This window comes from Loxodonta africana, chromosome 21 (assembly GCF_030014295.1).
Source record: "Loxodonta africana isolate mLoxAfr1 chromosome 21, mLoxAfr1.hap2, whole genome shotgun sequence".
Lineage (NCBI taxonomy): Eukaryota > Metazoa > Chordata > Mammalia > Proboscidea > Elephantidae > Loxodonta > Loxodonta africana.
This window is the reverse complement of record NC_087362.1, coordinates 37,336,368-37,624,725: the sequence shown is the minus strand read 5'-3', so window position 1 is coordinate 37,624,725 and position 288,358 is coordinate 37,336,368. Positions and strand designations below refer to the sequence as shown.

General features: G+C 42.1%; 2 protein-coding genes across 5 annotated transcripts; one reads left to right on the top strand and one right to left on the bottom strand.

Moving 5' to 3' along the window:
- The first annotated feature begins 27,130 nt into the window (after positions 1-27,130).
- On the top strand, positions 27,131-39,211 carry DYNLRB2 (dynein light chain roadblock-type 2). The gene is made up of 4 exons (XM_003418093.4): positions 27,131-27,243; positions 29,413-29,488; positions 38,050-38,217; positions 38,962-39,211. The coding sequence occupies exons 1-4, from the start codon at positions 27,241-27,243 to the stop codon at positions 39,003-39,005; spliced, it is 291 nt and encodes a 96-aa protein (XP_003418141.1). The 5' UTR covers positions 27,131-27,240; the 3' UTR covers positions 39,006-39,211.
- Positions 39,212-78,505: 39,294 nt separating this feature from the next.
- Positions 78,506-280,090, bottom strand: CDYL2 (chromodomain Y like 2). Of its 4 annotated transcripts, XM_064273750.1 has the most exons (8): positions 279,834-280,089; positions 156,055-156,646; positions 155,771-155,908; positions 125,864-126,081; positions 117,174-117,346; positions 109,748-109,958; positions 90,742-90,885; positions 78,506-88,315 (listed from the first exon to the last, which is right to left on the bottom strand). In XM_064273750.1, the coding sequence occupies exons 1-8, from the start codon at positions 279,855-279,857 to the stop codon at positions 88,157-88,159; spliced, it is 1,659 nt and encodes a 552-aa protein (XP_064129820.1). In that variant the 5' UTR covers positions 279,858-280,089; the 3' UTR covers positions 78,506-88,156. The 4 variants fall into 4 exon arrangements, with proteins under 4 accessions (XP_064129820.1, XP_064129821.1, XP_064129822.1 ...); XM_064273751.1 differs by lacking the exon at positions 155,771-155,908 and having other exon boundaries at positions 78,507-88,315; positions 279,834-280,088; XM_064273752.1 differs by lacking the exons at positions 78,506-88,315; positions 90,742-90,885 and adding an exon at positions 90,935-91,593 and having other exon boundaries at positions 279,834-280,090.
- Positions 280,091-288,358: the final 8,268 nt, after the last annotated feature.

Here is a 288,358-nt window from a genome sequence, read left to right as displayed (position 1 = left end):
GATTACAGTGAGATTGTAATACCACCCTTACCCAGGTCACCTCCCTGATCCAAGGTAAAGGGAGTTTCCCTGGGGTGTGGCCTGTACCACCTTTTATCTCTCAAGAGATAAAAGGAAAGGGAAGCAAGCAGAGAGTGGGGGACCTCATACCACCAAGAAAGAAGCACCGGGAGCAGAATGCGTCCTTTGGACTCAGGGTCCCTGCGTGAAGAAGCTCCTAGTCTGGAGGAACATTGATGAGAAGGCCGACGGAGCTGATGCTCTGAATTTGGACTTTTAGCCTATTTTACTGTGGGGAAATAAATTTCTTTTTGTTAAAGCCATCCACTTGTGGTATTTCTGTTATGGCGGCACTACATAACTAAGACAGTAGCACAGGCAATTCATTGTTGCCATCCTGACTGATCCTCCACTTGTGTACATTTCCAAATGAGAATGACTACAAGAGGTAGGGGCAGCCAGCCAGGAGACAAAGATGCAGGTAGTCAATCCATAAAGAGCATGAGGTTTCCCTGCAGGATGGCCTTTCAGACATCGGTGATGAACCACACCAGATCCACTGCTCTAAAAACGATGCTCAGAGAAAGGAACAAATGGCCGGGAGAGCCTCCCATTGAATTAATTGCATCTGAACTTTCAACTACATTCCTCGTAACAGATGTCTTGGGTAAGGATCCTGGCAAGGGCTTTTAAATTTTTATTCACGCGCAGACAGGAGAGGCGGTGAGGAAACAATTCTGAAATGAAGAACTCCAAATTATGAGAAGAATGCCAACTGTCAATAATCAAAATAATTCTTCTCTGCATGATCAACACCAGATCAGCACGGCTGCTGACAAAGAAACAATAAACACCAAGTATAAATAAGAATCTCTCTCTTTTTTTTTTTTTCATGATACCTTACAAGGAAAATCTTTACTGGAGCAAGGTTTTGTGAAATAGTTCTTAAAACACGCCATCAACATTTTCTTGAAATTACAGCTGGTGTCTTGCATCCAGCAAATGTCTCTCTTTCCACTGTATTATTTATTTATACCTTGATGTTATGGGTTGAATTGTGTCCCCCAGAAATGTGTGTCAACTTGGCTAGGCCATGATTCCCAGTATTGTGTAATTATCCACATTTTGTCAGCTGATATGATTTCCTAGGTGTTGTAAATCCTACTTCTCTATGATGTTAATGAGGCAGGATTAGAGGCAGCTATGTTAATAAGGCAGGATTCAATTTATAAGATTAGGATGTATCTTGAGTCAATCTCTTTTGAGATATAAAGGAGAGAAATGAGCAGATAGACAGGGGGACCTCATACCACCAAGAAAGTAGTGCCAGGAGCAGAGTGTGTTCTTTGGACCCAGGGTCCCTGTGATGAGAAGCTCCTAGACCAGGGGAAGACTGATGACAAGGACCTTCCCCCAGAGCTGACAGAGGAAGTCTTCCTCTGGAGCTGGCACACTGAATTCAGATTTCTAGCCTCCTAAACTATGAGAGAATAAATTTCTCCTTGTTAAAGCCATCCACTTGTGGTATTTCTGTTACAGAAGCATTAGATAATTAAGACACTTGTATAGGTGGTTTGACGCTTCATTGCTAGTCCCGTTCATTTGAGAATTAATTGTGGACTTCCTGCTGGGACACCTCATCTGCGAACAAGGTGGAAGATCAGTGGCTGAGGAGGAAGGGTGTAGATGAAGTGAAAGTGGTGGGCAAGAGCCAAGTCATATAGGTATTTAGGTTTCATTCTGTGTGATGAGGAGGGTTTGAAGAGGACAACACTGCCAGAGGAAGTCTTGGGCTTAACTTGCCCAGCTCAGAAATCAGGGCCCTACCTTTGACTCCTCCCATTCCGTTAACCCCTAAACACATTCTACCTCCTAAGTATTTATCAACTGGCTTGCTTTTTTCCACCCTCATCCCCACTCTACTAGTCCAAGCCACCATCATCTCTTGTCTGAGCAACTGCAATTAGTCTTACAACTCTACTCTGATGCTCACTCTTACCCTTATCTTCCCAAAACAGGTCAAAGCAATCCTTACCAACTGTAAGATTAACCTTGTTGGTCCCCTTCTCAAAATGGGTTAATGGCTTCCCACTGCCCTCAGATAAAGTCCGATTTCCTAAATATGGACTAACCTCCACGGTATGCTCTAGTCTTTGAAGACCTCACCTTCCTCAAAGAGGCAAAATCAAATGATGGTGGAGAAATATGTGAGCCCAGAAAATGTAATCAATTACAAGAATTTCTCACACTCTGACAGTAGCAGGGAAAGTGAAAAAAAATACCACACCAGCAAAATCATGGCCCTTCTGGCTCAGGGTCTGCCCCAGAGGCATCTCAGGGAATTAGGAAGAGTACTTGCCCTTCTTAACACCAAGGACAGAGAGTTCCCCACACCCCCTGCTTAAATGAAACGTCTAGAATAGGCAAATGAGAGAGGCCAAAGGTTATTAGTGGTTACCAGGGGTGATAGGGGAAAGGGGGCGTCATTGCTTAGGGGGCACTGAGCTTCTGTTCAGGGTGATGGAAACATTTGGAAATGGGCAGTGGTGATAGCTGCACAACATGATGAACACCGTCAATGTTACCGAATGTGTACATAAAAAATGTTGAAATAGCAAACGTTTTGTTATATATATATATATATATATATATATATTTACCACAAACTTTTAAAATTGCTTTAAATGTGATGGCTACTTTATTCTTAATGTATATGAATAAAGTTATTTTAATGGTTAAAAAAAAATTTCTTGGCTCTGAAGTTGGATGGTCCTGGTTTAAATCCCGGGTCTGTGACTTACTAACTCTATGACTTTGAAGAAGTTCATTTATCTCCCTAAACCTCAATTTCCTCATTTGTAAAACAGGGATAAAATAGTGCCAACATCATAAGGTTTGAGGGGGAGGAGTTTTAAGAAGATAATGCAAAGTATTAGCTCAGAGCATCCAAAAAACCAGAAAAAAGAAACCCAGTGCCGTCGAGTCGATTCTGACTCATAGCAACCCTATAAGACAGGGTAGAACTGGCCCACAGAGTTTCCAAGGAGCGCCTGGTGGAGTCGAACTGCCCACCCTTTGATTACCAGCCACAGCACTTAACCACTACGCCACCAGGGTTTCCCTCAGAGCATCAATACATATTAATTAACATTATTTACTAGCAATTCTTGATAAATTTATTTTCATATTGTGCAAAATGATAAACTTATTTTCATTACCTACCCAGAACTAAGTTCAAGGCCTTAAACATATCAAAAAGAGATGAAGTGAGAAAGGTGGGGCAAGTGGTAACCAAGGCCATGGACTGATAATACTTTATTCTTCAGAGAGTACCTCAGCCTCTCATTCACAGCCTATTTGTTCTTATAGTACATTTTATTCTAATCTTTGCTATTTCAACATTTTTTACATATACAATCCAGTCACACTGATTGTACTCTTCATGTTGTGCAGCTATCACCACTGTCCATTTCCAAAGTTTCCATGCTACTCTAACAAGCTTAATTATTTGGTTTCCATTTCCAGAACAGATTAGAGGCAGCTAATCTGATGGAAACATAGAACTGCTACAATTAGGAATACTGTCATCAGTAAGACATGTAACTGCTCTATCCCTCCCTCTCCCCCAACCAGCCTCTTCTCGTGGGTTTACGCCTCTGTTCCCTTCAACATTTCTCACCTGGTATGATTTCAATTCCTTTTGTCACCTTAGCTCTCTTCTTTAACCTGATCCCTTTTTCTTATATTCCCTTAAATCAGAATTAAATGCAATGCTACATGTGTGGCTGGGTCAACAATGATTGAAGGCCCTGTTTTATGAGGCAGTCACAAATTCCAATGTTTCCAGGGACAGAGAGGTACAGTAAATGAGTGAAAAAAAAAAAAAACAGATATAAAACAAGAAATGGTGTGCCTATGGTGAGTCAATGGACAGGAAATGCCCAGCCAAAGGCATTCTTGCATCCTTCACAAGGTTCTCCAATACTCATTCTGGCCCAGAGGAATTGTGTAAATCAAACGTACAGTAGCATTTTGGCCCAATCAGACTGGAGTAAAGATATTTCATGTTTGGGAGAGGTGTCCTCAACCCTCCTTTTCGATAGGCAAGGAAACACAAGCCCCTGTTCCTGTGGTAGCCATCTTACAGCCACGAGAGAAGGGGGCCTACACTAAGAATGTCAGAACCAAAAGATGGAAAGTACCCAGGTCCTTTATGACGTCACAAATTGCCGAGCCAACCAATCCTAGAGTCCACCCTACCACTCAACTAACGTAAGAGATTAAGTGTTCTCATTGTTTGAAGCAGCTTGTGTTGCGATTTCTCAACTCACCCTCAACAGCATTCTACAAAACAAAGGATCCAATTTTTAACTGTTAAGCACTGTGATAACCAAAAGGGACTTGGCTGCACATACAGACCTTTAAATGTGACAGATATAAGTCTAAAATACATACCGAATTTTAAAGACTTAGTATGAAAGAATGAATGTAAAATAACTAATTAAGAAAAAAATTTTATATCATATCATGCATTGAATTTTGTCCCCCAGAAATATCTGTCAACTTAGCTGGGCCATGATTCCCCAAATTGTGTGACTGTCCACCATCTTATGTGATTTTTCTGTATGTTGTAAATTCTATCGCTATGATGTAATAAGATGGATTAAAAAGGCAGTTATATTGATGAGATCTAAAGATTAGATAGTGTCTTAAGCCAATCTCTGTTGAGACATAAAGGAGAGAAGTGAGCAGAGAGACATGGGGACCTCATACCACCAAAAAAGCAGCACCAGGAGCAGAGCACATCCTTTGGACCCGAGGTTCCTGTAAAGAGAAGCTCCTAGACCATGGGAAGATTGACGACACAGACCTTCCTCCAGAGCCAACAGAGAAAGCCTTCCCCTGGAGCTGATGCCATGAATTTGGACTTGTAGCCTACTAGACTGTGAGAGAATAAACTTTTCTTTGTTTAAGCCATATACTTGTGGTATTTCTGTTATAGCAGCACTAGATGACTAGGACATATTGATTACATGTTGAAAGATAGTATGTTGGATATGTTAAGTAAAATATATTATTAAAATTCATTTCACCTCTTCTTACTTTTTTTTAAAAGTGGCTACTAGAAAATTTAAAATTCCATGTGTGCTTACATTATATTTCCACTGGACGACACTGATCTAGTTACTTCTCCCCCTTAGTGATCACATGAAAACTATTTACTCATGTATTACTTACAAACTTTTCTTACCCTTTCTTGTGCTGAATCATTTTTCTCCATTCTGTTTTCTGTAAAATTATTTTCTCAACTTAAGTGAAGGAACTTATGCTGATACTAATTATAGTTTATCTAAAGTCTATTGCTATATATAACCCAATAGTTTAGCAGAGGAAATTTGTGGGGGCAGTTTAGGTTGTCACCTGATGGGAGGGCACCACCACTGGCATTTAGCAGGTAGGGACTTGGACATCTCCCAGTGGAAGAGTTAGTCCTGCACAGAATAAAGAAATATCTCACTTCCCACATGACATTCATGTAAGTGAAACCCAAACCAAACCCACTGCCATTTAGTCGATTCCAACTCACAGTGACCCTACAGAGCAAAGTAGAACGGCCCCATGGGGCTTCCAAGGCTGTAATCTTTATGAAAGCAGACTGCCACATCTTTCTCCCACAGAGCCACTGCAGAGTTTGAAATGCAGAGTTGCTCCTGGGTTCGAACCACCAACCTTTTGAGTAGCAGCCGAGTCCTTAACTACTGTGCCGCCAAGGCTCCTCGTATAAGTGAAAAGATATGTTTATACTTATCTGACCAGAATGTAATTCCATTCTAGTTATAAATATAGGCATTTTTAAGGAGCCCTGGTGACGCAAATGGCTAAGTACTCATCTACTAACCTAAAGGTTAGCAGTACAAACTCATTCAGCAGCTCCACAGGACAAAAGACCTGGTGATCTGCTTCCGTAAAGATTACAGCCTAGAAAACCCTATGGAGCAGCTCTATTCTGTCACATGGGGTCGCTATAAGTTGAAATCGACTTGACTTCACTTAACAATATCAATAATATAAATGAGTTTTCCAGGGAAGCAACATTTGTACAAATCAAGGGAAAGGTGAACTTTGTTTTATTCAGAACTTTAGACGAAACTATTCACCATTGTAGAAAATCACATCATTTACAACAATGCCACTAGTGGTATCTGAGTCACCAGCATTGCTCAACTGCATTGGTCTATATTTGAACTGTGACATCAAGGTGATTCTATACATATGTACTTATTTATTTTGCCCTCATTTCAAAATGCCAAATGTAATGAAAAAGTATCAACAATATTTAGTTGAAGGTCATGTTACTTCTCTTAAATCTAACTATATTAGTGGTAAGCATCTGACTACAATCAGTTCTGTTTCAACGTGACTTATGCATTCCTAAAAATCACTTTACTACCAAAATTGCACAATAAAAACCACATGATTTCTGGGGAAAATGGGATTAGGGGTGCAACATGCCAAAACTTTGATAGTGGCACATTAAAAAAAAAAATAAGACGGGGACCTAATAAAAACAGTAGCACAATTTCACACACATTAAATGGTTAAGAAATATATGAATCCTACCATGATTGCGGCACTCTACCTTGCTAAAACCTGAAGTTTGCTTGTGGAAGCAGGTGTTTGAAGGGCTGCACCTTGTGAGTTATTATAAAGTGGTGGAAGGAGGGTTGTCTGAACTGGAAGGAAAGATGTCACATCAGATGTGGATGGGTGTAGTTCAAAACTTCACTAAACTGAGACAGCTGGTAGATGCTCGAGGTATGAGTGGGTGCATTTTGTGTTTTCCCTGGGCTCGGATCAGCTGGTGCTGTTTTCTGTGTTCACGTAGTGTGATGGACGAAATCACAAATAAGCAAGTGCTCAAATTGTTCCCTGACCTATCAATCATGTTGAAATAAAATCAGGTTTTCAAAGCAAACATAGCAGAACTGCCTGTACACCATTATGTCTTCCAGTGTGACTTTGAAATTATTCTCTTTTTATTTCTCTTTTAAATTATATTTATGACTTTACGCTGATTTTTTGGAAATAACGTGTATAGGTACTTTATATTATCTATGACATTCATTTCAAAATAATAAAGGCAGCATTATAAAATAAAGTTGGCATTTTTTTATAAAGGAGGTTGAGTCTGAGAGGATTGAGAAGCTCTGCTCTCGCCTGTTGGGTAGTTTGTTTGGGTGGATGAGTGTGTGTGTGTGTTGTAAATATATATATATAGCAAAACATTTGCCACTTCAACATTTCTATTGGATAGCTTTTTACAAGTTGTCATTCTATGCATTTGATATTCCTCTTTGGTGTGGGTCACCTATAGATTTGGTAAGTGTTTCTCTCACAATGTCACTCAAGTTATTGAAACAATTTTTCCCAGGATAGGACTAAAGAGCGAGCTCAGGTCATGCTACTAGAAATCACCCTCTAACGTGTCCATCAGCGGGCACCCTAGACATTCAGAAAGCCACTTCTCCTTTCTTGTTTGTTTACCTTGTCCAGCAGGCTAGCAAAAGAAACCCTGCTCAGGGCATTCCTGAGGTTTAGCCTGTCCATGCTGCCTACCACATTTCAATAACCTTCCAGTCTAAATTCCTCACCAAAGAGAGAAGTGCATGCCATTTGAACGTTTCTGGAAATGCCCAAGCCTACCAATGTTCTTAGAAAATAGCACCCTGAACAGAAACCAGGGTTCTGTGACCAAGGCAGGCAATATTAGCAGATGAATTACAAAAGCTTCTTTGTGTTTCTTACCCATGGAGATGCTTTTCAAGAAAAAAGAAAGCTGGTTCCTGGGCTGGAGCAGCAATTCCCAAATCTAATCACCTGAGGCTCATTTTCAAATACATGTTCCCAAGCCCTACTCCAGATCCATTACAGCAGAATTGCTGGATGAAGAGCCTGGCAATTTGCATTTAAAGAATGATTTTTACAGAAGATCCTGATTTCGAGCAGCCATGCTTCAAAGTAAGCCTCTCGATCATCATCTATTCCTTCAAGTAAATAACTAATGGATACAAATAAGTGCCATGTACTGTGATAGGGACTGGGGCTTCAAAACATGGTACAATCAGGGAGGGTGGCAAGTGGCATTTAAATCAGGTTTTGCAGGATGAGTAAGAGTTTGCCAGTTGGGAAAAGAGAGGGAAGTGTTTCTCAGAGGAGTGGCTTCCAAGCAGTTTGGAAAGTGTTTGTGAAGCATGGTATGATGTGAGACCTGCACAACCATAGGAAGAGTGGGGCACTGAAAAACAACAAATTTTAGTACAATTTAAGTTACAAGCCAACAGTTACAAGGTATCAAATCGTAGACTCCTTTTGCGGGCACAGAGGGAGCAGAAACTGAGAAAAACATTGAGTTAATAAAGGTAGGTCTTTGGTTCCTTTCATTTCAGCGTGTCTCAGGTGGAAAGACTCCTGGGTAATAAATAATCGAGCACACTTTGGGCATAGTTCATTCACCACACTCCCAGACACATTTCGAATGCCATTCAAAGCAAGTCGTGAGAGCTCTGATTAATATACAACACAGAGCTCTCTCTATAGACTCTCAGGGGTAAAAATACTGCTGAAAAGCCAATTCTTTTTAAAAGCTGAGCATCTAACACCACCTTGTGAATGATAATAAATGGCAGGCTAAGCCTGGAAGGCAGCATGGCCCTATGCCTGGGTCTGCAAGTTTTATATATACAGAAATACATACCAGGTCGTCCGCCAAGAAATCAGGATCATCTTCCAGTGAGATAAGATTTCCTGTGAGACTCCTGGTATTCCCCAATTCCAACTTGGTCAGAAATAGCAACTCCAACTCTCATGGGTTGTTTTCTTTTTTTTTAATTCTTCTTCATATTTCTTATTCAAGCTACACTAGGAATGTGCATCTATTTACTCTCAAAATAATACGGCAGTAATTTTTCCTAAAGTGACATAAATTTAGGATTTTGCAACAACCTCCAAATCTTGCCAAATATCTGAGAAAAAGAGCCTAGATATGGAACAAAAAAATGTTGTAATCAGAGGAAATCAGCACACCACCATTTCCACCTCACCAGCCACAGATATAGAAACTGTATAAGAAAATGAAAACACTTGGACTAAGCCTCTTCAAAGGGCTGCCATTTTGGACATTCTAAAATGGAACATGGAGGCACTCTTACCCGAGTGGTTCCTCTGATACGAAAATAAGCTGTTTGCCCCTTGTGGGCCATCAAGAGATGGCAATGTATTTTTCCTCTTCAGCACAGTCTACAGCATGGTGAAGTAGAACTTGTTGGCAGCTGGGGCGTTTGATTTATGGTACTTTGAAAACCATGTAGGAGGAACCAAGTGGGTGATCTGAGAATCAAATCAGGTGCTGTATATGAATACGATTCACAAAGGGCTGTGGACACATTGTTTCTCCCTCTTCTGTGCCCTATAGCATTAGTCTTACCTCTCATAGACAGTTCTTACCATGTACTATATTTATACCCACATCTTTCTCTATTTTTCTATAGCCTTCTTGCAGGCAGAAACCCACAGTCTTTACATCACCAACATCTGGAAGAATATAAAAGATACAGAGTCTCTTCAAAATATGAGCATATTTTAGAAAAGTAAATGAATGAATGATGAATTATAGGAATTTTAAATATTATTACAATACTATGAGACAGCACCTGGAGCATAAAGGGTATCTCCCCACCATGAACACTTATCTAGAAGGGAGGCCATTAATACTCAAAGCTAAATCTAACTATCAAATAAGGAGAAATTCAACCCTCCAGCACATCCCGCCCATAATAAAATCCCCTATCTACAAAATGGTTGTTTTGTCAACTAAGAATATGGTCCCCATATTTGCAGAAGTTGCTCTAAATTAACAAGTTAGATGCCTGGTTTTCAAACTGTTATAAACAGGAGTGCTTAATTGTTGAGTATAGGTTAGATGCCAGCAACTATGTCACAAGAAATGCAGGAATAAAAATATGGAAGAAATGTAAAAGAATACAGGGGCTCACTAAGCACAATAACCTTAGTCAATGAGTAATGTCCAAGTGAGAGTAAGGTTAGAGCTAATTTTTTTTCTATTTGTAATTTGTGTGTTATCCCTTCATTTGCTTAATATCTAGATTAGCTTTTTTAGGTGTTTTCCAGGAAATCTAAATTTAGTAATTATGTTGTTCATTCCTTCATTTGGGAATATTTATTTGGACATATTTTTCAGTACAGTTACTTTACTATTGGAAATCTGCCGTATCTGATTAGAGAAAAATCATCAAAAACAAATTATATGAAGGAAAAAAAAAAGTGTTAACCAACAGTTAGAAGCTATTCACTGTGTAATCTGCTCTCTATCCCAAGTGTGTTTGCTTAACGGAGTTCTCGAAATGCCTAGAGATAAGCTGAGTGGGATTAGGTGCGTGGAGGACACAGTTTAAATACTACTGGGGCATGCTGGGAGTAAGAAAAAGGGGTAAAGGGCTAATATGAGCTGAAGACAAAGGCACGTGGGCTGTTGGTCACAGAGTGTGGGGCAAATACCTCTGGAACAGGCTTTTTGAGGCATATATGGATGCTTCACCAGATAAAATGACTCACATAATGGGAAAACCATTCCCTTTTCAAAGCCTTTTTTATTCTCAGATTTAATCAAAGAGGAAGTCTCACTTCAGTGGAAATACATCTTTGACACCTCTGAACCTTTTCTTAGAGTTAAAACTTGGTTTAACACTGTTCTGACTTAATTGTAGTTCTTTTCACTCACAACCTTCTTAGGGCAAGTGACTCTGTTTCCCATTGACATTCATGTAACAAAGCTTTCTTTTAAGATAAATTGAGTCAATTTTAATTTTTTAAACGAGCCATTTTAGATGAAAATATTAAGTAACACGAAGGGTATGGAATCTGGCAAAAAACTGTGAAGGTAATATACATGCATGGCTGAAGTTTAGGAAGCAGAGACTTGAAGGAAGAATGGGGTCCCGGCCTAGGTTAGAGAAGTTATGCAGTTGCGTGGTTGTTATTGTGGGTTTTTCATTTTTATCCCATCCAATGATCACTGACTAAAAATAAGGGAGATTTTCAGGAAGTGGTATATTCATTCTCATCTCCAATGATACTTAATGAGAACATCATTAGTTTCCTAGAGTCAAAGCTCTGGGTGACTAAGAATACTGAGACCAAAAAATGCAGGCACAAACTCTGAAGGCCTAATTAAAAGTAGGATTCTTGCCCCAGTGCATAACACTAACCCTTTTGTTAGCATCCCATGAAAGCAGAAACACCTCAACTGAAATCACGTTTTCCTACTTTTTCCATCTCCAGTTCCAGCCACTTTCTCATTAGCTAATTCCAATTAGAACACTTTTTTTTGCTTAAGCCATAAATTTCTGCCACTCTCAATAAGCACAAATTATACAGTAAATAACTGTATTGTGTCTATCCAGAAAATAAAAATCTTTTTTTTTCAGTCAACAGGGCTCAGAAATACTAAGTCAACACCCGTGCTTTTTATTTAGGTTTCGCTGTCGTCTCGTCACTTATCTGGGGGACATTGGTGGTTCGGTAGTAGAACTCTTACCTTCCATGTAGGAGACCCGGGTTCGATTCCCAGCCAGTGCACCTCATGTGCAGCCACCACCCATCTGTCAGTGGAGGCTTGTGTTTTGCTATGATGCTGAACAGGTTTCTGCAGAGTTTCCAGACTAAGGCACACTAGGAAGAAAGACCTGGTGACCTACTTCCAAAAATCAACCAGTGAAAACCCTGTGCAGCACAGTGGTTAGATCTCGTCGTGTACGGGGTGGCCATGAGTTGGAGGCAACTTGAAAGCAGCTGACAACAACAAATAACTTGTCTATAAAACTACACTCCTTTTAGGAAGAGAGCTGCCACCAATGTCCTTCTCTAAAACGAATCGTAATCAAATTGTGCTTTTTCTTCCTATTTGTAAACAATCTGAGGTAGTGGGAAAAACGTGGTCTTTATGTTACAGTTCACTTCTGCCATTTACCAGCTGAATAGACAGTACAGAGCACAAAGCCTGTGTTCGTTAATATTGGTGGTTCATGTTATATCAGCAAAAGTAGTAGGTTTTTTTTTGTCTGTTTGTTTCTTTTGTGGTCAGCAGTTGCTTAACCCAACAATTCATATGTTAAGCTAATTTAAAAGACACACACCTTACCTTGTGATTGATTTTCAAGCTCATTTATTACTTATTTCTCTATGGCTTAATTTAATTAAATTGAGCAGCATATCAAATATTGATTTTAATAAAATCTTGATTAAGATTCAAGCAATTATCAAACAAAATTTTTCATACCATTCCTGCATTTCAATGGAACCAACCTGAAAACCAATTTGCTTAAAAAAAAAAACTCGCATCCCAAGCCATTTTCAGAAATAAAGAAAAAATGGCCCCCTTATCTTTTTATTAGCAAAGATAAGCAACAATGTCTGCCTAGGGTTTTAAACAGCTTAACCCAGGTTAGTCATTTCATCTCCGATCAGTAGTAAAGGAAAAAAAAAAAATAATTCATTTATCAAACATTAATTTAGCATCTGCTGTGTACAAGGCACTGTCCTATCCATTTCAATGAAAGGTAAGGAAGAGCTAATCCTACAGCCAGTCTTATTGTCTGGAAAAATATGGCCAAACATGAACATCTTTAACTGTATTCAATAATAACCCAAGATGTACACTTTTTCCAACCCTTGCAATTACTCTGCATTGTGCAATTTATGTGCTTAGGTTCATTCTTTAAATAATACAATATAAATGTGATGGTATAAACTATCAATAGTATCATATTAGCAATTAATTACAAGTATAAGACATTTAATAAGTTAAATATTTGGTTTGATAGCAAGTGCTAAAAAACATTCCTAGCCAATAGCTATAGCAGCAGCACCATCTAGAGGACACCAAAGAGTAACACATTTCTCCCCAACTTTGCCTTCTTTTAAAGCAGAAAGGTAGCTATTGCGTTTCAGTATTTTATGTCATTTAAAGCATTTTCATTCTATCCAGATCATTTAAACCCAAAAAATCCACTTCCATCAAGTCGATTCTGACTCATAGTGTCCAGATCATTTAGACAGATTAAATAGATAGAAAAAAAAATTTTTTTTTTTTTTTTTTTTTTGCTGCCATTAAGTCAACTCCAACTCATGACCACTGTCATGGGTTGAATTATGTCCCCCCCTAAAAATGTGTGTATTAATTTGAGCGGGCCATGATTCCCAGTATTGTGTGGTTATCTTCCATTTTGTGATTGTAATTTTATGTTACAGAAGATTAGGGTGGGATTGTAACACCCTTACTAAGGTCACATCCCTGATTCAATGTAAAGGGAGTTTCCCTGGGGTGTGGCCTGCACCATCCTTTATCTTACAAGAGATAAAAGGAAAGGGAACCAAGCAGAGAGTGGGGGACCTCATACCACCAAGAAAAAAGCAGTGCCAGGAGCAGAGTGCATCCTTTGGACGTGGGATCCCTGTACAGAGATGCTCCTAGTCCAGAGGAAGATGGATGAGAAGGCCAGCAGAAAGAAAAAGCCTTCCCCTGGAGCTGACACCCTGAATTTGGACTTTTAGCCTACTTCACTGCGAAGAAATAAATTTCTCTTTGTTAAAGCCATCCACTTGTGGTATTTCTGTTATAGCAGCACTAGATAACTAAGACAACCACTTTCATTGACTTACGTATAAGTCAATGAAGCGTGTGTCATCCCTATGATCACTGATATGCTTGAGCGCATTGTGGCTTCTGTGCCAATCCATCTCACCAAGGATCTCCCTTGCCCTCACTGACCCTCCACTTCACCAAACATGATGTCCTCCTCCAGTGATTGATTCTACCTGACGACAGGTCCAAAGCAAGCAAGTCGGACAGTGTTCTTTGTGAGCCATAAGATTTTTATTGGCTAATTTGTGGGCCTTATTTCCTAGTCTGTCTTCATCTGGGAGCTCCGCTAAAACCTACCCACCATGGGTGACCCGGCTGGTATTTAAAGTGCTGGTGGCATGGCTTCCAGCATCTTGGCAACACACAAACCACCACGGTACAACATACTGACAGATGGTTGGTGGGTCCAGATTAATCAGGTCCAGACTCTCCTTAAATCTTGAAACATTCATGAAGTTGCTAAATGAAAACTGAATATTCTCAAACTCATAACATATTTGGGCAGAGGATCCCAATTTTTCTCCTGGAAGGTGAGGTGGAACCAGGCCTGTGCTGGAACATCAGTTTCTATGGCCAGGCAGGGGACCTGATGACGTAAGACTCAGCTGCCCCTCACACATCCTTACGCTGACCACACCTTTGGTAGCACTTCAAAGCCAAATTCCTAAGCTATTGCTCAACATTTATTTAGAGGAGTTGAGAAGAAATTAATTTTCCATTGTTAACATACATCAGCAGATCCACTTACTAATTCCCTTCCCCTGGCCAAAGCTAGCCAATATTCTAGGGGTGGTGCTGGGGGAGAAAGGACAGAAAACTCCCATATTTTTATAGTTCTCATTCTCTCTTCAAGGAACGCTGGTGGCACAGTGGTTAAGCGCTTGCCTGCTAACTGAAAGATCGGTGGTTCAAATCCACCAGCCACTCCACAGAAGAAAGATGTGGGAGTCTGCTTCCATAAAGATTACAGCCTTGGAAACCCTATGGGACAGTTCTACTCTGTCCTACTGTGTCACTGTGAATTGGAATTGACTTGACAACAGTGGGTTTTGTTTGTTTGTTTGTTTGTTTTGCAGACTCTCAGCTGATAACTGCTTCACAGGGGAACAGCAAAAATACATATTCAATATGCATATAGTGGGGCCAGTGAGGCGGCTGGGAAGTAGCCATTTTCATTGCCACTTGAGGGCATTCTCTGCCTCAGTGAGAGGGGATTGATTCACATTTTGCCAGTCAAGGAGTTACGTGTAGAAATCTGAGTTAGCCTACACTTGCCTGCCTACATCTATGGACTCAGGGTTCCTACCTGAACTACTAGTAAATATAATAGCTGCACATTCTAGTAAAACATCTCCAATTCATGGAGGTACTCTAAATTTCAGGTAATGCACTTACACCCAATTTACCAAATACTAGGTTTTGCCTAGAGAAATCTTGCCCCCATCCTGTATGCTAAAAAAAAAAAAAAACTTTTTTTTTTTAATGCTAAAGCCATACCAAAATGCAATTGTTAAAACACCTTCATTTTCCTCAGGGGACGTCTAGCTCAAATGACATAACATAGCCTATAAAGAAATTGTTCCACACCTGACTGTGGTGAGTAGTGTGTAGAGTCTTAAAAGCCTGCGAGTAGCCATCTAAGACACATCTACTGGTCCCGTCCCAGCTAGAAAAAAAAGGAGAATGAAGAAGACCAAAGACACAGAAAAAGATTAGTCCAAAGAACTAATGGACCACAACTACCACAACCTCCACCAGACCGAGCCCAGGACAACCACATGCTGCCCGGTTACCACCACTGACTACTCTGGCAGAGATCACAATTGAGGGTACCAGGCAGAGAGGAAGAAAAATGCAGAACACAATTCAAATTCACACACACACACACAAAGACCTGCCTTGCTGGTTTGACAGAGTTTGGAGAAACCCCACGATATGGCCTGCAGATAACCTTTTAAATCAGTACTGAAGTCACTCCTGAGGTTCACCCTTCAGACAAAGATTAGACAGGTCTATAGGGCCAGGAATAACACACATGAGGAACGGGCTTCATAGTTCAATTCATGCATAGGAGACTAATGGGCACAGCCCAAAAGCAAAGATGAGGAGGCAGGAAGGGACAAGAAAACTGGATGAATGGAAACAGGGAACCAGGAGCAGAAAAGAGGAGGGTGTTGATACATCATGGGGTTGGCAACCAATGTCACAAAACAATTTGTGTATTAACTGTTTAATGAGAAACTAATTTGCTCTGTAAACTTTCACCTAAAGCACAAATAAATAAACGCCCTCATTTTCTTGCCCATGCATCCACCTCTGCTCTACCCCACTCCTGGTCACTTTACTAGTGTCTGATTCTCTGTTGGGGCTCAGCTTAGATACCACTTCCTCCAGGAATCTTTCCAGAGCCCCATCATATTGGGTTAGAAGTCCCCCCATGTGTTCCAACTGTAACCTATACTTATCCCGTTAGGAAACTTGACACACGGTTTTGTAATTACTTGTTTATGAATCTCTATCCTCCATTCATCTGTAAGCACCTTGAAGGCAGGAGATTATTCTGTCTCATTCACGGTTGTATTCCCTGTCTTTCCACAGTTCTGGCTCAAATGCTCCATAAATATTGTTGAAGGAATTATTATCCTATATGAATATGATTTATTGTGGGAGGGACTTTGATGGTCCATACATAGTCTCCATTTCTTTGCCTTCCAAACATGTGCCTCAATATCCACTTTTTGCTTTCTCTCTCCCTTATCTTACTCTCTTAATCCCTAAAGTGGTCAGAAGAAGCAATCAAAAATCCACAAGGTAAGCTGTTCACCTGCCAACGCTATGGCAGTTCCACCTGGCAACCTCTTTATCATCTCTAGACTCATTATCAAATCTTCCAGGCAATTCATTCTAATTCCTGAGTCAGCTGCAAGAGGGAAATATATTGTCAACCAATATATTTACAGAAGGGATTTTATGGGATGTCCGGTGTGCTATTATGAAATAGCATGTCAATTGGAAGAGTACTAAGATCCCTTCCTTTTGCCAGGCAGGTAACAAAGTTCTCTCTTCTCTTGTAGTCAGTTGGTGTTAAAGCACAGAAAAAAAAAAAAAAAGACAAGAGAGTTCAACTCTGTTTCTGGATTGGCTATGTACTGTATCTGTGGAAGAACAATGACACTTTGGAATTAGAATAGCATATGGCAATCTAAGAGTCTTTGGGTGGCTCAAATGGCTAAGCACTCGGCTAAAAATTGAAAGTTTGGCAGTTCAAACCCATCCAGAGGCACCTTGGAAGTAAGGCCTGGCCTCTGCTTCCGAAAGATCACAGTCTTGAGAACTCTTTGGAGTACAGTTCTACTCTGCAATACATGGGGTTGTCATGAGTCAGGACTGACTCAATGGCAACTAACAACAATAGCCATTTAAGCAACTTTAAGGGTATACAACAGGCACTCAAATACAGAGGCAGAACCATCCTGGAGAAAGTACCAGACAGGTATGAGATCAGATTTACCACTCCAGATCCTTATTCTGCCTCAGTGATGACATCTGCAGAATGGAGCTAATACCTGCCTGGTAAATTCAAGAGTTGATTGTGAAGTGCGATTAAGATAGAGCACAAGGAACTGCTTGGAAAACTACACCCAGCCAACAAAAAATAAGGGATTATTAAGTTAATAAAAGGGCAGCAGGCTTCCCGGCCACCGAATATCCAGCTTTCTTGAGTCTGAGGAGAATATCTCATTGTTTATGTCCTGATAAATATTTACTTTTATTAGGAAATAAAACTTATAATAAAATTAGCCTTGTTGTGTTGTTGTTGTATGCCATCAAGTCCATTCAGACTCACAGTGACCCTATAATACAGAGTAGAACTGCCCTATATGTTTCCCAGACTGTAACCTCTACAGGAGCAGATCACCAGATCTTTTCTCCTGCAGAGTGACTGGAGAGCTCAAACTGCTGACCTTTTGATTAGCAGCTAAGAGCTTAACCATTGTGCCACCAGGGCTCCTCAAAATTAGCCTAGCTTATATTAAGTGATAGTTGATAATCAGTAAATCTTGACTATGAGAACCTGCAAGAGATTCTGTAGGGTGTAATGCAGGGGAAACAGCATATATATAGCTGTTTTGTTTTACTTGTTTTCATAATTTTAATGGTATAGATGAAAATACACATGTTGATTATGATTGTTAATTAATAAATATTTCTCAGCTGATTCACTTAAGAGAGGCTCATAATCTTTATTAATTCATAAAAATGTCTTTAAAATTACTGGAACTGGGAAAACACAGGATAAGAACTTTCCAAACTGAAAAAAGACATCAAGCCATGGTTTCAAGATGCACAAGTCCCAAGCAGAATAAACACAAATAAAACCACATGTTACAAAACTGCTAAAGACCAAACTACTAAAAACGAAAGACAGAAAATCTTAAAAACAGAAAGTGAGAGAAAAAGATAAATTATCTTGTGGAGCAAGAAGACTATAAGCTAAGTTCTCAATAGAAACAACAGAAAACAGAATGATATCTTCAAAAGGCTAAAAGAGAAAAAGGGAGGGAGGGATTCTATACCTAGCAAAAATATCCTTCGAGCATAAAACTGAAATAAAGACATTTCCAGATGTAGAGAAACAGAGACAACATATCACAGGCACACGGGCACATAGTATACTGGAAATAGCAAAGAGTGTTCAGTAGGCAGAAAGAAAATGATCCCAGGTGAAAGTCTGGGATTCCAGAAGAAATGAAGAGTAATGAAAAGGAAAAATATGTAGTGATCTAAATACATAGTTGATGTATAAAACAATAACAAGCATATGGTGCTTAAAAATTACATAGAACAAAAATACCTAATTGCATATAAGTTGGGAGAGGGGTAAAAGAGTAAAGTACTATAACACTCTTGTCTGGAAAGAAGGTAAAAGTACCAAGACATATTAGACTTTGATAAGTCAGAGATACATGGTGTAGTATCTAGGGTAACCACTAAAAAAAAGAAAAGAAATAAAGCTTGAAACTAATTGAGGAAAAAAAGGAAAAAGTTAAAAATAGTTTAATCCAAAAGAAGTTAAGAAAGGAGAGAGAGTGAGACACAGAAAAGATAGAGCAAATAGAAGCAAATAGTAAGATGGTAGAGTTAAATATACCTATAATTACACAGTTCTACTCTGTCCTGTAGGATTGTTATGAGTCGGAATCGACTCGACGGCAGTGGGTTTGATAATTAATGAACTAAATGCTCCAATTGGAAAAGAAAATTAGTCTGGATAAAAATACAAAATTCAGCAACATGATATTTATAACATACATCTTAAATGGAAGGTGACAATAGATTTAAAGTAGGAATGGAAAAAGCCATACCATGAAAACTAACCATAAGGAAGATTCTGTAGCTATATTGGCACCAGACAAAATAGACTTTAAGCCAAAAATAATTACTAGAGATAATGAGGACAATTCATAATGCTAAAAGGTCCAATTCATGAGGAAGCTATAACAATTCTAAATTTGTATGCCTGTAATTACATATTAATGTAATATGTAATACATAGGAAACCCTGGTGGGGTAGTGGTGAAGTGCTAAGGCTGCTAACCAAGAGGTCGGCAGTTCAAGTCCGCCAGGCACTCCTTGGAAACTCTATGGGGCAGTTCTACTCTGTCCTATATAGGGTCGCTATGAGTCGGATCGACTAGAAGGCAGTTGTGGGGGTGGGTAATTACATAAGCTCAAACTACGTTGCTGTTGTTGTTAGGTACCGTCGAGTCAGTTCCAACTCATAGAGACCCTATGTACAACAGAACAAAACATTGCCCAGTCCTATATCATCCTCACAATTGTTGCTATGCTTGAGCCCCTTGTTGCAGCCACTGTGTCAGTCAATCTCATTGAGGGTCTTCCTCTTTTTTTGCTGACCCTCTGCTTTACCAAGCATGATGTCCTTCTCCAAGGACTGGTCCCTCCTGATAACATTTCCGAAGTACATGAGAAGTCTCACCATCCTCACTTCTAAGGAGCATTCTGGTTGTACTTCTTCCAAGACAGATATCTTCCTTCTTCTGGCAGTCCATGGTATATTCAATATTCTTCATCAACACCATAATTCAAAGACATCAATTCTTCTTTGGTTTTCCTTATTCATTGTCCAGGTTTCACATGCATATGAGGCAACTGAAAATACCATGGCTTGGGTCAGGTGCACTTAATCCTCAAAGTGACATCTTTGCTCAAACTATATAGAACAATGATTCACAAAATTTCAAAATGATACAAACAATCCACCATCATAGTAGACAATTTAACAAACCTTTTTTTTCTAACTGAACGAACAAACAGTAGAAAATCAGGAAATACAGTAGCTAGTCCACAAAGATGACTTCATATCGAACCATCCATTAGCTGTTCCCGTTGAGTTGATTCTGACCCATAGCAACCCTACAGAAGAGAGTGGAACTGCCCTTGTATAGTTTCCAAGGATGTAAATCTTTACGGAAGCAGACAGCCAGATCTTTCTCTTGTGGAGCGACTTGTGGGTTCGAATTGCTAACCTTTCGATTAGCAGCCAAGCACTTAACCACCGCACCATCAGGACTCCTCCATATTGAACCACACCTCCTGGCCATCAGGTCCTTGGGTAGTATGCATCCCTTAAATCTTGGCTGCACCTGTGATTCCTTTTTTTTAGTTAGCCACATCAATGTAAAATTCAGATTTCTCGTTATGTCAAGTAGTTTAAATTAACACATAGTAAAACTGATTGATTGATTGGTGTACAGTTCCATGAGCTTTGACACCTGTATGGAAGTCCCCGGGTGGCACAAATGGTTTGTGCTCTGCTACTAACCAAAGGCTGGTGGTTAGATCCACCCAGTGGCACTACAGAAGAGAGGCCTGGTGATCTACTTCTGTAACTTTATAGCCATTAAAAACCCTATGGACCACAGTTCTACTTTGAAACATATGGAGTCACTATGAGTTGGAATTGACTTGACAGCATTGGGTTTGGGTTTTTGTTTTTGTTTTGTTTTTTTTTTAAGGATTTGTTAACCACAACAATCAGGATGCAGAACAATCCCATCATTGCAAAAGCCTCCTTCATGTTATCCCTTTGTAGTCACACCTCGTTCCACTCTTAATCCCTGAAAACCACTATTCAGTTCTCCCACATCTTCATGACATGGGGGTAGGGAAAGGTTTCTTAAACAAAACACCAAAGTACTGGTCCCATAAAGGATGGTGAAAACAGTTAAGCACTTGACTACTAGCCAAAATGTCAGTGGTTCAAACTCACCCAGAAGCACCTCGGAAGACAGGCCTGGAGATCTGCTTCCAAAAGATCACAGCCATTGGAAATCCTGTGGAGCACAGTTCTGCTCTAACACACTTGGGGTCTCCAAGAGTTACAATTGGCTTGATAACAACGATCAACAACAATATACTAGAATAGATAAAAATTAAGAAATTCTATTCCTCAAAAGATACAATTAAGAATTGAAAAAGCAAGTCACAAAGCGGAAGGTATAATTGTAATAGATTATACATATACATAGAACACCAAAAAAATAGGTAAGACATTTGAACAGGCACTTAATAAAAAACATACCCATCTGGCCAATAAATGTATGGAAAGGGCTCAATTTCATCAATAATTAGGTAGATGCAAATTAAAACCACAATGAGATATCATGATAAAATGGCTAAAATTAAAAAGCCTAACAATACTAAGTATTGGTAAGGATGTGGAACAAAAAATTCTTTTTCACTACTATTGGGAGTGCACATTGGTACCACCACTTAAAAAAAAAAAATTTTGGCATCACCTGATAAAGTGGAAGATATCACATACTTTATGAGCCAGCAATACCATCTATACATATTTATTGAAAACTAATGGATACACATGTGCACTGTCTTAGGCTGGGTTCTCTACAGAAGCAAAACCAGTAAAGTGTATAAATATATATACACAGAGAGAGATTTATATCAAGGAAATGGTTTACATGGTTGTAGAGGCTGGAATGTCCCAAGTTCGTGGGTCAGGCTGGAGGCTGATTCACATAGCCTCAGGGGCTGGAGAACCCAAGATTGACAGGTCAGAGAACAGGACTCTTGCTTAGTGGCTACAAAGATCGATGAATCCCAAGATTGGCAGGCAAGGCCACAGGTAACCTGCTAGCTCAAGTCCCTAGAACCAGAGGTCAGATGAACAGGAGCCAGTTCCAGGATCCAGCGTGAGCAAAAGCCCATGAGCCTTGCCAGAGTGTCTACTTATATTCGATGCAAGCCACACGCCCAAGGAAACTCTCTTTCAACTGACTGGCTACTCATAGCAGAGCCCATCATGGGGCTGATCACATTATATCAAATTTCAACACAGAAGTGATCAAAACATCACGACTACCAAACCACTGAGAATCATGGCCCACTCAAGTTGACCCACAGTCTTAACCATCACACACACTAAAATAAACAAAAATCAAACCCGTTGCCATTGAGTCAATTCCGACTCATAGAGACCCTATAGGACCGAGTAGAACTGCCCCATAGGGTTTCCAAGGAGCACCTGGTGAATTCGTACTGCCAACCTTTTGGTTAGTAGCCATGGCTCTTAACCACTAAGCCACCAGGGTTTCCAAGTGATATGTGAAAGAATATCTGCAGTAGTATCATTCATAGAAGTAAAAAACTGGATACAATCAATCTGTCGACAGTAAAAAGATAGTAAATTGTGATGTTCTCTTACAGCTGAGAAGCCCTGGTGGCGCAGCGATTAAGAGTTCAGCTGTCAGCCAAAAGACTGGCAGTTTGAACCCACCAGCTGCTCCTTGGAAACCCTATGGTGCAGTTCTACTTTGTCCTACAGGGTTTCTATGAGTTGGAATCAACTTGACAGCAACGGATTTGGGTTTTTTTTTTTTTTTTTTGGTTTTTCTTACATGGGTACTACACAGCAATAAAAATGAAAATAGGGCACACAACATACATGGCTATCATAAACTTAACAGTCAGTAAAATGAGTCCGACAAAGATTGCCTGCTATGTAATTCCATTTATATAAAATTAAGAACTAAATTATACTGTTAGAAGTCAAACAGCTAACTTTGGGAGAAGAGTTAGGCGTAATGATTGGGAACGGCCATCTGGAGGTTTCTGGGGTACGGATAGTGGTCTACTTCTTGACCTGGGTGGGGTTACATGGGAGCCCACTTTGTGGTAATTCACTGAGCTGTATGTTTTTTTTGTGCACCTTGGTGGGGGTGTGTGTGTGTGTGTGTGTGTGTGTGTGTGTGTGTTTACCAAGGAAAGTAAATGAAACTAAATTGATCTGAGACCTTGAAAAAATAGATTAGAAACCTTGGAACTTGATTATCTGGGAAAAGAAGGGGTACATCAAGTCCGTGGGGTTTATTCCTCCCTTTAGTCCTTCCTTCCTTCTTTGAACAAAATTAATAGATCAGACAGTATTCACAGTTTGCCTTCAACTGTAAGTTACTGAGACAATTATTAAGTGCAATACACTGATATGGGAGGTGGTTGCTGGAGCTAGAAATTAAAAAATGGGAATTGTGGAAAATGGGGTTAAAGGTGGATGAAGGTTCTAAATGGACAGCAGGTAAGAGTGTAGGAGGAGAAAAGGAAATAAGTTCCTTAGTGAGAAAATCAGCAACAAGAATTCTGAAGATTTTCGTAGGGAGGCAATAAAGGCAAAGGAAGGAGGATGAGGTGGCCGCGAAGAAAGAAACAGGGGTGGGAAGTTGGGAGGAAAAGCCTGGAGAATCGGAAAGATGGGAAGGAGGAAGGAAAAATGGGCCAAAGGAAGGAGAAGACAGAATAAAGAAGAGTAGTTACATGATTCATATTGGGCGCCTGGTGGGGGCCAGGCATATTAAAAAAAATTTTAAGGCATATTACACACATAAAATCATTTAAACTTCACATCAACCTCTACCATATGTATAATTTTACTATTTTATAAATGAAACCCTGGTGGTACAATGGTTAAAAGTTCGGCTGCTACCCAAAATATCGGCAGTTTGAACCCACCAGGTGCTCCTTAGAAACTCTACGGGGCAGTTCTACTCTGTCCTATAGGGTCGCTGTGAGTCAGAATCGACTAGACGGCAATGAGTTGTTTTTTGTTCGTTTGGCTGGTTGGTTGGTTGATTTTACAAACAGAAGGACAAATCTAAGAGAATTTATTTTGCTCAAGGAAACTTGCTTAGAAACGCCAACCCTAGCACTGCGTACATCTCCAAATTCTGTGCTTCAGGAAATCATTTAATTCCAACCGGGAGCAACGCCTTATGGGAAGTAAATGCTTATGTTACACTTGGATCCTGGAAAGAATTATTCCAAAGGGTACCTTTGTCCTAATGTAGAAAATGGCTGATTTTCTAACCCTGTATCTTTAATTCTATGGCACTGGGTCAGTTATGTGGAATCCTTATTGATATCACTGGCCACCTCTAAATCTGCCTCAGAGAATTTTAGGAGAATTCACATATTGAGGAAGGGGTAGGGGGCATGTCAGACGTTGCCAAGGCACTTTATGTAGCACAACTACAAATATTCATTATAGTCCCCAAAAAGGCATAAAAATTAAAGCAAACTACCTCCAAGGAATAATTAGAAGTGAAAATCAATAAGGAGAAAAGGGCTCACATTCTGCTCATTGATTTTCTCTGCTCAGTGAGTCAAACTTGACTCTTGGTTGGCAGTCAGTTTGGCTACTTCGTATTTCTTTCTCAGCAGTTAGCTACTCTTGTCAGGGCCTTTCATGTTGGAGTCTCTCTCTGCTGTAATCACAGCTGTCAGCTACTGAATGAGTCTGACACCCTGACTCCAGAAACGAGGGGACTCACACCCCGTGCATATGCAGTCCGGTCCTTCATTACAGCTGACTGACCTAACAGACATGCTGCACTACCACTGATTTTTATAAGAAAACAAGTGGCTATACGATCCAGTAGGAATCTCCTTCATTAGAGAGCCCAAGAATCAGGCTTTATACATACAATTCAGCCAGTATTACTGGAAATATTCACATTTTTAATACTGAAAAATGGTAGCTATAAGCAAGAGCCAGATCTGTACAAACACGCCAGACTCCTCTCTCACAACCTTAGCTGTCCATTCCAAATCATCTTACCTGCAGTCCAAGCTGGTGAGTGACAGGGAGGTTAGTTGGCTATTGTGACCTGGCTTTTTGAGAAGCAGAATTTACTTGGAGAGTAAAAGGGGAGAATAACAGTGACCAGAATTGACCACGCTTCCCCCCGCTCCAAAACAAACAAACACGAAAAACTAAAGCAGACCTAGAGACTCTCAGAGTTTCTGTACATGACTAAAAATCACAAATCAATAGACTTGGAGTTGAAATGGATCATCTAGTCCAAAGCCAACAATGAGTTCAAGACCATTCCAGAGCACCCCTGACCAAGAGCCTTCAGATTCTAGTTGACATCTGTAGCGATAAGCATGCCCTGTTTCCTTTGAGACTGCTTTCTGGAAATGGAAGCACAAAGTGAATTACGTTTATATAACCTGTGCAGTTGATTCCAACCCATAGCAACCCTGGAGGACAGAGCAGAACTGTCCCCACAGGGTTTCCAAGGAGTGGCTAGTGGATTTGAACTGCTGACCTTTTGGTCAGCAGTAGTATCCCTTAGCTGGTGTGCCACCAGGGCTGCATTTGTTGTATAGAGAGCCATTAGAGCATAATCCCTATGGAGATGCATTGTCAACTTACAACTTCAATTTAGTAATCAATGTGTGTCCTCTTCAAACCCCAAAAGTCATAATATGCCTCCAGTCATAATATTTTCCTGCTGCACTTGACACAATCATTAGTCTCTTCCTCCCAGGCTACAAGGATATTGCCTATGCACTTCAAAAGGTCAAGTGACTTCTGACCATCCCTAATTGACCTGCTGATCTTTAACTTCTGTTTTCTCCATCAGTTTCTTAAACACCCAGTGGGATGCTATTCTATGGCAGTTGGTAGAACCTCCAGAACTACTGCTTGCAAACAATTTTCCAGCAACTCATAATTGTTGGCAAATAATGGCAAAAAGACTCTAATGGATTAAACGAAAATACCGTACTGGCAAGCATCAGTTCAAACTAGTTCAGAGCAATAAGGAGTGGTGCTACAAGCAGATGAGAACATAAGATACAGTTTTGGGAGTGGGGGAATAAATTTCTATATAAAACAGTTAAGGGCTCCACTACAAACTGAAAAGTTGGTGTTGGCAGTTTGAAACCACAGCCTTGAAAACCTTATGGTGGAATTCTACTCTACACACACGGGGTCGCCACGGATCAGAATTGACTCCACAGCAACTGGGTTGGCTTTCTGGTTTATATATATGATAGTACTCTTTGATGTTGTGACATGTTATCTTTAATATAAAACTACTTCCAGGAAAAACGTTATCAGCTGTGCACAGGGAAGCGCTGAGCGCAATGTGCCAAGCATCACAAGGCGGCTGAGTCTATTCTCAAGTATCTAAAGCAGCCCAACTCCGGGAGCCAGGTGCTCCAGAACACATATACAAAGAAGTGTGAAAGAGCACCCTAAAACCGAGGCACTTGACATAAATAAAACGGCTGACACCGGTCTCAATCGGACTCTGTTTTGTCCTATGCCCCTGCTTTTGCTTTTTTAAATTATGTGACCCATGACCACACCTTTGACCAAGATAACTTGTTCTGCAACATTCTGAGGTGACCCACCCAGATTGTTGGGGGAACCAGCTCTGGAATGCAGGAAGCTGAGGCTAAGGTTGAGTACCCCAGCCAACAGAAATTCTTGGTAAATGAGTCTTACAAAGCAGAGCATGGTGGACAGCAACCAATCAAATGTACCCCCCCTCCCGCCCCCGAGACACACACACACCTTCCCAACTCTGTACAGAGTTTTACAAAGTTGAGTATAAAGGACACGTGCTTTTATGTTCCCTCTTCGGAATGCCATTTTGAACTTTGGCGCTTCCCGATTTGCAAATCCATGAATAAAACTCTTCTTTTACAGAAACCCTGTTCCGTTTTTAACATAAATTATTATTTCGCTTGCTGCATTTTGTACTGCTCTCCCGCTAAGATGGGCCCAGGCCCCAGGGCGAGTACTTGGCGGTGCTCAATAACTAGTTCTTGAATGAGTATGTGGATGTCACACTACTGGGCGCTAGAGGAAGCAATCAGCGCACTAACCACTGCCGAAGCCTGCCCTACGCCCTCCTCTCTTTTCTGCCCAGCGACCCGAGACACCACTAACTTCAAAAAACTGCTCCCCGTGGTCCAGCCCCACCTTCGTCTACGGCGGCCGGGAGGGTCAGTGCGGCGTTCAGGGCGGAAGAGTCGCCCCTGATGCCGCCCAGCCCACCCGCACGCAGGCGCGGCACCGACGCTTCCAGGAGGTCACTTCCTCCCCTGTCTCCTAGCAACGGCTGGAAGCGTTGTTGACATCCAGGGTAGTGGTGCCGCCGGACTGACCGGAGGGTCTCGGAGCCAGCGCTATGGTAAATCTGGGTTCTCGGTCTGCGACCCGCGCTCCAGAAGCGCGCACTATCCGGAGGGGGAGAGCGAGACCCTGGAAAAGGGAAGATGTCAATATGGACGAGGGCGGGGGATGTTTAGACAGGCGAAGCTTCTTGGGGGATAGATATCGAGACGGAAGATTTTGGAGGGTGTGTGTGTGGTGTGGGTTGGGTGGGGTGCCTGAGAAAGGGAGGTATACAGAGAAGGGAAGAAAGATCTCGGGGGAATGGCAGATCCTGAAGGGGACAGACGAGAGATCTCCAGAGAGAGGAAAGTTTGAAAAGGGGAGGAGCGGAAGAGAAGGAAGAGATGGGAGAGCGAGAGCCAGGGAGTGAAGATAGAAGGAGATAATGAGAGAGAAGAATGGAAAATAAAGCGGAGAGTGAGGCAGGAAGGAAGGAAAGAAGGGATGGAGGGAGGGCTGGTGGGTGAGTGGATGGAAGAAAAAAAAGGAGAGAGCAAGAGAAAGGAAAGAAAGGGAAAGTAGGGACTGCAGAAAGTTTGAAAGACAGAGCAAAGAAGAGTACCATAGTAAAAGGGATGAAAAGGGGTGGAGATGAAGAGATTGTATTAGGACGATTTAGGAATCAAGAAAAATAGAGAACTGGGAGGAGAGAGGGAAAGGCAGGGAAGAGCAGAGAGAGGAGTTTGTGAGAAAAAAAAAAAAAAGAAGCCAGTGGTTATAAGGAACTGTGGAGATTTTTCTTAGAGATCACAGAAATCGTAATAAATGATTGATCCCATGTACAACTACTACACCTTAGTTCACTGTCTCCCAAAATGAGATGCAAACCTTAGTTGCTACCTAAAATAGCCCAAGATTACCAAATAGTACAGTGAATTACATCATGAGAAAGTTATTCGTCTCCCATTTTTCCTAGCCTTTGGTTATATCCAGGACAAAGTTTCTGACACAATTTTGTCCTTAATGCCACTATCATTTGGTAATGTTAATTTTATCACCTGGAGAGCAGACCGCAGGCTCAGAGCCTTCGTGGTGGTAAAATCCACTGTGTTGGTTTTTTATAGTTATTTCTATTTATGACATGACACTAGATTTCCATTTATGATAGTGATGTATACTTTCCTTTTAAATTACACTTATTTAAGCATTTATCAGTGAGATAATTTAAAGAAAATGCTAGTTAAATAATATAAGTGCTATTCACAATGGCAAAAATCATGAATCTAGGACATAGATGTCTGAAGTTCAGAAAACATCTGTTATGATGGAGGAAAAGAGAAAGTGATTGTGCCCACATTAGGTGCAAAAGAAAACTGTCTTTTGACTAAGGTAGTATAATGTTCACCTATGTGATGTTTAAATAAAACAAAACAAAACTATCACAAACCTTCATTAAGGGACTTTGCAGACTACAGCTTGATTTCAGAATATCCAGTGATAACTCAGTCGTGAACAGCATGCAGGTTGGAAAAATACTAGTCTTTAATTTGGTATCTCTAAATCTGAGAGCTCTAAGGCTGATACAGTACAGTTTATGCATAAGATTAATTCAGAAAGCTGAGTTTAAAACCCAGTAATGGGGTTCCAACATAATCATTAATGATTGACCTTTCGACTTGCCCTGAGACCCAAGCTATTGTTACATTTATACAGAATATTCTGTAAATTTATCATCTGAACTCCCAATTAGGTAACATTTAGGACTGAGAATAAGATTTCTCATGAAGGGATAGACAGAGGGGACCCATGATATTGCTCTCTAAATATTAAAGGACTATAATGTGGAAAAGTAATTTGCCATGTGGGTCCAGAAAGAAGGCCTATGAACAATGGGTGAAAGATAATCTGGAAGAGATTTCTGTTCAATGTGAAGACTTTTATAGAAAATTGAAACAGAAGAAAGGAAGGAAAGGAAAGAGGGATAAAAATGGAAAGAGCTTTTGTGAGGTGGCAAGCTCTCTGTTTCTAGAAGGGTTCAAGCCAAGAGATTTACTAGGGTTCTATGGTGGGGTGTCTTATGTGGCTTTGTATGTAGGACTTGATCATTTCAAAGCTGTCTTCCAAAAACCTAAGTACCTTAGGTTAGGGAGATAGGGGAATGAGTGTCTTTCTAGACATTATTCTGTTTGGGATTGGGGTCACCACAAAGACCCTTTTGGCTAATTACCTTCTTGATCTCTTTCAGACAGAGGTGGAGGAAACCCTAAAGAGAATTCAGAGCCATAAAGGGGTTATTGGAACTATGGTTGTCAATGCAGAAGGTAAGTATATCAGCCTGCCTCCTTGGCACGCAGAAGCTCACCAAGAACCTGTTTATTGTATCAAGCTTTAAGACAAAAACATCTTAGAATTTACAATCAAATAGCTATTGGATTTATTTATCAAGCGTCTGTTGAATATTATATGCCAAGCATGCTGTTAAGAGCTAGGGGTATAAGTATGAATAAGACATATCTAAAAATGTATATTTCTAAGGAACATTATACATTGTCTGATTTTTTAAAGCATTGATGAACTCTCTACCAATATTTCAGTAGTGCCAATAAAACTGTTATATTGAAGATAGGGAGAATATTGTTGTAGGCAGTTTGTTTTTGTTTAAACATTATAAAGGGTACAGAGTTTTAGTCTTCATTTTAAGTGAAATTGCGCCTTTACCATATTTAATGAAAATCTGTGGGAATTCATTTTAATATCATTTGCACTATAGCCTCTGTGGATATAGTATAAGAAGGGCCAATACATTTTCAACTATGGAATCTGTAGATGTCCCAGAAACTTTCTCTTTACAATCCATATTAAGAATCCACATAACATTTTCTCTGGCACACTGCCCCATGTTTAGTTTTGGTAGAGACCTCTTAAAGGTCCCTGCTGGTTTCATTGATAATTCAGGCTTTTGTAGGGGCAAGCAACACCACAAATTCCAGAGCATTTAGTTGAAGGAAGAGTAGCTACTCCACAGGATTCATAGTGCCACCATGGAAATGGCACATTACCAACTCAGTGCTTGGACACAGAATCTCACAGCTACTCATTCTTTTAGAGCAAATTCATCAACAAATATTTATTGAGCACCTACCAACTGCAATTCTGTTTAAACACTGATCTTCAATACCTTATCATTAAAAATGAAAAATAACATCATTTACTGGCTGGCTGTGATAATTAAATGAGATAATAGTTGTTAAGTGCCTGGCACAATACCTGATACTTAACAGAATTATATTTAAAAGAATGTGAAAGTGGGACCTTTTCATTGATTTGTATGGATAAAACACTTGATGTGGTTACAAAGAATAACAAATAATTCAATGCCAAATGTGTGATATATATATACATATATATAATGATGACTATAATAAATTCACCCAGTTTGAGTGATGCAGGGAGGGGAGAGAAAGAATTTAAGTGCCTTACAGATAAGTCAAGAGCAATGCAAAATATTTTCAGGAAGTGGCCAACCCTAGTGCATAGTTCTGGCAGAACTGGTTTTATTTCCAGGCATTTGTATACACCTTTCCACACCCTCTAAGATGGTCTGTCTGGATGATCTCATATAGGTACACTTACCTATGACACTTGGACAACTCATTAATGTGTTACTTTGGAAGATCTTAGTCTAAAGGAATACATAACAGTATGCATCAAGTGCCTAAAAAATATCCATACTCTTTGACCTGTAATTCCACTTATAGGAATTTATCCTAAGGAGGGGTAAAGAGATAATGTAGGTACAAAGGGTGAAGCATCATCGATAATACCCACTGCCATTGAGTCAATTCTGACTCATAGTGACCCTATAGGACAGAGTAGAACTGCCCCCATAGGGTTTCCAAGGCTGTAAATCTTTACAGAAGATTGCCACATCTTCCTTCCATAGAGTGGCTGGTGGGTTGGAACTACTGACCTTTTGGTTGGCAGCTGAGTGCTTTAACCACTGCGCTTTCAGGGCTCCTCCTTATAGGTAATAGCAATAAATAAATAAGTCATAGTATCTCAATGGTAGGGGGATTTTTAAATCAATTGTGAAATGTTTACTTGATGAACCGTTACTCTATTTTAAATGTTGAAGAATATTTAGAGACATGGAAAAGTACTCACAATATTGGATGAAAGCAGCAGGTAACAAAACGGAACCTAGAATTTTCTAATTATATATACAGCCTGGCATGCACAGACACTTAAAAAATAAATATGGAAGAAAAGACTGGGAAATGTTATGGTGATTATCTCTAGTGGTGGGGTTCAAAGTGATTTTTACTTTATTTTCCTGAGGTTTCTCAATAAACTCTACTCTTATTCAAAGGCAGTAAAATACTATTAATTCCCATTAGCTTCTTCTAGTTAATATCTACTAGGATAAGGGTTGTGCTAGGGCTCAGGGCACTTTTCAGAAATTCTGGATACCCAGAATATTTACTTGAAATCCAAATTAACCTTTTTCCCAAAAATAAACAAGAAGATCTTATTTTTATGGTCAGATTATTAATAACCAGAGTGTATGACAAGGATGCTTATTGGTAGCATATGGTATAAGTTGTGTGACCAGAACGTAATAAAATATGCACAACACTGAACTCAAGTTAAGATGAAAGTGCTGTTTATTTTACAGGCAGTCCCCAGATTATGAATGAGTTCGTTCCTAAATCTGTCTTTAAGTAGAATTTGTACAGCTAGGTACAGTTTGTATCTAAGGTCAGTTAGTCAAATGTTTGTCTTGGTACCCAGGCATAACTCATTTTATTGCGCTTGGCTTTATTGCACTTCACAGATGTTTTTTACAAATTAAAGGTTTGTGGCAACCTTGCGTCAAGCAAGTCTATCAGCGCCATTTTTCCAACAGCATTTGCTTGCTTTATGTCTCTGTGGCACATTTTGGTAATTCTCACAATATTCCAAACTTTTTCATTATTATTACATCTGTTATAGTGATCTGTGATCAGTGTTTTTCATGTTTATTGTAATTGTTTTGGGGCACCATGAACCGCACTTATATGAGACAGCGAACTTAATCAATAAATGTGTGTGTTCTGACTGCTCCACCGATTGGCCATTCCCCTATCTCTCTCCCTGTCCTCTGGCCTCCGTATTCCTGGAAATGCAATAATATTGAAATTAGGGCAGTTAATAACCCTACAGTGGCCAGTAAATATTCAAGTGAAAGGAAGAGTCGTACATCTCTCACTTTAAATCAAAAGCTAGAAAGGATTAAGTTTAGTGAGGAAGGCACGTCGAAAGCCAAGATCGGCCAAAAGCTAGGCCTCTTGTATCAAACAGTTAGCCAAGTCAGCCTCTTGTATCAAACAGTTAGCCAAGTCGTGAATGCAAAGGAAAAGTTCTTGAAGGAAATTAAAAGTGCTACTCTAGTGGACACATAAATGATAAGAAAGCGAAACAGCCTTTTTGCCGATGTAGAGAAAGTTTTAGTGGTCTAGATAGAAGATCCAACCAGCTACAACATTCCCTTAAGCCAAAGTCTAATCCAGAGCAAGACCCTAACTCTCTTCAGTTCTATGAAGGCTGAAAGAGGTGAGGAAGCTTCAGAAGAAAATTTGAAGCTAGCAGAGGCTGGTTCATGAGGCTTAGGGAAAGAAGCCATCTCCATGACATAAAAGTGCAGGGCGAAGCAGGAAGTGCTGGGATAGAAGCCGCAGCAAGTTATCCAGAAGATCCAGCCAAGCTAAGTGATGAAGGCGGCTATGCTGAACAACAAGATTTTCAGTGTAGTTGAAACAGCTTTGTATTGAAAGAAGATGCCATCTAGGACTCTCATAGCTGGAGAGAAGTCAGTGCCTGGCTTCAAAGGGCAGACTGACTCTCTTGTTAGGGTCTAATGCAACCGGTGACTTTAAGTTGAAGCCCATTCTGAAAATCCTAGGGCCCTTAAAAATTATGCTGAATATTTTCTTCCTGTGCTTTATAAATGGAACAACAAAGCCTGAATGACAGCACATCTGTTTACAACATGGTTTACTGGATATTTTAAGCCCACTGTTGAGACCTATTGCTCAGAAAAAAAAGATTCTTTTCAAAGTATGACTGCTCATTTGCAATGCACTTGGACACCCAAGAGTTCCGGTAGAGATGTACAAGGAGATTAATGTTGTTTTCATGCTTGCTAACACATCCATTCCGCAGCCCATGGATCAAGGAGTAATTTTGTCTTTCAAGTCTTATTATTTAAAACATTACATTTTGTAAGGCTATAGCTGCCATAGATGGTGATTCCTCTGATGGATCTGGGCAAAGTCAGTTGAAAACCTTCTGGAAAGGATTGCCATCTAAATGCCATTAAGAACATTTGTGATTCATAAAACCAAAAACTTAAACTGCCAACCTTTGGTTAGCAGCTGTAGCACTTAACCACTACATACCTGAGTTTCCTTGTGATTCACAGAAGGTCAAAATATCAACATGAACAGGAATTTGGAAGGACTCATGGATGACTTTGAGAGGTTCAAGACTTAGTGGAGGAAGTAACTGCAGATGTGGTAGAAACAACAAGAAAACTAGAATTAGAAGTGGAGCCTGAAAATGTTACTGAATTGCTGTAATATCATGATAAAACTTTAATGGATGAGGAGTTGCTTCTTATGGATGAGCAAAGAAGTAGTTCCTTGAGATGTAGTCTATTCCTGGTGAAGATGCTGTGAACACTGTTGAAATGACAACAAAGGATTTAGAATATTACATATATTTAGTTGATAAAGTAGCGGTAGGGTTTGAGAGGATTGACTCCAATTTAGAAAGAAGTTCCACTATGGGTAAAATGCTATCAAACAGCATCGCATGCTTCAGAGAAACCTTTCGTGAAAGGAAGAGTCAATCAATGCAGCAAACTTCATTGTTGTCTTATTTTAAAAACTGCCACAGTTCTTAAATGGTGTTTATGTCTTCTATTTTTTTTTTTATTAGTCTGTATAGTGATTTTTGTTTACTAAATCTAGGCAAATCATTTAAACATATTTTAATATTTGATTTGTGGTTATATAGGCCCTCTACCATGTTTATGCATTTAGATCACATCATATGCCATGATAAATATAGTCCTTTTGTTTCAGTGTTATTGAAACATAGACATCCTATTCATGACAAGCAAAGTAGATTTTATCATTTTAGCCCAGTGCTGAGTGGTACACGTTTTCATTAGAGTAGGTACTTTGTTAACAGATTTTTCCCACTTATAAAATCATCCATTGTTTATAATATTGCAACACTGATCATTGAATTAGATACTGGAAAATACATGTTTGTTTCCCAAGCACTCATATATTCATTCATATATATATATATGCCTCTTTTCTGTTAGCTATTAATTTTAAATATTCTTGACATTTCTAACAATCCATCACTTGAATTTCATTAGATTTTATCAGCCATGCAACCAATTTGTTTTATTTTTGAAGCACAATCTGTCAACCCAAGTACAAATGTACAGCTGAAGATGACAAACTGAAATAAGATCCCAGCTCACTGGGATCATAAAGAGTCATATTTAAAACACTGCAATAAAGTTGGCAATATCAAGTTTTAAAATGCACATACTCCTTGTTCTAGCAGTTCCATTTTAGGGCTATATCCCACATTTATATACATATGTGAAATTCCACACACAAGGACAATTCTGTAGCCTTGCTTATAGATGTCAGACTGGGAACAACATAAATGGCCGTCAGGAGAAGACCAGTTAAATGTATTACAACACATCCATTCAGCAGACTATTATGTGGTCATTAAAATGAATGACTCAGCTTTACAGGTACTAAATGGAGCAATTTCCCAAGTATATTAAGTGAAAAAAAAAAATTAAGGTACAAAATAGTGAATGATACCATTAAAACAAAGAAAGAAAAAAAAGCAAGCACACATACATACATAACTTGCATAGGCTTAGAATATCTCTAGAGCAGTAGGTGTCTCTCAGAAGAGGAAGTGGGTAAATTGTAAACCATGTGTTTAAATTACTTCTCAAGTTTTTTTTTTTTTTAATTAACTAGCATGATGCAAACCAAGAGCTCCATAACTTTTTGTTGATTGATTTTTTTTTAAGTGTCTAGAGTGGATATGAAAAACTTTCAAGTGTTTCCAAAGTGTGCACTTATTATTCAGAAAGGCTAGCTATTTTATTTATTGACTTGGATCGTGAATAGACCAACTAAATAGGCCTGAGCATCTGATTCATAATCTTGTTATCTACATTTTAAATAATTTATTCAGGTAGTATTTCTTGTTTTGACGCTGAGCAATGCGGACTTCGCGTGTAGTCACTATTTTGGATGCAAAATAGAACGATCTGTCAAAAAGCGCTCTTAAAAGGTTGAGAGCTTGTACATTCTAATATCCTGCCTGTTAAAGATACAAACCTTGTGACCTGTTCATCAGGTGTAAAAGACATAACTACTGCCTTCTGGGCTAAAAGTGGCCAACAAATAAAGATACCAAAAGTAACAATTGTTACTTAAAACCTTATTCATTGAATAGTTTTCCCTGTAAATACTGCCTTCTTAGTTTTTTAGAAAGACTTATCCTGGAGATAGCGGTTATCTTAAAATAAAACGAAATTAGCCTGTTTCAGAGGCGGAATTGAGGCTCTCAAAGTGTTTCATGAAAGACTGCAAAATCCTAACTTTTAATACTATTTTGCTTTTGGGTGCTCATCTTGCTTAATAGTTTCCGGAATTAAATTCTCTGAGGGAAAACCAAGAGCCATGTTTGACTCTTATTGATTTGCCTTAATTCAGGTACCTAAGGAATTTGACAATAATCCCAAATTCACCTTTATTTGTCCTCCTAAATTAAAGGTACATTTGCAAATCAAATGCCTGTAATTCCCTGGCTATCTGGTAGTTCTCAAAATAAATATGAAGGCCATCTCTGATTAGATACAATATATGTACAATAACCCAGCACAGCACCTGGAACATAACAGGCACTGATAAGTGCTTGGTGACCTGAATTGAGTGAGATTGATTTGAACTGAATTGAATTATACTTGCATATTTGTCTGGCTAGAATTTTCCAGCTAAATTAATAGTTTCTGTTTTACCCTCATGTAATGGAACAATAGAGCACACAAGAAGCCAAATTTAATAATGTTTAACCAAGAATGAGTACAAACCAGAGAATGTACAGCCAAGGTACAGTATCTTTGTTTTATTATGTTTTCTAATATAAAATTTAAGGCTTTCAAAATACAGTGTGAGGAATTAGGAAGAAATCTCAAAAATCCCTTTAATACACTGGCTAGCATGTGCAGTGAAACCCATTTGTATTTCTGGCCTCAGGGTAGAAGACTAGCATAATGTTACAGACCAAGCATTTCCAAGCAGGCTAACTGTAGACAGGATGCTGGGAGGAATATATTTTGTATGATCATATGTTAACTTAGTGTTATGGATTGAATTATGTCTCCCAAAAATATGTTATAAATCCTAACCTATAGGCCTGTGGTTACAATCCCATTTGGGAATGGGTTGTCTTTGTTATGTTAACAAGGCAGGATTAGTGCAGGGTATATCTTGAGTCAGTCTCTTTTGAGATATAAAAGAGATTTAACAAGCCAGCTGAGCAGAGATGGGGTGAGATAAAAAATGCTAAGAAACATGGAGATCTTCAGGGAACCAGGAAGCAGAAGCTGAGGAAACAAGGACCTTCCTCCAGAGCTGACAGAGAAAGGCTCCCCCTAGAGCCGGCACTCTGAATTCAGGCTTCTAGCCTCCTAAACCCCCAAAAACCAAACCTGTTACCATCAAGCCGATTCCGACTCATAAAAAGAAAAAAAAAAAAATTTTCTTTTTTTTTTTTTTTGACTCATAGCAACCCTCTAATAGGACAGAGTAGAACTGCTCCATAGGGTTTGCAAGGAGCAGCTGGTAGATTCGAACTGGTGACCTTCTGGTTAACAGCTGAGCTCTTAGGCACTACACCACCAGGTCTCCAGCCTCTTAAATTGTGAGAAAATAAACTTCTGTTTGTTAAAGCCATCCACTTGTGGTATTTTTGTTTTAGCAGCTCTAGGTAACTAAGACACTTAGTCACTGTATAACTGATTTAACAACTTCCAAAAGAATTATGCACAAAAATGTTGGTCACGCTATTAGCTATAAAAAAATTACAAACTACCTGACGATCCAACAATAGGAGACTGATTATATTATGATAAACCCAGTGCCGTCTAGTCTATATTATTATATATTCACAAAATGGTAAAATGTGCAGTCATTAAAAATAATGTTGATTTCGTTGAATTGTACAAATGAAATTGTTGAATTGGCAAATGTGTTATCTATTTTTACAACAATAAAAAAATAATAATAATGATGATATTTTTATCAACAGTGAAAACTTGTATGTAATAAGTTAAACGAAGAAAAAGCCAATAGTCAAATTCATAAATATAGTTTGATTCCAACTATATTTAAAAATCTGTGTTAGTAACAAAAAGACTGGAAGGAAATAAACTAAAATTGTTACCAGTGCATAGTATCAACCATCATTTTTTCTTCCTCTTTACAATTATATTGTTGTTGCGTACCGCTGACTCGATTCCAACTCGTAACGACGCTATAGGACAGAGTAGAACTGCCCCATATGATTTTCTAGGCTGTAATCTTTACGGATGCAGATTGCCAGGTCTTGTCTGCCATGGAGCCACTGGTGGGTTTGAATTGCCAAGCCTCCAGTTAGCAGCCAAGCACTGAACCACTCTGTTACCAGGATACCTTATTAATTATCAATATTTTCCAGTATTTCTACAATGTGCATATTACTTTTATCATCAGAAAAAAAGCTAGCCCTAAATTGTGAACTCTCATAACAGGCATTCCAATCCGAACAACCTTGGACAACTCGACAACAGTTCAGTACGCAGGACTTCTTCATCAGCTGACCATGAAGGCCAGGAGCACAGTTCGTGATATTGACCCTCAGAATGACCTAACCTTTCTTAGAATCAGATCAAAAAAACATGAAATCATGGTTGCTCCAGGTAATTTGGCATTTCATTCTAAAAAGTATCTTCCTAATTTCCTGCATAAAAGCCGTGTTTCAAAGACTATGGAGTATAGATTTTAATATACAACATGGACCATAATAGTCCTCCATTTTAAAAAATGAAGAAGTTTGAATCTGAAAATTCCAGCTTGAAAATTCTGTGAAATTAGCAGTGAGTTAGACCTTTGAACAAGCTGGATTTTGCCCACATGCCTTTATCATTAGTAATCAGAAAACTTAGGAGATACAATTCTCATTTGTAGTCACCTTAGCACACAGACTCTCTGGAGATGGGGAAAAAGGTCTCCTGTCCTATAAATGAAGTATGGGGGAGGGAGTCAAGGATAGATGTAGATGAAAGGCCAGTAGGGTCTTAAATCCACCTTGTGGAGAAAGCACATCTACCTGGTCTACCAGAAGGCAGCAACCACAGAGACATTTCTGTTCCCAAAAGAAATACATTTACAGAATTACTAGATGTCAGTGCACAACAGTACCCAGTGCTCCTAAATCTAGCCTACAGCAAACTTCTCAGTAGCACATCTGTAAAATCGGAATTACCCATAAACTAAATAAAGCCTGTTCTACACCCCTGTTCTCACCTCAGTTACATATTACAATCATGTGCAGTCAGGGTTGAAAACCACTGGTCTCTACAGGGTCCATGTGATGTTTTGAAGTATTCATGTATTAAATTTAATTTTTAGCATAAATTAATTTTGTGCATGTCTCTCCATAGATAAGGAATATCTTCTGATTGTCATTCAGAATCCATGTGAGTAGACCTGCTCTACAGCCAAGTCTGCCCCAGTGGTGCTGGGTTGAAACACTTCACTCTTTAATGATTACTAAAACTATATTCCTATCTAACTGATCTTCTGGACATTCTTTTCTATTTTTACATTTAAACTATTTTATGTGTCTTATTTAGTCCCTTTTGATTGTATTGTAAAATTGTACCTTAGCTATGTAATAAACAAATTCTGGTGTGTGTGTCCCTATATTTTTATAATATACAAAACGGGATTCTAGTGAGAAGACAGCCTTCCTTAACGATATTTCTTTTAATCTGGAATTAACTCACCAGGAGTAAGTATGGAAGTATAATTTTGCCCATTTCATTAACATGGCAAAGAAATGCAGTGGAGCACTGAGGCAGCTGCAAAGGGAGTACGAAGTCTCAGCCCTCCAGGAACTTAAGATGCCGCAACAGGTTCAGTGAGGACAGTAGAAACCAGAGGGTGGGTCTCCGCTGGGGGCAGGACGGCGGATAATTGCCTGTTCCCAGCTCTGGCAAAGCTCTGCAAACTTGGGCTTCCATCACATCGGCCTGAGAGGACCAGAAACAGGTCTTGGGCAAGGGTGCCTACGTATGAGGCTGACAAGATAAATCCAGAGAATTTTATTATTGTTAGATATTTTAGATATTCAGAAAATAAAGTATAACAGATTTCCATGCACCCCAAACCCATATATAATAAGAAAAAAAAAATTTTTTTTTTAGATGTTAATATTTCACCATATTATCTTTATGCTATTGTTGTTGTGGCACTGGGTTGGGATTGTTGTTGTTAGTTGCCATTGAGTCGATTCCAACTCGTGGCAGCCCCACGTGTGCAGAGTAGAACTGCTCCGTAGGGTTTTCAAGGCTGTGACCATTTGGAAACAGATCGTCAAGCCTGTCTTCCTAAGTGCCTCTGTGTGGGGTCTCTTGATATGCTCCCCTCCCCGACTTTTTTAGGAGTCACGGTGGTGCAGTGGTTAACCACTTGGCTGCTAACTGAAAGGTCAGTGGTTGGAGCACACCAGCTGCTTCACAGGAGAAAGATGTGGCAGTCTGTTTCTATAAAGATTATAGCCTTGGAATCTCTATGGAGCAGCTCTGCCCTGTCCTATGAGTCTGAATTGACTTGATGGTACTGGGTTTCCCTTTAAACTTTTTATTTTGAGATAATTGTAGATTCACATTTACTTGTAAGTAATAATACATACATACGATGTACTCTTCACCTGGTTTCTCCCAATGGCAGCATCTTCCAGAACTATAGTAAAGTATCACAGCCAGGACATTGATATAGTCAAGATCTAGAACATTCCTATTACCACCAGGATTCCTTATGCTGCTCTTTTGTAGCACGCCCCTCACTACCACCACCACCACCAGTCCCTGATCCCTGGCAACCGCTAATCTGTCCTCCATTTTTATTGTTTTGTCATTCCAAAAAGGTTATAGAAATACAATCATACAGTATGTAACCTTTGGGGATTGGCTCTTCTTCACTCAACATAATCCCCATGAGTTTCATCGAAGAAATAAGAAATCAAATGTTACCAGTACAGCAGAAGCCTGCCCCTTCTCTGTGTGCCTTTGTCTTCCTCCCTCTCTAGAGGATTCTTGTCAGGCTGCCCAGGTTGCCCTGCACGGGAGTCCCCAGGTACAAACAGCCAAGTTCCCACTACTTACTCCCCCCACAACAAGCCAGGTGTGGGGAGTCGTGCGTGACTGGTTCAACCACACCTGTGGCCCCAGCTGACGTCCTGCGAGGCTGCCGTGGCCAACCAGTACAGATGGTAGTACAGCAGAAAGAAAAGGCTGGGGCAAGTCGGTGAGATTAAAGGGGTTTCCTCTCTGTGTGGCGATGGCAGAGGAGACAGGTCACAGATGGAACCCACCCAATTTTTAGTGAAACAACAGAGGCTACAGTCAATCAGCCAAGCCTGTGCATGCAATGGATGCCTGAGCCCACTCCACATCTCAGACTGTAGTATTTCGGGGGGGGGGGGGGCCAGCACATGTGTAATTTGAAAATACTGTATGTATAATTGCAAGGCACCTCCAGGCTGAGATCTGTTTGACAGCAGTCAATGAGGGTTTTGGAGTAATCGATCCTGGGTTCTTCAAACGCTGGCTCTGCCATTAGCAAGCAGTGTGATCTTAGGCCAGTTTCCGAGCCTTGTGGTCTTATCTGTAAACTGGAGATGACAAGAGACCCTAGACCAGGTGTGTTTATGAGATCAGATGAGCTGAGGCAGGTAAAGTACCTGGCACTGAGTGTATGCTTAGCCAATGTCAGCTCCTGCTGCCGCTGCAGGAGTGGCCCAGGACACAGGAGAACGAGTTCTGGGAACAGCCCTGAGGTTTCCCCATCATCAAGCCAGCTGAGCCCGACAGTTGCAGTGGGGATGCTGACTGTGTCTCCAGAGAGGAAATGAGCTCAAATTATAGCAGGAGCCAGAACTTCTTAACTTGTGAGCTGAATTAACACAGAAGAAAGGAGTTGTAGGAATGGAGAACCTAGACTGGAGCACAAGTCTGACTTTTGAGCCATTTTCACACACTTTTTATTTTTAAAACTTCAAACTTACAGAAAGGTAAAAATAACAACAAACATCGATACAACCTTTGCCTAAAAATTGTTAATCTACAGCATTTGCTTCATTTCCATCTGTAATCTACATTATATAAATGTGTGTTTGCGTGTGTTGCCAAACCATTCAAAAGTTGCAGACATCATGACGCTTAAAACACTTCAGAAGGTATTTTCCCAAAATAAGGACATCCTCTTACATAACATTGCAAAGAATGGGAATTCCAAATACTTAATTGTGCTCATGAGGAACCTATATATAGACCAAGAGGCAGTCATTCGAACAGAACAAGGGGATACTGCGTGGCTTAAAGTCAGGAAAGGTGTGTATGAGGGTTGTATCTTCTCACCAGACATTCAATCTGTATGATGAGCAAATACTCAAAGAAGCTGAACTGTATGAAGAAGAAAATGGTTTCAGGTTTGGAGTAAGACATTAACAACCTGTGATATACAGATGACACAACCTTGCTTGATGAAAGTGAAGAGGACCTGAAGCACTTACTAATGAAGATAGATCAAAGACCACAGCCTTCAGTATGGATTACACCTCAACATAAAACAAAAATTCTCATAACTGGACCAATAAGCAACATCATGACAAACAGAGAAAAGATTGAAGTTGTCAAGGATTTCCTTTCACTTCGATCCACAATCAACGCCCATGGAAGCAGCAGCCAAGAAATCAAATGACAAATTGCATTGGGCAAATCTGCAAAAGACCACTTTAAAGTGTTAAAAAGCAAAGATGTCACTTTGGGGGCTAAGGTACGCCTGACCCAAGCCATGGTATTTTCAGTCGCCTCATATGCATGTGAAAGCTGGACAGTGAATAAGGAAGACCAAAGAACAACTGATGCCTTTGAATTATGGTGTTGGCAAAGAACATTGAATATACCATGGGTAGCAGACGAATGAACAAATCTGTCTTGGAAGAAGTATAGCCAGCATGCTCCTCAGAAGCAAGGATGGCAAGGCTTCATCTCACTTACTTTGGACATGTTATCAGGAGGGACCAGTCCCTGGAGAAGGACATCAAGCTTGGTAAAGTAGAGGGCCAGTGAAAGAGAGGTAGACCTTCAATGAGATGGACTGACAGTGGCTGCAATGATGGGCTCAAACGTAGCAATGATTGTTGTACATAGGGTCACTGTGAGTCGGAACCGGCTTGACAGTACCTAAAAATTTACATAACCACAACACCAATATCACACTTTAGAAATTTAACATTGATACAATAATATGTAATATGCAGTCATATTCAAATTTTCTCAATAGTCCTGATACCCTTTATAAATTTTTTTTTTTTTAATCCAGGAGCCTGTCAGGTGCCACATGTTACATTTGGTCTCTTTAGTTTTTTTTAAGCTATTTTTAGAAAGCCTTATTCTCCATTTGGCCTAGGTGGTATCAAATTTGTATTTGCCCTCCCTAGAGTCTCCAGTGGCACCTGCCCCATCCCCCTTGAGCCTCTCCTGATTGGACTCAGACTCACCTGTAACTGCAGGAAATTCAGCTGAGAGAGGTCACAGTGTTTACCCACCATTCCATCCCATGCCATGGAGACCACCATGCCACAGAGACCAGACATGCCCCAGTGAATCCAACCTTACCCTTCATCCTAACGAGGTCAGGGTCTGGGTACCATGATCCCGCCCTGGGACAACTTAAGCATCTGCTGACCGTTTCCAACATAAACAAGATCTTGCTAGAATCCAAATGGCCAGGAAATACCCTAGTGAGGAGAAGTCCATTCTATATCAACTCCCAAATTTTCAAAGCTGGAAAGGACCATAGAAATCATATACCTGAGCCCTTGACTCTACAGGTGAGGATTTCACCTGGGCCTGAGGTCAGGTGTCTTTAAGGCATCAGGTATGTCAGCTGGTGTGGGCTTGATTTTGCTGATAGAGTTGGCCCTTATGATGCTATCAAAGGGTTCATGCTGTGTGAGACCCCTCTATACTCTCCAAAATATTATTTTCAGGAGGTACAACATAGCTTATTATTTTAAAATGTACCAGAGGTAACATTTGATGCAAGTACCTAAATCTGTAACCTCCCCTAAGCTGTCCAGCCCTCCCAGGGCCCATCAGCAGATGCACGGCTGCATGGTAAAGCCACTTCCTTCCTCCTGGCCTCACCAGAAATTTCAAGCCTCATTTGAGATGTAACAGTGTGAAATCTCTGGCAGCTGCAGATGACATTGCCACAAGTGCCAGGACACATTGTGGGATTTTCCGGGAAAGAAGGCCCTTCCATCCCACCAGGCAGCAAATGCTGCAGAGGTTCTGCTCGCACCTTTGCAGCCAGAGGAAATTGTAACCCTCTGCCAGAGGCGAGACTACAGCAGCAAAAAGGAGACCTTGCCAGGGCCAATTACAATGGGGGAGGATCTGATTGTGGGGAATTTTCACCATCCCTCTCTGCCTTCTGGCACACAGACACTCACAGTCTCTCCTGGATTCATAACAGTATAGTTGGAGCTATTTTAAAAAGATGTCTGGACCTATAGGCTACAATCCACACCCATGCAAACACCGGTAACGTGTTTGTTTCCTATGGAGTACAAGTCTGGACTCATTCAGTGCCTCCTCTCAGTCCAACTTGCTATAAAATTCCACCTGAACAACAGGAGAGCTATTTGCAGTCTCTGGAGGAACACACCCCAACTATAAATATTAATGATAATGAACTTGGAAAGGCCAGCTTCATAAAATAGTTGAAAGTGCATTTACACTTAGCATTACGATCACCTACATCTTCATCTCCGAGCAGCAGGACCATCCCAGTCGAGGATGGCCTGGAGCCTGTTCCTAGCTCCAGCATGGGGCCTGCCTTTTCGCACCTCATGTCACTGGAACACTGCCCTGGGACTGGTACATTCTGGCTCTTGATGTAGGTCGCCCATCCCCTTACAGGTATCCCCAACATGTGTTTGACATGGGGCAAAATATCCTCCCTCTTAATAATACAATGTCCTTGAAATGGAAACTATAACGTGAATTGGCCACCTAGAGGCACCTTGTAAGAAAGGCCTGGCACTCTACTTCCAAAAAATCAGCCACTGAAAACTCTATGGTACAGAGTTCTACTCTAACACACATGGAGTCACAACGAGTTGGAATCGACTCAATGGCATCTGGTTAGTTAAACTGATGTTCAGAGAAGTTGTTGACCTTACTAGTAAATAAGTACTATTAAGTACTATATCATCCAGCCAACATATGATCTTATAGTCTCTGCTTAAAAAAAAAGTGTATCATTTGGGGCCCAAATAGAACTTTCAGACTGGTGGTAGCATTTCCAACAAGGAGCTGTACAAAAGATAAATTGGTATCTCAAATCCTGGGAATTATGGGGCTATGGTAGAGTGCTCCTTTAAAATGAAACTAATGGAAACTCAGGAATCTCCGGGGCAAGTCAGAATATTTAAAGTCAGTGAAATCCTTCTGGTATATTTCTTAAGCAAGACTTGACATAGAGGGTTGGCCACATACCCAGCCATTTCTCAAACACAGAGAAAAGAAGCCTGAGCCTTCTTACTTCCTCCTGGTTCTTACCCCAAGAGATCTCTATCCTGTACTACCCTTCAGCATATACGAGCTCAAGACTCCCACTATAGACATCTTAAACCTGGAACACTCACACTGTACCAGCACTGATTTGTTCATTTTCTCTCTTTGGACAACTTTACAATAGGAGACACAACATGGTGCAAGGAAAGAGCAAGACAGCTAGGGTCTGACTCTACTACGTACTACTACCAGGGTCAACAGTTTCTCTGAACCTCAGTTTAAACTAACCAATCAGGTACCATCAAGTCTTCTCCAACTCATGGCGATCCCAATGTGTGTCAGGGTAGAACTGTGCTCCATAGGGGTTTTTGCTTTTTTTTTTTTTATTGTACTTTAGGTGAAGGTTTACAGAACAAACTACTCTCTCATTATTAGTACACGTATTGTTTTATGACATTCGTTAACAACCCCATGACATGTCAATACTCTCCCTTCTCAACCTTGAGTTCCCTATTACCAGCTTTGCTATCCCCTCCTGCCTTCTGGTCGTTGTCCCTGGGCTGGTGTGCCCCTTTAGGCTCGTTTTGTTTTATGGGCCTGTCTAATCTTTGGCTGAAGGGTGAACCTCAGGAGTGACTTCACCACTGAGCTAAAAGGGTGTCCAGGGACCATACTCTCGGGGTTTCTCCAGTCTCTGTTAGGCCAGTAAGTCTGTTTTTTTGTGTGTGTGAGTTAGAATTTTGCTCTACATTTTTCTCTAGCTCTGTCCAGGACCCTGTATTATGATCCCTGTCAGAGTAGTCAGTGGTGGTAGCCGGGCACCATCTAGTTGTACTGGACACAGTCTGGTAGAGGCTGTGGTATGTGTGGTCCAATAGTTCCACAGGGTTTTCAATGGCTGATTTTTCAGAAGTAGATGGTCAGGCCTTTCTTATGAGGCACCTCTGGGTGAACTTGAACTACCAATGCTTTGGTTACCAGCCAAGTGTGTTGACCAGTTGCACCACCTAGAGAAATCAAACCTTAGTTTACTTGCCTGCAAATGTGAAGAATGCCTAACCTTAGTGGCCTTGTATCTAGAATTATACAACACAGAACAAATGGTACTTATTATTAATAGCAAGAGCAGCAAAATAAACCAAGTTTACCAGAATACAAGCCATTTAATACATCTCACTGTGCCCTCTTCCAGTCTTGAACCATCATATGCGTAAGTAGATTTGTAGAGCTACAGTCATGTTGGGTGCACATTTTGTGTAATTCCTCCATTTAACACCATTTAATAAGCATTTTCCACATACCTACCTAGGATTTACACTGATTTTTTTTCTTAATATCAATGAAATTCCATTAAGTTTATGGAATCGTAATATATGCAATTCCATCATATTTTTTCATGGTGAAGACCTGGCCCAGTTGAGGCCAATGAGAGATGCTTACTTGGTATTTAGACTTGGAAGAGAGCCAGAGAGAAACCACCTACCTGTCTGGACCTATGCACAAAAACACAGGTGTTAGGGTGGCCGTATTTTCCACACGCAGCCCAAGAGTCAGTTTTCAGACAGAAAGAACACAGCAGCCGTGCACTGTAAAGCAGAGCATGAAGCAGTGCCATCATTCCACAGGCACCTGCACATTTCCAGGTCCTCAGCTGCATTTCTGCTCTTGCATTCTACGAGACAACCCTAAAACCAAACAGTAAGCTTTCCTCTTTGGGACACACTACCAGAATGGGTTTCTGTAGCCCCAAACCAAAAGGACTTAACACATTTGGGCTATATATGGGTCACTGTCATCTGCTGTAGTCAGATACAGCCAAGGAAGTAAAGCCAGTCCAGTGATTCCCCAGCAAGTATGCATTAATCAGAGCCCTGAATATATTAAAAAAAGACAATCCCAATTGGCATAATAAAATCTATTAAGAAAACATTCTGCATCCCAAGAGTGGCATCTGGAGTCTTAAACACTAGCAAGCAGCCACCTAAGATGCATCAATTGGTCTCAACCCACCTGGATCAAAGGAGAATGAAGAACACCAAGGACACAAGGCGATTGCGAGCCCAAGAGACAGAAAGGGCCACATGAACCAGTGACTACATCATCCTGAGACCAGAAGAACCAGATGGCGCCCGGCTACAACTGATGACAGCCCTGACAGGGAACACAACAGAGAACCCCTGAGGGAGCAGGAGAGCAGTGGGATATGCAGACCCCAAATTCTCATAAGACAAGACTTAATGGTTTGACTGAGACTAGTAGGACCGTGGTGGTCATGGCCCCCAAACCTTCTGTTGGCCCAGGATAGGAACCATTCCTGAAGCCAACTCTTCAGACATGGATTGGACTGGACAATGGGTTGGAAAGGGATGCTGGTGAGGAGTGAGCTTCTTGGATCAGGTGGACACTTGAGACTAGGTTGGCATCTCCTGCCTGGAGGGGAGATGAGAGGGTGGAGGGGGTTAGAAGCTGGCGAAAAGGACATGAAAAGAGAGAGTGGAGGGAGAGAGCGGGCTGTCTCATTAGGGGGAGAGTAATTGGGAATGTGTAGCAAGGTGTATGTGGGTTTTTGTGTGAGGGACTGACTTGATTTGTAAACTTTCACTTAAAGCACAATAAAAATTATTTAAAAAAAAAAGACAACCCAATATCCAAAATATTGAAATGATGCAGTATCTGACATTCTACCATTAGAGATTCATATCTTTGGATAAGATTCCTCTGATTAAAAATACTCCAAGGAAGGGAAGTACATTAAATTAATTCACTTTAAGTTACTAATATGACTTATTGGCTTTATTCTCAATAGTAGGCACAAGAACTGAGTTGGGTAAGAGTACAGTTCAGTTTTTAAACAACTGAGTCCTTACTATGGGTCACACTCACCCACTCTGTTGCTTCAAAACATGCCCCATGTCTTTGACTAGACAGGTGGACAGGGCCTGATGGACCCTTGGGGAGGCAGAGCTGTGGGTGGAGAAGGAAGGACTGAGGCTTTGCTCTTACTGGGGAGCAGAGCCTCTAGTTTATTTCTACCTGGCGAGTGGCCTCTGCCTCTGTCATTGGCTGGAAGGAGAAATCAGCCACCTGGACTGTGGGAGATGAAGTCCCAAAGCACCATGCCAGGTGGCCAAGGGCGTCTGGAGTGATGGGGAGCCATATGAGACAAAAGGGGTACAGGAGTACAGTACAGACTCCCGTAACTTCCTACCACCGCCTTGTACCAGGAGGTGTGGCACAGTAGAAAGGACACTGCTTTGTAGCTAAACTGGTCTGTCCTTAGTTCTCAGCTCTGCCATCAATAACAACAACAGCTAACATTTATTAACCATTTATGATGTGACAGACAGACACATTGGATTTTCACAATAGTCTCATTCTGCAGATAAGAATATCAAGGATTAAAAAAGTTTCACGGTTTTCCCAAGGTCACTCAAGCTTTTAAGTGGCAGAGAAGGAACCCAAATCCCAATACTCAGTTTTGGAACACACTCTTTTCCACTCCCATGTATTGCCTAGAGGAGCCCTGGTGGCTCATTGTTTAAGTGCTTAGCTGCTAACCGAAACTAGTTTGTACTGTTTGATCCCCCTCTCATTCTGTCTGTACTTGTAACCGGTTTGAACCATGCTTTATTCCTCACTCCACACTCTGCCTACACAGGTAACCAGCTTTTCTGTTAAGCGGGGATTGATGGGTCAATTAATCCATCAGACTGATTTCCCAGTATGTATTGACTGACTGCATTGACCCAACAATTCAATCAAAAGAAGTACCAGTTGTGCCTTTGGAGTATTTTAGGCTTGAGTACACAAACTCTCTCATTCTTACCCCAGTGCCTGGCAGAGAACCTGGTGCACTGAGCACTCAATATGTGGGGTAAAGACTCGATGTATCCATCCCTACCTGGGCCCTACTTTAAAAACACTGTTCCCTGGACTATAGGATTGAGTGCAAAGGGGTCCACCAAGTTAACGAGAGCCTTCTAAGTAGACATAACTATCTACTCCTCCTGACAAAACTCGAGACAGGGTTCAGACCAACTGGAAGCTTTAAAACTTGAGGATTGCAAAATGAGTGAAGGCAGACCACTGACTCTCAGAGCCTCCACCTGCATTTACTCCTGCACAACTTTCTGTTTCCCGAATAGTCCCAAGGAAATGTCTGGGGCCTCCCCATCCATGCCAGGAGAGCAGAAGGCCCAGCTTCTCAGCGTCGGCTCCTGTGCATGCAGCTGCACCCTCGTGGAGCAGAGACTGGAGGCCTGCACCAGCAAGTCCTGGGCCCCAGGGAATGGGCGGTGCCAGCATCAGCAAATCTCAATGCCCCAAAAGGTGCTGCCAGCCAGATCCTTTATCCAACTATTGTTCACCATCTTTGGGTTAGCATTTGATCATATATCAGGGGAAGTGGGGCAGAAGTGACTCTCTACTGTCTCCAGGAAAAAAATTAAAAGCACAGCACCATCAGTGGGGCTGGAGGACGGAAAGGGGATATTATATGAATGTGTTTACCTGCACTTGCCAGGCCTGGCAATTTCCGGAAGATGCAAACAGAGATTGTTCACAATTTACGAAATCTCAAATTAATAAAAAGACTTGCTGCATCTAAGGATTTAAAGGAGAGAAGTTGTACTTCTTAATGTGGGAAGCACTGACCAGGTGGTGCCCCATTCTGCACAGTCCCTGCAGGAGCAGACTGAACTCCCCTCCAGGGATCTCAGCCTAAAATCCCACACTTGCTCTGTGTCTCCCCCTTCCCTGTCTTGCTCCCCATCTCTTTACTGGTTTCGCCTGGGAGTGCTTCCTTAATCAGTCACTTGCACAGGAATTCTAGTAGACAGTCTCCTTCTAGAGGACCTGCCCTAAGAACCCCCTCACCCCCCCACCCCCACCCCCCCGCCCAGGGTCGTTGCTAGGATTACTTTGAGAATCCTGTACAGAGCACCTGGCCCTGGTAGCACTCCACCCCTGTTAAATGCCTTCCCCATGTCAGGGCAGGCTGGCTGGGCTGCGTAGCCGCACTCCTGGAATCATGAAACCCCCAGGTTAGCAGGGACCATAAACGTCCTCGACTCCTACCGTCCTAAAATTACCTTGAATCACTTGCATCTCTCCCTGAAGAGTATTACAATGGCTTCTAAATACAATAACCAGGGACAGTAGAGCCCTCCCAGCCCTCATAACTCCAGCTTTATTGCATGACAATCAGCATAGCCATCTAGAGAGGAGACGAAGCTGTGGCAGAGAGGATATTAAACGTCCGGCTGAGCTGGGCTCTCCTAGATAGGCAGTCAGATCCCCCACAGGCTGCTTCAAGCAGCACTGTCCCCCTGGACCCTGCCCTGGCTGGTGGGAATGGAGGACTCTGCTCTTGGGCAGGGGTGGGCAACCCTGTGTGAATGAGTTAGCACCCACTCCTCCTGGGTAGATGGCACAGGACTGGGCAATGTTTCGTTCAGGTGTCCATAAGGTCACCATGACTCACAGCCAACTCGACCACATCTAACAACTTCCTGGGAAGGGAGCTTCCTACCTCGTAACCTAAGAAGTGCAGAAAGATATTGGAGGGGGATGGTTGATTTAAAAGAAAGATACTTCACATTTGGATCCATGCTGGCAGAAATAAAGGCATAGAGTTAAGATTTAGAGATGAGAACTTCATAACAGAAGCCAGAAGTTAGAGTTACATTTGAACACGAAGTTATAAAACCACCTTGGAAATCGCAGGAGGGGCAGCTGATCATATCTAGATCTTAAGGGACAGAGAAACCCCAGCTCTTATGAGGAATCCACGCTCTCCCCACTAGACTTTGAGCCTTTTCAGGGCAGAAGCCAAATCTGATTCATCTCTGTAGTTCCACTGCCAACCACAGACGAGACACTCAATAAATGTTTGTTGAACAAACATATTCCAAGGTAAGGCCGCCCATGAATAGATAACTATATAAGTTCACATTAACAGGTGATTATATAGGTCAGAAATTGTATTTGCCCACAAGTGAAAGAACCTGATCTCAGCGTTTAAATGGTTGAGAGTTTTTCTCACCTAATGAGAAGTCTGCGGGAAGGAAGTTCAAGGCCACAAATGCCTGCTTTTCTGTTCTTTCATCCTTGTTACGTGGCAGATATCCTCATGGTCTCAAAGTGGCTATTGTACCACCAGACATCATGTCCATGTCTACAGGAAGAAGGGAGAAGAGACCAGTGGTTTTCTCTGAGCCAGGCTTTAGTTGAGAAGGGAAGCCTTCCCTGTGAACCCATTTCACCAGCCAGAACTGGCTATAAGGGATGCTAGGGACTTATGTAGAAGAAATCAAAGGAGAAAGGCGTTGATAAGCGATTCGAGCCATCTTCCAGTACCTTAGAGACAGAGGGTCTCCCTTGTCATTCCTTTCAATCCCCCTGGGAATCTAGTTGGAATTCAGGCATTGTTTGTATCATTTCAAGAGTGATAATTGTTATAAAAGGTAGTGACAGAGGACTGCAAATGAGGAAACCGAGCTCCAGGGAGATGAATTCAACTCACCTGCAATTACACAGCTGGGCCTCAAAAGCAACTCTGTTGTTAGCCGCCGTCCAGTCAGCTCTCAACTCATGGAGACTCCATGGACAATGGAATGGACCAGTTGTGATCCATACGGTTTTCACTGGCAGATTTTCAGAAGTAGGTCTCCAAGCCTTAGACTGGAAACTCTGCGAAATCTGTTCAGCATCATAGCAACACACAAGCCTCTACTGACAGATGGGCGGTGGCTGCACTAACATGCACTGGCTGGAAATCGAACCCAGGTCTCCTGGATGAAAGGTGAGAATTCTACCACTGAACCTCTAATGCCTCTAAAACCAACTCCAGAGGACTTAAAAGCCCAGGGTCTTTCTGTCTCTCCCTGGCCCAGACCTGCAGGATTCTCAGCACCCAGGGACAGGGTAGCATGGAAGGGGAAGTGAGTAGTTCTCTGTTCTTTTGTCCCCCAGGTTCCTCCCGGAGACTTGTGTGTGTGTTCTCCCTAGCAGTGCCCACTGTCTGGTGACAAAGTCTTCCATCAAACAAATTAAAAGCCTCTCAGCTCTGGAGCTGGTTCCTGCAATGGCCGTGGGGACTCTGACTCACGGCCGGAGACTGACAGCCCTGAATAATGCAGCAGACTAGGCACGAGGCGTCCACGCTCTCCATGGGGCAGTGGACTGGGATGGAGCCTGTCTTACCTGGGGCTCATGCCTCCTTCCCCCCACCCAGGGAGGGGCAGCCCTGCCACAGCCCCTCAGGTAGAGACTGACCCCTCTGCCAGCCTTCCCTGTGACTTCAGAAGTCAGCATCATCAGAGACCACAAGGTACACAGCAGCATGGGAGCTGACTCTCTGTGACTGATTCCAGAGGACCCAGAGTCAGCCGGGAGAGGACGTGGAGAAGGAATGCAGGAGCCTCTCAGAGAAAGGTCTTCCAACCTCTTTTTGGTCCTGACCAGCCAGAGAAGTAGGTTTTACATCACAACCCAGTACGCTCATCTATATATACATACAAAATGGAAACAAATATTCACAAAACAGTCCTTGCCTTTACTACATCAATACACTAATATATTTTATTTTCTCCTGTGCTATTTCTCTCTTTTTGGGCAAATGCTGGCTGTGATCCAGTGATGTCTTGGTTCCCTAAGAGGAACTGTGCAATTAGACTTTGCACACAGGCTATGCAAGACAATTGAACTGGGCTTGAACTTGCTGGTGTATGAGCCCAGCCAAGTGGTTTAGCCTCTGGGCTCTGGCCGCTTTTCTTAACTGCTAATACCAGGATCCCAGTTCCTGGCCTCCCTTCTGGATGGCAGCACAGCCTCCAGACTGGTCTCTCTAGAATCCATCCGGGAACCCCCTCCCACCTACACTCCACCTGTAGCCCGAGGCATGTTTGTCAGTGTGAACCTGTCAGCCCTTGCTCCACGCCCACAGACTCTCCCTTTGATCTCTGGCTGAAGACAAAGCTCCCACCTTGGTCAGCAAGCCTGGTTTGGCTCCTGCTGCCTCTCCTGTCACCATCCCCGCCCCCCCCCCCCCCCCCCCGCCAAGTGGTTCTTCAGACTTCAGAGCCCTCATTCTCTGGTCCATGCTCTCCTGCCACATGCTTTTTCTTCACCTCTTTACGTGGTTCACCCCTATCTGGTCCTTCAGATCTCAAGGACCACTTCTTCAGAGAAACCTTCCCTGACCTCCCTAATAAGTAATAAAATTTTCCCCATATATCCCTTTCAGACCTGTCTCCACCCCCACACCACTTGTCAGGGGTGCAGTTTTACATTTATTTGTAAAGATATTGGGTTAACCCACTAGACCCCGAGACCTAGGACTTCTTAGTCCCACTGGGCTTCAGAATCAACTAGAGACATTTTAAAAAGTGGAGAAGCCTGGGTTTCCACCCCCCCCACCCTCACCTCCACCACCTAGAGAATTCTGGACATCTTACTTTTACGTCTTACTTCTGACCTGGACATCTTACTGTTTTTTTGTTTTTAATAATTTTTATTGTGCTTTAAGTGTAAGTTTACAAATCAAGTCAGTCCCTCACACAAAAACCCACATACACCTTGCTACACATTCCCAATTACTCTCCCCCTAATGAGACAGCCCGCTCTCTCCCTCCACTCTCTCTTTTCATGTCCTTTTTGCCAGCTTCTAACCCCCTCCACCCTCTCATCTCCCCTCCAGGCAGGAGATGCCAACCTAGTCTCAAGTGTCCACCTGATCCAAGAAGCTCACTCCTCACCAGCATCCCTTTCCAACCCATTGTCCAGTCCAATCCATGTCTGAAGAGTTGGCTTCAGGAATGGTTCCTGTCCTGGGCCAACAGAAGGTTTGGGGGCCATGACTACCACGGTCCTACTAGTCTCAGTCAAACCATTGTCTTATGAGAATTTGGGGTCTGCATATCCCACTGCTCTCCTGCTCCTTCAGGGGTTCTCTGTTGTGTTACCTGTCAGGGCCGTCATCGGTTGTAGCCGGGCACCATCTAGTTCTTCTGGTCTCAGGATGATGTAGTCACTGGTTCATGTGGCCCTTTCTTGGACATCTTACTTTTTATGAGCTCTTCAGGTTACTGTTTGGCCAGACATGAGAACCATTCGGTGCTCAACGGTAGGAAAGGAAGGAAAGAAGAGAGGGAGGGAAGAGATAAGAAAGGAAGATTGAAAGGGAAAGAGGGAAGGTAGGGAGGAAGGATGGAATGAGGGAAGGACAAAGATAAAAGGAAGGAGCAGAAGAAGAAGCAAGGGAAGGAAAAGAGAACTCTGAGATGGTATATGATCGTGGATTGATCATATCTCAAAGGTCCTTATAAGTGAGGCAGGAGGGTCAGGGTCAGAGATTTGAAGATGCTATGCTGCTGGCTTTGAGGTTGGGGGAAGGGACCACAAGCCAAGGAATACAAGTGGCCTCTGGAAGTTAGAGAAGGCAAGGAAACCCTAGAGCTTGCAGAAGAGTATTCTTGCTGACACCCAGATTTCATCCCAGTGAAACCCATTTTGAACAGTCCAGTGGCTGGAACATAGTCAACACTCAGTAAAGGTTGTTTATTTAATATTACCTTCATCCTCCTTATAATCATCACTATGAGAAAGTTCCTTGTTAACAGCGAAGCCCTGCACACGTGTGCGCCATCTCATTAACTTCATTAGCTTCACTCTGGGGAGAGCCAGCTGGGACTGCTGTGGGTCTCGGCGTCCCCCAAAGAGTCAGGTTGGGACCCATAGGTGCCCCCCACAGGGCATGGGTAGAGACCAACGTAGGGGCAGAAACTTCCTCAAAGGAGGCACTGGTGTTATTACAAGTGCAAACTCAGAGAGGCAGTGTGTGCCCACCACCTGGTGCCTAGATGCATACACGCATGCACACCTCACTCAGTCCCGCCACAGCCCCACCAGGAAGAAGCAGTGAATGAGGACCCTCCAGAGGCTGGATTTGCTGGTGCCTCCCCAGGTGCCATACCCCACACAGCTGAGCACAGGCTTTTTATTGGGATGAATATAAATAAACAGCAACAGGAGCCCTGAAGGAAATGACCCCCAGAGGAAACGGGATCCTTGGGCAATTAGGTACTTCTGCTCCGATAATTGTGGCTGAAATGGTGAGCTGGATGCCGTCCTCTGAGGTCGCCGGCACCAGCTGCCCCAGCAGGTGGCAGCCCCCTCCCCGCACTGGGAGATAGCACTCCACCAGGCACCCCGGCCTCTGCCCACTGCACAGTTGGAGAGGGGGTGTGCAGACAGCCTTGAGGGAAAGCAGTGTTCAGGGAAGGGCGCGTGTACAGTTTTCACTGAATACGGGCATAAGTGTGGCTCTGGCAGGAGTTCTCACCCAAGGGTGATTTTACTCCCCAGGGGAGACAGCTGGCAATGCCTGGGTACATTTTTGGTTGTCACCACTGGGCATTTAGTGGGGAGAGACTAGAGATGTTGCTAAACATTCTGCAGTGCACAGGACATCTCCCACAACAAAGAATGACCCAGCTCCAAACATCCACAGTGATGATGTTAAGACACTCTGGCCTAGGGACGAGAAAACCCTGGAAGGGATGAAGTCACTGATGTACACACTCATGATGGGCCAAATACATTGTCAGACACAAACCTTAATTGTCTAATTCTCATCACTATGGGGTTTGAATTACCATTCCCATACTACAGGTACAGAAACTGAAACTCAAAGTAGTTTGTAAAAAATGTCAGCACTGCTAGATTTCAAAAGCTGAATTGATGTCAAAGCCTGAGATTTTGTCTCCAAAGTGGATTGTCTCTTGCATTTGTAAAGCCCTGCTCTGAGCCAGTAACTCACCTATAGTATATTCTGAATCCAATGGGAAATGTCGATCAGTATGAAAAAACATGGCCTCTGGCTTCCTATAGATCTGAGCTCAATTTCCTGCTCTGCAATTTGTCTGCCCTGCAGCCTTGGGCGTGTTAGTGCAACTCTCTGGGCTTTGGTTTCTTCATCTGTAAAGGGGCCGATAAAGGTACTCACCAAATGGTTTTTACAGTACTGAACGTAAACAGCTTTGCACAGAGCTTGGCACATCAGGGACCTGGATAAATGCTAGCTGTGATTAGTATTACTAGTATAAAGTTGGAAATTCAAAGCCACGGAGGTGCAGACTTTCATAAGGGAAGCGGAGCAGTGTGGGGCAAGCCAGGTGAACTGAGGATGGAGGGTGAGACGGAAAAGGAGATGGTAAGGGGTGGAAAGGGGTCTTCCTGTGATTGCCTCTGACTGTCCTTCCCACCCTCTCCTTTGGGAAAAGTGTTTTGTTTTGTTGGATTTATTGGTGAAGCCCACTATTCTCTGTCTAACTGAAATCACCAAACCTTTGGAAATAAAATTCCAAATGGACTAGCCTGGCCTATAGAAGTAGGCCAACATAGGGTGAGAAGCTTTACTGCAGCTTTTGGGGCCACTTTCATGGAACCTGTGGGAGTTAGGGGCAGGGGGGAAGAGAACTCAAACTTCTTTACAACCTGTTCTATGCAAGTATTTTTGATACAGTCTATCCAATTTTTACAGAAAATCCTGTGAAGTTTTTGTAACCTATTTCACAATTGAGGAAACTGAGGCCCAGAGAAATTAAGTTTCTTAATTTGCCCACAGTTGCACAGCTAGGAACTGGCAAATCTGGTCCTGACTCCAATACTGGTGCTTTTAACCACTTCACGTTGGGCCCAATGTGCCCAGGCAAGATGGTGATGAGACTGGTAAGCCCATGAGGAACTTCTCTCTGGTATCTGTTGGCCATGGTGTGCCTATGTCCCAAGCCCCAGACCACTCTCCTGGTCTGAAAAGATTGAGTGTACTCATCGGACACAATGGGACTGAAAATCAGGACCATCCAGACCAGCATTGTCCAATAGAACTTTATGAAATGATACAAATGTTCTATATCTGCACTGATCAATATGGTAGCCATCCTGGTGGCATAGTAATTAAGAGCTAAGGCTGCTAACCTAAAGGTCAGCAGTTCGAATCCACCAGATGCTCCTTGGAAACCCTATAGGGCAGTTCTGCTCTGTCCTTCAGGGTCACTATGAGTCGGAATCGACTTGATGCCAACAGGTTTGGTTTGGGGTTTGGTAGCCACATGTGGCTATGCAGCATTTGAAATGTGACTAATACAACTGAAGAAATGGATTTCCAATTTTAATTAATTCTAATTAACTTAATTTAAAATTTAAATAACCACACATGACTGTTACTATTAGGTGCCATCAAGTAGGCTCCGACTCATAGCAACATTATGTATAATAGAATGAAACATTGCCTGGTCCTGTGCCATCTTTACGATCATTGCTATATGTGACTAGTTGCTTCTGTATTGGACAGTGCAGAGGAAATGTAGGACCTCTTAGTCTCTGGGCTATTTGCCAATCATGTACTTCTCAGCATTTCCTTCCACAGAAGTTTCAGATTTAAGATCCATCAGCCCCCAACTTCTATGAGCTCAGGGGTAAGTAAGCCTCTTTGATGAGCTGAGCTCATAGAGGACCCATTATTTATGTTTCCAGTCAATCATACAGTCATTCAGCCAATCCAGGCACATGCTGAGAACCTACTGTGTGCCAGACCCAACCCTGGGTGTGGGCACCATCCCTTGCCCCTGAGAAGCTCCAGGGCTCATTAGCCAAAAAAAAAAAAAAAAAAACCATTGCTCTTGAGTCAATTTCAACTCATAGTGACCATATAGGACAGAGTAGAATCAAACTGCCAACCTTTTGGTTAGTAGCCGTAGCACTTAACCACTATGCCACCAGGGTTTCCCCAGGGCTAATAGAGGGAGTTAAAGAATGACAATAATCGTGATACATTAATAGTGCTCTTGATGATGGTGGTGGTGGTGATGGTGGTGATGATGAAGATAGTGGTGATGATAATGATGATGATAGTAATGGTGATGATACTGGTACTGATGATGGTGATGGTGATAATGATAATGGTGATGAGGATGATAAATGATGGTGATACTAATGACAGAAGCAGTATCGATGAGGTAAGTACATAGAATTGAAATTACTCTTTCAGGATTCAAATCTACATTTCAGTATTTACTAGCCATGAGATCTTGGGGAAGTCACTTAGTCCCTTGATTTCTCATTTGAACAATAAGATGAATAAACACATTTCTCCCAAAGGTAGTTGAGAAAAGTAAATAAAATACACAATGTGCATAGCATAGCCTGGTACGTAGTAAGGGCAAATAAATGTTAGATTTTATTATTCATTACCATTCATCCAGGAGTCCCTGAATAGTGCAAATGGTTAAGTGTGGACTGCTAACAGAAAGGTCGGTGGTTCAAATCCACCAAAAGGCACCTTGGAAGTAAGGCCTGATAATCTGCTTCCAGAAGGTCACAGCCTTGAACACCCTATGGAGTGCAGTTTTACTCTGCATACATGGGGCCAACTTGAGTCAGAATCCACTCATGGGAAACTAACACCACCACCAACAACCACTTCTTTAGGGCATGCTATTTCCTTGGCTAATATCTTACAGTCTCAGTCTTCACACTGCCTCTATTCTCATTCCCATTTTACAGCTCAGAAAACTGAGGCTCAGATAAGTTTAGAGGATTTTCCCGAGTAAGTGGCAGTGCTGTGATTTGAGCCCAACTCTGCATGACTTCTAAGTCCACAATTTCCTAGCCATTTATTTGCCTAGCATCCTACAAAATAGAGGTGACATAAACTCTCAACATGGCATCATGGAAAGAGGGCAAGTTGGGGAGCCTGACACATAGCAGCTGTGCAGCTCTGACAAGTCACTTCACTTGTTGGAGCCTCAGGTTCCTCCCCCATAACATAGGACCATTGCAGCCTCTGAACTGCTCTAAGGGTGGTATGAGACCGCGTTGGTCAATTAAGCAAACACTCAATTATCAGCTCACATTATCAGGAGCATGAAATGATTGAGCGCAGGCCAGGCACCCTGGCAGCACTCTCTGAGTGCCCCAGCCCCTTTAATGATGCAGTGCTAACCTCCAAACTCCTTCATCTGAGTGGGGCTGAGAGTGTGTCATTTTTCCATGTAGCTTTCTTTTTTGTGTGTGTGAAAGTATAATAGCCAGAGATACACCATCTCAACAATTTCTACAGGTACAATTCAGTGACATGGATTACAATCTTTAAGTTGTGCTACCATTCTCACTATCTTTTTCCAAATTATTCCACCATCATTATCTTAAACTCATTGCCTCCTAAGCTTCCCATCCAGCCTTTCTAGTGACCGTTGTCAATTCGGGCTTACATAGATATTCTTTGAAAGAGCACAATGCTCAAAGCTCAAAGTTCCCGGAACCTGTGCCCTGCTAGGATACACCACCTCTCCGCCGCAGACCCTCCCCAAGGTGGGGGCTGCCCCGCCACTATTATCACCCTGGTAAATCGAAGTGCAGAGGCTGCATGAGCAGCTCTGAAATTACTGACACTCAGCTGGGGTCAGAACAGCCAGGGGAGGGAGAAGGTATTTATAGATCTGGCGCCAGTGACTGAGCCCTCAAAACCTGAGAGGAGGGCAGCTTTCCTGCCCTGCAGGGAAATCAAAGAGGAAAAACACCAACACGCTTGAGTTTGGGATCCAGTCAAAAGCTACCACGGGTGCATCCAAGTCCCCTTCAGCCAAACCAGTTCTCCAGCTTGCCCAGAATCTCTCTGCCTGGACCAGGATGTTCTTCCCAGAGCCAAGGACACAGATGGGAGCCCAGGTCCAAATCCACTCTATCTGTGTTTGTTCCTGTCACGCCGAGTGCCAGAACCTCAGTGCCTTCCTCACACCTGACACAGCACCATGGGGTAGGAAGGGACCTGAAGTCACAGATGAGAGTTCAAATGTTGGCTCAGGCTGGTTCTCACCAGTTTAAGGTTTTGGGCAAGCATCCTGAGCTTCCTACATCTCTGTTGACTTTTCTCAGGCTTTGGGCAAGTGATTTTGCCTGGGTGAGCCTGCATTTCATCATCTGTTACAAGGAAAGAACAAGACTTACCTGGGACCTTGCAGCCCTGAAGTCTGACCTCAGTTTCCTTCTCTTTCACGGCGGAAAATCATGCCTCAGAAGAGTTCTTTGAGGATTAAGTACAATGACAAGGTGAGAGTGCCCAACACGGCGGCATATGGTGGTCCCCAATCCATGTGAGTGAACCAAAATGGGAATCGGCATTTTAGAGCCCCTATTCTGAGTCTCTCTTTCCTTCTGCTTTACTAAGTTCGATGAATTTATTTAAATATTACCTGTGTGTTCCAGGGCTAAAAGACAGGGGTCACAGTAATTGTAATCAAAAGACATATCTCTGCCCTTGACCCCATACAACAAGTCACATCTAGCCCAACTTTTAACTCTTCCCAGCTACTACTGCTATTCACCTTCATTAATAGCAATAATACTAATATTAGAGAGCTATGAAGCACTTACAGACATTGGGTTAAGGGCTTCGTATTATCTTATTTAATGTAATTCTATTATCCATAGTCAATATGTATCAGAATCGAGGCCCATTTGAGACAACAATAAAAAATATAAAACAACACGAATACCTGATGTGTCTAGAAGGAGTACTGGTGGCACGAACAGTTAAGCAGCTTAGCAGCTAACTGAAAAAAGATTAGTGGTTCAAACCCACCCAGCAGCTCCTCAGATGAAGGACCTAGTGATCTGCTCCCATAAAGACTACAGCCAAAAAATCCTATGTGGCAGTTCTAATCTGCCACATGGGGTTGCTATGAGTCAGAATGGACTCTACACCACACAGCAACAACAATGTGTCTAGAGGGCACACTACCTGCTAAGCATTTTGCTTTTATTCTCTCATTTCATCCTCATGTCAACCCTATGATGTCTTCCTCACTCCCTAGGTAGGTCCACAGAGGGCATGGCGCATGGAATCGAGGCCACACGCCGCTCAGATACAGTCGGCCCTCCGTATCCACAGGTTCTGTATCTGTGGGTTCTGCAACCACAGATTCAACCAACCACTGACCGAAAATATTCAGGAAAAAAAAAAGGAAGTTTCAAAAAGCTTGTAAAGACTGGGAAAGCATTGTTAAGTGTAAGCATTAACAACTATTTACACAGCATTTACATTGTATTAGGTATTTTTAGGTATTGTAAGTAATTTACAGATGATTTATAGTATATGGGAGGATGTGTGTAGGTTACTTGCAAACACTATACCATTTTATATAAGGGACTTGAGCATCTGCAGATTTTGGTGTCCATGGAGGTTCTGGAACCAATCCCCCATGGATACCAAGGGACAACCTTACTCCATGGAGCCTGCCATGTGTCTGTCCTCACCAGCTCTAGTGTCATATTGCTGTGGGGGTGGGGGTGAGTGGTGGTGGTGGTTAACCACTTTGTACCCAAAATCCCATTGCCCTGCACTTCATCCTCTAACCTGACACCCCAACTGGGAAAGCCCCTTCCCCACTCTTGCTATATCCTGTTTCCTGATTACAAGAACACCACGGCCTTGTGCCCTCACCACCTCACCAACTTTTGCTTTGAAGCAACCCTTTATCTTGTTCTCAGGTTGCATTGTAGCTGCCTCGTCCTGGGGGAGGTCAGTGGGCATGTGCATTCCTCAGACACAGACACCGGTTCTTGGGCCATGCTTCGTGGCCAGGACTCAATCTTCCCTCAAAATGCTTCTTTCCCAGAAGTCCTCCAACAAATAAGAGGCCACCGCACCATCCTCTAGACTGGCCTCCACATTTCTTTTTTTTTTTTTTTTGAGAGAAGATGGTCTTTATTTTGCATCAATGCTTAGGGACACTGAGCTTCTGTTAGGGGTGATGGAAACATTGGGGCACAGTTAATGGCAATGGTTGACAACATGATGAATGTAATTAATGTCACTGAACTATTCCTGTGAAGATTGTAGGAATGGCAAATGTTCTGTTATCTATATACTTACCACAATTTTTTTTTTTTTTAGAGTTTTTAAAATTTCTTTTTGTTGTGCTTTAGGTGAAAGCTTACAGAGCAAATTAGTTCTCATTAAACATTTAATACACGAATTATTTTGTGGCATTGGTTGCCAACCCTGCAATGAGATAACATTCTCCCCTTCTTTACCCCAGGTTCCCCATTTCCATTCGTCCGGTTTTTCTGTCCCTTCCTGCCTTCTCATCTTTGCTTTTGGGCTAGTGTGCCCATTTGTCTCGAATACATGATTGAACTTTGAAGCACATTCCTCACGTGTGTTATTGCTTGTAGTGTAGATCTATCTAATCTTTGGCTGAAGGGTGAACCTTCAGAAGTGACTTCAGTACTGAGTTAAAAGGGTGTCTGGGTGGCCCCCACATTTCTGAATCCCAGAGTGAACACCACAGTTAGAGTTGCTGGCTGGGACTTCCTCACTGCTGACCTGCTGCGCAGAGGATCGAAACTTTCAGTTGCCTTCTTAGTTACTGGGTTGATTTTGTAATGACTCATTCACTGCCCCCTCAGTTTTTGGTGAGAAAACCATATGTATTGTTGAAGCAGCTGGTTAGCTTTTGGAGTGCTTCTCTGCTCATGATGATTGCTCAAGAAATGCTAGATGATTTAGACTGAATTCATCCAAGCATTCATCCATTCATCAAACATGTGTTGAGTTTCTACCTGCCACATGCCCTGGGATGGCTGCTGGGGGCACCATGAGGAGAATTACACAGCCCTGCCCTCATTTAAATGCAAGGTTGGTTGAGATAATCACATAGCCATTCATTCAAAAATGGGCACAAGAATGGGCAAGACACAAAAATCTCTATCCTCATGGAACTTATATTTGAGGAGATATGTGGATAAGCAAGCACAAAAAACTGTGAGTGGAGGTGTTATCAGAACACTCTGGGGGAGTGTCCAATGGAACAAAGAGAAAAAATGCCTAATCTTATGTGGGGGAGGGAGGAGATCAGGGATCAGGGGAGGCTTCGTGGAGAAAGTGAGCCCTGAGTCATGCCTTGTGGAATAGGTATTCGTCAGTCAGAATGAACAAGGAAAAGTTTTTGATGCCAAGGGCACAGCATGAATAAAGGAGTAAAACTGCTGGCTTGGTTTGCTTACAAACCAAAAGTAGTTTGTAGAACTTGGTACATTGGGAGCAGGGAGGAGAAGAGTGGTATCCTAGTAAGAGATGAGGGTGGTGAAGTGGGCAAACAAAGCCACGTCATGGAGGACCTTGGGGCCTGGAAAGGAGTTTGCTTTTTCTGCTGAGGTCTATGAGGATACCATTCTAGCCTCCAGTCCCCCAGAAAACTGAGCCTGAGGGAAAAAGCTTATGTGCTAATACTAGTAGGTGTGCAAACCCAGGGAAGCTGAGGTAGGGGAAAGAAGAGAGGTAGGGAAGGAAAGAAGGCAGGCAGAAGGAAGCCATTACCAGCTAGCCATGGCTTGGTGAAAGGGTGGTTTGTTTGGCCCCACAGGGCATCTTCAGACAGGCCACGTGAAGCCCTGCATCTCTGAAACAACCATCTGGGGGAGGGAAGACGGGGCTTTGTAACTGGCTTCCATAATGCATTGGTCAACATCTGCCCCATAGGCGGTTAACTGTTGCACTTCTGAGTTGTGTGTGCATGGACGCCACGTGGATGCTGCAGTGTTGTGCACCTGGAGACAGCAAGGAAGTCCCTGGGGAGATGGAGAGAGGTGGACCATGCAGGTTACCAGGGCACTGTCAGGATGTGTTTTTCAGCAACAGGGAGCCCCTCTGTCTGTAACAGCAGTGGAGGCAGTGACAACCTGGCCACAAAACTACAGGAACAGTACAAGAGGGTGCAAGGGCTCCCCCAGCAAGGCAAGTGCTCAGATCCAGGGTGGTATATAACCTGAATCTGGTACAAAGCCACTGGAGGATTTTAATTCAGGGAGCTACAGGTTCACATTTGCATTTTAAAGAAACCTCACCTGCTGCAGAGTGAAGGATGGGTTTAGAATTTCACAGAGTGACACCTGGACCATTGGGGATATTTGAGATTATTTTATGTAATGCACAGGTTTATTTTAATAGTTAATTTTTTGCTTAAATATGTGTACAGTAAAACCTATGAAAGCCAGAATCTGTGTAAGACAGAAACCTGTGAGAGAAGGAAAACTCAAATATTTTCCACTAATAGTGAGTGACACAGAAGTGGTAAGATTGTACCCTGTCAAAGGTAGAAAACCTGCAAGACCCAGAAAAACAAGGCAGTCCCATTGAGTTCCACCTGTCATAGGTTTCACTATATATACTTTATAGATATTTATATAGATAATGAAATAGCAAAAATTGAGACCAAATTGTTTAAGAAACATAGAGTCACTGTAAACAAACATACATGCAGTGTAGGATATTACAGGTGGAAAAGAGATTATGCAAAAATGAAAAAGTGAAATTTAGGAAATCCTGGATTCTAGGGAGGCCAGACTAGAAGGCAGATGTCCAGCTGGGAGAGAGGCTCCAGGACAGAGATGGATGAAAGCAGGATTGTGGTAGGGCTGAGAGGAGGGGGTAGATAAACGTTGAGAAGGTAGGCTTCATAGGATTTAGTCACTAATTGGATGTGGGGGGCTGAGGAAAAGATGATGACATAACGCCAGAGAAGTCAGGGATTCCAGTGGGGTAAGAACCATGACTTCAGCCTATTCAAACTCATATTCCACCCCCTTGGGCTAATTGGGAGGGAGCCCTGGTGGCGAAGCGATTAAGCACTCAGCTGCTAACTGAAAGAAAGTTCGGTGATTTGAATCCACCAGCTACTCCTCAGGAGAAAGAAGTGGCAGTCTGCTTCTGTAAAGATTACAGCCCGAGAAACCCTATGGGGGCAGTTCTACTCTGCCCTATAGGGTTGCTATGCGTCAGAATTGACTCAATGGCAACAGGTTTGGTTTGATTTCGGGCTAACTGGAAGAAGGATGAGATCCTGAGCTCTCAACAAGAACACCAAAGCCGGATGCGCCTGAGCTCTGCCCATGTTTGCCCTCAGTGCGGATCACATGAAAACAGCCTGGCTCTGACATGGACCTGACACAGTAGGGCCGAGATGGCACTGGCTGATGAAATGTTCTTGTGGCAAACAACTTGAGCCACTTGGCTCCTAGCCGGATGACTCAGCATCCTTGGCTACTGCTTGCTACTCACCTCGAAAGCACATGTGTTTGGAAATTTGGTGACATCTGGAGTTTCAGTCTTAATCAGGTTGGTTCTGGCATTTCCTTTCCTGGCATGGAGCTGTTTCTGAGTATTTTTCAAAAGTGGTTATAGGGAATGCCGTAGAAAACCCCCTAAGCTGAATACTGTTACAACTTGAAATTCCCTGACTTGCCCATTTATTTCACGGTTTGATGTATACCCACACCAGGAAAGGGTGGACCTGGGACCATGAAGATATGGAGCCAAGCTGTCACAGGCAGAAAAATTCCCTCCACCTGCTGCCTTCATACTCAGCTCTGCTGCATACCAGGCATGACTGTGGGAATCACTTCTCTGGGTTTTAAAAATGGAGAAAACAGTATAAGTAAAGCACTTAGCAAGGGCCCAATAACTTGCAGACATAATTATTATTTTGAGACTACTTGTATGTTTTTTTCAACTTCAGTCCTCCTCCAGTGAGCAGTCCCTAACTCTCTGTGAATCATTGCTGGGTCAGGAGAAGCCAGATCTATGAGCTTCTTCCCTTTGAGTCAAAGAGTTGGTCCTCATGCCACTACCTCCTAACCCCTAGCCTAGGGTTGTGGCACTAACCACTATATCCCAACAAAAGATAGGTTCAACCACACTTTCTTTTCTTTGCTGTCCTGTCCAGTTCTCTAGAACTGATTAATCAAATTAATTTATCTCTTAAAATGTTGTTGTTGTTAGTTGCCGTCAAGTCAGTTCTGAACTGTGCTCCACAGGTTTTTCAAGGCTGTGACCTTTTGGAAGCAGATTGTAAGGCCTGCCTTCCGAGGTGCCTCTGACTGGGTTTGAACTGCCAACCCTTCAGTTAGCCGTCCGGTGCTTAACCGTTTGCACCACCAGGGACTCCTAGCTATTGAAATAAACCTGTGCATTTATTTAAGGTCTTTAAGATCCTCTCAGGGGTCTGTGAATCCAACTATTTTCATAATAATAATACTAAAATGTCATTTGCCTTTTTCACACTCATTCCCTCATACGTCTGGTGAAATTTTCCAGAAGTTATATGACGTGTGATATCACAAGCGATGGACTACAGAAACAGGTATGAAATCTTCTATTAAACCAGACATTCAAGAGGTTTGCGAAAATAGAAACAATACCACTCTTCTCACTTTTTCCCCCTGTTTTGGAAAATATAACTGTTTTCCATAAAAACTTTTTGTTATTTATATTAATATGTAATAAGTTTATTGTTTATTTTTAAATGAATTAGTAAATACTTTAAAATTTTTTCAGTTTAATTTCTAATATATTAAATATCGATAGATATAACCCACAAACAAAAGCCTTTGGAGTTCTTAACCAATTTTTTATAAGTATTTCATTACATGTTTCTAAACGAAAGGATGTTTTAAAAAAGTATAACCATGGGATCATCCCACTAGAAAATTAATTAATTTCTTAACATCACAAATATTCACTGTTGTAATTGTCAAACACACATACACAAGCAGTTATTTTGTCGGTGTTCAAATTAGGGTCTGAAATAATCTACACATAGCTATTGGTTAAGTATGTTCCCCCTCACTGATATTTTATTTGGTAAAAAACCAAATTCCAAAATGATGCAGTTTTCCACATTCTATATTTGACTAGGAGCCCTGGTGGCTCAGTGGTTAAGAGTTCAGCTGCTAATCAAAAGACTGGCAGTTTGAATCCACCAGCTGCTTCTTGGAAACCCTATGGGGCAGTCCTACTCTGTCCTATAGAATTGTTTTAAGTTAGAATCAAATCGATGGCGATGGGTTTGTTTTTTGGGAGGGGTTATATTTGACTAATTGCATCAATGGAATTTTGTTCAACCTATGTCTATCCTCTGTATTTCTGGACAATGTAAGTTCAATCTAGAGGCCTGATCGTTTTTAGGTGGTGTTTTATCCTTCCATGAGGGGGCACATAATATCTTGTCTCTCTTTTAGTTAGTGAAGTTAGTAAGAATGGTGATCATTGCCTAAATTTAATAATTCATTTAGGGTTGCGGCTCATTGTTTGTAAGAGCATAAAAGGGCCCTGAGACCAAAAAGTATGAGAACCACCAGTTTAGAGTAAAGATCACGGGCTTTAAAATGAAACACGCCCATACTAAGACCAACAGTTCCTAAACACAACATTTTTTGATAGATTCCATTTTTTCTAAGCACAAGTTTTATGCATACAGTAATTTTTTTTTCAGATGTATGGTATTATATCTTAGATACCACCATTTGCAGACAGAACATTATTTCATGTACCACAAAAAAGAAAAAAGATTAAAAATGAATCTATGATATAATGCTTTCTTACTGATTGTAAGAATTCACCTTCGAAAATGTTACACATCAAAATAATATGTGACTTTGAATCAGTGAAATACTCTGAAAAAGAATAAAGGATATAAAATATAACATATTGGAAAATAGATGTTCTCTACCATAAGATAAACAGTGAAACGAAAATTGACAAAAATAAGTTAATACGCTTTTGAGCTCTAATTTTTTGAGTCTCTCTACATGACTGATTTAGCACACCATGACAGCAATTTTCTGAATTGTATGTACTGACCTGAAAAACTAATGAACCTGGTAGGATGTTCTCCAACTTTCTCCCAGGGTTAAGCATAAATAGTTGGAGAATCTGATTATTTGCTGTTTGATATTTATATGCCAGGGTGAAGAGAAGTGTTTTTACATATTGGGGAAATAAATACACACTACTGAAGAAAAAAATTAAAAAAATGAAACACACCCATACTCTAATCCAGTATTTGTCATTTTTTTAGCTGTGTAGACTCAGAGAAGTTATTTAACATCTCTGAGACTCATTTTCCTCATCTGTGAAAACAGTATCATAATAGGTTTGTAGTAAGGATTAAACAAACCAACAGGAATAAAAGGACCAGCAGGTAGAAGGTAATCAATCAGTGATATCCTTCCCTTGATAACAACCTAGTTTAGAAGCTGACAAAAGGGAAACCATTCTGAGTGAGGCCCAAAGTAAGAGTTTATGATGGACTGGGGAAGACAAAGAAAATCCCCCTCATGTCTTCCCAGGTACAGGAGCAACCCACTCCCTCATCTTGTGCTGAGACCACCAAGAGAACAAGTGTGGGCTTGCCACTCAGACTGAGCAGGGGTCAAAGTATGCTTCCGGCGTCTTGTGGCTGTGTGACCTCTCAGAGTCTTTATCTCTCTTGTTTGTTGAATGTTTATGCTAGAGGTCCCTGGGTGCTGCAAGCTGTTTGCGATCAGCTGTTAACCTAAAGGTTGGAAGTTCAAACCCACCCAGCAGTACCACAAAAGAAAAGGCCTGGCAGTCTGCTTCTGTTAATATTAAAGCTAAGAAACCCTATGGAGCAGTTCTACTCTGTAGCACATGGGGTCGCCATGAGTCAGAATCAACTTTACAGCAACTAATAACAACCTGCTTCCTCCAAGGCACCAAAATTAGTAACGCAAAATGAATTTGTGTAAAAAATTTTTACTGATGATTTGGGCTGTTTTTGTTGTTGTGTGCCATTGAGTTGATTCCGACGCCTGCCAACCCTATATGACAAAGATGAACTGCCCCCTAGGGTTTCCAAGGCTGTAATCTTCACAGGAGAAGATCACCAGGTCTTTTCTCCCATTGGGTGGGTTTGGACAGCCAACCTTTCGGATAGTAGCTGAGCACTTAATCATTGCACCATCCGGGCTCCTTTGACTTAGGGCTAGCGGAAGGTAATTATAGCCACCACCACCACCAACTAACTGCAAATAATGCTAGGTGGTTACCTTTCTACCTCCATCCAAACTGTTTAGGTCAAAGTTTACAGAGCAAACTAATTTCTCATTAAACGGCTGATACACAAATTGTTTTGTGATATTGGTTGCCAATCCCTCGATGTGTCAACACACTCCTCTTCTTCACCCCAGGTTCCCTGTTTCCTTTAGTCCAGTTTTCCTGTCCTTCCTGCCTTCTGGTCTTTGCTTTTGGGCTGGTCTGCCTATTAGCCTCATTTACATGATTGAACTATGAAGCATGTCCTTCACGTATGTTATCATTGGCCCCATAGACCTGTTTAATCTTTGGCTAAAGGGTGAACCTCGGAAGTGACTTCAGTACTGAGTTAAAAGGGTGTCCTGGGGCCATACGTGGGGTTTTCCAGTCTCTGTCAGACCAGCAAGCCTGGTCTTTTGTGTGTATGTGTGTGAATTTGAATTTTGTTCTACATCTTTCTCCCACTCTGTTTGAGACTGTCTATTGTGGTCCTTGCCAGAGCAGTTGGTGGTGGTAACCAGGCACCATTAGTTGTTCTGGGCTCAGGCTGGTGGAGATTGTGGTAAGTTTGGTTCATTAGTCCTTTGGACTAATCTTTCCCTTGTGTCTTTCGTCTTCTTCATTCTCCTTTGCTCCAGCTGGGATGGGACCAGTAGATGTATCTTAGATGGCCACTCACAGGCTTTTAAGACCCCAGTCACTACTTATCACAGTCGAATGTACAAGGTTTTCTTTATACTATGTTATGCCAATTGAGCTAGATGTCCCAAAAGACCATGATCCCTAGCCCTCAGCCAGTAGCTCAGTCTCTCAGGGCATTTGAATGTGTGTGTGAAGCTTCTATGACTTTGCCCTGGTCAGGTTGTGCTGATTTCCCCAGTATAGTGTACTGTCTTACCGTTTACCCAAGTTGCCACTTATGTACTATCTAGTTAGTGTTTTTCCCTCCCCACTGCTCCACTCCCCCATGCCCCATAACCATCAAAGATTGTTTCCTTCTGTGGGGAAATATTTTCATGTGTTTTTATAATGTTGTTGTTAGTTGCCGTCGAGTCAGTTCCGACTCATAGTGATCCTATGCACAACAGAACATAACACTGCCCGGTCCTGCGCCATCCTTACAATCGTTGTTATGCTTGAGCTCATTGTTGCAGCCACTGTGTCAATCCACCTCATTGAAGGTCTTCCTCTTTTCCGTAGACCCTGTACTCTGCCAAGCATGATGTCCTTCTCTAGGACTGATCCCTCCTGACAACATGTCCAAAGTATGTAAGACGCAGTCTCGCCATCCTTGCTTCTAAGGAGCATTCTGGTTGTACTTCTTCTAGGACAGATTTGTTCGTTCTTTTGGCGGTCCATGGTATATTCAATATTCTTCGCCAACACCACAATTCAAAGGCCTCAATTCTTCTTCGGTCTTCCTTATTGATTGACCAGCTTTCACATGCATATGATGTGATTGAAAATACTATGGCTTGGGTCTGGCGCACCTTAGTCTTCAAGGTGATATCTTTGCTCTTCAACACTTTAAAGAGGTCCTTTGCAGCAGATTTGCCCAATCCGGCGCGTCTTTTGATTTCTTGACTGCTGCTTCCATGGCTGTTGATTGTGGATCCAAGTAAAATGAAATCCTTGACAACTTCAGTCTTTTCTCCGTTTATCATGATGTTGCTCATTGGTCCAGTTGTGAGGATTTTTGTTTTCTTTATGTTGAGGTACAATCCATACTGAAGGCTGTGGTCTTTGATCTTCATTAGTAAGTGCTTCAAGTCCTCTTCACTTTCAGCAAGCAAGGTTGTGTCACCTGCATAGCGCAGGTTGTTAATGAGTCTTCCTCCAATCCTGATGCCCCGTTCTTCTTCATATAGTCCAGCTTCTCAGATTATTTGCTTAGCATACAGATTGAATAGGTATGGTGAAAGAATACAACCCTGACGTACACCTTTCCTGATTTTAAACCATGCAGCATCCCCTTGTTCTGTTCCACCGACTGCCTCTTGATCTATGTAAAGTTTCCTCATGAGCACAATTAAGTGTTCTGGAATTCTCATTCTTCGCAATGTTATCCATAATTTGCTATGATCCATGCAGTTGAATGCCTTTTCATTCAATAAAACACAGGTAAACATCCTTCTAGTATTCTCTGCTTTCAGCCAGGATCCCTCTGACATCAGCAATGATATCCCTGGTTCCACGTCCTCTTCTGAAACCGGCCTGAATTTCTGGCAGTTCTCTGCTAATATACTGCTGCAGCCGTTTTTGAATGATCTTCAGCAAAATTTTGCTTGTGTGTGATATTAATGATATTGTTCTATAATTTCCACATTCAGTTGGATCACCTTTCTTGGGAATAAGCATAGATATGATCTCTTCCAGTCAGTTGGCCAGGAAGCTGTCTTCCATATTTCTTGGCATAGACGAGTGGTCTTATATAATAGTGGTCTTATATAATATTTGTTCTTTTGTGCTTGACTTATTTCACACAGCATAAGGCCCTCCAGATTGATCCATGTTGTGAAATGTTTTGCAGATTCGACATTGTTCTTTATTGTTGCATAGTAATCCATTGTGTGTACGTACCATAGTTTGTTTATCCATTCATCTGTTCATGGGCACTTAGGTTGTTTCCGTCTTTTTGCTATTGTGAATAATGCTGCAATGAACATGGCTATACATATGCCTATTCCTGTGATGGCTCTTATTTCTCTAGAATATATTCCTAGGAGTGGGATTGCTGGATCATATGGTATTCCTATTGCTGGCTTTTCAAGGAAGCACCATATCGTTTTCCAAAATGGTTGTACCATTTTGCATTCCCACCAGCAGTGCATAAGGGTTCCCAGTCTTCCTGCAATCTCTCCAACATTTATTATTTTGTTTTTATGATTCGTGCCAGTAATGTCTGGGTGAGATGGTAACTCATTGTAGTTTTGATTTGCATTTCTCTAATGGCTAGTGATCACGAGTATTTCCTCATGTATCTGTTAGCCACCTGAATGTCTTCTTTGGTGAAGTGTTTATTCATATCCTTTGCCATTCATTAGTTGCATTATTTATCTTTTTATTGTAGAGGTGTTGGGTTTTCCTATAGATTTTAGAGATTAAACTTTTGTCGGATAAGTCATAGCCAAAATTTTTTTCCCAGTCTGTAGGCTCTCTTTTTACTCTTTTGGTGGAGTCTTTTGATAAGCATAATTGTTCAATTTTTAGGAGATTGCATTCATTTAGCTTATCTTCTCGTGTTTGTGTATTGTTACTTCTGGTTTATATGCTGTTTATGCCAAGTATTAGGGCCCCTGACCTGTTGGCAGTTCCAATCCAGCAGGCGCTCCTTGGACACCCTACATATAGTGCAGTTCTACTCTGTCGTATAGGGTTGCTATGAGTCAGAATCAACTCGACTGCAACGGGTTTGGTTTTTACGGTTGACTCTCTTTTTTCTTCCATGATCTTTATACTTTTTGGTTTTATACTTAGGTCTTTGATCCATTTTGAATAAGTTTTTGTGTATGGTGTGAGGTATGGGTCCTGTTTTATTTTTCACAGATGGACATTCAGTTTTGCCAGCACCATTTGTTAAAAAGACTCTGGGCCTTTGTCAAAGATCAGGTGGCCGTAGGTAGATGGATTTACATCCGGGTTCTTGATTCTGTTCCACTGGTCAAGTGTCTGTAGTTGTACCACTACCGGGCTGTTTTGACTAATGTGGCTGTATAGTAGGTTCTGAGATCAGGTAGTGTGAGGCCTCCTACCTTGTTCCTTTTCTTCAATAATGCTTTACTTATCCAGGGCCTCTTTCCTTTATATATGAAGTTGGTGATTCGTTTTTCCATCTCATTAAAGAATGCTTTTGGTATCTGGATCAGGATTGCATTGCATTTGCAGATTGCCTTGGGTAGAACTGACATTTTCACAACGTTTAGTCTAGCTATCCATGAGCATGGTGTGTTTTTCCATTTATGAAGGTCTCTTTTGGCTTCCTGCAGTACTGTTTTGTAGTTTTCTTTGTATAGATTTTTTTAGATTTATTCCTAAGTATTTAAAGTTTTTAGGGGCTATTATAAATGGCATTGCCTTCCTGATTCCTTTTCATAGTTCTCTTTATTGGTGTATAGGAATTCAACTGATTTTTTATGTTGAGCTTGTATTCTTGGTACTCTGCTGAATCTTTCTATTAGTATCAGTAGTTTTTTTTTTTTTTTTTTTGGTGGAGTCCTTTGGGTTCTCTATGTATAGTTGTCATATCATTCACAAACAGGTGTTTTACTTCTGCCTTATTGCTCTATCTAGGACTTCCAGCACAATGTTAAAGAGGAGAAGTGATAAAGGGCATCCTTGTCTTGTTCCTGTTCTCAGGGGGAATGTTTTCAGCCTCCCTCTGTTGAGAATGATGTTGGCTGTTGGTTTTGTATAGATGCCATTTATTATGTTGAGGAATTTCCCTTCTATTCCTATTTTATTGGGGGTTTTATCGAATGCCTTTTCTGTGTTGATTGACATGATCTTGTGATGCTTTTATTTTATTTATGTGGTGGATTAAGTTGATTGATTTTCTAATGTTGAACCATCTTTGCATACCTAGTATGAATCCAACTTGATCAGTGGTGTATTATTTTTTTATATGGTGCTGAATTCTACTGGCTAGAATTTGTTGTTCATGAGAAATATTGGTCTGTAATTTTCTTTTTCTGTGCTGTCTGCCTGATTTTGCTATCAGGGTTACGCTGGCTTCATAGAATGAATTTAGAAGTATCTCTTCCTTTTCTATGTTCTGAAATAGTTTGAGTAGCACTAGTGCAAAATCTTCTCTGAATGCTTGGTAGAATTCTTCAGTGAAGCCATCTGGGCCAGGACTTTTTTTTGTTGGGAGTTTTTTTTAAATTAGCTTTTCAATCTCTTGTTATTGGTCTGTTCGGATTTTCGACCTCAGTTGGTGTTAGTTTAGGTAGGTAGCGTGTTTCTAGAAATTTGTCCATTTCCTCTAGGTTTGCAAATTTGTTCAAGTACTATTTATCATAGTACTCTGTTATGATCCTTTTGATTTGTTGGTTCTGTTGTAATGTCCCTCATTTCTTATTTAGGTTATTTGCTTCCTCTCCTGTTTTTTTATTTTGTCAATTTGGCCAGCGGTTTGTTGACTTGGTTGGTCCTTTCAAAGAACCAACCTTTGGTTTTGTTGATTCTTTCAATTGTTCTCCTGTTCTCTATTTCATTTATTTCTAATCTAATCTTTATTATTTCCTTTCTTCTGGTGGCTGTGGGCTTCTTTTGCTGTCCTCTTCCTATTTGTTCAACATTTAGGGCTAACATTTTGATTTTGTTCCTTCTTTTTTGATGTGTGCACCTATTGCTATAAATTGACCTCTGAGCACTTAGTTAGGTGTGTCCCATAGGTTTTGGTATGATGTGTTTTCATTCTCATTTGATTCTAGAAGTTTTTTTTTTTAATTTCATCTTTGATTTCTTATATTATCCAGTGATTTTTAAGAAAGGTGTTTTTCAGTGTCCATGTATTTTTTTTTTTTTTCCTTGCTCTTCCTATTATTTCTACTTTTATGGTGTTGTGATCAGAGAAGATGCTTTGTATTACCTCAACATTTTGAATTTTGTTAAGGATGACTTTATGGCCAAAAATGTGGTCTCTTCTGGAGAATGTTCTGTGTGCATTGGAGAAGAATATATACTTTGCTGCTGTTGGGTGGAGCATTCAATATATGTCTACGAGGTAAAGACGGTTGATTTTGGCTTTAAATCTTTCATATCTTTGCTGGGTTTCTTTCTAGATGTTCTGTCATTTACTGAGAGTGGTGTGTTGAAGTCTCCTACTATTACTGTGTTGCTGTTAATTTCTCTTTTCGGTGCTGTTAGAGCTTCTTTGATGGTCAGCTTTTCATCTTTCATTATGTTAGGGAAGTTTTCTATCAGCAAATTTTCAATGATCCTCTGTGTTTCTATTTTCTCCTGATCTGGAACTCTGATCATGTGCAAACTTTTGCTCTTGATGGTATCCCACATAGTTCTTAGGTTTTCTTCACTCTTTTCTCTGATTTTCCTGAAACAAAGGTGCATCCGTGGATTTGTCTTCTATTTCGCTGATTCTGTCTTCCAGCGTTTCAGATTTGCTCCTAAAACCTTCTATTGTGTTGTCCACTTCTGAAATTTTGTTGCTTATCTTCTGGATTTCTAATTGCTGTTTTTGTATGATTTTTAATTATTAATTTTGACATTTTGTTCTTGCATTATTTTCCTGAATTCTTCTATTGCTTTGGCTGTGTTTTCCTTAATTTTGGCTATGTTTGGATGGTTTTGTCTGTGTTTTCCATAATTTTGTCTGCATTTTTCTTCATCTGTTTCCAAATCTCTTGGACAGCCCTGAATATTAGACTTTTGAATTCCCTATCAGGTGGCTGCAGTGCCTTTTCTTCTGCTGGTCAACTGGTGCTTTATTCTGGTCACTTACTGGAGCCATCTTGTCCTTTTTTTATGTTTTGATATTGTCTGCTGTCTCCAAGACGTTCAGGTATTATTTTCTTTGTTTACTGATTGTAGGTTTGGTTATTTCATCCTGCTTTTTTGTTTGGTTTGGTTATGTCTGGGCAGGTGGGCTGGGTGTGCTTTGTTGCTTGCTCTTCTTGGGCACTATATGTCTCACCACCTTGTCCTGGTGTGCACAGCCGGTCGCTCAGCTATGGTGCAGCAAGGCAGGCCCAGCAGGAAGGGAAGGGGTGGAGATGGGTCATTTGTCTGCAGTGTGAATCAGGCCAGGTGCTGGAGCAGAGCCGTTGTGGTCTGTGAAGCAGTCCTGATCCAGCGGGGAAGGGCCTGGGTCTTGGCTGTGTCCCCTCAGGGTCATGGCGGGCAGTAGGAGGGGTCTGAAGCCAGTGGGAAGGGCCCCAGGGCCCAGGCTCGGTCCCCTCAGGACTGTGATATGCAGTGGGAGGGATCCAGAGCTGGCAGGAAGGGGTCCAGGGCCTGGGCTGGGTCTCCTTGGGCAGCAGGAGGTGTCTGGAGCCAGCAGGAAGGGGCCTGAGGTCTGGGCCAGATTATATTCATTTTTCATCACTGCATAACAAATTACTCCAAACTTAGTGGCTTAAAGCAATACAAAGTTCTTATCTCACTGTTTCCATGGGTCAGAAGTCCAGGCATGGCTTAGCTGAGTTCTCAGCTCAGGAGCTCACAACGCTGAAATCAAGGTGTTAAATGGGGCTGTGGTCTCATCTGAGGCTTGGGCTTCTCTTGCCACCTCATTCAGATTGTTGGCAGAGTTCAGTGCCTTGTGTTTGTGGGACTGAGATCCCTGTTTCCTTGCTGTCTGTTGACTGCTGGCTGACCTCAGCTCCTAGAGGCCACCTGCTGTTCCGTGCCATGAGGCCCCCTTCACAACATGGGAGTTTGGTACTTCAAGAACAACAGGAGAGAATCTGCTGTGGCTTAGAATATCTCTGACTTTTTCTGTCTGACCTCTAGTCCCTCTTTTTAAAGGCTTACCTGATCAGGTCAGGCCCACCGATACTCAAGGGGGAGAAGATTTTACTGGACATGCACACCAGAGACACCAAAAGTTGGGACTCTTAAGAGCTGTAACAGAATTCTGCCTACACAGACCCCAAAATCAGTAAGCAGTGTTTCTGAACTAAAGAGCTTTTGTCTCCATTTGAACAAACACCAAGAACAACCAATGATGTAAAATGTATTATTTATCTTTACATGTCCAGGATAAATTAGTATGCAGAAATACCTTTGTCTAGAAAGAAGTAGCTGCAGTCCTTTTTTTAAAAGATAAAATAATCATTTTTCCTTTCTACCTACAAGGGAAATATGCACTGGGAGGGCTTAGTTTCATTCACTCAAATATAATCGAGTGCCTACTATTTCCACCCCTCTTCTGTCCGTTTGTCACATTGTGGTGGCTTGCATGTTATTGTGATCCTAGAAGCTATACCACTGGTACTTCAAACACAGCAGAGTCACCCATATTGGACAGGTTTCCGCAGAGCTTCCAAACTGAGACAGACTAGGAAGAAAGGCCTGGTGATCCAATTGTGAGAATTAGCCAATGAAAACCCAATGGATCACAAAAGAATGTTGTCAGACTCACTTGCTGTGGACACGTCATCAGGAAGGATCGATCACTGGAGGAAGACATCATGTTTGATGAAGCTGAGGGCCAGTGAGAACGAGGGAGACCCTCAATGCGATGGATTGGCACAGTGGCCGCAACAATGGGCTCGAATATGCTGGTGATTGTATGGATGACTCAGGATCAGCTAACATCTCCTTCTGTTGTGCATAAGGCCACCATGAGTCAGAGTCGACTCAACAGGAACTAACAACCACCACTTATCCTAGAAAATAAGGGGATAAATAAAGCACGTTTCCTTGCCCTCAAGGAGCAAACTTCTCTGGAATCGCACTCATTTGCATGTTCATTACTTCATTTATTTATTCATTCAACGGACATCATTAAGCACTTTCCATGTAAAAAAAAAAAATCTTTTTTTTTTTTTTTTTTATGTGTCAGGCATAATAATGCTGGAGATTCAAACTTGGTTTCTGACCTCAAGTGAACTCACAGTATAAAAGCAACACCCCAAGTCAATATGTTTAATAATATCTTCAACTGTTTTAAAGACAGTATCAGTTCTGACAGTGTGAGTACAATATCCAGAAATCAGTCTCTGGGCAGCACAGTGCAGTTGAAAGAACACAAGCTGTGGAATCAAAACCCATACGATCCAGTTAACGTCCCCAGTAATGGAACAAATGGATATTGTGTACCTCCAGATACAATACTGAGAAAGACATAACATTGCTTCTGTGCTTTTCTTGCCCAAAGTGCATAACTTGAATGTAATAATGGGGAAACATTAGTCAAACCCAAATTGGGGGACATTCTACAAAATATAAGTGGCATGTACTCTTCAAGGAGCCCTGCTAGTGCACTGGTTAAGAGCTACGGCTGCTAACCAAAAGGTCAGCTGTTTGAATCCACCAGCTGCTCCTTAGAAGTCCTATGGGGCAGTTCTACTCTGTCTTATAGGGTCACTATAAGTCGCAATCAACTCGATAGCAATTTTTTTTTTTTTTTTTTTTTTGGTACTCTTCCAAATGTCAAGATCAAGAAAGTCTAGGAAAGGCAAAGAATCTGTTCCAGATCAAAGGAGATAAAGGAGACATAACTAAATGCCATCCTGGATTGAATTCTGAACCAAAGAAAGAACATTCATGGGGCAATCGGTGAAATTTGAATACTTAGATGGTGATATTGTTATTAAGGAGCCCTGGTGGTGCAGTGGTTAAGCGCTCAGTTTCTCACTGAAAGGTCAGTGGTTCATACCCACCAGCCGCTCCGTGAGAGGAAGATGTGGCAGTCTGCTTCCGTGACGGTCACAGCCTTGGAGACCCTATGGGGTCAGTTCTAGTCTGTCCTATGGGGTTGCTGTGAGTCGGAGTCAACTCGACGGCAGTGGGTTTAAAATTGTTATTAATATTAACTTCCTGATTTTTATCACTGTGCTGTGCTTATACACGATGTTAATATTGGGGGAAGGGGGATCTGGGTGAAGGTCTGTAGGATTTTTTGATACTGTTTTTGTAACATTTCTGTAAGTCTGAAATTATTTCACAATGAAAAGTTTAAAAACAAACAAGTAAGTTGGAATTCCCGCTGAACTGTTTACCATTGTCTGTTCTTAGGCAAGTCACTTCACCTCTCTGAGTCTCAGTTTTAAAAGTCATGGGGCTTAAAAACAGCTTATAGATAAGGAAAAGGATCTAACCTGAAATACAGTAGTATGTCCATGTATTTCTTTAATCACAGTAAAAACCTATGTAACAAAACATTTGCCATTTCAACATTTTTATGTGTACAATTTAGTGACATTAATTACTTTTATCATGTTGTGCAAACATGACTACTATCCACTCCCACATCTTTCCATTACCCTTAACAGAAACTCAAAAATCCTTAAGAAACACTAGGAGAGGAATCTGAAGCCCAGAGGGGTTATGTCATCACAACAGGTCACACAGTGACAGAGTTGGAATTTGAACCCAAGTCTATCTGATTCTAAGCGTCATGCTCTCTCTGCTATACCAGGGCTGTTGCTATGATGACATAGTGATGAACAATGCAAGATATTGGGAGGGGCAGAAGGGGAAGACAGAGGCTGCACAAACAAACAGGAAATGTGGCCAAGAGTAGATACGATCTTCAGACACAACCACAAGATTTCTTAAAAAAGAAAAAAAAAGAAAGTCATCAACACAGATCTATTCCACCAGGAATTGGTCCACAACTTGTGAATTTTCTCCTCTTTGTCACTCCCTGCTTTTTACCATCCAAAGGACTGTGAGAACAGCTCAAGTGTCTGTCTTTGGAAGTGAAAGCTTAAACAAAGGTGGCTGCACAGGTGGCAACCTGGGACACCACGTGTGCCCGTAAAGACAGAGCCCATCACGTCCCCTGTCACCTTGCAACAGGTCATTTACCATCTGTCCCAGTAAAGCCTAGGACTCTAAGTTCAATAATAGCTGGGCAATCGGAAGAACAAGCTTTCCCCACCCGCCCTGAGCAGGCGCACCCTTTGTGCTCCATTAGTGTGTGCATGGGTGTGTGTTCCTCTGCACACAGTGGCTAGACCTGAGGACCCCAACCAACTGACATCTACAAATCATTTTTAAGGCCCTTAATCCAGTAGGCTATTAAGTTACAAGTCACCATCTGGCTTGGGGATTTCCCAAGTAGGTGGGGTCTCCTGGCACTTCTTGAATTACACCAGCTTGGATATCAGTCTCTAAAGACAGACGCAGAGAGACACTCCCTGCCTCCTGGTTTACTCCCTACCCTTCTTCCTCCATTTTCCACCCAGATTTGCATTGCTTTTATGGGGAAAGGAGAGGGAGTGGATGTCAGGGAATTAACATTTACGAGACATCTAGTACTTGTCAGCCCTTCTTCTGGGCACTTTCTGCATTTAGCCCACACAACCCTCATAATAATCTGCATTAGGTGTCATTGTGTCCACCATGGAGTCCCTGGGTGGCACAAACTATCAAACACTCTACTACTAGCTAAAATGTTGACAGTTCGAACCTACCTAGAGGCATCATGGAAGACAGGCCTGGCAATCTGTTTCTGAAAGATCACAGCCTTGAAGCCCCTATTGAGTTCTACTCCGCACACACAGGGTTGTCCTAAATTGGAGCTGACTTTTTTGTTTCGACGACAACTAACAACAACAACATGCTCATTGTACAGATCAGGAAAGTTGAGACATCACCACCATTGCATCATTAATCGAAGTCAAATCCTTTAGCCTCAAGAACTGTGGGGCAACAAATTTCTGCTCTTTAAAGCCACCCACTTTGTATCATTTTGTTCTGGCAGCTGTAGGAAACTGACACCGTCCTTTCCTCCCTCTACTGGGGAGAAGCTCTTTCGGTTAGCCTATGGGAGACTGAATGGCAAAATAACAAGCGTTTGTTACAGATGTTCCACTCTGCAGCATCCAAAAGGCCTAGGCCAATCTACTTGAAGGACCATAAGAAGCTAGAAACAAAAGACTCTCCACTTTGACCTTCACTGCTTGGATGGAGTCAGGACCTTGGACAAAGGACAAAGAGGCACACAAAACAATGGCACCGATGACAATGAAGACATCAATGACAGTGGCAAGAAAAAGGAAAGAGAAGCCAGCAGTGGACAAATCCTGAGCTCCATCCAAGCCTGGTTGGCCCACATGGGCAGAACGGTGACCGATAGGATATAAACAATTCATGCTGCAACATCTCCTAGGTTCCAAGTGTGTTGGTGATTGTTAAGGTGTTCTCTCCAATACTGTGTGGTTGCTGCTCATCCCTTCAAACACTGCAAGGATGCATCATGGCAGGGTCTCCTTCTCCCCTTTCCACCTAACTAGACTCCAAGCTCCTACAAGAAGGGACTGTGGCCAAGTAGGCTCTGCACCCCTGCACCTCGTACACTGCCTGAGACAGAGCAGGGGCTCTGGGTAGTTGAATGGATGGATGGCTGGATGCATGTTCTTGAGCACATCACTGTCCCAGAATTCCCTGTTGCTACAACCCCTGAAAGACCACCTTTTCCTCTGTCCTAAAGCCCCGACAATGCCTCCAAGGCCAAAGCCAGGGGTCCACATCTGTGTGCTTCTCACACAGCCACATTGTGATGATCAGATCAATGAGATCATGTATGCGAAGTGCCTTGCAGAACTCCATAGTGACAAATATCGTCGTTAGCCAAGGACGGCGGCTGGGATTGCAGAGCTCTGTGGAGGTTTACCTCTAATTAGAAGGGGAGCCCCTGGTGCAAGGAGCCATCATTCTAGGGTATCATGCAAGGTCTAAGTGCTGAAAATCAATTCCCATACCCCACCAGTACTAGGGTCCTCTGGCATCGAGTTGTTCCTCCCCAGTGACTGTCTGCCTGAGTAATGGAAGCCTGAAGCCAGACATGGGTGGGGTGTCTACACTCTCCAGGGAGCAGACCCAATCTTGAAGTCTCAGAAGTCTCAAAACCCAGAAGTACCAGAAACTCCTCTGTTCAGAAACCACAGAATCTGCTGGTAAACTTCACGTATGGGCTGCAAAAGGGAGAAACACAAGCAAATGGAGATGAAGTTTCAACCTTTTTATTCAAAGCAGCTTCTCACAATGTATAAATACTGCATATTAGCACACATGAAAAATACAACTTCTAAGGCACCCAGAAATGTGTTCATACACGTTACAGGACCATTCACAAAGAGAGTGTACAGTTTGCTCTAGACAGTCAGCATTTGATAAATCAGAAGATTATTACCCCTCAGTATTGTACCCAGTCTCAGGAAATATTTACAACATGGTGAGAAAGGGTGAGCTGTACCTGCATTATAATTCTATGAAGTACTCATACTTACAAATATTCAGAACTAGTTAAAGACTCTCCCCTGATAATCTGGCAAAATAAAACGACTAGCCTAATTTGCAAAGGTCTCCGTGGATTTTGGTGTGTGTGCTACATCCATGATCAAATCCAAACACTCCTAGGGTGAGCTGGGTAAGTTTTTGGTAGCCTGCTTCATTATCAGAAGTTTGGTAATAAGCCTTACCAATAGAACACAACTTCTTCAGCATCAATCATTTGTCAGTCGGTAAATGAATCGATAACTTCGTCATGAATGAAAACGGAGCATTATCTGACGTGAGAAGAGAAGAAAGTTCTCACACCAAACAGGGGTTGGAATGGGTCTGTGCAGAACAAAAGGAGGTGGAAATTTGGCAATTGCATGATCACACTGCTCAGAGTAGACATATCTGAAAAACTCACACTGGAGGTTCCTATTCAGATGAAGCAGGCTACGCTGGCCAGGCAACCTGGAGGAACACCAGACCTCCACTTTTTATGATATGGATAAAAGCTGGGACTGCACAGCAGAAACACCCACCTGAGGTCAGTCTTGGAAACTCATCTTTCAGAGTCTTCTCAATGGAACAGCTAGTCCCTCTGTGCGGCCAGCCAGGGGGAACATGAGGTTGGCAGAAGCGAGCAGTTTCTCTGTGCCACAAAGTATGCTCATCTCTGTAGAGATGTGCCCACCCTCCATGGAACTCATTCTTTGTTGGAATAATGGGATTCTTTGGTCCTTGGTTTTATGAAAAGCAATATTTTCACAATCCTGTTAACATGAAAATGACCAAATTGACTAAGCTGGGACTACATAATGGCACAGGGACAAATTAAATAGTAGATGGAAAACGCTACACCCTCCAAACTTCACAGAGTCACCTTACTGAGCTCAGTGAAGTCTTTACTGGCCAACTCATAGAGATGCCAGAGCTGAAACTCAATCAGAAGCCAGTTTTTCTGACTGTCACACACACTGCAGAAATGTGAAGCAAACTTCCATTCTCATGGTCGGTAAGTTGACTTTCTGAACACCTACTTGCAGTGAACCAAATATGTAACTTGACTTTGGCTATAATATAGCCCTGGTGTCAAGATCATCTTTGTCGTGCTGGCAAAGAGAATCAATTGGTGACTACTTAATGAATGGCGGCCAATCAAAACGAATCATAATTTTTAAAACATTTAAATCTAATTTCTAGTTGATTTTATTAGATCCCAGACACAGCGGGCCCACTGTCAACAGCTCCATGACCCACATTCCATTAAAACAGCCCTGGTGGACTGGTCCAGCTGATATGTATGCCCTGCATCTAGTTTGCCTTTCTCCTGCTAACCTCATGTTTGGTATGGCTTAACATGCATTGTCCACTGGTAAGACACTGAGGACACGTGGGGATGCTGCTGATCATGGAACTGAAATCGACTTCAGATTGTCTACACAGTAAGACTCATATGTAAACTTTGTTAACATCTCTCAATAAGTGCTGACCTCAACCAGACTGGACATTTCCCAGTCACCCACAAAGAACCTGGGTCAACTGTTGAGATCAGGAGCAGAAAATACCATTAGTTTGGAACAAATGATGGACCAGCAGCCCTCCCTGTGACCGTGTCTAAATTAGTGAATAGTACAAAGGTGGCTAAGGAAAACCTGTCTTTGGTCCATTCTTATGGCCAAAGATAATCACCAAGACATCTATCTGGCCCTGGCTGCCATCAGCTCAACCAAACTCTTCCGACTAGCCATGAGTTATGGGCTACATTGAGCCCTATCAACATGGCCTACGTTGCTTGGATGAAACAACCCGTATTACCCTTTATTTTGCAACAAGCTTAAGGCTCTGTTCACAAACTTCACCAACTGCCACATAGTGAGAATTTATAAATAGGGAGATCTTAAATTATATATGTTGTTGCAAAGGTTGCAAAATTTACTGATCCTAATGGTAAGGCTTATTCACAAATTCAACATATTTTCAAAATATGCTTCAAACTCAAATATTTCAAGAAAAAAAATTAACCGGCTCTCTAACAATATAAGAGCATTAAATTCTAATGTAAAAAAAAAACAAAACTATTGACACCAAACCTGTATGCTATTGTTTGAAAGAACAAGTAATATGAATGGAAAAGATTGCCTAAAACGCATATCCTAATTTACCACAGAAATATAAAAGTTTATATTCTGAAAATATATACTGTATTAAAGTCTGTAAGCATTTCAACCAAAATTTGCAGAAATAACTAAGCAACACTTATCTACAACAAAAATATACATGCAAGACAACCCCCAAATGGTTTCCCTTAAGTATCTACAAAGGCAAAGTGTAGATTTTTAAAGATTATACAAAACCATTTACAGAGAATAAAATAAAATACTTAAGAAATCTCATTTAGAGTCTTAAATACTGTGTATATTAGTGAGAGTATCTAGACTAATATATACAACAGATCTAAGTATCTGAATACAGAAACACAGAAGAGAAGCAATTCTGCATTTTAAATATTCAATTAGGAAGGTTTGAAGGTGTTCCTATTTGTTTCTCTGTTAAAAAATTTCCCACAGAAACTCGATTGTAAAATTGCATGAATGTGACTAAATTTTAAATTAAAAAAGTTTACAAATCTTTTTAAACTAACAATTAATAATGAAAAATGCAATTCAGCATTCACTCACGGCTATGTTTAAATGTGGATATTCAGAGAGATAGTCGCCTTGTTCAAAGTCCAATTTGATTATTATTTTTCCATCTGCATATTAAACTTCATATGGGAAAACATATTTTCATGCTTCAGAGAGAACATTTCCTAGCTTAATCTATCCCAAATGAGAATAATATTTTAAATCAATTCCCTGCTACCTTCTCACAGCTATTCAATTCTTAGTAGGTAATTTTGATAGTTTTTACTCAAAGGCATTATTTTAAAACAGGGAGGGACATGTGGTGCATTGGCAGTAGGCTGTGGCTTCCAAATGGTGAAGGAAGTCAGATCACGTTGGCCAAGTCCTGCACAAAGTCCTCTTAGAATGGGGCTGTTAACTCAAATGGTTCCACTATAAGACACAGGAGCTAAGCATTGTTAGCGGCTGGGGGAGAGAAAGAGAGTGAGTTCCAACACACAGCTAATAGGGTGGCAAAGAGCAGGTTGCCTGGAAAAGCTTCCTTGACTAAAGAGATGCCCTTTACTCCCCACCCACAGCCATTCTTCCACCCCCAAAGGAAACTGTGGGACCAGCCACAACTCCTCACAGGCCTGCCCAGCTCTAGGGTGTGACAGACATAGCATGGGTTGAAGGCAAAGCATTTGAGAGAAAGAGAAGAATGGATCCGATCGAAGGACAGAGGGCACTAGGGTAGAAAACAGAAAAATGAAAGTTTGAGCATTGTCCCAAGAAACCTATTAGGATAAGTCCCTACACAACAACAAATCTGGTCTTGGGTCAATTTGCAATAAGCAAATTTCATCTATACATTATCAGAACAAGTATCTGAAAATTGAAAAACTCAGTGGTTCAGCCTACCCTATAGAAAACAGACTTAACTTTTGCCAAACTGGTAAAACATCCTTATTGAACAGACTGCATAGAAATAACCAAAATACAGACTGTCTTTTAAAAAACTTCCTGTTACATTCAGAACCTATAAATTAACATGGATTCCACCTAGAAATGCTTCCACACTACTTCAGTCATCAGAGAGCAGGAAAACGTTTAGAATTTTGGATTTGGTGGTGCGTCCAAAGCTAAACCACTCCTGGCTCTTTCAGCAGGGAACAAAGGTGGATATGGATTAAAAGGAATTTCCAACATCCTCTTCCATGTCCAGTAAGAATCCAGACACTACTTCTATAGATGTTGATTATAGCTGTCTCCGATCAGAAGCTAAACAGAAAGCAAGAGGCTCTTTCTTTAGAGGATTTGGTGATGGTGAAGAGATTATCTGTCACAATACATGAGAATAAAGGTTTATCTGAGGGCTTTAGGAAAGCATACACCGGCTTTCTCAAAGTGGGCATGTGACAATAGGCATTTGGGCAAAAGCAGGTGTTTCCCTGTAGTATTCCCTATAGAGGACCCAAATAGACGAAGGGGAGGGTAACCAGGACTTCAATTCCATCTTCCTCTGCCTGGATTCAGACAAGATGGCTGTTCCTTTCTGCCTCCCATGGCCAAGATGGCACAGGCTGGAGGAGACGGGAGACACTTCCTCTCCTCCTTGACCCTCATGAAGTCACAGAGAAACTCAAGTAGGAAAGTTTCCTACAGAGGAAACCAAGAGCATCTTAAGGATCAAGAGTCCAAATAAACTTTAGTCACCGTTTAAGGGATCATGTCTCTCGCTCTACTGTAGACACTGAACCTGTTCTTTGAAATTCAATGCTCAGGGCCATGGATCCCTCCATCTGCCACGCCCAGGACATCTGGTCACCTTTAGTTGAGGAGAGAGGACCAAGGAGCGGTAATGGCAGCAATGACTCTTCCTCTTCTCAGCCAGCCTCATCTCCCCGAGCTGTGCCCAACTCTGACTGTTCCATTCAACCATCTCAGGGGACAAGAGTAGCTAATGACTAACAGAGGAAAAGAGAACGAGGGAAGAGCAAAGGGCCTCTGAGAAGACAGGGGTTGCAATGGAAATGGAAAAATCCCACCACCTTGAGCATCTAACTTTCTCTGGGTGCTTGACTCATGATAAGTGTTTAAGCCTCATGCAGAACATCCTTCATTTCTCTAATCTATCCTCGATGTTTAACTCCCTCCTCATCAATCAAAACCAAAACCAAACACCCCTCACTCCCTGCAGCTGACTCAGGGACTGTAGTTTGACGGTCTAATAGCAGTTCCAGAGTTTTCTGGTAACCCAAGGCCACTGAGCAGGAAACCTCACACCTGACCATTGCTCCCTTTTGTCAGCAACAACAAGAAAAAAGATGGATAGTCTTGGTGTCTAGAGAGAGAAAGGGTCAGACTTTTAGCTGATAGCTCAGCAGAATGGGAACTCTTCTTCTCCTCCCAGAAGGCCAAAATCAGAAATCACTGGCCACACGGAAGAAAAAAACTCCTAAGTCCAACTTCAAGCATTTTCCCCAAGCAAATCAATCTGACTCCAGATAATACATGGTCCCCAGACAGGGCCTTATTCCCCACCTCTTCCTGACAGCAAACAAGTAGGAACTGTAGGTTTGTGTACCATTTCAGCTGGGAGGACCCTTTATCTCCTAAAAGGCAGCAGAGTGAAGAGAAAATCCTTCCATGATTTCCCCTAAGGACAAGCCTAAAGAGCTAGTATTATATTATTACATTTTACCTGCAGAGGACCTGGTGCTGAGTTATTCCTTTTATCCACTGAAACCCTTCCATTGCCATCTACCTAAATTTTATGTCTACAGGGTTCATTGCTAGAATGCACTAAACGGCAAGAACCTTGTACGGGATTTGGTCCAGGGCAGTGCGAAAAAAACATTTGTGTGAACAACAGACACTGTAATATATAAACACAAATAAATAAATTAAATAGGTCTGATTAAAGAAAAACGTTTTCCTAGTAGTTCATGTTTTTGCAAAACTAGCTTTACATATAGTACACATAAATTATCAGAATTTCCACTTACATTGTTTTAAAAAATATATCTTTAACAAAAACATTTCTAAATGTACAATATCTGGGTTTGTAAATCACTCAATTAGGTTTTAAGACCAAGCCCTACAGGTCACAGAGATCTGCATCAGAAAGGAGACTGAGGCAGGGTCTACACAACCATTTTGTTCACCAGTCTGGAAATTCCCTAAGATGAACCGTCCCCTGTCACCCAATCTGCACTTAGCCACAGAGAGCCACGATGGCCAGGTCTCCCAATCAGAGGCACTGTGTAGACACAGCCTGAGTCAGAAGGATGGGGGACGTTGGTCTCCCCCTTCCTGGACCAAGATGGTGCATTTCAGCAAGTGGGGAAAAGATAGGGGTGCCTGGCAGAGCCTGGGAAGTAGCAGTCCTCAATAGCTCTCTGGCCAGTGGAATGGGGACGCTGGGGGAGGCCAAGTATTCTGTGTTTCCCATCTGTTACACAAAATCAAACCGATGAGGAGCAACCAAAGGACACAAGATATGCACACAACCTTAGGTACAAAAAGACATCTTAACAAGCTTCTCGGCCAGGGCATACGCTGTGCTCCGATTTCTGAAACACAGGGAAAGCTGGAAGTCAGGCGCCCTTCAGCGCTGGGGCAGGTGAGCCAGGGCCCTTCAGACCTCGTAAATCTTGTCCTGCAGGTAGCTGAACAAAGAGTCCAGGCCTTTGGAGGAACTCCAGAGTTGCTTGAGCATGAGGCATTCCTTCTCATTCACGTCCTCAAGCACTGATTTTAGGAAGCTCCGAACGAGGCATTTGGACTCCTCTAACACCTGGAGGAAAATGGACAAGCCTTGTTAGCTGAGTGCTGGGACTTTGCTCCAGGACAATGTGCTTGGCCTACAAGGCACTGGTCAACCTTCCAACATTCAAAGCCAGAGGAGATGGCCTCCGTTACCCTGGTGTTCCCAGCCTAGGGCTCCCAGCAATGCCATTCATGAATCTAAATGTGCTAAGATGTTGAGCCCTCAGTCCCCAGGACAGCTCCAAGTGTCTTGTTTTTTACCCAAGGGTGACATAAATGCAGTATCATTTTCTATGGGCACCATGAAACATGCTTTAAATTCTCCACGCCCCAGTTTCATTATCTGTCAAACAGGAATAATGGTGCCTGACTCAAGGATCACTGGGAATGTGGAATGAGATAATGGATGTCAATGTACCCATATGACCTAAACCAACAGCAATGCCCCTTGTTCATGCTTCGTGGTAAGAGTAGTACTCTTACTGTTCTCAGTAGTAAGAGTTACAATTGTCATAGTAACAAGAGTAATAATACAATAATAATAACAGTAATGCTATTAGTAGTATAGCAATATATTACTAATATAATAATATACTATTATTAATATGCTATTAACAATAGTCATACTGTATTTTTATGCAAATAACACATCCTCCCCATGCGAGCTATTTTCATAAGAGCAATGCCCTGGTGGTGATGTGGTTAAGAGCTCAGGCTGCTAACCAAAAGGTTGGCAGTTCAAATCTACCAGCTATTTACTCCTTGGAAACCTTATGGAACAGTTCTACCCCGTCCTATAGGGTTGCTATGAGTCAGAATCGACTTCATGGCCAACAACAACAACATGCTAATTTTTTAGATGTTGCTGTAAAAAAAAATTAACCTAGCACTTACAAAAATACCTGGGCGGGGGGAGGGCGTGGTTGGCAAAAAAATGTAGTTGTGCATTATTTGCATAAACATACAGTAATAGTGATATTAGTAGTGATATTACTTATTCATATGACTAATACTATTAGTAATTGGAAAACTAATCATAGTAATAACAGCAATAACAAGGCCATTGTGACCACCAGTAACTAAGAGGCTCTGGAAGAAGTACTCTTCCTGCATCCTTCATTTACTCCTTATGGTAACTGAAAACAGCTAGCATTTTTATCACCACGTTTTAGATGAAGAACCTGAAGCTCAGTGAGGGAAGGTTGCCCAGGGTTGGTGGCTATTAAGTGATGGACATAGCAGGAAAATCCAGGCCTGGCTGACTCCAGAAGCTGCATGGCGCTGCCTCACTCTAGCACAGGCTTCCTTCCTTCCACTGACCTCTCCTGGCTTCTGCTGACAGCAAGGCTTCGGTTAACACTCTTCCAGGGGCTGTAATCTCATCCCTCAGCTGGGCTGAAGGCTGAGGGCGAAGGAAGCCTGTGCTAGCCGAATGACACCTCTTCCTCCCAACAATGTCTCCTAAGAGACTGTCTCTCAGAGTCTCCTGGGCCTCACCTTGTTGGTGTCCATTCATTCCTTAGGCAAATCATCCAAAGCTCCTGAGTTGCTAACTGTTGATAGACAGAGCTTTCTGTGTAGAATTTCCCATTGGCTAGCCTCTCCTGAGAGCCTGTTTCCCCTCAGTTGTCTCCTCCGTTCTTGGGCTTTTCCCTAACATCTGGTTTCATGGATATGTCTCCACTGCCCACAGAACAAAGACCAAGCTTCTCAATGTAGCTTCAAGCCTGTCTCTCATCTTCCTTTCCAGTCTTACTGTCCCTTGCATACCTGAAGCATTCCCTCAAAACAGTGTCTGCAGCCGCTGCTCACACCCCGTGTGGGTTTTCCCATTGAAGGCCCAGCCCTCACTTGCGCTGACTCCTCTGCCTGGTATCTCTACCTGCTTCTCTGGGAAGCTGACTCCACCGTGACCAACCAGCCCCATTTCCCTGGCGGTTTCTGGGACACAAGGTTTTCAGTGCTAAAACCAGGAGAGTACCAGGCAAGCTGGAATGAGTGGGTCACCCTAGCTATTAGGAAGATTAAAAGAGAACCTATATAAAGAGATCAGCAAAGAACTTGACCCATGATAGCTGTTCATCTAGATGTGGAGATCAGGAACGCAAACAGAAACCTGTACACCGATGTTCACTGCAGCACTTTTCACAATAGCTGAAAGATGGAAACAACTGAAATGTCCATTAACAGATAAATGAGGAAACAAAACACGGTATATACACAATATGGAATAGTATGCAGCTGTAAAGAGAAATGAAGTCCTGATGCATGCTACAACATGGATGAACCTTGAACATTAATGCTGCGTGAAATAGGTCAGTCTCAAATGGACAAATACTATAAGATCTCACTTATATGAAATGAGCAAACAGAGAAAACAAAGAATATTAATGGTTACTGGGGGTGGGAGGTGGGGGGAGGGCAGAGTTTTTGTTTGGGGGCACGGGAACTCACCACGGCGCTGCAGGATGCCATCTCCTTGACCCGCAGCATGACCTCCTGGCTGAACGTGGTTGGCCAAAAGACCTGGGACACGAGCCCCCGGCTGCACGCTTCTTGAGCAGTGAGCTTCCTGCCACAGAAGAGCATCTCATTGGCCTGCAAAGACAAAGTGGGGAGAAGGCTGAGAGCCCGCAGCTGCTCCCACATCTGTTAGCAAGCCGTGGGTGTGCCATGTGCAGTTGTCCCTGCTCTTGACCGCAGGATTCTTAACCTGGGGTTGCAGAAGCTTTGGGGAGCCCTCTGAATAGCATGCAAATGTGTGTATCTCTACACTTTTCTGGGTAGAGGGGGCTATGACTTTCATCACATTCTCAGAAGAAGCCGTGTGTTTACTGTGGCTTTGTCCAATTATTGTCATTGTTCTGTGCTGCCGATTGTGAACCACAGTGGCCCTGTGTGACAGAGTAGAACTGCTTCATAGGGTTTCCAAGACTATAATATTTATGGGAAAAGAAAAGATTGCTAAGTCTTTTCTCCTGTGAGCGGCTGGTGGGTTTGAATCACCAACCTTTTGGTTAGCAGCTGAGCACATAACTGTTGCTCCATCAGGGCCCCTTGTCTGCCCATACCCCTCCTCATTTCTGGTGACAGAGCTACAGGGGGTATGTTATTTCAGTCCTGATACCCCAGCCGTGATAACTGGCCCAGGGATGAATGGGTGACCCACCCCAGACCAACTAACGCTCTTCTGTGGGGTTTCCAAGCTGGAGCTGATGGGAAGCATTCTTCTCCCTCTCTGCTTGCAGGGTAGAGTCAGTGAGTCCAGAGCCACCCACTGCTGCACCCCTGCTTGTGAAGAGGGGTCTACAAGGGAAAGAGAAATGGACAAAGAGTTCCGATGGTATAAGAAGTCTTGACCCCATAACCCCCAAGGAAGCTCTATGTCTGGACTTTGCAGTTACGGGAGCCATTAGACTCCTTTTTATTTCTCTTATGCCAGAGAAAAGGTCCCAAGTCAAATCAGCACAGAGAAACGTGTCTTTCCCAGTGGCCCAGGGTCCTGCGTGGGGCAGAAAACACTCCCTCTGCCTTCTCCCGGCTCTTGTGAACTGGGCTGCCTCTACACCCCCTTTCCCCCACTCCAAAGGATTTCCTTTTGATTTAAAATGTGCAAGCTGTCATACACATTCCAGTAGGAGCCATGGATAAGGGTGAGCCCCAGGCACATAGAGAACAGAGCATAGAAACCAGCCCAAACGTAAAAATAAGTGACCCTCACACTGACAACTAGGACACAGTGGTCAGCACCCATAGGCTGTGTGATGCGGGTCCTTATCTCCTTCAGGACAAATTCCCAACTCCTTCTCATGCAGACAACCCTTCCCTGACCTGCCATCCACCTGCTTCTCCCTCCTCTTGTCTCCCTGCCCCTATGTGCTAGCCTTACATCAGCATTGCCATGCTCTCTCTGCCTCTAGGCCTATGCACGGCTTCCCCATCTGAACTGGCTGCCATCGATCAGTCACAATGCTCCAAAGGAGACTCTATCATGCTGAAGCAGAGAAATTTATTAGGTTGGCGTTATGAGTTGAATTGTATCCTCCACAAAGATATATGTTCAAGTTCTTACCACCCTATATCCGTGAATATGATCTTATTTGGAAACAGCAGGGCTTCAACCTGGGTCTTCCCAGTGCGGTCATAGCCGATGAAGTAAAAACAGAGGGACTTTAATTTGTTTTAATTTGGATGAACCAGAACAATAACTGGAACAGGAAAAATGCATAGCAATCAAGTCTCTTGCCCACTGGATCTTAAGCAGAGTAGGAAACAGCAGTGCTTCGATCAGAGATGGTGAACAGCCATGCCACTTTGAATGTGTGTCACTCTCCACAGTACTGCCAATAATCCCATCTCATGCAGTCTTCTGAAAGGGCTTACTATACCTCTTCTGAGTCTCCCATTCCAGAGTTTGGACCTGTAATTTTTCCCATTCCAGTTTCTCTTTCTGGCTCACCCAAATTGTAAAAATTCGGATCTGTTCTGGTTTCGCTTCATTGGCCATGACTGAACTAGTTCGAACTGGTTCAAAGCTCTGGGAAACAGCATCCTTGCGTGTGTAATGGAGTTAAGACGAGGTCATACAAGATTAGTGTAGACCCTGAATCCAATGACTGGTGTCCTTATGAGAGAAAGGGTGAGATTTGGATACAGAGGCACAGAGGACACGCAAAGGGAAGATGGCCATGTAACAATGAAGGTAGAGATTGGAGTCATGCAGCTACAAGCCAAGGGACACCAAAGACTGCCCACAGCCACCAGAAGCTGGAAGAGACAAGGAAGCGTCTTCCCCTAGAGCCTTTGGAAGAAGCATGGCCCTGCTGACAACTTGATTTCGGATTTCTATATTCCAGAACTGAAAGATAATAAATTTTTGTTGTTTAAAGCCCCCCCGTTTGTAGTACTATTTTATGGCGGCCCTTAGAAAGATAGAGAGTTGGTAATAAGTCTATAACATACACTTGATAAGAAGTCTGAAGGAAATATATGCCAATATATTTATTTAGAAACACTTCTGTCTCAGGAAGTAGAGATAAAAGAAGCAAAGTCAATAGAAGGAGCCAAACACAACTCAACTGGCAAGAACTTGTCTCAATCAGCAGCATTCTTGAAGTTTCAGAAATGACTGAAATGAGAGAGAGAAAGAGAGAGATAAAACTGCACAATTTTAACATTTTTTGTGACTACAAAAGATGGGGAGGGACTGGCGTAGAACTGGGAGCACAAAGAGCCCTGTTGGCATAGTGGCACAGTGGTTAAGTGCTCAGACAATAACTGAAAGGTCAGTGGTTTGAACTCATCAGCTGCTCTGCTGGACAAAGGTGTGGCAGTCTGCTTCTGTCAAGATTACAGCCTAGGAAACCCTATGGGGCAGCAGGCCTACCCTGTCCTTCAGGGTCACTATGAGTCAGAATTGAGCTTTGGGTTTTATGGTAGAGCACAATGGCTGCAACTGAAAGGGAACGAGTTTACTTCCTGGGCTCAGCATCTGCTGGTTTTTCTACCCCTGGTGAGACTGTGAGCAGCTTAAGTCAGCCCCGAGTTCCTGAATCTGAATGGACTGATTTGTCCCACCTATTGGCCCTGCTGCACAGGAGAGGTGGCGCCAATGGGTTTTGGGGGCTGACGACTACATCACCTGTTCTCTTAGTGGCTCTTCCTGTTTCAGGTCACCATCAAAGAGCAACACACACAAGGGGGAGAATGGAAGACCCCCATCCATCCAGACTCATCCAGGAGGTGTCTCCTCTGCACCCCTCTTTAACCCTGCCCTGTCCCACGCAGGGCTAGGCTTTCCTCTTTGGTACTCTCCAGCCTTGAGTATCTATACATCCATCAGGAACGTTATCAAACTACAGCGGTGTGGTCACTTCTGTCTTCATCTACCTCCCAGGTAGAAAGGCAAATACTAACAGGACCGACATGGAAGAAAGTACAACCTACAGGCTGAGATGCCCTCACTCTGCCCTGTGATCCCGGGCAAATCTCTGTCTCTCCAAGACGCAGTTTCTTCATCTCTAAAGTAGGTAACAATTATCACCCCTGGACAGCTGGGAGGATTCAAAAAGGAAACAAAAGTGAGGGGCAAACACCATGCCAGGTACACATTAGTGCTCAAAACTGGTAGTGCAGAGCATCTGTTTTATTTGGGTTATTGAGGCTGGAGCTTGTGTGTTATTCATCTTTGTATTTCCAAGTAGGTAAGACAATGCCTGGTGCATATTGAAGGCCCAATGAGGTTTGTTGACAGAAAGAAAGAGAAACACTTACTGGCTCTATCACCTCAACTCTCTAAGCCTTGGTTTCTTCATCTGTAAAATGGAGGACGATAATGTCTACCTTGAAGTCCCTGGGTAGTGCCAACAGTTAATGCGGTCAGCTGCTATCCAAAAGTTTGGGGATTTGAGTCCACCCAGAGACACCTCAGAAGAAAGGTCTGGAAATCTACTTTCAAAAAATCAGTCACCATAAACCCTACGGAGCACAGTTCTGCTCTGACACACATGAGGTCAACATCAGTTGGAGACAACTCAATGGTAGCTGGTTTCTTTCAAATGCCTACCTTTCAGCATATTGAGATCTAATGAAATTATCATGTGTGAAAGCGCCTGACACAGGGTCTGACACACAGTAGGTTGTCAATGCAAGCTTGCTGAACCTTGCTGGGACAACCTGGCCAGTCCTTTGCTCTGAGTGCCCAGGTGGTTTTGGTATGTAAAGAAACACACTGGACACGTTTGCAGAATGGAAAGTATTAAAAAAACACCAGAGAGCATCAAAAATGATAAGCCATCGCCAAGCAAAATCTCCCAGTACCAGTGAAACAACAAACCTTTAGTGAGTACCTAATAAGTCCCTGCCACACTGAGTGCCTAAAGGGCTCCAGCCCCAAGGATTTCAGGGTGGAGGAAACAAACAGGCACACACACTCAGGAATCTGGAGTACAGAGAAGGCACTGAGCTCCCTCTGCCAGGGCTGGGACAACAGGTAGTGCCTGAGCAGAGCTTAAATGGCCTTGGGAGCCACCAGGGCAAAGGGAGGTTAGAAAAGAGGGCATCTGGGCCTGGAGGACAGTCTCGAGGAAGGTTCAAAGCAAGACTGTGCACAGGGTGCACAGGAAGTCACAGGCACTGTGGTGTTTCTGGGATGCAAATGTTGACGCAAGCAATCAAGCAGAAATAACAAGGAGTGTATTATGAAGAAATTTTGACTTATGCTGAGGAGCTCTAACTTAATCCAAAAGACCTGCCAACAGTAAAGCACACAAAGCTTTGTAAGAAGACTCACAGAAAAAATTATCAGATGATCAAGGAGACCTTGGAATGTGTAGAGCTAGAGAAGGCAAAGGATAAGAGGGTCAAGGAAGGAGTTTCCAGAAGCTTCCATCATAGTGGAGCACATGCACAACATAAGGACTAAGAACAGGCACACTGGGCTTAACTAGGAGGTCATGGTGTCCTTGACAACAGATGATGGTGGTTTTCTTCGTTTTAATTTTTTGATTGTACATGAAAGTTTACAGTGCAAATTAGTTTCTCATTCAAAAATTTATACACAAATTGTTTCGTGACATTGGTTGCAATCCCTGTAATGTGTCAGCACTCTCCCCCTTCCCTTTACACCTCAGGTTCCCTGTGTTCATCTGTTCAGTTTTCTTATCCCTTCCTGCCTTCTTGTCTTTGCTTTTGCGCAGGTGTTGCCCATTTGGTCTCGTATACTTGATTGTATACATTCTTCACGTGTGTAGTTATTTGCTTTATACTCCTGTCTAATCTTTGGCTAAAAGGTGGAATTTGGGAGTGGCTTCAGTTCTGAGTTAGGAGGGTGAACTGGGACCACAGCCTTGGAGTTGCTCCAGTCTGTGTCAGGTCAGTAAGTCCGGAACCCTCTATCGTGATCCCTGTCAGAGCAGTCAGTGGTGGTAGGCGGCCACTATCTAGTTGTTCTAGACTCAGGCTGGTGAAGCCTGTGGTTCATGGGGTCCATTAGTCCTTTGGACTGATATTTTCCTTGTGTGTTTGGTTTTCTTCATTCCCCTTTGCTGTGAAAGTGATGGGATGAATAAATATATTTTAGATGGCCACTCTCAAGCTTTTAAGACCTCAGATGCTAGACACAAAGTACAATGTACAATACTGTCTTTATAAATGATGCTATGCCAATTGACCTTGATGTTCCCAGAGACCATGGTCCCCAGGCCTCAGCCCCAGTAACTCTGTCCCTCAAGGTGTTTGAATGTGTCTAGCAAGGTTCTATGGTTTTACCTTCGTCCAGTTGTGGTGACTTCCCCTATATTGTGTGTTGTCATTCCTTTCACCAAATTGACAATTGCCTACTATCTGGTTCATGATTTCCCCTTCCACCTCACCCTCCCTCATAACCATCAAAGATTCTTTTTTTTTTTTTCTGTGTATAAACCTTTTCTTGGGTTTTTATAATACTGGTCTCATACAATATTTGTCCTTTTGTAATTGACTTATTTCACTCAGCATAATGCCCTCCAGATTCATCCATATTGTCAGAATGTTAGAAGATTCATTATTGTTCTTTATCACTGCATGGTATTCCATTGTGTGTTGTTGTTGTTAGGTGCCATCAAGTCCGTTCTGACTCACACACTACGTACAACAGCACCAAACACTACCCAGTCCTGAGCCATCCTCACAATCGCTGTTATGTTTGCGCCCATAGTTGCAGCTACTGTGTCAATCCATCTCGTTGAGGGGCTTCCTCTTTTTTGATGATCCTCTGCTTTACCAAACATGATGTCTTCTAGGAACTGGTCCTTCCTGATAATATGTCCAAAGAATGTGAGATGTAATCTTGCCATCCTTGCTTCTAAGGAGCATTCTGGCTGTACTTCTTCCAAGGCAGATTTGTTCATTCTTTTGGTAGTTCACGGTATATTCAATATACTTGGCCAACACCATAATTCAAAGATGTCAATTCATTTTGTTGTCGTTAGGTGCCGTCGAGTCAGTTCTGACTCATAGAGACCCCATGCACCACAGAACGAAATGCTGCCTGGTCCTGTGCCATCCTTACAATCGTTGTTATGCTTGAGCCCATTGTTGCAGGAACTGTGTCAATCCACCTTGTTGGGGGTCTTTCTCTTTTCTGCTGACCCTGTACTCTGCCAAGCATGATGTCCTCCTCCAGGGACTGATCCCTCCTGACAACATGTCCAAAGTATGTAAGACACAGTCTCGCCATCCTTGCTTCTAAGGAGCATTCTGGTTGTACTTCTTTCAAGACAGATTTATCCGTTCTTCTGGCAGTCTGTGGTATATTCACTATTCTTCAACACCACAATTCAAAGGCATCCATTCTTCTTTGGTCTTCCTTACTCATTGTTCAGCTTTAACATGCATACAAGGCGATTAAAAACACCATAGCTTGGATCAGGGGCGCTTTAGTCTTCAAGGTAACATCTTTGCTTTTTGACACTTTTAAGAGGTCTTTTGCAGCAGATCTCCCTATGCAATACGTCTTTTGATCTCCTGACTGCTGCTTCCATGGGTGTTAACTGTGGATCCAAATAAAATGAAATATTTGACAACTTCAATCTTTTCTCCAATTATCATGATGTTGCTTACTGGTCCAGTTGTGAGGATTTTTGTTTTCTTTATGTTGAGGTGTAACCCATACTGAAGGCTGTAGTCTTTGATCTTCATCAGTAAGTGCTTCAAGTCCTCTTCACTTTCAGCAAGCAAGGTTGTGTCATCTGTACATTGCAGGCTGTTAATGTGTCTTCCTCCAATCCTGATGCCCAGTTCTTCTTCACATAGTCCAGCTTCTCAGATTATCTGCCCATCTTACAGATTAAATAAGTATGGTGAAAGGATACAACCCTGACGAACACCCTTCTTGGCTTTAAACCATGTAGTATTCCCTTGTTATATTTGAATGAATGCCTCTTGCTCTGTATACAGGTTCCTCATGAACACAATTAAGTGTTTAGGAATTCCCATTCTTCGCAATGTTATCCATAATTTGTTATGATCCACAGAGTTGAATGCCTTTGCACAGTCAATAAAACACAGGTAAACATCTGTCTTCATCATCTAGTGCTGCTATAACAGAAGTACCACAAGTAGACGGCTTTAACAAAGAGAAATTTATTCTTCCACAGTCTAGTAAGCTACAAGTCCAAATTCAGGCCTTCAGGGGAAGGCCTCTCTCTGTTGGCTTGAGAGGAAGGTCCCTGTCATCAATCTTCCCTTGGTCTAGGAGCTTTTCTGCACAGGATCCTTGGGTCTAAAGGATGCACTCTGCTCCTGGCACTACTTTCTTAGTATATGAGTTCCCCGTCTTTCTGCTTGCTTTTATATCTCGAAAGATACTGGCCTAAGACACTATCTAATCTTGTAGATCTCATCAATATTACTGCCACTAATCCATCTCATTACATCATAGCGATAGGATTTACAACACACAGGGAAATCACATCAGATGACAAAACGGTAGACAATCATACAATACTGGGAATCATGACCTAGCCAACGTGACAGATATTTTTAGGGGACACAATTCAATCCATGACATTCCACCTTTGGGCCCCCCAAATTCATGTCCTTACCACATGTAAAATGTATACACCCCGTCATATCATAACAAAAGTCTTAAATCAACTCCAAGTCCAAAATCCAAAACTTCCTCTTCATCTGTGAAATCTAAAATACAAGTTACCCGCTTCTAAAGTACAACGGCAGAACAGGTACCCGCTGGACATTTCCATTACAAATGGAAGAAACTGGAGATAAAGAAGGGATAACAGGCATCAAGCAAGCCAGTAGAACACATTACATTAGCCCTCAAGGCTTTGCAAATGATACTCTGTTCTCTGAGACAATTTACACAATGGCCCAACCCTCCAGACTCTAGTTAGTGGCCACACTATCCAGATTCTAAGTGGAGGGCCCTTGGTCTCAGGCTTCAGCTCCACCTTCCACGCCCACTGGGATGGTAGCTCTGCTCTCTCAACTTTAGGCGCACCTTTCTCCTAGTCCATCTGAGTGGTGACTCCATCCTTAGAAAACACCAGAGGCCATGGCTCCACCCTTTGAAATTCCAGAGGTGCTGGCCGTACCTTTTGAGACTGAGGCAGCTCGGCTTCCTGTGTTCCTTGTCTCTTCAGCTTCTGCTTCCTGGTTCTTGGCCTCTCAGCCCTTTGGGCCTCATTGGCTACGTCCGCCCTGCTGAAACAAGTGTTCCAAAGCTCTGTAGCTCCACCAATAAGTGCCTGGAGGCACCCCACTCTGCCAGTAAACGTTGGCTGAAAGGCACTCAGCTATCTTGCTCCATGCGTCGGCAAGCCTAGCTCCACTGATAACTACCCAGATGTGCCCCACTCCGTCAGGAGGCCTCCTGCACAAAGGCACTCAGCTCTCTGGCTCCATGGGTCGGCTCCATGGAGAACCATGTCGCCCTGGTCTTATGGTTCTGCTACTGCTGGTTCTCTGTCGCTGCTGGTCCTCTATCCATTCATAGTTTCAAAACTGTTACCACATTTTAGGTATCTGTTAGAACAGCACCCCAATCCTGGTACCAAATTCTGTCTTAGGTTGGGTTCTCTAGAGAAGCAAAACCAGTAAAGCATATAAATCTATATAGAGAGAGATTTACATCAAGGAAACAGCTCTTGTGATTGTAGAAGATGGAATGTCCCAAGTTTGTGGATCTGGACAGAGGCTTCTCCCAATTCATGCAGCTGCAGGGGCTGGTGAACCCAAGATCGGCAGGTTGGAGAGCAGGGCTCCTGCTCACAGGCTGTGAAGATGGACAAATCCCAAGATAAGCTAATAGCTCAAGTCCCAAGAATCAGAGGTCAGACGAACAGAGGCAGCCACAGGATCCAGAGCACACAAAATGCCAGAGTATCTGCTTATATTCAGATGTAGACCACACCCCCAAGGAAACTCCCTTTCAACTGATTGGCTACTCATAGCAGATCCCATCATGGGATTGATCACATATAAACACTAATAATTATGGCCCAGCCAAGCTGACATATAACCTTAACCATCACAACATCTTTCTGGTATTCTTTTAGCCAGGATCCATCTGACATCAGCAATGATATCCCTTGTTCCATGTCCTCTTCTGAATCCACCTTGAATTTCTGGCAATTCCCTGTTGATGTACTGCTGCAACTGCTTTTGAATGACCTTCAGAAAATTTTACTTGTGTGTGATATTAATGATATTGTTTGATAATTTCTGCATTCAATTTGATCAGCTTTCTTTGGAATAGGCATAAATATGGATCTCTTCTAGTCGGTTGGCCAGGTAACTGTCTTTCAAATTGCTTGGCATAGGCAAGTGAGCACTTCCAGCTCTGCATCTGTTTGCTGAAACATCTCAATTGGTATTCTGTCAATCCCTGGAGGCTTGTTTTTTGCCAGTGCCTTCAGTGTAGCTTGGACCTCCACGGCAGGACAAACTGACAGACACGTGGGGGCCACTGTGCGTATGTGTCATATGTACCATCCATTCATCTGTTGATGGACACCTAGACTGTTTCCATCTTTTTGCTATTGTGAATAATGCTACAATGAATATGGGCATGCATATGTCTATTCATGTGACGGTTCTTGTCTCTCTAGAATATACTCTGAAGACTGCTGGATTATATGGTATTTATATTTCCAGTTTTTTAAGGAGGCACCATATCATTTTCTGTAGTGGTTGTACCATTTTACATTCCCACCAGCAATGCATAAGAGTTCCAATCTCCCTGCAACCTGTCCAGAATTTGTTATTTTGGTGTGTGTGTGTGTGCGCGCGCACCAGAAATTTCAAAGTGAGATGGTATCTCATTGTAGTTTTGATTTGCATTTCTCTAATGATTAATGATCAGGAGCATTTCCTCATGTATCTGTTAGCCGTTTGAATGTCTTCTTTGGTGAAGTGTCTGTTCACATATTTTGCCCACTTTTTAACTGGATTATTAGTCTTATTGTTAATGATCTGTTGAAGTGTTCTATAGATTTCAGAGATTAAACCCTTGTCAGATATGTCGTAGCCAAAATTTTTTTCCCAGTCTGGAGGTTCTCTTTTCACTCTTTTGGTGAAGTCTTTTGATGAGGGTAAGTGTTTAATTTTCAGGAGCTCCCAGTTATCTAGTTTATCTTTTCATGTTTGTTAATTGTTAGTTATGGTTTGTACTGAATATATGCCATGTATTGAGGCCCCTAGTGATATCTCTATTTTTTCTTACATGATTTTTATTGTTTTAGGTTTTATATTTACGTCTTTGATCCATTTTGTGTTTGTTTTCGTGTATGGTGTGAGGTATGGGTCCTTTTTTTTTATTATTATTTACAGATGGACATCCAGTTTTACCAGCTCCATTTGTTAAAAACACTTATCTTTTCCCCCATTTAATGGATTTTAGTCCTTTGTCAAAGATCAGCTGTCCTTAGGTGCATGGATTTACGTCTGGGTTCTTGATTCTGTTCTATCTGGTCTATGTGTCTGTTGTACCAGTACCAGGCTGTTCTGACTGCTGTGGCTGTACAGTAGGTTCTGAGATCAGGTAGTGTGAGGCCTCTTACTTTGTTCTTTTTCTTCAATAATGCTTTGCTTGTCCAGGGCCTCTTTCCTTTCCATAAAAGCTTGTGATTGGCTTTTCCATCTTGTTGGAGAATGCTGTTGGTATTTGGATTAGGGCTGCATTATATCTGTAGATCGTTTTGGGTAGGACTAGCATTTTCACAATGTTGAGTCTCCCTATCCGTGAGCATGGTATGTTTTTCTTTTCTTTTATGTTTTTCCATTTATCTAGATCTCTTTTGGTTTCTTGCAATAGTATTTTGTAGTTTTCTTTGTATAGGTCTTTTACATCCCTGGTTAGATTTATTCCTAATTATTTTATCTTTTTAGGGGCTATTATAAATGCTATTGTTTTCCTGATTTCCTTTTCAAAATTCTTTGTTGGTGTATAGGAATCCAGCTGAATTTTCTATGTTGATCTTAAGACTTGCTGCTCTACCAAATCTTTCTATTAGCACCAGTACCTTTCTTGTGAAATCTTTGGAGTTCGGTAAGTATAGGATCATGTCATCTACCAATAGGGACAGCTGTACTTCTTCCTTACCAATTTGCATGCCCTTTATTTCTTTTTCTTGCCATATTGCTCTAGTTAGGACTTCCAGCACAATGCTAAATAGGAGTGGTGATAGAAGACATCCTTGTCTTGTTCTTGTTCTCTGGCAGAATGTTTTCAGCCTCTCTCCATTGAGAATGATGTTGGCTGTTGGTTTTGTATAGGTTTTGTATAGATGCCCTTTATTATGTTGAGGAATTTCCTATTTTATTGAGAGTTTTTTTCAGGAATGGGTATTGGGACTTTATCAAATGCCTTATCTGCATCAGTTGAGATCATGTGATTTTTTTGTTGTTCTATTCATGTGGTGGATTGCATTGACTGATTTTCTAATGCCAGACAAACCTTGCATACCTGGTATGAATCCCACTTGGTCATGGTGTATTATTTTTTTGATAGGATGCTGAATTCTACTGCCTAGAATTTTGTTGAGAATTTTTGCATCTATATTCATGAGAGATACTGGTCTGTAATTTTCTTTTTTGTGGTGTCTTTGCCCGTCTTTGCTATTAGGGTTCTTTCCGCTGGCTTCATAAAATGAATTTGGGAGTATTCCTTCCTCTTCTATGTTCTGAAATAGTTTCAGTAGTACTGGTGTGAGCTGTTTTCTAACGTTTGGTAGAATTCTCCGATGAAACTGTCAGGGCCAGGCTTTTTTCTGTTGTTGTTGCTGGGAATTTTTTTATTATGTCTTCAATTTCTTCTCTTATTACGGGTCTTCTCAGATTTTGTACCTCAGTTTGTGTTAGTCTAGGTAGATAGTGTGTTTCTAGAAATTTATCCATTTCCTCTAGGTTCTCAATTTTGTTGAAGTTCAATTTTTCATAGTATTCTGTTATGATTCTTTTTATTTCAGTTGGATCTGTTGTAATGTCCCCCATCTCATTTCTTATGTGTGTTAATTGCTTCCTCTCCTGTGTTTCTTTTGTCAGTTTGGCCAGTGGTTTGTTGATTTTGTTGATCTTTTCAAAGAAACCACTTTCGAACTTGTTGATTCTTTCTATTGTTTTTCTGTTCCCTATGTCATTTATTTCTGCTCTAATCTTTATTATTTCCTTTCTTCTGGTGGCTGTGGGCTTCTTTTGCTGTTCTTTATTTGTTTGAGTTGTATAGCTAATGTTTTGATTTTGTTTCTTTCTTCTTTTTTGATGTGTGCATCTATTGCTATAAATTGACCTCTGAGCACTACCTTTGCTGTGTCCCATAGGTTTTGCTATGATGTGTTCTTATTCTCATTTGAGTTTAGCAATTTTTTGATTCCCTCTTTGATTTCTTCTATTACCCAGTTGTTTTTAAGCAAGTTATTATTTAGTTTCCATGTATTTGATTTTCTTTCCTTGCTCTTCCTATTATTGATTTCTACTTTTATGGCGTTTTGATCAGAGAGAATGCTTTGTATTATTTCAGTGTTTTTTATTTTGTTGAGGGTTGCTTTGTGGCCTAAGATATGGTCTATTCTAGAGAATGCTCCATGTGCACTAGAAAAGAATGTATACTTTGCTGCTGTTGGGTGGAGTGTTCTAGATATGTCTATGAGGTCAAGTTGGTTGACTGTGGCCTTTAGATCTGTATCTTTGTTGAGTGTCTTTCTAGATGGTCTGTCCTTTACTGAGAGTGGTGTGTTGAAGTCTCCTACTATTATTGTGAAACTATTTCTTTTTTCAGTGCTGTTAGAGTTTGTTTTATGTATTTTGGAGTCCTGTCGTTGGGTGCGTAGATATTTATTAAGGTTATGTCTTCTTGGTAGATTATCCCTTTAATCATTATATAATGTTCTTCCTTGTCTTTCATGGTTGATTTTGATTTAAGTCTATTTTATCTGAGATTAGTATTGCCACTCCTTCCCATTTTTGGTTACTTTTTCCTTGATACATTTTTTTCCTTTGGTTTTTAATATATTTTTTATGTCTCTGTGTCTAAGATGTGTATCTTATAGACAGCATATTGATGGGTCATGCTTTTTTAGCCATTCTGCCTCTCTCTGTTTACATGCCATTTAAGCCATTTACATTCAATGTAATTATCAATAGGTATGAGTTTATTCCTGTCATACTGTTGTGCTTTTTTTTGTCGTGCTGACATTTTCTTTGTTCCTCTTACTTTCCTGTGCTGAGCTCCTTTTGTTTATGGATTCTTTTCTTTCGTTATTATAGATGTTGTGTTTACTGAGACTTCATGTTTTTCTTCCTTGTTATTCTAATGAGGAGGTTTGTTAAATTTCTTGTGGTTACCTTGAAATTTACCCTTAACTTCCTAAGTTTAAGGAAGTCTTGGTCTTAAGTCTTTAATAATTGATATTGCCTTGACTTCCTCTCCATTTAAAGTTCTATACTTACACTGTTTATTTCACCTTTTATTGTTTTGACGTTGTCATCATTTACAGACTGACGTTTCTGTTTTCCTATTTTAAGACTTTTAGCTTTGCTTTATTATTGAGAGTTCTTTACCTGTGTTGGTAAATGGTTGATGCTGTCCTGTGTCCTAGATTCTGGTTGTTGTATAATGTTCCTTGTTCTCTAACTGAAGGACTTCCTTTAATGTTTTTTATAAGTTTGGGGTCCTGATGGTGCAGTGGTTAAGAGCTCGACTGCTAACCAAAAGGCTGGCAGTTCAAATCCACCAGCTGCTCCTTTGAAACCCTATGGAGCAGTTCTACTCTGTCCTATAGGGTTGCTATGAGTCAGAGTCAGCTTGACAGCAATGGGTTTGGTATTTTGTTTTAAATAATTTTTTTTTTTTTTTTAACAAATTCTCTTAATTCTGTTTATCTGGAAATGTCCTAATTTCATCATCATATTTGAGAGAGTTGGCAGTTTTTTTTTTTTTTTTTTTTAATTTCAAAGTTTTATATGTATCATTCAATTGTCTTCTTGCCTGCAGTTTCCATCAAGTAATCAGTTGCTTAGTCTTGTTCCCCCTTTGTGACTTTTAGTTTTTCTCGAGCTGCTGTCAGGAGTCTTTCTTTGTTTTTGGTTTTGGCAAGTATGGTTATATATGTTTATGACTTTCTTTTGGGGTCTATCCAATATGGGTTCATTGAGCTTCCTGGACGGTCAAGTTTTTGTCTGCCATGATATTTGGGAACTTTTCTGCCAGCAAATCTTCAACAATCTTCTTTGTGATTTCCATTTTCTCCCCCTGTTCTGCAAGTCCTATCCCGTGCAAATTTTTGCTCTTGATTGTGTCCCCCATAATTTTTAGGTTTTCTTCATTCTTTTCTGAGTTTTCCTCAAAGTGGCATCCCTGGATATGTCTTCCATCTCGCTGGTTCTATCTGCCATTGTTTCAAATTTGCTCCTAAAATCTACTGAGTTGTCCATTTCTGAAATTTTATTGTTTATTTCTTGGATTTCTAATTGCTGTTTTTGTATGATTTGTAATTATCTTGATGTTTTGTTCTTGTATTATTTTCCTGAAGTCTTCTACTGTTTTGTCTGTGTTTTCCCTGATTTGGGCTATGTTTTCATTGATTTTGTCTGTGTCTTCCATGATTTTGTCTGTTTTTTCCTTGGTTTTGTCTGTGCTTTTCTTGATCTCTTTTCTAATCGCTTGGAGAGCCCTAAATATTAGTCTTTTGAATTCCCTATCAAGTAGTTCCACTGCCTTTTCCTCTACCAGAAGGTTATCTGATTATTTTGGTCACTTGCTGGAGCCATGTTGTCCTTTTTTTTTTTTAATAACATTTTTATATTGTCTGGTGTCTCAGAGACATTAAGGTACTATTTTCTTTATTTATTGGTTGTATGTTCATTTGTTTCATCCTGCTTCTTTGCTTTGTTTTGATATGTCAGGGCAAGTGAGCCTAGCATGCTTTGCTGCTTGCTCATCCGTGGGCATACTAGCTCTCACCACCTTGTCCAGGTGGGCAGGCAGCAGCAGGCAAGGCTAACCTGCTGCATTGCACACTGGTTTGGCGAGGTGGCTGAGGATAGGCTGGTGTTGGTTCAGTGGTGTGAGAACATTCACAGCCCCTTGACACATATGCAGGAGTGTCAGACGGGGAGTGGTATGGGCTTGCTTCCCATCATTCAGCAGATGGTTGAGAGCTGGGAGGAAAGGGGCAGTGCAGGCCCAGTGCAGTGGCTGTGGCAGCACTGCAAGGGCCAGTGGGAAGGGGGGTGGCATATGGAGATGGATGGGAGAAGAAAAGAGAGAGAAAGAAGAAAAAAAGAAAGGGGAGCCAGCAGGTAAGGACAGTGGGTGGAAGGACCTGGGGTGGTAGCATGCCAGTAGTTCTCTACCTGCAGCAGTACAGTATGACCCAGTGGGAAGTGGTACAAGTAGCATACAGGGCTAGATGTGAGAGACAAAAAAAAAGAAGAAAGAGAAAAGGAAAAAAATGGCATGGCAGGTACTGGTGGGTGGGGGCAGGGCAGACACGGGGTGACGGTGGGCCAGTAGCTCTCCAGCTGAATGGCATGACATGGCCCATGCAGAAATGGTGAGGGTGGAGTATGGGGCTAGGTGGGAGGGAGAAAGAAAAGAAAGGGAAAAAAATGGCCTGGCAGGAGCCAGTGGGTGGGAGTGGGGCGGACCCAGAGTGACAGCAGACCCGTAGCCCTCTAGCCACACAGCGCGGCACGGCCCATTATAGGGGTGAGGATGGCATATGGGCAGAAGGATGAAGGGTGAGAATGCATGTTCCTCTGGTTACCAGGTGCTCTGTCTCCTGTTTGGAGCTCTGTGAAGTTGTCTTTCTATACTCCCCGTCCTGGGGTTGCTGCTGCCTGTGCTCCAAGATGACAAAGATGTATCATGTTAGCTAGCAGGGGACCTCCACTCCATATCTCTCCTCATTCTCTGTTTTTTTTAGTTTCTTCCATTAGGTGTTTGATCTAGTTCTTTATCCCTTCATTTAACCCTTAGGATTCCACGATTGATGTTTCTATCTGTTTTACTACTTTTTCAGGTCTTTGCTGCACAGGGATAGCATGATGTGTCTGTTTAGGATGCCATGTTGGTTCTGCCTCCGGTTTGTTCTTTAATACCAACAGAGGCCACTTACCCACACATGTGGGCTCCATGCTTTGAAGGCACTGGAGGCACCATGCTGCCCACTCCGCTTCTTATAGGGAAGAGCTTTCATAGGATGATGAAAAATTGATTTTAGATAAGCTTCTTTGACTTCCACAATAGTGTCTTGCTCAAACAAACAACAGCCATAGTTGTGCGTTCTCGGGGCAGGCATACGCGAGAACTTTGGAAGGCTTGTCATTCTACTCTGAAGGGAAACCTCTAAGAAAATATGCAAGAACTTCTGAAAGGAATAAGGAGATGAAAATCAATGACCAGCTACGTCATGTGAGAGGCAGGTTACATGCAGAAAAGTAAAGACTTCGAAAAAAAAAAATCCAAGTAGCACAAAATCCTGAGGAAACACAAAAGAGGACAGTTCCGGCACTTCCACATCAGAGACCACTGAGAATAGAATGACGTCTTCCAAGCCCTTAAAGGAAACTATGAGGCTCCAGCTGGCTGGCACTTGGCCATATTTGATGAATTCTGATTCAGATCCACCCTTATCTACTCCTTTGTGGGTGCTAGGAACAGGGTGAGGTCTTTTTCATTTAGAAAGGCAACTGACAGATTTTCCAGCCACCTCTCAGACACGGTATCCCCCCCGAGCCCTCTTTGAAGGAAGAACATAAAGTGTTATCCAGAAGCCCCAGGATTTAGTAAAAAGGTGAGTCCTTGAGGAAGGGGGTATCACTAGTAATGACCAATTAAACAAACAATCTACTCTGGAGCTCAGAAAATGTAGAACATAAACATAGTTTCATTAGTCACTAAATGTGTGACTTGGGCAAGTCACTTAACCCACAAAGACTTGAGTCTCTCCCCAGACCAGCAGGCATGATGTCATGATGATTAAACACGACAGTGCTCAGAACAGGGCTTGGTATGCACTGAATGTGCAAGGAAGGCTCATTATTTATATAATTTCTTGGTGGTGTCACTTTCAAAAAGAAGTAATGAAGAACATTAAGGAAGGAGAAGGGATATTGTTAAGGAATCTCTCTAATTTTTTTAACAAAAGCAAGACCTGAGAGATGAAAAAAGAGGGTTTGCAGTTCCTCTGATGAAAACAATGAAAGAATGGAAAAGCTTAGGCAGAGAAGAAAGAAAATAAAAAATTATCAAAACCTCTGCCTTCCCCAAAGGAAATCAAGAGTAACTGCTTAACTGGGTAGACACAAAGGTTCACTGCACTAAGAACAGAACATTTGTGGGTTGCCTTAAGAAAATCAGAGTAATGTTATAAAGGTGTTTACCTTCCAACAAAACTGAAAAGTAAAAAGAAGAATCCTAGAGTCCTTTTCAAATAAAGAAAAATTCACAATACCTCTGGGCAACAATGGAAATGGAGGAAGCCATGCTGTGGCCCTGCTTTGAGATCATCAAAATCCCTTCCCTCTTCTTCCTGGACACAGCTAGACTACATTTCCCAGGCTCCCTTGCAGGTAGGTATGGCCATGTGACTGTGTCTTGGCCAATGAGATGTGAGCAGAAGTGAACTTGCCCCCTACAGGTCTGGCCCATCCCAGGTGACAGTCTGTGCTCTCTCTTCTCACCCACTAGCTGGACACGTAGGTGATGGAAGGTGCCTGGGTCCCTAGCCAGTGTGCCAGGCTGTTCACCGAACACACCTACACTGGACTACACAATGAGACAGAAATTTTTGTTGCATTAAACCACTGAAATTATGGGGCTGTTTGTTACAGCAGGAAGCCTACCCCAATACGCTGCCTTACTGAGTCATTGTGAGGATTAAATAAGATAATGCATGCAAAGTACTTAGTTAAATGTCTGGCACATATATGTGTTCAGTAAATGAATTTCATCATCATCTTCTCAGTCCTCGGCCACTGCCTGCTCCTGGCTTTTCTATTTGCATCTGACACTGACAGCCTGAAGGCTCTGAGATCAGCCACATTTCCATCCAGATTCCACTGGGGAGGCTGAGGGAGCTCAGATGGAGCAGCAGATTCCACAGGCTGAGAGGATCCCAGGTTTCAAGCCAAACACAAAGCCATGTCTTAATCCCAATTCTATCAGTGACACCCTAACAAATGGACCCCAGTCAGCATCCTAGAGCCCCCCTTGATGAGTCCTTTTACATAATTCAGAATCAGAAATCTTAAATGTCATCAATTCCAACCTGCCCCCATCATTTGAAGCTTGAATTCTCTCTATATTACCAAAAGTGATCATCTCACCTAAATCTGAATGCCTCCCATAATGTAAAAGGTATACCTCCCAAATCCACCTAATTCCATTTCAGAGCATCTTCTTGTGACCCAAATCCACCCATCACTGAGAAACCAGCTGCCGGACAACAAGGAGGCTTACCAGCGCAACACCCAAGATCTGAGGGAAGGTGTATGAGGAGCAGCCGGCAGGCGTGAGGCGGATGGTGGCGTAGGGAGTCTGAAACCAGGCCTTCTCGCTGGCCCACACAATGTCGCAGAGGGGCAGGATGGAGGCGCCCAGGCCCAGAGCAGGCCCATTGATGGCCACCACGATGGGCTTCTTAAACTGGATAAAGGCCTTCACGAAGTCCCTGAGAAGAAAGACAAAACCCCCCTTAACAGATAGTCACAGCTTGCTGAGACCCATTTGAAACCGGAGATTCCATGGAGGCTGAAATCAGCTTCCCCAGGTGCTGAAGGGCAGCCTTCAGACCAGAGCCCTCGCCCTCCTGGATACAAAGCCACCGGACTACAGTAACAGGCTCAGCACACTCAGTTGTTGGTGCCAGGTTTTATAAGGGATATTGATGAGGAGACCACATGTCCCAGTTTGCCCAGACAGTCCTGGTCCATGCCCACAGTCCCAGTAACACACCCAGTTATCATCTCCTTCCACTCTCAAAAGTCATGGCTTGGACAATAAATTACGTGGACACCTTAGCTTTTGACAGAACTGTATATATCTTAACAACAACAACCCGAATGTTAAGGGGGACATATAAAACCAAAAGGAAGGTGTCACGTGAAGACACATTTCCATTCAACCATAAAAAGAGTGATCTAATGGCACCACCCTAAAATGGAATTGGGTAGATTTGGGAGGTATGACTTCCACATTATGGGAAGCATTAAAATTTAGGTGAGATGATCACTTTTGGTGATGCTGTAGAGGAAATTCAAGCTTCAGGTGGTATGAGCAGGTTGGGATAGATGACACTGAAGATTTCTTTCAATCCTGGACCTGATTCTGAATTATTTAAAGGGACTCATCAAGAGGGGCTCTAGCATCCTGACTGAGGTCCATGTGCTAGGGTACCACTAATTAAAATTGGGGAAGGATGCTGGGCTCCACTGCAGGCATCAGGCATCTGGAATCATAGCTATGGGATTAGGCAATATTTCATCCCCCTGCCACTCTGCACTGAACAACATCACAGGAGGCATCCTTACCTGTTATGACCTCTATTTCCTTTGCCTTAGAATGCTTTTTGCCTTTCCCTGAGTTGCTAGATAAGATCTATAAAATTTTAATATTCATCTGGACATGGAGGAAAGATCCAACATGTCTAGTAAAGCCTGAATCTTTCATTATTCTCAGATGGATGGTTGGAAACTCACAAGTAAAGAATAAAGTCCAAACTCCTGGCCATGACCCTGGTCAGCCTCTGCTCACCTCTCCAGGCTCATCTCAGGCCACTTTCCCCCCAGCTCACTGTGCTCAAGCCACATGGGCCTCTGACAGCTCTTAGAAAGCACTGTTTGCAATTATCCTAACTAACGCTTGCTTACTTGTTTTTTTATTTCTTCTCCCTGGTGGTGCAGTGGTTAAAGCACTCGGATGCTAATTAGAAGGTAGTTGGTTTGAACCCACCAGCCCTTCCATGGGAGAAAGATGTGCCAGTGTGCTTTCATAAAGATTACAGCCTTGGAAACCCTATGGGGCAATTCTACTTCGTTCTGTAGGGTCACTATGAGTCAAAATCAACTTGATGACAATGAGTTTTGGGTCTCCCTGTTTAGCTCCTAGTTGTTTTAGTTCTTCTCCCTGCCTTGCACACTGTTTGGCCTCCATAAATATTGGAATTTGCGCTCAATAAGTAGCTGTTGAATAGAAGGGTGAGTCTCCCAGAACAAGAGCAAAGACAGCAAATGCATGAGCAAGGACTGACTAGCTATTTACCACATCTTTTTTCATTCCTTCTTCCTGGGTATACTGTTCAGACACATTTACAAGAGTCCTTTCTGCTTGGCTGTGGCCAAGTTACCAAGTTCAGGCCAACAGAATGTGAATGGAGATGATATGCACCACTTCCAGGCCTGGGGTACAACAACCTCCTACCAGGCAATCTCCAGGCCCTTTCATCTTGATGAGCATGGCCATTCTGGGAGACATTTGCTGAGATTCAACAGGGAAGGAGTTTGGGCTCCTGAATCACCACTTGGAGGACAGCCATGGGCTGATGAGTAACATCTGTGTTAGGCTTTACATTTGCAAGTAGTAAATTTCTATCACAATTGAGCCATTATATATATATATATACCTATTATTTTATACATAAAAAAAAATTTTTTTATACATATATATATATCAACTGAGAAGAGATAAATCAGATTGACATTTGTATTAAGTATTAGCTGGTGTAACAAATATATTTGGTGTAACAAATATATTTGTTACACCAGCTAATACTTAATACAAATGTCAATCGATTTCTCTCTTCTCAATTGATACTGTTCCCCCAACTCGCCATCAAAACTTGTGGGTATCATGGCAATATGCTGGGATAGGGTTCAGCTGTGAGAAAACTGTTTAATATCCTGCTGGGGTAGAGAGTTATCACCCACCAATCATCTGTCAGTTTGTCATACTGTGGTGGCTTACATGTGCTATGATGCTGGAAGCTATGCCACCAATATTTCAAATATCAGCAGGGTCACTTATGGTAGACAGGTTTCAGCAGAACTTCCAGACTAAGACAGGCTAGGAAGAAAGGCCTGGCAATCTGCTTCCAAAAATTAGCCAAGGAAAACCTTATAGATCACAACAGAACATTGTTCCACTCATTTGCTTTGGACACATCATCAGGAAGGATCAACCACTTGGAGAAGGACATCATGTTGGGTCAAACAGAGGCCAGCGAGGACAAGGGAGACCCTCGGTGAGATGGACTGGCACAACACCCACAAAAATGGACTCAACTCAAACATGCCAGCAATTGTGAGGATGATGTAGGACAAGGCAATGCTTTGTTCTCTTGTACATAAGGTCACCATGAGTCAGAGCTGACTTGATGACAGCAACCTACCTAGAGGTTATCTTATAACCTATAAAAGTCACCATAAAAGTATGCACCTTTGACTCAGGATTGAGGCATCCTACTGCCTCACTCCCACATGACAGTTGGACAGTGAGTCAATCATGGAGTTATCTCAGTCACTGCTGGGCACACTGCGGCTGACCCCAAAAAGATGGAACTACAAAGAGGGAGCTCTGGCACCATGACTCTATGATTTCTGGTTTTCCAGTGACCCATTTCCTGGCTTGCCTTCCTAACCTCATACCTTAAGTCCCTGGTTTTAGCAGGTGCTTTTTATCAAATAGAGACCTGGTGGCGCAGTGGTTAAGAGCTCAGCTGCTAACCCAAAGGTCAACAGTTCTAATCCACCAGCCGCTCCCTGGAAACCCTAGGGGGCAGTTCTACTCTGTCTTGTACAGTTGCCATGAGTCGGAATCAACTTGACAGCAATGGGTTTGGGTTTTTGTTTGTTTTTTTTTTTTTTAATCAAATGCCTCTTTGGAGTCTGCAGGAGACATGGCACTCCTTTTCAGGGTCCTTAGGCCTACAGGGTTTATGTAATTTTTTGGCAGACATTCCTGAGCACCTTCATATAATTCCAGGATCTTGGATCTCAGAATTGGGAAGGACATTAAGAGTCATTGAGTCAAATCTTCCACTCAATGCAGGATTCTCTCCGTAACATCCTGAGGACACATCGACCCACCTCTGTTTGACATTTGCTATAAAAGGGGGTCCATACCATCAAGACAGCCTCCTTGTGTGGGCCTGGTACTCCCTTTAACTCTGCTCCATCATCTACACAACAGCCCTCTGAGGGCCGACTTCAGCTCTCACAACCTCCACGAGCTGACCCCTTCCAGACTCAGAGCACTTCACTCTGGTTTCCAATGTGAGCTCTGTGCAGGGGCTCCAGGGACCTCCAAAGTGAGCTAAGGGGACCAACCTCCCCATTTCATTTCCTTCATATAGAGATATGACACAGAGACCACCTCCCCATTCTTTCTTTCTCATCTCCAGCAACAGATCTTATCACACAGCCCCAGTGAACGCAGAAGCCAAACTGCAAACAGGATATTGCATTACAGCCTCTGTGGCTCAGCTATCTGATCCTGCCTCAGATGTGCGGCTGGGCTTGGAAGGCTGCTCACCACCTTCCCCAGCAGCGTCAAAGGCCATCGTGCTGACCCATCCCTCGCAGCTTCCTCTGCTCAGCTGGAGCCCTATGGCTTCTGCCTGACCAAGCTCTCGGCTCTTCTGATGTGGCAGAAAGAACAGAGCTTCTGAGTCTGAGAGACCAGAGATCAAGTTCAACTCTGCCTCTAACAAGTGGTGTGACCTGGGACAGGTTATCCAGCCTTGGGAGCCTCATTTTCTTCCTCTGTGAAACAGGGAAGCCAGTGATGCCCCCAACACAGGGCTGGGTGAGGGTAAGAGTGAGAATGAGACCGGACAGTCCGCACACGGCACTCAGCACAGTGTGGACGCCAGGGGTACTCGGTGCCTGCTGCTGTTGTTATGATGAGTGTGTCTGCCAGGGAGGGCTAGCAGGGCTATCATTCAATTCTCAAAGTGGTCTCTGAGCCACTCTTTGCCCAAAGGACACTTGGGAGCAAACTTCTGCACACAGGGATGTCTGACTTCATCTGCAGCCACTGGTATTTCTTTTGAGACCTAGTCACCCATGCTGTTTACCCCTCCCACTGCCAAAGTTTAGAAGTAAATCAGCTGGCCTGGGGCCTGTCAGTACCAGATACACACAATGACAGTCATCCTGGGACCCTCCTCCCAGGGGTGCTCCGGACCCAGACTGAGCACGAACACGTGGCTAGAAGCTAACAGTAATAGCAAAAACAACAGCAGCAGCAGCAGCAATAATTCTTTACACCTGTTCTAAGAGCTTGGAGTCCCTGAGTTGTGCAAACAGTTAATGGGTTTGGCTGCTAACTGAAAGGTTGGAGGTTTGAGTCCATCCAGAGGCACCTGGGAAGAAAGGCCTGGTGATTTATTTCTGAAAAATCAGCCACTGAAAACCCTACAGAGAACAGTTCTATGACCCACATGGGGTAGCTGTGAGTTGGGGATGACTTAACGACAACTGTTCTGGTTATTCTAGGAGCTTATTATGTTACAGGAACAGTACAATCATTTCATGTGGATTATCTGATTACCCTTCATTCTAGCAACCTGCCAGCAAGGCCAGTATCACCATTTTTACTATCCCATTTTCCAGGTGAACTGACAGCTTGGTGAGATCAGTGACGGGCATAAGTCTGCACCACTCGTCAGAGACAGAAGCGGGGCTCGAGCTCAGGGAGCTTGCTCCCAGACTCCACGCTGTTAACCGCTAGACCACAGGGCTTTTCTGTGTACCCATGCTTGAACAAGCTGACACTTCACCTATGCCTCTCTTTCAAGATGGGGCACACAGCTTTGTTTGGGTCCTGAATAGTGCTTCCTGCCGAATGAATTGCCCAGGCTCTTTCCACATCTGCTAATTCATTCAGCATCTATAGAGTGTGCACAGTGGACCAGGCCGTGTATATGGCATGTTTTCCTTGAGGTGAGGATGACAGGGTGGGACTACCGTTTTGGGGATGCTGTCTATGAGTCGGAATCAATTCAACGGGACTGGGTTTGGTTTTTTTTGCGTGTGGCCGCGTGGGCATGCCCAGACCATGGAGGTCATCAGCCCTGCCAAGAGTACATTCCAAGAGAACTGCAATGGCTGTCAGTAGGTTATGGGGGTGAGGGAGGGTTTATGGCCAAAATATGTTTCAGCACCGCTAGATTCTGAACCAAGTTCTTTCCCAAGAGGCTTCTAAGACCTTAAATATTGTTATTATACCTGGAAATCTTCCACAAGGAGGGGCAGAGCTTGCAGCACGGCCCAAACTCACTTAACGACAGTGCCCTTCACTCACGGCACTTTGCTGGGAAATCCACAGAACATTCTCTGGGAAATGTTTCTGTGCCCTCCAAGGTTGGTGGTGAGGAGCACACAGCAGTCTTCTTCTGACCCTTGTGGGGCACAGTCATGGAGGCCCCACGTGTTACAGAGTAGAACTGCTCCATAGGGCTTTCTTGGCTTTAATCTTAACAGAAGATCTTCAGGCCTTCCTTCCGTGGTACTGTTGGGTGGGTTTGAACCACCAATGTTTAGGTTTGCAGTCGCACACAGACTGTGGTCGCCATGAGTCAGAATAGAATCAACAGCAACTAACAACAACAACAGGGAGCCCAGTTCTAGTCTGACACACATGGAGTTGCCATGAGTCAGAGCCGACTCAGTGGCAACTGGTTTTGCTTTTATATAAAGGATGGGGAAATAACTATCCTTCACTGTCCCCAGAGGGACACTGACTACTGGGATTGGATGTCACCCCCAGGATCTCAACTTCTGCCTCAAAGGCAACAACAGCCAAGAGAACGCTCCCTACCCCACTGGGTGTGCAAGTGCACAGCTGCCCAGGGAGCCCCAACATCCTCGCCACATTGCTAAGCCATACAGCTCAGACAAAGATCCCTACCATCAGGGCAGAGGTGGAAGAGCTGTGGATAATACATGGGTATTACCAAATACTGCATTTATTAAAAGTCAATCTCACTGCGATCAAAAGACTGAACTAGCTAGAGAACAAAAAAAAAAGGCATCCCAAATTCCAGCAGGGCTAGAATTACAGACAAAATACAGGGTGCCCAACTGAAATTTAAATTTCAGATACACAAATAATTTTTTAGTGTAAGTATATCCTACATCTGAAAGTGAAGAGGACATAAAGCACTGTGTGAAGGACTTGAAGAAATCAAACAACGTATCACACTGGGCAAATCTGCTGCAAAAGATCTCTTAAAAGTGTTAAAAAGCAAAGATGTCACTTTGAGGATTAATTGTGCCTGACCCAAACCATGTTATTGTCAATCGCCTCATATGCATGTGAAAACTAGACAATGAGTAAGGATGACTGAGAAGAATTGATGTCTTTGAATTATGGTTCTGGTGAAGAATATTGAATATACCACGAACTGTCAGAAGAATGAACAAATCTGTCTTGGTAGAAGTACAGCCACAATGCTTCTTAGAAGCAAGGACGGTGAGACTTCATCTCACTTACTTTGGACATCTTATCAGGAGGGACCAGTCCCTGGAGAAGGACATCATGATTGGTAGAGGGTCAGAGAAAGAGAGGTAGACCCTCAATAAGATGAACTGACACAGTGGCTGCAACAATGGGGCTCAAGCATAGCAATGACTGTAGGGGTGGTGCAGGATCGAGCAGTGTTTTGTTCTGTTGTACACAGGGTTGTTATGAGTTTGAACTGACTCAATGGCACCTGGCAACAAAAACAACATATCCCACATAATGCATAGGATATACTTACACTAAAAAAAAAAATTATTTGTTGAATATCTGAAGTTCAAATTTAGCTGAGCACCCCGTATTTTTATTTGCTAAATGTGGCAACCCCAAGCAGAGTCTAACGGGTCCGAACAGGAGCAGAACTCACCTGATGGCTTCTGCAATCCGTGTGCTCTCCTTCCGCCGGTCGCTGGACAACCTGCCAATTAGGTAGGAATAGTCCAAGCCACTGCAGAATACGCTGCCGACCGCGCTGAGGAGCAGCAGTTTGCTGTCATCCGTGGCTGCGTTGCAGAGGGCTCGCCGCACTTCCTTCATGATCTGTGGGCAGAGACAAATTTGCCTGGGTATTAGGTGGTTGTCCTGGAAGCCAATCGGGCTTTCAGGCCTCGAGGCTGCTGTGCCTGACCTTTTAGGGGACAGGCAAGTAAATCTGTATGTTCCCTGTGCTGGGAGCCTTGATGAATATAAGTACATGCCCAGACCAAAGAAAGAAACACTTACCGAAACCAAAGCTTTCCTGCACCATCCCCAAAGGAGGCGTGAGATTGCTAGTAAAGTGGCAGTGTGGTTAATGGCTGCAGGTTTTGAAGCCTGGCTTGGAGCAGTCCAATCCTCTGGTTAATCTCTGCAAATCTTCTTACAGCATTTGCTCATTTAGCCCTTTACAAGGTATAGAATGACAGTCGTGTGCATAGCCCAGGTGAGGCACACATGCTACCCCTGCTGTTGTTGTGTGCCATCAAATCAGGTAGATTCCGACTCATCCTTGCTTCTAAGAAGCATTGTGGCTGTACTTCTCCCAAGACAGAGCAGAACCGCCTTACAGGGTTCCCTAGGCTGTAATCTTCACGAGAGCAGGTCACCAGGTCTTCCTCCTGCAGAGTAGCTGGTAGGTTCAAACCACTGACCTTTCAGTTAGCCACTGAGCATTTAACCATTGTGCCACTATTTGATTATACCCTTGCTCACGCTTAATTATGGAAACCCTGGTGGTGTAGTGGTTAAGTGCTACGGCTACTAACCAAGAAGTCGGCAGTTCGAATCCGCCAGGCGCTCCTTGGAAACTCTATTGGGCAGTTCTACTCTGTCCTGTAGGGTCGCTATGAGTTGGAATCGACTCGACGGCAGTGGGTTTGGTTTTTGGTTTTCACGCTTAATTCAACTAGGACCCTTGCATGGCTCTTACTTGGCACACATCACATGGTAAATGGACTCTGGTACCAGACCCAGTCCTGGGTTCTAAATCCTCCTGGTCCACACAGTGGCTCTGCAGCTTACTCTCCACAGGACTGTGGCCACACTAGGTATGCTCCATTTCCTCATCTATAAGTGAGGATCACAGCACCCAGCTTCAAAGGCTCGTGTCAGGATTAAGTGAAAGGAAAGAACATGCGATGGTCACCTGCAGCGAAACATGCAAAAAGAACATTTTGCTCCTTCTCTTTATGACGCTCAAGATAACACATAACATGAAGGAACTGGTTGGCCACCTGCCAGCCATCATGGGCAAGATCTGCTTATCTCCTGCACATACACCCTGCGTGGTTTTTACGGCCCTGAGACCCTGTCTTAGGCTGGGAGACAGAATTGTAGAGACAGACACAGCTGCCTGGGGGAAGACCAACAAGTGCTACTTCAGTAGTGAACACTGAATGCCAGGCGCCATGCTGGGTGGTTAAAGCCCACTGACAACACCGAAGGTGGACACTATTCTCTGCCCACTTACAGGCACTAGCCCACGGCCACGCAATTGGTAACTGTTGAAGGCAGGATCTGAATCCAGGTCTGACTCAGGACAACATCCAGTCTTTGCTCTTTGCTACTGCACATCCCCACTATGTGGCCTGGCAGTCAAACTGGAGCAAGTGCCCCAGCCAGGGAAGGACACAGAGGGAGGGGATGGCGAGGAGAGTCAGTGCCCACCAATCACGACCGTTCGGCCACGGGGGCTTTTTTTAATGTGAGCTTTCAGACTAAGACAGACTAGAAAGAAAGACCAGGCAATCTATTTCTGAAAATCAGCCAGTGAAAACCCTACAGATCACAACAGTGCAATCCGCAACCAATCACAGGGATGGCCCAGGACTGGGTAGCCTTTCGTTCCATTATGTGTGGGGTTACCGTGAGTCAAGGTCGACTCAACGGCAGCTAACAACAGTAATTTCCACACATTTTATTCCAAGTAAAAATTCTGTAAGGTAGAGAGTGTTATCCCAAGTTTGTTGTTGTTGTTAGGTGCCTTTGCATTGCTTTCAACTCAAGAACTGCCCCGTAGAGTTTTCTAGGCTGTAATCTTTATAGGAGCAGATCACCAAGTCTTTTTCCCACAGAGCCACTGTTTGGGTTTGAACACCAATGTTTTAGTTAGCGGCCGAGCACTAACCATTGCATTACTAGGGCCCCTTTATCCCAATTTTCCAGGTGAAGAAATAAAGACTCAGAGAAGTGAAGTACACTTAAGTTGCTCTACGTCACGCTGCAACTGAGAGGCAGAACCATGATTCAAATCTCACACCAAAGCCACTTCTCCTTCCTACGACTCCACACTGTAGCCTGACTTAAATAAAATTGAGAATTTTAGAGGAAAAAATAGGGCTAGCCATTAATCTGCACCGAGAATCTCCAGGCTGTGATCTGGGAGAAGGGTAGGAGAAGCACTCTCTACATTAACAGGGTATAAGCCACAGCCATTCACTCTGGACATGAAAAACGCTAACAGCCCACTATCTCGTGGGTCCTTTAATCCATCTGCCTCTAGAAATAGACACGCTGTCCCCTATACATGAACTCCATCTCTCTCAGCAGCAAAGAGAAGAAAGCACCACTGTCAAGACATGAACTGTATTTTTACACAAGACTAGAGAGCAGGGCTTATCCATCTGAGGCCACAAAAAATGAAACAAAACACCTGTCTCCTTTATGAAATAAGTGGAAAATCAATGCATGTTTTATTGACACAATAAAAGCATGAACATTTTTTTAAGTAAAAAAAAGTTGTATCTAGTTAGTAAACTTTTGCCTTTCTCATGTTGATAATCACATGTGGACAGATGGCTGAGGTTCCTCACCTTCTTAAAAGACCCTAAGTTTTATACTGTAACTGGTTTGTTTCTGGAAACCCTGGTGGTGCAGTGGGTAAGTGCTACGGCTGCAGTTTAAATCCACCAGGCGCTCCTTGGAAACTCTATGGAGCAGTTCTACTCTGCCCTATAGGGTCACTGTGAGTTGGAATTGACTCGACGGCAATGGTTTTGGTTTTTGTTGCATTTACCTGGTTTGTTTAAAGTTGTTGTATGCTCTTGAGTGGATTCCAACTCATGGTGACATTATGGGACAGGACAGAATTGCCCCATAGGGTTTCTAAGGTTGTAATGTTTACAGGAGCAGATTGCCAGGTCTTTCTTCCACAGAGCAGCCGGCCAGTTGGAACTGCCGACCTATCAGTTAGCAGACGAGCACTTAACCACTGTGCCACCAGGGCTCCTTTGTTTAAAGTACAGCTCTCTAAAATTATTGCACACTCCTTTGCCTTCTTAAACAGAATATAGCGCAGATAACGTAAGTGCCTCTTAAGGGTTGCTTGGTGGCTATGATCATGGATAATGGTGCCGGCCTATAAACAGATCAATCAACTCAGAGGTGGCAAAGAGCCTCTATAACAAATGGTCCCGACTGCTATGTATTTTGAATTCTTAAATCTGTTCTTTAAATTCTGTGCCCTTGCTGTGCACTTTCCAGCTGCCACCTGCTCCTGCTTAGTGCCTGCTAGAGACAGTACAGCCCTCCCCTGCCACTTCTAGCTTCTGATCTGCTGTAGCTTTGAAACCACATAACCAAGTTCATTAGAATTGGGTATAAGGGGCGAGTAACCAGGGCCCCTCTCTCCACTTCATCTGTCATTGCTGAAATCCAGTAACCAGGGCCCATCTCTAATGCATTCACCTTTAGGAAGGTTCTCCAGAATAACCCAGTGTGAACTCTCCCTTTTCCCAGCACCCCAAGTGCTTCAAATCTCTGCTGAGATGCTGCTGACAAACATCCTTACAGAACAGTTATTTGTGCATCCTTACTTTATCCTGCCCCCTACCTGGTTTAGGCCCCCAACAATGCCTGCCTCCTGGTATTTACACCTTTTTAATCCTCTCCCTTTGAGTGTGTGCAGGGGGAGATCTAATAGCTTGCTTCTAATGAGAAGAATACAGCAAAAGTAATGGGGTGTCAGTTTCGAAGGCAGATTAGTTTACAAGACTGTAGCTTCTCTCTTGGGCATCCTCTTTTGCTCTCGAGACTTTCTTGGAGCCCTCACTCTGGGAGAAGCAAGTTACCGTGTCATGAATAGGCCCATGGAGAAGCCCATATGGCGAGGAACCAATGTCCGTGACCAGTGATTACCTGAGCCTGCCATCAACCATGTGAGTAAACTTGAAAATAGATTCTCCCCGAGCTGAGCCTTCAGATGAGACCTCAACCCCAGCCAACACCTCCACAGCAGCCTTGTGAGAGACCCTGAGTCCACAGCATCCTGCTGCCATGTCAGATTGCTGACCATGGAAACGGCGATTGCATGAACATTATTTTAAGCTGCTAAGTATAGCGTAATTTGTTACACAGCTGTAGATAATGTTGTTGCTGTTTGATGCCCCCATGCACAATGGAAGGAAATGAACCCCGGTCCTGCGCCATCCCCACAATTGGTTGCAATCGGACCGTGGTGATTCACAGGATTTTCATGGGCTGATTTTCATAAGTAGATTGCCAGGCCTTTCTTCCCTAGATAATTAATACAACGCCTTAAAAGCTACATTAGTATTTTACTCATCTGTATCTCCCTCATAATATCTACTTTAGAACCTTGCACAGAATAGAGCTAAATAAATATTTATTGAATTGAGTGAATGGCACAGTCTATACCCCTTAAGATGTTTATAGTCTAATGGGGGAATCAGACATTAAACGAGTTATCACACAAACACATGCACATCAACAACTATGATAAGTTTTAGAAGGGAATGGTGGATGGGGTAAGAAAAGCATATGAGAGAGAGAGATGACCTGTCAGGGAGGTAAGTGAAAACCTCCATGCAGAAGGAAAGGCAGAGCTGAGATCTGAGGGAAGAGCAGTCAGCAGGGAAGAGGGAAATCTGTTCCAATCAGCAAGATGGGCATGTGCAAAGGCCCTGTGACAGGAGTGAGGATGAAAGGAAGCCGGGCACCTGGAGTGTAGAGGAGAGGGGAAGAGTGATGTGTGATATGAGGCTGCAGATATGGGCAGGGCCAGCCTGCACAGGCTTCACAGGACACGTTAAGAGTTTAGATTCTTCCAGGGGTGAAAAGGAGGGGGAAAGAGGGAGTCACTGCTTACGGAGCACTGAGTTTCTGTTAAGGGTGATGGAAAAATCTGGAAACAGATAGTGGTGATGGCTGCACAACCTGATGAATGTAATTAATGTCACTTAACTGTGTGTGTAAAAAAAAGTTGAAATGGCAAAATTTTTTTTATTGTACTTTACCTAAAGGTTTACAGAGCAAATTAGTTTCTCATTAAACAATTAATACACATAATGTTTTATGGCATTGGTTGCCAACCCTATGATATGTCAACACTCTCCCCTTCTTGACCTTGGGTTCACTATTACCAGCTTTCCTGTTCCCTCCTGCCTTCCTGTCCTTACCCCCGAGCTGGTGTGTCCCTTTAGCCTCATTTTGTTTTATAGGCCTGTCTAATCTTTGGCTGAAGGGTGAACCTCAGGAGTGACTTCATTACTGAGCTAAAGGGGTGTCCAGAGGCCATACTCCCGGGATTCCTCCAGTCTCTGTCAGACCAGTAAGTCTGCTCTTTTTCTGTGAGTTAGAATTTTGTTCTAGGTTTTTCTCCAGCTCTGTCCAGGACTCACTATTGTGAGCAATTGGTGGTGATAGCCAGGCACCATCTAGTCGTGCTGGACTCAGCCTGGTAGAGGCTGTAGTAGTTGTGGTCCGTTAGCCCTTTGGACTAATCTTTCTCTTGTGTCTTTGGTTTTCTTCATCCTCCCTTGCTCCAGATGAGATGGGACCAACAGAGTATCTTAAATGGCCGCTCACAAGCTTTTAAGACCTCAGATGCTACTCACCAAAATAGGACGTAGAACATTTTCTTTATAAACTATGTTATGCCAATTGAGCTAGATGTCCCCCGAGACCAAAATGGCAAATGTTTCCTCATACTTGTTGTTAGGTGCTGTGGAGTAGATTCTGACTCATGGTGACCCTGTGTATAACAGAATGAAACACTGCCTGGTCCTGAACCATCCTCACAATCATTGCTATACTCAACCCCACTGTTGCTGCCACTATGTCAATTCATCTCATTGAGGGTCTTCATCTATTACACTGACCCACCACTTTACCAAGCATGAGATCCTTCTCCAAGGACTGGTCCCTCCTGATAACATGTCCAAAGTATGTGAGACAAAGTCTTATCATCCTTGCTTCTAAGGAGCATTCTGGCTGTATTTGTTTTGTTATCCTTAACACAATTTAAAAAAAAAAAAAAAAGTTTTCATTTTTAAGCAAGAGCAATGGGGAACCATTGTTTAAAGTGTGTGCTGGTGGTGGTGGTGATGGGTAATGGGAGGGGGGCTTGCTACTGACCAGATTTGCATTTCCAGCAGATCACTCTGCCTACAGAGTGGATGGATTACAGGGCAGACATCATTAAAGGGGGCAGACTTGTTAGCAGGTTATTATAATAACCAGTTGCTATTGAGTTGATACCAAATCAGACCAAACAGCCTGGTAGTTTAGACTATAATGGCTATGGGGGAAATATAGGGAAGCAAACATATTTGAGAAACACTCAGGCGTTAGTTAATAGGCCTTGGGGATGCTTTAGATCTGGAGGTGTGGCCAAGAGAGGTGTAAAGTGAGACTTCTACGTGTCTGGTGTGTTCCTGCAGATGGTTCCTGATAGGGGCCGTTGCTGAGGGTGGGAGCACTGAAGAAAACCAGAAGGTAAGCAAGGACATGTGACTCTTTCCTAACAGGGAAGGAGATGAGCTTTTAATCACGAAGATGTTGTGCAATCTCTTCGCAGGCTCTTTCCTTAAGGGACATTTTAATCTCCTGGTTTTATGCTATATTCTAGACAGGAGACTTATTACAACATATCTGCTAGCCTTAGCATCTGAAGAACGCATCCCGTAACGGCCGGGTCTCTGCCAGTGAGGTCCATCCAACCAACGCTACACACGGGGCTAGGAAGAGAAATTCAACAACGACTGTGCAAGTGGTTGCCTTCCAGTTCCTCCACAAACAAAGAAGGCTGGGTCTGCCGGTGGCCACTGAATGCCTATATTTCATCATAACAATGATACGAACACTGACTGAGCCGCTTGTGAGTGCCTCTTTGCACACATCATCTCTAACCCCAAAAGAAAGGTATCACCCAATTTCTATAAATGAAGAAGCTCAGAGAGGCAAAGAAAACTCCCAAGGTCACAGAAGTGGTAAGTTGGTAGAGGCAGAATTTGAACCCAGGTCTACTAGACTCCAAAATCTGTGTTCCTTCCCTAATATCACCTCTTCATTTCAACAGAATCTTTCTTCCAAGAATATTTCACCCAGGCAGCCAACTCATCTGTACAGTCAATTCACTTTGGTTGTTGAGACGGCTGAAAACGCCAGATCAATCATTTCTTCTATTTTCCTCAGACACTGATTAGGAATGAGATACCTAATTAAGCCAGCCCAGGACTCGGGAGGTGAGAACCTGGGCATCTTAAACCTGTCAGGCACAACACATTTTCCTTGATGAGTAGGCAATAGTTAACATAAGAAGCTGCTCTGAAGAGACACAATAAACTAGGAGACTTCACATTTATTCCATTTATCGAAGGGAAATGCTGTGCCTTGTAAAAGCGCGCTTTTAAAAAGTGGTGAAGTAGAAAAAATCTAAGAAGAATTGGTCTCATGCAGATGCTTCATGATGAGCTTAAAATAACAAGGTTTGCAGGTGTATAAACATGTGAAGAACAGCGTCTGGGGTAAGCTGGAGGCCCTGGACTTCACTCAATCTTACACAGAGCTCTGCACACAGCAGAGAACCCTGAGATGGTGCCACTGGGCATGGAGAAGAGAGCATGCCCAAAACACCATGCTTAAAGGAAGGGCAACAAGCCACCCCCAGCCCCACAAACTCCAGAGGGAAGGATTCAGCCACAGTTCTTCCTTCACAGGAGTCCTGGGTGGCACTAATGGTTAAGCAGTCGACTACTAACCACAAGGTTGGTGGTTTGAGTCCACCCAGAGGAGCCTCAGAAGAAAGGCCTGGATATCTACTTCCAAAATAACAGATGCTGAAAATCCTATGGAGCTCAGTTCTATTCATCACACATAGGGCTGCTATGTGTGAGAACTGGTGGTTTTGTTTTCGTTTTCTGGTTTTTTTTTTTAGTTCTGCTTCCTGGCCTCCCTAACTGTACCAGGTATACTGAGCAATGCCACAACATCCTACCAATTCCAGTCTGGTGAGTGGTTACTCTTTAGCTACATCCTCTAAAACAAACTTCTATGGCCAACCCTCCATGTTTTTATTGATCAGTTTATCGAATTGCTGTGTGCAGTGTTTTCATCTGTAAAATGGGATAATACTGTTATCTTGCCATAAATCAAATGGACTAATGTCTATAAAGTGATTAGCGAATTGCCTCCCCTCTCGCCACATTTTTATATGTGTTGGTTATTTTCATCAGCTCCTGATAGAAAAAAAGAGAATGCAGATGCCCTGCTCTGAGTAACGGGGAACACAGCCCATCAGCCCGCACTCGCCTGTCCCTGTCCCCTCTCCTGTCCCCTCACCTCTGGCGTCAGGGCGTTGTTATCTGAGGTCTGGCTGGACAGCAGGATGTGTGTGAACCCCTCTTCCTTCCGCACGACAATGTCTCGAAACCGGCAGTTGCTTTCATTCTGGCGGACGCTGTACCTGAGCCTCTTGTCAAAGACATAGTCCTTCTCTGCTTCCAGCTTCCTCTTCACAGGGCTGTGCAGGTTGAGTCCCCCGTTGGTCAGAGCAGAGCCTTCAAGAACCAGATAAACAAAGTCAGAAAGCGACTCATGGAAACCTACAATAGTGTAATCAGAGAACATTCCAATTTTCAATGGAAAGGGTCAAATGTGGCTGGGACTCCCTGTGTGATGAAGAGCCTGGGGCTTCATGGCTACGTCTCCAAATGTGGAAGACACTGTAGGGGGCTCTCTGAAGGACCCTGTGCAATCCCTGATGCTCCTCTCCTCTCCCCCAACTCTGCCTGTGAGGCCCCAGCTTCTGCTTAGACACCTTTAGCAACAGGGAACCCACTGAATGCCTCAGGAGGCAGCCCTTTCATTGGTGGACACCTATGACTGATAGGAAGTCTTTATCAAGAGCAATAATAGCATCTAAACTTCATTTGGGCTATATTATGTACTAAGCACTCTCCTAAAACACTAAATGCGCATTATTCTATTTAATATAAGAACCACAGCTCTGGGGCTCCAGAGCCACCATGAAGCCACACCGAGATGAGGGAGGGTCCTAGTGTCTCTCCTCTACTTTCCCCCAAGTCAGTTACAACAGTTTCGCATTTTTTTAATTTTACATATAAGCTTTCAGTAAATGCCCTGGCAAAAAAAAAGATTTGAAAATGACTTAAAAAAAAATCCAGATTTATGATGGCTCCCAAACTCCTGCCTCCCGAGGAGATATATCAGAGGTGCCTGGGATGTTCTCAAAGTCATCATGCCCAAGCCTGCACCCACCCAAGCCTATGTCCTCAAGAGGTCTTGGGAGAGCCTAAAGTGCGTATTCTGAAAATAATTCCCAGCTAAGAAAAAAAAGAGAAAAGATACAAATTATTTATGTCAGAAATGGAAGATGGGTCAGCACGACTGATCCCATGGATGTTAAAATGAAAATAAAAGAATACTATGAATTCAATGACTGCAGATTAATAACTTAGGTGAAATAGACACTTTCTTGAAAGACATGAACTTCCAAAACACACAGAAGTAGAAATACATAATCTGAATAGGCCTGTATCTATAAAAAATTAAATAATTAATAATCTTCTAAAAAAAATAGAAAGCACCAGGCCCAGATGGTTTGATGGTTTCACTGGTGAATTACACCAAACATTTAAGGAAGAAATGATATCAATTATCCATAATCTGTTCCAGACAGTCAAAACACAGTAAATGCTTCCTAACTCATTTTATGAGGCCACCATTACCCTAACAGAAAAACCAGGTAAAGACATTACAAGAAACACTACAGGCCAGCATCTCTTATGAACATAAATGCAGAAATCCTCCAAAAAAAAAAAAAAAAGCAAACTAAATCCAGTAATGCATAAAGAGAATTATACACTATGACAAAGTATGCAAGGCAGGTTCAACACTCAAAAATCAATGAATCCCATAACATCAACAGGCTAAAGATGAAAGAGAATGTGGAAATTATCAAACAATATCATTGACATCACATGAAAGTAAAATTACGCTGAAGATAATTAAAAAATGGTTGCAGCAGTACCTCAACAGGTAACTGCCAGATATTCAAGTCAGATTCAGAAGAGGACATGGAACAAGGGATGTTACTGGTGATGTCAGGTGGATCTTGGCTGAAAGCAGAAAACAACACAAAGATGTTTCCCTGTGTTTTATTGATTATGCAAAGGCATTCGACTGTGTGGATCAAAATCATGGATAACATTGCAGAGAATGGGAATTCCAGAACACTTAAATGTGCTCATGCGGAACCCGTACATAAACCAAGAGGCAGTCATTTGAACAGAACAAGGGGATACTGCATGGTTTGAAATCAGGAAAGGTGTGTTTTAGGGTTGTATCCTTTCAACATACTTATTCAGTCTGTATACTACACAAATAATCTGAGAAGCTGGACTGTATGAAGAAGAACAGGGCATCAGGATTGAAGGAAGACTCATTAACAAACTGCGATACGCAGATGACTCAACTTTGCTTGCTGAAAGTGAAGAGGACTTGAAGCACTTAGTGACAATCAAAGGCTACAGCCTTCGGTATGGATTACACCTCAACATAAAAAGAAAAAAAATCTCACAACTGGACCAATAAGCAACATCATGATAAACGGAGAAAAGGCTGAAGTTGTCAAAGATTTTGTTGTACTTGGATCCACAATCAACGCCAATGGAAGCAGAAGTCGAGAAATCAAACAATGTATTGTACTGGGGAAATCTGCCGCAAAAGAGCTCTTTAAAGTGTTCAAAAGCAAAGATGTCACCTTGAGGACTAAGGTACGTCTGACTCAAGCCATAGAACTTTCAATCACCTCATATACATGCAAAAGCTGGACAATGAACAAGGAAAATAGAAGAAGAATTGATGCCTTTGAATTATGGTGTTGGCGAAGAATACTGAATATATCATGGACTGCCAGAAGACGAGCAAATCTGTCCTGGAAGAAGTACAGCCAGAATGCTCCTTAGAAGCAAGGATGGCGAGACTGTCTCATGTACTTTGGACATGTAATCAAGAGGGACCAGCTGCTGGAGAAGGACATGATGCTTGGTAAAGTAGAGGGTGAGCAAAGGAGAAGACCCTAATGAGATGACTGACACAGTGGCTGCAACAAATGGGCTCAAACATAGCAATAATTCTGAGGTTGGCATAGGATCGGCAGTGTTTTGTTCTGTTGTACACAGGGTCACTATGAATCAGTACTGACTTGATGGCACCTAACATATACACACAAAGAAGAAATATCATCATACCAATTAATGCAGAAAAAGCATTTTAAAACTCCAACACCAGTTCATGATAAAACATGCTCAACTATACATGAATAGAAGGAAATTTCCTCAACTTCATAAGGAACACCTACAAAAACCGTACGGTTAACATCATACTTAAGAGGACACTTTCCTCTTAAGACGGGGAACAAGGTAAGGATGGTCTCTCTCACCACTCCTATTCAACACTGCATTGGAAGTCCTAAAGAGTGAAATAAGACAAGGAAAGGAAATAAAAGATATACAGATTGGGAAGGAGGAAATAAAATGGTCTTTGGTAACAGATGACATGACTGTCTGTGTAATAAAACCAAAGAATCAAATCAAATCAAATTAAAAAAAAAAAGCTCTTAGAATAAACAAATACAGCAAGGTTGCAGTATGTGAGGTTAATATACAAAATCAATTGCTTTCCTATATAATAGCAGTGAACAACTGGAACTTAAAATTTAAAAAAATGTATCATTTATAATAGCATCCCAAACCCAAAATACTTAGGTATAAATATAACAAAATACGCAGAAAACTACAAATCTCTGGTGAAAGAAATCAAAGAAGGTCTAAACAAATTGGAGAGATACTCCATGCTTATAGATTTGAAGGCTCAACATTGTTAAAATGGCAATTCTTCCCAACTGGATTGACAGATTAAATGCAATCACCTACAAAATTCTGGCAAGCTATTTTGTAGATATCAACGAACTGATCCAGAAGTTTATATCGAAAGACAAAAGGTCTAGAAAAACCAACACAATACTGAAGAAGTCGATCAAAGCTGAAGGGCAAACTACCCAACTGCAAGACTAACTATAAAGCTATAGTAATCAAAACAGTGTGAAAGAATAGATCAATGGAACAGAATACAAAGCCCAGAAAAAGACCCACACAGTTAATAGTCAAATGATCTTTGACAAAAAAGTTTATTTACCTTTTTCAACAGCTATATACACAGTGTCTCTAATTCTCTCAACAGTCCTGTAAGACACCACTGTGAGCCTATTATGTAAATTAGGAAAAATGACTAACTTGCTGGAGCCACAAAGGTTTTAAAGGGTAGAGCCAGGATTTGAGCCAGCTGTCTCTCATTTTATTCATTCATTCATTAAAAATATAATTATCAACCTCCTAAGACCTAGCTAAGGTGCCCTGGTGGCACAGTGGTTAAGTGCTCGGCTGCTAACCGAAAGGTCAGAGGTTTGAACCCACCAGCTGCTCTGTGGAAGAAAGATCTGGCAGTCTGCTTCTGTAAAGATTTATAATCTTGGGAACCCTACTGGCAGTTCTACTCTGTCCTATAGGGTCTCTACGAATTGGGATCAACTGCACAGCAGTGGGATGACCTAAATGGTGGGGATTCAAGAAAAGGTAAATAAATAAGGTCCCTGCCTCACGGAGCTCACTCGGGGTGGGGGAGGTGAAAAGCTAATACATAAACTGATACCTAAAGTAATTGCAGATTGGAAAATAATAGAGTGATGTGATAAAGAATAACGAGTGTGGGGGGGGGTCTCTCGCAATTCAAGCCCATAGCCTTGCCATTGGAATAGAGTGTGAAGCAACCCCCAAAGAGACAAGGACTTGGGAGACATTTGACCACATAAACCATGAGAGTATCTGAGGGAAAAAAAACCTGTTTATTCTCTGTAAGGATGCTGCGTTCACATCTCCAATGGTAACTTGGAAAGAAGCAACATTTCTGGGCCCAAAAACGGGAGAAGAGCCTCCTTAAGTGCCTGATTCACACTATGTGCAGCTGAGTTATGTTACCTTTCTGAAAATAAGTGGCTAAAATGGACTCTCCTTTAGATGCAAAGAAAAGTCACCCTCCAGAGTCCCTTAGACTCTGCCCTTGTGGCCTCTCCCCTTCTGGGATCATCATGCCCCATGTGTGGACTGCAGCTGGCTGGCAGGGAAGGTGCCATGGGAAATCAAATATGCTGGAAGTTTAGGGCTTTGCAGCTACACAACAGGGAGTCCCAGCTCTGTTTGCTAATTGGGAAAAGCTAGGAAGCCACATGAGCTCTTGAGCACCAGTCTCCTTGTTTATAAAATGGGGTTGTTTTTGAGCTAATTCAATTAAAGAAGCAAAATAGGCTTAGCAAAGTGCCCAGCACATCCTGGGCACTTCACAGATGTTAGCTGAAAGATACCAAGTCCTTCTGAGAAGAGAAATTATTCAGGCAGCCCCATAATCATGCTGCTCCTTCTAATTCTGACCCACACCCTCCTCTCTAAGCCCAGGGCAGGACCCAGGCCAAGAAAGAGGGCATTCCAGGCACAGAGGAGACCCAACCGCCCTGCTGAGCCCTGAAATCAGGTGAATTGAGCGATGGGACACCACCATATCTAAGGCAAGAAACCAGCTCAACCACTCTTTGCTTCCACTGTCCCGCATACAAAATGGCAGAAATTGGTCCTGTCTCTCAGGATTGCTACAAAGTAGAGAAAATGCCATGTTTCTGGGATGTGGTAAACTCACCATCACACTGGTTTCCTTCCATCTATCCCTGTCAAGCCTCCCCACTTTCCTTCCTTAAAGCACAAAGGCACATTTCCTGTTATGAAAAAAAAGGCTCTATAAAGTCCCACTCCAAGACAGCTCCTCTGCTCTAAGCACCCAGAAATGACAGATAAAACACAAAAGGAGGAATTCAATAGGATGAAGCTGGGCTTATGCACACGGTAAACATTACTGTGTGTTAGAGGTGGACATCAGTACAAAGCAGCCCAGCTGTGGGGCTGGGAGCCGGGAAGTAGGCTCTTTGAGGGGAACAGAGACTAAATGTTCCGTGCAAGATGGGAAAGATCAGCCAGGATACCTGCCTAAAGCCTGGGAAGGAGTGAGAGCCTCTCCTCATGAAGGCAGACAAATAATAAAAATAAAAGATCTGCTGCCCATGGCTAAGACTTTAGTAGGAGCTCTGGGCTAGGTGGAGGAAAACATAAAACTACTAGTGAGACAGGCAAAAAGAAAAAGCAAAGAAAAACAAAACAATGGAAAACAAACAAAAAACTTTCCTCTCAAAATGAGCTTGCAAACCAAAATTCCAAAACACAAAGACATTTAATGCCAAAGAAACTAGCCCACAAAATCAATATTAAAACATGAATTACTCCAAGTAAAATAAAAGGAATATCATGAAACAATCTGACAATGACTTTAAAATAGGAATGTTTAGAAGGCTCAAAGTGAGACATACAAGAAAAACATGTGATGTCACACAGCTTACCTCATTCAATCCTCACAACCACTTCGTAAGATACTGTTTTTATCCCCATATTAAAGATGAGGAAACCAAAACCCAAGGTCACATCATTGGGAAATGCCAGAGTAAGGGCTCAACTCCAGCATCAAGACTCTGCAATTGAACACTGGTTCAATTCCCACCAGAAGCTAGGAGAAAGGCATGAACAGTTTCTCTCTCAAAGCCCTCAGAAGGAATCAACATGGATGATAACATGATTTCAGACTTGTAGTCTTCGGAAATATGAGAAAATAAACTTTCTGTTCTTATAAGCCTCCCAGTTTGTGGCATTTTGTTACAGCAGCCCTAGGAAACTAAGACAGCGCCTGGATGATAGCACACGCTCAACCAATTGGTCATCAAGTGAATGAATGAGCAAACAAGCAAATGAAGGAAACTAACTTGAGCAACATCACGCCATGCTGCCTACTTTGTTATTGTTGTTAGCTGCTGTCAAGTTGGCTCCAACTCACGGCGACCCCATGTACAACAGAACAAAACACTGTCCGCTCCTGCACCATCTTCATGATTGTTGGTCTGTTTGAGTCCATAGTTGCAGCTACTGTGTATTCTGAGTAACTTCCAACCTAAGGGGCTCATCGCCCAACTATATTGGACAATATTCTATTGTGATCCATAGGGTTTCCATTGGTTGATTTTTGGAAGCACATAGCCAGACCTTTCTTCCTGGTCTGTCTTAGTCTGGAAGCTACACTGAAACCTGTCCACCATGGGTGACCCTGCTGGTGTTTGAAATACCAATGGCATAGCTTTCGGCATCATAGCAACATGCGCCACCACAGTACAACAACTCTCCTGATATTAGAGAACATTCTATACTCACTGCACTCACACATGAACCCTCACTGTTTCAGTCACACTTCCAAACCTTTTCAGTTTCCTGCACGAAAACATCTGTTTTCTGAAATCAGGATGATCTCACACCTAGATGATAAACTCATATTGCATCTGCCCCTTCTGCCTGACAACTGAGTGAGATCTCACCTTTCGAAGTGCCCGGAGAGAGAAAACAGTGTGAGTGCTACAAATTTTCCTTCCCTTGCAAAGAAAACAGTGACACCTTGTGTTGCTAGTGTCATCAGAACACAGAAGGAAGAAGAGGGCAAGGGCAGAGTCATTCTGCCTGCCCGGAAGGACTTTCTTCCCCTTCTCTATCTGTAACAGGTCTTCTCATCCTTCCAAATGCAGCTCTGGTGTTACCTGCTCTAGGACATCTTCCAGAGCCAGTTAATCCCTCTTCTCATAGCTGTTTGTACATCCTTCTTTTACAATCCTTACTGCAGACTCTTCCATTCATTCGGCACATAATTAGAGTTATGATATGCTTGGCACCTGAGCTACCTGATGGTCAAAAACAGATATCGACCCTGTGCTCCAGGGGCTTACAGTCTGATCTGGCACTGTCCAACAGAATGTCCTGCAATGATGGCAAGGGTCTGCATGTACACAGTCAAATACAGTAGTCACTAGCTACACACAACTATTGAAATTTTTTAAGTGTTCCTTACTTTTAATTAATAAAAATTTAACTTTAACCACATATGGCTAGAGGCTCCCAGACTAGACAGTGCAGGTAATCACACTGTAGGATAATTATCTTACACATCTTTCTTCCTCCTCACTCTCAGATGGAGAGCTTCTTAAAGGCAACAGCTGCCTTGTTGTTCTTAGTTGCCTTCCAGTTGATTCCAACTCAAAGTGACTCCATGTGTGCAGAGTAGAATTGCTCCATAGAGTTTTCAAGGCTGTGACCTTTTGGAAGCAGATCTCCACGCCTGTCTTCTGAGGTGCCTCTGGGTAAGTTTGAACCACCAATCTTTAGGCCAGTAGTCAAGAACTTAACTGTCTGGCCTACCCAGGGACTCCTAATGGCTGTCTTAGTGACTCCTGTGTCTTCAGAATCACTGGAGTCTGGGACACAGAAGGGGCTCAAAAATTGTTTGTTGAATAAATGAGTGGATTTAAATAAATGAATGAGTGCCGGATGTATAATGGAGCATCTATAGAAGTTCCTATCTCTTGGCCAAAAGAGAGTCAGAGTGAGAGATCAGAAAGCAGATTAAGAAAATTGCTGTGATGGATGCTACTCGACCCATAAAAAGATGCGAGTGCCAAGCAATTTCCTTCCTGTCCATTCTCCCCCAATGTTCCCGTCACTATCACCATCTTGGAAAGGAGACATGATTCATAAAGAGGACTTTATCAGGGTAAGAGTCCATCCCACTGGGGGGATTGGGACCAATTTAAGGGTTCAAATTCAAAGGAGAGGACCTTCTGCTGTGAACTATGACAGAAGGCTGGATGGAGGGAAGGGTTAAAATAAACCAAAAGCGATTTCACATCAGTTCCATAGTTGAGCAAACCCTCACTTCGTGGACTGCTAGGCAAGGGTTTTCCAGCTGCAGTTCTTAGAAGAGAAAGTGATAGTTGTTGTGCACGGGTACCGCTTCCTGATCTGTGGTTGACTCAAAAAAGAACTGTGAAGTGTGTGGACTGTTCTGAGGGTAAAAAGAGAGAAGATTGATGGTGGCAAGTTAAAGTGCCAAGGTCTTGTCTCTGTCTCAACACATCAGAAGGGAACAACATGCTACCACTAGCATCAACAGTTCAGGACACTAGCTTCTATCAATAGGAGTAGGAGGAGGGGTCCAGAGAAGGGAGGCTGACATTGGAAAAACCCTCAGATCACTCCACCCACAAGTGTCATGAGAGTTCACAGAATAAGGCCAACGTGCTCAACATCTGCACCCTGAACTCTGATACACACCATACATACACACCAGTTGCCATCGAGCTGATTCTGACTCGTGGCGACCCCGAGTCTGTCAGAGTAGAACTGTGCTCCATAGGATTTTCAATGGCCAACTTACCAGATGTAGATCATCATGTCTTTCTTCCAAGGAGCCCCTGGGTGGACTCAAACCACTAACATTTCAGTTAGCAGCCAAGCATATTAACTCTTTGCACGACCTAGGGACTCCGAAACCCTGATAATGTGCACAGTTATCACGTGGCCGGTCACTGACCCAGCCCCTGTCACCATGTGCTGAATCCCTGCTCTCAGGGCCTGAATTCAATAGCAAAGCTCAAATTCACAGGCACATTAAAAAAAAAAAAAAAAAAAAAAACTTACAATAGCCATGTTAGTCATCATCTGGTGTGTTATAATTATGCCTGATAAAATCTAAAAGATAAAATCCATACACCATGAATTTTAAGAAAATTTAGGTTCCCAGATTATTTAGACTTGCTGGGAATGGTGATGATGCATATTATAATGTTTACTGTCAGATGTCGAAATGTTTTTAAACAGTAGATTAAAGCATAGATTCAAAATGCAAAATAACCTGATGAAAAGGAATTTTACTACAGGGCAAATCCTGTCTCCTGCACTAAACTTCCTTCCCTCAAGGTCGGGTAGACTCTCTAAGCACTATCATGCCAGAGATCTGTTCAGGGACAAAATATTCTGTGGTCTTCAAAGGATATGGTGACTCAGTTTAACATGAATTTTATTATCTTTTCTTGCTACTCCCTCTGCTCAAAAATTTACCTGTCTCTACCTTCTGGCACCCCTTCCTTTCCAACCTTAACTCCCATTTCTGCAGGACTATTTGAGGTTCTCTGAAACCACTGCACTTCCCTGCTTCTGGGCCACTGCTTCTACTGTTCCCTTGGGCAAAAATGTCCTTCCTGTCCACCTTCACACATCAAACCTTCCCAGGGCCACCTGAAATGCCTCTCTTCCAGGCAGCTGTCTCTTCTTCCCCAAACGCCCAGGAACTCCTGCCCCAGGGCTCACGTGATGATCTGTCCAGGCCTCTCCTGAGCCATCAGCACACTCGGCTTTGCAACAGGGTCATTTGGGACCATCCAATCCCTTAATTAGCTTAATTAGCTTCCAGTTCTTTTGAAAGATGAGGCTGGTCAACCCCATATCCCAGCACACAGTGAGAGAAAAGTCAATGCCTCTTTAACTGAATTGTAGGAAAAAAAAATAATGATCTGAAGGGCTAAAAAATTCTTTTTCCAACATGACAAAGCTTTTCTCTGGGCTCCCAGATAACTCTACCCATCAAGAAGCAGAAAAGCAGTAGTTAAGAATGTGGGTCTACATGGTCTCGGGGAACATCTAGCTCAGTTGGCATAACATAGTTTATAAAGAAAATGTCCTACATCCTACTTTGGTGAGTAACGTCTGGGGTCTTAAAAGGTTGTGAATGGCCATCTAAGATACTCTACTGATCTCACCCCGTCTGGAGCAAGGGAGAGTGAAGAAAACCAAAGACACAAGGGAAACATTAGACCAAAGGACTAATGGACCACAACTACCACAGCCTCCACCAGACTGAGTCCAGCAAAACTAGATGGTGCCAGGCTACCACCACTGACTGCTCTGACAGGGATCACAATAGAAGCTCCCAGATAGAGCGAGAGAAAAATATAAATCAAAATTCTAACTCACAAAAAAGAGCAGACATACTGGTCTGACACAGACTGGAGAAACCCCCAGAGTATGGCCCCCGGACACTCTTTTAGCTCAGTAATGAAGTCACTCCTGAGGTTCACCCTTTAGCCAAAGATTAGACAGCCCCATAAAACAAAACTAGACTAAAGAGGCCCACCAGCCCAGGGGCAAGGACTAGAAGACAAGAAGGGACCAGAAAGCTGGTTATAGGGCACCCAAAGTCAAGAAGGGAGAGTGCTGACATGTCATGGGGTTGGGAACCAATGTCACAAAACAACATGCGTATTAATGGTTTAACGAGAAGCTAGTTTGTTCTGTAAACCTTCATCTAAAGTACAACAGCAACAAAAAGAATCTACCAACTGGATTTGAATCTTGCAGCAGCCACCTGCCAACTGGTAGACTGTAGGCAAGTTACTTAACTTCCTTAGGCCTCAGTTTCCTCATCTGTAAAATGTGGAGAATAATAGATCTTACCTCTTAGGATCAATGATACAGAACAATAGGGCAAGTGCTCAAGAAATGTTGGCTATTTTGTTTGACACGGTATGGAAATTGTCAATTTGTCTGTCTGTTTCCTTATACCGTGAGCATCTTATTTAACATTTTATTCCCATAACAAGACACACAGTGACCCATTTATAAGCGCATGGTACCTTGCTCATGTTGTCGTTGTTATGGGCAGTGGAGGTGGCTCCTACTAACACAGGCCTTATGTGTAATAGAATGAAACTTTGCTCAGTTCTGTGCCAACTTCGTGATCACTGGTATGTTTGGGATCTTTGTTCTGGCTATTGTGTCAATCCATGTCATTGAAAGTTTTCCTTGTTTTCACTAACCCTCTACTTTACCAAACATGATGTCCTTTTCTAGCAACTGGTTTTTCCTGATCATGTGTCCAAAGTACATGAGCCAAGGTCTCCCCATCCTCGCTTCTAAGGAGCATTCGCATATTTCTTCTAAGACATTTGTTCATTCTGGCAGTCTACAGTATATTCAATATTTTTTGCCAACACCACAGTCCGAATGCATCAATTATTTTTCCCTTTTCATTACCCAGCTTTTGCATGCATATGAGGTGACTGAAACAATCATGGCTTGGCAGGTACACCTTAGTCATCAAAGTGGTATCTTTGCTCTTTAAAACTTAGAGAGGTCTTTTATAGTCGACTTGCCTTGCTCATAGCAGTACCTTAATAAGTGCTTGATGACGAAGAATAAACGTGGTGTGTGTATGTGTATATATATACATAACTATATAAATATATATTTATATATAATATATGCCTGTTGCTGTCGATTCTGACTCATAGTGACTGTGTAGGACAGGGCAGAACTGCCCCACAGGGTTTCTGAGGCTGTAAATCTTTACAGAAGCAGACAGCCACACCTTTCTCCCACGGAGTGGCTGGTAGGTTTGAACTGCTGACCTTTTGGTTAGTAGCTGAGCACTTAACCACTGCACCACCAGGGCTCCTTTTTATCCCGTATTACAGAGTAGAAAACTGAGGCTGAAAAAGCTGACGAGACTTGTCTAAAGTCTCACACTAAGAGGCAGAGCCTGTATTTGAATTCACAGGCCTTCAGTCTCCAAAGTCCATGCTGGTCTTTCCAGTTTCTTCCCCACCATGCTGCCTCCAAAGTTCAGAGCAATTTTAAAGGAGAAATCTTAAAATCCTTTCTGCAATAGGGACTTGTATGTATTGAGAAGTCCATAGCCTTCACACAGTGCAACACTTCAAGCCAGGTCATAAATCATATAAATTAGGCATCTTCTCTTCCACAGCAATGGACTACATAAAACAGGAGAAATGCACCCCAAATGGAATGCACTCTGCTGAGCAGGACACAGGATGCCGTGATGGGGTAGGGAGCCAGGCTTAATTAAGAGCCAGTGTGACCACGTGACCGTTAAGGGAGGAGAAGCTTAGAAGGTAGGGCCTTCGTGGCAGATGGCGAAAGCAACTGTCAGACAAGACAAGTGAAAGGGAATCCTTTAGTTGCCGTTAAGAGCCCTGACAAAACATTACCTCGCAATGACATATTATCAAGAGTAGGGAGCGCAATGTGAGAACGCAAGGTAGGAGGGTGATCTTGGGATAGTGATGGGAACTGTGACAGACTTCAAGAGGATTTGGGGGGAGGGAAGATGGATCCAGCTGTAGGACCACATGGCAAGTGGGAAAGATTCTTGCCTTCTCTCTGTCGTCATTCATTCGTTCCCTCCCTAATTCAGCTGCTATTTCTTAAGCACCTGCTATGGAGTCCCTGGGTGGTGCAAACAGTTAATGCGCTCGGCTGCTCACTAAAAGGCTGGAGGTTCGAGTGTACCCAGATGCGCCTTAGAAGAAAGGTCTGTCGATCTACTTCCAGAAAAACAGCCACTGAAAACCTTATGGAGCACAGTTCTACTCTGACACACATGGGGTCACAATAAATCAGAGGCAACTTGACAGCAACTGGTTTATGTGCCCAGCATTGTTAGGTGTTGGGTAGATACAACCATGAGCAAAGAGAGAGGCTATCATTGCCTCATGGAACTCATGGTCCAGTGAGGGAGGCCAGAGTATTCAAATGATCAGGTCTGATGAGGGCAAACAAAGTACTGCAAATGAAGAAACACGGTTCTGTGGGTGCCGATGAAAATGGAAATTGATGTAGACTGGGGGTCTGGGAAGGCTTCTGTGGGGGAATTGCTGCGTGAGTGAGACATGTAGATGTTAACTAGCAAAATGACGTTGGCAGGAGAGGAGAGCGTTCTAGGCAGAGAGAATAGCACATGCAGAGCAGAGCAGAGAGGAGGCTTTTACGCTCTACAGATTTTGAACTTGCCAGCCCTCACAATCTACAGTCACATAAACCACTCCTTAAAATCAATCTCCCTCTCTCTATATATACACATATATATTTATATATATGTATGTATGTACATGTTGTTAGGTGCCATAGAGTTGGTTCTGATTCATAGCAACCACATGTACAACAGAACGAAACGTGTCATCCTCACAATCGTTGCTATGTTTGAGCCCGTTGTTGCTGCCACTGTGTCAGTCCATCTCATTAAGGGTCTTCCTCTTTTTTGCTCACCCTCTACTTTACCAAGCATCATGTCCTTCTCCAGAAATTGGTCCCTCTTGATAACATGCCCAAAAAGCAAGACAGTCTTGCCATTCTCTCTTCTAAGGAGCATTCTGGCTGTGCTTCTTTCAAGACAGATTTGTTCAGTCCTCTGGCCATCCATGGTATATACAATATTCTTTGCCAACACCATAATTCAAAGGCATCACTTCTTCTTCAGACTTCCTATTCATTATGCAGCTTTCACATGCATATGAGGTGGCTGAAAATACCACAGGTTGGGTCATTCAGACCTTAGTCATCGAAGAGGTCTTTTACAGTAGATCTGTCCAATGCAATACGCTGTTTGATTTCTTGACAGCTGCTTCCACTTGCACTGACCGTGAATCCAACTAAAAGGAAATTCTTGACAACTTCAATATTTTCGCCATTTATGATACTGTTTAACGGCTCAGCTTGGAAGATTTTTTGTTTTCTTTATGTTGAGGTGTAATCCATACTGAAGGCTGTATGTAGTCTTTGCTCTTCATCAGTAAGTGATCAAGTCTTCTTCACTTTAGCAAGCAAGGCTGTGTCATCTGCATATTACAGGTTGTTAATGAGTCTTCCTCCAATCCTGATACTCTGTTCTTCATATAGCCCAGCCACCACAGAACGCAAGCCACTATAGTATGTCAAACTGACAGACCAGTGGTGGCATGTACGTGTGTGTGGCATGTGTGTGGGGTGTGTGTGTATACATACATGTATATGTATAAATGTATACATATATATACACACATAAATGTTGTTAATTGCCATCGAGTCAATTCTGACTCATAGTGACCCTATGTATAAGAGAACGAAACACTGCCCAGACCTGCACCATCCTCACAATCATTGCTATGTTTGAGCCCATTGTTGCAGTCACTGTATTAATTCATCTCATTGAGGGTCTTCCTCTTTTTCCTTGATCCTCTGCCTTACCAAGCATGATGTTCCTCTCAGGGAATGGTTCCTCCTGATAACATGTCCAAAGTACATGAGACGATATCTTGCCATCCTCTCTTCCAAAGAGCACTCTGGCTGTGCTTCTTCCAAGACAGACCTATTCGTTCTTTTGGCAGTCCATGATATATTCAGTATTCTTCACCAACACATACATCTATCAGTTTGTTGTACTGTGGTGGCTTGCATGTTGCTGTGATACTGGAAGCTATGCCACCAGTATTTCAAATACCAGCAGGGTCACCCGTGGTGGTAAGGTTTCAGCAGTGCTTCCAGAATAAGACAGACTAGGAAGAAGGACTTGGTGGTCTACTTCTGAAAAAAGCTGGCCAGTGAAAACTTTATGAATACACATATGTGTGTGTGTGTGTGTGTGTATAACATACACATATACATATATGTATACATATACACAGGAAACCCTGGTGGCGTAGTGGTTGAGTACTACAGCTGCTACCCAAGAGGTCGACAGTTCAAATCCACCAGGTGCTCCTTGGAAACTCTATAGGGCGGTTCTACTCTTTCCCATAGGGTCACTATGAGTCGGAATCGACTCGACGGCAGTGGGTTTTTTTTTTTTTTTGGTATACATATACATATGTATATGTATATGTATATACATATATGTTGTTAGTTGTTATCAAGTCAGCTCTAACTCATGGAGACCTTATTGTAACAGAATGAAACATTGCCAGTCCTACCCCATCGTCATGATCTTTCTTATGTTTGTTCCATTGTTGTGGCTATTATACATATGTGTGTGTGTCTGTGTATGTGTGTATGTACATGTATGTATATATATATATGAAACCCTGGTGGCGTAGCGGTTAAGTGCTATGGCTGCTAACCAAAAGGTTGGCAGTTTGAATCTGCCAGGTGCTCCTTGGAAACTCTATAGGGTAGTTCTACTCTGTCCTATAGGGTCCTATATATATGTGTGTGTGTATACGTGTGTATGTATATGTACGTACATATATACATATATATACACACACACATATATATACGCACCCTGATTGGTGCATGTATGTTTAAAAACTTTTATAAGTTAAAAAAAAAAAAAACTTACAACATTGTAGCCAACCAGGAGGAAATACTCCTCTCTCTCAAGATCTGGCTCACTCACTAGGCACACTCCCACCTGGCCACACCCCCACCTGGGTGTCCTTCTCCTGGATGAGCACCTGGCCCTCACTTCCTTCAGGTCTCTGCTCAAACATTATCCCCTGGGATGCCTCCCCCCATGGTCCTGTCTAAACCAGTGCCCACCCTCCACTCCTACCATGCTTTATCTTTCACTTGATGTCATACTATACATGCCGCTGCACACATCTCATTACACATCTCCCTACTAGAGTGCAAGCCCCATGAAGACAAGAACTTTCTCACCCCTGGACCCCTGTACCTAAACAGTGCCAGGTTTATAGCATTCACTCAGTAAGTACTGGATGAATTAACATTTATAACAAAGGATTAATATGCATAATATGTAAGGTGCATTAACAAATAGGAAAATACCAACACCCAGTTCGAAAAATGCCCAAAGGACTTAAATCATGATACTAAAATTTATCAAATGTTGACCATATGCCAATATTCTAAGGATTTTACATGAATGAATTCATTTACTCTTTACCCCAGCCCCATACCAAAAAATCAAACCTGGTACCACCGAGTCAGTTACAACTCATAGCAGCCCAACAGGACAGAGTAGAACTGCCCCATAGGGATTTCAAGGCTGTAATCTTTACAGATGCAGACTGCCATATCTTCTTTCCACACAGAGACTGGTAGGTTCAAACTGCCGATCTTCTGGTTAGCAGCCGAGCGCTTAACCACTGCGCCCCCAGGGCTCCTCCCCAACTCCACAGGTATGATTAAATCTGAGCTTTATAAACACTGAAACTGAGACACAGAGAGGCACAGAGATTGTGCAAGGTACCAGAGCTGAGCTGAGATCTGGCCCTGCAGCCTTCGCCCAGAGCCAGGCTCCTGACCCCCAGCTGTGTGTTTCACAGAGCATGACTGTGCACAAGTAGGGCCCAGGGAGAGAAATGCAAATGGCAACAACATGAGAAGATGCTCAAACATGTTTATAAATGAAAATGGCAGAGCTTGGAAAAGTATTACAAAGACTGGCAATGGCCAGAGCTGGCAAGGGTGGGGGTGATGGGATTTCCATTAAATGGAGGCAGTTAAGTTCCTCCACTCCATCAAACCCTGGGCAGCTAAAGGGATAGGGGCAGATCCACAGGCCCTGACATACAAAGAGCTCCAAGGCGGATTCGTAAGTCTAAAAAGTAGGTTATAGAACAAGATGTCCTCACCACCTTCAGGTCTTTACTCAGATACCACTTCTCAGAGGTTGTCCTTGGCTCCGCTACTAAAAACTGCACCGCACAAAGCACTTCGTGCCCCTCTTCCTGGCATTCCTCTTCTCCTCAGTGTTTAGCACCATCGACTATCTTTGACCTATTTTTTGAAGTCTGTCTCCGCCATAAGAGTGTATGTTCCACCAAGCAATTCACGTATTTGTTTTGTTTGGAACTTTATCTCAAGCAGCACCTGACACATATCTCAACCAGTACCTAGAGCACACAGTAGGTGCTCAATGAACACCTGCTGAGTTTATAAGGAGCAGGATTGAGCCCCACTTCTGTATACACACAGGCAAACATACATTTTCTGTGTGCGTATACACATACATATACGTAGTCGCAGACGTGTGTGTGTATATATAGAATGCGTGTGTGTGGAAAGAGAAGAGAGAAATGGGTTCATTCCTATACAGTCATTCAGTAAATACTTACTGACTGAATATATATATGTATATAATGTAATGTTACCATCTAGTTAATTCCTACTCATAGTGATCCTACAGGACAGAGAAGAACTGCCCCACATGGTTTTCAAGACTATAATCTTTACGGACTGCCACATCTTTCTCCTGAGCAGTGGCTGGTAGGTTCAAACTGCCAACCTTTCAGTTAACAGATGAGCACTTAACCACTGTGCCACCAAGGCTCCAATATGTGTGTATATACATGTGTGTACGTATATACATATATACGTACACACATGTACATATATATACATTCATACCAAAAAAAAAAAAAACCGAACCCACTGCTGTCAAGTCAATTCTGACTCATAGTGACCCTACAGGACAGAGAAGAATTGCCCCATAGGATTTCTAAGATGCAGCTGGTAGCTTTGAACTGCCGATCTTTGGTTAGCAGCCAAGCTCTTAATCACTGTGCCACCAAGGCTCCATATATATATATACAGTACATATAATGTGTAATAAATTATATACATTGTGTGCGAGTTTGATTTGCATAAGCTTAGAGAAAAGTCTGGAAAGATCCATAAGAACACATAAACAGCAGTCACCTCCAGATAGGATCAGGGAAAAAAGGAGAGGGAAACTTGAGCTTTTAAAAAGCTTAACCTTCTGTATTGTTTGCATTTTCTCTGTACATGCTACCTTTGTAACTTTAAAAAGTAAAAAAAAAGGAAAAGAACTAAAACGTTTTAGGGACTTGCAGTTAAACAAACCATACTGACACACATCTCTTCTCCTTCTTGAAACTACTCTAAAACAGCAAGAAAAGAATAAATAAAAATAAGAGGTATAAATGCAAGAAAAAGAGTAGGAGAGGAGACAATAGTAGACAATGAACTTCACCACAATTTTAGGAAATGGAATGTGGACAGGGCAGAGAATTTTCTAGCCAACGTGCCTGCAGGGGGGAAACAACGAGAAGGTGGCGATTCTCCCAGAGCCTCTGGGCTCAGGACTGAGAGATACCAGCCGCTGTGGAAAGTGGACCTCTCCTATCAATCCCCGTAACAAGTGAGAATCGCCCCTCGTACCACGCACTGCAGGAAGGTGGGATAAGAAAGCACCCACGACCAGGGACTCCCATGGATATCCCGCTATAGCTGGGTTCCACATAAAGCTCTCGGCACAGTGCCAGGGACATAAAGAGGCTCAGTACATGTGAAATTGTATCACTGGCCCTGGAATAAGATATGAATGTAAAAAGAAGGTGTGCCCCAGGACTTTCATTTCTGGATTCTCCCTCTACTCATCCTGCTGGAGTTCGGACTTTTCCCTGTTGCATCCTTGCTCCCCAGTAAGGGCTTGTCATGTTCGTGGTATAGTGGTAAGCATAGCTGCCTTGTCCCCCCCAGCCCCCAGCCCCTATGGACTCCTTTCTCTTTGGTATCTCCCTCAAGTGACTCATACCCTCGGCTCCTTGTACAACGGCTCCCAGTAATCAGACAGGTGGATACAGTTAAGAAGGGAGTCTGGGACAGTCTCACAATGGAGGGATGTCCATCCATGGAGCTGCCCAGAGGAGAGGAAATGGGTTTAAAAAAGGTGGGAGCAGACCCAGGGACAGGTCAGAGGCCACAGGGTGGCACCTGTTTCCCCCTTCACCTTCCTTCTCATTCAACCTTCTCCTTTACTGGCATATGGGTGAAGACAAGAGTTTGTGATTTCTGACTTTTCAATAATTTAGGATCAGAAAACCATCAGGAACGAAAGACCTCAGCCCTTCTGTTGATGACCTGCACAGGAGCTGTTCCCTGGAAGTACAACTAGAGTATGGACCCCCACCCCCGCCCCCACCCAGGCATCCAGCCACCTCCTGCTCCTGGCCCCAAGCCCCCTTTCAGCAGTCACCCAAGTCCTTCCCCAAACAAGCCAATGCCTCGCACCAAACCCATGTCCTCACCAGCCTGCAAACACACCTCTCACTTCCCTCCTCCTCCTTGTCACAGTCCACTCCTCCTGCCATCTGAGTCCTCCCCAGTCTCAAAGACAGGAACAGACAGACCACAACAGAGCAAGTACAGACAGCAAATGGGCATGTGGAGAAAAGGCTCAACGTCAGTGGTAATTAAAGACATACAAATAAATGCAATACTGAGGTTCCTCTTTATTCCCATGCAACAAACAATGCTGGCAAGATGACAGCAAAACTAGAAAATTATACCTTACTGTTTATCAATAAATACTTGCACAGCCTTGTTTTTTGCGGGGGGGGGGGCAGGGGCAGGGGAGAAAAATATGGCAATTACCAGAATAATCTTGCCGCTGGGAATTTATTCTAATAATCAGAAAAGGTAAAATGACACAGCCAAAGAAGTTTTAGACCAAACTTAAATATCCAACAACGAGATCCTAAATAGGTAAAATGCTGTATGTTTTCTTGATAAAATATAACGGCGCTACTAAAATTACAAAAATGAAGATTCTCGCCCACTATGGAAATAGGCATATGCTGAGATAAGTAGCCCACCACCTGTCTGTGAGTCTGTCGTACCGTGGTGGTTTATGTGTTACTGTAATGCTGGAAGCTATGCCACTGATATTTCAAACGGAAGGGTCACCCATAGTAGACAGGTTTCAATAGAGCTTCCAGACTAAGAAAGACTAGGAAGAAAAGCCTGGTGATCTCCTTCTGCCAATGAAAGCCTATGGATCACAACAGAAGACTGTTCAACTAGCTGGCTTTGGGCACACCAAGAGAGATCAATGACTGGAGGAGGATCTCATGTTTGGTGAAGTAGACGGCCAGCAAGGGTAAGTGAGGAAGATCCTTAATGAGATGACTTGACACAACAGCTGCGGCAATGGACTAGAACAAGCTAGAGATTGTCAAGAGGATGACACAGGACTGGGTAACATCTCCTTCTGTTGTACATAAGGCTGCCACACGTGGGAGTCAACACGACAGCAGCTATCTATCCCTGTAAACCAAAAACTTAACCAAACCCGCTGCCGTCGAATTGATTCCAACTCATAGTGACCCTACAGGACACAGCAGGACTGCCCCATAGGGCTTCCAAGAAGCAGCTGGTAGATTCGAACTGCCAACCTTTTGGTTAGCTGCCGAGCTCTTAACCACTGTATCACCAGGGCCCCATCTATCTCTACAGTGAGTAGAAAAATCAAAATGCAAATGTTTTCATAAAAAAATGTTTTACAAGCACACACACAGATGAGTAGGAAAACCTTTTCCCTCCATGAGATTTGGTTAACCTTGTTAATATTGCTATGTTGTTAGAGGGCCAGCGAGAGGATTAAATGCTATCAAGTATGTCAAAGACAGATAGTAAAGCTTGGCCTACAGCAGGAATTCAACGAATGCTAGCTGCCATTTCTATCACTGCCACCAGTTCCACCATTATCACAATTGTTAATGAAGGCTTGCTGTATGTAGGGCAGTAGTGGTGGTGGGGGCAGCTGATCAACACGAGGGTCCACCCTGAGGGGGTGGTCACAAACTTTGGCAAAACATTTCTATAGTTGTCCTGAAACTCTCTAAAGAAAATGTACCGTCTTACTGCCTGCGCTTGGGGCAGAAGGCCTCCACACCCCACTCAGCCACTGATGAATGGTGACATGGAAGCAGTTCCTAAGACATTTCTGAGGCAGTTGAGAGGAGAGAACAACATCTTAGCTGGCAGGGAAAGCAATTAGTTGATTTCCAAATCTTGACAGTGGTCAAGATTCATCAGCCTTTTCTGGATGCCAAATTCAACTACAGGCTTCAGGAACCAACTGGGGAGAATAGGTTTCCCTCTTCATCTTGTCATGTGTCAAACTGCTCCCAGTCATACAGCTGGTTCTCCCATTCCAGTCTGGCACGTTCCACCCAGCGTAGTGGCCAAGATGGACAGGTCTTAACATTACCACACTAAAGGGTTTCAAATTCACTCATTAGTACAAGTTACTTACTTGCCACACTTTGAAGACAAAACATAAAAATCCTTTGGCTTCTGTTGTTATCATGGGTTTAGAAAATCACCCACTTTTGAAAATACAAAAGGTTGGTCAAAGTATGCTGGCTTGGGCGTGGGGAGCTTGAAGACTGTTAAAAGAACAGCTGTGCCCCGGGAAACAGATACCAGTGTTAATAAGAGACTGTCATGTAGACACACTTTGTGGACTTTGTGTGATTCACAAGATGGGTTTGGGCCATTGCCTTTGACACTTGGAACCTTTCAGAGCTAGCTTCCTCTAGGCCACTTCCTGAGACAAACTGGGCACCATGACAAGCTGTGGTGGTTCTAACCATCGTGAACTGGAGTCAAGCTGAGGGCAAGCAATGAGAAGGTTCCAAAACAACCAAAATTTTGAGGAAGTGTCAAGGGAACAGTAATAAGCCCAGAAAGATTACTTAAGACTTTTACAACCACATTCTTAAGGTAGAATGACCTATAACTGTCCTTTCTCCTCTCCTTGTCCAGATTGGAAATCCAAGAATCTCATCAAAGGAGCTGGAAGCATTTTCTTTTTTTCGGTTCTCTGTGGCCATTTGGATAAAGTAGGGACTATCTGTTCTTTTAAAAAAAAAAAAAAAAATTTTTTTTTTATCTGTTCTAGAGCATTCAGTAGGCTTGTATCATGGATTGAATTGTGTACCCCAAAAATATGTGTATCAATTTGGCTAGGCCATGATTCCCAGTATTGTGTGGTTGTCCACATTTTGTCATCTGATGTGATTTTTCTATATGTTATAAATTCTACCTCTACAGTAATGAGGTGGGATAGGCAGCAGTTATGTAATTGAGGCAGGGCTCAATCTACAAGACTGGATTGTGTCTTGAGCCAATCTCTTTTGAAATATAAAAGGGAAAAGCAAGAGAGAGAGAAGAGGACCTCATACCACCAAGAAAGCAGCGCCAGGAGCAGAGAGCATCCTTTGGACCTGGGGTTCCTGCACTGAGAAACTCCTAGTCCAGGGGAAGACTGATGACAAGGACCTTCCTCCACAGTTGACAGAGAAAGCCTTTCCCTGGAGCTGACACCCTGAATTTGGACTTAGCCTACTAGATTATGAGAGAATAAACTTCTGTTTGTTAACACTATCCTCTTGTGGTATTTCTGTTACAGCAGCACTAGATGACTAACACAAAATTTGGTACCAAGAGAGTAGGGTGGTACTCTGACAGATACCTAGAATGTGGAAGCGGTTTTGAAACTCTGAACGGATAGCAGACTCAGAAGGAAGTGAGGAGAACTGTTAACACTGGAGACAGCGCAGATGGTGAGAAGCAGCAGCAGCAGAGAATCAGCAGTGGCAGAACTAGGAAAGCAGCACCAGACAGTGCTGAAGCCAACCCACAGTGCATGAGAGCTGAGTGTCTTTCCTGGCAGGGTGGGGTAACTCTGGGCACTTATCGGGGGAGTTAGGCTTGCTGACCCAAGAAGCAAGAGAGCTGAGTGCCCTCCAGCTGACGTTTACTGGCAGAGTGGAGTGTCTCTAGGCACTCATCAATGGAGCTACAGAGCTTTGGAACACTTGCCCTAGCAGGGAAGACTTGGGCGGAGAGGCCTGAGGGGCTGAGAGGCCAAGGAACCAGGAAGGAGAAGCTGAAGAGACAAGAAATACAGGAAGTCAAGCTGCCTCAGTCTCAAAGGATATGGCCACAACCTCTAGGGTCTCAAAGGGTGGAGCCATGGCCTCTGGTGTTTCTTAGAGTCGCCACTCAGATGGACTAAGAGAATAGTACACCTAAAGCCAAGGGAACAGAGTTGCTGTTCCAGTGGGCCTGGAAGACAGAGCTGAAGCCCAGAGCTGAGGGGCCTCCACTCAGAATCCAGAGAGTGTGGCCAATACCTACAGTCTGGAGTGCAGGCCATTGTATAAATGGTTTCAGAGAACAGAGGATTATTTTCAAGCCTTGAGGCCTAATGTAACGTGTTCTGCTGATTTGCTTGGTGCCTATTTTCCCTTCTTTTCCTCCAATTTCTCTCGTTTGTAATGGAAATGTCTAGGTTGTGCCTGTTCCACCATTGTACTTTGGAAGCAGATAACCTGCACTCTAGATTTCACAGATGAAGAGGAAGTTTTGGATTTTGGCCTTGGAATTGATTTAACATTTCTGCTATGATATGATGGGATGAATGTGGCAAGGACATGAATTTTGGGGGCCCAAAGGGTAGAATGTTATGGATTGAATTGTGTCTCCCAAAAATATGTGTATCAATTTGCCTAGGCCATGATTCCCAGTATTGTGTAATTGTCCACCATTTTGTCATCTGATGTGATTTTCCTATGTGTTGTAAATCCTACCTCTAAGATGTTAATGAGGCAGGACTCAATTTGCGAGACTGGATTGTGCCTTGAGCCAATCTATTTTGAGATACAAAAGAGAGAAGCGAGAGAGAGAGTGGAGGGGGGGACCTCATATCACCAAGAAAGCAGCACCAGGAGCAGAGAGCATCCTTTGGACGTGGAGTTCCTGTGCTAAGAAGCTCCTAGTTCAAGGGAAGTTTGATGACAAGGACCTTCCTCCAAAGTAAACAGTGAGAGAATGCTTTCTCCTGGAGCTGACGCCCTCAATTTGGACTTAGCCTACTAGACTGTGAGAGAATAAACTTCTATTTGTTAAGCCATCCATTTGCACTATTTCTGTTACAGCAGCACTAGATGACTAAGACGGCTTGTCTGTAAAACCATCTATTCTTCAGTTCCCTTTTTCCTAGCTTTTTATGGGAGCTTTTTAACTGCTGATTCAATTTCTTTAATAGTTATTGCTCTATTCAGACTTTCTAGCCCTACCTGAGTCCGTTTTGTTGTATTTTTCTAGGAAATTGACCATTTCATTCACGTTTTCAAGTTGATTGGCATAGACTTATAGGATTCCAGGCTTAGAAGGATTATATCCTTCCATCAATAAGCAAATAAATATGAAGCAAGAAGTGGATTATGCCCTACTAGCCCTCTGGCCCCCAATCAAAATATATTTTTGTCAGTAATCAGGCCTTAAGGACTGCCTTTTACTGCTTGGAAGCCAGTTGGTCCATAGTTTTACAGTGCTAGCTCTGGAGTCAGATCACCTGGATTTCTCTCCTAGTCCCACCTGCGCTAGTTGTAACCTTTGTCTCCTCCTCTGTAAAATGGATAAAGTAACAGCAGCTACTTCCTAAGACTGTCAGGAGTATCACAGAAATAACTCTGCAAACTCCAAGGCCTTGGCACACAGAAGTTCCTATACTCTAAAACTTTCCACTTACAACCTTCAATTTCATAAACTTTCAACTTACAAAGTCTCATAAATACAAACTCAAGGTCCAGAGCAAAAGTACTTCAACTCTCCCCAACACCATCAACTGGTATTCAACAATCTGTCGTTTTCATTTCAATTATCTCGGTGCTTACTAGTCTAGAGCAATGGTCCTCAAAATGGGGCCGCTAGAGCAGCAGCAGCAGCATCACCTGGGAGCTTGTTAGAAATGCAAAGTCTTGGGCTCCAGTCTGCACACCCTGAATCAGAAAGGGAGCGGGTGGAAGCAATTTGATGCAGGCTCTAGGTTTGAGAACCCCTATGCTAAAGGGTATTTTCCATGCTTGTGCTTAGTTCTGAAGTCATTTAAAAACCACCTCCTTCATGATCAGTTAGGGCAAAAAATGATAATCATGTTGGAAGAGTAAGTAGGAAGAGATAAACAAACATAAAAATGAAAGTTGAGATCATTTGTAAGAAATCAATGAAGAAAAAATAGCACATGTTGTGTGTTTGAGTGAGATGACTCAACCACCAGTAGGAACAATTCTGAAAACACAGACTCACGCAGTGTCTGAGATGCAACGCATGTGCGAATGACAATGATAGTCAAGAAGCAAGGAAACTGATTCCCAAATATCAAAGCAACGTTAGCACATGGCCCATGGGTTCAACACCACCAGCAGATCCTATTGCCTTCATGGTGACTAAGAGAACACTGGGAGTCTATTCAAGAAGGTGAAGGCTGAGTGCTGTGCAAGGGCTTAGAGTGAAATGCTGCTCCTAACTATGGGTGTTCCCATAGGTTAAAGGCTCTTTTGAAACTGTAAAGCATCAACACTTTGTTATATGGATAAGAGAGTGCACTAAGCAGTTCTGGATGCGACCAAGGGCGGGGTTGTCCAACCCAACAGCTTTTCCATAAAGATAAACCCAGTCTGTTTAGATAAAAAGATGCCTGGTAGAATGTAACCAATGTCACTGAACAGCTTGTGTAGAAACTGCTGAATGGGAACCTAAACAGTTGTGTAAATCTTCACCGAAAACACAATAAAATATATATATTAAAAAAAAAATGCCTAGTAGAAGTGCATCAGCAAGGAGGAGAAATTACATCAGGTTTTAAAGCTTTGAAGAACCACATCACATACCTATGTACAAGCTTAAAATCCAAGGAGTAGCTTTGGATCTACCAACCAGTGGATCTGAGAGCCATCTTTTGTAACCAAATGCACCCACAGGAGCTACCGTGCAGATCTGTGGCTGTTAAAATTCAGCATTCAAAATGCATAACCCCACACCCTGCCCCGAGATTCCAATTTATTTGACCAGGGAGGATCCCATTTTTAACAAGCTCCCCAAGGGATACAAAGGCAGATGGTTCCCTGACCACAAGCCGTTCATCATGACTGGAGAAGAATCAGGGTTAAGGGTGTTACAGAGTAGCTCCGTACACTTCACAAACATTGCTGGGGGAAACGCTGTCTGAAACCACAACACTAGCCACTGGAGCCCCGATTTAGCATTTGTTCCCACAGTACAGACCCAGGAAGTCAGCAGCAAATGAGTAACATGTTACATAAGTAGCTTTTCTGTATGCAGAATCTTAATCCACCAAAGAAGTTAAAACCATATAAAAAGCAACAGACCACCCCCAAAACAAATGCTGTGCAAGCGCGGCCAGGATCTCCCCACCCCCTCCTGTCAGGCAAAGAGTGGCCTCCTCTGCACTGAACACCCCTGGCTCACCCTGCACCCATGGGGACTGGATCCTCTAGTTCAGGTCATGCACTGACCACAAGGGACAGGGGCGGGGTGTGAGGAGGACATCATAGGGTTCCGGAGTGGGCATGGCCACTAGTTTTATCAAGGCTTCTCTCTGGGTGAACACAAACAGAGCCATGTTTCTTCTTGCTTTCACCTCTGACCCCTTGCTGGAAAGTTCTGGAACCACAAATCCCCCTCTGTCTTGTGTTTTGCTCAAGAACCCTAAACTATTCTCTTCAACAAAAACCTTTGTATCTCTGGCAAGGATTCACAGTTTTTTCCTTTTCCCATTTCCCTCAAGACCTGGATAATAAGCTAGTTCCAGCTGGGGTGTTAAAAGCTGACAGTGGCCAAGACATTTATCATCCCACTGATCACAGAAGACTTCAATGCAGGTATGGCAAAGATACACCATGTGTGCAGCATCCATGTTACTCCTTCCACTGAGTCAGCCTCAGGAACCTCCTCAACATGGAGCTAAAGGCAGCCACTCCCCCATGAGGATAAATCCTTAACTATCTTTTTTTAATTGTTACTGTGATTAAGAGGAAAGTTTACAGAGCAAATTAGTTTCTCATTAAACAATTAATACACAAATTGTTTTGTGACTTTGGTTGCCAACCCCGCAATATATCATCACTCTTTCCTTCTCCACCCCAGATTCCCTGTTTCCATTCGTCCAGTTTTCCTGTCCTTTCCTGCCATCTCGTCTTTGCTTTTGGGCTGGTGTGCCCATTAGTCTCATATACATGATGGAACTATGAAGCATGACCTTCACATGTGCTACTGCTGGCTCTTAACTATCTTTTTATTATTTGATTCCAAGCACCTAGCATAATGACTAAGCCTTAGCAGGGGCTCAAAAAATAAGTACGGAATTGAATTAAATTGACACATGATGGGAAACGTAATTGCCACCCCCATTTTGCCACAGAGATTTTTCAAAATGCAATGGAGTCACCTGGGGTGCTCGCTAAAAACCCATCTTCCAGGCTCCACCCTAGGCTTAGTGAGTCAGACTCTGAGAGCTGCACTTTTAACAAGGTGCCTAGTGAATAGGGTACACATAAAGGTCGAGAGCCACTGCCTTCCCTTCCAGGGGTATTTCATAGAACCTATTCAATGGGTCGTGATTAAGCAAAAGGGCCTTTTTGGAACACCCAAAACAGCACAAAACAGAGGCAGGTGGCTTCCTCCTCTCTACCCAAGTGTGGGCCCAAGGAGTAGAGAACACCCCATACCAGCCGAACAGAGGCAGAAGAAAGATCGAATAAGAGGAAGGTCTACAGAAGCATTTTGGAGTTAACAATTTACCACTTCCATCAACGGATGGATAAACACAATGTGGTATATGCCACCAAAAGAATACCACTCAGCCATAAAGAGAAATAAAGTCCTGATAGATGCTACAACATGGATGAACCTGAAAACATTTTGTTGACTGAAATAAGTCAGTCACGAAAGGACAAATATTGTATGATCCCACTTATACGTAATATCTACAATAAAGCCATAAACCCACTGCTGTCGACTCAATTCCAACTCATAGCGGCCCCACAGTACGGAACAGAACTGCCTCATAGGGTTTCCAAGGCTGTAATCTTTACAGGAGCAGATTGCCACATCTGTCTTCTGCAATATCTAGAATAGAGAACTATAAAGAGACAAAAGTTTACTAGTGGTTACCAGGGACAGGCGGGAGGTAAACGGAGAGGAAAACACCGTGCTTGGGGGACACTGAGCTTCTGCTAAGGGCGATGGAAAAATCTAGAAATAGATAACAATAACAGTTGCACAACATGACGAACGTAATTAATGTCACTGAACTGTACACTGAACGTTAAAACGGCAAGTGCGATGTTACATTATTTACTACAATTAAAAAAAAAAAAAGGCTCCCACTGCCCTCATCAGGTTCGTCCTCTTCTCTGTCCCTTCACCTGGACATGTGCTACCACACCCCCTAGCAGATCATGGACCAGGAGGCATCCACGAGGCCCAAGGATGGAGAGCAAACAGCCTGCAGCTCAGCCCCACTTGAGAGAGTTGGACAGGACAGGAGGAGCATCTGCGCCTGGACCGCTCTACAAGCCTGGCTTCCCTCCTGTACACTGTGCAGGCTGCCAGCCATAGTCCGCATACCCTCCTCGGGCCTCTCTCACGGGCTCCCTTACTCCTGGGCAGCCACACACACTCTGAGCGGGGCACGGGGTTGCTCACAGCCAAAATGCAGAGACTTGAGCCTAGGCTCCTGCCGCCAGCACCCAAGGCGCCTCCGGAGCTCCCCAGCCACCTTCCCCGAGCCAGGGAGCGTGTCTGCGGCTGGAAGCTGTCAGAGAAACATCAAAAGCAGGCTCTCATTTACACAAGCCCACTTCTCCCCAAGAGATGGATTTCTAAAACAAACAGCGTCTACATATGTTCGCAGGCACAGTCATGTCAGCATCAGGGATCCCCAGACGGAAACCAGCGTCAATCTGGGGCAACGACTGCTGAATCAGTCCTGTTTTGGTGAAATTCCTCTCTATGGAGAAAGAGGAACCTAGAAGCAGATTGCTTGGATTCCCCGGCAAGAGTCCCTGAAGACATCAGGCAATCCCGGCGCAGCCTGCTCCAAGCACGCCTCACTCTGACATCACCAGACTTCTCTGTGCTTCCCTGAGCATTCCCAGTCTGACTTGCTCAGCACTCCAACCTCAACCAGGGTCCATATGCCCTGCTCTGCTGAAGGGGGTCATCCACACTCACTCAGGGACTCCTAACATGCCAAGGCTTAGGGCCCCGGCGGCTCCATGTAGACGCTGGGCACAGGTATTTGAGAAATGAGGGCGTGGATATAACTGGTGTATTCGCCAACCTGAAAGGTCAGGCCATGAAGGGCTCAGTTTAGGAGTAAGTTGACTATGAGGAAATGTCAGGTTTGGGAGCTTGAATGGCCTTCGCCAATGCCTTCTCTTTTCTTAATTTTGCCAGTAGGTGACTTAGGAAAGAGAGGGGAAATGCATAACCTTTGTGTTGCTCTCAGGATAGAATAAAAGATGCAAACAAAAAGAATCTGCACAGGAGGGGATCAGGCAACCACATAGGTCACCCATCTTAGCCATAGACAAAGGGATGAGGCTCCAGCTGATGGACTGGCTTGGATAATTCCAGGTCTAAACCGGGTCTGGGGAGAAGCACCAAACCCCTACCCAGACCCGTCTCTCTGGACTGCACCCCTGGGGGCATGGTGGGATTGAATACTAGGACTCTGAGTGTTTGGGTTACCCCGTAAGGCACTGGCCCCCTTGGGATACAAGGCTCCGGTGCTAGCGGGTGAGAGCTTGGAGCTGACCCGAAGAAGGGTCTCTAGAATGGTTACCATGGCTTTGGGTGTCTTGAAGCGCAGTCAGGAATTTCAGACTCATTACAGAGCTCGGCTGGTGCATCAGTGGCTTGGCCTCCCCACATGCATAGGTGTCTGTCACCAATGTGGGCATATGACCAAGTCCACATGGCCCTAGGTAAGAGAGATGAAGGGAGAATTACTGGCTAGCTAAGAGTCGGGGGTGGGGGGAAGGATCATATGCATTTCCTTAGGCAGCACACAGTATCCCTGGTCCACCATGGCCAGGGCCAAACCCAAGAGAAAGAAAAGCCACATACCAAGCCCGTTCTCAGCCAGTGCTGCATGGTTCACGTCACAGTCACCCATGTCTTGCTCGCCAACATGGTCGTTCAAATCCAAGCCAGGCTGATGGGACCCATTTCCAAAGTGCCTCTCATCCTTCTCGGAGCTGGCGTCCCCATTTTCCATCCCATTCTGGGCCTTTTTCAGGGGCATGATTTGCAAACCACTGGGGGTAGTCCTATAAGACACAGTCTTAGTGGCCCTGTCACCTCCCACAGGGGGCTTTGTGGAATACCCTTTTTTCGGCTTGGAAAGGGAAGGGTTTATTCGCTTCCGTTTATGGGAAGTCCCTTTGCTCTTTCCTGATTCTGAAGGTCTGTGGGAGAGCTTCTCGACCGATGGCCCTCGACTGTCACGCAGGAGCTTGGAGGCATTGGGCTGCTTCCCCGACTTGAGCCTCTTGTCCTTGGACAAGTGCAACCCATTGAATTCGTCAATGAACTCCTCACAGTGCAAGAGGTGGTGCTCCGGCTCCCACGTGTCCTCCGCGCTCCCGTACCCTTTCCAGCGGATCAGATACTCCCATTTTCCTTTCTTGTTCTTCCGCTTGTCTACAATCCTTTCAACCTGGGATACGAGATGAGAGAGCCAGAGAAGAGAGAGAAGAAGAAAATTAGTCCCAGGCAACAAGAATAGCACAAAACCTTCAGGACAGAGGCACCAGCTCTGACCATGGGTGAATCCTTTGATGCCTGAAGTCGGCACTTCCAAGAGCGGTCAAGAAAGATGGTTGATATTAGGACATCACTGAATCGAACTAAAAGCACAAGATCCTTTCCATGAAGGCTACACAGCACCACATCCACCTGGTATCATCCCCTGTCCATTTGAGACCTACTCTCATTTGAAACTGCATTGCAAGTTTTCACCAAAGATCTTTATCCTTTTCATTGCACCAAAGTAGACTCAGACTTTTAAAGACCAATTTGGTGTGGGTTTTTCCCTGCTTACTTATCATCATCACAAGAAGAAGGAGAAGGGAAAGAAGAGGAAGACAAAGAGGAAGAGAAGAAGAACAGAAGGGGAACAAAAGGGAGGAGAAGGAGGAGAAAGAGGAAAAGAAGGAGAAGGAAAAGGACCAGCAGTAGCAGAAGCAGCATTTATTGAACATTTATATAGCAGGTACTATGTTGTACATAATAATAATAACTAGGAACATTTACTGAGCTTTTTTAAGGCAGGCACAAGACTAAATACTGAGCATACACTCCTTCCATTTCCTTTTCTTCTGACACCAACCCAATGAGGTAGGTATTCCTAACCCATATACAGTGAAATAACTACAGCCCAGAAAGATTAAGTAGCTCAACTAAACTCCAAAGGTGATAAGGGCAGAGGTGGGATTTGAACCCAATCTGATTAAGAAAACCCATTCTCTTAATCACCAGGCCATACTAACTCTGAACTGCATAAAAATTCCTCATGGATCCCAAAGGACTTGAAGACACAAGGTCCAATTCTCTGCTTTCAACTCATCCCCTAGCAAGCCATGTGGGCCTTGCTCCCCTCTGCTTTAATTCTTCATTGCTTCAAACAGCATCAGACTAATCGTCAATTGTATTTCCTACCCACCTTCTCACTAAACTGTCCGAGATGGTATACAAAATTACAATAGCTCTGAACCCAAGATTACCATTCCAAGATTTGCCAGCCTCTTGAAGGAATGCTTCTAAAATGCTTGGGATGGGTTTAGAAACTTAAGATGCTAGTGCATGTCTTGACCTCTGCAGGCAAAGAGCAAGGCCAAAAAAGAATAAAGGAAGAAGAGGCTATCCACTCCTGCTGTCCGCGCATACACACACCAAAGCTGCCATCCTTAGACTGAAACATAGCTCGTTCCCCTGACACTGGACCTCAAACCCCGTGTCCACAATGACCTCTCGTTCTGCCTTCTTTTCACATCCTGGGATAACTCCTCTGGAGGCGAAAGGGCACAGATATGAAGTCCTCAGAAGGGCTAAAGACAGGACAGGTTCTGGGAGCAGCCTGGTATGGGCAGTTTCTAGTTTACAACACTGTGACTGTTTCAGATGTCCAAGTCAGAGAACAAGGTAATAATAACAAAAGGTTTTTCCCATTCCATCCTGTGCAACTGCTCTAGTGAAATGGCTGCCAAACCCAAGAAATTTGGCTCAGAGCCATGTAAATCAAGGTAGTCTCCTGGCGAGGATCTGACTGGGGGGGCTTCCGCAGCATTCAAGTGACAAGGGGAACCACAATGAGGTACCACTTCACACCCACCAGGATGGCTATAAACTAAAAAAATGTAATATAACAAGCGTAACTGGGAATGTGGAGATATTGGAACTCACGTACATTTCTGGTGGGAATGTAAACTAGTACAGCCACTGTGGAAACATTTTGGCAGCGCCTCGAAAAGTTAAACACAGAGCTACCATATGATCCACTTCTAGTTATGTATCCAAGAGAAATGAAAACATACATCCACCCAAAAAAACTTGAACATGAATTTTCATAGAAGCATTATTCATGATAGCTAAAAAGTGGAAACAATCCAAACATCCATCAATGGATGAGTGGATAAATAAAATGTGGTATATCTATACAATGGAAATTGTTCACCCATAAAAAGAAATGAAGTACTGATATGTGCTACAACTTGACTGAATCTTGAAAACACGCTAAGACATAAAAGGTTACACATTGTATAATTCCTTTTTTTAAATGAAATATCCAGAGCAGGCAAAATCCATAGGGATGGAAAACAGATTAGTAGTTGCCAGGGTATAGGGGAGTCAGGAATAGGGAGTGATTACTTAATGGATAGAGGTATTCTTCAGGGATGATGGAAAACTTTTGAAACTACAGAGAGGTTGCACAGTATTGTGGCTGCACTAAATGCCACTGAATTGTATACTTTAAAATGGTTGACTGTATGTGCAGGAGATTAATTACTTTTGTGTGTGGCCTTTCTAGCCATGGTCTTGTAACTCCCACCCAGGTGATTATGTGATAGGGAAACTGTGGCCTACCAAGGGGATTGGTCAGCTTTGCCTTAAAAGAGAACCCACCACGACCAAAGAAAGGGAGGCCAACAGGAAAGACCAAGGAGCAGAAACCCAGCCGCGAAAGATGGCACAGTAGTCCTCCCCACCCACAAAAGAACACGCTGAGTGCCTATGGACAGAGACTGAGGGCCAGGGAGAGGTATGCCTTCGAGTATGGCTGGGGAGAGGCTATCCTGATAGAAGAAAAATCCTGAGTGTCCTTGAGCCTGAACTGTACCTGAACTGTACCTGTTACTTCCCTGATAAACCCCATAATTGTGACTATGGTCTGTGAGTTCTGTGTGGCCATTGCAATGAATTACCGAACCCAGTAGAGAGTGCTATGGGAGTCAGTTAGTGTCAGAATTGGTAGAGATGGTGGAGAGAGGAGGCAAGTCTGACCTCTGTCTCATAAGAATCAGCCTTGAGCTGCTGATCTTTGTTCTCCTACCCCCTTGTGGGGTTGGAGGAGGTCAGACATTGCCCCCATGCCATTTTTACAGCATGTTATATAAATTTCACCTTAGTTACAAAAAAAACAGATGAGAAGCGCCAAGAGGAATTCACATACCCACTCTGTTGTTAATACCATACCTAGATACACCTCTCTTTGATCAAGAACATACAAAGAAAAACTCGCAACATCATCATCATCATAGAACATATCTGTAAAAATTTCCAAAGCATTTAAGAACATGATCACAACTAAAAATTCTGAGTTAAATCATACTAATGGAAAGTATTTACTACTATTTTTGGACGTCACTTGTGTTGTGTTTTCAAAAAGACTACTGAAAATACGACTTCTGTTTTTAAAAGACAGAGAGAGAGGTAAACGATGAAATGAAAATCAGGACGTTGAGAGACAAGCTGAAATGAAAGAGGATTCATTTACATAAAAAAGGATATAAGAAAACCAAAGAAAAAATGCAAACAAAGAAATAAAATTCCCGTTGGAACCAGGAAAAGACAAAATCAACATGCACAACATCGAATCAGTGATGTAGACAGCACGCTTGAGAAGTTCTCCAACAGTGCAGAAGAAAAGGACACATGGATTTTAAAGAAACATTAAGGAGAATGAGAATAGGCATCCAGGAGAGTTTATAGAGATCCAACCAATATAAGGATGGCAGAGGGAAACATCAAAATGGGGTAGAAACATTAATCAAGGCATAATAGAAGAATTCTGTATGTCCTGACTGTGGGTCAGAAAAAGAACTCAGACACAGAGGGCAAGGAAGATTGATAGTACATCAACCTTATCTCTATCCTTGCAAAAGTTTTAATTAAAGAAAATTAAACTCCCATCCTCACGCCCCAACTCTCCCCCCACCAAAATGGTAGGAGCAAAAATCTGGAAGACTTCAGTTGACGGTAAATGCCAGTACACAATCTGAAGAACTCAAGAACTTTATAACCAGTCAAGCGGTCCTTCAGAGGAAAAGTAAAGAGAAAGACAGCTCATATGTCAGGATAAAATGTAGACGCCATCCATTTAAAAAGAGGGGCTTCAGAGAGGCTCCAAATAATTTTAAACCTAAATTTTAAAATTTAAAACTCAAGAAGGTGAAATAAGTATACATCCTAGGATTAATGCTGAACAGAAAAAGATACCAAATTAATATCGAAAGTCTAAGTAATTACTATGACTGTGATAAAACTGAAAGCAATATAAAGTGAGTCTCAAATGATTACTTGTATATATAATGCAAAAATAGAAAGTTAAAATATAATAATGTTATTTTCAAATGTCAGGTTAAGACAACAAAGATAGGAAGTCGTCTTAGATAAAAGGGGGCCAAAACTCACTGTATGATTCTTACATTCTCTAACTAGAAAAACTTATGTTCATGTGTATTTTTAAAACACAGTTATTTATCTTAGAGAAAGGAAAACAAGTCCATAAAATGGCATATACACAAATGATTGTAGAACTTTTATTCATAATAGACAAAAACTGAAAAAAAAGGAAATGTTTCAACACGTGAATAAACAGACAAACTGTAGTATATTCTTGCAATGGAATACTACTCAGAAATAAAAAGGAATGAACTACTGATACACTGAGCGACTCGGGATAATCACAGGCATTATGATGAATGAAAGAAGCCAGTCACAAAAGAGTATATACCAGCAACACTAATCTACAGCGATAGAAGGCATACCAGTGGTTGCCTGGGATGGAGAGATCAGGTGGGGTGGAGAGGTTGACAGCGAAGGCCACGAGGAAATTTTCTCAGGAGATAGCAGTGCAATGTTCTATATCTTGACTCAGGTGGTGGTGCACACATTTGTCAAGAGTTAACCTTTACACTTAAAATGTGTGAATTTTATTGTATATAAATCACACCTCAATAAAGTTTAAAAAACATATCAAAATTATAAAAAAGAAAATACACATTTAAAATTAAATGGAAGGATGGAAATATGGTCCATACTGCAAAAGACATTTTAAAAATGAAACAACATTAAAGGATAAAAACCCAAAAACAATAAGAAGTAGAAATGAGATCAAATTCATTATTTATGGAAAAAAAAACTAAATATCAGAACTCCCTTATTAAAAGGCAAAACTTTCTGTGGGGTTGAAAAAAAGTACAACACATAAGTAGCATCTCATGCAAAAGTTAACTCAAGGTGGGTTACAGAACCTAAGTGCCAATCAACAGATGAAGGGATAAAAAAAACTATGGTACGTACACACAATGGAATAGTACGAAACGATAAAGAATAATGATGAATCTGTGAACCATCTCACAACATGGATGAATCTGGAGGGCATTATGCTGACTGAAATAAGTCAATCACAAAAGGACAAATATTGCATGAGACCACTATTATAAAACCCCAAGAAAAGGTTTACACACAGAAAAAAAAAAAAAACAACGGTTATGAGGGACGGGAGGGATGGGGAGGGGAAATGATTAACTAGAGAGCAGGCAAGTGTTAACTTTGGTGAAGGGAAAGACAACACACAATATAGGAGAAGTCACCATGACTTGAACAAGGCAAAGTCTTAGAAGTTTCCTAGACACATCCAAATACCTCAAGGGACTGAGTTACTGGGGCTGATGGCTGGGGACCATGGCCTCAGGTCAATCAGCGTAACATCTGGTATAAAGAAAATGTGCTACATCCTACTTTGCTGAGCAGTGCCTGGGGTCTTAAAAGCTAGAGAGCTGCCATCTAAGATACATCTACTGGTCCCATACTATTTGGAGCAAAGGAGAATGAAATAAACCAAAGACAGGAGTATTAGTCCAAAGAGCTAACGGACCACATGAACCACAGTCTCCACCAGCCTGTGCCCAAAAGAATTAGATGGTACCCAGGTACCACCACTGGCCGCTCTGACAGGGATCTCAATAGAAGATCCTGGGCAGAGAAGGAGAAAAATGCATAACAAGGTTTAAATTCACACACACACACAAAAAAGACCAGACTTGTTCATCTGATAGAGGCTGGTGGAACCACCCAAGACTATGGCCCCCAGACACCCCGCTAACTCAGAAGTGAAGCCACTCTCAAAGTCCATTTTTCAGCCAAAGATTAGACAAGCCTATAAAGCAAAAAATAACACATGTAAGGAACGTGCTTCTTAGTTCAATCAAGTATATGAGACCAAATGGGCAATGCCAACCCAAAAGCAAAGACCAGAAGGCAGGAAGGGACAGGAAAACTGGACAAATGGACACGGAGAATGGAAAGGGAAAGGGGGAGAATGCTGATACGGGGACTGCAACCAATGTTACAAAACAATTTGTGTATAAATTTTTGAATGAGAAACTAAATTGCCCTGTAAACTTTCACCCAAAGCACAATAAAATTAAAAAAAAGAAAAAGGCAGATCACAGATCTAAGTATAAAATCTAAAACTATAAAACTTGTAGAAGAAAAGCGAGGAGAAAACCTTTATGACCTCGGTTTGGCAATGGGGTTTTAGAAATGACACCAAAAGCCCAATTAATAAAAGACAAAAATTGATAAACTGTACTTTATTAAAATTAAGCACTTTTCCTCTGTCATAGACTTACATAGAAAAGCACTTGCAGATCACGTATCCATAATTTGTATCCAGAATATATAAAGAACTCTTAAAACTCAACAATAAGCAATCAAATGGCCCAATTAACAAACAGGCAAAAATTTTAAACGGACATTTTACCAAAGAAGAATACAGATGGCAAAAAAGCACATGAAAAGATCGTCATCATCATTAGACACTAGGGAAATGCAAATTAAAATGAGGCACCTATGAGAATGGTTAAAAAAAGAAAATAGTGACAATGCCAAATGCTGACAAGGATGCTGAGAAACAGGAAACTCTCATTTATTGCTTGTAGGAACACAAACTGGTACAGGCATTTTGGAAAAGAGTTTTAGCAGCTTCTTTTAAAATTAAACATATACTTGCCATCCAACCCAATAATTTTATGCCCAGGTATTTACCCAAGTGAACTGTAAAATTAAGTTCACAGAAAAACCTGTGTGTGGATGTTTCTAGTGGCTTTACTCATAACTGCCAAAAACTAGAAATAACCTAGATATCCTTCAACAAGCCAAGAGATGAACAAGTTGAAACTTGTCCACATAATGGGATGCTACTCAGCAACAGAAGGGAACTACTGATTCACACAATAACATGAATGACTCTCAAAGTCATTTTCTTAAATGAAAGAAATCAGGCCCAAAAGGCTGATATTTTGTGATCTTGTTTGTATGATATTTTGGGATATACACTCTCAGTGATCAATAGAACAAGTAGATATAAAATCAGTAAGGATACAGAATACCTTATAAACACTATGAATCAACTTGGCCCAACTGACATCTCTAGAAGACCCCAAACAAAAACACCAGAATACACATTACTTTAAAGTGCACACGTACCATTTATCCTACTCTGGGCCATAAAACAAACCTTAACAGATTCAAAAGAATAGAAATCATACCAAGTACGTTCTCTGACCAATACAGAATTAAATACAAATCAATAACAAAAATGTATCTGGATATCTCCCCCAAATATTTGGAAATTAAACCACATACTTCTAAGTAGTCCATGAGTCAAAGAAGAAGTCTTAAGGGAAAATTAAAAATATTTTGAACTAAATGTAAACACAAAAAAACAAAATTTGTGGAAGACAAGTGAAGCTGTGTTCAGAGGGAAATTTATAACACTGTAGTTGGTTGGTATGCTTACATTAAAAAGAAAAGCCTGAAATAAATAATTAAGCTTCCACGTTAAGAGACTAAGAAGAGCAAATTAAATCCAAAGCAAGCAGGAGGAAGAAAATAATAAAGGATAAATAAAATTAAAAATTACAAAATAGAGAAAATTGGTCAACCAAAAGCTGGTCCTTTGAATAGAACAATAAAGTTGATAAACATCTATCACACTTACAAAAACAAACCCATGAAACACAAATTACTTATAAAGGGAATGAAAGAGTGGACATCCATAGAGTTTCCACGGATATGCAAAGATAATAATGGAAAAATAATAATAATGCCCATAAATTTGACAACTGAGATAAAATGAACCAAAGAGATGAAAGACACAAACTACCAAAACTCACTCAAGAGTAAATAGAGAGCCTAAATAATCCCATATATATATATACACACATATATATACATACAAAAATTGAATTTGTATTAAAAGCCTTTCGACAAAGAAAATTCTAGGCCCAGATAGCTTCACTGATGAATTCTATCAAACACTTAAGGAAAAAATAATACCAATTATACACAATGTCTTCCAGAGAACAGAAAAGAAAGGAACACTTGCCAAACTATTCTCTCAGAGTTGATATAAAAGATGGAACTCATTCATTGATTCAACAAATATTTATTGCTTTTCATGAGCCAGGCACACATGCTGGACACTGGAGGTGCAAGGGTGAGACAAAGCAAGTGTGGTCCCCATGCTCATGGAACATACAGGTAGGTAGGGGCAAGACCATGCAAGGCCTTTGAGAACATGTTCAGAACTCTGATGAGAGAGAAGCCCTTCAATGGGTCGTGGCAGATGGAGGAACTGGGGAACGTGAGGGCTGATGGTCCCCCTGGTCCAGGACTGACATGACCATACTCCAGTTAGGAGCCTTCTTGTTGGCCTCCCTCACTGGGTTGTGCATACCTCCAGGGCAAGACCCCATCTTTCCTATCACCATTTCCCCAACAGCTCACCAGTGGGGGAAAAGTAAGTTTGGGGCTGCAGGGTCTCACAAGCCAGTCCAGGCAATTGGAAATCTTCGTCACAGTGACACAGAAAGAGCCTGGGCTCTGGTTCTCAGAGGGCAGAGACAGGTGTTGGAAGGGCTGTTCTGCAACTACCTCACCAAGGGATTCAGATAAATCGCACCTTCAGATCTATCTCCTCCCTGATGAAATAAAGGCCTAAAAGGAAGCAGTCAGTGGGCTCCAGCCTGTGTTCTGGAAAGTCTTCTGATTTGATGGAGATGTAGCAGGCAGATGTTTCAGGGGTGAGGGAGCCCGTGAATTCCCCACCTCCAACTCAATTCACGCAGAGCTACTCCGCCTGGATTAAAGCTAAATATTGAGCTTCTGCCTGATAAAGGCAGTCCTCAGCTTATGAACGAGTTCCATTCCTACACCTGTCTTTAAGTCAAATTTGTATGGAAGTCAGAATAGCTAGGTACAGTTGTATCTAACATCAGTTAGTTAAGTGTTTGTCTGAGCATATAGTATATAGTGTACCTTTCTATACATAAAAAAATTAAAGAAACACTTTCCAGATATAATAAAACATTTTTAACATACTAATACAGTAATAATATTTTGATGCACACTGCAAAGTAGAGCCCATTTGTTATTACAAACCATTGTATAATACTTGAATTTTTATACAGGCTTTATAGGAGCTAGTTCGTAACTGCCGGATGTATGTAAATTGGACTTTCTAATCTGGGGACTGCCTGTACTTCATTTGCTGCTAACACAAGTGTCTTTAAATAATAACAATCAAACGTGAAAAACCTTGACCAATATACTCTCTAAGAAGTTCCTTCAGGTTCTATGATTTAAAATGCCTTGGCTGGGAAGCAGCGTCAAACAGGCTAGAACAGAGAGATGCTTCAGGATGATGTCACCAAAATCCAGGCCCTTTAATGGTATCATTCTGAGTCCTGAGACCCAACACGGAAGTCATAACCCTCTCCTGGTTTGTTAAGTCCCTGTTTGTACAAAAAATTCCTATTTGTGATAGAATGGCTGAGCCCAGCACTTCAGAGAGACAGACCCATAAAGTTAGGGGAATGAGGCCTATCTGAACCCTAGCACAGGCCGATTCTCCTGTGATCTTAAAGTTCTTGTGGCTATAGTGCTTTACAGAGCTAGCCAATCATCCCTTACTAGCCTTCAACTCCTTCCTCTCACTCTCCTCAACCCCTCACACTTAGCCTTTGAGGGATTACTTTGACCACTTAATTGCTTTTAAGGAGCCATTTTTTTCACAAAAACAAAGGGTGCACACAACACATGTAGGGAATGGAGGAGACACGAGGTGAACAACGCTCAAATGAGTGCTGGAGAGAGACTGAGGACCTGTGAAATGGGGGGAGGCTACAGCAGGGTATGCCTACACATCACTTCATTGGCGTGGATTCAGCGGAGTGGTTGGTGTGCAGCAAACTCAAATTTTGATTTTTTGGAACTTTCTTTGTATTTTTTTTTTTTTCTTTTTTGAATATTTTCAATCTGCAGTTGGTTGGATGCAGAACCTGTGGATACGGAGGGCCGAATATCTTGGTATAGCCTCACCCCTCCCTCAAGAGGATGAGGTTGAGAGAGGATTCTCTTCAAGAAGAAAACTTAATTTTTCCTTTTCAACTACAAAGGGAATTAGTGTACCCAACAGGCAAACAGTAAGTATTATGTTAGCTGGTAGTCAGACTTTAAAAAATGAGTAAATAGAACAGACACTTCACCAAAGCAGACATTCAGGAGGCTAAAAGACACATGAGGAAATGCTTGTGCTCGCTAGCCATTAAACCAAAAAAACCAAGCTCAGTGCCATCAAGTCAGTTCCAACTCATGGTGACCCTACAGATCACAGCAGAACTGCCCTATAGGGTTTCTAAGGAGTGGCTGGTGGAGTCAAACTGCTGACCTTTTGGTTAGTAGCTGTAGCTCACTGTAGCTCTTAACCACTGTGCCACCAGGGCTCCTACTAGCCATTAAAAAAATGCAAGTCAAAGCTACAATGAGATACTACCTCACCCCAACATTACTAGCACGATTCAAAAAACAGAAAATAACAAATGTTGGAGAGGCCTAAACTCTTATGCACCGCTGATGGGAATGTAATCCCATTCCTAGGAATATATCCTAGAGAAGTAAAAGCCGTCACACGAATAGACATATGCAAACCCATGTTCACTGCAGCATGATTCACAATAGCAAAAGGATGGAAACAACCTAAGTGCCCATCAACAGATGAAGATTTTTTTTTATGATACATACACAGAATGGAATACTATGCAGCAATGAAGAATAATGATGAACGTGGGAAACATTTCACAACATAGATGAATCTGGAGGGCATTATGCTAAGTGACAAAAGTCAATCACAAAAGGACAAATATCGTATGAGAACACTATTATAAAAACTCATGCAAAGGTTTACACACAGAAAGAAACAATCTTTGATGGTCACAAGAAAGGCAAAAACACTAACTAGATAATAGACAAGTGGTAACTCTGGTGAAGGGTAAGGCAGTACACAATATTGGGGAAGTCAGCATAACTTGACCAAGGCAGTGTCATGGGAGCTTCATAGACACATCCAAATTCCATGAGGGACTGAACTGCTGGGCTGAGGGCTGGGAACCATGGTCTTGTGGACGTCTAGCTTAATTGGTAAAACATAGTTTATAAAGAAAATGTTCTACATCCTACTTTGGTGAGTAGGATCTGGAGTCTTAAAAGCTTGTGAGCAGCAATCTAAGATACTCCACTCGTCCCACCCTGTCTGGAGCAAGGAAGAACGAAGAAAACCAAAGACACAAGGGAATGATTAGTCCAAAGGACTAATGGGCCACAACTACCACAGCCTACACCAGACTGAGTCTGGCACAACTACATGGTGCCTGGCTACCACCACTGACTGCTCTGATAGGGATCATAATAGAGGGTCCTGGACAGAGCTGGAGAAAAAGGTGGAATAAAATTCTAATGTACAAAAAAGAAAACCAGACTTACTGGCCTGAGAGAGACTGAAGAAACCTCGAAAGTATGGCCCCCAGACACCCTTTTAACTCAGTACTGAGATCACACCTGAGGTTCACCCTTCAGCCAAAGATTAGACAGGCCCATTAAAAAAAAAAAAAAAAAGTAAATAAATAAAAGGAAGGAGTTTTAATTTATAAATGGAAAGTACTAGAAGCTCATTTTGTAGCTCAGATTGTTCTAGGTTGCAAAGTATGAAGATGGAACAGAGAAATCTGTTATGAATGAAATCTTTATTATAAAGTAAAATGGATGGAATCCTTATTTGTTAAAAAGTAAGATGATGCAATTATAAATCTACATGCCTATTTTTAAACACAAAGAAAAATGCTCTTCTGGCCACACAGCTCCTGTTTGCAAATTGAATAGAAGCTTAAGATGCCAGTCCAACAAAAGGAAAAACAGACGGAAAAGGTACAGTCAGGTCTGCTATACCTTGTTTTGAAAGGGCTTGTTTCGAAAACACAAATTTGTTCCAAAGCAATTGATATACAAGGGAACAATTTTAGTATAATGAAAATTTTTCATCTGCTTGTGCACAGTTTTGTCTGCAGGAAAGAGTTGTTTATGTTGTTAGCTGTCGAGTTGGCCCCTGAGTCCTGGCAACCTGACACACATAGAACAAATGCTGCCTGGTCACGCACTCTTCGTGCGACTGACTGAAGATCAGCCTGTTGTGATTCACAGGGTTCTTACTGGCTGATTTTTGGAAGTAAATCACCAGGCCTTTCTTCCTACTCCATCTTGACCCAGAAACTCCACCAAAACCTCTTCAGTATCATAGCATCACTCAAGCCTCCGCTGACAGAGGGGTGGTGGCGGCACATGAGGTGCCTTGGCTGGGAACCAAACCCAGGTCTCCTGCATGGGAGGTGAGAATTTTACCACCGAACCACCACTGCCTCACGAGCAATAGTAGGTAAATGCAAAAACTGCACCTAGCTGAATTGCACAGCTTAGGAATATACAAAATGTGTCCGGACACACACCTCAAACACCTACCAAACTACCTGTGCATCGTGTTATGGGCCACACCCATCCACATCTGCTGTGACACACCTTCCTTCTGATTCAGATAACCCTCCTGCCACTGCTTCACACTAACCTACAAGCTGCAGTCCTTCTCACGCTCGTTTTCACAAGCCAACTTCAGGTCTTTTTCAAGGTAAAATGCCACATTTTCGTAGTATTTATGTATTTCTTAGCCATTTAACATATGCAAAATTGTGCTTTTTTTTTTTTTTTGTATTTCACTGACAGCGATTTTGAGTATCATGTCCTAACCCCGTTTTCCCCACAAGCCCTGTGGTTTTTTTATTGCACAATTCTGCATAGCCCAGTGATGTTTAGGCACATCTATGTTGCATTAAAGCAGAACTTAGTATACGTGGAAAAATGTCCTTCCACAGTTAATTTAATTTTTAAAGGAAATTTAAAAACAAAAACAAAAAACACTTGTCATTGAGTTGACTCTGACTCATCGTGATCCCATGCGGTCAGAGGAGAACTGCTCCACAGGGTTTTCAAGGCTGTGAACTTGCAGAAATAGATGGCCAGGCCGATCTTCCCAGGTGCCACGGGGTGGGCTCAAACTACCAACCTCTCGACTAGTAGTCGAGCGCTTAACTGTGTGCACCACCCATAGACCCCAAAGAAAATACAGAGCACTACACATTGGTGCAACCCTTTCAGCAGTCATATGACAATATTTACCAAGTTGTGTTCACATCTTTGATCAAGCATTCCCATTCTAGGAGAATGACACTAAGGCAATAATTCAAGTAAAAAAAAGAAACAAGATGTGTGCATTAAGATGTTCACTGTGGCACTGGTGTGTGATGTACTGGGGTGTGTGTGTGCAGGGACGCGTTAACCAGTAAACAAAGTACACAATGGCCTACTTGTGCTTACTTACTAATCTGTCGTGAATAATTTCACATGGTGAAAAACAGGTGAAACTGTGCACAACAGATTAGTAAGTAAGCACAAGTAAGCCCACGTGTACCTTGCTTATTGGGTAATCCATCCCTGTGTGTGCAAAGCCACCAAATATTATAATTTCAAAGACTATGTAACAAAATAGTAAATGACAATAAAACAGTGATAAGCGAAAACAAAAAAAGGTATATAAACTGATTAATAGTTTGAAAATATAAGCTTATAAACAAGAACTACAAGGGCAGCAATGATACGAGCTGTATTAGCATGACAGAAAGGTGTTACCTTTGTTTTATTGGCTGTGCAAAAATATTCGACTGTGTGGATGATAACAAATTATGAACAACATTGCAAAGAACGGGAATTCTGGAACAGTTAATTGTGCTCATGAGGAATCTGTACATAGATCAAGAGGCAGTCATTCAAACAGAACAAGGGGATACGGTAGAATGGGGCATCAGGGCTGGAGGAAGATTCATTAGCAGCCTGCAATATGCAGGTGATACAACCTTGCTTGCTGAAAGTGAAGAGGACTTGAAGCACTTACTGACGAAGATCCAAGACTATAGCCTTAGTATGGATTACACCTCAACATAAAGAAAACAAAAATCCTCACAACTGGTCTAATAAGCAACATCACGATAAAAAGAGAAAAGTTTGAAGTTGTCAAGGATTTCATTTTACTTGGATCCACAATCAACACCCATGGAAGCAGCAGACAAGAAATTAAATGACACATAATTGCACTGGGAAAATCTGCTGCAAAAGACCTCTTTAAAGAGTTAAAAAGCAAAGATGTCACTTTGAGGATTAAGGTACACCTGACTGAAGCCACGATATTTCCAATTGCCTCATATTTATATGCAAGCTGGACAATAAATAAGGAAGACTGAAGAAGAATTGATGCCTTTGAATTATGGTATTGGTGAAGAATACTGAATATACCATTGACAGCCAGAAGAATGAACCAATCTGTCTTGGAAGAAGTACAGCCAGAATGCTCCGAAAAGCAAGGATGGAGAGACTTTATCTCACCATCCCAGGAGGGACCAGTCCCAGAAGCAGGACATCATGCTTGATAAGGTAGAGGGTTGGCAAAAAAGAAGAACCCCAATGGGATGGACCAACACAGTGGCTGCAACAATGGGCTCAAGTACAGCAATGACTGTGACGATGGCGCAGGACCAGATAATGATTCGTTCTGTTGTGCATGGGGTTGCTATGAGTCGGAACAGATTTGACGGCACCTAACCACAACAGCATGACAGGATTGGAGGTCGCTTACTTTTCATCTTTGAAAATTTCCTTAATGTTAAAATACTGCTTACTTACACACACAGAGGTGTTTTAACTTTTTAAAAAAGGTAAGTCACCAGGAAGGATTTTGAATATGCTAATTTTCAGTTTTGTTAAAAAGCAGAAATAGTTCTTCACTGCATTTCATATACCCAGCTCTTTATTTCAAGATGTAAAGGAAGTACATAATGTGAAATTTTCGTTTCATGAATAGTACATATTTTTGTAATGGTACAAATTTGAATACTGCACTACAGCTGGTTATCTTCAGTCTGTCACTAAAACTAAGTTACAGTCCTGCTGCTTGCTGTAAATATGGAAACAATAGTCCCTTGGCAACCCGCAAACACACAGGGCAAAACACACGAGTAGAAAGTAAAGGTTTTGCTAAATGACTGGCAAATTGGACAGCGCTTGTGTGTGGACTGTGTTGTCGGCAGAAAAGGAGGTGGTAGGTTTGTTCCAAGCAGGGCTGTTACCAGCAAGACAAGTTTCTGTACGAACCAGATGGCCAACAGGAAGTGGGGCATTTTCATGTTTCACACAGAAGGAACCACCCTGTGGATTCTGCAAAAATATAAAGCTCGTATCTTAAAGCATCTGTGTCAGAATCTCTGAACCCGCCCAAACTCCCATGCCGCGAACACAGACGTTGGTAGCATGAGTGGGGGCTGGATGTGGGCAGACCTGAGACGGTGTAAAGATGGGATTACTTCAAGAGCTTAACAGAAAGTCCTGTTTTTATTAGCATTTCATGAGTTGGCTTTTCCATAAGAAAAGCTTTCTCCTCTGAGCTCCTAGGATTTGGATTCTGGCAGCCCTGGGAATGAATTTGAGCTACTAGCTGTGTGACCTTCAGCAAATTACTTTACCTCTCTGAGCCTCTCTTTCCTCTTCAGAAATGTAGGGATTTAACAGTATCTCTCAAATGGCTGGTGTGAGGATGAAATGTTTTTAAAAGCAACACATTTTTAACTTAGGAACTAAAAAAAAAAAACCACTGCCGTAGAGTCAACTCCAACTCACAGTGACCCTGTAAGACAGAGGAGAACTGCCCCACAGCGTTTCCAAGGAGCAGCTAGTGGATTCGAACTGCTGGCCTTTTTGGTTAGCAGCCTGAGATCTTATTCACTGCGTCACCAGGACTCCTCTGAACCTAAGAGGGCCTCAATAAACACCCATTAAATCTAAAGTTCAGTGTTTCAAGAGAAACTCCCACTGCCTCTACTCTTGAACTTGATCCCTTGCCACCCTGGTGATGTCCCCTTGAAAACACAATGCCCTGGGCTCATCATGTTCAACATGGCAACAAAGGGGATGAGCTCCCTCCTGCTTTTCTGCCCTCAACAGGATTTTAAATTAGCCATTATTCAACCAATACTGAATAATCCAAACCAGCTTCCCCCCCCCGCCACCACCAAGCCTTATGCGTGGGAAATGATAAGGCTTGTGGGGTAAGGGAAAGAGTGAGCTCTAAGAATTGTTCCGTAACACTTAAAAAAAAAAAAAAAAAAAACCTAAACCACTGCTCATTGTGATTCAACTCAGTGCAATCAAATCTGCGTACGTTTAAAATAATGTCCCAAAAGTCCCTCAAAAATGGCCATCTGTTCACCTCAAGACAATATTTGAAATCACTGGTGTAAACTGCCTCTGTGTGGTGTCTCTTGTGTACCCTTTGATTGATTGATCGATTCATTCATTCATTCAGCATCAGCGTCACAGTGATGCTGGTGTCTGGCTCCTGCGTGTGTCAGCTTGCCCCTCACGTCTCCCTGTTGCCTCTCCACAGCAGCAAGAGATTGAATATCCATGGACATGAATGATGCAAAATGATCGTGTCCCTATCAGCAGCTCAGGGACAGCCCACATCCCCCGCCATCACACTAGAGAAGGTGGGTGGCTGGAAGCAGGTGGGGAGGACTCCGTAGGCCAGAGCACGGCTTTGGAAAGGAAAACTGCAACGCTCTCTTGAAAGGTCCATATGGTAACACAGCCCCAAGCTGCAGTGCATAGCTCTGGGGTAAAAGGGCAATGGGCGGCTAAAGAAAAGCCGATCAACAAAGAGGGCTGCGACCCAACTGTCATCACACAGATAATAAAAATTCCGTGCTTCCCTTCATCTTTTATGTAGGATATAAGGCTGGTTCTGTATGTTTTATATTCACTGGGTTTCACAAGCTCAGTTCTTCCCAGCCCAAAGGTACTGGCCTACTTGGTAGCAAATGTGGCCTCTGCCAATATCTAACAGAAGGGAAGGGAGAGGAGAGTCACAAGGATATTGGAACCCAAGTCCGCCCCAGGTGTACTGGGTGTGGCATCATTTGTAGAGTTTAGCTACAGGAAAGAGCTCCTCAATAGCCCCTTAGCACCCTTACTTACTTAGACAAGAATGTCTCTCAAGAGACAGCAAGAGTTACTTGAGGCCATGATCTACTGAGCTCTGTGTCTTCTTCTACCCCTCCTCCTGCCATAATGCCCAGTGTGGATGCATGCAAGGGTGGTGGAAGGGTAGATGAGTTGTTGGATGGATGGGTGGCTGGATGAGGTTTTGAGACAAGCTATTAAAGGGATGTGAATATAGTGCATTGAGGGAAAAGTCTGAAATCACTAATGTGACTTATTTAGATTGTCACCTGCTATTTGTAGACAAAAAACCAGAATTTTTTATTAAATAAAATGGCCATGCAGATGCCATGATACCACAGCCATGAGCTGTTTACTCTTCAGGATATTCTATTCGAATACTGAAACTTAACCCAGGACTCAAAAGATCCCTCTGAACCTCTGATTAGCTTCTATCAGAGATTCCATGGTCCTCTGGGATATGACCACGTTCTTGACATCCAATGCACAACCTTATTGCTGGGTGTGGGTATTTTGTAAGGATGGCCATAATAATATCTTCTGTCTTAGGCTAGGTTCTCTAGAGAAGCAAAACCAGTGAAGCATATATACATATATAGACAGAGAGATTTATCTCAAGGAAATGGCTCACAGGGCTGTACAGGCTGGCACGCCCCAAGTCCACTGGTCAGGTGTCAGGTTGGAGGCTTCTCCTGACTCATGCAGCTGCAGGGGCTGATGAACCCAAGATTGGCAGGTAAGATGGCAGGCTGTTGTCTCACAGGCTGCAGAGACTGATGAATCTCAAGATCGGCAGGCAATAGGGCAGGCCACTGACTCAAGTCCCAGTAAACATAGGTCAAACGATGATAAGCCGAATGCAGGATCCAGAGCAAGTGAGCAAGCTTTACCAGAGTGTCCATATGTATACTGAATGCAGGTCACATCCCTGAGGAAACTCCCCTTACAACTGACTGGATCACATCAGATTACATCATGGAGCTCTGTGTCTCCTTCTACCCATTACATAACTGCCAAACTACATCATTACCTAACTGACAAACCACTGAGAATCATGGCCCAGCCAAGCAGACACACAACCTTAACTACCTCATCTCCCATCCCACATGCTCTTTGTTCAAGATGACCCTGATATTCCCCTGCTCAAGCGATGGAGACTATGTCCCCTTCCCTTGAACATGAATGCACCTTTGAGACTACTTCAACCAACAGAGTTTGTGGAAATGACCTCATTTGCTAAATCATAAAAGGGTCATTCATTTCTACTGTGCTCTTTTGAGATGCTCACTCTTGGAACCGAGCAGCCATGTTGTGAGGAAGCCTGAACTAGTCCACATGGACGGACCACAGGTAGAGGCCATATCTAGGTGTTCTAGATGAGTGCACAGTTAAAGTGCAAGCCAATAGGTACCATCAGCCACCAAGCATGTGAGTTAAGAATCCCCCAGATGATTCCTGCCCCCATCAATTCACCCCAGCCTTCAGGTCTTCCCAGCAGAGGCCCCAGATATTGTGAGGCAGAGACAAGACATTCCTGCCATGCTGTCTGAATTCTTAACCACAGAATCCACAAACATTCAAAAAACGTTTGTTCGTTTGTTTAATACCACTAAGTTATGGGACGGATCTTGAAATGCTGGTACAGTGACCCCGTGTATCCCTTCCATCTTCTTTTGATGCTTCCTGTGTAGTTTCATATTTTCACCACAGAATCCTTCAACATTCCAACTCGAGGCTTTAATTTTTTTTTTTTCAGTTATTTCAGCTTTAGAAACGCAGATCACGTTCTTCCTTTTTGGTTTTCTACATCCAGGTTTTTGCATATGTCATTGTAATACTTTACTCTGTCTTCTCAAGCCACCCTTTGAAATCTTTTCAGCTCCTTTACTTCATCAATTCTTCCTTTCGCTTTAGCTACTCAACGTTCAAGAGCTAGTTTCAGAGTCTCTTCTGACATCCATTTTGGCCTTTTCTTTCTGTCCTGTCTTTTTAATGACCTCACACTCAACCCAGCCAATTCCACTTGACGCTGGTCTGTGAATGGATCAATCTGCCCACGAGGCCAATAAATTTCTATGACATTTGATGGTAAGCTTCATTTTTAGAGACTGAATGAAAGATTGACATTTATGAAGCTCCTTTAGTGGACAGGCGGATTTCACAGAGCAGCATCAACAGGGTGTTTCAACCCATCCTACCAAGTGGGAGGAAACCAGAGTCTGAGACCACACCCAGGAAGTCACTCAGGATCAGACACAATCCCAAAATGGAAACATCAATAAACACTGAAAGGTGGTTGAGCTCATGCAAATGAGTGGACAAGTCTTACTCACCTAAAGCAGCAACTGAGATAAGATCAAAGTAAGTGTAACCGAAGTCTGGAGTACAAACATAACCAGGACCTTGGTCCATGCCATGACCTGACTATGGCTGCAAGGCTCAGAGTAGCAGAGAAAGGGCAAGAGATGCTGTGTCTGATTCAGGCCCCAAATGAGGAGAAAGGACTACACAGCATATACTATATTCCTGTACCATTAGCACTGGCCTCAGGATACAGAAATCCTTGTGGGATCTGAAGGCATAACTACTCCCTCCATAATTAATATCAACCAATGGCTTTGGAAGATCATTACCTCCCCCTTCTGTCCCCTCCTGCCACTAAGCCAGCCATCCAAGGGGAAAAGTTATTTTAATTACCAGAGTGCTCTAGCCCTTAAACCAAAACCTGATGCTATCAAGTTGATTCTGACTCATAGTGACCCTGTAAGATAGAGCAGAACCGCCCCATAAGGTTTCCAAGACTGTAATCTTTAAGGAAGCAGACTGCTACATCTTGCTTCAGAGGAGTGGCTGGTGGGTTCAAATCACTGACCTTCTGGTTAGCAGCTGAGTGCTTGACTAGAGCTCCTTCCCTTTACCTGCAATTTTACCTCCTAAATTTCTCTCCAAAATATTTACACCTCTCCACTGGCACCATCCTAGCCCAGGTGACCAGCCTCTCACAGCACCCTCCAAACAGTATGCCTGCACTACCCTGGCCTTCCTCTATGCATTCTCCACACTGCCCTCAGAAAGCACTTTCCACAATGAAAATCTGATCATGCCACCACTCCTCTCCCTGCTTAAAATTCTTCAAGAGCTTCCCACTGCTCTAAGGACAGCAAGTAAAATCCATAATAGGGGATACAGGCCCTGCATGGTTTGGTATCTACCTGCATCTCCTGTTTCTTCTCCCTCCAGTCTCCTCCTTACTCTCTGCCCTCTATTGACTTTCTGCAATCACCCAGCAGCCACCCCTTCCCCTCATTTCAAGGTCTGGTCCTTGTGTTCCTCTACCTGGGGGGTGGGGGGGGGTGGTTCTTTCATTCCCCACCCTTCTTCACCTAGTTAGCACCCACCACCCTTTAGATGGAGGAAGAAGTGGTTCAGAGCCAGACTCCCTGGGTTCCAATTCCAGCTCTGTCAGTGGCCTGTGGTTATGTCCTTGGGCAAGGTCTAAACCTCTCTATGTCTCAGTTCCTCATTCCTTAGGGTCATTAGGAGGACACAAGAGTTTACATACATAAATCAGGTCAAAATCATTGTAGCAGAGCCTAGCACATAAAAAGTACCTGGTAAATGTTAGCTTCTTAGTCTTATCTCAGTTCAAATACCACTTCTGCAGAGACAAGCTTCTTCCAGGGCTCCCCACACTTAGTCAGGTTTCTTCGTTAAATGCTCTTTCCTTCAGAGCACTTATATATCCCTAGTGTGACTAAGTAGTGTATGTTCCACCTACTGGTCACAAGAACAGTGTCTGGTTTTGCTCACACTCTATTTCAGTAGTTAGCACAGTTTCTGGCATACAGTAGATACTCAAATTCAAATTTCGTGTATGGAAGGTCAGATAGATGGATGAATACAATCTAAGAGGCACAGAGTGCAAAGGGTAGTCATTCTCACTCTCCAGTCTTAGGCCCAGTAGCTTCCTCCTCAAGGAGCTTTCCAGAGTCCTTGATGCTTTGTGTGTCTTCTACAGTGATTCCTGGTCACCTCCAGTTCTCTTCCTCACCTTACTATTTTTGGTGGGCCCTGTCTTAGAAACAGGTATCAACGTGACTAGCGGCGGTTGAATTTCCTGATGGCACTTGAGTAAGACGCTCCAAAGGCTGAACATATCCACTGCTACGAGGGAAGGCTGGTGAGGCAGAAATAGCCAGAACTGGGGAGACTGTGAGCCCCCAGCAGTTCTTCCAAGATTCCACCTGAGCAGCATCTAAGAAGGCTGCTTTACGTTCTCAGGAACCACGAAGAGAAAATCCCTGTAGTAAACTAGAGATTAAACCAGATGCCTGCTCAGTCTCCTCCAGTGTCAGGGAGGTAGTAAGTATTCATGAGCCCAGCTGGGAACACAGGAGTAGCAAACTGGACAGACAAGGTCCCTGCCCTCAGGAAGTTGATGGGAACGTGCAGAAGACAGACAGATAGTATGTAAGTAATTAAAATAAATCATTAATTAATTACAAGTGTACAAAACAAAGTACAGAGTAATGCAAAGAAATATTGGGCTGGGCGGGGGAGCTCCATTACATACATAGAAATTCCTGGCATGAAAAGTGTGATGTGGTTCTTAGGACAGTTTACTCATGTGGTTTCAAAGCAAGAACCCATTTATCAGGTACATTTCCAATAAATGTCACCACTTGAGAGGTCCAACGGTGCTGTGGGCACTTGTCAGGTGGTGCAAATGGAACCCAGCTTTACTCTGCCAGCACAAAAGCCTCACCATTGGCTTGTGATGGGGTGCTTTCCCAGCACTGTCATTAAATCATCCCAACAAACCCAGTGAGTAAACACTATGTGGCAGCTGAGACTCGGAGGGGTTAAATGAGTTGCCTAAGGTCACACGGAACGAAACCCAAGACTATGTTCTACCTGCCATGCCAGGCCTCTGAGTAAGTGAGAAGTGGGCTTTGTCTTGGCACAAAAATGAGGGGGCAAATTCAAAATAAAACGTTAATATACAATACTTATCGTCAAATGAGACCCACAATTTATTTAAAGATGGATGGAAAAGTGTCCCATAATAATTTAAACACTGCTAGGCACACGGCCGCCATAATGCTAGCATCTTATATATACAATCCCATTTAATCTTCACAGTAAGGGTGACCACTAAGCGTGAGGCTATGGCCATCATATCCAGTTTACTGATGAGTAAACCAAGGCTTTGAGAGTTAAAGTGCTTGCCTAAAGGCCAAAACTTAAACCCTAACATGCCCATTTCAGCGCCCAAGAGCTTCGTCATCTCACCATCTTAGAGCAGAGCTGATAGACTGCCCCCCAAGACTAGCAGGCTGGGAGGTGGACGGGCTCAGGAGCAAGAATTGGCTACTATGGGAAAAGAATGCAGCTGAAGGAGCTGGAAGTCCAGTCTGGAAGGTGTAACCTGACACCTAAAACTACAACAGCATATGGCTCGTGATGTCCCAACAGACACTGGGAGATTGGATGGAGAGCCCAAAACAAGGGGCTAGCAAGCAACACCAGGAAAACATGGCCCTGGTAAGAGGATACCAGCAGCCAGGCTTGGGTTGAAGACAGACCTCAAAACCTAAGTACTGATAAGAGCAAGGGAGGGTCTGGGGTCTAGAGAAGCAGGGAAGGTACTAAGGAGGCAAGGGAATGGTACAGGGATCTAGGGAGCAAAAACCAGAAACAGAATTACCCTTGGCAATAAGACTAAAGTTCAGTTGTCAGAACTAGGACCCATGTTCTGAGCTTGATGACTTAATGGCGAGTCCCAGGGAACTGGGCAGGAGGCCCTGAAATTCCCAGGGGACTCCTTAGAAGAGAACGATACTCATCCATTCCAGCTGAGCACCTGTTATGCTCCTCACCCAGCTGAGGCCCTGCGGATGGAGGAGTGAACACAATAGACACAGTCCTTGCCCCCTGTGCAGCTTAAGTCCAGTATAATGTTCTCAAACGCAGAGTCCAAGGACTCCCTAGGATGCTTGAAAAATGCAGATCCCTGGGTCTAGCTTCAGACCTACTGAAGAGGTTAGGAGCAAATCTTGGGCAAATCATCTAACTTTGGATTTGGTTGGGTTGGACTTGGGCAAATCATCTAACTTTACAGAGCCTCAGTTTCCCAACTTGTACAGGGGACCAGTAACAGGACGGGCTCATGGGTGGTTGTCCAAGTAAACGTATTCAGCACACAGTAGGGTTCTAACACAAGCCAGGCTCATCGTGATCTTCATCTTTTTAATTTTCAGCAACATCATCTAGGGAGGAGTCTTCATTTGAACAAGGCCCCTGGCATTTGCATGCACTAAATTTGAGAATCAACGGATGTTTTTAGTCAGGCAGGCTGTTCTTGCTTTTCCAATGTGGGGACCAGCCAATAACTTAAAATTAGGACAAACAACTATCTGTCCCTCAGGCTGCCCGAGGGAAACAAGGTCATCTGGGCCCCCAATTCAGAGCCCCCGGCGTGTTGCATCTCTCCTGTGAACCTAAGATGGCAGCAGGAAACTAGGAGGAAGTCACCACGTGCTTCATGCTACACAGTCAGGGAGGACGAGAAGCGTCTAGCTAACAATTTGTGTCTGTCTCTGCAGAGACAACAGAACTGGCCCAAGGGGAACCTGAGAAGTTGTTGGTCAGCCTGGATCGCCTTCTTTCCCACCCCAGCCCTCCTCAGGCATCTCTGTACCCAAGCCCATTTAATGCAGGGAAGGTTTCGACAGCATTGTTGGCATCTCCTGTGGGTGGATCATTTTGCACCAGTGTCCCCTTCTCCCATGCCTTCACCATGCAAAGGCACTACCTGTAATGGCAGAGCAAAACAAAATTTTTGCGTAGGCGAGATGTACAATAGGCGGGAATGGGCAGCGAAAGAAGGGAGGTGGAAAGAGAGGGAATCTGAGCCTTCCTCTGGTCCCTGAAATTGTACAACATCCACGCAGACCAAGGAGTTGAACTCTTCAGCTCGTGAAGGGAGCCCACTCCCAGTTGCCCCACTTCTTCCCTCCTTGTGGGCATGGGGCTATAATGGCAAAGAACACAAGGCAATGCAGGATCCCAGAAACCATTGGCAATCACCTGAACTCTAAATGCCAGAAAACCAAGATAGCGAGGAGATAAAACCAGGGGTTGGTTTGGCCAGGCAGATTGCATGCTAATTCCTGTCATGTTTACAGACATTTTGTGCACAAGGACCATGCAGTGCAAACACAATCCATGTACAGAAATGCTCCCGATGACCCTGGCTGTCGGTTTCGCCTCATCCCAACAGGAAGTACTCGGGCAACAGATATTCACTTTTCTACAGTGCAGAGAGCACTGCTGTCCGCTGACAAATCTTTAAAACTTCCGAGCCCTCTACCCAGGACTCCGCCCCCGCCACCCTTCAATATGGCTTTGGGAAGAGTTGTTGCTCCTGGGAAAACATGTCCGTGGCATTTCTAACTGGGACCCAGGATGCACGTTCCTCCTGGACCAATGTATAAATGCATGCTGGCTGTAGTTAAGACGCTACTCTATTACTATAATACAGTATGAGTGACTGGAGGCTTTGGTGGGCTAGCCGAGGAGTCCAGCAACTACTTCTAATGTCATTTCTGATTTAAAAATAAACAGTGAGAGCTCAACCTCTTCAGAAATTCAGCATGTGTGGTTGCTTGAAAGGCCTTCTTTAGAATCACAAGCAGGGTAACTTATCTTAAAGAAGAGAATAGACTGAAATAACAAAAGAGAACCCAGATCTGACCATTATAAGGAAGCGGCTACAAAGAAAAAATAACGTGTTCATTCTTTACTCTTACACAAACACATCTCTGCTAAAACCCCAGGACAACATCACCTCCTCCCGGGCAGTTTGGGGCTTCTTCCCCAGTATCCCAAATACTGAGCCTGAACAGAGTACGATAATCACAATGCTACTAAGGACAGCCACTGCCAGAGCGGGGCACTAAGAAAAGTATTCACTGTGATTTGCTGGGTGTTTCACATGCACACACTAAGCACCTAACTTGCAATAACTTATTTCACCCTCGCAATGATCCTCTGAGTCCCATGAAACCAAACTCGTTGCCGTCAATTCTGACTCATAAAAACCCTACAGGACAGAGCCGAACTGCCCCATAGGGTTTCCTAGGCTGTAATCTTTACGGAAGCTGACACCTCTCTTGCGGAGCAGCTAGTGGATTCAAACCACTGGTCTTTCTTTTGGGTGGCAGCCAAGCGCTTAACCACTGGGCCACTAGGGCTCCTTAATCCTCTGAGTAGCAACTATTGTCATTCCCTGAAAAACTGAGGCTTGGAAAAGTTAAGAAATTTGCCTAAAGTCATACAGCTAACACATGCTGCAGTCTGGATTCAAAATCAATCGAAAGCCTGAGCTCTTAACCGAGGCATGGGTAAGTTTGAGTGGTGAAACAGTAACCCCAGGGAAGTCCTTCATTCCAGGACTATTTGGGAAAGCGGCGATGAGGCTATCTGAACTGTTCCATGAGCTGTCAATTCTTCCTTGTATGCTCGAATCCAACCCAAGCCCAGGCATCCACTTCTAAGATGCTGAGGAACAAAGGTCCTGAGTCTCAGGTGGCCACCTCCTTCTACACAGATGTGTCATCCATGCAATAATGGACCATATTTCATTGATTCTACAACACACATGATTTGACAGTTGATCATCTCTGATGATTCAATCCAGGGTGCCACACATTCTGGCCTCCCCACAGTCACTTTGCCCTGTCCGCCCCTCCCCTACCCACTGAACCTGAGTCCAGGAGCCCCTTGACTGCAAAGTCAGGACTGTACACCAGGCAGGGCAAGGGTGAAATCCTGGACATTACCCAGTTCTGAAAGGAGCCCTGGTGGTGCAACAGTTAAAGCACTCAGTTGCTAAAGGAAAGGTTCGAGGTTCAAACCCACCAGCCACTTCGTGGAAAAAAGATGTGGCGGTCTGCCTCCGTAAAGATTACAGCCTTGGAAACCCCATGTGGCAGTTCTACTCTGTCCTATAGGGTCACTAGGAGTCAAAACCGACTGGAAGGTACACAACAACCACCACCACCCAGTTCTGGTATCCACCAGCTGAGACAGCACCAGCTGAGTAGGGACCCTTCTTTGGTGGAGATGGGTAGGGAACACTTCAGAGAGCTGCAGCAGGGGAGGTGGCAGCCTAAAAGGCTCCATGAACAAACTAAAATAATAATTCTAAGTGAAAAGGAGGCATTAGATCATCATTTAGTCGACAGTAGTTATTTCTTTTAAAGTAGCAGTTCTCAATCTTGGCTGCACATTAGCATCACTGGGGGGGTTTCTAAAAATACCATTAATTAGTAAGTTTGTTAATTAATTAATTAAACCAATGCCACAACTCCAAAGATTTTGCTGTAAGTGGCCTGAGCATCAAGATACTTGAAAGCTCCCCAGGTGAGTCTAATTTTCAGAGATTCATAAAATGACAGTATCTTATAAGCAATGGCACCTTAGATTCGATGAAAACAAATACAATGCTGAACTCTCAGAATTTACCTAAGAAATTTCAGCCTGATCTCCCAAATACTCTCCAGCTGTTTTTGATGACACATTTTGCCAAGTCACCAATGATAAAGTCATCAACAATAGAAGCAGTACACAAGCTTCATGTATATTTTATCTGTAATCCTCAGAACAAGATTGGTTGTATTAGGTCCATTTTACAGACAAGGCAAGTGAGGTTCAAAGAAGTCAAATAATTTGCCCAAGGTTACAGAGGAATAATCAGCAGAATCAGAATTTGAGGCTACCTCCAAAGCCTATGTCCTTCCAAATCACCACGATGACTCTCCAATATACAGTGTTCCCTCCATGTACAGGGTTAGGAGCTAGAATTCAAGGATAGATAAACCTGAGACCATGCACTCCAGGTAGCAGGCTAGTATCATCACTCATCATAAAGCTCCCCTGAGCACTCCAACATATAAAAGGTTGAGGGTGTCCACAGGATGGGAAATGAAAAGACCCTGTGCTTGGCCCTTGGAGGGCAAGTAGGGTTTCCATAAACAGAGCAGAAGGAAAGGGCAAAAGGCAGATTATGAGCAAAGGAACAGAGGGGACAAAGTACAGGACCTCATGTTGCTGCCTTCCCCACCTCTGCTACAGGACAAAGGCCTCCTAGCTGCTACATTCATGGGAACACTTTTATATCCATCCTCTATCACCCCTGTGGGTCACAGGACCCACTCCAGGCACCTGTTTAGGCTACAAATTTGTTTCCAAGTGCATGTAGGTATGTGGCTTACATCCAGGAATTCCTAGAGAGAGCCTTAAGAAGCTATCTCAAATGCCTCCTCTCTGGAGCTGTTTCTCCAGTCATAAAGGCCACATTCACTGATGTGTGGCCCTACAGCAGGGAGCTCTGCCCAGAAGAGCTGTATTAATTAATCCCTGGCCTGGGATCAAGTCCAGCTTTAGCCTCGAAGCACTGCAGAACTGAGACAAACATTCTGTCTATGGCTGAATCTGAGGCTGGGAGATGGGACGTTTCTAAGAAAGGACCTTAACTCCAACTGCTTCTGAAGCCCAGGCTTCCAAATGTAAACCCTCTGAGTGTCAGAATATACCTATATTCCACTTAGCCTTACCCAAGGGCCACCACAGTCCAGGTGCCTTGCTCTACTGGAAGGACCATCCCCCCAGCACATTGATCATATTTTAATGAGTCCTCCTTTCTTACTGATCTCACAGGTCATTCCCCTCCATTCCTGTGGACAGGCATCAGCAAACCACACCCTGCAGGCCAAATGTAGCTGGCCACCTGCTTTTGTAAATAAAGTTTTACTGGAACGCAGCCATGCTCATTTGTTTACAGACGGTCTATGGCTGATTTCACATTACAAAGGCAGAGGTGAGTAGTTACAACAGAGACTGTAGGCCACAAGGCCTAAAATATTTACTATCTGGTCCTTTACAAAAATAATTTTTTTTCCCAATGCTACCGAAGGAGGAGGAAGAGAAGGAGAAGGTAGAGAAAAAAGAGAAGGACGAAAAGGAGGAAGAGGAGGAAGGAGAGAAGAAAAGTAAGAAGAAAAAATCTGGAAAAAATTTTTATGTATTAGTGTTCCCATCAAAGGATTCATTTTTCTATGCTATTAGGTCTACATTTCTCAAAAAACAAATCTGCTTTAAAACTTTGGAAGTTCCCCACTTTGTTCAGGATGAAGATCCAGACTCTTTATCATGGTTCATAAAATCCTATAACACTCTCTGCCCGTCTCAAACACATAGACTCACACACCATACTCCACTGATACCAAACATTTAGCTGGGCCTCACGTTCATCTTCTGTCAAATGCAGGGGGAGAGATGATTAGATGGTATCTAAGGCAGAACCAAGGAGAAAATATTGACAAATCATATACCAGGTGAAGTGTTTGTATCCAGAATATATTTTTTAATACCCACAAAACTCAACAGTAGGAAAACCAACAGCCCAATTTAAAAAATGAGCAAAAGATTTGAACAGATACTTCACCAAAAAAGATATATGGATGGCAGATAAACGTTTTCCCACCGCAGGTCATAATCCAACAGTGAGTAATGAAATTAATTTTTAATGGCATGACATGAAATATATCAGTATGCACTGCCTATAGTAAAAGTGTTTTTTTAATGATACTGTTGTTTCATGCACATAAACATACATACACATTTGTACACTGGGTCCACGATGCAAAATATGTTTCACAGAGGCACAGTCAAAAAAGTTTGAAAGCCACTACTCTAGAACTCCACTAATAGATCTCAAATCTCTCTACTTCTCTCCATCACCAAGTCACAAAATCTCTCACTGGGACCTCTGCAGTAGTTTCCCAGCTGGTCTTCCTGCTTCCAGTCTTGACCCCCTACCAATGCGTTCTCCACAAGATAGCCACAGGGACCTTTTAAAATCATAAAGCCAACTTGGCAAAGACCCTGCTCTGAGACCCTTTGGTGGTTTCCACTGCATCCAGAATAAAACCCAGGCTTCTTACCACAGCCTACAAAGTTAAGCAAGCTCTGGACCCTGCCTCCCTCTCCGACTCCTGGACCACACTCAAGCTGTGCTGCTTTCTTCAGTTCCAAAGAACATGTACACCTCGTTCCCACTGTACAGCCCTTGTGCGTATTGTTCCCTGGGGCTGGAACACTCCCAATCCCATACACTCTGTGCCAGCACACACACGTACACAAACACTCACACACACACTCACCAGCACAAACACATGCTGAGACCCATTCATAGGCACTCATGTAACAACACCCACACACACTCAACTCACATACATACACACACAAAGACACACACAGACACGTGCACATACACACACATGCACACACACACAGCCACATTCACACATTCTCACACAGACACACACTGACACAGACACACATACATGCACACACATACACACATTCACAATAACACACACAGACACATTCTCTCCCTCTCTCACACACACACTTTGCCTCACCAACTCCTATTCATTCTTCAGGTCTTAGTTTCATGTCTCCCCTAATGCCCTAGACAAAACTGTTTGTTATTGTTAGGTGCCATCAAGTCAGTTCCGACTCATAGCGACCCTATAGGACAGAGGAGAACTGTCCCATAGGGTTTCCAAGAAGCAGCTGGTGGATTTGAACTACTGAGCCAAGCTCTTAACCACTACACCACCAGGGCTTCTAGACAAAATTAAGAGTCCTCTATATTTTTTAGCACTCTTTTCTTTACCTCTATAACAATTTATCAATTGTAATTCATGGTTACTGTCCACTTTTACCCGTAGACAGTGAGCCCCATGTAGCAGGGTCTATGTTAGTCCTACTTTGCATGATGTCCCCAGCGTAACACCTGCCCACAATAGGTATTCCAAAAACACCTGGTGAATGAAGTATACAAATCCCCTTCCACAGTCTATAAATCTCACTCTGCAAATTTCAAATTCTCATTTTCAAGCCTATGAACTACACTCAGTCCCTGGGGCCTAAAGCAGATGCAGAAGTTCCAGTAGTCCACAAGAAATTCTAGCAACGGGTGGGTGTGACCGACCTGAGAAACCTTAACCCAGACAGAAATTGAAAAATACTTGGCATATCTTGCTCCTGAAAGTCTGCCAACCCCAGAGTGAGCGTCATGCTTTAGTGACAAACATGTTCCCTGCTATTCAGAAGAGTGGAATCTGGATTCTATGACCCAGATGAGTGAATGCCCATTTTTTCAAATTCTCACGTGCTTCAAGCATTCTTAGTGTCATTCTACCCATGAGCTTCTAATATGCTGAGGCATGAATCTTTCAGCTGTTGAGGTGGGATGACAACTAGTCAATCGTTTGCTCTTAAAAAGGCCAACTGTTAAATCTTTTTCACACATTATTTAAGCTTCTTCTATTATGTATGTCTGAGTCACAAAGAAGCAGTGACATCTATTTCAAGTTCAAAAATAATCTGCCATTCCAACAGGGTAAAAAGAAAAAAAAGTGAACTCTGGATGAAATAAGATTGGCCATGAGTTCAAACTGTTGACACCAAGTGATGGGTTCATGGGAGTTCATTATAGTATTTTACTTGTGCGTATTTGAAAAATTATTTGGTAAGCGTGTAATGACTCAAATCAATATGAATCCATGTTTTTGCTCCTAATAAAAAGCATTGGCTTTTAAAATAAGCAATGAAACAAAGGGGTTTGCAAAGCAAGGGGATTAATTTTAGCACAACAAACAATAATTGTACGATTCTGCCTCCAAATTAATTATAATCCTTTACCGAAATAACATTAAACTAGGAATGAATTTCTAATTACTGTGTATAAAAAAGTGAAATGCTATTTAGAGCAAGTTTTAAATAAAAACAAAGCCCAAGTACAAAGTCTGGCATTCGATATGTATTTCTTGAATGAAAGATCAGCTGAGGCATCTTTTTCAATTAAACCACAGCTATTTTTAGTTTAAGGAGGAAAAAAAAAAAGATTAATAATGCCTAGCATTCAGATCTTAGTTCTAATATCTTAGTTCTCCAATAAAAGGAATAAGGGCTCCTTGGAGAAATAACTAATTCTAGGGCTGGGACAGGGAATACACAAGATGAGCCTAGAGCATCTTGTAGGGCCAGAAAATAAGAAAGTGCTCATAAAAACAAAAGGATGGAGACATGTCAAAGGGACACAAGAGCCCAACCTGAAAGAGCCCTCAGTGGCCAAAGCTGGAGCAATCTGAACAACAGAAAAAATAATATTCTAATAGATAACAAGTAAAATTATAAAAAAATATCCAGGAGTCCAATCATATAAAATGGTTTAGTAAACAAATAAATGGGAGAGACAAATTTCCCATACAGGACAATTACAATAAATATGCAGCTATCCCTCGCCCCAATAAATTGGAACTTAACTCCACACCCTTCAGGATAAGGTGAGCTTGGTGACTTCTTTCCAAAGAAGAGAGTATGGAAACGGTTGGAAGGAGAGCTTTACAGTGGAGAAACCTGGCAACACTGCCTTGGCCAGGTGATCAAACTCACATCATCAGTGGTAAATCATATTGAGGGCATGTACCCTTGATATGATGTGACGAGAATGACCTCTACGGTTTTCCTCCCAAAAAGCCATAACCCAATCTAACCATGAGAAAAACATCAGAAAAGCCTGACCAAGATTCCTCAGATCTGTCAAAGTCATAAGAAACAAGAAAGTCTGAGAAATGGTCATAGGCTGGAGGAGACTAAGAAGATATGACAACTAAATGTAATGTGGTATCCTGAATGGGATCCTGAAACAGAAAAATGACACTGGAGAAAAACCAGTGAAATCCAAAACAGGGTAGAGTTTAAAAAAAAAAAAAATTTTTTTTTTTTTTTTTTTACTAGTAATTTACCAATGTTAATAAAATTGATAGACCTCTACCCAGACTAATCAGGACAAAAAGAGCAGATACAAATTAACAATACCAGGAGTGAGGACGGTGACATCACTGCAGATTCTATAAAAATTAAAAGTATAATTAGGGAATATTATCCTTTAAATTGTTTGCCAATGAATATGACAACTTTTAAGAATAAATTCTTGGAAAGATATAAAACTAATTCAAGAAGAAATAGATAACTTGACTATCTCTAAACCAATCCAAACCCACTGCCATATTGTCAATTCTGACTCATAGCAACCCTACAGCGACCCTATAGGACAGAGCAGAACTCCCCCACCACATGGTTTCCAAGGCTGTATTCTTTACAGAAGCAGACTGCCAAATCTATTTCCCGCAGAGCAGCTGCTGGGTTCGAGTTACCGACCTTTCAGTTAGCACCTGAGCACCTAATCACTGTGACACCATGGTTGACTGTCTCTATATCTATTAAATAAATTGAATATGTAGTTTAAAATCTTCCTATAAAGAAATTCCACTGGTGAGTTATACCAAGCATTTCAGGAAAAAATAATACCAATTTCACACAAAGTCTTTAAGAAAATTGAAAAATGCCTCCTACCTCATTTTATGAGGCCAGAGTTGTCCTGACACCAAAAGAAAAGATGTTACAAGAAAGCTAAAAACAAATAAATACTATGAACATAAAAAATTTTACAGAAAATTTTAGTAATAAATCAAAAGGATTATACGTCATGACCAAGTGGGATTTATCCTTGGAAAGCAAGACTGGTTTAACATCCAAAAATCAACCAATTTAAATCACCATATTATAAAACTAAAATATATAGCTATATATACATTTTTGTGTGTGTGTGTGTATCCAACACAAAAGATGCAGAAAAAGGAGGCGGGGCCAAGACGGCAAAAAAGACAGACACTTCGGGTGAGACCTCTTACAACCAAGACCCCAAAATACATGTGAAACAGTATATTTATGACAGGCTAGCGCCCTGAACATCAAAGGAAAAGTTAGAAAATGAATTGAGTGGCAGGGCGAGGAAGAGACAGTTCAGAAAGAGAGAAGTTACCAGATCTGAATCACTGAGAGCCCTCAGGCACCATTCCCAGGAGCGGCTGTTGCGGGCGGATACTAGCCTTCGGCCAGTTTCCTCTGGAAGAAAAGGCCAGCCACACAACCTACTCACACCTCCGGAACCAGAGAAGAGTAGTGCTCTCAGCAAAAGCTAAGTAATTGCTCCGCCCCCCGACCCCGGCCCCAAGTCAGCTGCAGCGGCTGTTGATTTCCCTGGGCCTGAGATACGCCCTGCTGAGTGCCTAGAGCCATCTTCCCGGCATTATAAAAAAAAAAAAAATTATAAAAGGGATGAATTTGGAACTGGGAGAAAAGGTAATCTGCCAGCTCCACTAACCGGGGAAGCTCAGGACAGAAGTGTCTTCTGTCCAGGCATAAATGATCCGTGGACTTTGAGTACCTTTCCCCCCTGCATGGACCTGCAAGGGCCTATTTCAGGAGAACAGACCCTTGTTGGCAGACTACAACTGTTTCAGCTGTACAGTGGAGAGGTAGGTGTTTGATGTTTGACACCACTTTGCTTATTAAACACAGTCCTCACCTACCCACATCAGGGACCTAAGGACTGGTGGCTCCACTCAGGTCACCCAGCCACCCGTGACAGGGGCCCAAGGATAAGTGGTAACTCCCAGTCCTAACAACCAAAAATATTGGGTGCCCATGGTCCATATGCAGACCCCACCCACCTGTACACACTAGGGAAGAAGGACACACTTTCCTCAGAGACACGTGTGGGACGATTCTCAGTCCCCTGCACTGTTCAGAGCATGACTCCCTGCTGCAACCAGATACCAGTACCTAATCACCCCTGCCCCTCTAAGACTGTAGGACAAAGCCTGTACCACACACTTGATGATCAGCTACCTGGACACCTGAGCTGAATTCATACAAGAAAAGTGAATGGGTTCCTAGACTGATTTGCCTGATAACAGCTCTAGCCATCCGGGGGCAGGACATCAGAGCTCCAAAGGTGAAAATAATCAAGCTAGCTCACTCAAGGACCCATTAGGGCATATCAAAACAAAACAAAGCAAGAAGCTATGGCACAGTAAGCAAACATAAAATAAACTAATACAATAACTTATTGATGGCTCGGAGACAGCAGTCAATATCAAGTCACATAAAGAAACAGACGCTGATCTCCTCAACAAGCTCCCAAAACAAAGAATCAAGGGATCTTCTAGATAAAAGTGACTTCCTGGAATTACCAGAGGCAGAATACAAAAGATTAATATGCAGAACCCTTCAAGACATCAGGGAGGAAATCAGGCAATACGTAGAACAAGCCAAGGAACACACAGATAAAGCAGCTGAAGAAATTAAAAAGATTATTCAGGAACATAACAAAAAAATTAATAAGCTGGAAAAATCCGTAGACAAAGAGCAATCAGAAATTCAGAAGATAAACAATAAAATTACAGAAGTAGACAACTCAATAGAAAGTCAGAGGAGCAGAACTGAGCAAGTGGAAGGCAGAGTTTCTGAACTTGAAGATAAAGCACTTGGCACCAATATATTTGAAGAAAAACCAGATACAAGAATTAAAAAAATGAAGAAACCTTAAGAATCATGTGGGATTCTACCAAGAGAAATAACCTACGAGTGATTGCAGTACCAGGACAGGGAGGGATAAGAGAAAAGAGAATTGTTGATTTTTTTGGCAGAAAACGTCCCTGATATCACGAAATATGAGAAGATATCTATCCAAGATGCTCATCAAACTCCACATAAGCTATATTTTAAAAGAAACTCACCAAGACATATTATAATCAAGCTTGCCAAAACCAAATATAAAGACAGAATTTTAAGAGGACCTAGGGATAAATGAAAAGTCACCTATAATGGAGAGTCAGTAAGAATAAGCTCGGACTACTCGGCAGAAACCATGCAGGCAAGAAGGCAATGGAATGACTTACATAAATCACTGACGTAAAAAAAACTGCCAGCCAAGAATCACATATCCAGCAAAACTGTCCCTCAACTACGAAAGTGAAATTAGGACACTTCCAAATAAAGAGAAGTTCAGGCAATTCGTAAAAACCAAATGAAAACTATAAGAAATACTAAAGGGAGTTCTTTGGTTAGAAAATCAATAATATCAGGTATTAACCCAAGATTAGAACAGGAACAGGGCAATCAGATTTCAGTCCAGACAAGAAAATCACAAAAAATAAATGAAGATTTAAAAAAAAAAATTCAAAACCGGGAAACACCGATGTTATTATGTAAAAGAAGACAACATTAAAACAATAAAGAGGGACTATGTAGTCCTAGATCTTTCATACGCAGCGGAAGACAAGGCGATACAAAGAAATAAAAGTTACGTTTAAATTTAGAAAAATAGGGGTAAATATTGAGGTAACCATAAAGGAGACAAACTATCCTACATATCAAAATAAAACACAAGAAAAAAATAGAGACTCAACAGAAACAAAATCAACAACAACGAACATGAGGAAAGGATAATATATAAACTACACAGCACAAAAAATTAAATGGGAAAAAGAAACTGTCAACAACACATAAAAAAAGACATCAAAATGATAGCACTAAATTCACACCTATCCATAATTACACTGAACGTAAATGCACTAACTACACCAATAAAGAGACAGAGGGGGCACAATGGACTAAAAAACATGATCCGTCTATACACTGCCTACAAGAGACATGCCTCAGTCTTAGAGACACAAACAAATTAAAACTCAAAGGATGGAAAAAAATATATCCAGCAAACAACAATCGAAAAAGAGCAGGAGTGGCAATATTAATTTCTGACAAAATAGACTTTAAAGTTAAATCCATCATAAAGGATAAGGAAGGACACTATATAAACATCAAAGGGAAATATGCCAAGAGGATATAACCATATTAAATATTTATGCACCCAATGACAGGGCTGCAAGATACATAAAACAAACTCTATCAGCATTGAAAAGTGAGATAGACAGCTCCACAACAATAGTAGGAGACTTCAACACACAACTTTCGGTGAAGCACAGGACACCCAGAAAGAAGCTCAATGAAGACACGGAAGATCTAAATCCCACAATCCACCAACTTGACCTCATAAGACATATACAGAACACTCCACCCAACAGCAGCCAAGTATACTTTCTTTTCTAGTGCACATGGAACATTCTCTAGAATAGACCACATATTAGGTCATAAAGCAGGCCTTGGCAGAATCCAAAACATCAAAATATTACAAAGCCTCTTCTCTGACCATAAGCCCATAAAAGTAGAAATGAATAACAGAAAAAGCAGTGAAAAGAAATCATACACTTGGAAACAGAACAATAAATACCCTGCTCAAAATAGACTGGGTTATGGAAGACATCAAGGATGGAATAAAGAAATTCAAAGAATCCAATGAGAATGAAAACACTTCCTATCAGAACGTTTCGGACACAGTGAAAGCAGTGCTCAGAGGCCAATTTATATCAACAAATGCACACATACAAGAAGAAGAAAGCGCCAAAATCAAAGAATTATCCCTACAACTTCAACAAATAGAAAGAGAGCAACAAAAGAAATCCTGAGGCACCAGAAGGGAACAAATAATAAAAATTAGAGCAGAATTAAATGAAACAGAAAACTGAAAGAATTAAAAAGACCAAAAGCTGGTTCTTTGAAAAAATCAACAAACTTGATAAACCACTGGCCAAAAAGACAAAAGAAAAACAGGAAAGGAAGCAAACAACCCAAATAAGAAATGAGATTGGCGATATTACAACATACCCAACTGAAATTAAAAGAATCATATCAGATTACTATGAAAAATTGTACTCAAACAAATTTGAAAATCCAGAAGAAATGAATTCCTAGAAACACACTACCTACCTAAACTAACACAAACAGAGGTAGAACAACTAAATAGACCCATAATGAAAGAAGAGGTTGAAAAGGTAATCAAAAAAGTCCCAACAAAGAAAAGCCCTGGCCCAGATGGCTTCATTGCAGAGTTCTACCAAACTTTCAGAGAAGAGTTAACACCACTACTACTAAAGGTATTTCAGAGCATAGAAAAAGACAGAATACTCCCAAACTCATTCTACGAAGCCAGCATATCCCTGGTACCAAAACCAGCTAAAGACACCACAAAAAAAGAAAATTACAGACCTATATCCCTCATGAACTTAGATACAAAAATCCTCAACAAAATTCTAGCCAATAGAATTCAACAACATATCAAAAAAATAATTCACCATGACCAAGCGGGATTTACACCTACTATGCAGGGATGGTTCAACATTAGAAAAACAATTAATATAATCCATCATATAAATAAAACAATGTCTATTCTATCAAATCCGATCGAAATTCCAAAGACATTCTTTATTGAGATGGAGAAACAAATCACCAACTTCATATGGAAGGGAAAGAGGCCCCAGATAAGTAAGGCATTACTGAAAAAGAATAAAAAAGTGGGAAGTCTCACTCTATCTGATTTTAGAATCTATTATACCACCACAGTAATCAAAACAGCCTGGTACTGGTTCAACAAGAGAGACATAAACTAATGGAACAGAATTGAGAATCCTGATATAAATCCATCCACATATGAGCAGCTGATATTTGACAAAGGCCCCAAAGCAGTTAAACGGGGAAAAGACAGTCTTTTTAACAAACGGTGCTGGCATAACTGGATATCCCCCTGCAAAAAAATGAAACAAGACCCATACCTTACACCATGAACAAAACGAACTCAAAATGGATCAAAGACCTAAATATAAAATCTGAAATGATAAAGATCATGGAAGAAAAAGCAGCGACAACATTAGGAGCCCTAATACATGGCATAAACAGTATACAAAACATTACTAACAATGCAGAAGAAAAACTAGATAACTGGGAGCTCCTAAAAATCGAACACCTATGCTCATCCAAAGACTTCAACAAGAGAGTAAAAAGACTGGGAAAAAGTTTTTAGGTATGACATTTCCGATCAGCGCCTGATATCTAAAATCTACATGATACTGCAAAAACTCAACTACAAAAAGACAAATAACCCAGTTAAAAAATGGGCAAAAGATATGCACAGACACTTCACTAAAGAAGTCATTCAGGTAGCTAACAGATACATGAGGAAATGCTCACGATCATTAGCCATTAGGGAAATGCAAATCAAAACTACAATGAGATTCCATCTCATTCCAACAAGGCTGGTATTAATAAAAAAAAAAAAAACACACAAAATAATAAACACTGGAGAGGTTGTGCAGAGACTGGAACATTTCCACACTGCTGGCGGCAATGTAAAATGGTAATACCACTTTTGAAATCGATTTGGAGCTTCATTAAAAAGCTAGAACTACCATAGGACCCAGCAATCCCACTCCTTCGAATATATCTTAGAGAAATAAGAGCCTTTATATAAACAGATATATGCACACCCATGTTCACTGCACCACTGTTTACAATAGCAAAAAGATGGAAGCAACCAAGATGCCCATCAACACTTAAATAGATAAATTATGGTATATTCACACAATGGAATACTACGCATCAATAAAGAACAGTGATGAATCTGTGAAACATTTCATAACATGGAGGAATCTGGAAGGCATTATGCTGAGTGAAATTAGTCAGTCACAAAAGGACAAATATTGTATAAGACCACTATTATAAGAACTGGAGAAATAGTTTAAACAGAGAAGAAAATATTCTTTGATGGTTACAAGAGGGGAGTGGGAGGGAGGGACGGAGAGGGGTATCATTAATTAGATGGTAGATAAGAACTACTTTAGGTGAAGGGAAAGACAACACCCAATACAGGAGAGGTCAACAGAACAACTGGACTAAACCAAAAGCAAAGAAGTTTCCGGAATAAACTGAATGTTTTGAAGGACAGCGTAGAGGGGCGGGAGTTTGGGGACCATGGTTTCAGGGGACATCTAAGTCAACTGGCATAATAAAATCTATTAAGAAAACATTCTGCATCCCACTTTGGAGAGTGGCATCTGGGGTCTTAAAACGCTAGCAAGTGGCCATCTAAGATGCATCAATTGGTCTCAACCCACCTGGATCAAAGAAGAATGAAGAACAGCAAGGACACAAGGTAACTATGAGGCCAAGGGACAGAAAGGGCCACATAAACCAGAGACTACATCAGCCTGAGACCAGAAGAACTAGATGGTGCTGGCTATAACCGATGACTGCCCTGGCAGGGAACATAACAGAGAACCCCTGAGGGAGCAGGCGAGCAGTGGGATGCAGACCTCAAATTCTCGTAAAAAGACAAGACTTAATGGTCTGACTGGGACTGGAAGGACCCCGGTGGTCATGGCCCCCAGACCTTCTGTTAGCCCAAGACAGGAACCATTCCCAAAGCCAACTCTTCAGACATGCATTGGAGTGAATAATGGGATAGAAAAAGATGCTGGTGAAGAATGAGCTTCTTGGATCAAGTAGACACTTGAGACTATGTTGGCATCTCCTATCTGGAGGTGAGATGAGAGGGCAGTGGGGTTCAGAAGCTGGCAGAATGGACACGAAAAGAGAGAATGAAGGGGAGAGCAATTAGGAGTATATAGCAAGGTGCGTATAAATTTTTGTATGAGAGACTGACGATTTGTAAACTTTCACTTAAAGCACAATATAAATTTTTTAAAAAAGCATTTGACAAAATCCAACATCTATTCCTGATTTGTAAATTGCAACAAACTAAGAATGGGGTGAACGTCCTCAAATCAATGAAGTGCATCTACCAAAAAACCTACAGCTAGCATTATGCTTCGAAGTGAAAGACTGGATGCTTTTCCCTTCAAGGCAGGAACAACACAAGGATGACTGCTGTCACCACTTCAATTTAACAAACACTGGAGGTTCTATCCAGTACAATCAGGCAAGAAAAAGAAAGAAAAGATGCCCAGGCTGAAAAGAAAGAAGTAAAACTGACTTTATCCCCAGAAGACATGATTTTCTATGTAGATAATTGGATTCCAAAAAACCAAACCTATTGCCATTGAGTTGATTCTGACTCATAGCAACAGAGAAGAACTGCCCCATAGGGTTTCTAAGGCTGTAAATCTTTACAGGAACAGACTGCCACATCTTTCTCCCACGGTGTGGCTCGTCGGTTTGAATCGCCAACCCTTCATTTAGCAGCTGAGCGAGTAATCACTGTACCACCAAGGCTCCTGATGATTGGATTACATCGATAAAAAATGAGACAGGCAGCTGCCAACTGGTGGCTGGACAGAGCTAAGCCACCATTTTCCCTCCATCATGGCCCTAGTGCAACTGTACCAAGCCAGTGACATTGGCATCACTGCAGGAGCTGTCCACCAATCCTGATGGGCCACGCCCCTGACAAACCCTGAAGGAGAGCCCACCCCTACCCTGTTTCCTTCCCGTATATAAAGCCCTGTGGCTGCCGATCAACGAGCCATCTTGGCAACACAGGTCCTGGTGTGCTCCTTTGCTTGGCCAACCAAATGAAGTTTTTCTTCTTTTGTTTTCACCATACTCATGCCTCAGTGTCTCACTGAGTGAGACTGGGAGGTCAGATAACATATTTTGGGGAGCCAGCCAGGAGCTCTGCTCGGTGTTTGGAGTGCACCAGTCCCGACCCGACGAGGACCTCAGCAGCTGGCAACCGAATCACTTGTTCTGTCCGGACCCCTCTTCTGACTCTGGGCCCAGAGACAACATGATGCTCAACCAACCGGAGATGCAGTTGATGGCATTTCCCCCCTTTAGAGACCCCTGCAGGGATCACAATCACACAGCAGAGTACACTATGCTCATCCATTATCTGGACTGTCTCTTAGAGGGTCTTAAAAATGGAGTACCTAAGCTCTTAAATTGGGATAAGGTATATGAGATCAAACAGCGTAAAGATGAGAATCCTTCAGTTTTCCTCGAAAGTATTTAGTCTTTAGACAATACACTGATCATGATCCAGAGGATGCGTCAAATGCTCTAATGGCCAATGGTATTTTTATAGGACAATGTGCTCCAGACAGTGGGAAAAAAACCTTTTAAGATAGATGGGGCAGTAACTATGAGTATCAGATACCTAGTCATGATGGCATTCAAGGCCTATAACAACAGGGAAGACAGAGACAGAAAGCGCCAGGTTGGCCTATTAGCAGCAGCAGTACAGGCTAGGCCTCCTGAAAGGAGAAGACCCGTGGGCCCTAGCGGGGCCCGACCCAGGCCCCCACTGGGAAGGAACCAGTGTGCATATTGTAAGAAAGAGGACCACTGGAAAAGAGAGTGTCCCATGAAAAACAGCAGGCAACAAGTAACTCAAATGCCAGCCCTCACTCTGGAGGAAGACTCTGACCAGGGCAGACTGGGGGCAGGACCTTCACCCAAGCCCCTGGTTATAATGAATGTGGAGGGAAAATCTACTCAATTTTTAGTTGATACTGGAGCTACATGCTCAGTCCTTACCAAACCAGTCCAGCCTCCATTCAGACACAGGATCCCAGTAGTTGGGGTAGTGGGTAAGAAGGACACCCACCCATTTCTTCAGTCCCTTACCTGATCTCTCCCTGGCAAAGGGATAACTCTGACTCGCTCCTGTATATTTGGGCTGAGATTTATTAAATAAATTGCAGGCTGAAATACACTTCAGCCAGGGACAAATGCATGTTCAAGTTCCAGTAGAACAGGCGTGGAAAGCACTTGCTTTTGTGTTCTGCTCCACAAAATCAGTGACAAGAAACAATCTCTTTTCCTTGCCAAGCCATGGTAGCAAAGATTAACCTGGTAGTGTGGGCTACTCAAAGACCAGGCAGGGCATACAATACAGTCCCAGTAAAGGCTGAACTACTGCCAGGAATAACCCTACCTAGGCTAAAACAATACCCAATAGGACAAGATGCTTGGTTGGTGGTACAGCCTTTAATACAGAGATGCTTAGAATTTGGACTGCTAAGGTCCTGCACCTCTGCCTTTAACATTCCCATCATGCCTGTGAAGAAGAGAGATGGCTCCTATCGATTCGTCCAAGATCTGTGCACCATCAACCAGGTTAACGGTAATGGCACACCCCACCATGGCTAATCTTTATACCTTACTTTTGACACTATTACCTGCTTGGAAATTTTTCTCAGTCCTAGATTTAAAAGATGCTTTCTTCTGTGTGCCCTTGGATTCCAGTAGCCAAGAGGTTTTTGCCTTTGAATGGGAAGACCAATATAGTAGACAAAAACAACAATATTGCTGGCAGGTTCTGTCTCAGGGCTTTAAAAACAGTCCCACTCTGTTTGGAACCACCCTGGCCCAAGAGCTCCAAAGGCTGACACTGACCGATGGCACCCTGTTGCAGTATGTGGATGACTTATTGATTGCCAGCTCTGATGAGTTTACCTGTGCAGAGAACACTGTGACTGTGTTAAACTTTTTGGCAGAAGGTGGCTACAGGGTATTGAAAGAAAAGGCCCTAATGGTCCAGCAGACTGGACCACTTATTTGGGGTTTATCATCAGTGAGGGAAAGTGGGAGCACCAAACAGACAGGAAAGAAGCTATATGTAGACTAGCACCCCCAGAAAACCAGAAACAACTCTGAGGGTTCCTGGGGATGGCAGGCTTCTGCAGGATATGAATCCCTAATTTGGGGCTACTTATCAAGCCCTTCTATGCCCTCCTAAGAGGAAAAGAGACAGAACTGTTTCTTTGGAACAAACAGCATTCGAACAGGTTTAAAAGGCCCTACTAAAGGCCCCAGCTTTAGGACTCTCAGACTTGCATAAACCTTTTGATCTTTTTGTACAGGAGCATCCCAGTGTAGCTGCAGGGGTCCTCACCCAAAAATCTGAGCTCCTACAGGCAACCGATAGCTTACTTCTCCAGGGCTATGAACCCAGTCACTCATGGGTGGCCAGCATGTCTTACAGCAGTTGCAGCCACGGTACAGATCCTAAAGGCAGCCAAAAAGCTGGCCTTGGGCCAAACTATTCGAGTTCATGCCCCTCGTTTGGAACTCACTATGTTGAAACAAAGTGGGAGTCATTGGCTATCCCAGAGTCGAATAACTCAATACCAGGCCTCTCTGGTTGATAAGCCCAACATGTTGGTCCAATCTGCTGTCACTCTAAATCCGGCCACCCTTCTCCCCACTCTGCCTCTGAGAGACCCCATCCACCATGACTGTGTCCAAACAGTGGACCTGGTCTATGCTAGCTGCCCAGACCTACAAGGTCAACCTCTAGCAGATGCTGAGTTAGAGATCTTCACAGACAGGAGTAGCTTCAGAGAGGGTGGCCAATGGAGGGTGGGCTATGCAACTGTCAGCTGCACTGAGGTCCTCGAAGTGAATGCTCTCCCCGATGGAACCTTGGCCCAAAAGGCCAAACTGGTTGCAATGATCCAGGCTTTGCAGCTGGGCAAGTCCAAGTCAGTGACCATTTACACAGACTCAAGCTACATATCTTCAGTTTTACATGTGCACGGGGCTTTGTGGAAGCAAAGGGGGCTTTTGAACTCAGCCAATAAAGAAATCAAACACAGCCAACAGATCTTGTAACTTCTTGAGGTGGTATTACTCCCCACCACTCTGGCTGTGGTACACTGCATGGAAAATACAGCAGTGCCCCAGGGCAACCGAAGGGCCAACTTAGAGGCCAGGCAGGCAGTAAGAACAATGACCCCAGTGGTAGTTGCTGCCCTCTTTCCACACCCTAGCTTGCCACAAGCACGAAGGCCCTGGTTACAATGAAAAAGACCTTTCTGTGGCTGATCAGTGGCAGCTCCAGAAAAAAGATAAGTGGTTCTACACAAGGGATGGGAGGCTATTCATCCCACAACAAAGAATCCCCGGCATCCTAAAGCACTGACACAAGGCCACTCATTATGGGCGGGAAGCAATGTATAACTGAGTAAAGAGATACTTTTTTGGCCAGAATTTGCAGGCTGTTATCAGAGACATTACTTGACAATGTGTCACCTGTCAGAAAAACAACCCCAAGGCCTTCGTGGCTGTGCCAGAGGGGACCCAGTACCAAGGATATGTTCTAGGAGAAGATTAGCAGACAGACTTCACTGAGATGCCCCAGGCTCCAGGTAATTACAGGTATCTGCTGGTATTTGTAGACACCTTTTCCAGTTGGGTTGAAGCCTTCCCTTGCAGGACTGAAAAGGCCACAGAAGTTGCCTAAAGACTCCTAGAAGACATCATCCCCAGGTTTGGCCTTCCCCAAAATATCAGGAGTGACAACAGAACGCACTTCACTGCTCACATCACACAACTTGTGGCCCAAGAGCTGGGGATTAAGTGGCATCTTCACAGAGCATGGAGACCCCAATCCAATGGAAAAGGAGAAAGAATGAACCAGACTATTAAACCCCATCTGGCCAGACTTTGCCAAGAGACCAAATTTACCTGGGTTAAGGCCCTTCCCTTGGCTCTGTTCAAGATTAGAGTTGCACCTCAAACCGAATTTACAGTAAGCCCCTTTGAACTCATGTACGGGCACCCCCCCTGCATAACTTTTGGGAGGGCTTAAACACTTTGGATCCTGAAAACACTCTAGAGGATGAGAACATGCATGAGCAAGGCCAGCTCACTATTAAACAATATTTGTATTCTGTGGCAGGGTGCTTGACTCTTTTCACAGGTATACAACATGGCAGACTCTTCCACAACCCAAAGTCCCTCTCCACGTTTCAAAGCCTGGTAGCTGGATGTATGTCAAGACCTGGAATGCTGCAGACCTGGCAGAGAAATGGAGAGAACCTTTTGAGGTGTTGATGTCAACCCCCACTGCAGTCAAGATTGCAGGGCGGTGTCATACGAGAGTGGGAAGTGTGGATCCATCATTCCCTCATCAAACTGCCTCCCACTCCAGATATTGACCAACAAACCCTGCAAAACAATAAGAATTGGCAAAACAGTGATAGATGTGAGATTCAGCCTTTAGAGGGTTTAAAGTGGTTGTTTTAAGAGGGAACAGGCAACACAGACAACTGTGCCAGCTGACTGTCATCCCCTGGTGACTGTGTGTTGTTTTAGCCTTGTTAGTACAACCAAGGCCCAACTTCACAGGATATCTGGGGTGCAGTAAAGGCTGCAATCCCAAGATTAAGACAGTGTCTTCCCCTTCTAGGACCGTTGATCGTGGTCATCCTGCTGCTTGTATTTGGGCCTTGTTTGTTTAACCTTTTAGTAAAGTTTGTGTTTTCCGGGCTCTAGAAATTCCATCTGCAGATGATGTTACAAGAGGGATATTACCCCATCTCCCCTGGACTGGTTACAGCTAGAGTCCAGTTCTACACCAGTGCCCCTAGCCAGCATGAAGCAGTTACAGAAGAATGACCTCTGGCCCATGTCCCCATCTGGCCCAGGATATGGACATTATATGGGATCCAAATCCTGAAAAGAACAGAGGGGAGTGAGATAGACAGCCACTGGATGGCGGCTGGGTGAAGCTAAGCTGCCATTTTCCCTCCATCACGGCCCCAGTGCAACTGCACCGATCCAATAATGTCAGCATCACTGCAGGAGCTGTCTACCAATCCTGATGGACCACACCTCGGGACACGCCCTGGAGAAGATCCCACTCCTACTCTGTTTCCTACCCATATATAAAACCCTGTGCCTACCAATCCAGGAGCCACCTTAGCAACGCAGGTCCCAGTGTGCTCCTTTGCTTGGCCAACCAAATAAAGTTTTTCTTCCACTTTCGCTCAACTCGTGCTTCAGTGTTATGCTGAGAGAGACCTGGAAGTCCAGTAACAAAAAGCTACTAGACTAATATGTAAGTATAGCAGGACTTCAGAATACAAGATACAAAAATATCAATTATATTTCTATATACTAGCAATAATCAATCAGAAGTTGAATTTTTTTAAATACCACTTGCAATAGCATCAAAAATAGAAAATATTTAAGGATAAATCTGATAAAAGATGTGTAAGACATATAACCGAAAACTACAAAACACTGTTGAGAAAATTTTAAGAAGACTTAAACCTTGGAAAAAATTAAACAAATAAGAAGACTGTAATCATGGGTCATAAACTCAATACTGCTATGACGTCAATTCTCTCCAAATTGGTCTACAGGATCACTGAGATTCCAAACAAAATTGCAGCAGGCTTTTCTGTAGAAACTGGCAAGCGTATTCTAAAATTCATATGAAAATCAAAAGATTCTAAGTCACCAAAACAACTTTGAACGAAGCTGAAGGGCTAACACTACCTACTTCAAGACTTATTATAAAACAAAACAACATGATACTGACATAAAGATAAACAAATAGATCACTGGAACAGAATAAAGACTTCAGAAATAAATCTACACGTATATTGTTACACCTAATTTTTGACAAAAGTACTAAAGCAACTGAGTGGAGAAATTAGTCTATACAACAAATGGTGATGAAGCAATTAAATATCCTTTATGCAGGAAAAAAAAAAAACTGCACACCATACCTCACACCATAAACACAAATTAACTCAACATGAATCACAGACCTAAATGTAAAACCTAAAACGATAAAACTTGTAGAAGAAAATCTTTGTGACCTTGGGTTAACCAAAGATTTCTTAGATAGAACACCAAAAGCACAACTTGAAAAAGAAAATACTGAGAACTGAACTTCATCAAAGTTAAACCTTATGCTCTTTGAAAGACACTGTAATGAAAAAACAAGCCACAGATAGAGAGAAAATACTTTTAAAGCACGTGTCTGACAAAGAGCTTATATCCAGAATAAAGAACTCATAAAATTTAATCCATAAGAAAACAAACAACCCTATAAAAATAATGGGCAAAAGATTTGAGCAGGTATTTCACCAAAGAAGGTACACAAATGGCAAATAATCACATGAAAGATTCTGAACATCATTAGTCATTAAGGAGTTGCAAATTAAAATCACAATGAGATATCACTGCACACCTATAAAAATGGCTGAAATTAATAACACTGACTATACTGTTGTTGGATGTAGAGAAACCAAAACTATCATACATTGCTGGTAGGAATGTAAAATGGTACAATCATTTTGAAAAATATTTTGGTAGTTTCTTAAAAATGTACACATATATTTACTATATGATTCACCCATTCCACTCCCAGGTATTTGCCCAAAAGAAATAAAATATATGACCTAGATCACGGCCACAACAGGTGGATCCAGATAGAACTGAGATAAAAATGTGGAAGAGAACATCAAATTCTTAAAAAATCCAGACATCAGGTGGTGCTTCAGCCCACCATGAGATGGCTCCGCCCTGCTGTGCTCTGCAGCTCCGAGCAGAAATGGCACCGCTCTGGCCTGTGCCCCGCCCCCGGCAGCTCCGTCCCACCATACTCCACAGCCCCGAGTGGAACTGGCACCATTTTGACCCATCCCCCCACCGGCTAAGCCCTGCCACACCCTATGGCCTTGAGCAGAAGCAGTGCTGCTTCGGCACCTTCCCCACCAGCTCTGCCCTCCTGCACCCCACAGCTCTGAGTGGAACTGGCCCAGTGACACTCCCCTCCCTGCTGCCTCCATCCAGCCAAGAACTACAGCCCCAAGAAGAACCAGCCTCACAAGAGCCCCATCCCTGCTATCTCCAACCCACCATGCACCATGGCCCCAACCAGAACTGCCCCACAACAGTCCCATCCTCACCAGCTCCACACCACCACAACACAGACAAACAACTCATGCCAGACCTGCCCTGCTGCACTATGGCTGAGCAACCAGCCCAGCCCAGCCTGCCAAGGTGGTGAGAATCATCATGCCCACAGAGGAGCAAGCAACAAAGCACACTGGGCCCAAAAGCCCAGACATAACCAAACAAAACAAAAAACCAGGATGAAACAAGCAAACTTACAACAAATAAATTAAGAAAATAATATCTGAATGTCTTGGAGACAGCAGACAACATCAAAATATTAAAAAAGCAGGACATAATGGCTCCAGCAAGTGACCAAAATATAGGACCAGATGACCTACCAGTAAAAGAAAAGGCACTGAACTACCTGATGTGGAATTCAAAAGTCTAATATTCAGGGCTCTTTCAGAGATTAGAAAAGATCAAGGAAAACACAGATAAAACTAAGGAAAATATAGACAAAATCAGGAAAACACAGAAAAAATCAACCAATATAGAGTAAAAATCAAAGAAAACACAGTCAAAGCAACAGAAGAATTTAGGAAAATAATACAAGAAGAAAAAGTCAAATAAACAATAAGAAATCATATAAAAACATCAATTAGAAATTGAAAAGATAACAAAATTTCAGATATGAACAAATCAATTGAAGATTTTAGGACCAAATCTGAAACAATGGAAGACAGAAACAAGAAAATTGAAGACAAATCCACTGATGCCACTTTGAGGAAAAATCAGAGAAAACAATGAAGAATGATGAAGAAAACCTAACAATTATGGGGGATAAAATCAAAAGCAAAAATCTGCACGTGATTGGAGTTACAGAACACGGGGAGAAAATGGAAAACGTAGAGAGGATCACTGAAGATTTGCTCTCAAGAAACTTCCCTAATAGCAATGAAAGACAAAAGGCTGACCCTCCAAGAAGCTCAAAAAACACCATGTAGGATAGACACCAAAAGAAAATCACCAAGACATTTCATCACCACATTTGTCAAAACCAAAGACAAAGAAATAATCCTGAGAGCAGATCGAGAAAAGCGGAAAGTCATATACAAAGGGGAAACAATAAGACTAAGCTCTTATTACTAGGCAGAAACTATAAAGGCACGAAGACAATGAGATGACATGTATAAAACCCTGAAAGAAAAAACCCACCAACCAAGAATAATATATCCTACAAAACTCTCTCTCAAATATGCTGGTGAAATTAGGACATTTCCAGATAAACAGAAATTAAGGGAATTTGTAAAAAGCAACTCAAACTTACAAGAAATATTAAAGGGAGTCTTTTGGTTAGAGAACCAACAATGTCAGACAACAGACTAAATCTAGGACACATGATAGCATCAGCAAGATATCAACCTAGGTAAGGAACTCTTGATGATAAAACAATACTGAAATATTTAAAACAGTAACCAGAGATGTCAATCTGTAAATGACAACAATGTCAAAACAATATAAGGAGAAATAAACAGTGTAGGTATAGAAGTTTCAAATGCAGTGGTAGTCAAGGCAATATCAAGTAACAATGCCGGTGCAGACTTAGCAGTGCAAGGGCAAATTTCAAGGTAACCACAAAGAAAGTTAACAAACCTACTCATCAAAATAAAAAAAGAAAAAATATATAAAGACTCAATAAACAAAAAAACCTACAATAAGGAAAAGTATTAAAAGAAATTTCACAAACAAAAGCAATTCAGCACAGGAAAGTAACAGGAACAAAGAAAACATCAGCATCACAAAAAAAAAGCACAACAATAAACTCACATCTATTGATAATCACACAGAATGTAAATGGCTTAAAAACACCCATAAAGAGACATACAGTGACAGAATGGATTTAAAAAAAAAAAACCAATATACTGTCTATAAGAGACACGCCTTAGACACAAAACATAAATATATTAAAAATCAAAGAATGGGAAAAATACATCAGCAAACAGCAACCAAAAAAGAGCGTAAGTGGCTATACTAATCTCATATAAAAAAAGACTTTAAGGTAAAATCCAACATAAAAGACAAGGAAGGACATTATATAATGATTAAAAGGACAATCCAATAAAATGGCAAAACCTTAATAAATATCTATGCACCCAGTGACAGGGCTCGAAAATACATAAACTCTAACAGCACTGAAAAGAGAAACTAACAGTTCCACAATAATAGTAGAAGACTTCAAAACACCACTCTCAGTAAAGGACAAAACATCTAGAAAGAAATCCAACAAATGTATGGAAGATCTAAAGGACACATTCAACCAATGTGACCTCAAAGACATATATAGAATGTTCCGCCAACAGCAGCACAGTATACATTCTTTTCCAATGCACATGGAACATTCCTCGGGACAGACCACATCTTAGGCCACAAAGCAAACTTCAAAAAAATGCAAAACACTGAGATAATACAAAGCATCTTTTTTTATTACAATGTCATGAAAGTAAAAATTAATAATAGGAATAGCAAAAAAAAATAAAAACCAAAAACTTGGAAACTGAATAACACCTTGCTTAAAAACCACAATAATACAAAAAATCAAAGATGGAATAAAAAAATTCCTAGAACCAAATGAGAATGAAAACAGATCATACCAAAATCTTTGGGCCACAGCAAAGACAGTACTCAGAGGTCAATTTATAGCAATAGACACACACATCAAAAAAGAAGGGATGAAATCAAAATGTTAGCTCTACAATCTCAAACAAATACAAAGAGAACAGCAAAAGGATCTCAAAGTCACCAGAAGAAAAGAAATAATAAAGATCAGAGCAGAAATAAATGAAATAGAGAATAGAAAAACAATAGAAAGACTCAAAAAAATCAAAAGTTTGTTCTTTGAAAGGGTCAACAAAATCGACAAACCACTAGCCAAACTGACAAAAGAAAAACAGGAGAGGAAGCAAATAACCCACATAAGAAATGAGACAGAGGATATTACAACAGACCCAAATGAAATAAAAAGGATGATAACAGAGTACTGTGAAAAACTGTACTCTAACAAATCTGAAAACCTAGAGGAAATGGACAAATTTCTAGAAACACACTACTTACCTAAACTAACACAAACTGAGGTAGAAAATCTGAACAGATCCATAACAAGAGAAGGGACTGAAAAGGTAAGTAAAAAAAAAAAAAAAAAATACCCTGGCCCAGATGCCTTCACTGGAGAATTCTACCAAACATTTGGAGAAGAGCTCCCACCAGTACTACTCAAATTATTTCAGAACAGAGAATAGGAAAGGATACTCCCAAATTCATTCTATGAAGCCAGCATAACCCTGATACCAAAACCAGGCAAAGACTGTACACACGAAAAAGAAAATTACAGACCAATATCTCTTATGAATATAAATGCAAAAATTCTCAACAAAATTCTAGCCAATAGAATTCAGCATCATAAAAATAATAATAATAATACACCATGACCAAGTGGGATTCATACCCAGTATGCAAGGATGGGCTGACATTAGAAAATCAATCAACATAATTCACCACAAAGCAGAACAAAAGAAAAGAATCACATGGTCATCTCAATTGATACAGAAAAGGCATTTGATAAAGTCCAACACCTAGTCCTGATAAAAATTCTCAATAAGATAGGAATAGAGGGGAAATTTCTTAACATAATAAAGGGCATCTGTTAAAAAAAAAACCTACAGCCAACATCATTCTCAACAGAGAGAAGCTGAAAGTAATCCCCCTGAGAACAGGAACAAGACAAGGACACCCTTTAACACTCCTAGTTAACATTGTGCTAGAAGTCCTAGCTAGAGCAATAAGGCAAGAAAAAGAAATAAAGGGTATCCAAATCGGTAAGGAAGAAGTAAAACTATCCCTATTCACAGATGATATGATACTATACGTAGAGAACCCTAAAGACCCCACAAGAAAGCTAGTGGAACTAATAGAAAGATTCAGCAGAGTAGCAAGATAAACATACAAAAATCACCAATATATATACAAGTAAAGAGAACTACAAAAAGGAAATCAGGAAAGCTATACGATTTAGAATAGCCCCTAATAAAATAAAATACTTAGGAATAAATGTAATCAGGGACATAAAAAAACTATACAAAAAAACTACAAAACACTACTACAAGAAACCAAAAGAGGCCTACATAAATAGAAAAACATACCATGCTCATGGATAAATAGACTCAATATTGTAAAATGTCAACCCTACCCAAAGCAACCTACAGATATAATGCAATCCTTATCCAAATACCAAATGCATAAACAAAATGGAGAAACTAATCATCAACATTATATGGAAAAGAAAATGGCTCCGGAAGAGAAGCACTATTGAAGAAGAACAAAGTAGGAGGCTTCACACTACGTGCCTTCAAACCCTATTATACAGCTACAGTAGTCAAAACAGCCTAATACTGGTACAACAACAAACACATTGACCAATACAATAGAATTGAGAACACAGATTTAAATCCACCCACCTATGGCCACCTAATCTTTGACAAAGGCCCAAAGTCCACTAAATGGGAAAAAGACAATCTTTTCAACAGATGATGCTGACAAAACTGGATGTCCATCTAGAAAAAAAAAGAAACAGGATACATACTAGACACCATACACAAAAATTAATTCAAAACGGATCAGAGGCCTAAATATAAAACCCAAAACTATCAAGGTCATGGAAGAACAAACAGGATCAACGTATGGGCCCTAATATACGGCGTAAACAGAATACAAACCCTAACTAACAATATACAAACACCTGAAGATAAACTATATAACTGGGATCTTCTAAAAATAAAACACTCATGCTCATCAAAAGACTTCATAAAAAGAGAACCTACAGACTGGGAAAAAATTTTTGGTTATGACATATCCCAACATGGTCTAATTTCTAAAACCAAAAGATACTCCAACACCTCAACAACAAAAAGACAAAATATCCATTTAAAAAATGGACAAAGGCTATAAACAGCATTTCACCAAAGAAGACATTCGGGCGGCTAACAGACACATGAGGAAATGCTCCAGATCGTTAGCCATTAGAGAAATGCAAATCAAAACTATAATGAGATACCATCCCACCCTGACATTACTGACACTAAACAAACAACAACAACAAAAAAAACAGTTGTGGGGAAACTAGAAGTCTTATCTACCACTGGTGGGAATGTAAAATGGTACAACCACTTTGGAAAACAATATGGCACTTCCTTAAAAAGCTAGAAATAGAAATACCATATGATCCAGCAATGCCACTCCTAGGAATATATTCCAGAGAAATAAGAGCCATCATACAAATAGACATATGCATGCCCATTTAATTATAGCATGATTCACAATAGCAGAAAGATGGAAACAACCTGAGTGACCATCAACAGTTGAGTGGATAATCAAATTATGCTACATACACACAATGGAATACTAAACCAAAAACCAAACCAAACCCATTGCCATCAAGTCAATTCCGACTCATAGCCACCTATACTGTGCGATGCTAAAAAACAGTGATGAATCCGTGAAACATCTCACAACATGGATGAATCTGGAAGGCATTATGCTGAGTGAAATAAGTCAATCACAAAAGGGCAAATACTGTATGAAACCACTGTTATAAAAATTCAATATAAAATTTTTAAAAATTGAAGTCGGCATGATATAATGTAAGAACTAAGTTGAAAGAATTAATATAAACTAATTTTATGTATTTTTTATTTTTTTGGTTAATAACATTTAATTAAAAAAAGAGAGAGAATAGGGTAGGGAAGCAGGGAGGAAAGGCAGATTGAGAGACAGATTAGTTTTTTAATCTTCTGAAATCTCAGTTTTGTCTCTGGTCTCCATTTTGGAATGAAAAACCCAATGTCATTATTAACTATTATTTCATTTACTCCTTCCTCCTTGAAGATTACTAACTCCAAGAAACTAGCAAATAAACTAAATGTTTAAAAACATACACACTCACAAAATTCAAACACAGGTTTACACAGAGAAAGAAACAATCTTTGATGGTTACGAGGGAGGGGAGGGGTGGAGAGGGAAAAGCACCAACTAGATATTAAAGTGGTAACTTTGGTGAAGGGAAAGGCAGTACACAATACTGTGGAAGTCAGCACAACTTGACCACGCAAAGTCATAGTGGCACATCCAAAATCCCTGATGGACTGAGGTACTGTGCTGAGGGCTGGGGACCATGGTCTTAGGGGACATCTAGGTCAACTGGCGTAGCATAATTTATAAAGAAACTCTTCTACATCGTACTGTGGTGAGTAGCGTCTGGGGTCTCAAAATCCTGTGAGTTGCCATCTAAAATACATCTACTGGTCCCACTCTCCGGAGCAAAGGAGAATGAAGAAAAACTGAGACACGAGGGAAATACTAATTCAAAGGACTAATGGACCACAAGTACTAGTGCCTCCACCAGCCTGAGCGCAGAACAACTAGGCAATGCCCAGCTACCACCACTGACCATTCTGACAGGGATCACAATAGAGGGTTCCAGACAAACTAGGAGAAAAATATATAACAAAATCCAAATTCACAAAAAAAAAAAAAAGACCAAACTTACTGGTCTGACAAACACTGCAGGAATCCCCGAGACTCTAGCCCCAGGACACCCTGTTTACTAAAGTCACTTCCGAAGTTCACCCTTCAGTCAAAGATTAGAGAGGTCTATAAAACAATGTTCTGCTGCTATTCGTAAGGTTTTCACTCACTAGTATTTTTCAGAAGTAGACTGCCGGGTCCTTCTTCCTAGACTGTCTTAGTCTGTGTTTTACTGATTATGCAAAGGCATTAGACTGTGTGGATTAACAATTATGGATAATATTACGAAGAATGGGAATTCCGTAACACTTAATTGTGCTCATCAGGAACCTGTACACAGACCAAGAGGCAGTCATTTGGACAAGTGGATACTGCACGGTTTAAAGTCAGGAAAGGTGCGCATCAGAGTTGTATCCTTTCACCATACTTAATTCAAATAATCTGAGAAGCTGGACTATAGGAAGAAGAATGGGGCATCAGGATTGGAGGAAGACTCATTAACAACCTGTATTATGCAGATGACACAACCTTGCTTGCTGAAAGTGAAGAGGACTTGAAGCCCTTACTAATGAAAATCAAGGATTACAGCCTTCAGTATGGATTATGCCTCAACATACAGAAAACAAAAATCCTCACAACTAAACTAATGAACAACATCACGATAAATGGAGGAAAGACTGAAGTTGTCAAGAATTTCATTTTACTTAGATCCAAAAATCAGTGCCCATGGAAACAAGAGTCAAGAAATCAAATGACGTATTGCATTGGGCAAATCTGCGGCAAAAGACCTCTTTAAAGTTAAAAAAGCAAAGATGTCACTTTAAGGACTAAGGTGTACCTGACCCAAGCCATAATATTTTCAACTGCCTCATGTGCATGTGAAAGCTGGACAATGAATAAGGAAGACTGAAGAATTTGAATTACAGCGTTGGCGAAGAATACTGAATATACCATGGACTGCAAAAAAAAATAAACCTGTCTTGGAAGAAGTACAGCCAGAATGCTCCTCCGAAGCAACAATGGCGAGACTTCATCTCACGTACTTTGGACGTGTCATCAGGAGGGACCAGTCCTGGAGAAGGACATCATGGTTGATAATGTAGAGGGTTAGAGAAAGAGAGGAAGACCCTCAACAAGATGGACTGGCACAGTGGCTGCAACAATGGGCTCAAGCATAACAACGACTGTGAGGATGGCGCAGAACTGGGCAGTGTTTCGCTCTGTTATACGTAGGGTTACTATGAGTCGAAACTGACTCGATGGCACCTAACAACAATATAAACAATCACACACATGGTTGCTTCGTAGTTCAATTATGTAAACGAGAGTATATGGGCACACCTGCCCAAAGGCAAAGACAAGAAGGCAGGAAGGGACAGGAATGGATGAATGGAAACTGGGAACCCAGGGAGGAGAAGGGAAGAATGCTGACACATCACAGGGCTGACAACCAATGTCACAAAACAATTTGTTTATTAGTTTTTTAATGAGAAACTAATTTGCTCTGTAAACTTTCACCTAAAGCATAATTAAAAAAAAAAAATCCAGATTTGCTGGTCCAATTGAGACTAGAAAGACTCCCTGAGACTGCCACCCTGAGATACTCTTTAAACCACAACTATTCCTTGAGGTCACCTTTTAGCTAAGTAACAGATTGGCTCACAAAATAAAGAATATCACCCGTGAGTACAGCACTCTTTTAAAAGATCAACTATATGAGACTAAATGGTCAACAATTAACTCTAAAACAAATATGAGAAGGTAAGGGGGCAGGGAAACTAGATTACTGGAAACCGAACAACCAGAACTGAAATGAGAATGTTCACACATTGTGAAGAATGTAACTAATATCACTTAACTATCTGTGTACAAATTGTTGAATGGGACTCTAGTCTGCTGCGTAAACGTTCACTGATAACACAATAAATACTACTTTTTTAAAAAGTACATGGCCTTACAAATACTAGCATACGAATAGTCATAGGAATTTTATTTGTAATAGCTAAAACTGGAAACAACCCAAATGTACTACAATAAATGAATCGATAAACTGTGGTATAGCTATTTAATGAGGCATTACTCAGAAATAAAAAGGAATGAACTACTGATACACACAACAACACAGATGAACCTCAAAATAATTACACTGAGTGGAAGAAGCAAGACAAAAAGAAGTATATACTGTACAATTCTATTTACACAGAACTGTGGAAATGCAAACTAATCTACAGTAACAGAGATTAGATCAGTGCCTGACTGGGAGGAAGAGGAGTAAGTGAGATTAAAAAAAAAAAAAAAGTGAGATGGGAGGGGTTAATTACAAACAAGAAGAAATTCCTGGAAGTAATGAATATGTTCATTAGATTGAGGTGATGGTTTCACAAACCAAAACCAAACCTGCTACCATCAGTCAATTCCAACTCATAGGACCCTATAGGACAGAGCAGAACTGTCCCACAGGGTTTCCAAGGATAGGAAGGTGGATTCAAACTGCCAACCTTTTGGTTAACAGCTGAGCTCTTAACCACTGTACCACCAGGGTTCCAATGTTTTTGATATACATATATCAAGACTTACTTTTATACTTTTGTGTAATTTATTGTATGCCTATTATACCACAATAAAGTTGTTAAATATTCTCCAAGAGATAAGAGAAGGTAGGATAATTCACATGCAAAATAAGAAAAAAATGGTATAAAAAAGGAATATTAAAAGAACCAAAAAGTTCTTGAAACTTAAAAACATGAGAGCAGAAACAGAAACGCTAGAAGATAAAGCTGCAGAAATCTGAAATATCAAATAACAACATTATCAGATGGAATATAGGACCCCTCAAAAAACAAAAAAACCCATTGCCATGGAGTTGATTCCAACTCATAACAACCCTATAGGACAGAGTAAACTGCCTCATGGAGTTTCCAAACAGCACCTGGCAGATTCGAACTGCTGACGCTTTGGTTAGCAGCCGTAGCACTTAACCACTACACCACCAGCATTTCCAGAATAAACCCCAAAACCAAACCCATTGCCGTCGAGTCGATTCCAACACATAGTAACCCTATAGGACAGAGTAGAACTGCCCCCTAGAGATTCCAAGGAGCACCTGGTGGATTCAAACTGCCGACTTTTTGGTTAGCAGCCCCAGCACGTAGCCACTACACCACCAGGGTTTCCCGGGTTTCTGGAATATAGGACAGGAAATATAGAAAACTTCAAGAACCAGGAAATTCAGCACCTGAATAACAGGAATTCAACAAAATGAGAACAAAGAAATTACAAGGGAGAAAAATAATAAAATAGTTCTGGAAAATTCCCATGACAAAGTTTCCAGATTCAAAGAGTCCACCAGGTATCGCACGCAACGAACAAAACTAGACCTAACCCAGGGCATTGTCCTATTAAATTCAGAACACTGAAGTCAAAGATAAGATTCTGCAATCAGAAGAACTAGACAGTGCCCGGCTACCACTTCCAGCCACTTTGACTGGGATCACAATAGGTGGTTCCGGGTAGAATGGGTGAAAAATGTAGAACAAAATTCAAATTCAAAAGAAAAAAAGACCAGGCTTAGTAGTCTAAAAGAGACTGGAGGAATCCCTAAGACACTGCCCTAAGACAACCTTCTAAACTGAAACTATAGACACTCCTGGAGGCCACCTTTCAGCCAAATAATAGACGGGGCTATAAAATACATAAACGGTAACATCCATGAAGAATGTGCTCCTTAGAACAACCAACTATACGAGACCACAAGGGCAACATCTGCCCAAAACCAAGATGATAAGACAGGGAGGGACAGGGAAAGCAGATTAATGGAAATGGGGAGCCCAGGGAGGAAATGGGGAAAGTGCCGACACATTGCAAGGATGGCAACCAAGGTCAGAAAACAATCTGTATAAAAATCATTAATTGGAAAATTAATTTGTTACGTAAACTTTCACCTGAAATGTTAAAAGCAAAAAGATAAGATTCTAAAATCTTTCAGAAAGGAAAATAAGGGTTTACATTGAAAGCACCAAGAACGAGAAAGGCTTTGGATTTCTAAATCGCAACATCGAACACTAGAAGCAATGGAGCAATACCTTCAAATTCATGACCTATTCAGCATACCAAAAGATGCAAAAACTTCATTGACCACAGCAGACTCAGAGATGTCCAACATTCATGGACTAAGAGGAAGGCTTAAAAAAAAAAAAGGCTAAAGCAACCAAATATCCTGTGTCTCCTGATAATGCTTTTTCCATAACCATTCCTGTCCCCTAACCCCCACACCACTGATGCCCCTTGTGGGAGGTTAAGGTAGTTTACCGTGAGGTGTACGAGTTAAGGGGAAGCTGAATTCATACAATCATTTGTCCAAAACAAAAAAAACTCTTAAGATTATTCCAGAGTTTCTGCTATATGTACTCTCATTTAAATTATCCTCAGAATCTCACAGGGGCCATAATTTCAGGCTGGCTGGGGAGTGGTCAAGGACTGAAGGAGTAGGAAACCACTTTCTATGACTGCTATAAGCACTGAATACTTTCATAAGGCCATTTGGGCTAGGCAATGGTTTTGCCCTATTCCAACATCCAAAAATGTTGAAAATACTGGACACCCTCCAAGGCATTCTGGACAGGTTTATGGCAGCTTCTTTGAAGGCATTTTTATTCTCTCTTCATATACAGCAGGAAGTGGTAATTATTAAATTCTAGTCTCCCTGGGGATATTACTGCTATGCCAAGATGAAGACATGCCTCTGTGACCAAGAGGAGTGGAGTATCTCAGATGCACCCTTTTGCCAGGGCTATGTCAATAAACTCAAGTAAAACAGTTGCCAACCCAAAGGAAACCGTCCTCGGGTGCTCTGAAGATAAAGCAAGGCAGCAGTGCATTTCTCAAGGAGTTCAGAAGCTCAATCACAGCAGATCACATACACAATGATTACCTTTCACCAGAACTACTCCAACAGCCTCCAAACTGATCTTCTGCCTTGATTCTCCTTCCTCCAATCTCATCCTCACTCAGAAGCCACACTGAGCTTTCTAAATTATAAATCTTATTGTCTTACTCCCTGTTATGGATTGAACTGTGTAAACCAAAAATATGTGTTGCAATCCTGTGGATTCCACCCTGTGGATGTAATCCTGTTTGGAAACAGGGTTTCTTTGTTATGTTAATAAGTCCATATCCATGTTGAGTATGTCCTAACCTAATCACTTCTGAGTTATAAGGAGCAGTATAGACACAGACTGGCTAATGCTTTTCAGAAGTAAACTGCCGGGTCTTTCTTCCTAGTCTGTCTTAGTCTGGAATCTCAACTGAAACCTGTCCTCCATGGGTGACCCTGCTGGTAGCATAGCTTCCAGCATCACAGCAACATGCAAGCCCCCACAGTACAACAAACTGACAGACACGTGAAAACCTTATGAATAGCAGAAGAACATTGTCTGATATAGTGCTGGAAGATGACCCCCCCAGGTTGGAAGGCACTCAAAAGATGACTGGGGAAGAGCTGCCTCCTCAAAGTAGAGTCGACCTTAATGACGTGGATGGAGTAAAGCTTTCGGGACCTTCATTTGCTGATGTGGCGCAACTCAAAATGAGAAGAAACAGCTGCAAACATCCATTAATAATCAGGACCTGGAATGTACTAAGTATGAATCTAGAAAAATTGGAAATCATCAAAAAATGAAATGGAACGCATAAACATCAATATCCTAGGCATTAGTGAGCTGAAATGGACTGGTATTGGCCATTTTGAATCAGACAATCATATAGTCTACTATGCTGGGAATGACAACTCGAACAGGAATGGTGTTGCATTCATCGTCAAAAAGAACATTTCAAGATCTATCCTGAGATACAACGCTGTCAGTGATAGGATAATATCCATAGGCCTACAAGGAAGACCAGTTAATACGACTATTATTCAAATTTACGCACTAACCATTAGGGCCAAAGATGAATAGAAGATTTTTATCAGCTGCTGCAGTCTGAAATTGATCGAACATGCAATCAAGATGCATTGATAATTACTGGCAATTGGAAGGCGAAAGTTGGAAACAAAGAAGAAGGATCAGTAGTTGGAAAATACGGCCTTGGTGATAGAAACAAAGCCAGAGATCAAATGGCTGAATTTTGCAAGACCAACGACTTCTTCATTGCAAATAGCTTCTTTCACCAACATAAACAGCGACTATACACACGGACCTCGCCAGATGGAACACACAGAAATCAAATTGACTACATCTGTGGAAAGAGACCATGGAAAACCTCAGTATCATCAGTCAGAACAAGGCCAGGGGCTGACTGTGGAACAGACCATCAATTGCTCACATGCAATTCAAACTGAAACAAGAAAATCAGAGCGAGTCCACGAGAGCCCAAATATGACCTTGAGTATATCCCACCTGAATTTAGAGACCATCTCAAGAAGAGATTTGACACATTGAACACTAGTGACCGAAGACCAGATGAGTTGTGGAATGACATCAAGGACATCATCCATGAAGAAAGCAAGAGGTCACTGAAAAGACGGGAAAGAAAGAAAGAAAAGACCAAGATGGATATCAGAGGAGGCTCTGAAACTTGCTCTTGAGCATCGAGCAGGTAAAGCAAAATGAAGAATTGATGAAGTAAAAGAACTGAAGATTTCGAAGGGCCTCTCGAGAAGACAAAGTAAAGTATTAAAATGACATGTGCAAAGAGCTGGAGATGGAAAACCAAAAGGGAAGAATAAGCTCGGCGTTTCTCAAGCTGAAAGAACTGAAGAAAAAATTCAAGCCTCGAGTTGCAATACTGAAGGATTCTATGGGAAAAATATTAAACGATGCAGGAAGCATCAAAAGAAGATGGAAGGAATACACAGAGTCATTATACCAAAAAGAATTTGTCGATATTCAACCATTTCAAGAAGTGGCATATGATCAGGAACCGATGGTACTGAAGGAAGAAGTCCAAGCTGCTCTGAAGGCATTGGCGAAAAACAAGGCTCCAGGAATTGATGGAATATCCACTGAGATGTTTCAACAAACAGATGCAGTGCTGGAGGTGCTCACTCGTCTATGCCAAGAAATATGGAAGACCACTTCCTGGCCAACTGACTGGAAGAGATCCATATTTATGCCTGTTCCCAAGAAAGGTGATCCAACTGAATGTGGAAATTATAGAACAATATTATTAATATCATACACAAGCAAAATTTTGCTGAAGATCATTCAAAAACGGCTGTGGCAGTATATCGACAGGGAACTGCAGAAACTCAGGCCAGTTTCAGAAAAGGACGTAGAACCAGGGATATCATCACTGATGTCAGATGGATTCTGGCTGAAAGCAGAGAATACCAGAAGGATGTTTACCTGTGTTTTATTGACTATGCAAAGGCATTCAACTGTGTGGATCGTAACAAACTATGGATAGCACTTTGAACAATGGGAATTTCAGAACATTGAATTGTGCTCGTGAGGAAACTTTACATAGATCAAGAGCCAGTTGTTCGCACAGAACAAGGGGATACTGATTGGTTTAAAGTCAGGAAAGGTGTGCGTCAGGGTTGTATTCTTTCACCATACCTATTTAATCTGTATGCTGAACAAATAATATGAGAAGCTGGGCTATATGAAGAAGAACAGGGCATCAGGATTGGAGGAAGACTCATTAACAACCTGCGTTATGGAGATGACACAACCTTGCTTGCTGAAAGTGAAGAGGACTTGAAGCACTTGCTAATGAAGATCAAAGACCATAGCCTTCAGTATGGATTACACCTCAACATAAAGAAAACAAAAATCCTCACAACTGGACCAATGAGCAACATCATGACAAACAGAGAAAAGATTGAAGTTGTCAAGGATTTCACGGAAGCAGCAGTCAAGAAATCAAAAGACGCATTGCATTGGGCAAATCTGCTACAGAGGACCTCTTCAAAGTGCTGAAGATCAAAGATGTCACCCTGAAGACTAAGGTGCACCTGACCCAAGCCATGGTACTTTCAATCACATCATATGCATGTGAAAGCTGGACAATGAATAAGGAAGACCCAAGAAGAGTTGATGCCTTTGAACTGTGGTGTTGGTGAATAATGTTGAATATACCATGGACTACCAAAAGAATGAACAAATCTGTCTTGGAGGAAGTGCGTCCAGAATGCTCCTTAGAGGCAAGGATGGCGAGACTGCGTCTTACATACTTTGGACATGTTGTCAGGAGGGATCAGTCCCTGGAGAAGGACATCATGCTTGGCAGAGTACAGGGTCAGCGGAAAAGAGGAAGGCCCTCAACGAGGTGGATTGACACGGTGGCTGCAACAATGAGCTCAAGCATAACAACGATTGTAAGGATGGCACAGGACCAGGCAGTGGTCCGTTCTGTTGTACATAGGGTCACTATGAGTCAGAACTGACTCGACGGCACCTAACAACAACAACAACATAGACACAGAGACAAGAAACACAAACTGGGGTAGACAGACGGCACGTGAAGATCGCCAAGGAACTGAGAAAAGCTGGGACTACAGAAGCTGAGAGACAAGGATCTTCTCCAAGAGCCAACAGAGAGAGACTCTTCTGCTATAGCCAATGCCCTGAATTCAAACTTCTAGCCTCCTGAACTTGGAGAAAATAAATTTCTCTCCTTTAAAGCCAATCAACTGTGGTATTTCTGTTACAGCAGCACCAGGAAATTAAGAATTCTTCCTCTTAAAACTCCCAATAGGATTAAGTCTACTCCTGATGACAAGATATACAAGGTCATCCAGAATAGTGCTGAATGGAAAACTAGCTTTGCTTACTAACTATTGCCAGGAATAAAGGTAACAGATAAACTATTATACATAAAAGTTATATTCAATGACCTTATAATACCAAAACCCCATTCTTCATTTAGACAGCTGAGTGGACATTTCACAAGTTATCTTCTTGTAGGCTATGTTAGGAAATACCAACACCCAAAGCTCGGTATTCCAAGGATATTTCCTTGAGATTTTATCAGGCCAATGTGTAAGTCTTGTATCTGCTGGGGAAGAAAAGATTTCAAGTTAGAATCATGGCAGCCAGGCTACATGGAGTACAACTTTGGGGTCGAGATCACTATTTGTCTGTACTATGGAGTTTTTGATGGGCATTTGATCTGGGCATGGAGTTGAGCTTGTTGAGATGTGGACCATGAAGACAACAGAATGCCAGAAGTGCACTGAGTAGAAAGGATAGTTGGAAACCAGACATGCTCTGGGTCTACAGGCATGGATCTAGAGTAGCTAGGCAGAGACAGGATCTAGGTAGAAAGCAACTGGACAACAACTCAGAAAAGGGAAGCAGGCTTGGGAAGGAAGATGAACAGAGCCTGGAAAGAACCCTTTACATAGGGAATCAGTCTATTTGGCAATTACAAGCATGGGGTTTGGAATCATGCATACAACAAGGTTTATTGCACAAGCACCCACTGTGTGAAAGATACTCTGTTGGGCCCTAGGGGTCCTGACACACCTCCTTGCATTTGCGGATGTATTCCAGGAAATGGAGATGTTGAAAGAATCAATGCCACATGCTACGGCACATTCCCTTGGATGCTGGTTCCCACTTTTGTAACCAGGAGCTACTGTTTCTTCCATTTAAAGCCTGGGAAGTTGCAATGGGCCTTGAACCACAATGTGCTCCAACAAGTGTCAATCACTGATCCTGCCAAACTACAGTGATATTGTTGACGCCTTTCCATCCAAAAGCTTTCTAGCAATCCCTGAGGACTGAACTTCATCCTGTTTCCTTCATCAGTCCGCTGAAGGTGCCCCTTGCCTCAAGTCACCACAAAACTTGAATTTATCCCTCAGCTCAATCTTCTTTCTTGGTACTCGAATGCACTTCTAGCCATACCACTAGCTTGCCTTTTATCCACCATTTCAAACAAACATGAAATCAAGCAGAAAGAGAGACCCCAGTGGAGTAAACAAACAGGCTGAGACATACCACTAAATTGAGGAAAATACTAGAACTTGGCAACCAAGAATATAGTGCCCAAGCCACTGTACTTGCCAATAAGTCATAAAGAAAATGTATATTAACTGTACTCCTCTGTATTATAGTAGGTCTGTAATACATCAAACGAGCCCCAGTGGCTCAGTGCTAAAGCGCTCGGCTGCCATCTGAAAGGAAAGTGGTTCAAACCCACCAGCCACTCCACAGGAGGAAGATGTGGCAGTCTGTTCCTGTAAAGATTATAAACTTGGAAACCCTATGGGGAAGTTCTACTCTGTCTTACAGAGTTGCTATGAGTTGGAATCAACAGCAATGGGTTAAGGTGGCTGGGTAGACACATCATAAAAAATATTTCTGGGATGGAATGGCACTGCACAGAGTAGCTCTAAACAAAGCACAGACTCCACCACTCACCAGCTGGGTAATTTTAGCAAGCTTTGTTATCCTTCTATGCATCAGTTTCCTCACCTGTAAAATGGGGTTAATAGTGACCACCTCATCATCAGAAATAAAAGCACGTAGCCCCATGCCTGGCAGAAAATAGACACTCAATGGATGGTAGTGATTACCATCGCCACTACATTTGACAGCATAAGGCTCCAGTGGCCTTGCTGGAGAATGGGAAGGGAACTCTCTGAGCCAGCAGAGACCCCAGAAGTTTTGTTCACAGACTTTTTTTTTCTCGGAGACCTCATAGAATAATCACACGATTACCTATGAAGTGCCTGCAAGCCACAGCACTGCTCTCTGGCCACAGTTTCTACTTCCACGGTATCTCCAAAAGAAACCTAACCCAGTCAGGGACCCGCAATCAGATCCTACCTTTGAACTAGACTTTTGCCCTTCACTGGCCTCCAGTGTAGCCTGTCCACAAGCATGTCCAGAGAAAGCAGTAAAATGAGAGGGAATTTTGAAGTCAGAGAGACCTAGGTCCAGCGCCTGAGGCTGCACTTAGTGGCTCAGTGGCCATGGCAAACTTCAGTCGGCTTGGACCTGTGCACTCAGGTGACCTGTCCAGCTTGCCCTTAGTGACCAGCCCTTTATGACGTAGGCCAGTGACCTTGAGACTGTAGAAATCTCAGCTGTCACATCTGGCCAGAGGCCCAGAGGCAACATGTGCTAACCTCCGTGCTGTGGGCCGTTCGTCAGTTCCTAACTCCAATTGCAAACAGTGACACATCACCACCATCAATACATTTATAACCCACCTGGTTTGAGTCCCTTAATGAAGCACTCTCTAATTTGTCTGTTCTCATTTGTAATGGCAAAACATGACACATAATTGCCACACACAAAGTGGAAACACCAACAATCCCTTTGCAGGCATTTAGTACAAAACTGCCCCAACACACAGCATTCAACAATGTTCACTAAGCACTTACGGATAAGACAACACTGGGCAACTGAGGAACACGGCTGAATCCCTGGCTCGTGGTGTGAGGCGAAGCCAGGAAAACACAGAGAGGAAACACGAACTTGTCTACAGTACGTTAGGGAGAAGGCAGGACAGCAATGCAGTCAAGTTCTGGGACTGTGGAATCAGGCTCGAGTTCAAAAAGGAACGTTGGGCCATAAAAAGGAGTGAAGTCCTGGTGCATGCTACAAGTTGGATGAACCCTGAAAAATGCTGCTTGAAAGAAGCCAGACACAAAAGCCCACATGCTGTATGATGCCATTTATATGCAATGTCCAAAACAGGAAAATCTACAGAGACAGAGGAGTCCCTGGGTGGTGCTAACAGTTAACATGCTTGGCTGCTAAGTGAAAGATTGGGAGTTCCAGTCCACACAGAAGTGCCTCAGAAGAAATGCCTGACAATCTACTTCCAAAAAAATCAGCCACTGAAAATTCTATGCAGCACAGTTCTACTCTGAGGCACATGGGGTCACCATGAGTGGGAACTGGCTCAATGGCAACTGATAGAGACAGAAAGTAGATTAGTGGTTGCCCAGGGCTGTGGGTGTGGAAGGATGAGGGGCACATAATTTCTTTTTACAGGTGATAAAAATGTTCTAAAATTGACTATGGTGAGGGTTGCACAACTCTATGAATATACCAAAAATCATTGAATTGTACACTTAAATGCGTGAATTGTATGGCATGTGAATTATATCTTACTAAAGCTTTTTTTTTTTAAAGGAAACTTTAGACAAATAACTTCTCCAAGCCTCAATTTCCTCATCTAAAATGGAGACAATTCCTCATCTAAAATGGAGACGATAATCATAGCAAATGTAAAATTACTGTGAATATTCAGAGAGACAATTTTGGAAAACGTGCTAGCTGCTACGGTCATCACTATTATCAGCTATAAAAGACTGGCCACCACCTGTCTGTCAGTATGTTGTACTGTGGTGATTTGCACGATGCTGTGACGTTAGAAACTGGGCCACTGATATTTAAAATAGCAGCAGGGTCACCCATGGTGGACAGGTTTCAACAGAGCTCCCTGACTGAGACTAGAAAAAAAGGCCTGGTGATCTACTCCTGAAAACCGGTCAGTGAAAACCTCATGGGCCACTACAGAACACTGTTTATCTTGCTTGCTTTGGGCACATTATCAGGAAGGATCAGTTGCTGAAAGAGAACATCGTGTCTGATGAGGCAGAGGGCCAGTGAGGGTGAGGGAGACCCTCAGTGAGACGGAGCGGCACAAAAGACACAACAATGGACTCAAACATGCCAGTGACTGTGAACATGATGCAGCACTGGGTATCAGTTCATTCTGTTGTACATAATAAGGTCGCCATGCACGGCATCGACTCAATGGCAGCTGTCTATCTACCCGTCTTTCTATCTATGCCTATAAAAGAGTGAGGCAATGAAAGAGCTGAAGAACAACTTAGGACGGAGGTAGAAATTTGGAGAGGGGTTTCTAGAAAAGAAGACTCAGGAGCATAAGCCTCAGCAGGGCAGGTTCATCGGGAATCTTGGTTCCAACAGTCCCAGGGACAGTACCCAGCACACCCAAAAGCCCCTTCAGCTGCCTCCAGGGAGTGTGCTGGCTTCACTGGGTTCTGCCGTCCACACTGACACCCGGGCAGCACCAAGCCTGGAGGGGATGCGTCAGCTCCAAGTGAGTCACAGAGCTTCTGCGTTCAGGCAGGGAGGGTCAGAGGGAAGTCACCACTACGCTCCCTGCCAGTCAAGGAACTCTCCAGAAATAGAAGCCCCACGCCTGGGAGCTCCCTCCACAGACAGGCCTGCAGCCCAATTTCCCAGAAATCTTGATCAGGATTATCCCAACAGAATAGCCAACTCTGCCGTAAGCCAAGCTGAGTCACGTTAACTTATGCTCAGGAACAAAAGCCTGTGGAGCGAAGTCACAACTTCTGTTTATTTGTTTTCGTCTTTCCCCTGTGGCTGTGGAGGGTGGTGGGTAATGGGGAGGGAAAGGGGTGTGGAGGAGAAATTACAGAAGACAGGAGAGCTGCTGAAAGTCTCTAACTTAGAAAAAGAGAGATGGGCTAAATTCTTCAGGCAGGGTTGATATCCACAAGGACTAGCTAGCTGGTCCATTCAGCATCCCTCATTAACCTGGCACAGGCTGTGGAATGAACATGTCCAGAAAGATGCAGCAAAAACCACAGCGGCTGAAATTTGCCACTTTCGTTCCCCACTGCTACCCCCATCACATAAAGGTCCGAGATCCCCACGTATATATTCTCCTTCTTCATCTTTCATTTCTGAAGAGGCTGAGTTGGGGACAGGGGACAGGAACAGCCAGGAGTATGAATAGACTTAGGTATTTGAGAAATATTTGTAAGGTCTAATCCAAAAGGGTAGCGGTGGTTCAGTGGTAGAATTCTTGCCTCCCACTCAGGAGACGTAGGTTCGATTCCCGGCCAATGCACCTCAAGAACAGCCACTACCTGCCCGTCAGTAGAGGCTTGCGTGTTGCTATGATACTGAACAGGTTTCAGCAGAGCACCCAGACTAACACAGTCTAGAAGAAAGGCCTGGTGATCCACTTTGGAAAATCAGACAATGAAAACCCTATGGAGCACAACACCCCGTTGTTGTGTATGGTCTCACCATGAGTCACTCGACAGCAGCTAACAACAGTGATTCAAAAGTACAACCCTTACCACCCAGCCAAGTTCTGTACTGCATACAATTCCACCATTAAAAATGCAATGCTGATGTCCAGAAGTTTTAGAACTTCTAGCCAATGCAGTAAGGCAGAAAATAAATATAAGAGATAAATCTATAGAAAAAGGTCTAAAAAATATTATCTGCATACCTAATTATACATCTAAATAGCCCAAGAGAATGAACTGAAAGATAATTTGGAGGAAATAAGAAAATTCAGAAAGATGTCTGGTTACAAAATAAAGAGCTAATCAACAATCAGCAATAACCAGTTAAAAAATATATTAGGGAAAAATCCTATTGTTGGAGGCAACAAAAATATAAAATGCCTAGGAATAAACTTGACAAGAAATATGCAGGATTAAATGAAGAAATCTACAAAACTTAACTATGATACATTTTTAAAAAATGATTTTACTAAATGGAGACTCTTCTATATTTGTGGATGGGAAGCTTCAATACTATAAACATGTTAATTTTCTCAAAATTAACTTAAAATTTAAAACAATTTCAATCAAAATCCCATCTGGCTTTTTTAAACCTAATTTAATTTATTCTAAATAAATAAAAAACAGAAATAGCCCAGGATTTTTTTAAACAACAACAAGAAAATGATTCAGAACTTGCATTACCACTTATTAAAATATAAAACTACAATAAAGTAGTACTGTGTAAGCACAGACCAAAAAAAAAACGAACTCACAGAAATCCCAGAATCAGGCCTAATACACACATCAGAATTTAATATATGATAAAAATGGCATTTTAAATTATATATATGTTATTCAATAAAGGGAGTTTGGAAAACTGGTTAACTGTTGTAAGAAAAATTGTAAGACACCTACCTCATATCATTAACAAACATGAATCTAGTTTAATTCAAAAAATTAATGTAAAAATAAATAAGCAAATTAACACACACATATATCATTTAGGGCTAGAGTTCTTTCAAAGTTTACAGGAAAATTTAAAAGCTTTTTACAGCATAAAGGCTTAAAATTTCTATATATCAAGTCTGAAGGCCTAATCCGAAAGTTTAGATTCTGTCTGTCGAGTTTGATATACTGCATCTAAATTCTAAAAGCAAAGATTATGGGGAAAAGACTTTCAACATAAATGGCAGATAAACAGTTACTCTAAGTGTTAAAACAGATTTTCCACTTCAGTAAAAACAGATAAATGCACCAAGGGAAAAAACCAGGAAGAAGTGTTAAAAAAAACAAAGAAACATGAAATGACCAGTAAGCGGGTAAAAAAAAACATAAATTCATCAGTAATGAAAGTTCCAAAAGTAAAACAATGACCTGGCCCTTTTCACAGAAACTGGCAAAGATTAAATCGCACAGCACCGGCAGAAGCTCAGGTGTACGGGCACTCTCACATACTGCTGCTGCTGGTGCCGTGTGCCCTCAGGTCGACTGTGACTCACAGCCACCCTACAGCACAGCAGAACTGCCCACAGGGTTCCCTAGGCTGGAATCTTTCTGGGAGGAGATCATCAGGTTTTTCTCCCGAGGAGCTGCCGGTAGGTTTGAACTGCCAAACTTTTGGTTAGTAGCCAAGGGCTTAACCACTGCGCCACCAGGGCTCCTTCACACACCGTGTTGACACATCGACGCTGAACTCATTTACAACATTCCTGAAGGACAATTTGGCAATGAACGTGAGACACCTTTGAAATAGTCACGTTTTTGGATCAGTAATTCCACTCTCAGAAAACACCTTAAGGAAATAACCAGAACTGCGTGCAAAGTTTTCAACATGTACGCTTACTCCATATTAGGCACAGTAATGTAATCTTTGAAAAATAAGAAATCCTAATATAATCCCTGTTTTTATATATGAGAAAATGGAGGCATAGAGAGATGAAGAAAACTGTCCAAAGTCACACAACTAGTAGAGCCCGGGTTCAAACTGGAGCAGTGTGACTGCCTAACCTGGAAACTTAAACACTAAGATGCCACTGAGACAGTATCAATACCAGTAGCAAAAACTTTAACATAGCCTAATACCCAACAATGGGGTCCCTGGGTGGTGCAAATGGTCAACACGTTCAGCTGCTCAACTGAAAACTTAGAGGTTTGAGTCCACCCAGATTTGCCTTGGAAGAAAGGCCTAGTGATCTACTTCTTAAAAAATCAGCCATTGAAAATTTTGTGGAGCACAGTTCCACTCTGATACACAGGGGTCGCCATGAGCTGAGATCGACTCCATGGCAACTGGCTGGTTTTGTAGCAGTGATGCACCCCCTCCTGGGGCTGCAGATCAGAAAGCCAACTGTAGGCAGGAGATACAGCCTGCATCAGTGCCATCCTGCGCACAGTTCGTGGAATTTGAAGAGTAGAGTAGAAAGAGAATGTGCCTTACAAGACTAGACCTGTTCACAAGACCTTCCTTCCTCCCTTGGCTCTGAGGATGAGTAAACTCTCCACCAGGTACTACGCCCAGGTGCTAGGTTGCACCTTGGTAAGAATAACCAGTGTCAGTTGCCATCAAGTCAATTCCGACTCTTGGTGACCCCATGTGTGTTAGAGTAGAACTATGCTCCATAGGGTTTTCAATGGCTGGTTTTACAGAAGTAGATCACCAGGCCTTTCTTCCAAGGCACCCCTGGATGGACTGGAACCATCACCCTTCCTGTTCGCAGCTGAGCATATTAACCATTTACATCTCCCAGGGACTCCAGGGTAAAAATAAGAGCAATTATTCCCCTATCCCCATGACGACCTGCAAATGATGGGAGAGTGAAATTTGAGTCTCTGCCTGAGCTGAAGCATTTGGCTGTGAGTACAATAAATTGGCACAAAATTATCCTACCCCGCTGACCCTGTGGAGATTTGACTTTATAATCCAACGCAGCTATGAATTCATTAGTGAATTGTGCTTTGGGAAGAAAAGGGTTTTTTTAGATGTGCTCTGAATGTTCCACCTGGCATCGGCTCTAGTAGTGACCTCTTGTTCTCTTATAGCAGCCAGATATTTTAAGTATGAATTCTAAGCAATTTTTGCTGCATACTCTCCAGTGTTCTGGATTCTTCTGATTGTTTTGCGTTGGTGTTGAAGATAGGAAACACACACACACACCTACATCCATACCCACCCAAGAACGTAACAGGGAATAGGAAGCCAAATGCCCAAAGACTGGGAATATACAGGGTCAACCCTTGGTGACCAGGGTATACCAAGAAAGAACTACACTACATAGGTCAGAAAGGCCCCCTTTCCCAGGCATGAGGGTTTATGTTGGGGGAGACATGGAAAGGACAACCAGTGAAGTTCCAGCAGGTTCTCTGGCAGTATGGCATAGCATATAGACTACTCTCATCAAACCTACTATTGTTGGCTTGAGGCTGTTTAAAAACATGAGTCTGCTTTCAAAACTGGTAAATTTCACTTGAGGCCCATATTACCAGCTTCTCTTTAAAAGAAATCATAGAAAGGTAGATTGGCAGTCCTGGGTCTACATTCCAAAGTGGCAACAAATGGCTGGATTGTAACAACCACTACAGCTCACGGGTTTGCACAACCCCTACTGCTCCCTGCTGTCTCCCCAAAGTTGAGGGTCAGTTGCCATTTTTCATCATAATTGTGCTGCTGATTTTCTTACAGCATAGAAATATCTCTCTGCACCCAAAAGCAGCAAAACAAAAGATAGATGAATAAGGCCACATGTTTCAAGAAAATTTGGAGAAAGTCCACCACAAGTCTATTTTCCTCACTGACATTCCCACCCTGGACCCTGCACAGCATCTAGCATCAGAGATGTCTAGGTTCAAATTCTGGCTTGGCAAGTTCTTAGCTGTGGGACCTTGGGTATGTACTTAACTTCTCCAAGCCTCAGTTTCCTCATTACTAAAAAGGGAATAATATCTACCCACCACCAACCTGTAAGTTTGTCATACTGTAGTGGTTTGCATGTTGCTATGATGCTGGAAGCTATACCATCAGTATTTCAGATATCACACAGTCACCCGTGGTGAACAGGTTTCAGTGGAGCTTTCAGACTAAGACAGACTAGGAAGAAAGGCCTGGCAATCTACTCCCCCAAATTAGCCAATGCAAACCCTATAGAGCGCAAGAGAATATTGTCCGATATACCACTGGAAGAGGAATTCTCTAAGTTGGAGTAGAAAGGCCTGGCAATCTACTCCCCCAAATTAGCCAATGCAAACCCTACAGATCCCAAAAGAATACTGTCCAGTACAGTGTTGGACGATGAGTCCTCTAAATTGGAAGGCACTCAAAATACACAATAACCACAACAATGGACTCAAGTATACCAACGATCGTGAAGATGGCACAGGACAAGACGATGTTTCATTCTGAGGTAGCCATGAGTCAGAACTAACTCGATGGCAGCTAACAACAACAACAATAATAATATGTACAATTCATGGAGTTTCAGAAAGGATTTAAAAAGGTATCACATGCAAAGCTCTAGGCACACTGGCTAGGACCTTGTATGTGTTCAATGCTGGTAATCACTGTCATTGGTGTTGTCAACAGTAGTACTACTGGTGCTGGTGGCAGTGGTAGCTGGTGGTAATGGGGTGGAAGTGTGCACTCTAGAGAGTCCCTTTTTGCAACAGGACTGGGTTTTGTTCCCAACTTCTAAGGCCAGAGAAGTCTGCACACCTCAAAAGAGGCACGGCCACAACAGAGAGCTGTCCACTTAAACTCCTCTAAAAACCACTGAGCATGCGCCCTGGTTTCCTTGCCTTAGAGCCTCACACATTCCTGCCAAGTCTCTGTCTCCTGTGCACATACCTATTTACCTGTCTTAGTCTGTTCCTTCTGGTTGGAACACCCTTCCAGCCTCTGCCCACCTGGCAAACCCTTGTTCACATTTGAAGACTCTCATCAGTCATCACTGCCAGGAAGCCTTGCCTGAATTCACATGCAATATTCCCAAATCTGAATGTTCTAAATTTGTTTGTCTTCCCCACTGACCCATGAGCCCTTCAAGAACAGGGTGGCACCAGCTGTGCCCCCCAATACTCCCAACTGGTAAATGATAGGGCCGGTTAACACTAGTGGGTGGTTCTGAGAAGGCAGCAGAGTACAAAGGAAAAAAGCAGGTGTTTTAGAATTAGAAGCAGGGATTTGTATCCTGGTTCTGCCATTTAAAACTCGTGCGGTAATGGTAAGCAAGTTCACTTAACCCACAGAGGCCTGGTTTGTACCACTGGAAAAACAGGGTTAATACGACATATCATGAAGGATCCTTGTGAAGAATAAGGGCGATAACATTAATTAGTCAAACAACCCAATGAGTTATTATCAGTATCCCCCGTGACTGTCAGGCCCAATGCCACGATACCCGTCAACCACTACCACCACCACTCCATCCCTAACCCCAACTTAACTTTTGATCCCTGACCTTGAACTGTCCCGGTCTCCTGCTCTCCTAACTTCCAACTCTATGCTAAGGGCTCTAGGGACCCAATTTGGCCACGGGTTCCAAATTAGCACATCTTAATATAAAGGGTCACTATGAGTCAGAATCTATTTGATGGCAGTGGATTTGGTTTTTTGGAATATAAAGAAATCCATCAGGAAGGGGAAAGTTACATAAAAGAACTAAGTGGGCAGTCTCTCTACACATGTTTAAATACTGCTATAAAGAAGTTAATACATAAAAATATATTCAAGATATAAGTGGATATAAAACTTCAATACAATATGGTTCAATTGTGTATAAATAAGATATACACAGCAATACTGATAGAAACTTGAGCAAAATGGTTAGAGTGGAGCGTGACTATGGGTGACTTTTTTTTTATTTATTCTTTTATTTTCCAAATTTTCTCCAATAATCATTTTACTTTTAAAGTTAAAAAATTAACAAAAATCTAATGACTACCTAGCACAGTTCTTATTTAGAGCAATCAATCAATTAAGAACTATTGAAAAAGTAAAGAAGTTATTTAAAATATGTAAAGCAATTATCTGTAGTAGTCTTGGCATTAAAAAAAAAAAACTACAGATAATTGCTTAGTAGTCTTGGCATTAAAAAAAAAAAAAAACTTTTTTTTTAATGCCAAGACTACTACAGATAAAATTGCTTTACATATTTTAAATAACTTATTTACTTTTTCAATAGTTCTTAATTGATTGCTTTAAAAAAATTGCTTTACATATTTTAAATAACTTCTTTACTTTTTCAATAGTTCTTAATTGATTGCTTTACACACTAACAAATGCAGAACAAGGTCTTTTTAAATGTTCCTGGAAACATTTACAAAAAATCCTGAACAAGTATTAGCCCACCAGAAATAATAAAAACCAAAACTCAGAAATTAAGCAGCTATATTCTCTATACATTGAACAATGAAAACAAAAATCAAAACAGCTAAGAAATAAACAAAAACTCCTAACACTCCAATAACTAACTCTTGGCTACAGATGGTAATCCAGAAAAAAGGGGGCTACATATAAAATAATGATAACAACTTCAACACATACTAAGACTTATAGGATGTAGCCAAAGCTGTACTCAGAGGGAAAAAAAATAGCCTCATAGTAACATTTCATAATGAAAAAATATAAAGCACTCAGCACAAAAAACAAAATGACTGGCAAAATTATCCTAATCAAAGCAAAGAGATTACTTTTTAAGCACAAAATAAATAAGAGAAATAAAAAGTAAAAGCAGTATACTGGGTCAAAAAATCTAATAATTGGTTCTTTAAAAGGACTGATAAAAAAGACAAACCTCTAGCTAACCACACCAAAGACAGTGAGCAAGAGAACATAAAACCTTAAAGCACTGCCCACGATATAGTATATAAACAGAGAAATCTTATACAATTATAAGAAAATATTAAATTTTGTCTACAACAAAAATTTTGAAAATACAGAAGAAATTAATGATTGTATTAAAACCAAAAAATAAATTATCAAATTGATTAAAGAAGAGAGAAAAAACCTCAATAACCCAGTAACTAGGGAATAAGTTAGAAAAATCTGCCAAAATATGGGAGTGTGCCATGCCCAAATGATTTATGGGACTCTCCCATTCTATTTGGTAACTGGCGTAACCCTGGTTCCAAAACCAACACAGATAATGCAAGAAAAACAAATCCTAAACCAAAACAAAAAACATTAGACTTCTACTTCTAGCCAAGACAAACTTTTGGCAAACCAACGCTCCTGCCAAGAGCAAATAAGCAACTAAGAAGGTTGGATGAGATGTATCATCTGCTCTATGGCATCTAAGAGCTGCCTAGACAGCCCTGATGTGAAGCACCAAAATCCCAGAGACAAAGGAAGCTCTTAGAGGTATGCATACAGTCCAGTCTTCCCCTTGGGTCATTTACCAGTTTTTAAGTGGTGTAGGGTAGGAGGCTGAGAAGCTGTACAGAAACACAAACAGAAAGCCAATTAAGTAATACATGGCAGCTAAGGAGGACTTTCAGTAGTCTTTCAGGCTAAGAAGACAAAAGTTGGGGTTAAGACCTATCAAGGGCAATAAAGGCTTGAAGGTCAAGAGCAGGGATAGAAGGAAGGCAAAGAGAAGTATGCCTAACACTCTGTGCCTGCTTCTCCCTCAAAGTGTCTGGTGATTCTTAAAGCAGGATGAGAGGCTAAAATGCTGGGCAGAAAGAAGCTGAATGGCTGAGCAGCTGAGCTTAGCTTTCAGGAGGCTCATAGCACTGGGGAGATGAAAATTAGAGGTCAAAATTCACCAGAGCAATAGTAAATAGCCAAACTTCTCAGTGAGGACTTTAGGTGAGGGGGACAACCAGAGATAGGCAAGCTTTACAAAGACTGCAAACTAGCCTAAATCCCTGACTCAGTTGAGGTTATCGGCCCCTTCTCTGCCTGTTAGAGGAAAGGATAAATCGTCTCATCAGGCGAGTTGGGTAAATCCTCTTTATAAGAAGGGAACATCATCTATAACCTGTAGAAAGGTCTAGCATTCAATCAAAAATCACCAGGAAGCTGCCCTTCGATAACCTTCTGACTTGAACCTAAGACACTCCCAGAGGCCACCTTTTAGCCAAATGACAGGATCATAAAATAAACAATAATACCTGTGAAGAAGGTGCTCCTTAGAACAATCAACTACACAAAACCAAAAGGGCAACATTTGCCCAAAACCAAAGATGAGAAGACAAGGAAGGACAGGGAAACTGAATTGAAACGGGGAAGTCGAAGGAAATGGGGAGAGTGCTGACACATTGCGGAGATTATAACCAATGTCATGGAACAATTTGTGTCAGTATTATTGATTGGAAAACTATTTTCTATGTCAACTTTCACCTAAAGCACAATAAAATATTAAAAAAAAAAAATTACCAGGAAACAGGACCAAGAGCCAAAAAACATTAGAACCACAGGTTATATCAACACTAGAGATATGAAACATGGGCTTTAAAACTATGATTTATATATTCCAGAAAACAGATGCCCAGATGGAAAGCCTAACCAGAGCAAAGTTAATCTAAAACTGAAGAACACATTAACTGAAATTAACTCAAAAACAGGTTTAAGAGCATGTAAAACACAGAGATTTAGTAAAGTGAAAGACAGGTAAGAAGAAAATATCCAGACAGAAACAATGAGCAAGAAGAGGTGGAAAATTAAAAAAAAAAAAAACAGACATGGTGAGACAGTTTAAATATGCATGCTTAAAGTCCCAGAAGAAAAGAGAGAGAATAGGATACATACATTATCTGAAAAAATAATGACCAAGAATTTTCTAGAAATAAAGAGGACATCAAGTCACAAAGAATTCAAGCAGGATAAATAAAAGGAAAATTAAACCTAGGAACACCACAGAAAAACTTCAGAAAACCAAAGACAGAAACTCCTAAAAGTAGCCAGAAGAAGGGGGGAAAAAGTCACATTACCTTTGTTATGGGCTGAATTGTGTCCCCCAAAAGTATCTGCCAACTTGGCTAGTCCATGATTCCCAATATTATGTGACTGTCTACCATTTTGTCAGCTAATGTGATTTTCCTACGTGTTGTAAATCCTATCTCTATGATTTAATGTGATGGGTTTAGTGGCAGTTATGTTAATGAGGCAGGACTCAATCGACAAGATTAGATTGTATCTTAAACTAATCTCTTTTGAGATTTAATAGAGAAAAGCAAGCAGAGAAATAGGGGCCTCATACCACCAAGAAACGAGAGCCAGGAGAACACTATGTCCTTTGGACCTGGGGTCCCTGCACTGAGAAGTTCCTTGACCAGGGGAACACTGATGACAAGGACCTTCCTCCAGAGCCAAAACAGAGAGAAAGCCTTCCCCTGGAGCTGATGTCCTGAATTTGGACTTCTAGCCTACTAGACTGTGAAGGAATAAACTTCTGTTTGCTAAAGCCATCCACTTGTGGTTTAGCAGCACTAGATAACTAAGACAACCTTAAAAAAGCAAAAAAAGGCAGGAATAAAAACCAATAGCTGAGCTCTCAATAAAAACAAAACAGCTGAAAGAAAACAAAACTCCAACTTAGAATTCTTTACCCTGTGAAAATATCCTTCTATAAAAACCCAAAACCAAACCCATTGCCATCAAGTCAATTCTGACTTGCAGTAACCCCACATGTTTCAGAGTAGAACAGTGCTCCACAGGATACAGTTATCTTTACAGAAGCAGATTGCCAGGCCTTTATTCCACGGTACCACTGGATGGTTCAAACCAACCAACCTGTCAGCTGGTAGTGCAGTGCAAACTTAGACACATACAACAATTGAGAGAATTTTCAACCAACCATGATGTGCTGGTAAAAGTTCTTGTGTTTTTGTATATTTCAAGTTTTTCCAAATTAAAATCAGGTGCCACTTAGAACTGTGGAAAAATATTAATGCTATAAAAATTGTTAAATATGCACAGAAAGTCCAGTCCTAAGTAATGTGACTTTTTGGCAAGCCCTTCAAAATGAACTGACCTCAAAAGCATATTCTCAGTAAATGAATGATTCTAACTGGTTGATTAAGCTGTAACCTATACACCAACTGAGTATCATCTCATTTTAAAACAGCATCTTATAGGAATGCACAAGAAAAAAATGATAAATAATCATGATAAATATTGGGGTAGTTAGTTTGGTGATGGTGGCTCTGAGCACAGCAACCAAACTGTTCCTTTTGGCTTTGGATAGTGCTCGCTGCTTACGGGGCTAAGAAGAGGGAGTACAGCCTACACGCTCCCCTTGGCGGTCAAAAACAGACCGCTCTCAGGAGTGGTCCCTAATGGTACCTGGGAGCAAATGCACAATTATAAAGATGCAGGGGCACCGGGAGGGACTACAATGAGAAAAAATAAACTCACAAAAACTTACAGTAATAAGCAAATTCAGGGATTCCACAAAACTACTGCAAGCCTAACCATGCCTGCAAAGGCTCTCTAAGACCAGGAACCGACTGGGGAATCCTAAGTTTCCCCGAAACATCTAGAAAAGCCCTAAACTGTATTTTTTTCCTTTGAGGTCTTGCCCCTGAATTCTATGAGAAGAGACTCAGATTATTTTTTGAAATTACTAGAAACAACTGTCTTCAGGTAAATTAACTGTAGAGGCACAAAGATTCTTTTTAGAAATTAGTGCTCCAATCTGAAGGCATATGTCATTTTAAGAAAAAGGTGAAAATCTAGATTAATAAACTGGGTTACACTATTCATCTTACAGTGATGGTTTGCTATAGGACTCCTTTAAAAATAATAGCAAGCTGTCCTAGTGGAATTACAATATTATCCAACTTGGGAATGCACTGGCCTGCTGAACACCTAAAATAGACTAGAACTTAACAGCACCCACAGTTGCTCTGATGAAAGCACCCTGCTATATACTTGAGAAAGTTCATTGCCTCTTTTGTTGTTATTATGTGCCATCTAATCTGTTCCAACTCATAGTGACCCTATGTACAAAAGAACAAAATACTGCCCAGTCCTGCACCATCCTCATAATTGTTGCCATGTTTGAGCCCAGTTTTGTAGCCACTATGTCAATCCATCTCGTTGAGAGTCTTTCTCTTTTTTGCTGACCCTCTACTTTACCAAGCATGATGTCCTTCTCTAGGGACTGGTCCCTCCTGGTAACATGCCCAAAGTACGTGAGACAAAGTCTCACCAGCCTCGCTTCCAAGGAGCATTCTGGTTGTACTTCTTCCAAGACAGATTTGTTCATTTTTCTGGCAGTCCACAGTATGTATATTAAATAACCTTTAACAATACCATAATTCGAAGGCATCAATTCTTCCCTTGCCTCTGGTATGTTAAAAATAGTGTCAAAAGAGTTGTATTCCTTGCAAGCATCTTCTCACCTAGACTTCTATTATTGGCAGGAGGATAAAATCTTATAAGCTAAATAGATTACTAAATGCAAGACTGGAATAGCTCATATTCTACTAGGAGACCACAAACAGCTTTAACAAAAAAGGAAATGTGTAGTATGCCAGAGAGTGTTAGGAACTACACAGAAAAGGTAAAATAGTGAGAGATAGTGTTGAAAATGAAATAGGGCAACCAGGAAAGGCATTGCTGAAGTTAAAAAAAAAAAAAGAAGAAGACAACAAATGCTTTTTCAATATGGTATGATTTTGTACATTAAAAAAAAAAAGAACTAACTGACATTTAACAAGAATAAGCATTTAATAAAGTGGCTGGATATAAAATGAAAGTATAAAAATGACTTACTTTCCTATATTCCAACAACAGCCAATTGTGCAACATAATTTTAAAACACTTTTTAGCCTACTTAACTACATAATACCTATATGTGTAACTATATAATGGCTAAGAACAGCCTTAACAATATACCTGACCTATATAAAGGCCTATATAAGGACATCATACATAAAGAAAGCAAGAGGTCAGTAAAAAGACAGCAAAGAAAGAAAAGACCAAAATGGATGGCAAAAGAGACTCTGAAACTTGCTCTTAAGTCTAGAGCAGATAAAGCAAAAAGAAGAAATGATGAAGGAAAAAAACAGGCAAACAGAAAATTTCAAAGTGCAGCTTGACTAGACTAAGCAAAGTATTACAACGAAACATGCAAAGACCTGGAGTTAGAAAACCTAAAGGGAAGAATATACTCGGCATTCCTCAAGCTGAATGTACTGAAGAAAAAGTTCAAGCCTTGAGCTGCAATATTGAAAGATTCTACGGGCAAAATACTGAACGATGTAGGAAGCATCAAAAGAAGATGGAAGGAATACACAGAGTCACTGTAAATAAGAATTGGTTGATATTCAACCATTTCAGGAGGTAGCATCTAATCAAAAACCGATGGTACTAAAGGAAGAAGTTCAATCTGCACTGAAGGAAATGGTGGAAAACAAGGCTCCAGGAATTGACAGAATACTGATTGAGATGTTTCAAGAAACAGGTGCAGTGTTGGAGGTACTTAATCGTCTATGTCAAGTTGTCTTTCTGGAAGACAATTTCCTGGCCAACTGACTGAAAGAGATACATATTTATGACCATTCCAAAGAAAGGTGACCCAACAGAATGTGGAAGTTATCAAACAATGTCATTAATATCACACAAGCAAGAGAAATTCTGCTGAAGAAAATTCAAAAATGGTTGCAGCAGTACATCAACAGGGAACTGCCAGAAATTCAAGCTGGATTCAGAAGACGTATGGAATGAGGGATATCACTGCTGATGTCAAATGGATCTTGGCTGAATTCAGAGAATACCAGAAAGATGTCTACCTGCATTTTACTGACTATGCAAAGTCATCTAACTGTGTGGATCATAACAAATTATGGATAACATTGCAAAGAATGGGAATTCCAGAACACTTAATTGTGCTCAGGCAGAACCTGTACATAGACCAAGAACAAGGGATACTGCGTGGTTTAAAATCAGGAAAGGTGTGTGTCAGGGTTGTATCCTTTCACTATACTTATTCAATCTGCATGCTAAGCAAATAATCCTAGAAGTTGGACTATATGAAGAAGAAGGAGGCATCAGGATTGGAGGAAGACTCAATAACAACCTGCGATACACAGATAACACAACCTTTGCTTGCTGAAAGAGAAGAGGACTTTAAGTACTTCTTGACAAAGATCAAAGACTACAGCCTTCAGTTTGGATTACACCTCAACATAAAGAAAACAAAAATTCTCTCAACTAGACCAATAAGCAAGGTCTTGTTAGAGAAAAGATTGAAGTTGTCAAGGATTTCATTTTACTTGGATCCACAACAACGCCCATAGAGGCAGCAGTCAAGAAATCAAACTATGTACTCCATTAGGCAAATTTGCTACAAAAGACCTCTTTAAAGTGTTAAAAAGCAATGATGTCACTTTGAGGACTAAGGTACACCTGACTCAAGCCATGGTATTTTCAACTGGCTCATATGCACGCAAAAGCTGAATAACGAACAAGGAAGACAAAAGAAGAATTGATGCATCTGAATTACGTGTTGGCGAAGTATACTGAATATACCATGGACTGGCAGAACAATGAACAAATCTGTCTTAGAAGAAGCACAGCCAGAATGCTTCATAGAAGCGAGGATAAGATTTTTTCTCACGTACTAGACATGTTATAAGGAGGGACCAGTTCCTGGAGAAGGATATCATGCTTGGCAAAGTAGAGAGCCAGCAAAAAAAAAAGAAGAAGACCCTCAACAAGATGGATTCACACAGTGGCTCAATGATGGGCTCAAGTATAGCAACTATTATGAGGATGGTGTAGGACCGGGCAGTATCTCGTTCTGTTGTACATACACAAGGTCGCTATGAGTCGAAACTGACTTGACAGCAGCTAACAACATCATATAAAGAGAAAGGAGCCCTGGCGGCACAGTGGTCAAATGCTTGGCTGTTAACCCAAAGATCAGCAGTCCGAACTCACTAGCCGCTCCTCAGAAGAATGATATGGCAGTCTGCTTCCGTAAAGATTACAGCCTTGGAAACCTTATGAGGCAGTTGTACTCTGTCTTACTGGATCTTTATGAGTCAGAATCCACTCAATGACAACAGGTTTATTTGTTTTGGTTTTATATAAAGACAATTGCAAAACTGTTCTGAGATATATAAAAAGAAACCTGGAAAAATGAAGCCGGGGTCTTATTCCAGTGGTAAGATCAAAGATTATAAACTGTCAGAATCTTCCCAACTTAATTTTTAGAACTAACCCAATCCCTATCCCAAAGGGAGAATAGGAAATAAAATCTTTTAGTACAAGAGTAATTAGAAGAGATAAGAATTGTCAATACTGAAATATTTATGATAAATAGAAGGATATGTTACTGGGACAAGAACAAACAGAAAGAGCGATGGAAAAGAGATGAAAAACATGTTAGTATATGTTTATGTACCACAATTAGACACCAGCATATACAGTATTTAATATATACTGTAGAAATCATGGAGCCCTGGTGGTGCAGGGGTTAAGAGCTATGGCTGCTAACCAAAAGGCCAGCAATTCAAATTTCACCGGCTCCTTGGAAACCCTATGGGGCAGTTCTACTCTGACCTATACGGTCGCCATGAGTCAGAATTGACTCAACGGCAACGGGTGTGGTTTGGTTAGAAATCATCTCCACCACTGGGAAACAAAGATTTAGTAAATAAATTGAGCTGGGACATCTGGTTAGTAACTTGGAATAGGTTTAATTTAGCTCCTCACATAAGATGCTGAATTAATTCCACATTGATGATACACCAGGAAAAATTAAATGAATACTGCATTCAATGATTTCTTAAAGTCTTCCTGGTTTTCACCTCACTGTAGAGGGTGAGCAAAAGGGCAAAGCATCTGTCTGGCAATAAGGAATTTCCCACGAACTATCATTCTGATTATTTCCCTTCAGGAGAAAATTTTTAAAAAAGCATGCTGTCTACCTATAGGGTCTGACAGTACATTTTCATGTAAATGTGCAACACAGCAGAGAGAACTGTGCAGTGGTCAGACGACCATTTTGACCCACCTGAGTAAGATTAAGTAGTGGATGAACGTCATATTTAGACTTCAGTTCTCTAGACCAGGTTTTGGGAGGAAAGGAGGCAGCGAGAAGCCAACCCAGCACTCAGATGGAAAACCTGGGACAGATGTCAGCTGCTTTCTGGTGAAGAGCTGCTGGGTGAGGGCAGGACGAGGGCGAGCATTCTCTAAGAAGGCTGAGCTCCAGCCAGGAAGTAGGGTGGCCGTAGCATCCATGTTGCTGTTTCAGGGATGCTCTGGGGTCCAACTTAATTCTGACAACTTCCCCAATCAAAACAAAACATGTACCTGAAAAGGAGGCTTAAGGGCAAAGAAATTCAGGCCCGGGCCCGACCACTTACATCCAGACACAGCATCTGGCCTTGGCACCAACAGTGGAGTAGCAGGGGGACGGGCCGCTGGCATCACCTCTTTTTTTATCTGTTTTACAGAACCCAAGAAACAGGCCTCTTTGCCTTTTTAAAAGTCTGGTGTCAAGGCCCTCAATGCAGAAACTCACTGCAAGGTGGGCCAGGGGAAGTGTAGAGAAGTCTGTCCACATCCCCTTCTGCCACATTATCCACTCCCTGCACAGCAGAGGACTTCTATGTTTAAAAGTGGTGGGACAAAACACAAAAGTCATAGATGTGACTACTTCAGAATGGTAGATCAAGTATTAAAAAGCAAACAGATTAAATGTTTGCAAAACTTTGACAAAGATCTGAAATCCTGAACATAAAAGAACACACAAATCTATAAGAAAAACACTCATACCCCAATTAAAAAATAATACACATGCTGTGAAAAACAGTCAGGCAGTTCCTCAAAAAGTTAAACACAGAGTTATCATATGAACCAGCAATTCCACTCCTAGGTATACACGCAAAAGAACTGAAAATATGCGTCCACACAGGAATTTGTATACGAATGTCCAGAGCAGCACTATTCATAACAGCCAAAAAAGGGAAGTAACCCAAATGTTACCAACTAGTGAATGGATAAATAAAACGTGAACTATACATACAATGGAATATAATTCAGTTATAAAAAGGGACAAAGTACTGATACATATTACACCATGGATAAACCCTGAAAACAATATGCTAAGTGAAAGACTTAGATGCAAAGGACCACATATTGCATGATTCTCTTTACATGAAATGTCCAGAACAGGCAAATCCTTAGGGACAGAAAGCAGATTAGTGGTTGCCAGGGGCTAGGGGAGCAGAAGAATGGGCAGTGACTGATAATGGGTATGGTGTTTCTTTTTGGGTCAGTTAAAATGTTTTAAAATTATGATATTGGTTGCATAACTTTGTGAATATAATTTAAAAAAACACTGAATTGCATACTTTAATGGGCTGAATTATATGGTACGTGAATCATATCTCAATAAAACTGTTATTTAAAACAATAGGCAATTTGTGTAGAAACTGATGAATGGGAAAACTTACACTGAAAACATTATAAAATATTATTTTTAAAAAATAGGCAGAAGATAAAAGAGGAAGTTCACAAAGGAGGACATTCAAATGGTGAACAAAACATAGGGAAATAAAAGTTTAACCTCTACTACCAAAGAAAAATAAAAGTAAAAATTGATTTTTTACCAGTAAATTTACTGAAGGCTTTTTAATACTCAGTATTTATTGACCAAGGCTTAATGAAAACAACATTCACCAATGTTGCTGATGTGAGTCAAACTAGGTGTAACCTTTCCGCTAAGCAGTAGGATAGCAATAAGTGTCAAGAGCTTTTTAAAATAACCCCAAAACCACCACAACTCAGTGAGGCAGGTGCTACTGTTACTTAACCTGTTTTACAGATGGGAAAACTGAGGTTCCATGAGTTACAGAAATAGTCCAAGATCACACAACTCGAGCTGAGTGACTCCAGATTCTGAGCTCTAGGACATGGCACGAAATTGCCTCTGTGCCCCACTTCAAAAAAAAAAAAGATATAAACAGCAACACCACAAATGAAGAGTGATGTTAAAAATCTGAATAGTGAATAAAGAAGTGTCAGCCACATAATCTTTCCAGGTAGAAATAACAAAATATTTATTAAGTGCTTACTGTATGCCAGGTACTATTTTCTATATATGCTAACTCATTTAATCCTCAGAACAACCCTAAGAAGCAGATATTATTATTACCCCCATTTTACAGATAAGGAAATTGAGGCCCAATGGTTGCCAATTAGTTAACTGCAGAGCAGGGTTGCAAATCTGGCAGTGAACCTACGCATTCCCTCCATACACACACGATACTGCCTCTCACACTCTCCCAAAAGGGGAGAGGTAGAAGACAGTTGTCAACACAGTAGAACTTTTATCCAACTATACAACAACTATGTAGATGGATTTTTTTCTTTATTACCCAATTACCAAGCAAAATCAAGAAATATCCCAACAGTATCTATGCATACAGCACTTGTCAACGAATTCTCTGGGCATATTTTACTTTAGATAAACAAAATATACTAGGCTGTGTTTCTCGGGAAGGAAAGCTTCATTTCATTTATTACTTTAACAGGGGTTGAATCCAATAGGGAGAATATCTGCAGCCATTTATTCTAGGATGGGGCTTTCATTGCATACAGATCCCTCCACTCAACTGTATTTACAGAAAATGGAACCATCTAAATGAAGGACTATCAGGGTGGTCATAAAATATGAACATCAAATGGAAAATAATTTGCTTTCCAATTATTTCTTCCATGCCCAAGGCATCTCCAAAGACTTTTCAAACGATAAACAAGGCAGATGAGGCACTGAAAACAGAAGTGGTCAAGGCATTTCTAATGCACTCTGCAAAAGCTCACGTCTATGCACTCACAGGATGCTAGAGGATTCAAATGAAATGCTGGCTGGTGCTGGGCAGTTGATGTGCCAGGAATCCCGACCTTTCGCTAAAGGGAAGCAAAAGGAGTTGTGGTAGAAACTGTCACCAAACAGGGCCACATTCACTGCAGACAGCCTACCCAGGAGCGTAACTGTTCTGCCTTCTCCCCGCTGTTCCACCTTCTCATGCTATGAGTATTAGTGAGAATGGGTCCCTTCACTGGAGCACCTTCTATACACCCAGTGTTTTGTAAGTACCGGGCACATAACACAAACGATCTCATTTAGTTCTCCTATCAGTCCTGAAAGACCATGTCTCCTTTTCCCATTTCAACAAGAGAAAAATCACAGTTCAGAAAGATAAAGCCAATTCCCCTCACCTCGCCCTACTAATGAGTCAAAGAGCTAGGATATGAAGCCCAGTCTGAATGTTTTCAAAGCCTGCATCCTTTATACTAAGTCAAATATCCACGCTATGTCTATTAGCTTCCAGACTATTAGCCAGTAAAAACTCTATGGGCCACAACAAAACACTGCCTGATAAAAGCACTGGAAGATGTGCCACCTAGGTTGAAAAGCACTCAAAATACACAGTGGCCCTAACAATGGACTCGAGCATACCAACAATCATGAAGATGGCACAGGACCAGGCAAACATTTCATTCTGTTTTATATGACGTCGCCACAAGTCAGAGCTGACTCAACAGCGGCTAACAACAATAACAATATGAACTGTGAAGGGAGAAGACAGCGAATATACTAGAGAGCCTGGTAACATCCTAAACTTGGATTTCTACTCCATGCCCTCCCTCTTCCCCCTATTTATCAGCTGTCAGACCTAGCTTCTATATCTCTTGAACTTGACCTCCTCAACACTATTCCCAAGGTCTATGCCTCGAGCATTACTTATCTACACCATCTGGTATCCAAGCTTCTGGGCTTCCTGCTTGGGAGGAGTACAACAGTGACTGGGTAAGCTATGAAAGCAAACTTCTTGCCTATGCCATCTACTATCTTTGTAACTTTCTTGCTCAATCTCTTGGGGCCTCCATTTTTGTAACTGTAAAAAGTCCTTGAGGAGTAAAAGAGATGCTGTAGATGAAGGACTTAGAAGCGCGAATGGCATTTAATGACTACATGTAAGTGTTAGCTATAGGGTCGCAATGAGTCAGAATCAACCCAAGAGCAATGGGTTTGGTTTTGGTTTTGTTTTTGGCATTGTTATTAATATGATTCTGTTACTTCTAAAAGGAGTCCTGGTGGTGCAGTGGTTAAGTGTTCAGCTGCTAACCAAAAGTTCAATGGTTCGAACTCACCGGCTGCTATACAAGAGAAAGACGTGGAAGTCTACTTGCATAAAAATTACAGCCTAAGAAATCCTATGGGGCAGTTCTACTCTGTTCTATAAAAAATCTGTTCTATAGGGTTGCTAAAAGTCAGAATTGGCTCGACAACAAGGGAATTACTTCTAGAGCCTATACTATCGAAAGCATAGCTCTGACCACAATCCTTACTCTAAAAGATTCCATAGCTCTCTATTACCTATAAATAAAGTTCATAGCATGTGATGGCCTTCATCCAGCAGCCTTCAACAAACACCCATGACACTATCATCTCCCACAACTCCCCAGTACTTGTACCCCAGCCATGCCTACAGCCAATGGCTCCATGTTTCACGAGTAAATGGAAGAAACGAAAGAGTTTCATTCTTAAAGGCACGTATATTCAGAATATGGTCACATTCTAACCAGCTGCAATTTATTAGGTCATTATATGATTGAGACAACAAGAACGAGTCGAAGGGTTGTAAGAATAGAAAAGTATTAGCCTGAGTATAAGCTGAGAGAGGTAGTAGTGGAGGCTAACATTTACTGAGAATTTATTATGTGCGAGTTGTACTAAAACTGAACGAGCATTGTCTCAACTAATTCTCAAACTCTAAAAGGTGGAGTCTAAACCACCATTGCCGATTGCCGTCAAGTCAATTCCCACTCATGGTGACCCAGAGTAGAACTGTGCTCTGTAGGGTTTTCATGGCTGAGACCTTTCAGAAGCAGTTCACCGGGTCTTCCTTCCAGGTGGGTTCAAACTGCCAACTTTTTGACTAGCAGCCCAGCACTTAACCGTTTATGCCACCCCGGGACTTCCAGAGTTTGAAGGTAGGTACCATGATTATCCCTTAACTGTGGCATGCTAAGTTAAAAAGAGTTACTCCATGGCTGGCTCCAAATGAGAAGAGCCAAGCCAGTTAGAGAAGGGAACCTGCACCTGCTGATGTTAGGCTGTCAACCTCTACAGAGGAAGGGGTCCTGAGCAAAGACTGGGAGTTCTCAATCATGTCAACACCTCTGGCTGCAGCTTCCTCTACTAATACAGCAAAGCAAAATTTCATTCTTCTGGCTTGCTTCATTCCAGACTGAAAGATCTGAAGAGGGACTACTACTATCACTAGCAGAACTTTGGTTCAACTTTCCGTACTGGAAAAACATGCCTTTTTTACAGGTGAGATAACAACCAGACATATATGCAAAGATGGAAATAAGGAGGTCAAACTGAGGAATCAGGCCACTCAATTCCCAGGAAAACAGAACTGCAAAAATTTCAGATGACTTTATAAAATAAAAATATACAAGATGTATTCTCAGTGATATTTCAGGATATCACATCCATGAAAAAGAAAAGTTTAAAAATAACTGCAAAAGTATAAAATAAAGTAAATTTTTATGTACTGTTTAAATGAGAAAGAACTAGGTTTTACAAAAACAATGTACTATTCTGCAAAATAAATAATGTCAGCAATGGTCACCAAAGAAACTGAATAAGTGAGAGAACTAGCTAAAAAAATTATCTGAGAATTAAAGATGAAGAATAATAATGAGAAAATATGTGAGTTATGTACAAAAAACTCACAATATAGTAATCATAATAATAATTGACATAATTTTGAAAGACTTCATTGCTGAGCAAAAACCTAAGTATCAATCTATATTAAGGAAACTAATGCCTAGATACAGCTTTCTAAAATTTATAAATTTAAAGGATAAAGAAAAAAAAAGTTACAAGAACCAGAAAGAAAAGTTATTAAATTTTGAATCATATTAACATCAGACTTCTCCTTCACACTGTGGTTTTCAAAGAAAAAATGTGCACCAAAATCTTTATAATCAACCAAGCCACATATTGTTCATGTGGAAAGACAAAAAAAAATTACAATTTCAGATCTGCAAGAGCCCAGAAAGTACATCACCCATATATCCTCCCAACTAAAAACTAAATAAATATACAATTACACAAATGGCTAAAGAGTAAATCAAAATAATAAACTACAGAGCCAACACAGTGCTACAGACAGAAGCACCACACTATCCCTCCACAGCAAAGACCCGAAAAACTATGTAAAATAGAGACAAACATCAATCCTGGAACCCTAAGCATCAAATGAAGAGATGAAGAACTCAGCCAAGCACCGAATGGAATAAGAAACTGACAGAGAACAAGGAGCAATACATGCAGAGGCCCCCTATCAGCTAATGCAGCACAGATTCGCTCTCTTGGACTCCTGTCAGGAATCGGCGGACAGGCTGCACGCAAAAGCAGCTTCACAGGGCTCCCAGCAGGAGACACAGCACCCAGTAACCAGCAATATACACTTCCCCATCCTCCACCCTTCTTCCCCCTGCTGGGCCTCCACCTCTTCCTGCTAGCCAGTGTCTTGGCCGGAAGGCACTGTCTCCAGCCCCAGGTCACCTGGATTTGCCCCACCTGCACTGGCTGACTCCCTCAGTGCCATTTCTTTGTTGACAATGTTGCTTTTTTCCAATTCTTTTGGTTTCTTCCCTGCCTCTCACCAACTCCTCCTCCTTTCTCTCGAAAACCTGACTCCGTGTGCCATCTTTGCCTCTTCCTGAAAGGCTGTCAAGTGCCACTTGGCTAGGGAACTGCTTCCCTGGTCCACGCCACCACGCTGGTGGAATCCTGGGGCCTTTGTTTTGTTTTGTTCTGCTTTGTTTTTTCTTTTCGCAGCTTAGGAGCCTCTACTAACCAGGCTGTACTGTGTGGCCTGGGAGCCACTTTCCTTATCGGCGCAGCTGCACCAGTGGGATCCCTGGGGGCATTTTTTTTCTTCTCTTTTTCCTTTTTAACTTTCTTCATTTCTCAGTTTCTCATCTCTTTATACTTACCTTCTTTCCCTGTCTTCTGAACACCTGGCGCTGTGTGACATCTCTGTCCCTTCTAGCCAGGCTTTGCTGTGCAGCCTGAGAGCCACTTGACCGATCTTCACAGCCACACCAGCGGGATCCCTGAGGGCTTTTCTTTTTTTCCCCCTCCCTAATTTTTATTTTTCTCTCTCTCTTTTTTTTTCCTTTTTCTTTCTCTCCACTTCTCAGTTTCTCCTCTCCACTCCAAAGGCAAGTTCCCTTTGTGTGTGTGTGTGTTTTGTTTTTGTATTTTTGTTGCTGTTTGTTTCTTTGTCTTTGGCTCCTGTTTCTTTCTGCTTTCTCTCTCTTCTTTCCCATACACATCTTAGGTCCACACATCACAACCTCACCCATTCTTCCTGCCTACCTGCACTGTGTGCTGAACATCACACCCACAAGCAGAACAGACACGGCCTACTGGAACCTGCCCTGCACAGATTCCAAGCCCACCCTGCTGGCCCTAGTATGTGCCACAAACAACCCATCCCAGCCCCGCCCATTCAGCTGAACCTGCCCTGCTGCACCACAGCTGAGCGACTGGCCCTGCCCATTGGATAAGGAGGTGAAAAGTATCGTGCCCACAGACGAGCAAACAATAAAGAACACAGAGTCCGCCTCCTCAGACATAACCAGATAAAACAAATAAGCAGGAAGAAACAAACAAATCTACAATGAATAACTACTGAATGTCTTAAAGACAGCATACAATATCAAAACATGTAAAAAAAAAAAAAGACATAATGATTTCAGTAGACATCCAAAATAAAACACCAGATGACTTCCCTGCAGAAAAAAAGGCACTAGAACTACCTGACAAGGAATTCAAATCTCTAATACTGAGAGCTATCCAAGACTTGAAGCAAAAAGCAGACAAAAATGAGGGAAAAATAGACAAATTCATGGAAAGGACAGACAAATTAGTGGAAAATACAGACAAAAAATGGAAGAATTCAGGAAAATAAGACAGGATCAAAATGCCAAGATAAATTCAAAACTTGAAATCATACAAAAACAACAATTAGAAATCCAAAAGATAAACAACAAGATTTCAGAAATGGACAGTGTCATAGAAGGGCTGAGGAGCAGGTTTGAAACAATGGAAGACAGGATCGGTGAAATTAAAAACAAACACTTAGATAAAACTTTGTTTGAGGAAAAATAAGAGAAAAGAACAAAGAAAAATGAAGAAACCCTGACAATTACGTGGGATACAATCAAAAGCAAAAATTTGCGAGCAATCAGAGTTCCAGAACAAGTGGGAGAAAATAGAAAACATAGAGAGGATCACTGAAGAATTACTGACAGAAAACTTCTCTAATATCATGAAGGATAAAAAGCTGACCCTCCAAGAAGTTCAACAAACTCCATATAGAATAGAACCCAAAAGTAAATCACCAAGGTATATCGAAAACACACTCGCTAAAACCAAGACAAAGAAGAATCCTGAGATCAGCTCGAGAAAAACAAAAAGTCATGTACAGAGGGGAAACAATAAGATTAAGCTCTAATTATTCAGCAGAAACCATGTGGGCAAGAAGGCAATGGGATGACATATATAAAACAGTGAAAGAAAAAAACTGCCGGCCAAGAATAATATATCCTGCAAAACTCCCAGTCAAACATGATGGAGAAATTAGAATATTTGCAGATAAACAAAAATTAAGGGAATATATAAAAACCAAACCAAACTTATATAAATTATTAAAGGGAGCCCTTTGGTTTGAGAACAAACATCATCAGACCAATGCCCGTATCTCGGGTGCACGATCGTGCCAGCCACATACCAACCTAGGAAATGAACCCTCAAGGACTATCCAAAACCAAAGGAATTACAACAGGGAACCAGAGAAAAAAAAAAAAAAATTAGGTTAATCTGTAAATGACAACAATGTCAGAATAATAATAAAGGGAATAAATGGTGTAGGTACAGAACTTTCTAATGGAGAGGAATATAAAGCAATACCAAGTATTAATAGACTCGTTCAAACCTAGGAAGATAAGGATAAATTTCATGGTGGCTACAAAGAAAGTTAACAAACAAGAACAAAAACAAAGTCTCAGTAAAAACATAACCTACAAAAACAAAAGAAATGAAAAAAAAAATCCACAGACAAAAGGAATTCAGGACAGGAGCGTAAAAGGAACAAAGAAAATGTCTGAACCACAATAAAAAGCACTATAAAATGACGGCAATAAACTCACACCTATCAACAATTATACTAAATGTAAATGGCCTAAATGCACCCATAAATAGACAGAGTGACAGAAAGGATTAAAAAAAAAAAAAAACAGGATCCATCAATATGCTGTCTACAAGAGACACGCCTTAGAAATAAAGACATAAATTTATTAAAAATCAAAGGATGGAAAAAAATATATCAAACAAGCAGCTACCAAAAAGGAGCAGGAAAGGCAACACTAATCTCAGATAAAACAGACTTTAAAACAAAATCTACCATAAAAGACAAAGAAGGGCACCATACAATGATTAAAGGGAGGATCCATCCTGAAGATGTAACCATAGTAAACATCTACGGACCCAATGACAGGGCTCCAAAATACACAAAACAAACTCTAACAGCACTGAAAAGAAAAACTGACAGTTCCACAATAACAATAGGATACTTCACACCACTCTCAGTAAAGGACAGAACACCTAGAAAGAAACCCAACAAAGACACAGAAGACCTCAAGGATACATCAGCCCACTTTATCTCATAGACACATGTAGAACACTCCACCCAACAGCTGCAAAGTTGACATTCTTTTCCAACGCACATGGAACATTTTCCAGAATAGACCACATCTTAGGCCACAGGGAAACCCTCAACAAAATTCAAGATACTGAGGTAATACAAAGTATCCTCTCTGATCACAACACCACCAAGGCAGAAATTAACAACAGGAAGAGAAAGGAAAAAAAAAATCAAGTACATGGAAACTGAATAACACCCGGCTTAAAAACCACTGGGTAACAGAAGAAATCAGAGATGGAATAAAAAATTCCTAGAATCAAATGAGAATGAAAACACATCATACCAAAACCTTTGGGACACAGCAAAGGTAGTCCTCACAGGTCAATTTATAGCAATAGAGGCACACATCAAAAAAGAAGAAAGAGACAAAATCAAAACATTAGCTACATAACTCAAACAAACAGAAAGTCCACAGCCACCAGAAGAAAGGAAATAATAACGATCAGAACAGCAACAAATAGAGAATAGAAAAACAATATAAAGAACCAACAAAACCAAAAGTTGGTTCTCTGAAACAATCAACGAAATTGACAAACCACTGGCCAAAATGACAAAAGAAAAACAGGAGAGGATGCAAATAACCACACAAAGAAACTCATTCGAAATGGATCACCGACCAAAATATAAAGCCAAAAACTATAAAATTCACAGAATAAAAAATAGGATCAATGCTAGAGACCCTGATACATGGTATTAACAGGATACAAACCATAACCAACAACATAAAAACTCCAGAAGATAAGCTAGATAACTGGGATCTTCTAAAAACTAAACACTTACATTCATAAAAGCACCAAAAGAGTAAAAAGAGAACCTACAAACTGGAAAAGAAAATTTTGGCTATTACAAATCAGACCAAGGTCTACTCTCTAAAATCAACAGGAAAAGCCAACACCTCTACAACAAAAAGATAAACATTCCAGTTAAGAAATGGGTAAAGGAAATTAACAGACACTTCACCAAAGAAGACATTCAAGTGACCAACAGACACATAAGGAAATGCTCACAATCACTAGTCATTAGAGAAATGCAAATCAAAACCATAATGAGATACCATCTCACCCCAGCATTACTGGCATGAATCAAAAAAAAAAAAGGAAATAACAAATATTGGAGAGGTTGTGGGGAGATCAGAACTCTTCTGCACTGCTGGTGGGCATGCAGAACAACACAACAATTTTGGAAAACGACACGGCACTTCCTTAGAAAGCTAGAAATAGAAATACCATATGATCCAGCAATCACACTCCTAGGAACATATCCTAGAGAAATAAGAGTCGTCACATGAATACACACATGCACACCCATGTTCACTGCAGCATTGTGCACAATAGCAAAAAGATGGAAACAACCTAGATGCCCATCAACAGATGAAGGGATAAACAAACTATGGAGTAGAACAATGATGAATTTGCAAAGCATCTCCTAACATGGATGAATCTGGAGGGCATTATGCTGAGTGAAATAAGCCAATCACAAAAAGACAAATATTGTATGAGACCACTACTATATAAACTCATGGAAAGGCTTACACACAAAAAGAAACAATCTTTGATGGCTATGAGGGAAGGAAGGGGTGGGAATGGAAAAACACTAAATATAAATTAGGTAAGTGCTAACTTTGGTGAAGGGTAAGATAGTACACAATACTGGGGAAGCCAGTACAACCTGTACAAGGCAAGGTCATGGAAGCTCCATGGACACATCCGAACTCCCTGAGGAACCGAATTGCTGGGCTGAGGGCTGTGGGGACCATGGTTTCAGGGAATATCTAGCTCAACTGGCATAACATAGTTTATAAAGAAAATGTTCTACATTCTACGAGTAGCGTCTGATGTCTTAAAAGCCTGTAAGCAGCCGTCTAAGATATTCCACTGGTTGCACCCCTTTGAGAGTAAGAAAAGAATGAAGAAAACTAAAGATACAAGGAAAAGATTAGTCCAAAGGACTAATGGACCAAATCTACCGTGGCCCCCGCCAGGCTGAGTCCAGATGTTGCCCAGCTACCACCACTGATTGCTCTGACAGGAATCACAACAGAGGGTCCTGGACAGAGCTGGAGAAAATGTAGAACAAAATTCTAACTCACAAAAAAGACCAGACTTACTGGCCTGACAGAGACTGGAGAAACCGTGAAAGTATGGCCCCTGGACACCCTTTTAACTCAGTAATGAAGTCACTCCCAAGGTTTGCCCTTCAGCCAAAGATCGGACAGGCCCATAAAACAAAATGAGACTACACGGGCACACCAGCTCAGGGGGAAGGACAGAAAGCAGGAGCAGACAGGAAAGCTGGTAATAGAGAACCCAAAGGTGAGAAGGGAAAAGCGCTGGCATGCCGTGGGGTTGTTAACCAGGGTCATAAAAAGATACATGTACTGTTTAATGAGAAACTAGTTTGCTCTGTAAGCCTTCACCTAAAGTACAATTTAAAAAATAAAAAAAATAATCCCTATGGAGCACAGTGCTAGTCTGACGCATATGGGATTGCCATAAATTGGAGTCCAAATAACAATAATAATAAACTAATATATGGGGGCAGATTTGGTCTCAAATAATTCATGACAAGCAGAGATACAAGTAAAATTTAAATTTGATGTCTAATTCTAGTCAATGTGGCTATATAAAAGCTAACCGTTAATCTTTCTTTTAAAGATTAAGACATAATATTTTTTTAAATATGTAATAACAAATCTAAAATCCCAGCTATTTCAACAAAAACTAGGGGAAAGGTTATATACAAAACAACCACTAAAAATTCTGTTTTATTCTTTTTTACATTATTATTTTATTGTCGTAAAATATAAGTAAGACAAAATTTGTCATTTTAATCATTTGAAGTGTACAATTCATGACATTAACTACATTCATAATGTTGTACAACCACCAGCATTATATATTTCCAAAACATCTTCATTGCCCCAAACAGAAACTCAGTACCATTAAGCAATCTCTCAATTTCCCATTTTGTTCTTGACATAGCATAGCACAAAAACGAAACATGAAAATGAAATCATTCCAAATGTCCGTCACAATAGAATGGTTAAATAAATTCCATTCATTTGTTTATATTTCTATTTGTATATTGTATTTTTTATGTTACATAGTATGTATTCTGCTATTTTGTATATTCTATAACTGGAATATACATTCATATATTTTTATAAAGAAATATTATGCTCCAGAGAAAATGATCTAGAGCTACACACATTAGCATGGATAAATCTGAAAAGCACAATGCAGAAAAACTCATACAATTTTATTCAGTTCTATTAAAGTTCAAAAGCAGGAAAAATCAAGCAAAATATATTTTAAGGATATAAATATGTTCTAAAACTAAAAGAAAGTCAAGTAAATAATTAATCAGAAATTTGGAATAGTTACCTCTTAGAGGCAGAGAGGGGCACACCCTGAGGAAGGAGGAGGCAGAGGGCTAAAAACATGTTCTACTTTTTAAACTGTGGTTAGCACGCTATTATTATCATTATTATTAGATTTTACATATATATTATGTACCTATTTATATATTTCACAACTAAAGGTACAAATAAGTACACAAAGGAATTTATAATGGAAAATCAGAAATTTATTACAAAATAGAACAGGAAAATAAAGCTGAGTTGATTTTATGAAAAAAATTCAATATAAGACAAACCTCTGGCAACCCTAATATGAAAAACAGGGAAAGTAGAAATCTACAACCTTAGAAAAGAGAAGGCAAGCATACCCAAATACAGCAGATATTCTGAAAACATATAATTATTTATATTATTATCATATTTGAAATAAATGTTAAAATAATAATATGAATAATTTTTGTACAAAATATAAATTAGCAAAAATTAGTCGAGAATAGAAAATATTAAAAAATATTTTTAAAAAACACTGAAAATGTCAAAAATTGGTATGTAGTTGGTATAAACTATTCCTGAACACAGGAAAAGGCTAAAAGGTTGACCAATTAATTTTATGAAACCAGCCTTATCCTGACATTAAAAACTTTTAGCTTAACTAGTAAAAAATGTCTGCCTTGAGCATTATGCTCTTTTAAGAACTATGTACATGGGATCAAAGTGACAACAGTGACTCAAAAGATTAGATAAGAATCTTAGGGGGCAGTGAGTTTGTATTAATGGGGGAAGAACAACTCAGAAAAGGAGGGTGAGAATGGCTGCACAACTGGAAGAATGTAATCAGTGTCACTGAATTGAATATGTAGAAACTGTTGAATCGGTGAATGTTCTGCAGTATGTAGTCTCAACAACAAAATAAATTTTAAAAAAAACTTGACTAAATAAGCACACACAAAAAGAATACCACAAATCAATCACATTTATGAATATCAATACTAAAAATCTAAACACACATAGCAGCTGGCTGAATTTAGCAGATTAAAAAAAAATCTGGTGTCACCAAGAATGCCTGTTCCAAAATAAGAAGGTTAGCCTTGGGAAATCAATTATTAAATTATGTCAGTGATGGGACAATTACATGCTCACCTCAATAAGTATCAAAAAAGAACTTAATAAAATATAACATCCATTCCTGTTTTAAAAGATTAAAAAACAGTAAACTAGGTATACCAAAACCCATTGCCGTTGAGTCGATTCCAACCACAGTGACCCAACAGCACAGAGGAGAACTGCCCCATAGGGTTTTCAAGGAGCAGCTGGTGGGTTCGAACCGATGACCTTTTGGTTAGCAGCCGAACTCCTAATTATTACGCCACTAGGGCTCCTAGGTATATAAACCTTAAGTAACAGGAAAAGATTATCAGCTACCTCATATCAACAGTTAACGCCTTTATTAATGGTAAAACAAAGGCAGTTTTATTAAATCAGGAACAAGATAAGAATGCCAGCTATCACATTATTCCACATTTTCTGGAAATTCTGGCTAGTAAAGTAAGAGTAGAAAAATATATAAGTATATAATCAACAGAAAGGGCAGGTAAGATTAATATAATTTAAGGGTTATATTTATCTGTAATTCCCAAAAGAAGAGAGCAAAATATAATGGAATAACAATTCAGAAGGTAGTTACAAAATATAGATTCAAAAACAATCACACTTCTAATATATAAACAATAATAAACCATAAATGGAAAAAGACCCTAGTAAGAAAAGTTTTATTTTTTAAGAAAAGTAATAAAACTTTAAGCTCGGTTGCTAACCAAAAGGTCAGCAGTTCAAATCCACCAGCCGCTCCTGGGAAACCCTACAGGGCAATTCTACTCTGCCCTACAGGGTTGCTATGAGTCAGAATCAACTTGACGGCACCTAACAACAACATAACTTAGGATCTGTATTAAGAAAACTAGGAAACTTTACTGAGGAATATAAAAGGAAGCTTAATAAATAGAAATATTATGTTCTTGATTGAGATGTCAACGTTCCCCACAATGATCCATAAATTTAGTGCAATTCAAAGAAGAATCCCATATGGATTTTATTTTGCTTGTTTTCATTCTGTTATTTCTCTGTTTCTTAAAATTTTTAAAGTGGAAACAATTGTTTTTTGTTTGTTTGCTTTTTGTTTTTTATGTTTTTTTTCTAAATACCATGTTACTGTGTTTTCAGTGAAGGTTTACAGGGCAGTTTAGATTCCCATTCAACAATTTCTACACAAATTATTCAGTCACATTGTTTACATTCTTCACAGTGCATGAGGTCTCATTATTTCTATACTGCTTGTTCTGTTTCATATTTCTTAAATTTTTGACAGTGAACATGTATTTGCTTTACAGTGTTTTTTAATGTATTAAGACAATATGAGAAAATAAACTAAGATAAGATAGTTGAGAAAATAACATATAAGAACCTATTACCGTAGCTGATTTAAAACCTCCAGACCTAAACTTATTAAATCAGAACACCTGAAAACAATTCTGTAGGGAAAGTTGCAGAAATATAACTGGTAATTTTTAAGAAATCTTGAAGAAAAAAATTTCTGAACAACAAAAACAGATGCAGAACAAAACCACATACCGTGATTTTCCTGTTCTAAAAACTGCTAACTAAGGAGTTTTATATGCACTCTTGATAAAAATTAACAAACTATTTTTTAAGCTGGTTTATAGGTCTGTATAAAATTGTGAAGTGATTTTTCAATAACAACATGGAACCACTACAAGCAAGTCCTTCACAGCAATCTCATTTCCTCCCGTAATACGTTTTGCAAGGTTGTACGTAAGGAAAATGACACAGCTGTACAGTATCTTGAAAGCAACAAAGCACTTGACAAAATCCTCCACATCACTTCGGACAAGGCTGTGTCAATAACATGAAGGGTGACGTCAGAGAAAATGGTGAACTAAAGGACCGCCATAAAAGCAATGAGAAAACTCGCAAAAGCTATCAGATTCAACTTTTTCAGAACTCTAGAAATTAACCAAAGGTTTGCAGCATTCCAGGGAGCATTTATTCAAGGTAAATGCTGAATCTTAGTTTAGAACAGCAAGTTTTACAGTGTTCTAACTTGCCCTATTTTCATATCCCCCTTTACCAGCTCCATACTAAAACCAAAACCAAACCCGCTGCCATCGTGTCAATTCTGACTCATAGCAAACTTACAGCCTGCAATCACAATGAAAACCAGCAGCTTGGCAGCCACTGAAGGTAGCAGAATGGGGTTGGAGCTCCTTCAAAGCCCCCTTCCCAGACAACTGTCATTATTTGACCTGTTTGGTGGTTCTCTAGAAGACCCCGCTTAAGGGCTGTAATTATTTAGCCTAAATCAAAGCTCATCCTATGTGAAAAAATAGCCTTTTCTCCCAGGGGTGTTTTTTTAAAACAACCAGAGGCAAGTGATTAACTTCTCAGCTGCCTGAAGTGGTAGATGACAGGTGGGACAAACAAAAGACTAACAAAAAAGTTTAAAAGGAAATGACGGAGAATGAGATATCCATAAGCCCCAAAATCAAAACCCACTGCTGTCACGTCAATTCTGACTCATAGCAACCCTAAAGGACAGAGTAGGACTGTCCCATAGGGTTTCCAAGGGTGCGATCTGTGCAGAAGCAGAACACGACATCTTAATCCCATGGAGCGGCTGATGGGTTCGAACCACCAACCTTTCAGTCCCTAAAATTTTCATCTCTGGCTGACCTTGAGGCTCAGTGCAAGCAGGAGGTGAAAGCTAAGGCAGAGTTAGCAACTGCCTGACTGAGTGTTGGAGGTGTTCCCCAAACATGCACACAGAGCCCCTTAGAAAGACTGAGAGACTTATTGGTTCCAGGTGTTTAAGACTATCTCTGCTCAATCATTAAATGACCAGTACGCTAACCAAGTAGAGACTTCAGTGACACACAGACAAAGAAAGACTTTATAGAATTAGTTCAAAAAATTCCTAAACAAATAACTACTACTACAACAAACAGCAACCAAAAAATCCTGAAGAGCAGGGAATCTGATTTCCAGAGTTGCCACATTATATTATTTTAAATGCCTAGTTTTCAACCAAAAAAAAAAAAAAAAAATTATGAGATGTGCAAAGAAACAAGAAAGTATGGCCCATACACCGGAGAAAAAAGCAATCAATAGAAACTGTCCCTTAAGAAGCCTAGCTGTTGGACTTAGTAGAGAAAAACCAAAACATCTATTTTAAATATGTTCAAAGAACTAAAGAAAACCAAGTCTAAAGAATTAAAAGAAAGGATAACACTGATCTCCCATCAAAAATAAAGAGATCGAAATTATTAAAAGAATTAAATACAAATTCTAAGTTGAAAAATACAATAACACAAATAAAAAAATTCAATGGAGGGTCTCAAGAGCAGATTTGAGCAGGCAAAAGAATCCGCAAACTTGAAGATAGGTCAATCGAGATTATTTTGAATGAAGAACAAAAAAAAATGTCAATAACAGGGGAATAGTTTTAGGTGAACCCTTAACTGGCTGAATCCAAAACCCATCGCCATAGAGCCAATTCGAACTTATAGCAACTTCATAGGGCTTCCAAGGCTGTAAATCTCTATGGGAATAGACTACCATCTTTCTCCCACGGAGCTGTTGATGGTTTCAAACCACCAACCTTATGGTTAGCAGTCAACTGCTTTAACTACTGTGCCATCAGGGCTCCTCTGAACTGCCTGAAAGCATACCCAAAAGAGTGTTCATTCACAGCCATGGTTAGTTAATCCGATCAGAGGTTTCTGATGGAGCCCCAAAGGATTTCATACTTGGTACTTACTGGTCCAACACACCTCACTATGTCACCTACATTATATCCCAGAAACAAAAAGCCCCCAGAAGTGGAAAGAACATCTAATTAGAAAAGTGACAGAATCAAAATTCTAAATAATTTAAATAAGCTAAAAAGTGGGAATGTAAGAGGGCAAAATTTAACAGAAATCATAAAATACACATTTAGGTTAGAGAAGCAAAAGAAAAGAATTTGTTAGTAAAGGCTCTAAATCCATTACCGGGAACTGTTTATGTGAAAAGAAATCTGGGAGGTCTTAATCGATTTCAAGGTTCATATGACTCAACAAGATAACAACATGGATTTAAAAATGTTAATACCTTTAATACATGTGTTGTACTATTTTCCTCTTTTCTATTTTATTAACTTTTTTCCTTTTATTTACATTTATTTCTTCCTTATGGTTTCGTTTGTTTTATTTTCTAACATTTTGAGACAATGCTGAATTTATTTTTTAATATATGTGTTAAGGTTATAAATGTTCTTCTGAATTCCACTTTATGCACTGTCCAGAAGTCCTAAGATTACTGTTTTCATTCTTGTTATTTTTAAACTATTTATTCTGCAATTTAGGTCCTGGTTTTTCCTGAGACTAAATTAATTAAAAGGCCCAGTGTTCAAATTACAAGATGTCAACTTTGCTGGTGGAACTGAGAATTATCCAAGATAATACATTTGAAGTAGAGTGCTAAATAATCTAAAGAATTTTCATGAGAAAACTAGGAAGGTGAAAACTAGGGAAAGCACACCACAGGAAGAGCAGGGAGAAAAAAACAGAATGATGCTTAATCTGGAGGAAGAAGCAGTCTTAGGGCTTCCTGGCATACTTGAGAAAGACTTCCACAACCCCCTCTTATGCTTTAGGTGTGAGGGACACAGCAATGAACAAGACAGACATGGCCTGCCTTCTTGAATACAGTCCTTAAATAAGTACAAAAATAATCAACTTATTACAATGATCAATACTGTAGAGGAGAAGACCAGAATACAAAGAGAATAAATACCAAGGAGGTCTGGCCTGATCTAAGGATCAGGGAGGGTACCCTTGATGAAGCAACACAGGGGCAAGGGAAAAGGAGAACTAGCAGGGCCAGGGGTCTTTTACTACAAGAAAGAACATGAGTAAAGGTGCAGAAGCAAAGATATTTAGATGAACTGAAAAGAGGCAGTGAGTCTGGTACACAGAGAAGAAAAAGGAGCCTCGAAATGTAGGCAGGGGTTAGGCCATATTAAGTATTTGGAACATCTGTCCATGAGCAATGGGAGGCCACTAAAGGCTTTGGGGGGAAATGACATGTTCTGAGTTACTTTTGCAAAGAATCACATTGGATACTGTGAGAAAATAGGAGGTAGCAAAGAGGAAACACTGGGAGTCCAGTTAAAAGGCTATATTGCTTAATGCAGACAGGAGAGAAGAATGACCTGAACTAGGATGGTAGCAGGGGAAACTGAAAGAAGTGGACACTTAACTCCCTAGCTAGGAAATGGAAATGATAGGGTTTTGGTGACTAAATTCATTGCTCTCACCAACAGGTGAAAGCTAGACAAGAAGGCATATTTTGGCTCATTATATAAAAGTCTTTATTGAATATACCATGGACTGCCAGAAGAATGAACAAATCTGTCTAGGAAAAAGTATGGCCAGAATGCTCCTCAGAAGTGAGGATGGTGCGATATACTTTGGACATGTTATCTGGAAGGACCAGTTGCTAGAGAAGGACATCATGCTTGATAAAGTGGAGAATGAGTGAAAAAGAGGAAGACCCTTAATAAGACGAACTGACAAAGTGGCTGCAATGATGGGCTGAAGCATAGCAAAAATTGTGAGGATGGCGCAGGACTGGGCAGCTTTTCATTCTGTTGTACACAGCGTTGCTATGAGTCGGAACCAACTCGACAGCACCTGAAAACAACAACAACATAAGAATGCATTTTCCAACAGCAAGGACTATGTCAAAGTGGAAAAGGCGGCCTTTCCAAATAGAGCACTCCCTTTCCTTGGAAAGTCTCCTGGAAGGAACTGGGTGATTATATGTGAATAGTGTCTGTGATGGATGAACAATAGATTAGATGATATCTAAGACAGTCCCACCTCTGAAACTACTTGCTAAATCAACAGAAACACAGGACATCCAGACAACTCAATGTTCGACACCTAGGAAAGTGAACTGTGTGGTGTGTGTGTGTGCGTGTGTGCATTATCTCATACATCAGTTTTCTTCTCTATTCAAGATAAGTTTCTCACAGAAGAGTACACAGAAGAGTACACTGATTAATCAGTTAGCACTTTACAGCTTGTCACTCAAATGGTGTAAAAATAGTATTACATATCTCTTTCTAGTTCTTTGTATTTCTTTAAATATTGGTATAAGTGAATCTATGCATTTGAACATATTACCCTAATTTCAGTAAAGGTTAGTAATGCCCTTTTAATACTAAAAAAAAAAAAAAGTGAAGTGTGCAGACCCATCTGCTAGAACCTGACACTATTTGCCTCGCCCACAGGAAGCCTGGTTGTTTTGAGCACAAATGCACACAACCAAGGCATGACTGTTCACCAGGCACTAAACTATAATTACAAAATACGGTAGTAAAAGAAGAGTTCCAAAACCCTATCCTTGCCGATTCCAACCAGGAAGGGACACAAACACCACAACAACCAAGAAATGGTACAATGGAATACTACACCACAACAGAGAACAGCGATGAATCCATGAAACACCTCATAACATAGAGGAATCTGGAAGGCATTAAAAAAAAAAAAAAAAACCTGTTGCCATCAAGTCGATTCCAACTCATAGCAACCCCATAGGACAGAGTAGGACTGCCCCAGTTTCCAAGGAGTGCCTGGCGGAATCGAGCTGCCGACCTTTTGGCTAGCTGTTGTAGCATTTAAACGCTACACCACCAGGGTTTCCAAAAGCTAAGAAGTTTCCTGAATACAACTAAACACTTCAATGGACACAGCAGCAGGGGCAGGGGTCTGGGAACCATGGTTTCAGGGGACATCTAGGTCAAGTGGCATAACAAAGTGTATTAACGTTCTGCAACCCATTTTCGTGAGTCTGGGGTCTTAAAACCAAGCAAGTGGCCATCTAAGATGCATCAATTGGTCTCAACCCACCTAGAGCAAAGGAGAATGAAGAACACCAAAGACACAAGAAAAATATGAACCCAAGAGACAAAAAGGGCCACATAAACCAGAGACTCCATCAGCCTGAGACCAGAAGAACTAGATGGTGCCCAGCTACCACCAGTGATGCCCTGACAGGAAACACAACAGAGAATCCCCGATGAAGCAGGAGAAAAGTGGGATACAGATCTCAAATTCTAGTGAAAAGACCAGACTCATGAGACTGGAGGGGCCCCAGAGGTCATGGCGCCCAGACTCTCTGTTAGCCCAAAACTAAAACCATTCCCAAAGCCAACTATTTGGACCAAAGATCAGACTTAACTATAAGACAAGATGATATTCGTGAGGAGTATGTTTTTTAGCTCAAGTAGACACATGAGACTGTGGGCAGCTCCTGTCTGGAGGAGAGATAAGAAGGTAGAGGGGGACAGGAGCTGGTTGAAAGGACATGGGAAATACAGGGTAGAAAGAAGGAGTATGCTGTCCTGTTGTGGGGAGAGAGCAGCTGGAGTCTCGTAACAATGTGTGTATAGGTTTCTGTATGAGAGAGTGACTAGAATTGTAAACTTTCACTTAAAGCACAATTAAAAAAAAAAAAAAAAGAAATGGTACCAACTTCCCTCAAAACCAGTCTTCCACTCCATGCTAACACCTAAGCAAAGGCACACCAATAGTGAAAATGATTTCAACATCACAATTACTAAGGTGGATGAAGCCATCACTTTTTCCAAGGCAACGTAACTTAAAGCAATGTTGACAAACATCCAGACAGACTCAAAGGGATACCTTCCCATCCTGATTCACTCATTTTGCAGGAACTCCTTCACATGCCAACACACAATCCAGCCTATGTGAACCCCCTCTTGAGCAATATGACACACACAACCATCTTTTTGTGCAATAAGCATAGACAGGCAGGAGGGTTTTCTTTTTTCCATTCTTATTCATAAGGCAATATTCACTGACACAGACCTGGCATTCTGTGCAAAGCATGGGAGCAAGACAATGCTACCACAGAAGTACCACCCTACAACAAAAGGAATGAAGTTAGAAGGGAAATCATGGGCACTGTAAAATTTATCAAGAGATGAGTAATGGTACCTCGGATGGCCTGGCTTAAACCCCGGTTCTACCATCTGCAACTGTGAACTTCAGTTTCTGAATCATAAAATGGAGATAATACTAGTGTCTGTGTAAGAGGAGCCCTGGTGGTACAGTGGTTAAGAGCTAGGCGGCTAACCAAAAGGTCGGCAGTTCAAATCCACCAGTCTCTCCTCGGAAACTCTATGGGGTGGTTATACTCTGTCCTATGGGATCGTTATCAGTCGGAATCGACTTGATAGCAACAGGATTTTTGGAATTTTTTGTCTCATAAAAAAACTAAATTAGATAATGCACATAAAGAATTTAGTGCATTACTGGCACATAGCAAATGGTCATTAAATGCTATTATCACTCTTAGGATTAGTTGCTACAAGAAGCAGAAGCACTCCAACAACCTCTTTGTGCATCATCCAGTATCAGAAATCAGGTTTCTTCAAAAGACACACAGCAATTCATTCACAAGTCAAGTAAATGGGGTTGGCACCAGCTTCCCAAAAAGTCAATACCACAGACATAGCCATACAAGAGTGGGCAGGGGGGTGTAATAAAACAAAGAAGTGCCTCAAAATATCAAAGACTGCCATTCCTGCCATGTTTGATAAGCAAAGTAACAACCTATTACGTTCCATACAGTATCAAAATATACATCAATTTAGAAAGTAAATCAGGTCTACAGTTTGAAGAAAGGACCAGATGTTTTTATATCCCAAAGGCAGCCATTGTGTGATTTCCTTCCTCTATTTACTGTAAGACCCTTACTAAAGTCTGTTTCACATGCCTCCAGGTATACCACATTCTTGAAAGTGAATGTGATTTTAGGTGGCAACAAAACAAGCAAATAACATAAATTTAAAGGTCAAGACATTAAAACGTTACCCCTTCATTCTTTGATGCCACAGGCGCTTTGGATTCCATTACTTGATCTGAGTTCCAACCGTTCCTAAATGAGTTTACATTTCCAGGAAAAATTAAGACACTGGATGCTCCCCATGTCAAGACCTATGATGTCAGTTGGTGGGGCATGCCTTGACCCATTCTTCATCATCAACAGAATGAAACAAGACTCAAGGCTATGATGAGCCTCATTAGTGCCCTTTGCTAAATCTTGCATAAGGAGGTAAAAATGATGTCAAGATTTTCAAGGCGACTCTCCAGAACAGTCCAGGAAGACACTGTCTGTCCCATGTACGACATAGTTAGACTTTAATGAAGACAAACAGCCAGTTTAGCGTCTCAAGCATCTTTCTCCTTCAATACAGTAAAAGAGTCCATTCACTCCTGACCACCTGTTGGCTACGTTAGTCTAAGACTTAGCAGATGACTTCAAAACTCCCATTCAATTCCAAGATGCGGCACTCCTCTGAAGACTACATTACCTTTATTCATAATACGAAGCTGGGCTCTGCTGGTGTGTAAGGCTCATAGGAAAGCAATGTCCACAGATAAATTTATCAATAAAGCCATAGGAAACAAGAGTTATGTGCCTTTAGGAAAACTGAAAGATCAAAAATGCCCTTATGTTTCATCCTAAACAGACTGTAGAGAGATATGACAATTTTCAACTCAATGCAAGATCTGAATATTTTAATTCTTTCATTAAACAGATTAATTTTTGAGTCTTGCACCATGCTAGATGCTAGAGATTGAACCAGACAGAATTCCTGTCTGCACAGAACTTATAATCTAGTGGAAGATACAAAAAATATGCTAATAAATTACAACATATTAAAGTGAGTGCTATAATGAGAGAAGAACAGGGTTCTACAGGAGTCCAAAGAAGGGGCAGCAAACCCTGATGTTTTGAGGAAGTTTTTTCAAGAGTGAATCTAAGCTGAGATCTGAAGAATGAGTAGGAACTACACAAGCAAAAATGTGGTGGGAGTGGTAATGGAGAACGTCCCAGTCATTTGGAAGAATGCGGTTAAAGGAGAAAGTATGTAAGGTTCAAAACACTGAGAGTAGGTCTCTCTGGATGCAGTACATGCTGCAAGCGGAGAAATAGTAGGAAGTGAGCAAGGGTCAAGTCACAAAAAAGCTTATACATTTCTACATTTCATCAGGAGAGAGATGTAATAAAATGGGGGTTTTCGGACAGTCCTTGTGGGAGTACTATGGAGAATAAATTGGAGTGGGCAAGACTAGATGCAGAGAAATCAGTTAAGAGGTGTTGGAATGACCCAATAACAGGCAATGTCTCCTGAATTAAGGAGGTAATGGTGAATACAGAAAGAAAAGGATGGGGTCAAGAAATATGAAGGACTCAAGAGAATACTGTCGAGACAAAACGAAGGAGGCCATATTTCTAGCCAGGGAACTTGGCAGATGGAGGCGCTGCTGTGGCTAGGAGGTCAGAAGGAAAAGCAAGTTTTGCAGAGAATGATAGTAAGTTCAACTTTGCATATTTTGAGTTTAAAGGGCGCAAGTGGAATTATATGGATAGTTCTGGGGCTCAGAATAAAAATTCAGGCAAGTGTCAGAGACTTCAAATCGCCTGTACAGTCACTGCAGTTAAGGAAGCACATGGGCTTACTCAAAAAAAAAAAGTGTCTGTAATGAGAGAACAGAAGATTTGGGACAAAGTCTGAAAAAGCTCCAAAGTTTAAAGAACATGCAGAGGATGATGGGGACACAAAGGTAACTGAGAAGTAGGAGGACCAGTCAAGGAAAATGTTTCCAGAATGAGGGTGGCTTACCCAACAGAAGTATGGCTTCTGACGTATTTCCCTGCATGTGATCCTTGTGCCGCATGTTGTAGAAGTCATAGGAATCACCAGCCCAGTTCTAACACCTGGCCAGTCTGTCAGTGCTCAGGACCCAGGCTGCACCAAGAAGCTGGCAAATGACAAATGATGTCTTCATGGAAGGTACCAATAACCTAAAGTATAACCAAGGAGGCAGGCGCCTTTTGCAGGATCCAGAGCAGAAAGGGAGCCCTGGTGGTGCAGTGGTTAAGAGCTCAGGCTGCTAACCAAAATGGCAGCAGTTTGAATCCATCAGCTGCTCTTTGGAAACCCTATGGGGGAGTTCTACTCTGTCCTATAGTGTCACTCTGAGTCGAAATCAACTCGATGGCAACAGGCTTTTTAGAGCATAAAGACTCACCAACTGGAGAATGGTAAGAAGACATGGTATAGTGGATGATGGGATATGCCCCCTAGATTCCTTCTGCAAGGCCAGTGTGCCCATCCCTCACCCCATCCCACCCCAACGCCCCCCCCCCGCCCCCACCACCAGCTGTAGGCACATCTTTGCTGTTTAAGGCTCACAGATCAATCTCTCAAAGGGAATTGTCCTCTGTCACAGGGAACTTTCCTGCCCAAGAATACACCGCTTCCCTGGGGCAGGCTACCACCAATGATCAGCTACTGATGCAGGGATATGAAGGCCTGCCCTCCTAGCCTCAATTTTGGACAAATCTGAAGGGTCATTCCAGCTCTGGAGCTCCCCAGAAGATCAACTGAAACTTCAGTTGCAACCTCGCCGCAGTTCAGCTTCACCACCTGTCCAATCCTGCCTTCCTCACTTCCTTCCAGGTGTATCTCCTGAGAGCACTCCCCAGGAAACCCATTTCAGAGTCAGTTCTCAGGCAGCCCAATCTAAACAGGGAATGGAGTATACCAAACTAGGCAAAGCCACTGAGGCTAAAGAAAAAAAAAGGTGGTGGGGGAGGAGGGGGGGACCAGAGCTGCAAATGGCAGATGCAACTGCAAACCATAGGGTGGTCTTTGTGTGTGCTGGATGTGAAAGGGGCTCTGTCATGTACAGGACTTAACAGAGAATGGTTACTCAACCCAGTCATCACTTGTTATGAGGACAATGGTGCAAATGTTTTAATTTGCTTTAAGAGACTTTTGTTACCTAATACATACAAGATCTGGTAGAAGGCAAAGTGGAAACTTTAATTTCAAGGGCAAGCTGAAGCAATGTTTTTAGAAAAAGGAGAGACTGAGGTCTTACAGGAAGCACTAACAGAAGCTCACTCAAGAGAAGGCCAAAGTGACCTGGCATCATAGGTTCCAAACATTTTCAATCATTCACTCAATGAATAATATATATTGAAAGATCACTATGTGTCCAGTAAAGAATAAGGGGCCACAAGCTGGGAATATACTTGTAACAGAGACCTGGTCCCTGCCCTCACAGAGTTTACAGTCTAGCAGAAACAGGTGGAGCTCAACAATGGAACCCTCTTCCCTAAACAAAATCTTACAAGCAACCCTAACAAATAAAAATGGACACGTGATCATTTCTTAATGCAAATGCCTTTTGTAAATTTAACTTAGGACAACTTTCTTATCACTAAGTTAACTTACGAAAACAATAAAGCACATTTTGATTTAAAAGCAAAATCTTTAAATGAAGGCGAGGGAGGTAACTGCCTTCCTATAACGGTCTCAGCAGCCAATTTATTTCTGTATTTGGTCTGCTTGTGTAATAAGAAAACAATCTTTGATTTGCTATGAAGAGTAGTTGTAAATGGTATCAGGATCGGTTTGATTTGCTCATCGTGACTTACAATCTCAGGATACTCTTCATTTTAACTGAACCTGAAGTCTGAAAGAAGAGCAGTAGGAAATGTTGGTTTCATGTTGAGCTTCTAATACACAACAACCGCTCTTCTGTCAAAAAATAGAAGTCAGGGTAGAAGGACCTAGAACACTCAACAAGCCCTAATATTACCCTTTATACAAAATGAAAATACAAAATGTCAGCCATTTGGTCATCATTACATGCTGATTATTACACCTACTACAGCATCTACTGACCACCACCTGAACTTTGAGCAGCATTTAACTGAGTGTGGTGAACAGATGCTGTAGGAGTATATCTGCTTGTACAATTGTACGAGAGAAGACATGCATAGGCATGAACTGTTTTAAGAACACTGTAGATCTACAACCTTCCTAGAATGGTACATTTTACCAGAAATTCAAATATATGCCCAAAGATGGAAGAAAAAGCTGTATTCTGAGGTCAGCTTACCAAAAGGAGTTGACCTGGCTGCACCTTTTAGTATACTGGATATTACAACGTGTTAAAAATTTGGTATATAACCATAGCGGATTTTGGGTGTTGCATCATTTCATTCTGAACTATAGTTTAAAAGATACTCATGGCTGTAACCCCAGCACCTAGCACAGTTCTAGCCACGTAGTTAATAAAAAAATCATTGCTGTCAAGTTGATTCCAACTCATAACGACCCTACAGGACATGGCAGTACTGCCCCATAAGGTTTCCAAGGAGCAACTAGTGGACTTGAACTGCCAACCTTTTGACTAGCAGCCATAGCTCTTACCCACTGTGCCACCAGGGCTCCTAAGTAGTTGATATGTGATAAATACTTCATTGGTGGATGTATTATTGAACAAATGACTATTTTTAAATAAAATTCAAATCCAACATCTGTGTAGCCTCCATGGTTTATTAGTAAGGGCCCTTGAGTCATAATCTGAAAACCACCAGAGGAGATGTCAAGGAAATGAGAAGCGAAGAGGAAAATCCCCCGATCCAGGAATCTGAGACAGAGTGGTGGCCTCTCAGTGGGGGAATTCCTATAATGGCAGCACGCGGCCCAAAGGCGCAGTCGCACAGATATGTCCCTAAAGTCCCCATGCTGGTGCTTCCCTACAAAACAATGTGGCAATGGGTCTGCACTGGGGAATTCCAGGAAAAATGGGGTGATTGGAGCCAAGAGGTAATAATTTGGGAGTGGCACCCTTTATAAGAGAAACTAGGACATAAGATGGCAAGCAAATGGCTCTCTGAGGCTTCTCAGGAACTCACCACCTTAGAAAGTTCTGAACACTGACGGGCCTTTCACTGGAGCAGTCTGATCTTTAAAGGTAGTGAGTGACTTTTACCCACTGGTTAAGGCTACCAATAATTTGGCAATGACAGAAGGAGGGAATGAGCTGAAGGAAAGGACAAGAAAGAGTAGACTGGGACCAAGAGCAGCTACTCTACAACTCCCACCATCCCCTCAATTACCAGAGCCCGAGGCTGACTCAAAGCAGGGGTAAATTTCTGACCCAGGATAGGCCTGCTCTAGAGATTCAGCCCCATCACTGCCTGTGGTCCTGAGCATGGCTCCATGGGCAATTTCAGTCTGATCCAACACCAAGGCTGGGTGAGGTCTTAGAGTTACCAATTCTGGTCCAGAGGCTAGAGCTCCAGGTTTGTTCCTCTTCATACATGCATACAAACTAGATGATGACAGCCACAAAAAAGCAAGGAAAAGTTTATTTGAAGTAACAGCCTCAATCAAAAGGAGAGTTTTCAAAGCTAGAAACCAAAAAACAAACCAAACTCAGTGCCGTCGAGTCGATTCCGATTCATAGCAACCCTACAGGACAGAGTAAAACTGCCCCACAGCGTTTCCAAGGAGCGCCTGCCAGATTCGAACTGCCCGCCCTTTGGTTAGCAGCCATAGCACTTAACCACTACACCACCAGGGTTTCCTCAAAGCTAGAAGAGGCCCCAATTTACACCACAGGCAAGTGACGTTCAAAATGACACAAAGACTTGCTTAGAAGCACACTGTTATCAAATAGTGGGGTGTGGAAGGGATCGCTGACTGACTATATCAGCCAGGGTTCCACCAGAGAACCAGAGGCAGTTGTTGTTGTTAGATGCCATGAAGTCGGTTCCGACTCATAGCAACCCCTATGTACAAGAGAACAAAATACTGCCCATTCTTATGCCATTCTCACAGTCATTGTTATGCTTGAGCCCATTGTTGCAGCCACTGTGTCAAACGATCTCATTGAGGGTTTTCCCCTTTTTCACTGACCCTCTACTTTACCAAGCATGACGTCCTCCTCCAGGGACTGATCCCTCCTGATAACATGTCCGAAATATCTGTGAAGAAGTCTTGCCATCCTCTCTTCCAAGGAGCATTCCGGCTGTACATCTTCCAAGACGAATTTGTTCCTTCTTTTGGCAGTCCATGGTATATTCAATATTCTTCACCAACACCATCATTCAAAGGCGCCAATTCTTCTTCAGTCTTCCTTATTCATTGTCCAGCTTTCTCATGCATATGAGGTGATTGAAAACACCACGGCATGAGTCAGGTGCATATTAGTCTTCAAGGTGACACCTTTGCTCTTTAACACTTCAAGGAGGTCTTTTGCAGCAGACTTGCCCAATGCAATGCTTGCTTGATTTCTTGCCTGCTGCTTCCATGGGTTTCGACTGTGGATCCAAGTAAAAAGAAATCCTCGACGACTTCAATCTTTTCTCCATTTATCATGATGTTACTTATTGGTCCAGTTGTGAGGATTTTTGTTTTCTTTATGTTGAGGTGTAATCCATACTGAAGGCTGTAGTCTTTGATCTTCATCAGTATGTGCTTCAAGTCTTCTTCGCTTTCAGTAAGCAAGGTTGTGTCATCTGCATATCACAGATGTCCCGTTCTTCTTCACATAGTCCAGCTTCTCAGAATATTTGCCCAGTAAACAGAATAAGTATGATGAAAGGATACAACCCTGATGCACACCTTTCCTGACTTTAAACCATGCAGTATCCCCTTGTTCTGTTTGAATGACTGCCTCTTTGTCTATGTACAGGTTCCTCATGATCGCAATTCAGTGTCCTGGAATTCCCATTCTTTGCAGCATTACCCATAATCTGTTATGCTCCACACAGTCGAATACCTTTGCATAGTCAATAAAACACAGGTTAACATCTTTCTCGTATTCTCTGCTTTCAGCCAAGATCCATCTGACATCAACAATGATATCCCTTGTTCCATGTCCTCTTGAATCCAGCTTGAATTTCTGGCAGCTCCCTGTCGATGTACTGCTGCAGCCGCTCTTCAAAGATCTCCAGCAAAGTTTTACTTGCGTGTGATACTAATGATATTGTTTGACAACTTCTGCATTCAGCTGGGTCACAGAAGAAGTAGGAGATATATATTAAAAGATTTATTGCAAAAAATTGAGTTGTGCAATTGTAGGAGCTTGGTAGACAAGTCAGAAATCTGTAGGGTAAGCCGTTGAGAAGGCAGGCTGGAACTCTGGGGCATGAGCTAAAGCTATTGCCCACAAAAGGAATTTCTTCTTCAGGGAAGCCTCAGCTCTGCTCTTAAAGTCTTTCACCTGATTGAATCAGACCCTCTCTTAAAGTCAACTTATTTGGACTTTAATCACATCTACAAAAAACCTTCATAGCAGCAACATAATATTAGTGTTTTCTTGAATAACTGAGGACTGTAGCCAGCCAAGCTGATATATCATAACAAACCACAGAGTGACTTATCAATATAGCCCACAAAGTGTTATGTCCACCCTACCTCTCCTCTCAGAGGGATGCTGGAGTGGCAAACACTTACTGAAGAACTTTTTTTATCTCCTTGTCCTCACTTAGCAAAACCTTGTCCTTGAGCAAGCAAAATGCATTTAGGAAGATTTCGTATGGCTACGTTATACATGTTCTTTTTTCCAGCTAAAATTACTAAAGATGTAAGACCCAACTGTCACAGGTACACTGGAGAAGGGTTAGTGGAATTTACGGAAAATCACACATAGAATTAAGGGGATGGAGATGGTTAATCCATTCTCCCTACTTCACACCTGTATATCACATTCACTCTCTCTTCACACCCAAGACTCAAAAGACGTGCCCATACGTGATGTCTCTATGTCCACATTTTCCCTGGCTCCACTCACCATCACACTGCAATCAAGCCCTCCTCCACCCACCAATCCACTCTATGGAATACATCATCCCCAAGGTTAACAATGACTTACTGGTTGTTAAACCCAAACGGCACTATTAGCCATCCCCTCTTTCTTAAAATACAATCTTCCATTGGCTTCAATAAATATAGCAAAGCCTCTTGTTCTCCCTCCTACCTCTCTTGCTACTTGTAAGTCTGATATTCTTTCTCTTCTTTGATCCATTTATAAATGTCCATTTCCCCAGTGCTCCATCACTGGATCCTTCCTCATGTTTATATACTGTCCTTTGGCTTTAATTATAATCTATACACTAATGATTCTAAATCTCTATGTCCATGCCAGTTATCTCTCCTGAGCTTCAGGTTAACATGCCCTGTTGATATGGACATCTGTATCTCAATATCTCACCAAAACAAAACCAAACCCATTGCCACCGAGTCGATTCCAACTCATAGCAACCCTAAAGGACAGAGTAGAACTGCCCCGTAGAGTTTTCAAGAAGTGCCTGGTAGATTTGAACTGCCAACCTTTTGGTTAGCAGCCGTAGTTCTTAACCACTACGCCACCAGGGTTTCCCAATATCCCACAGACACTCCAAACTCACTATCCTTTCCACAGCCCCCATATCCTTCAGACAATACTTCTTTCCTGGTTTCCCTATCTCAGCGTTTGGTTCCACCATCTACCAGATGGACCAAAACAGAAACCTAGAAGTTTTCCTTCAACTTCTGCCTTTCCTTCAATCCCTACATACTGTAAATCAAGTTCTATGTAGGGGAGGGGAGCACAGCTAAAAACTATGCTTCCCAGGCTTCTTTGCAGCTAGGTGTGGCCATATAAGTATGTTCTAGCCAGCGAGATGAAAGCAGGATTGTACGGAACTTTCAGGAAAGCTGTTTATAGAGAGATGGCTCAACTTTTACCCTTCAATTCTTCCTCCTCCTTCTTATAAAAGAGATGGCTAGAGCTCCACGGCCACCTTGGACCATGAAGTGACCTTAAGAACAAAAGCCACAAGCTGAAATAAAAAAGCAGAGACAAGGAAGTCTGGGACCCTGGGAGCTCTGCAGAGCCATCATACCAACCCTGGACTGCCTAACTCCAAATTTATTTCACCTAAGAGAACAAACTTTACTAAGCCACTGTCATTGTGTGTTTTCTGTTAAATGTCACCAAACCTAATCCTGACTGATACACCAAATTGTGTTGATTCTTTTTAAATATTTACATTCCATTTTTTTCTCTACATCCCCTCTACAACTCTCTTAGTTCAAGTCATCATCATCCCTTGTTGCAATTATTAAAACAGCATATTAAATGGTCGCCCTGTCTCTAGTCTTCCTCCAATCTAATCCACTGTCCATTTGTGAAGGGTAACATGACAATATATATCGATAGCATTAAAAATGTTCACATTAAACAAAAAGCAACGAAGTTCCCAGAATAAACTGAATGCTTCAGAGGCCAGCATAGCAGGGGCAGGAGTTTGGGGACCATGGTCTCAGGTGATACCTAAGTCAACTGGTATAATAAAATCTATTAAGAAAACATTCTGCATCCCACCTCAGAGAGAGGCGTCTGAGGTCTTAAAAGCAGCCATCTAAGATGGATCAATTGGTCTCAACCCACCTGGATCAAAGCAGAATGAAGAACACCAAGGACACAATTACAAGCCCAAGAAACAGAAAGGGGCACATAAACCAGAGACTACATCAGCCTGAGACCAGAAAAACTAGATGGTGCCCGGCTACAACCAATGACTGCCCTGACAGGGAACACAACAGAGAACCCCTGAGGGAGCAGGAGAGCAGTGGGAGGCAGACCCCAAATTCTCGTAAAAAGACCAGACTTAATGGTCTGACTGAGACTAGAAGGACCCCGGTGGTCATGGCCCCCAGACCTTCTGTTGCCCCAGGACAGGAACCATTCCCAAAGCCAACTCTTCAGACAGGGATTGGGCTGGACAATGGGTTGGAGAGGGACCCTGGTGAGGAGTGAGCTTCTTGGGTCAGGTGGACACTTGAGACTATGTTGACATCTCCTGCTTGGAGGGAAGATGAGAGGGTAGAGGGGGTTAGAAGCTGGTGAAATGGACATGAAAACAGAGAGTGGAGGGAGTGGGCTATCTCATTAAAAAAAAAAAAAAAAAAATTAGGGGGAGAGTAATTGGGAGTATGCAGCAAGGTGTACATAAGCTTTTGTGTGAGAAACTGACTTGATTTGTAAACTTTCACTTAAAGCACAATAAAAATTTTTTTCACATCCTTCAAGCTAATAATTCCACTTTTCAGAATTTTATCGTGGGGAAAATAATAAGATATGTATACAAATAATTACGTAAATGGATGTTCATCACAGCAATATTTGTAATAGTTTACAAATAGGAACAATCTAGATATCCAGCAACAGGGGATTATCGACATAATGGTGCATCTATTCAAGAGAAAATTAACCTGTCATTCAATATCATGATATAGAATAAATTTCAGGATATAGGGAAATGCTCATAATACGTATTAAGTGAAAAGAAAACAGACTATAAAAGAGTATTTACTCTGTCCCACCTTGGTTTTTTTAATTATACAAAATATAGAAAAGACAATTCTTAGCTCTGTATCTTCGCCAAAAAAGCTAACATCAAATTAATTCAGATATCACATTAGTATTTACTGAATATCAATTACATGCTAAATGCATAACAATAGTTACCACAGTTATTATAACTTTGTCTTTACGCTCGTATTTTCCAAAGACGCAACAATAAGCTGCTTTCAAAAACCGAAGAGAGAATAAATATTCTTAGTAAGTCCTGCAAATCTGACCACACTCGTTTCCTAGTTTAAATTCAACAGCCATCATCTCCTCCGGGAAGCCTTCTCTCATTGCCCTAAGGCTGGATCATGGATTCCCCCCGTGCTCCTAAAGAACCCATCTTCCCCAGAGCTAACACTTTTCCCGTGGCACTATAAACTGCCTGTTTTCTTAACTATACCTCCCATTAGACTGTAGGTTTGTGGAGGATACAATAATCATTGTTTTCCAGTGCCTGGAATACACTTGGTGTTCTAGAAATATGAAACGAACAAGTGAATTATAGTGTTATGAATTCAGTCCTATCTACACCCTCTCCCAGTTGCCTTCCAAGAGATACAGAAAGACCCACGTCTTTAGAATCTAAATGCATGTCTCTAATGCTTAAGATTTTCCATAATTTCTATGCCTGAACCATTCCTTTGCAATCTGTCAGGTCACGAGGAGCCATATAAACTCCTACTGAAAACAGTTTAAGCCCCTCGGGGAAAAAAAAGATATGCAATGAGGAGCAACTGGCATAAAAGTCTACTTGAAAGCAAGATGATGACTTGTTTGTTGTTGTTGTTAGGTGCCATCAGTGCTTCAGGCTCATAATGACCCTATGTACAAGAGAATGAAACACTGCCCAGTCCTGCACCATCCACACAATTGTTGCTATGCTGGAGCCCCCTGTTGCAGCCACTGTGTCAATCCATCTTACTGAGGGTTACACCTCAACATAAAGAAAACAAAAATCCTCACAAATGAACCAATAAGCAACATCATGATAAACAGAGAAAAGACTGAAGTTGTCAAGGACTCCACTGTACTTGGATCCACAATCAATGCCCATGGAAGCAGCACTCAAGAAATTAAACGATGTATTCCCTTGGGCAAATGTGCTGCAAAAGACCTCTTTAAAGTGTTAAAAAGCAAAGATGTCACCTTGAAGACTAATATGCACCCAACCGAAGCCATGGTATTTCCAATCACCTCATATACATGCTGAACAATGAATAAGGAAGATGATGACTACAGGGTAATTTAAGATACCTTTCGAAAGGTGGGAGAATCTGAACACCCATTCCATATTCGTCAGCTGCCTACTGTGTGCTGAGGAATCAATCCAACTCAATTGATATATTTTCTCTGAAGATATTTTAGCTGCTTCAAATACTAATACAGAGACTCAAGAAGTCACATCACATACCATTTGTTCTACTACAACACGTGTTCTTTGACAGGAATTACTTCAGACGTGACGGTAAATAGAATGTCAGTATAACATATGCAATTTTTCCTAGCTTCTTGATATTTTGAAGCAATCACAGGCATGTATTCTCACCCGGAAAGAGCACAACTTAACAATATATGAAGACCTTAGAAAAAAGCGGGAAATGCACATGAACGTCTTCTTTTAACATGAGTACTGGCTCAGTTAGTGGCTTCAAGAACCACTATATACTTTCCACACTGTTAATCTACCTGGAGAAGCTACAAGTATAAAAACATGTCCCCCGACATGGATGACTGAAGAAGGCTATGCCCTGGACCAGATTTGAATTTCAATGAAAATGCTCTCTATTGGAAGGGAGTGCTCTGTGCATTCTAGAGAGAGAGGAAGAAAGCATAGCCCAAGTTGAAGGCCACTGGGTGGACTGACTGTTGAGCCCAAACACCAGTCGCAGAGATTTAACTGACCTGCATTTTATTAGAATTGTTTCTGGTTTTGTTAGTGTTCTGGTTATAAAATTCCACAGGTTTTCAGCAGTCTGCCTCAATCCCATTTTTCCCGTAAGTCCTATCATTTTTACTGCGTTATTTTCGCAGAATGTGAAATGCATATATGAAACTATGTTCAGTGGAAATGCCTATGTTTATCATTGCAGCTGGGTCAATATTTAAGTAATGTAAATTTCTTTCATCAAAGCTAAAGATATTGTTACTTATTTTACTTGAAATAAAAAGCAGTATTTTCTTATATATATTATACAAACACACAATCACACACATATGTAGATACATGTGTATTCATGTATGTATGTATGTTGTTAGGCGCTGTCAATTTCAACTCATAGTGATCTCACGTACAACAGAAAGTAACACTGTCCAGCCCATGCCATCCTCACAACTGTTGCTATGCTTGTGCCCATGGTTGAAGCCACTGTGTTAATCTATCTCATTGAGGGTTTTCCTCTTTTTCACTGACTCTCTACTTTATGGCGCATGATGTCCTTTTCCAGGGACTGGTCCCTCCTGATAACATGTCCAAAGTACACTGATACAAAGTCTCTCCATCCTCACTTCTAAGGAGCATTCCGGCTGTACTTCTTCCAAGACACATATGTTGGTTCTTCTGGAAGTTCACGGTATTTTCAATATTCTTGGCCGACACCGTATTTCAAAGGCACCAATTCTCCTTCAGTATTCCTTATAAATTGTCCAGCTTTCGCATGCATATGAGGTGATTGAAAATATCATGGCTCGGGTCAGGTGCACCTTAGTCCTCAAAATGACATTTTTGCTTTTTTTTTTAAACATGTTAAAGAGATCTTTTGCAGCAGGTTTGTATATCAACCCCAAAAGAAAGACATATGGCACAGTGACTCCTTTTAAGACAAAACTTTTGGGAACTATGAATAAACAATGTTGACAAACACACAAGGAAATACCACTGTCAAGTCCACCTCAATAAATTTCAAGTTGGCCACTACTGACTTACATTATAGACATACGGCATTCTCTTTGAATATTTCTTTATTGTACTTTAGATTAAGGTTTACAGATCAAATTAGTTTCTCATTAAACAATTAATACACATACTGTTTTGTGACATTGGGTGCCAGCCCCACTACATGTCAACACTCTCCCCTTCTCAGGCTTGGGTTCCCCATTACCACCTTTCCTGTCCCTTCCTGCCTTCTCGCCCTTGCCCCTGAGCTGGTGTGGCCATTTAGTCTTGTTTTCTCTTAAGGCCCTGTCTAATCTTTGGCTGAAGGGTGAACCTCAGGAATGACTTCAGTACTGAGTTAAAAGGGTGTCCAGGGGCCGAACTCTCAGGGTTTCTCCAGTCTCTGTCAGACCAGTAAGTCTGGTCTTTTGTGTGTGTGTGAGTTAGAATTTTGTTCTACATTTTTCTCCAGCTCTGTCCAGGATCCTCTATTATGATCCCTGTCAGAGCAGTCAGTGGCAGTAACTGAGTACTATCTGGTTGTACTGAACTCAGTCTGCTGGAGGCTGTGGCAGTCGTGGTACATTGGTCCTTTGGACTAATCTTTCCCTTGTGTCTTTGGTTTTCTTCATTCTCCCTTGCTCCAGGTGGGGTGGGACCTCTTCGAATATTTTTGCCAACAAAAGATGGTTTCTCAGTTAGAGGTTAGGAGAAGTCATTTTATATACACTCAAGTATAATATCTAATGTAACACCATAATTTAGAATATCTTTCTTTTTTTCAAGGTCAGTCGATGTACTGGATATTTCAATCTTTCTCCATAAATCAACAGCCTATTTTTTATGCACACAATAATTTTAAAGTTAGAAGTACATACGCTAATGTACAATTAAAACCAAAAAAACCAAACCCACTGCCATCGAGTCCATTCTGACACATAGTGTGACTCTGTAGGATACAGCAGAACTGCCTCAAGGCTATAAACCTTTATGGAAGCAGACTGTCACATCTGTCTCCCAGGGAGTGACTGGTAGGCTCAAGCAGCTGACCTTTCAGTTAGCAACCGAGCAGTTAACCACTGCGCAACCAGGGCTCCTCTAACATACAGTTCAAACCCCCCCCCCAAAAAAAAATAGTTAGCACTTCTTAATTCCTTTTAAAGCTAAATTTGAACAACAAATTAAATTCTTCTGTATATGTTGTATATTCTAACTGCCAACCTTTTGGTTAGCAGCAGGGCACTTAACCACTGTGCCACCAGAGCTCCTTAATATAGACAGACAGAGGCTATAAAAATGTTGACATTGGTTATATTCTCGTAATGCAATTTAGTCCTTTTAGTAATGCCTATGCAAATAATCAGCTACGGGAAAAGCATTTTACATCTAGTACAATTACCTACTATCACAGAAGTAATTATTATTATTGTCCTGTTTATTGAACTTCGGTAAGAACTCTTGAGGTGCTAAGACGGTTCCAAGGCCAATGTGAAAACTCCTCTCTTAACAGACTCATTCAACGACTATAATTACCAGTGTTAAGGAGGGCAGTGTGAGATGAACATTAAACAAGCAATTATCCCCAGAAGGTTCATACATTCCAAACTTTAAATGGGGAAATACTGACAGCTCCTAATATGTCCTCTTAAGGCCTTCCCAATGCAACTTTTCACCCAGGCAAGGTCAGCAGCTCTAAGATGGTTCAGTATCAATGGGTAGAAAAATCTATGATTCCAACCAGCTAAGTGTGAACAGCATCTACTTTTGGTTAACGTCTCAATATTGCTGCTTATACTTCAGGGAGTTCAATCAAACCTCCCTTTTTACTGTGCTTCAACTTTTGTTTTCGGAAACTGCTCTACCATCTTGAAAAGACCAAGGCACTTGGGTGATCCATTGGCCACAATATGCAGAAGTTCTTCACCAGGTTGTTACCCAATTTCATCTTCCCTATTATCATAGACATATTAGGGAAGAGAGCAACATGTGTCGTTCTTTCAAAGAGTACCAAGATCACCCATTTGCTCCACCTGAGTACACGGGCTAATGGTCCATGACTGGGTCTAACAAAGTCCAGAATCATCCAAAAGACCCTGGTCACACAGGAGGCTGTGATGCTAACTTGCCTGCCAGCCACTCTCCTTCTCTCACACCAGCCAATCAAAAAGCCTCAAGTGACCACAAAGACCTAGAGGAAAAAGCCCACTTTGGGTGATTTCACCTTTGCAGGATTTAAGAATCACCCCTGCAGTCTTCTACCCCGAAGGCTAATTTCACCCCTTCTGGATGCTCATTTCAATTTACCCAAAAGCCTTGAGAAGCAGAGGCAGCATAAACTGATTTATGTTTGGGGAGTCCAGGTCCAGGCTGACCCCTGACGCTGGTTTCTTGGAGAATCAGAGGCCTTCTGGTTGAAGATGGTCGGTGTCTCAGCTTCTTGATCCAGAACCTTCTCTTGGGGCCAAGATTTCTTTTGGGGGCATTCTCTCCAGGGTATGTGGGTTGTTTCTTGATTTATCCACTTACCAGGAAACCAAAAGCAGGAACAGTTGTGTCCAGGGCTAGCTTAGCCCAAGCTTCCCAAAGGCCATAGGTATTTCCCCATCGTTTCAAAGATGCCAGACTGAAAAACCTTGACCATTTCTAGGATGTTTTCAAAAGTATCTGAGTGTCCACAGCATTCACAGGCCATTATCTGTATGGACCTGGAGACAGGTACCTACTGAGCGTGACACAAGAGTGCTGGGAGCAGGACTTACATCCAATGTCCTCTAGCAACGTGTTACCACCCACCTCTGACTTCCATGTTCTCTTCCTTTCCAGCGAGGGCCCTATGCAGCGCCCCCTTTCGCCCCTAATGGGCATGACACCCGCAAGGACCGCCCCCACGCCCCAGCCGTGAGGGCTTCCGAGCCGGCTGCGGGGGCAGCAGGTGGGGGGAGGGGGAGGTGCCCTGGTCGCCCTGGGGAGCTGTTTAGCGGGTGTCTCCCGAACCCCCACTCAGGCACCCCCCCATTCCCCTGTTCCCAGACCCCCAGCACTCAACCTCGCCCCTGCCGGGCTCTGCTCCGGTCGCCCGACCCCCTCCTCTCCCGCGCCCCCGGCCCAGCCCGGGCCAAGCACCCCACGCCCGCACCCCGGCGGCCGCGGCGCGGCCCCCCGCATTCCCAGCACGTCCGGCGCCGACTTTTACCTGTACTTTCTGCACTCGAGGCGGCTCGTCGGGCTAGAACACCTCCCCGGGACCGCTACCTCCCCCGCCCGGCTCCGCCCGGCTTCCTCCTTCCCCTCCAAGGCCGCAAAGTAGATGGAGTAAGAGAGTGTGTGTGCGAGAGAAAGAGAAAGAGGAGCGGGCGGGCGCCACAGGAGGGCGGGCGGGCAGGAGGCGCGCCCGGCCCCCGCCGCCCTCCGGCCGCCGCCGCCGCGGGCTCGCCAACTCCGCTCGCGCCCGGCCCGGCCCGGCCCGGTCCCCGCCGCCGCCGCCCGCCGCCCGCCGCCCGGGCTGGGGCCGCCCGCGCCCCCGCGTCCCCGTACCTCGTAAAGGTCCCCAGAAGCCATGCCAGGCTGCGGAACTTGGCTCGCCGGGTGTGCGCGTCTGCTCGCTCGCGCCCTCCGTGCGTGTGCGCGAGGGGGCCAGTGTGCGCGTGTGTGCGCGCGTGTGTGTATGTGTGAGTGTGTGTGTGGTGTGTGTTGAGTAAACTGTGTTTTTGCAGAATGACAGGCTTGGGGGCTGCCTATGCGCAGAATCAGAGCGGGCGGCGGCGGGGCTGGCGTAACCGGCAGCGGCGGCGGCGGCGGCGGCACGAGCGCGGGCAGCAGCGACGGCCGCGCAGCGCGCCCAGGAGGGACGGACGCGGCCCGAGCGCCGCGGCCCCCGCGACCCGGCGACCCGGCGGCGGTGGCTGCAGCCGGCAACGGCTCGCCCCGGCGCCGCCTGCAGGAAGCCGCCCCGCGCCCGCCGCCGGCCCGGACGCTGCCTCTGCCACTGGGCTAGTCCCCGCCCCCCGGGAGCCCGGCCCGGCCCCCGGGCGGGGGGGGCGGGGGCGCTGCCCGGCCGCGCCCCGGGGGACCGGTCCTGGAGCCAGGACCCGCGGGCCCGCCCCGGGCGGGATCCGCGGCTGCCGCCGGGGCCCCCAGAGGGTGGCGGGCCAGGTGCCTGGCGGGCGTGACCGGCCTCGGGCCGCGAAGGGGTGGGCGGCGAGGCAGGTAGAGGGGGAAGGCTCCAGGTCGGAGGAAAGGGGCCCACCTTCCTCCTTTCCCCGGAGGGGTGGGGGCGCCACTCTGGGAGACCCGGCCGCTCCGGGCGGTGCGGCCACTCCCTGCAGTTCAGTTTGTAAGAGGTGGAGGCCCGAGGGAGGAGGGCAGCAGTGGCTCAGCCAGAGGAGCCCTGGAGGGCCAGTACAACGTGGCCACCCCAGAAACCCTGGAAAGACTTTAGAGCCAGGTGTGGCCTCCCTCTGCCCCCATTCATTTACTCATCCATTATTCAACAAACAGTTCCCAAAGTCTATGAGACTGCAGTGTCTCTGGACATACACACTGGGACCCTGCTCGCAGGGGACTTTGAGTTCAAGAGGGAGAGTAGCCACACGCATCACTAATGATGCATTCAATCGTTCTACGAAAAGGAGCGCCTACTATGTGCCGGGCTTGAGAGCTGGAGGGATTGGAGAGATTCTTTAAAATCCAGACCTTCTCTGGAGGCGTCACTTCCTAACAACATAGTGGATAAATGGCCACCCTTCTGTTTTAAGACTTCTCTCTCTCTATAAAAGGTAGTAGACCCAGAACTTGGGGAGGTAGGCTGCTAGGAAATTGGAGGAGTGGTCTTCCTTATCCCGGCCCAAAAAAGATGCCCAGCTGGTCACTTCCTCCAGATGTGAGGTGGGCTTAGATTTGTATCATCTCTCAGTCATTTCCTGTTTATGAGACAAGTCATGTGACCCATCTAAGCCTTGCTTTCCTCATCTCTAAAATGAAGATGGTTGTAAGTCCCTAAGGTGATGTGAGAATTAGAGGGTTTTGGATACCTTGGTGGCGTTGTGGTTAAGAGTTCGGCTGCTGACCAAAAGGCTGGCAGTTAGAATCCACCAGGCACTCCTTGGAAACCCTATGGGGCAGTTCTACTCCGCCCTACAGGGTCAGTATGAGTCGGAATGGACTAGGCAGTGGGTTTGGCTTTTTGGTTTATTTATGTGGTGTGGAGCCCTGGTGGCACAAGTGGTTAAGCATTTGCCTGCTAACCAAAAGGTTGAGAGTTCGAATCCACCAGCCACTCCTTGGAAACCCCATGGGGCAGTTCTGCTCTGTCTCACTATGAATCAGGATCGACTAGATGGCAGTGGGTTTTTAGGTATGTGGTGCAAACGGTAAATGTGCCCAGCTGCTAACCAAAGGTTGGAGGTTGGAATCTACCCAGAGGTATCTCAGAAGAAAGGCCTGTCAGTCTACTTCCAAAAAATTAGCCATCGAAAACACTGTGTAGCACAGTTCTATTCTGACACACATTGGGTTGCCATGAGTTGGAATTGACTCCATGGTAACTGGTGTGTAGACATGAAGTGGTCTATTCCAGAAGGTCGCCTGGAAGAGAAACTCTATAAAGGCAATTTGTGTCTGAATCCGGACCCTGACCTGCCCTCCTGGAGAGTGAGGTGGCAACAGGGAATGTATGATAAAGGGCCAGGGAAATGGTTTAATCCAGAGGTTGTCCAAGTTTTAAAAGTCACCAGATCTTTCAATTAAAAAAAAAAATCCATAGAATCTGGACCACAAAATTTTCATGCCTGGCTCATTCTAAGACACATGTGTTTGTATATGCTGTTTCCTCTGCCTAGAATGTCCTTGCATGTTGAATCAATCTGGAAAACTCTTGTTCTTCCTGCAGAATGTTGTTTATCTTTGTATCATGAGTATCTATTACTATTCCTAGCAGAGAGTAGGTACAATGTCGATGTCAGACTGAATTGAATGCACCAAAATACAACAAATCCGATGCCAATTTCTAGTTAAAATTCCATATAAAAAGTGAGGGGGGAGAAAAAAAGGGTGAGGTTGTGGAAATAATAAATAAGAAAAAATATTTAGATTGGTTTAGAAACTAGAAATTGTTATATAGTGGTTCTCTTTCCTTTTTATAATGATATTTTCTCAATAGTCACAGTTTTAAATAATAACCAATAATAAGCAGTTCTCCATCTGTAGGTGGCAAAACAAATTTTAATGATCCTTAATTTGTATTTGGGAATAAATGCACCACCATGGCGTGAGGATGTAATTTGGAAATAGAAGTCAAGAAAGAAACTGGGTTTGGAAATACTAGGCTTAACCAAATTTGAATATATAATCAGTAGTTTTACAAAAACTTGACTTTTGCTCACCAAATACTCCCTGGGAATGTGAGTAGTTTGAAAAGCCCTAGTCTAGGCAACAAATGTTTACAGGGTTCACAGAAGGGGACACTCACAGAAGGGGATTGGGCATGTTCAGGGCATATTGTATGGAGGAGATATGATTGGAAACGGATCCTGAAGGCATACAGAAAAGGAGGAACAGTGTTCTAATTTGGTGAAAGAAACTGGAGTAGGTGGTAGGCAATGCTGTATGGGAGAGGGATGAGAAGACTAGAAAACTGATCCATGGGGGGCATGCAATACTGGGTGGGGAACAAGGGTCAGTTCATGGAGTCTTTAATGCCAGGCCAAGGAGTTTGCAATTTATCGAGTCAGCAGTGGAAAACTGGTAGACACTATTTAAATCAAAAGCATGCTGCCATCAAAAGTGTGCTTTAGGACAACACTGCATGTGGTTAATGCCATGGAACTGTACACTTAAAAATGACAAATCTTATGTTGTATACATTTTACCATCATAACTTTTTTCAAGGGTGCTTTGGGAAATAAATTCTAGGAAAGTCTGAGAAATGGACTGAAGGAGTTGAGATTTGCAGTGGTCTACCATGGTGGCAGTAGAAATGAAAAGAAAAAGTGGATTTGTGAGATGTTCAGATGTTCACCTTTCATTATGTTTACTCCACCTACTTCCATAAAACATTTGATCTAGATCAACAGGACCTGATGACTAACAGGATATGTGTGTGTATGTGTGTGTGTGTGTGTGTGTGTGTGTGTGTGTGTGCGTGTGTTGAGGACTGGGGGAAGGGACAGACTACTAAAGACAGAAAGGATACAGAAATGACTGTTTTAAACCTGAGTGACTGAGCTACCCATTTGTTACAACACTGTCTTAAGCTTACCCCCAGAGCATCAGTGATTTTCGGCAAAGGCAGATGCTTCCTAAGAGATGAAGGGAAGCGTCTTCCCTCTGTGGGAAGGTCAGCCCAATCAGTGGGTAATACTGTTCCAGGTTCTCCAGATGATGTAGAATCCTTGTTGCTTGTGGAAAACGGAAGATACCTGCTAACTTCCGCAAACTGGGTTAGACTCTTCATACTAGTGTTAATTCAAGGGCAATGATAGAAACTCAACTCAGACTAACTTAAAACAGAATTTGTTGACTCACATAGAAAAGGATGGAATGGCTCTCAGGGTTGGCTGGATTCAAGGTGTTAAAAGATACAAAATGGCCTCTCTCACTCTCCATTTTGTTCTGCATGCTGACATCTTTCCTATTGAAGATGGGCTTCCTCCATGCAGCTGAGAATATGGTCCCTGGCAGCTTACATCATCCCGTCTTAGAGAACTCCTTTTCCAAGGAAGGGCTTTGCTTGGCCAGTGTAAATCATGTGCTCACCTTTTGGCCCAATCATTGTACTTAATCACTGAAAGTACACTGTGCTTGGTCAGGATTTAGTCACATGCACACATATAAGTCAAGAAGGGTAGAGTGATTGGCAGCTTTACCAGAATTACCCGATTGAAATTGGGGGTGAGCAGAAGCCCAAAGGAATAGGGGAAAGGATGCTGGGAAGACAGATGTCCACTATTTGCGGGAGCAAACTTTAGTCAGGGAATTTAGAAGGAAGGGCATTGGCTATCTAGGACGGGGCCTTGCCGTACACCAAGACAAAGCAGTTCAGTGTCAAGAAAAGTTATATAAAGTACCTTGAGAGTGGCATTAGAACATGGATACCATGGCATATTCCCCTTATGTTATTACTTGAGATGCAATCTTGATCTCCAGTGTAGCATGGTAGTTAAACATGTGGACTCTAGAGTCAGACTGCCTGGGTTCCAATCTTTAGGTTACTTAACCTCTCTGTCTTTCTACTTCCATGTGTTTCTGCTATCAATGCATAGAAAGTTACCCCAAAACTTAAACAAAAATTATTTATTATCTTACAGTTTCTGTGGGTTAGGGATTCAGAATCAGCTTAGCTGTTTGGTTCTGGCATGGGGCCTTTCATGAGGCTGCAGTCAAAATGTTGGCCAAGACTTCAATTATTTGAAGGCTTGACTGGGGCCAAAGGATCTGCTTCCAAGATGGTGCACTCATATGGCTAGTGGCAGGAGGCCTCAGTGCCTCATCACGTGGGCCTCTCCACTGAGTTGCTTGAGTGTCCTTATACCTTTCTTATCTAGTCCCTCAAATCCATCAAAATAAGCCAAAATGTTCAAAGCTTCAGATCGTTCTTGGACATAGCAGCTAACTAATGTGATGTCCTAGTTCGTGTTAAGAAAGCCGTTTGATTCAGAGGTGAGATTTGCAGCATGTCAGAAGACTATAATGAGAAAGGATATTAACTGGTCCACGAGAAATCTATTACCCAGATTGGGGTGATCCAGGAGAAAAAGGAGCAAGTCACAATGCTTTTATCGATTTAGTCTTGGAAATCACACATCAACAATTTCACCATATTCTATCCAAGCCCAGACCACACTCAAAAGAAGGGGAATTAGATGCCACCTTTTAAACAGCAGACCATCAAAGAATTTAGGAATATATTTTAAAACCATCACACCACATCCGTAAATCAAGGTGATAGATAGGACTATTCTGAGAATTAAATAAGATAATACATGCAAATCTCCTGACACATAACAAGGGTTGAATAATCGTACTGGTTATAATTACTACTACAACTACTATTACCAGCCTCGAACTTGGTATGTGTTGTTAATATCCTTGAATGTTCAAGATTCCTGTAGAAAGGCATTAAATCAAAACCCTAAACATGCATATTGTTGCCAAGCCAAGCAGAAAACTCTTACTAATTAAAATTTATTTTCAGCATAAATTTAAAAATATTTTTACTTCTATAATAGTAGTATTTGAAGTAAAGTCACACTTCTTCAGTGTCTACAAAGTACTAGGTATTATTCTAGGTGAACAAAATAAGCAATGCCCTGCCATAATGTACCTCACATTAGAGTGGAGAATACAGGGCATAAACAAGAAAACAAAACACATGTCCAATATAATTTCAGGTAGTGATAAGAAATATGAATAAAAATGAAGCTAGGCAAAGAGACTGAGAGGAACTGAGGTGGGCGTGTGCTAGTGGGAGGGAGGGGATACTGGTTTAGATACGGTGGTTAGCAAGACCTCACTAAGACAGTGACATTTGAGCAGAAATCTGAGCAAAGTTAGAATACAAAATCAGAGGGAAGAGAGAGAAAACAACAAGGGCAAAACCTAGAGACTGGAAGAAGCATGGTGTGTTCAAGGATCTGCAATTAAGCCAGTGTGGCTGAAGCTGAGTGAACAAGAAAGAGTGCATAGGAGATGAGGATGGAGAACTGACCAAGAGCGAGACTTACATATGGCTTTGTAGACCAAGGTGAAGAATTGGGATTCCTTTCTAAATGACACAAGAATTCATTTGGAGGGCTTGGAGCCAGGCAATGATATGATCGAATCACTTGGCTGCTGGGTAGAGAATGGAATGAAATGGGAAAAGAGTGGATGTGGGCACAATTACAGAGGTCAATATGCGAGATCTTAGTAGTGTGGACTAGGTGGAAATTGTCAAGACAAGAGTAGTGGTTGGGTTGAGAGTGTGTAGGATTGTATAGTAATGCAGAGATTTAGTCTCCTAGGCAGCTGCAACAAAGTACCACAAACTGAGTGACTTAAAACAAGAGAAGTTTATTGTCTCACAGTTCTAGAGGACAGAAGTCTAAAACCAAAGTGTCAGCAGAACTGTGTTCTCTCTAAAGGCTTTAGGGGAAGATCTTTCCTTGCCTCTTCCTGGTAATCCTTGTCTTATAGATGCATCACTCCAATCTCTGCCTCTGTCTTCACATTGCTGTCATCCTTCTGTGTCTTTCCATCTCTCTATCTCTCCTTTTTATTATGAGGATACCACTCATATAGGATTAAGACCCACCCTACTCCAGTATGACTTCATGTTAACAGGTAACACCTTCAAAGACCCTATTTCCAAACAAGGTCATGTTTAGAGGTAGCAGGGGTTAGAACTTCAACATATCACAATTCAACCCATAACAGTGACACTGACAGGACCCATATTGGTGGAGGAGTAAAGTTGAAAGCTAGATTGCAGTGGAGTAAAGAGAGCTTTGGCAGACAGGAAGTGGAGAAGATGAGCAGAGGTGGCTCATTCAAAGCCTTTGGTATGAAAAGCAGAGAAGTGGGACAGTAGATGGAGGTGGCGTCAGATGCAGGAATGGTTTTTAATACAGATGACATTGCAGCATGCCTATACAATGATAGGAATGATGCGGTAAAGAAAGGAAATAGTGCCTCTATGAACAACTGCTTCCTTTGCCATGAAGACCAGAACTGGTTGGTGCCCAGCTACCAATACTGAACGTTTTCATCAAGAAGTAGAGAAGAATCTTGATCAAAAGGGGGAAAATGTACAGCAGAATTTCAAATTCTTGTAGAATCTAGACTTTTCTGGATCCATGGAGGCTGGATGAACCCCTGAAACTATTGCCCTGAGATAATCTTTAAACATTAAACCAAAAATATCCCCTGATATCTTCTCAAAACCAAACAAGAGTTTAGCTTAACTAGGAAAGAATGTCTGGCTTTAGCATTGTGCTCGAAAGCAACTCGAAAGATCAGATAGGAAACTAGGGGAAGTGAGTTTATGTTAATGGGGGAGGAACAACTCAGAAACGGAAGATGGGAATGGTTGCACAACTCAAAGAATATGAATGTCACTGAAGTGTACATGTAGAGACTTCTGAATTGGTGTATGTTCTGCTGTGTATATTTTCAACAACAACAAAAATAAAATAAATTACCAAACAAAGAAATAAAGGAAATAGCCATGCAGTAGAGAGAGAAGGTTAGAACTACAGCAACAGAGTCTTTGAAAAGGCCAGTGGGGAGGGGATGCAGGAGGCCAAAGTGGAGGGGCTGTGCTTGGACAAGACCACTGAGAGTATATCCATTGCAAGAGCTGAGTACAGGGCTGCAGATGAGGTCAGTTGATAGGTTTGGAGCTCTCTTCTATTATTTCTATATTCTCAATGAAATCATCAAATGAAAGTGAAGAAAAAGGAAAGGTATCAGATAGGGGGATGCAATCTGCTGGGACAATACTGGCTTAGCCTGTTGTCCCAGCAAAACTATTAATAACATCTCCTTTCACTCTCAGAAGTATCCAGGTTTAGACAATAAATTTCATGGTGTTTCTAGTGTTAGATATTTGAGAATAGACAAAAAGATGTGAAAAGTTGACACAGAGAGAAGAGTGAATTGACTAGGAAAAAATAGTGGCATTGCTGGGAGGTCCTGAAGACTCAGTGTATATTTGTGGTCATATTTAAAGTCAGACCAGTCAGACCAGTAAGTATGGTGTGCTTTATCCAATCACACTGAGTTGTTCAGAGGCAAGCTGGAGCAGGCGGGGTGTTGGGTTTAACTGAGGTTGGGATTTGCCATGTAAATTCACTAGACGACAGAGGGGAAAAGGAGTTAAGAGTGTATGTATGGAAGTGATCATAATGATGGAATAATGGCCACCAAACCTAAGCTGGATAACGAGGGAAGTGATAACATGGGGTGGGAGTATAGGTGACAAAAACAAAATTGTGAGGTCAGTGGATTGAAACAAAGATTGTTGGAGTGGAAGCACTAAGCAAGTGGAGACACTTGAAATGACACAGTCAGTAATGGTGGCTACC

What these genes read in the sequence shown, in the direction of transcription:
- DYNLRB2 (XM_003418093.4), top strand. An exon ending in TATGGTTGTCAATGCAGAAG is followed by an intron (nt 29,489 to 38,049) that starts GTAAGTATATCA and finishes CTCTCATAACAG; the next exon opens with GCATTCCAATCCGAACAACC. An exon ending in TGAAATCATGGTTGCTCCAG is followed by an intron (nt 38,218 to 38,961) that starts GTAATTTGGCAT and finishes GTCTCTCCATAG; the next exon opens with ATAAGGAATATCTTCTGATT.
- CDYL2 (XM_064273750.1), bottom strand. Translation starts at nt 279,857, where the DNA reads ATGGCTTCTGGGGACCTTTACGAG. An exon ending in ACAACGCCCTGACGCCAGAG is followed by an intron (nt 117,347 to 125,863) that starts GTGAGGGGACAG and finishes CTCTGCCCACAG; the next exon opens with ATCATGAAGGAAGTGCGGCG. An exon ending in AGATCTTGGGTGTTGCGCTG is followed by an intron (nt 90,886 to 109,747) that starts GTAAGCCTCCTT and finishes TTGTCTTTGCAG; the next exon opens with GCCAATGAGATGCTCTTCTG.